This window comes from Salmo salar, chromosome 16, assembly GCF_965601325.2.
Source record: "Salmo salar chromosome 16, fSalSal1, whole genome shotgun sequence".
In the NCBI taxonomy this organism is placed as follows: domain Eukaryota; kingdom Metazoa; phylum Chordata; class Actinopteri; order Salmoniformes; family Salmonidae; genus Salmo; species Salmo salar.
The window spans coordinates 60,447,094-60,722,500 of NC_138306.1; the positions used below are offsets into that span (position 1 = coordinate 60,447,094).

At 44.8% G+C, this 275,407-nt stretch overlaps 6 protein-coding genes across 17 annotated transcripts; 3 read left to right on the forward strand and 3 right to left on the reverse strand.

The window, feature by feature from the left end:
• Positions 1 to 10,541: 10,541 nt before the first annotated feature.
• LOC106574114 (protein XRP2) lies at positions 10,542 to 48,986 on the forward strand. 5 transcript variants are annotated; one of them, XR_014380940.1, is made up of 6 exons: positions 10,542 to 10,911; positions 30,468 to 31,136; positions 41,017 to 41,131; positions 43,323 to 43,408; positions 44,363 to 46,180; positions 46,294 to 48,986. XR_014380940.1 is itself a non-coding variant. In XM_082962803.1 (5 exons), exons 1-5 carry the CDS (start codon positions 10,741 to 10,743, stop codon positions 44,444 to 44,446), a joined length of 1,125 nt encoding a protein of 374 aa, XP_082818929.1. In that variant the 5' UTR covers positions 10,542 to 10,740; the 3' UTR covers positions 44,447 to 48,986. The 5 variants fall into 5 exon arrangements, 1 of the variants encoding a protein (XP_082818929.1); XR_014380938.1 differs by having other exon boundaries at positions 44,363 to 46,160; positions 46,243 to 48,986; XR_014380939.1 differs by having other exon boundaries at positions 44,363 to 45,854; positions 45,965 to 48,986.
• Positions 48,987 to 63,915: 14,929 nt separating this feature from the next.
• jade3 (jade family PHD finger 3) lies at positions 63,916 to 96,681 on the forward strand. 3 transcript variants are annotated; one of them, XM_045697523.2, is made up of 12 exons: positions 63,916 to 64,130; positions 68,123 to 68,193; positions 75,112 to 75,170; positions 75,898 to 75,980; positions 76,494 to 76,651; positions 76,732 to 76,922; positions 82,629 to 82,840; positions 85,895 to 86,062; positions 87,803 to 87,919; positions 90,011 to 90,607; positions 91,900 to 92,017; positions 94,809 to 96,681. In XM_045697523.2, exons 3-12 carry the CDS (start codon positions 75,122 to 75,124, stop codon positions 95,726 to 95,728), a joined length of 2,613 nt encoding a protein of 870 aa, XP_045553479.1. In that variant the 5' UTR covers positions 63,916 to 64,130; positions 68,123 to 68,193; positions 75,112 to 75,121; the 3' UTR covers positions 95,729 to 96,681. The 3 variants fall into 3 exon arrangements, with proteins under 3 accessions (XP_045553479.1, XP_045553478.1, XP_045553480.1); XM_045697522.2 differs by lacking the exon at positions 68,123 to 68,193 and having other exon boundaries at positions 63,940 to 64,130; XM_045697524.2 differs by lacking the exons at positions 63,916 to 64,130; positions 68,123 to 68,193; positions 75,112 to 75,170; ... (1 more) ...; positions 76,494 to 76,651; positions 76,732 to 76,922 and adding an exon at positions 76,936 to 77,083.
• An 11,777-nt stretch (positions 96,682 to 108,458) lies between these two features.
• plcxd1.1 (phosphatidylinositol-specific phospholipase C, X domain containing 1, tandem duplicate 1) lies at positions 108,459 to 134,880 on the forward strand. The gene is made up of 8 exons (XM_045697525.2): positions 108,459 to 108,909; positions 117,433 to 117,488; positions 124,126 to 124,255; positions 125,104 to 125,246; positions 125,841 to 125,969; positions 127,080 to 127,235; positions 130,194 to 130,374; positions 133,383 to 134,880. The coding sequence occupies exons 2-8, from the start codon at positions 117,459 to 117,461 to the stop codon at positions 133,649 to 133,651; spliced, it is 1,038 nt and encodes a 345-aa protein (XP_045553481.1). The 5' UTR covers positions 108,459 to 108,909; positions 117,433 to 117,458; the 3' UTR covers positions 133,652 to 134,880.
• Positions 134,881 to 145,960: 11,080 nt separating this feature from the next.
• nit2 (nitrilase family, member 2) lies at positions 145,961 to 160,262 on the reverse strand. Its single transcript, NM_001141655.1, has 11 exons — positions 160,228 to 160,262; positions 159,975 to 160,088; positions 159,071 to 159,189; positions 158,625 to 158,745; positions 157,546 to 157,637; positions 156,528 to 156,621; positions 153,592 to 153,666; positions 153,310 to 153,388; positions 147,286 to 147,384; positions 146,715 to 146,770; positions 145,961 to 146,386 (listed from the first exon to the last, which is right to left on the reverse strand). The coding sequence occupies exons 2-11, from the start codon at positions 160,000 to 160,002 to the stop codon at positions 146,292 to 146,294; spliced, it is 858 nt and encodes a 285-aa protein (NP_001135127.1). The 5' UTR covers positions 160,003 to 160,088; positions 160,228 to 160,262; the 3' UTR covers positions 145,961 to 146,291.
• A 4,502-nt stretch (positions 160,263 to 164,764) lies between these two features.
• Positions 164,765 to 228,539, reverse strand: tbc1d23 (TBC1 domain family, member 23). 6 transcript variants are annotated; one of them, XM_082962808.1, is made up of 19 exons: positions 228,423 to 228,539; positions 218,704 to 218,869; positions 218,060 to 218,165; positions 211,187 to 211,394; positions 207,403 to 207,526; positions 203,066 to 203,190; positions 202,884 to 202,930; positions 202,696 to 202,799; positions 200,977 to 201,099; positions 200,664 to 200,756; positions 190,948 to 191,118; positions 190,111 to 190,153; positions 189,903 to 189,988; positions 184,557 to 184,696; positions 183,477 to 183,521; positions 182,278 to 182,366; positions 176,941 to 177,076; positions 173,733 to 173,927; positions 164,765 to 170,635 (listed from the first exon to the last, which is right to left on the reverse strand). In XM_082962808.1, the coding sequence occupies exons 1-19, from the start codon at positions 228,458 to 228,460 to the stop codon at positions 170,551 to 170,553; spliced, it is 2,124 nt and encodes a 707-aa protein (XP_082818934.1). In that variant the 5' UTR covers positions 228,461 to 228,539; the 3' UTR covers positions 164,765 to 170,550. The 6 variants fall into 6 exon arrangements, with proteins under 6 accessions (XP_082818934.1, XP_082818932.1, XP_082818931.1 ...); XM_082962806.1 differs by having other exon boundaries at positions 200,956 to 201,099; XM_082962805.1 differs by having other exon boundaries at positions 211,187 to 211,421.
• A 22,230-nt stretch (positions 228,540 to 250,769) lies between these two features.
• On the reverse strand, positions 250,770 to 271,772 carry tomm70a (translocase of outer mitochondrial membrane 70 homolog A (S. cerevisiae)). The gene is made up of 12 exons (XM_014149465.3): positions 271,307 to 271,772; positions 268,122 to 268,295; positions 267,252 to 267,378; positions 265,453 to 265,562; positions 263,508 to 263,656; positions 263,065 to 263,272; positions 260,844 to 260,978; positions 260,518 to 260,625; positions 259,843 to 259,959; positions 257,658 to 257,755; positions 254,640 to 254,762; positions 250,770 to 252,312 (listed from the first exon to the last, which is right to left on the reverse strand). The coding sequence occupies exons 1-12, from the start codon at positions 271,538 to 271,540 to the stop codon at positions 252,159 to 252,161; spliced, it is 1,737 nt and encodes a 578-aa protein (XP_014004940.1). The 5' UTR covers positions 271,541 to 271,772; the 3' UTR covers positions 250,770 to 252,158.
• Positions 271,773 to 275,407: the final 3,635 nt, after the last annotated feature.

Below are 275,407 nucleotides of genomic sequence, written 5' to 3' on the forward strand. Positions count from 1 at the left end.
GATGACTAGCAAAACATGGTTGATGGCTAGATGGCTAGCAAAACATGGTTGATGGCTAGATGACTAGCAAAACATGGTTGATGACTAGATGACTAGCAAAACATGGTTGATGGCTAGATGGCTAGCAAAACATGGTTGATGGCTAGATGGCTAGCAAAACATGGTTGATGGCTAGATGACTATCAAAACATGGTTGATGGCTAGATGACTAGCAAAACATGGTTGATGGCTAGATGGCTAGCAAAACATGGTTGATGGCTAGCAGAATATGGTTGATGGCTGCAAAACATGGTTGATGACTAGATGACTAGCAAAACATGGTTGATGGCTAGCAAAACATGGTTGATGGCTAGCAAAACATGGTTGATGGCTAGCAAAACATGGTTGATGGCTAGATGACTAGCAAAACATGGTTGATGACTAGCAAAACATGGTTGATGGCTAGATGACTAGCAAAACATGGTTGATGACTAGATGACTGGCAAAACATGGTTGATGACAAGATGACTAGCAAAACATGGTTGATGGCTAGATGACTAGCAAAATATGGTAAGATGGCTAGATGGCTAGCAAAACATGGTTGATGGCTAGATGGCTAGCAAAACATGGTTGATGGCTAGATGGCTAGTAAAACATGGTTGATGGCTAGATGACTAGCAAAACATGGTTGATGGCTAGATGGCTAGCAAAACATGGTTGATGGCTAGCAAAACATGGTTGATGGCTAGATGACTAGCAAAACATGGTTGATGACTAGCAAAACATGGTTGATGGCTAGATGACTAGCAAAACATGGTTGATGACTAGATGACTGGCAAAACATGGTTGATGACAAGATGACTAGCAAAACATGGTTGATGGCTAGATGACTAGCAAAATATGTTAAGATGGCTAGATGGCTAGCAAAACATGGTTGATGGCTAGATGGCTAGCAAAACATGGTTGATGGCTAGATGACTAGCAAAACATGGTTGATGGCTAGATGGCTAGCAAAACATGGTTGATGGCTAGATGACTAGCAAAACATGGTTGATGGCTAGATGGCTAGCAAAACATGGTTGATGGCTAGCAAAACATGGTTGATGGCTAGATGACTAGCAAAACATGGTTGATGGCTAGATGACTAGCAAAACATGGTTGATGGCTAGATGGCTAGCAAAACATGGTTGATGGCTAGATGGCTAGCAAAACATGGTTGATGGCTAGATGGCTAGCAAAACATGGTTGATGGCTAGATGACTATCAAAACATGGTTGATGGCTAGATGGCTAGCTAAACATGGTTGATGGCTAGATGACTAGCAAAACATGGTTGATGGCTAGATGACTAGCAAAACATGGTTGATGGCTAGATGACTAGCAAAACATGGTTGATGGCTAGATGACTAGCAAAACATGGTTGATGGCTAGATGGCTAGCAAAACATGGTTGATGGCTAACAAAATATGGTTGATTACTGCCAAAACATTTCTGCTAGTCATCAACCATGTTTTGCTACATTCACAACATCTCGTAATTTCATAAATACGAGCATATGACTGGAGAAAAAAACCACACATTCAAACCGTTCTGATTGGTTCCAGAAACTGAATCACGTAATTTTGACATCAGCAAAAACGACTTCTAGGATGGTAGGTCCAGCCTGGTGTTTGGTGAGATCGATAGAGCAGCATAATTAAATTCAGGATGAGTTGTCAGGAAACCTGTCAGGCAAGGGAAACTCTATTGGTGCTTTCAAGACAACTGTGAACTCTGAATAAAACTGAGGTAAAATCATGAATTTACTGATCTTCAGGTCGGTAAGTTGGAGCTCTTGGATGATGCCCGAGTTTACGACTTGGAATTTCGAGTTACTGTAGATGACAGTTCAAAAACAATTCTTCCCAGTCGGAGCTATTTTTTTCTTCGAGTTCCCAGTTGTCTTGAACGCGGCATATCCTCCTGTGTTTCCTACTTGACTTGCACCTTTCTGACGTCATTTGTCAACAAAAAAGACAGCAAGTATGGCGGCATCTTCAGCAGTTGTTGTTTATGGTAAGAACAAAATACAAATTGTTGATACTGTCACGTCCTGATCCTAGTAAGATAGGATCATTTTCTATAGTAGAGTAGGTCAGGGCGTGACAGGGGGTGTTTTGGGTTGTTCTATGTTTTCTATTTCTATGTTTAAGTTCTAGTTTTTCTATTTCTATGTTGGGATTGTTTGGGTTGATCTCTAATTGGAGGCAGCTGATCCTCGTTGCCTCTGATTAGAGATCATATTTAAGTAGGGGTTTTTCTTCCTGGGTTTTGTGGGTAGTTTTCTGTTTAGTGTATGTTCACCTGACGGAACTGTTGTCGGTCAATTTGTTAAAAAGTATATTCATTAAAAGTAAATATGAGCGCTCTACACGCTGCGCCTTGGTCCCCTTTATACAACATCCGTTACAGATACAAAATTGATCCTGTTCATCTTCCTTTTATTTAGAAAGTGAAAGCAGCTCTGGGTGTACTTTTTATGGGCAAAAAATAGCAAAACATTCACAAGCCTTCTAATGACCTCCATGTTTGATGATATTTCCAAGTTCAAAATGTAAATGTACTCAACTCAAATTTACGACTTCACAACTGGTAATTACCACTTTCCCCATTTGGTTATGAACACAACTTAGAGCAGAGAAGCCCTGAACTGTAGGTCAACGTTTTAAAGGAACACTGCACCTTTCTCAGGACACACTCCAGCTGAAGTTGTAGATCCCAATGGGATGAAAGTCAAAATCACCAATGTTTATTTGGGTTTAACAGGGAGAAGAATAGATGAACTCATACTCATCAATTTAATCCAGACATATTTTCACGAGATTTCACTATTGTTTTATAGTTTATCAAACTGCCTATTCCTAGTGCTGCAGTTTGACAGTTCCACCACGTCACAAAACAGGAACTTTAGATTTCCTTTCGTCATTTCTTCTTATTAAAGGTTGTTTTTCTTTAGAAAATTACAACTCATCAGATTTTGGGCTGAATAAGCAGTAGGTAGCTGGAACAAAGTATCCAGTCCAATGAGTGTATGCCTCAGTTAAATTCACTGTAGTTGAGTTTACTGTAGTTAAATTCACTGTAGTTAAATTCACTGTAGTTGAGTTTACTGTAGTTAGGTTTACTGTAGTTGGGTTTACTGTAGTTGGGTTTACTGTAGTTGAGTTTACTGTAGTTGGGTTTACTGTAGTTGAGTTTACTGTAGTTGAGTTTACTGTAGTTGAGTTTACTGTAGTTAGGTTTACTGTAGTTGGGTTTACTGTAGTTAGGTTTACTGTAGTTGGGTTTACTGTAGTTGGGTTTACTGTAGTTAGGTTTACTGTAGTTGGGTTTACTGTAGTTGAGTTTACTGTAGTTGGGTTTACTGTAGTTAGGTTTACTGTAGTTAGGTTTACTGTAGTTGAGTTTACTGTAGTTGAGTTTACTGTAGTTGGGTTTACTGTAGCTAGGTTTACTGTAGTTCGGGTTTACTGTAGTTGCCTAATATAATATACCCATCAGTGGTGTAAACAGTTGTGTACAGTACTTCAGTAAATACTTCAGTAAATACTTCAGTAAATACTACTTAAGTAGTTTATGGTGGTATCCGTACTTTACTATTTATATTTTTGGCAACTTTTACTTTTACTTTACTACATTCCTAAAGAAAATAATGTCGTTTTTACTCCATACATTTTCCCTGACACCCAAAAGTACTCGTTACATTTTGACAGGAAAATGGTCCAATTCACACACTTATCAAGAGAACATCCCTGGTCATCCCTACTGCCTCTGATCTGGAGGACTCACTAAACAGAGAACATCCCTGGTCATCCCTACTGCCTCTGATCTGGAGGACTCACTAAACAGAGAACATCCCTGGTCATCCCTACTGCCTCTGATCTGACGGACTCACTAAACAGAGAACATCCCTGGTCATCCCGACTGCCTCTGATCTGACGGACTCACTAAACAGAGAACATCCCTGGTCATCTCTACTGCCTCTGATCTGGAGGACTCACTAAACAGAGAACATCCCTGGTCGTCCCTACTTCCTCTGATCTGGAAGACTCACTAAACAGAGAACATCCCTGGTCGTCCCTACTGCCTCTGATCTGGAGGACTCACTAAACAGAGAACATCTCTGGTCATCCCTACTGCCTCTGATCTGGAGGACTCACTAAACAGAGAACATCCCTGGTCATCCCTACTGCCTCTGATCTGGAGGACTCACTAAACAGAGAACATCCCTGGTCATCCCTACTGCCTCTGATCTGGAGGACTCACTAAACAGAGAACATCCCTGGTTATCCCTACTGCCTCTGATCTGGAGGACTCACTAAACAGAGAACATCCCTGGTCATCCCTACTGCCTCTGATATGGCGGACTCACTAAACAGAGAACATCCCTGGTCCTCCCTACTGCTTCTGATCTGGAGGACTCACTAAACAGAGAACATCCCTGGTCATCCCTACTGCCTCTGATCTGGAGGACTCACTAAACAGAGAACATCCCTGGTCATCCCTGCTGCCTCTGATCTGGAGGACTCACTAAACAGAGAACATCCCTGGTCATCCCTGCTGCCTCTGATCTGGAGGACTCACTAAACAGAGAACATATCTGGTCATCACTACTGCCTCTGATCTGGAGGACTCACTAAACAGAGAACATCCCTGGTCATCCCTACTGCCTCTGATCTGGAGGACTCACTAAACAGAGAACATCCCTGGTCATCCCTACTGCCTCTGATCTGGAGGACTCACTAAACAGAGAACATCCCTGGTCATCCCTACTGCCTCTCACCTGGAGGACTCACTAAACAAAGAACATCCCTGGTCATCCCTACTGCCTCTGATCTGGAGGACTCACTAAACAGAGAACATCCCTGGTCATCCCTACTGCCTCTGATCTGGAGGACTCACTAAACAGAGAACATCCCTGGTCATCCCTACTGCCTCTGATCTGATGGACTCACTAAACAGAGAACATCCCTGGTCATCCCTACTGCCTCTGATCTGGAGGACTCACTAAACAGAGAACATCCCTGGTCATCCCTACTGCCTCTCATCTGGAGGACTCACTAAACAAAGAACATCCCTGGTCATCCCTACTGCCTCTGATCTGGAGGACTCACTAAACAGAGAACATCCCTGGTCATCCCTACTGCCTCTGATCTGGAGGACTCACTAAACAGAGAACATCCCTGGTCATCCCTACTGCCTCTGATCTGATGGACTCACTAAACAGAGAACATCCCTGGTCATCCCTACTGCCTCTGATCTGGAGGACTCACTAAACAGCGAACATCCCTGGTCATCCCTACTGCCTCTGATCTGGAGGACTCACTAAACAGAGAACATCCCTGGTCATCCCTACTGCCTCTGATCTGGAGGACTCACTAAACAGAGAACATCCCTGGTCATCCCTACTGCCTCTGATCTGGAGGACTCACTAAACAGAGAACATCCCTGGTCATCCCTACTGCCTCTCATCTGGAGGACTCACTAAACAAAGAACATCCCTGGTCATCCCTACTGCCTCTGATCTGGAGGACTCACTAAACAGAGAACATCCCTGGTCATCCCTACTGCCTCTGATTTGGAGGACTCACTAAACAGACAACATCCCTGGTCATCCCTGCTGCCTCTGATCTGGAGGACTCACTAAACAGAGAACATCCCTGGTCATCCCTACTGCCTCTCATCTGGAGGACTCACTAAACAGAGAACATCCCTGGTCATCCCTACTGCATCTGATCTGGAGGACTCACTAAACACACATGCTTTGTTCGTAAATGATGTCTGAGTGTTGGAGTGTGCCCCTGGCTCCATCAATTAAAAAAACAAGAAAGTTGAAATGATGTATACATTTACTTTTGATACGTCAGTATATTTAAAACCAAATACTTTTAGTCTTTTACTCAAGTAGTATTTTACTGGGTGACTTTCACTTGAGTAATTTTCTATTAAGGCATGTTTACTTTTACTCAAGTATGACAATTTAGTATTTTTTCCATCACTGTCATTTCTACCACGGCCCACTCCTGCTGGTCGGTCAGCACCACCACAGCCCACTCCTGCTGGTCGGGCCACTCCCGCTGGTCTGTCAGCACCACGGCCCACTCCTGCTGGTCGGGCCACTCCCGCTGGTCTGTCAGCACCACGGCCCACTCCTGCTGGTCGGTCAGCACCACCACGGCCCACTCCTGCTGGTCGGCCCACTCCCGCTGGTCGGTCAGCCACTCCCGCTGGTCTGTCAGCACCACGGCCCACTCCCGCTGGTCGGTCAGCACCACCACGGCCCACTCCTGCTGGTCGGCCCACTCCCGCTGGTCGGTCAGCCACTCCCGCTGGTCGGTCAGCCACTCCCGCTGGTCAGTCAGCACCACAGTCACCACCACGGCCCACTCCCGCTGGTCGGCCAGCCACTCCCGCTGGTCGGTCAGCCACTCCCGCTGGTCGGTCAGCCACTCCCGCTGGTCAGTCAGCACCACAGTCACCACCACGGCCCACTCCCGCTGGTCGGCCAGCCACTCCCGCTGGTCGGCCCACTCCCGCTGGTCGGTCAGCCACTACCACAGCCCACTCCCGCTGGTCGGTCAGCCACTACCACGGCCCACTCCCGCTGGTCGGCCCACTCCTGCTGGTCGGTCAGCACCACCACAGCCACCACCACGGGGTCTTCTGTCCATTCTGAGGGTAGAATAGAGTATTATGTCAATAGATCATACTGTAAGAATACTGTAACATGTTTTATGAATTTACATGCATTACAATATGTCATTTACTGTAAATGTAATGGTAAAGCATAGTGCACATCCTGCATACTTACCCGTTTTCTTGGCGAAATGTTCTCATGATCGAATTGACAGTTGATCTTTTCAAATTGAAGTGAACTAACCTGTCAGTCTCTGCCATAGTAAGGTCTCTGTTTACCACATGGTCAACGACGATGGCCCGGACATCATTAGACCAAACAGTTCCCTGCAATCTGCCTCCCTCCCTCTGTATATGGGGCAGCAGCCTCTAAGGTACAGGGTTGATAAACCGGGTGGTAGCCGCCTAGCGATGGCTGTTTATCAGTCTGATGGCCTGGAGATAGAAGCTGTTTATCAGTCTAATGGCCTGGAGATAGAAGCTGTTTATCAGTCTGATGGCCTGGAGATAGAAGCTGTTTAACAGTCTGATGGCCTGGAGATAGAAGCTGTTTAACAGTCTGATGGCCTGGAGATAGAAGCTGTTTTTCCAGTCTCTCGGTTCCAGCTTTGATGCACCTGTACTGACCTCACCTTCTGGATGATAGCGGGGTGAACAGGCTGTGGCTCGGGTGGTTGTTGTCCTTGATGATCTTTTTGGCCTTCCTGTGACATCGGGTGCTGTAGGTGTCCTGGAGGGCAGGTAGTTTGTCCCCCTGGTGATGCGTTGAGCAGACCGCACCACCCTCTGGAGAGCCCTGCGGTTGCAGGCGGTGCAGCCTGACAGGATGCTCTCAATTGTGCATCTGTAAAAGTTTGTGAGGGTCTTTGGGACCAAGATGAATTTCTTCAGCCTCTTGAGGTTGAAGATGCGCTGTTGCGCCTTCTTCACCACACTGTCTGTGTGGGTGGACCATTTCAGATTGTCAGTGATGTGTACGCCGAGGAACTTGAAGCTTTCCACCTTCTCCACTGCTGTCCCTTCGATGTGGGTAGGGGCGTGCTCCCTCTGCTGTTTCCTGAAGTCCACGATTAGCTCCTTCGTTTTGTTGATGTTGAGGGAGGTTTCTTTCCAGGCACCACTTCCCCAGAGCCATCACCTCCTCCCTGTAGGCCGTCTCATCATTGTTGGTAGTCAGGCCTACTACTGTTGTGTCGTCTGCAAACTTGATGATTGAGTTGGAGGAGTGCATGGCTACGCAGTCATGGGTGAACAGGGAGTACAGGAGGGGGCTGAGCACACACCCTTGTGGGGCCCAGTGTTGAGGATCAGCGAAGTGGAGATGTTGTTTCCTACCTTCACCACCTGGGGGGAGGCCCATCAGGAAGTCCAGGACCCAATTGCACAGGGTGGGGTTCAGACCCAGGGCCCCAAGCTTAATGATGAGCTTGGAGGGTACTATGGTGTTGAACGCTGAGCTGTAGTCAATGAACAGCATTCTTACATAGGTATTCGTCTTGTCCAGATGGGATAAGGCAGTGTTCAGTGTGACGGCGATTGCATCGTCTGTGGATCTATTGGGGCGGTAAGCAAATTGTAGTGGGTCTAGGGTGGCCGGTAAGTTGGAGGTGATATGATCCTTAAATAGCCTCTCAAAGCACTTCATGATGACAGAAGTGAGTGCTACGGGGCGATAGTCATTTAGTTCAGTTACCTTTGCTTTCTTAGGGACAATGGTGGACATTTTGAAGCAAGTGGGGACAGCAGACTGGGATAGGGAGAGATTGAATATATGGTGACCAATTGTGGTTTTCCACCGTGTGAAATCAATTATCAATAATGAGTAGTCATTTAAACGTTTATACTTTACAAACAATCACTTTATTTCTGTAGTTCTCAAAATCCATATATAGTAGAACAAAAATGTTTAAAATCTAAAGGTTTACCAAACGGTTAAGTGATTAACCATGAAGCGCAGTTGGATTAAGTGATGGTCAAACATATTCAAACAAATGAGAAGAGAATCTTATGAGAAGTATTGTGAGCATTGCATTGTGAAAGGCAATTATTTTATATGAAAGGTATTTCTACATGAAACACTCATTAGGTTTGGTGAGAAAGTCACTGTGAGATTTTGTGTGTTGTACTTAGTCAATTCAAAATGTGCTTTCGGTTTTTTGACGATCAGTTGTGAAATTTTACCACATACTTTGTGAACAATAGTACCAAAGGGATAAAAATAATTACATGTGATCATATCCAGAACATGTTCAGACACAATACAGCAGGAGGTTTTGGAGACATGCTGCAAGCCTGTTTGTTCTCTCATGTATCTCAAACAGGCCTCCATACCAAATGATCATGTGAAATGTTCAGATAGACAGAATAGCCTAGTTGTTTGTGACCGGAGCACGAATGAACGTTTGTTTTTATCGTGATGATAAGAAGTCCTAAAGCTATGTGCTCATCCACCTCTGGCCTGCTCGCCTCCCCTACCTCTGAGGAAGCACAGTTCCCGCTCATCCACCTCTGGCCTGCTCGCCCCCCCTACCTCTGAGGAAGCACAGTTCCCGCTCATCCACCTCTGGCCTGCTCGCCTCCCTACCTCTGAGGAAGCACAGTTCCCGCTCAGCCCTGTCAAAACTGTTCGCTGCTCTGGCACCCCAATGGTGGAACAAGCTCCCTCACGACGCCAGGACAGCGGAGTCAATCACCACCTTCCGGAGACACCTGAAACCCCACCTCTTCAAGGAATACCTGGGATAGGATAAAGTAATCCTTCTAACCCCCCCCCCCCCCCCCCCCTTAAAAGATTTAGATGCACTATTGTAAAGTGGTTGTTCCACTGGATATTATAAGGTGAATGCACCAATTTGTAAGTCGCTCTGGATAAGAGCGTCTGCTAAATGACTTAAATGTAAATGTTATACACCTTTGTTCAGAAGCAGCAGCATGCCCAGTTATGTTACAGTGAGTGTGTATAAATAGGTATAGGCCGCAGCCTATAATTAGAATGGACAAGTAGCTTAAGTTGTTAGCTAACAAAGCATGTTGTTTTGTTTGACACACAAATAAAGTTATACCATAATTTATCCACCCGTGGACAGCTCGTCAAGAAAGTGCTAAACAGACCGCATTGCATGATGCATCGTCTGCATCATCACGTATCCAAATCCGACATTACAACAAACAAACAGAAACGTAAAATTGTATTAAAAGTGTTTTACTTTATAGAATGTACCATATTTGGACGAATGTTTATTTTTTTTTATCACCAATTATTTATATACATCATTGACGGAGTTCTATTAACTATGGCCCGTGACGTGAACGGAATAAAAACGTTGAGGGAAAAGCTTCTTCTCACGTCGAACAATAATCTGTGCCACTCAGTCATGTTGTCAACAAGGCAGCATGGTGCATAGTCCAGAAACATACACTTTAAATTTTATATAACATATACGGTCGAATTTTTTTAAACTAGTTTTCATTGGTGGCAGATAAAACCTAATTATCCAAAACAATCACTTTTGCATGTGAAAACACCATTTTACTCATTACTCTAAGTGTTTAATCTAGCCTAGACTACGTATTTTGGTTTGAGATGGTTTCGTTTTGGGTTTTAAACCGGGCCACCTTGCTCGTGCCCGGGAGGCAGCCGGTTCCAAAACGAATGCAATCACCGTTCACCGAAAGAAACTTCTCTCACCGGGGAAACCCCGGCCAGATAATCGAAACCCCTCACTGTTTACCACCCTGCATACCGGGCGCGGCTAAAACAACGCCCAGCTCCCAAAAAAGCAAAACATTGATTTGATTGGCTGACATTGTCCACGTTGCCCCCTCCCAGACCTGTTGTTGTACTGTGATTCGCTGTTACTAAGTAACAGATTGCAAAGTATTGATTGGCTGTTGAATTGTGTAAGGAAAAGGGAAGCTCAAACGAAAGACATGTTTACGAGTACCTGATAAGAAGACAGAAACCGAGGAGGCAAGAAGGACGAAATACCTGTACATTTTATACAAAGTAGACGAGAAATCTTCTGGGGACAGACTCTTGTCATATTTTCCTATACACGTTTGATTGGTTTATTGTTAAAAGGACAAAATGGGTTGCTTGTTCTCCAAAAAAGCCAAGAGCAAATCACCCGAAAAGGAACCTACTCCGACTACAGTGGAAGAGAAGACGAACAGCAGTAGTAACGCCAACAACATTGACCTCGGCAGCAATACAGCGGAGGATCCACCTAAACAATACAGCTGGGACAAACGTGAAAAGGTATGGAGATGATGCATGCATGGCTAGGGATACTATCGGTGAGGACGCAAGGCATGGCTAGGGATACTATCGGTGAGGAGGCATGCATGGCTAGGGAGACTATCGGTGAGGACGCATGCATGGCTAGGGTTACTATCGGTGCATGGCTAGGGATACTATCGGGTGCATGGCTAGGGATACTATCGGGTGCATGGCTAGGGTTACTATCGGTGCATGGCTAGGGTTACTATCGGTGCATGGCTAGGGTTACTATCGGTGCATGGCTAGGGTTACTATCGGTGCATGGCTAGGGTTACTATCGGTGCATGGCTAGGGTTACTATCGGTGCATGGCTAGGGTTACTATCGGTGCATGGCTAGGGATACTATCGGGTGCATGGCTAGGGTTACTATCGGGTGCATGGCTAGGGATACTATCGGGTGCATGGCTAGGGATACTATCGGGTGCATGGCTAGGGATACTATCGGGTGCATGGCTAGGGATACTATCGGGTACATGGCTAGGGTTACTATCGGTGCATGGCTAGGGTTACTATCGGTGCATGGCTAGGGTTACTATCGGTGCATGGCTAGGGTTACTATCGGTGCATGGCTAGGGTTACTATCGGTGCATGGCTAGGGATACTATCGGGTGCATGGCTAGGGTTACTATCGGTGCATGGCTAGGGTTACTATCGGTGCATGGCTAGGGTTACTATCGGTGCATGGCTAGGGATACTATCGGTGCATGGCTAGGGTTACTATCGGTGCATGGCTAGGGTTACTATCGGTGCATGGCTAGGGTTACTATCGGTGCATGGCTAGGGTTACTATCGGTGCATGGCTAGGGTTACTATCGGTGCATGGCTAGGGTTACTATCGGTGCATGGCTAGGGTTACTATCGGTGCATGGCTAGGGTTACTATCGGTGCATGGCTAGGGTTACTATCGGTGCATGGCCAGGGATAGAACGAGTCTAAATTCACCCAAGGCTGAAAAACGGCCAAATAACGTTGTTTGAGAACGAACACCAGGCAATAGCAAATGGATTAAAACGAACCTTTGCTGAGTTTCTTCTGACAGGAATGATCCTTAAAATGTAATTTCCCTAAATGGCACCAAAAAAAATGTAAACCTTTTTATTTGACCACTACAGTCTGTTCATAGGACGAAACTGAAAAATAACAACAATAGAAAGTAAACATCCAGTACCTCGATGGTGCCAGGGATGCTGATACCTGTATAAGGAGGAAGTAGGAAGCTATTTCTGGTCTAGCGATCGATGAAAGCAGAGCACGCTGCTCAACCTTGTCATTAGAAAGAGGAGATTATCCTGATTTATAATGGTGACTTGAAAATAAATATATACACATTGCTAAATATACCATCATGTCTCTCTATAAGAAAACAAGGTGGAGCTCAGCGTTCCAAGGGGAAAAGTATTTCTGGTCTAGCGTTTGATGACAACAGAGTAAGCTGCCCAGCATTACACATTTAGAAAGAGGAGATTCTCACGATTAAAATGGTGTGCGACTTGAACAATTACAATATACGCATTGCGAGATATTATGTAAAATAAACAGACATACCTGTATCTCCCCTACTGGAGACAATGGGACGAACTCTGAGTTCCAATAGTATGTTTGTTCGTTGACGTTTTAACTACCAGAAATTGGTAACGTCATTAGAAATAATAGTTTATCCCGATTTAAAATGGTGTAGAACTTAAAACCATTAAAATACATACATTTTGAGATATTTGGTGAAAAAGACACACATGTCCCTATTTCCCAAAAACGATGGTAGTCTAAAAGTTGAAAGAGCAGTCTTTTATTTAACCAGCTTACCATTTATATACTACTATATGCCTTTTTGTGTTTTAACATTTTGTGGTTTGTAATGTAGTGACTAAGAGCGTTGGCCAGTAACCGAAAGGTGGCTGGTTCGAATCCCCGAACCGACTAGGTAAAAAAATATGTTATGCACCCTTGAGCAAGACACTTACCCACTCTGGATAAGAGCGTCTGCTCGATGACCATAAGGCAGCCTTTCTTAATGCATGGGTCGCGTCAGAGTACATTTATAATTATTTCATCATTTACTGGAATTGATTTGGCCAAGTGCATCTGCGCACTCTGCTTAGCAGCGGTCTCTGTTCAGTTTGGCAGCTGCGGTAGAGGGAGATGCTTAGCAGCGGTCTCTGTTCAGTTTGGCAGCTGCGGTAGAGGGAGATGCTTAGCAGCGGTCTCTGTTCAGTTTGGCAGCTGCGGTGGAGGGAGATGCTTAGCAGCGGTCTCTGTTCAGTTTGGCAGCTGCGGTGGAGGGAGATGCTTAGCAGCGGTCTCTGTTCAGTTTGGCAGCTGCGGTGGAGGGAGATGCTTAGCAGCGGTCTCTGTTCAGTTTGGCAGCTGCGGTAGAGGGAGATGCTTAGCAGCGGTCTCTGTTCAGTTTGGCAGCTGCGGTGGAGGGAGATGCTTAGCAGCGGTCTCTGTTCAGTTTGCCAGCTGCGGTGGAGGGAGATGCTTAGCAGCGGTCTCTGTTCAGTTTGCCAGCTGCGGTAGAGGGAGATGCTTAGCAGCGGTCTCTGTTCAGTTTGGCAGCTGCGGTGGAGGGAGATGCTTAGCAGCGGTCTCTGTTCAGTTTGGCAGCTGCGGTGGAGGGAGATGCTTAGCAGCGGTCTCTGTTCAGTTTGGCAGCTGCGGTGGAGGGAGATGCTTAGCAGCGGTCTCTGTTCAGTTTGGCAGCTGCGGTGGAGGGAGATGCTTAGCAGCGGTCTCTGTTCAGTTTGGCAGCTGCGGTAGAGGGAGATGCTTAGCAGCGGTCTCTGTTCAGTTTGGCAGCTGCGGTAGAGGGAGATGCTTAGCAGCGGTCTCTGTTCAGTTTGGCAGCTGCGGTAGAGGGAGATGCTTAGCAGCGGTCTCTGTTCAGTTTGGCAGCTGCGGTAGAGGGAGATGCTTAGCAGCGGTCTCTGTTCAGTTTGGCAGCTGCGGTAGAGGGAGATGCTTAGCAGCGGTCTCTGTTCAGTTTGGCAGCTGCGGTGGAGGGAGATGCTTAGCAGCGGTCTCTGTTCAGTTTGCCAGCTGAGGTAGAGGGAGATGCTTAGCAGCGGTCTCTGTTCAGTTTGCCAGCTGCGGTAGAGGGAGATGCTTAGCAGCGGTCTCTGTTCAGTTTGGCAGCTGCGGTGGAGGGAGATGCTTAGCAGCGGACTCTGTTCAGTTTGCCAGCTGCGGTGGAGGGAGATGCTTAGCAGCGGTCTCTGTTCAGTTTGGCAGCTGCGGTAGAGGGAGATGCTTAGCAGCGGTCTCTGTTCAGTTTGCCAGCTGCGGTGGAGGGAGATGCTTAGCAGCGGTCTCTGTTCAGTTTGGCAGCTGCGGTAGAGGGAGATGCTTAGCAGCGGTCTCTGTTCAGTTTGGCAGCTGCGGTAGAGGGAGATGCTTAGCAGCGGTCTCTGTTCAGTTTGGCAGCTGCGGTGGAGGGAGATGCTTAGCAGCGGTCTCTGTTCAGTTTGGCAGCTGCGGTAGAGGGAGATGCTTAGCAGCGGTCTCTGTTCAGTTTGGCAGCTGCGGTAGAGGGAGATGCTTAGCAGCGGTCTCTGTTCAGTTTGGCAGCTGCGGTAGAGGGAGATGCTTAGCAGCGGTCTCTGTTCAGTTTGGCAGCTGCGGTAGAGGGAGATGCTTAGCAGCGGTCTCTGTTCAGTTTGGCAGCTGCGGTAGAGGGAGATGCTTAGCAGCGGTCTCTGTTCAGCGGCAGCTGATGGGCTGTCGTTCAGCGGCAGCTGACGGGCTGTCGTTCAGCGGCAGCTGACGGGCTGTCGTTCAGCGGCAGCTGACGGGCTGTCGTTCAGCGGCAGCTGACGGGCTGTCGTTCAGCGGCAGCTGACGGGCTGTCGTTCAGCGGCAGCTGACGGGCTGTCGTTCAGCGGCAGCTGACGGGCTGTCGTCGTTCAGCGGCAGCTGACGGGCTGTCGTCGTTCAGCGGCAGCTGACGGGCTGTCGTCGTTCAGCGGCAGCTGACGGGCTGTCGTCGTTCAGCGGCAGCTGACGGGCTGTCGTCGTTCAGCGGCAGCTGACGGGCCGTCGTCGTTCAGCGGCAGCTGACGGGCCGTCGTCGTTCAGCGGCAGCTGACGGGCCGTCGTCGTTCAGCGGCAGCTGACGGGCCGTCGTCGTTCAGCGGCAGCTGACGGGCCGTCGTCGTTCAGCGGCAGCTGACGGGCCGTCGTCGTTCAGCGGCAGCTGACGGGCCGTCGTCGTTCAGCGGCAGCTGACGGGCCGTCGTCGTTCAGCGGCAGCTGACGGGCCGTCGTCGTTCAGCGGCAGCTGACGGGCCGTCGTCGTTCAGCGGCAGCTGACGGGCCGTCGTCGTTCAGCGGCAGCTGACGGGCCGTCGTCGTTCAGCGGCAGCTGACGGGCCGTCGTCGTTCAGCGGCAGCTGACGGGCCGTCGTCGTTCAGCGGCAGCTGACGGGCCGTCAGCCACTGACTTGTCATTCCCAGTCGCCATCACTCACCGATGTCATGAAATGGACTCATGCTACCCACAAGTTCTGACGGAGCTCAAATGTCATGAAACACAAATACAGCGATGAGTTTCTGTCTCTTTCATACAGACTTTGAGAAGTAACGAGGAGCGCCCACAATGTGTTTTGTGTGGGGAAGTGCTCAGTAATGAGTCTCTCAAAAACAAACAAATTAATAAAATGACACGTCCTGACCAAACATCCACAGCATGATGGGAAACCCAGAGTTATTCCAGAACAGGGCAGCATGATGGGAAACCCTGGGAGTTATTCCAGAACAGGGCAGCGTGATGGGAAACCCAGGGAGTTATTCCAGAACAGGGCAGCGTGATGGGAAACCCAGGGAGTTATTCCAGAACAGGGCAGCATGATGGGAAACCCAGGGAGTTATTCCAGAACAGGGCAGCATGATGGGAAACCCAGGGAGTTATTCCAGAACAGGGCAGCATGATGGGAAACCCAGGGAGTTATTCCAGAACAGGGCAGCATGATGGGAAACCCAGGGAGTTATTCCAGAACAGGGCAGCATGATGGGAAACCCAGGGAGTTATTCCAGAACAGGGCAGCATGATGATAAACCCAGGGAGTTATTCCAGAACAGGGCAGCATGATGGGAAACACAGGGAGTTATTCCAGAACAGGGCAGCATGATGGGAAACCCTGGGAGTTATTCCAGAACAGGGCAGCATGATGGGAAACCCTGGGAGTTATTCCAGAACAGGGCAGCATGATGGGAAACCCTGGGAGTTATTCCAGAACAGGGCAGCGTGACGGTAAACCCAGGGAGTTATTCCAGAACAGGGCAGCGTGATGGGAAACCCTGGGAGTTATTCCAGAACAGAGCAGCATGATGGGAAACCCTGGGAGTTATTCCAGAACAGGGCAGCATGATGGGAAACCCTGGGAGTTTTTCCAGAACAGGGCAGCATGATGGGGAACCCCAGGGAGTTATTCCAGAACAGGGCAGCATGATGGGAAACCCTGGGAGTTATTCCAGAACAGGGCAGCGTGATGGGAAACCCAGGGAGTTATTCCAGAACAGGGCAGCATGACGGGAAACCCAGGGAGTTATTTCAGAACAGGGCAGCATGATGGGAAACACAGGGAGTTATTCCAGAACAGGGCAGAATGCTTCAGGAAACAGGGCTTCAGGAAACAGGGCTTCGAAAGTGGAAAGTACATCAACAAGCAAAGCATTGTTGTCATTTTCTAAGGGAGTACTATCTCTCATAGTAGTAGATTTGAGTTTCTCTTTCAAACAATCGGGGTGGTTGGTAGCCTAGTGGTTAGAGCGTTGGACTAGTAACCAAAAAGTTGCAAGATCGAATCCCTGAGCTGACAAGGTACAAATCTGTCGTTCTGCCCCTGAACAAGGCAGTTAACCCACTGTTCCTAGGCCGCCATTGTAAATAAGAATTTGTTCTTTAACTGACTTGCCTAGTTAAATAAAATAAAAAAATCCCTGGCCTTGTACACAGATAATAGCTAATTATAGCCAAGGCAAGCTAGCTAGTTACTGATAGTGCAACACTAAGTAACAGTACAGATGAAAAATGATCAGGCCTACAGTACATCTTAATGTAGAAATGATCAGGCCTACTGTACAGCTTACTGTAGAAATGATCAGGCCTACTGTACAGCTTACTGTAGAAATGATCAGGCCTACTGTACAGCTTAATGTAGAAATGATCAGGCCTACTGTACATCCCACTGTAGAAATGATCAGGCCTACTGTACATCCCACTGTAGAAATGATCAGGGCTACTGTACATCCCACTGTATAAATGATCAGGGCTACTGTACATCCCACTGTATAAATGATCAGGCCTACGGTACAGCTTACTGTAGAAATGATCAGGCCTACTGTACATCTTACTGTAAATGATCCTACTGTACAGCTTAATGTAGAAATGATCAGGCCTACTGTACATCTTACTGTAAAAATTACTGTTGAAAACAAGTCTAGGTTGGAACTGTTGCTATTAAAATACAAGTAATAATTGTTATTCTGAACTGGAATAAACTGATTGAAGCAAGATGTTTTTTGAGGCAAACACACATTGTTCTGGGTTGTTCATCTACAACAGGAAGTGGTCTCCTGCCGGACCTATCCAGTTTGGCACCACATACAGTCCCTGAAGTCAAGCACAGAAACGGTGTCATTGCTGAGTATGACCTCAGTGTTAAACTGTCAAACTGAACCCAGAATAGACCTGCTTCAACCAGCCACACACTTCTCTCTGTGTGTGTGTGTGTGTGTGTGTGTGTGTGTGTGTGTGTGTGTGTGTGTGTGTGTGTGTGTGTGTGTGTGTGTGTGTGTGTGTGTGTGTGTGTGTGTGTGTGTGTGTGTGTGTTTTCTGGTCTACATCTGTGTGATGTTATCAACCAGTTTTTTTTTCCAGTTCAGAATATAAAAAAAACCATGTATTGTAACAGTTCCAACCTAGACTTTATTTCAACAATAATTTCTACATTAAGCTATACAGTAGGCCTGATCATTTCTACAGTGGGATGTACAGTAGGCCTGATCATTTCTACAGTGGGATGTACAGTAGGCCTGATCATTTCTACAGTAGGATCATTTCTACAGTAGGCCTGATCATTTCTACAGTAGGATGTACAGTAGGTCTGATCATTTCTACAGTAGGATGTACAGTAGGTCTGATCATTTCTACAGTAGGATGTACAGTAGGCCTGATCATTTCTACAGTGGGATGTACAGTAGGCCTGATCATTTCTACAGTGGGATGTACAGTAGACCTGATCATTTCTACAGTGGGATGTACAGTAGGCCTGATCATTTCTACAGTGGGATGTACAGTAGGTCTGATCATTTCTACAGTGGGATGTACAGTAGGTCTGATCATTTCTACAGTGGGATGTACAGTAGGTCTGATCATTTCTACAGTGGGATGTACAGTAGGCCTGATCATTTCTACAGTGGGATGTACAGTAGGCCTGATCATTTCTACAGTGGGATGTACAGTAGGCCTGATCATTTATATAGTGGGATGTACAGTAGGCCTGATCATTTATATAGTGGGATGTACAGGAGGCCTGATCATTTATACAGTGGGATGTACAGGAGGCCTGATCATTTCTACAGTGGGATGTACAGTAGGCCTGATCATTTATATAGTGGGATGTACAGTAGGCCTGATCATTTCTACAGTGGGATGTACAGTAGGCCTGATCATTTCTATATTAAGCTGTACAATAGGATCATTTACAGTAAGATGTACAGTAGGTCTGATCATTTCTACATTAAGCTGTACAGTAGGCCTGATCATTTCTACAGTGGGATGTACAGTAGGCCTGATCATTTCTACAGTGGGATGTACAGTAGGCCTGATCATTTCTACAGTGGGATGTACAGTAGGCCTGATCATTTCTACAGTGGGATGTACAGTAGGTCTGATCATTTCTACATTAAGCTGTACAGTAGGTCTGATCATTTCTACATTAAGCTGTACAGTAGGCCTGATCATTTCTACAGTGGGATGTACATTAGGTCTGATCATTTCTACAGTAGAATGTACAGTAGGATCATTTCTACAGCGGGATGTACAGTAGGCCTGATCATTTATACATTAAGCTGTACAGTAGGCCTGATCATTTCTACAGTGGGATGTACAGTAGGCCTGATCATTTCTACAGTGGGATGTACAGTAGGTCTGATCATTTCTACATTAAGCTGTACAGTAGGTCTGATCATTTCTACATTAAGCTGTACAGTAGGCCTGATCATTTCTACAGTGGGATGTACAGTAGGTCTGATCATTTCTACATTAAGCTGTACAGTAGGTCTGATCATTTCTACATTAAGCTGTACAGTAGGCCTGATCATTTCTACAGTGGGATGTACAGTAGGTCTGATCATTTCTACAGTAGAATGTACAGTAGGATCATTTCTACAGCGGGATGTACAGTAGGCCTGATCATTTATACAGTGGGATGTACAGTAGGTCTGATCATTTCTACAGTGCGATGTACAGTAGGCCTGATCATTTCTACAGTGGGATGTACAGTAGGCCTGATCATTTCTACAGTGCGATGTACAGTAGGCCTGATCATTTCTACAGTGGGATGTACAGTAGGCCTGATCATTTCTACAGTGGGATGTACAGTAGGCCTGATCATTTCTACAGTGGGATGTACAGTAGGTCTGATCATTTCTACAGTGGGATGTACAGTAGGCCTGATCATTTCTACAGTGGGATGTACAGTAGGTCTGATCATTTCTACAGTGGGATGTACAGTAGGCCTGATCATTTCTACAGTGGGATGTACAGTAGGCCTGATCATTTATACAGTGGGATGTACAGTAGGCCTGATCATTTATACAGTGGGATGGACAGGATGCCTGATCATTTCTACAGTGGGATGTACAGTAGGCCTGATCATTTCTACAGTGGGATGTACAGTAGGCCTGATCATTTATACAGTGGGATGTACAGTAGGCCTGATCATTTCTACAGTGGGATGTACAGTAGGATCATTTACAGTAAGATGTACAGTAGGTCTGATCATTTCTACATTAAGCTGTACAGTAGGCCTGATCATTTCTACAGTGGGATGTACAGTAGGCCTGATCATTTCTACAGTGGGATGTACAGGAGGATCATTTACAGTAAGATGTACAGTAGGTCTGATCATTTCTACATTAAGCTGTACAGTAGGCCTGATCATTTCTACATTAAGCTGTACAGTAGGCCTGATCATTTCTACAGTGGGATGTACAGTAGGCCTGATCATTTCTACAGAGGGATGTACAGTAGGTCTGATCATTTCTACATTTAGCTGTACAGTAGGCCTGATCATTTCTACAGTGGGATGTACAGTAGGCCTGATCATTTCTACATTAAGCTGTACAGTAGGATCATTTACAGTAAGATGTACAGTAGGTCTGATCATTTCTACATTAAGCTGTACAGTAGGCCTGATCATTTCTACAGTGGGATGTACAGTCGGCCTGATCATTTCTACAGTGGGATGTACAGTAGGTCTGATCATTTCTACATTAAGCTGTACAGTAGGCCTGATCATTTCTTCATTAAGCTGTACAGTAGGCCTGATCATTTCTACAGTGGGATGTACAGTAGGCCTGATCATTTCTACAGTAGCATGTACAGTAGCCCTGATCATTTCTACAGTAGCATGTACAGTAGGCCTGATCATTGTTCATCTGTACTGTTTCTTAGTGTTGCACGATCAGAAAGCCTGTGTGTCTGTTCTGTTATTCATCTGTGTGATGTGATAAATCCGTTTATTCCAGTTCATAATCTGTTTATTCCAGTTCAGAATGAAATGATTTGTTGTATTTTAATACAACAGTTCCAACCTAGACAGATATGTAAGAGTGTTTTTAACGGGGGAAAATAAACATGAATATATATTTATACTAATATTTAATTTCATTATTTGTTTTTGGCTAGATTGCATTTGTTTTTGGCATAAGGGCAATGAAATGTACCAATATTTACATATGGTTACATCTTTTCCTAAATTTGGGTCCCAGGAAAAGACATTTCTCATTTGGTTCCCAGGCTGAAAAAGTTTAAAAACCACTGCCCTGAGGATCTAATATCTGTCTCTATCCAGATTAACCCTAAGGATGTAATATCTGTCTCTATCCAGATTAACCCTGAGGATCTAATATCTGTCTCTATCCAGATTAACCCTATCTGTCTCTATCCAGATTAACCCTAAGGATCTAATATCTGTCTCTATCCAGATTAACCCTAAGGATCTAATATCTGTCTCTATCCAGATTAACCCTAAGGATCTAATATCTGTCTGTATGCAGATTAACCCTAATATCTGTCTCTATCCAGATTAACTCTAAGAATCTAATATCTGTCTCTGTGCGGATTAACCCTAAGGATCTAATATCTGTCTCTATCCAGATTAACCCTGAGGATCTAATATCTGTCTCTATCCAGATTAACCCTGAGGATCTAATACCTGTCTCTATCCAGATTAACCCTGAGGATCTAATATCTGTCTCTATCCAGATTAACCCTAAGGATCTAATATCTGTCTCTATCCAGATTAACCCTAAGGATCTAATATCTGTCTCTATCCAGATTAACCCTAATATCTGTCTGTATGCAGATTAACCCTAATATCTGTCTCTATCCAGATTAACCCTAAGGATCTAATATCTGTCTATATCCAGATTAACCCTGAGGATCTAATATCTGTCTCTATCCAGATTAACCCTAAGGATCTAATATCTGTCTCTATCCAGATTAACCGTAATATCTGTCTCTATCCAGATTAACCCTAATATCTGTCTCTATCCAGATTAACTCTAAGAATCTAATATCTGTCTCTGTGCGGATTAACCCTAAGGATCTAATATCTGTCTCTATCCAGATTAACCCTGAGGATCTAATATCTGTCTCTATCCAGATTAACCCTGAGGATCTAATATCTGTCTCTATCCAGATTAACCCTGAGGATCTAATATCTGTCTCTATCCAGATTAACCCTGAGGATCTAATATCTGTCTCTATCCAGATTAACCCTAAGGATCTAATATCTGTCTCTATCCAGATTAACCCTAAGGATCTAATATCTGTCTCTATCCAGATTAACCCTAATATCTGTCTGTATGCAGATTAACCCTAATATCTGTCTCTATCCAGATTAACCCTAAGGATCTAATATCTGTCTCTATCCAGATTAACCCTAAGGATCTAATATCTGTCTCTATCCAGATTAACCGTAATATCTGTCTCTATCCAGATTAACCCTAATATCTGTCTCTATCCAGATTAACCCTAATATCTGTCTCTATTCGGATTAACCCTGAGGAACTAATATCTGTCTCTATCCAGATGAACCCTAATATCTGTCTCTATCCAGATTAACCCTAATATCTGTCTCTATCCAGATTAACCCTAATATCTGTCTCTATGCGGATTAACCCTGAGGATCTAATATCTGTCTCTATCCAGATTAACCCTAAGGATCTAATATCTGTCTCTATCCAGATTAACCCTAAGGATCTAATATCTCTCTCTATCCAGATTAACCCTAAGGATCTAATATCTGTCTCTATCCAGATTAACCCTAAGGATCTAATATCTGTCTCTATCCAGATTAACCCTAAGGATCTGTCTCTATCCAGATTAACCCTAATATCTGTCTCTATCCAGATTAACCCTAAGGAACTAATATCTGTCTCTATCCAGATTAACCCTAATATCTGTCTCTATCCAGATTAACCCTAATATCTGTCTCTATCCAGATTAACCCAAAGGAACTAATATATGTCTCTATCCAGATTAACCCTAAGGATCTAATATCTATCTCTATCCAGATTAACCCTAATATCTGTCTCTATCCAGATTAACCCTAAAGATCTAATATCTGTCTCTATCCAGATTAACCCTAAAGATCTAATATCTGTCTCTATCCAGATTAACCCTAAGGATCTAATATCTGTCTCTATCCAGATTAACCCTAAGGATCTAATATCTGTCTCTATCCAGATTAACCCTGAGGATCTAATATCTGTCTCTATCCAGATTAACCCTGAGGATCTAATATCTGTCTCTATCCAGATTAACCCTAATATCTGTCTCTATCCAGATTAACCCTAATATCTGTCTCTATGCGGATTAACCCTAAGGATCTAATATCTGTCTCTATCCACATTAACCCTGATATCTGTCTCTATCCAGATTAACCCTAAAGATCTAATATCTGTCTCTATCCAGATTAACCCTGAGGATCTAATATCTGTCTCTATCCAGATTAACCCTAAGGATCTAATATCTGTCTCTATCCAGATTAACCCTAATATCTGTCTCTATCCAGATTAACCCTAATATCTGTCTCTATCCAGATTAACCCTAAGGATCTAATATCTGTCTCTATCCAGATTAACCCTGAGGATCTAATATCTGTCTCTATCCAGATTAACCCTGAGGATCTAATATCTGTCTCTATCCAGATTAACCCTAATATCTGTCTGTATGCGGATTAACCCTGAGGAACTAATATCTGTCTCTATCCAGATGAACCCTAATATCTGTCTCTATCCAGATTAACCCTAATATCTGTCTCTATGCGGATTAACCCTGAGGATCTAATATCTGTCTCTATGCGGATTAACCCTGAGGATCTAATATCTGTCTATATCCAGATTAACCCTGAGGATCTAATATCTGTCTCTATCCAGATTAACCCTGAGGATCTAATATCTGTCTCTATCCAGATTAACCCTAATATCTGTCTCTATCCAGATTAACCCTGAGGATCTAATATCTGTCTCTATCCAGATTAACCCTAATATCTGTCTCTATCCAGATTAACCCTAATATCTGTCTCTATCCAGATTAACCCTAAGGAACTAATATCTGTCTCTATCCAGATTAACCCTAATATCTGTCTCTATCCAGATTAACCCTAATATCTGTCTCTATCCAGATTAACCCAAAGGAACTAATATATGTCTCTATCCAGATTAACCCTAAGGATCTAATATCTATCTCTATCCAGATTAACCCTAATATCTGTCTCTATCCAGATTAACCCTAAGGATCTAATATCTGTCTCTATCCAGATTAACCCTAATATCTGTCTCTATCCAGATTAACCCTAAAGATCTAATATCTGTCTCTATCCAGATTAACCCTAAGGATCTAATATCTGTCTCTATCCAGATTAACCCTGAGGATCTAATATCTGTCTCTATCCAGATTAACCCTAAGGATCTAATATCTGTCTCTATCCAGATTAACCCTAATATCTGTCTCTATCCAGATGAACCCTAATATCTGTCTCTATGCGGATTAACCCTAAGGATCTAATATCTGTCTCTATCCACATTAACCCTGATATCTGTCTCTATCCAGATTAACCCTAAGGATCTAATATCTGTCTCTATCCAGATTAACCCTGAGGATCTAATATCTGTCTCTATCCAGATTAACCCTAAGGATCTAATATCTGTCTCTATCCAGATTAACCCTGAGGATCTAATATCTGTCTCTATCCAGATTAACCCTAATATCTGTCTGTATGCAGATTAACCCTAATATCTGTCTCTATCCAGATTAACCCTAAGGATCTAATATCTGTCTCTATCCAGATTAACCCTAATATCTGTCTCTATGCGGATTAACCCTAAGGATCTAATATCTGTCTCTATCCACATTAACCCTGATATCTGTCTCTATCCAGATTAACCCTAAGGATCTAATATCTGTCTCTATCCAGATTAACCCTGAGGATCTAATATCTGTCTCTATCCAGATTAACCCTAAGGATCTAATATCTGTCTCTATCCAGATTAACCCTGAGGATCTAATATCTGTCTCTATCCAGATTAACCCTAATATCTGTCTCTATCCAGATTAACCCTAATATCTGTCTCTATCCAGATTAACCCTAAGGATCTAATATCTGTCTCTATCCAGATTAACCCTGAGGATCTAATATCTGTCTCTATCCAGATTAACCCTGAGGATCTAATATCTGTCTCTATCCAGATTAACCCTAATATCTGTCTGTATGCAGATTAACCCAAATATCTGTCTCTATGCGGATTAACCCTGAGGAACTAATATCTGTCTCTATCCAGATGAACCCTAATATCTGTCTCTATCCAGATTAACCCTAATATCTGTCTCTATCCAGATTAACCCTAATATCTGTCTCTATGCGGATTAACCCTGAGGATCTAATATCTGTCTCTATGCGGATTAACCCTGAGGATCTAATATCTGTCTCTATCCAGATTAACTCTAAGGATCTAATATCTGTCTCTATCCAGATTAACCCTGAGGATCTAATATCTGTCTCTATCCAGATTAACCCTGAGGATCTAATATCTGTCTCTATCCAGATTAACCCTGAGGATCTAATATCTGTCTCTATCCAGATTAACCCTAATATCTGTCTCTATCCAGATTAACCCTGAGGATCTAATATCTGTCTCTATCCAGATTAACCCTAATATCTGTCTCTATCCAGATTGACCCTAATATCTGTCTCTATCCAGATTAACCCTGAGGATCTAATATCTGTCTCTATCCAGATTGACCCTAATATCTGTCTCTATCCAGATTGACCCTAATATCTGTCTCTATCCAGATTAACCCTAAGGAACTAATATCTGTCTCTATCCAGATTAACCCTAAGGATCTAATATCTGTCTCTATCCAGATTAACCCTAATATCTGTCTCTATCCAGATTAACCCAAAGGAACTAATATATGTCTCTATCCAGATTAACCCTAAGGATCTAATATCTGTCTCTATCCAGATTAACCCTAATATCTGTCTCTATCCAGATTAACCCTAAAGATCTAATATCTGTCTCTATCCAGATTAACCCTAAGGATCTAATATCTGTCTCTATCCAGATTAACCCTGAGGATCTAATATCTGTCTCTATCCAGATTAACCCTAAGGATCTAATATCTGTCTCTATCCAGATTAACCCTGAGGATCTAATATCTGTCTCTATCCAGATTAACCCTAATATCTGTCTGTATGCAGATTAAGCCTAATATCTGTCTCTATGCAGATTAACCCTAAGGATCTAATATCTGTCTCTATCCAGATTAACCCTAAGGATCTAATATCTGTCTCTATCCAGATTAACCCTGAGGATCTAATATCTGTCTCTATCCAGATTAACCCTAATATCTGTCTGTATGCAGATTAACCCAAATATCTGTCTCTATGCGGATTAACCCTGAGGAACTAATATCTGTCTCTATCCAGATTAACCCTAATATCTGTCTCTATCCAGATTAACCCTAATATCTGTCTCTATGCGCATTAACCCTGAGGATCTAATATCTGTCTCTATGCGGATTAACCCTGAGGATCTAATATCTGTCTCTATCCAGATTAACTCTAAGGATCTAATATATGTCTCTATCCAGATTAACCCTAAGGATCTAATATCTGTCTCTATCCAGATTAACCCTGAGGATCTAATATCTGTCTCTATCCAGATTAACCCTGAGGATCTAATATCTGTCTCTATCCAGATTAACCCTAATATCTGTCCCTATCCAGATTAACCCTGAGGATCTAATATCTGTCTCTATCCAGATTAACCCTAATATCTGTCTCTATCCAGATTAACCCTAATATCTGTCTCTATCCAGATTAACCCTAAGGAACTAATATCTGTCTCTATCCAGATTAACCCTAATATCTGTCTCTATCCAGATTAACCCTAATATCTGTCTCTATCCAGATTAACCCAAAGGAACTAATATATGTCTCTATCCAGATTAACCCTAAGGATCTAATATCTATCTCTATCCAGATTAACCCTAATATCTGTCTCTATCCAGATTAACCCTAAGGATCTAATATCTGTCTCTATCCAGATTAACCCTAATATCTGTCTCTATCCAGATTAACCCTAATATCTGTCTCTATCCGATTAACCCTAAAGATCTAATATCTGTCTCTATCCAGATTAACCCTAAGGATCTAATATCTGTCTCTATCCAGATTAACCCTAATATCTGTCTCTATGCGGATTAACCCTAAGGATCTAATATCTGTCTCTATCCACATTAACCCTGATATCTCTCTCTATGCAGATTAACCCTAAGGATCTAATATCTGTCTCTATCCAGATTAACCCTGAGGATCTAATATCTGTCTCTATCCAGATTAACCCTAAGGATCTAATATCTGTCTCTATCCAGATTAACCCTGAGGATTTAATATCTGTCTCTATCCAGATTAACCCTAATATCTGTCTGTATGCAGATTAACCCTAATATCTGTCTCTATCCAGATTAACCCTAAGGATCTAATATCTGTCTCTATCCAGATTAACCCTAAGGATCTAATATCTGTCTCTATCCAGATTAACCCTGAGGATCTAATATCTGTCTCTATCCAGATTAACCCTAATATCTGTCTGTATGCAGATTAACCCTAATATCTGTCTGTATGCAGATTAACCCAAATATCTGTCTCTATGCGGATTAACCCTGAGGAACTAATATCTGTCTCTATCCAGATGAACCCTAATATCTGTCTCTATCCAGATTAACCCTAATATCTGTCTCTATCCAGATTAACCCTAATATCTGTCTCTATGCGGATTAACCCTGAGGATCTAATATCTGTCTCTATCCAGATTAACCCTGAGGATCTAATATCTGTCTCTATCCAGATTAACCCTAAGGATCTAATATCTGTCTCTATCCAGATTAACCCTGAGGATCTAATATCTGTCTCTATCCAGATTAACCCTAATATCTGTCTCTCTCCAGATTAACTGAGGATCTAATATCTGTCTCTATCCAGATTAACCCTAATATCTGTCTCTATCCAGATTAACCCTAATATCTGTCTCTATCCAGATTAACCCTAAGGAACTAATATCTGTCTCTATCCAGATTAACCCTAATATCTGTCTCTATCCAGATTAACCCTAAGGAACTAATATATGTCTCTATCCAGATTAACCCTAAGGATCTAATATCTATCTCTATCCAGATTAACCCTAATATCGGTTTCTATCCAGATTAACCCTAAGGATCTAATATCTGTCTCTATCCAGATTAACCCTAATATCTGTCTCTATCCAGATTAACCCTAAGGATCTAATATCTGTCTCTATCCAGATTAACCCTAAGGATCTAATATCTGTCTCTATCCAGATTAACCCTGAGGATCTAATATCTGTCTCTATCCAGATTAACCCTAAGGATCTAATATCTGTCTCTATCCAGATTAACCCTAATATCTGTCTCTATCCAGATTAACCCTAATATCTGTCTCTATGCGGATTAACCCTAAGGATCTAATATCTGTCTCTATCCACATTAACCCTGATATCTGTCTCTATCCAGATTAACCCTAAGGATCTAATATCTGTCTCTATCCAGATTAACCCTGAGGATCTAATATCTGTCTCTATCCAGATTAACCCTAAGGATCTAATATCTGTCTCTATCCAGATTAACCCTGAGGATCTAATATCTGTCTCTATCCAGATTAACCCTAATATCTGTCTGTATGCAGATTAACCCTAATATCTGTCTCTATCCAGATTAACCCTAAGGATCTAATATCTGTCTCTATCCAGATTAACCCTAAGGATCTAATATCTGTCTCTATCCAGATTAACCCTGAGGATCTAATATCTGTCTCTATCCAGATTAACCCTGAGGATCTAATATCTGTCTCTATCCAGATTAACCCTAATATCTGTCTGTATGCAGATTAACCCTAATATCTGTCTCTATCCAGATTAACCCTAAGGATCTAATATCTGTCTCTATCCAGATTAACCCTAATATCTGTCTCTATCCAGATTAACCCTAAGGATCTAATATCTCTCTCTATCCAGATTAACCCTGAGGATCTAATATCTGTCTCTATCCAGATTAACCCTAATATCTGTCTGTATGCAGATTAACCCTAATATCTGTCTCTATCCAGATTAACCCTAATATCTGTCTCTATCCAGATTAACCCTAAGGATCTAATATCTCTCTATCCAGATTAACCCTAATATCTGTCTCTATCCAGATTAACCCTAAGGATCTAATATCTGTCTCTATGCGGATTAACCCTAAGGATCTAATATCTGTCTCTATCCAGATTAACCCTAATATCTGTCTCTATCCAGATTAACCCTAATATCTGTCTCTATGCGGATTAACCCTGAGGATCTAATATCTGTCTCTATCCAGATTAACCCTAATATCTGTCTCTATGCAGATTAACCCTAAGGATCTAATATCTGTCTCTATCCAGATTAACCCTAATATCTGTCTCTATCCAGATTATCCCTGAGGATCTAATATCTGTCTCTATCCAGATTAACCCTGAGGATCTAATATCTGTCTCTATCCAGATTAACCCTAATATCTGTCTGTATGCAGATTAACCCTAATATCTGTCTCTATCCAGATTAACCCTAATATCTGTCTCTATCCAGATTAACCCTAAGGATCTAATATCTGTCTCTATCCAGATTAACCCTAAGGATCTAATATCTGTCTCTATCCAGATTAACCCTAATATCTGTCTCTATCCAGATTAACCCTAAAGATCTAATATCTGTCTCTATCCAGATTAACCCTAATATCTGTCTCTATCCAGATTAACCCTAAGGATCTAATATCTGTCTCTATGCGGATTAACACTAAGGATCTAATATCTGTCTCTATCCAGATTAACCCTAATATCTGTCTCTATCCAGATTAACCCTAATATCTGTCTCTATGCAGATTAACCCTAAGGATCTAATATCTGTCTCTATCCAGATTAACCCTAAGGATCTAATATCTGTCTCTATCCAGATTAACCCTGAGGATCTAATATCTGTCTCTATCCAGATTAACCCTGAGGATCTAATATCTGTCTCTATCCAGATTAACCCTAATATCTGTCTCTATGCGGATTAACCCTGAGGAACTAATATCTGTCTCTATCCAGATTAACCCTAATGAACTAATATCTGTCTCTATCCAGATTAACCCTAATATCTGTCTCTATCCAGATTAACCCTAATATCTGTCTCTATGCGGATTAACCCTGAGGATCTAATATCTGTCTCTATCCAGATTAACCCTAATATCTGTCTCTATGCAGATTAACCCTAAGGATCTAATATCTGTCTCTATCCAGATTAACCCTAAGGATCTAATATCTATCTCTATCCAGATTAACCCTAATATCTGTCTCTATCCAGATTAACCCTAAGGAACTAATATCTGTCTCTATCCAGATTAACCCTAATATCTGTCTCTATCCAGATTAACCCTAAGGAACTAATATCTGTCTCTATCCAGATTAACCCTAATATCTGTCTCTATCCAGATTAACCCTAAGGATCTAATATCTGTCTCTATCCAGATTAACCCTAATATCTGTCTCTATCCAGATTAACCCTAATATCTGTTTCTATCCAGATTAACCCTGAGGATCTAATATCTCTCTCTATCCAGATTAACCCAAAGGATCTAATATCTGTCTCTATCCAGATTAACCCTGAGGATCTAATATCTGTCTCTATCCAGATTAACCCTAAGGATCTAATATCTGTCTCTATGCAGGTTGACCCTAAGGACTTCATGCTAACGGGGCTGAAGGACGTCACGGTGGGCCGTCTGCCAGGCAAGCTGAACGGACAGCAGTTTGTCATCCAGGACTGTGACAACTGTAAGATCTTCGTGTTGGACCACTCCGCCACCATCACCATCGACGACTGCACTAACTGCTGCATCGTTATGGGTCCAGTGAAGGGCAGTGTGTTCTTCAGGGACTGTAAGGATATCAAGTGTGTGGTGGCTTGTCAGCAGTTCAGGACCAGGGACTGTCAGAAGATGGATGTGTTCCTGTGTTGTGCCACTCAGCCCATCATCGAGGCGTCCACGGGGATGAAGTTCGGCTGCTTCCAGTACTACTACCCCGAACTGGCCTTCCACTTCAAGGACGCAGGCCTCAGCATCTTCAACAACAACTGGAGCAACGTCCATGATTTCACGCCCGTCTCAGGGGAGACCAACTGGAGCCTGCTACCTGAGGACACTGTGGTGTTGGACCATGTCCCAGCCCCTGACCCGGAGTCAGAGTTTAAATCAGTCCGGGTCTCAGCTGAGGCTTCCCGCAGCATCGTGCCCATGACCAAAGGAGGCAGACGCAAGGAGAGTGACGAGTCCTGTCTGTTTGTGTTCTTCGCTGGGGACTACACCACTGCTAACGCCCGGAAACTCATTGATGAGGTGAGCAAGTGGAGGGAGGTAGGAGGGTGAGGAGATAAGACAGTCTGCTAAATGACTTAAAGTAATTTTAAAAAATGAGGAGGAGGGAAGGTTAGACACTTTGTCATACAGTTCAAGGTCTCCTTCCCTTGCTGCAATGGTTCTATTTTTGGCTTTTCCGTTAAGGTCCTTCTGATGTAAACTACTGGTCATCCTCCAGATGAGGAAGTGACTCAAGGTCCTTCTGGTGTTGGTGCGTCGTCATTGTTTACTAGTCTGTTGGCACGTCGTCATTGTTTACTAGTCTGTTGGTGCGTCGTCATTGTTTACTAGTCTGTTGGTGCGTCGTCGTTGTTTACTAGTCTGTTGGTGCGTCGTCGTTGTTTACTAGTCTGTTGGTGTTGGTGCGTCGTCGTTGTTTACTAGTCTGTTGGTGCGTCGTCATTGTTTACTAGTCTGTTGGGGCGTCGTCATTGTTTACTAGTCTGTTGGGGCGTCGTCGTTGTTTACTAGTCTGTTGGTGCGTCGTCATTGTTTACTAGTCTGTTGGCACGTCGTCATTGTTTACTAGTCTGTTGGTGCGTCGTCATTGTTTACTAGTCTGTTGGTGCGTCGTCATTGTTTACTAGTCTGTTGGTGCGTCGTCGTTGTTTACTAGTCTGTTGGTGCGTCGTCGTTGTTTACTAGTCTGTTGGTGCGTCGTCGTTGTTTACTAGTCTGTTGGTGCGTCGTCGTTGTTTACTAGTCTGTTGGTGTTGGTGCGTCGTCGTTGTTTACTAGTCTGTTGGTGTTGGTGCGTCGTCGTTGTTTACTAGTCTGTTGGTGCGTCGTCATTGTTTACTAGTCTGTTGGTGCGTCGTCGTTGTTTACTAGTCTGTTGGCGCGTCGTCGTTGTTTACTAGTCTGTTGGCGCGTCGTCGTTGTTTACTAGTCTGTTGGTGTTGGTGCGTCGTCATTGTTTACTAGTCTGTTGGCGCGTCGTCATTGTTTACTAGTCTGTTGGCGCGTCGTCATTGTTTACTAGTCTGTTGGTGCGTCGTCGTTGTTTACTAGTCTGTTGGTGCGTCGTCGTTGTTTACTAGTCTGTTGGTGCGTCGTGATTGTTTACTAGTCTGTTGGTGTTGGTGCGTCGTGATTGTTTACTAGTCTGTTGGTGTTGGTGCGTCGTCATTGTTTACTAGTCTGTTGGTGCGTCGTCATTGTTTACTAGTCTGTTGGTGCGTCGTCGTTGTTTACTAGTCTGTTGGTGCGTCGTCGTTGTTTACTAGTCTGTTGGTGCGTCGTGATTGTTTACTAGTCTGTTGGTGTTGGTGCGTCGTCATTGTTTACTAGTCTGTTGGTGCGTCGTGATTGTTTACTAGTCTGTTGGTGCGTCGTCATTGTTTACTAGTCTGTTGGTGTTGGTGCGTCGTCATTGTTTACTAGTCTGTTGGTGCGTCGTCATTGTTTACTAGTCTGTTGGTGCGTCGTCATTGTTTACTAGTCTGTTGGTGCGTCGTCATTGTTTACTAGTCTGTTGGTGCGTCGTCATTGTTTACTAGTCTGTTGGTGCGTCGTCATTGTTTACTAGTCTGTTGGTGTTGGTGCGTCGTCATTGTTTACTAGTCTGTTGGCGCGTCGTCATTGTTTACTAGTCTGTTGGCGCGTCGTCATTGTTTACTAGTCTGTTGGCGCGTCGTCATTGTTTACTAGTCTGTTGGCGCGTCGTCATTGTTTACTTGTCTGTTGGCGCGTCGTCATTGTTTACTAGTCTGTTGGCGCGTCGTCATTGTTTACTAGTCTGTTGGCGCGTCGTCATTGTTTACTAGTCTGTTGGCGCGTCGTCATTGTTTACTAGTCTGTTGGCGCGTCGTCATTGTTTACTTGTCTGTTGGCGCGTCGTCGTTGTTTACTTGTCTGTTGGCGCGTCGTCGTTGTTTACTAGTCTGTTGGTGCGTCGTCGTTGTTTACTAGTCTGTTGGTGCGTCGTCGTCGTTGTTTACTAGTCTGTTGGTGCGTCGTCGTCGTTGTTTACTAGTCTGTTGGTGCGTCGTTGTTTACTAGTCTGTTGGTGCGTCGTCGTCGTTGTTTACTAGTCTGTTGGTTCGTCGTCGTTTACTAGTCTGTTGGTGCGTCGTCGTCGTCGTTTACTAGTCTGTTGGTGCGTCGTCGTCGTCGTTGTTTACTAGTCTGTTGGTGCGTCGTCGTCGTCGTTGTTTACTAGTCTGTTGGTGCGTCGTCGTCGTTGTTTACTAGTCTGTTGGTGTTGGTGCGTCGTCGTTGTTTACTAGTCTGTTGGCGCGTCGTCGTTGTTTACTAGTCTGTTGGTGCGTCGTCATTGTTTACTAGTCTGTTGGCACGTCGTCAATGTTTACTAGTCTGTTGGTGCGTCGTCATTGTTTACTAGTCTGTTGGCACGTCGTCATTGTTTACTAGTCTGTTGGTGCGTCGTCATTGTTTACTAGTCTGTTGGTGCGTCGTCGTTGTTTACTAGTCTGTTGGTGCGTCGTCGTTGTTTACTAGTCTGTTGGTGTTGGTGCGTCGTCGTTGTTTACTAGTCTGTTGGTGCGTCGTCATTGTTTACTAGTCTGTTGGGGCGTCGTCATTGTTTACTAGTCTGTTGGGGCGTCGTCGTTGTTTACTAGTCTGTTGGTGCGTCGTCATTGTTTACTAGTCTGTTGGCGCGTCGTCATTGTTTACTAGTCTGTTGGTGCGTCGTCATTGTTTACTAGTCTGTTGGTGCGTCGTCATTGTTTACTAGTCTGTTGGTGCGTCGTCGTTGTTTACTAGTCTGTTGGTGCGTCGTCGTTGTTTACTAGTCTGTTGGTGCGTCGTCGTTGTTTACTAGTCTGTTGGTGCGTCGTCGTTGTTTACTAGTCTGTTGGTGCGTCGTCGTTGTTTACTAGTCTGTTGGTGTTGGTGCGTCGTCGTTGTTTACTAGTCTGTTGGTGCGTCGTCATTGTTTACTAGTCTGTTGGTGCGTCGTCGTTGTTTACTAGTCTGTTGGCGCGTCGTCGTTGTTTACTAGTCTGTTGGCGCGTCGTCGTTGTTTACTAGTCTGTTGGTGTTGGTGCGTCGTCATTGTTTACTAGTCTGTTGGCGCGTCGTCATTGTTTACTAGTCTGTTGGCGCGTCGTCATTGTTTACTAGTCTGTTGGTGCGTCGTCGTTGTTTACTAGTCTGTTGGTGCGTCGTCGTTGTTTACTAGTCTGTTGGTGCGTCGTGATTGTTTACTAGTCTGTTGGTGTTGGTGCGTCGTGATTGTTTACTAGTCTGTTGGTGTTGGTGCGTCGTCATTGTTTACTAGTCTGTTGGTGCGTCGTCATTGTTTACTAGTCTGTTGGTGCGTCGTCGTTGTTTACTAGTCTGTTGGTGCGTCGTCGTTGTTTACTAGTCTGTTGGTGCGTCGTGATTGTTTACTAGTCTGTTGGTGCGTCGTGATTGTTTACTAGTCTGTTGGTGCGTCGTCATTGTTTACTAGTCTGTTGGTGTTGGTCGGCGTCGTCATTGTTTACTAGTCTGTTGGTGCGTCGTCATTGTTTACTAGTCTGTTGGTGCGTCGTCATTGTTTACTAGTCTGTTGGTGCGTCGTCATTGTTTACTAGTCTGTTGGTGCGTCGTCATTGTTTACTAGTCTGTTGGTGCGTCGTCATTGTTTACTAGTCTGTTGGTGCGTCGTCATTGTTTACTAGTCTGTTGGCGCGTCGTCATTGTTTACTAGTCTGTTGGCGCGTCGTCATTGTTTACTAGTCTGTTGGCGCGTCGTCATTGTTTACTAGTCTGTTGGCGCGTCGTCATTGTTTACTAGTCTGTTGGCGCGTCGTCATTGTTTACTAGTCTGTTGGCGCGTCGTCGTTGTTTACTAGTCTGTTGGTGCGTCGTCGTCGTTGTTTACTAGTCTGTTGGTGCGTCGTCGTCGTTGTTTACTAGTCTGTTGGTGCGTCGTCGTCGTTGTTTACTAGTCTGTTGGTGCGTCGTCGTCGTTGTTTACTAGTCTGTTGGTGCGTCGTCGTCGTTGTTTACTAGTCTGTTGGTGCGTCGTCGTCGTTGTTTACTAGTCTGTTGGTGCGTCGTCGTCGTTGTTTACTAGTCTGTTGGTGCGTCGTCGTTTACTAGTCTGTTGGTGCGTCGTCGTCGTCGTTTACTAGTCTGTTGGTGCGTCGTCGTCGTCGTTGTTTACTAGTCTGTTGGTGCGTCGTCGTCGTCGTTGTTTACTAGTCTGTTGGTGTTGGTGCGTCGTCATTGTTTACTAGTCTGTTGGCGCGTCGTCGTTATTTACTAGTCTGTTGGCGCGTCGTCGTTGTTTACTAGTCTGTTGGCGCGTCGTCGTTGTTTACTAGTCTGTTGGCGCGTCGTCGTTGTTTACTAGTCTGTTGGTGCGTCGTCGTTGTTTACTAGTCTGTTGGTGCGTCGTCGTTGTTTACTAGTCTGTTGGTGCGTCGTCGTTGTTTACTAGTCTGTTGGTGTTGGCGCGTCGTCGTTGTTTACTAGTCTGTTGGTGCGTCGTCATTGTTTACTAGTCTGTTGGTGCGTCGTCGTTGTTTATTAGTCTGTTGGTGTTGGTGCGTCGTCGTTGTTTACTAGTCTGTTGGCGCGTCGTCGTTGTTTACTAGTCTGTTGGCGCGTCGTCGTTGTTTACTAGTCTGTTGGTGTTGGTGCGTCGTCGTTGTTTACTTGTCTGTTGGCGCGTCGTCATTGTTTACTAGTCTGTTGGCGCGTCGTCGTTGTTTACTAGTCTGTTGGCGCGTCGTCGTTGTTTACTAGTCTGTTGGCGCGTCGTCGTTGTTTACTAGTCTGTTGGCGCGTCGTCATTGTTTACTAGTCTGTTGGTGCGTCGTCGTTGTTTACTAGTCTGTTGGTGCGTCGTCGTTGTTTACTAGTCTGTTGGTGCGTCGTCGTTGTTTACTAGTCTGTTGGTGCGTCGTCGTCGTTGTTTACTAGTCTGTTGGTGTTGGCGCGTCGTCATTGTTTACTAGTCTGTTGGTGTTGGTGCGTCGTCATTGTTTACTAGTCTGTTGGTGTTGGTGCGTCGTCATTGTTTACTAGTCTGTTGGTGCGTCGTCATTGTTTACTAGTCTGTTGGTGCGTCGTCATTGTTTACTAGTCTGTTGGCGCGTCGTCATTGTTTACTAGTCTGTTGGTGTTGGTGCGTCGTCATTGTTTACTAGTCTGTTGGTGTTGGTGCGTCGTCGTTGTTTACTAGTCTGTTGGTGCGTCGTCGTTGTTTACTAGTCTGTTGGTGCGTCGTCGTTGTTTACTAGTCTGTTGGTGCGTCATCGTCGTTGTTTACTAGTCTGTTGGTGCGTCATCGTCGTTGTTTACTAGTCTGTTGGTGCGTCATCGTCGTTGTTTACTAGTCTGTTGGTGCGTCGTCGTCGTTGTTTACTAGTCTGTTGGTGCGTCGTCGTCGTCGTTTACTAGTCTGTTGGTGCGCCGTCGTCGTTGTTTACTAGTCTGTTGGCGCGTCGTCGTTGTTTACTAGTCTGTTGGCGCGTCGTCGTTGTTTACTAGTCTGTTGGCGCGTCATCGTTGTTTACTAGTCTGTTGGCGCGTCGTCGTTGTTTACTAGTCTGTTGGCGCGTCGTCGTTGTTTACTAGTCTGTTGGTGCGTCGTCGTTGTTTACTAGTCTGTTGGTGCGTCGTCGTTGTTTACTAGTCTGTTGGTGCGTCGTCGTTGTTTACTAGTCTGTTGGTGCGTCGTCGTTGTTTACTAGTCTGTTGGTGTTGGCGCGTCGTCATTGTTTACTAGTCTGTTGGTGTTGGTGCGTCGTCATTGTTTACTAGTCTGTTGGTTTTGGTGCGTCGTCATTGTTTACTAGTCTGTTGGTGTTGGTGCGTCGTCATTGTTTACTAGTCTGTTGGTGTTGGTGCGTCGTCATTGTTTACTAGTCTGTTGGCGCGTCCGTCATTGTTTACTAGTCTGTTGGCGCGTCGTCATTGTTTACTAGTCTGTTGGTGCGTCGTCATTGTTTACTAGTCTGTTGGGTGCGTCGTCGTCGTTGTTTACTAGTCTGTTGGTGCGTCGTCGTTGTTTACTAGTCTGTTGGTGCGTCGTCGTTGTTTACTAGTCTGTGCTGCTGCGCGTCGTCGTTGTTTACTAGTCTGTTGGCGCGTCGTCGTTGTTTACTAGTCTGTTGGCGCGTCGTCGTTGTTTACTAGTCTGTTGGCGCGTCGTCGTTGTTTACTAGTCTGTTGGCGCGTCGTCGTTGTTTACTAGTCTGTTGGCGCGTCGTCGTTGTTTACTAGTCTGTTGGCGCGTCGTCGTTGTTTACTAGTCTGTTGGTGTTGGCGCGTCGTCATTGTTTACTAGTCTGTTGGTGTTGGTGCGTCGTCATTGTTTACTAGTCTGTTGGTGCGTCGTCATTGTTTACTAGTCTGTTGGTGCGTCATCGTCGTTGTTTACTAGTCTGTTGGTGCGTCATCGTCGTTGTTTACTAGTCTGTTGGTGCGTCGTCGTCGTTGTTTACTAGTCTGTTGGTGCGCCGTCGTCGTTGTTTACTAGTCTGTTGGCGCGTCGTCATTGTTTACTAGTCTGTTGGTGCGTCGTCGTTGTGCTGCACCCAACTGGTCGATCTTCTTCAAGCTGTGGTCAGCTCTTGACCTCACCTTTAAAATCCACCACAGCAGATGTTCCCAAACTGTTTATATTCCCGTACCCCTTCAAACATTCAACCTCCAGCTGTACCCCCTCTAGCACCAGGGTCATCGCACTCTCAAATGTTGTTTTCTGCCATCATTGTAGCCTGCAACACACACACTATACGATACATTTATTAAACATAAGAATGAGTGTGAGTTTTTGTCACAACCCAGCTCAAGGGAAGTGACAAAGAGCTCTTATAGGACCAGGGCACAAATAATAATAATCAATAATGTTGATCTTTATTTAACCATCTTACATATAAAACCTTATTTATTCATCAAAAATTGTGAATAACTCACCACAGGTTAATGAGAAGGATGTGCTTGAAAGGATGCACATAACTCTGCAACGTTGGGTTGTATTGGAGAGAGTCTCGGTCTTAAATCATTTTCCACACAGTCTGTGCCTGTATTTAGTTTTCATGCTAGTGAGGGCCGAGGAATCCACTCTCACATAGGTATGTGGTTGCAAAGGGCATCAGTGTCTTAACAGCAGGATTTGCCAAAGCAGGATACTCTGAGCGCACACAAAAAAATCATATCATTGCATAGTGCTGAAAATAAAAGAGAGTTCAGGGGCCTTGCTTTAACAAAGTTAACCATTTTCACTGTAGTGTCCAAAACGTCTTTCAAGCTGTCAGGCATTCCCTTGGCAGGAAGAGCCTCCCGGTGGATGCTGCAGTGGACCCACGTGGCGTCGGGAGCAACTGCTTGCACGCTCGTTACCACTCCACTATGTCTCCCTGTCATGGCTTTTGCTCCATCAGTACAGACACCAACATGAGCAGCAGCTAAGATTGGCTACCGTTAGAGGAATTCCCACGAGAGAGTAAACGTTAATGTGATTGGATGTTCATTATATTTTTGGCAGTGAAACGAGGCTACTCGGGCGAGGGGGGAAAAAAAACCTCACCCAAGTGTATATAAAGGTATAGCCCCGGTGGAAAATATAAACGGACTGTTTGACAATGGGAAGAAATTGCGTACCCCAGTTTGGGAATATCTCACTACAATAAGATCCCTGTATTAAGAGCTGTACGAGCTTTGTTGTAATGTACAGTTGAAGTCGGACTTTTACATACACTTATGTTGGAGTCATTAAAACTCGTTTTTCAACCACTCCACAAATTTATTGTTAATAACAAACTATAGTTTTGGCAAGTTAGTTTTAGGACATCTACTGTGTGCATGACACAAGTAATTTTTCCAACAATTGTTTACAGACATATAATTCACTGTATCACAATTCCAGTGGGTCAGAAGTTTACATACACTAAGTTGACTGTGCCTTTAAACAGCTTGGAAAATTCCAGAAAATGATGTCATGGCTTTAGAAGCTTCTGATAGGCTAATTGACATAATTTGAGTCAATTGGAGGTGTACCTGTGGATATATTTCAAGGCCTACCTTCAAACTCAGTGCTTCTTTGCTTGACATCATGGGAAAATCAAAAGAAATCAGCCAAGAACTCAGGAAAAAAAATGGTAGACTTCCATAAGTCTGGTTCATCCTTGGGAGCAATTTCCAAACGCCTGAAGGTACCACGTTCATCTGTACAAACAATAGTACGCAAGTATAAACACCATGGGACCACGCAGCCGTCACACCGCTCAGGAAGGAGACGCGTTCTGTCTCCTAGAGATGAATGTACTTTGGTGCGAAAAGTGCAAATCAATCCCAGAACAACAGCAAAGGACCTTGTGAAAATGCTGGAGGAAACAGATATAAAAGTATCTATATCCACAGTAAAACGAGTCCTATATTGACATAACCTGAAATGCCGCTCAGGAAGGAAGAAGCCACTGCTCCAAAACCGCCATAACCTGAAAGGTCGCTCAGCAAGGAAGAGGCCACTGCTCCAAAACCACCATGAAAAAGCCAGACTGTGGTCATGGGGACAAAGATCGTACTTTTTGGAGAAATGTCCTCTGGTTTGATGAAACAAAAATAGAACTGTTTGGCCATAATGACCATCGTTATGTTTGGAGGAAAAACGGGGAGGCTTGCAAGCCGAAGAACACCATCCCAACCGTGAAGCACGGGGGTGGCAGCATCATGTCGTGGGGGTGCTTTGCTGCAGGAGGGACTGGTGCACTTCACAAAATAGATGGCATCATGAGGTAGGAAAATGATATGGATATATTGAAGCAACATCTCAAGACATCAGTCAGGAAGTTAAAGCTTGGTCGCAAATGGGTCTTCCAAATGGACAATGACCCCAAGCATACTTCCAAAGTTGTGGCAAAATGGCTTAAGGACAACAAAGTCAAGGTATTGGAGTGGCCATCACAAAGCCCTGACCTCAAACCCATAGAAAATTTGTGGGCAGAACTGAAAAACTGTGTGCGAGCAAGGAGGCCTACAAACCTGACTCAGTTACACCAGCTCTGTCAGGAGGAATGGGCCAAAATTGACCCACTGGGAATGTGATGAAAGAAATAAAAGCTGAAATAAATCATTCTCTCTACTATTATTCTGACATTTCACATTCTTAAAATAAAGTGGTGATCCTAACTGACCTAAAATAGGGAATCTTTACTAGCATTAAATGTCAGGAATTGTGACAAACTGAGTTTAAATGTATTTGGCGAAGGTGTATGTAGACTTCCGACTTCAACTGTACATGTCAAATAAAGGCAAGGGCAAGCGAAGCAACATTTGTTAGTGTAATATGGTTAATTTTGGTTGGACTGACTTTAAAATCTAGGATAATGCACCCAGGATTGGATGTGTATAGTCATCAAACTCTAAAACAATCCACATGAATGCTTTCGTCACTTCTTAAATATACTCTAGGCCTACTGTCTCTTTCATAACAAGGTAGGATTACTTTGGTGCGAGGTGAGTGTGTGTGTGAGTCAGCACCAGTCTGATACCTGGGCTATGATAAGAACAGCCTACAGTCCAGATGGACTGATATGAGTGCTTTGGAAGAAAACGTCTACTGAATGGCATATATTATTTGTGTTCATGGTGTCATTGCTTCCTGTCTGTATTAACTCCAAGGCCTCTGGGAAAGGGTTTAACGGTGTCATTGCTTCCTGTCTGTATTAACTCCAAGGCCTCTGGGAAAGGGTTTAACGGTGTCATTGCTTCCTGTCTGTATTAACTCCAAGGCCTCTGGGAAAGGGTTTAACGGTGTCATTGCTTCCTGTCTGTATTAACTCCAAGGCCTCTGGGAAAGGGTTTAACGGTGTCATTGCTTCCTGTCTGTATTAACTCCAAGGCCTCTGGGAAAGGGTTTAACGGTGTCATTGCTTCCTGTCTGTATTAACTCCAGGCCTCTGGGAAAGGGTTTGTGCTGATCCAGACTAAGGAAGTGTCCATGCGCCCCGAGGATGTCAGCAGAGTGTTCCAGAACGAGGCAGAGGGACTCCTAGAGTGGATCACCAACGGTAAGGAACACAAAGACTGTCCCAAATAGCACCTTATTCCCTATATAGTGCACTACTTTTGACCAGGGCCTGCAGACAATCCGTGTATCATCTGTGTTAATCATTCAATAGTCGGTTTGAGACTAGGGCAGACATCGGTTTGAGACTAGGGCAGACATCGGTTTGAGACTAGGGCTGACATCGGTTTGAGACTAGGGCTGACATCGGTTTGAGACTAGGGCAGACATCGGTTTGAGACTAGGGCGGACATCGGTTTGAGACTAGGGCGGATATCGGTTTGAGACTAGGGCGGACAGCGGTTTGAGACTAGGGCGGACAGCGGTTTGAGACTAGGGCGGACAGCGGTTTGAGACTAGGGCGGACAGCGGTTTGAGACTAGGGCTGACAGCGGTTTGAGACTAGGGCTGACAGCGGTTTGAGACTAGGGCAGACATCGGTTTGCTGGTTCTGGTTCGGTTTGAGACTAGGGCTGACATCGGTTTGAGACTAGGGCTGACATCGGTTTGAGACTAGGGCAGACATCGGTTTGAGACTAGGGCAGACATCGGTTTGAGACTAGGGCTGACATCGGCTTGAGACTAGGGCAGACATCGGTTTGAGACTAGGGCAGACATCGGTTTGAGACTAGGGCAGACTTCGGTTTGAGACTAGGGCTGACATCGGCTTGAGACTAGGGCTGACATCGGTTTGAGACTAGGGCTGACATCGGTTTGAGACTAGGGCAGACTTCGGTTTGAGACTAGGGCTGACTTCGGTTTGAGACTAGGGCTGACTTCGGTTTGAGACTAGGGCAGACTTCGGTTTGAGACTAGGGCAGACTTCGGTTTGAGACTAGGGCAGACTTCGGTTTGAGACTAGGGCAGACTTCGGTTTGAGACTAGGGCAGACTTCGGTTTGAGACTAGGGCAGACTTCGGTTTGAGACTAGGGCTGACTTCGGTTTGAGACTAGGGCTGACTTCGGTTTGAGACTAGGGCGGACAGCGGTTTGAGACTAGGGCGGACAGCGGTTTGAGACTAGGGCGGACAGCGGTTTGAGACTAGGGCTGACATCGGTTTGAGACTAGGGCAGACTTCGGTTTGAGACTAGGGCGGACTTCGGTTTGAGACTAGGGCTGACATCGGTTTGAGACTAGGGCTGACATCGGTTTGAGACTAGGGCTGACATCGGTTTGAGACTAGGGCTGACATCGGTTTGAGACTAGGGCTGACATCGGTTTGAGACTAGGGCTGACTTCGGTTTGAGACTAGGGCTGACTTCGGTTTGAGACTAGGGCTGACTTCGGTTTGAGACTAGGGCTGACTTCGGTTTGAGACTAGGGCTGACATCGGTTTGAGACTAGGGCAGACTTCGGTTTGAGACTAGGGCAGACTTCGGTTTGAGACTAGGGCGGACAGCGGTTTGAGACTAGGGCGGACTTCGGTTTGAGACTAGGGCTGACATCGGTTTGAGACTAGGGCTGACATCGGTTTGAGACTAGGGCAGACTTCGGTTTGAGACTAGGGCTGACATCGGTTTGAGACTAGGGCTGACATCGGTTTGAGACTAGGGCTGACATCGGTTTGAGACTAGGGCTGACATCGGTTTGAGACTAGGGCTGACATCGGTTTGAGACTAGGGCTGACATCGGTTTGAGACTAGGGCTGACTTCGGTTTGAGACTAGGGCTGACATCGGTTTGAGACTAGGGCTGACATCGGTTTGAGACTAGGGCTGACTTCGGTTTGAGACTAGGGCTGACTTCGGTTTGAGACTAGGGCAGACTTCGGTTTGAGACTAGGGCTGACTTCGGTTTGAGACTAGGGCTGACTTCGGTTTGAGACTAGGGCTGACATCGGTCTTCCCTGTAGCTCAGTTGGTAGAGCATGGTGTGTGCAACGCCAGGGTTGTGGGTTCGATTCCCACGGGGGGCCAGTACAAAAAAAAAATGCATGAAATGAAATGTATGCATTCACTATTGTAAGTCGCTCTGGATAAGAGCGTCTGCTAAATGACTTAAATGTAAAAAAAAAAAAAAATGTCAAATGTAAATCGGTTTGCTGGTTCTCTGTGATGTATGATGACCTTTGAACCAAGAGAAAGGGGGGGGATAAAATCCTCATAGCTGAAGGAAAGAATTGTGTTAATGAGTTGATTTAGTGCTTATGATGATTAGGCCAATGCATTTCTGAAAATCCTCTCTTCTTGCCACAGGCCCAGTGACGGCCCTGGAGTTGAATGGGGATGGGGTAGTGGAGGCCTGCAATAGCATGGCCAGCGACATGTTCAGTGGAACCAAGGTAACAGTATTCCTGCCATCTCTAGACAAAACATTTATTGTCGGGCCTACTGAGTGGCGCAGTGGTCTAAGGCACTGCATTACAGTGCTAGTTGTACCACTAGAGATTCTGGGTTCGGTTCCAGACTCTGTCGCGACCGGGAGACCCATGGGGCGGCGCACAATTGGCCCAGCGTCGTCCGGGTTAGGGGAGGGTTTGGCCCAGTGTCGTCCGGGTTAGGGGAGGGTTTGGCCCAGCGTCGTCCGGGTTAGGAGAGGGTTTGGCCCAGCATCGTCCGGGTTAGGGGAGGGTTTGGCCCAGCGTCGTCCGGGTTAGGGGAGGGTTTGGCCCCAGCGTCGTCCGGGTTAGGGGAGGGTTTGGCCCAGCGTCGTCCGGGTTAGGGGAGGGTTTGGCCCAGCTTCATGGTTAGGGGAGGGTTTGGCCCAGCGTCGTCCGGGTTAGGGGAGGGTTTGGCCGGCAGGGATGTTCTTATCCCATCGCGCACTAGCGACTCCTGTGGCGGGCCGGGCGCAGTGCACGCTGACCAGGTCGCCAGGTGTACGGTGTTTCCTCCGACACATTGGTGCGGCTGGCTTCCGGGTTAAGCGGGCGTTGTGTCAAGAAGCAGTGCGGCTTGGTTGGGTCGTGTTTCGGAGGATGCGCGGCTCTCGACCTTCGCCTTACCCGAGTCCGTACGGGAGTTGCAGTGATGAGACAAGACTGTAACTACCAATTTGATGCCACGAAATTGGGGAGAAAAAGGGGTTTCATCTCTTATTTAAAAGGGTTATAATTTAAAAAAAATGTTTTACATTTATTGTTTTAATGTCAATGAGACTAACCTGGTAAAATACAATTTTAAAAAGATCTCAAGATTTTATGAATTGTACTGAAAGTTTTAGTCAGAACTGTACTAGCTAATGAAATAGTTCCTGTATGTGAAGTAAGTCTTGTTTTCTGTCCTGTTCCCTGCAGGTGTTTGTTTCAGACAACAGAAATACTTCCTCTCGAGATGTGGACAACTTCTTCAACTTTGCTGACATGCAGATGGGCTTGTGATTCAGTCACTGTATGACAATCACAACTACACCACTGATATACACCACAATCACAACTACACCACTGATATACACTTCAATCACAACTACACCACTGATATACACCACAATCACAACTACACCACTGATATACACTTCAATCACAACTACACCACTGATATACACCACTGATATACACCACAACTACACCACTGATATACACCACAACTACACCACTGATATACACCACAACTACACCACTGATATACACTTCAATCACAACTTACTACACAACCAAGGATTATTTTTGTATATTTTTTATACTAGTAGGTAGTGGAGAAGGACAGGTTGATCAACATAATGATGGTAGGTAGGACAGGTTAATCAACATAGTGATGGTAGGTAGGACAGGTTGATCAACATAATGATGGTAGGTAGGACAGGTTGATCGACATAATGATGGTAGGTAGGACAGGTTGATCGACATAATGATGGTAGGTAGGACAGGTTGATCGACATAATGATGGTAGGTAGGACAGGTTGATCAACATAGTGATGGTAGGTAGGACAGGTTAATCAACATAATGATGGTAGGTAGGAGAGAGGACGGGTTAATCAACATAGTGATGGTAGGTAGGACAGGTTAATCAACATAATGATGGTAGGTAGGAGAGAGGACAGGTTAATCAACATAATGATGGTAGAGAGGACAGGTTAATCAACATAGTGATGGCAGGTAGGAGAGAGGACAGGTTGATCAACATAATGATGGTAGAGAGGACAGGTTAATCAACATAGTGATGGTAGGTAGGAGAGAGGACAGGTTAATCAACATAATGATGGTAGGTAGGACAGGTTAATCAACATAGTGATGGTAGAGAGGACAGGTTAATCAACATAATGATGGTAGGTAGGACAGGTTAATCAACATAATGATGGTAGGTAGGACAGGTTAATCAACATAGTGATGGTAGAGAGGACAGGTTAATCAACATAATGATGGTAGGTAGGACAGGTTAATCAACATAATGATGGTAGGTAGGACAGGTTAATCAACATAATGATGGTAGGTAGGACAGGTTATTCAACATAGTGATGGTAGGTAGGACAGGTTAATCAACATAATGATGGCAGGTAGTAGAGAGGACAGGTTGATCAACATAATGATGGTAGGAGAGAGGACAGGTTAATCAACATAGTGATGGCAGGTAGGAGAGAGGACAGGTTAATCAACATAATGATGGTAGGAGAGATGACAGGTTAATCAACATAATGATGGTAGCAGAGAGGACAGGTTAATCAACATAATGATGGTAGGAGAGAGGACAGGTTAATCAACATAGTGATGGTAGGAGAGAGGACAGGTTAATCAACATAATGATGGTAGGAGAGAGGACAGGTTATCAACATAGTGATGGTAGGTAGGACAGGTTAATCAACATAGTGATGGTAGGTAGCAGAGAGGACAGGTTAATCAACATAATGATGGCAGGTAGCAGAGAGGACAGGTTAATCAACATAGTGATGGTAGAGAGGACAGGTTAATCAACATAATGATGGTAGGTAGGACAGGTTAATCAACATAGTGATGGTAGGTAGGACAGGTTAATCAACATAATGATGGCAGGTAGCAGAGAGGACAGGTTAATCAACATAATGATGGTAGGAGAGAGGACAGGTTAATCAACATAGTGATGGTAGGTAGGAGAGAGGACAGGTTAATCAACATAATGATGGTAGGTAGTAGATAGGACAGGTTAATCAACATAGTGATGGTAGGTAGGAGAGAGGACAGGTTAATCAACATAGTGATGGTAGGTAGGAGAGAGGACAGGTTAATCAACATAGTGATGGTAGGAGAGAGGACAGGTTAATCAACATAATGATGGTAGGAGAGAGGACAGGTTAATCAACATAGTGATGGCAGGTAGGAGAGAGGACAGGTTAATCAACATAATGATGGTAGGAGAGATGACAGGTTAATCAACATAATGATGGCAGGTAGGAGAGAGGACAGGTTGATCAACATAATGATGGCAGGTAGGAGAGAGGACAGGTTAATCAACATAATGATGGTAGGAGAGATGACAGGTTAATCAACATAATGATGGTAGGTAGGAGAGAGGACAGGTTAATCAACATAATGATGGTAGGAGAGAGGACAGGTTAATCAACATAATGATGGTAGGAGAGATGACAGGAAAAAACAGAATGCAACATGCAATGAAACGGTTTCCTTCAGGAACGACCAGCTGAAAACAGGGAGGGGTTCAAAATGCAGCGCTACCTTTAGAATACGCTGCTTTAAACTCCACCCCACTGAACTCCACCCCACTGAACTCCACCCCACTCCACCGAGCCCCACTCCACTCCACTGAACTGAACTCCACTCCACCAAACCCCACTCCACTCCACCGGACTCCACTCCGCCCCACTCCACTCAACTCCGCCCCACTCCACTCAACTCCGCCCCACTCCGCCCCACTCCACTCAACTCCGCCCCACTCCACCCCACTCCGCCCCACTCCACCCCACTCCACTCCCCTCCACCAAACCCCACTCCACTCCACCGGACTCCACTCCGCCCCACTCCACTCAACTCCGCCCCACTCCACTCAACTCCGCCCCACTCCGCCCCACTCCACTCAACTCCGCCCCACTCCACCCCACTCCGCCCCACTCCACCCCACTCCACTCCCCTCCGCCCCACTCCGCTCCACTCCACCGGACTCCACTCCGCCCCGCCCCACTCCACTCCGCTCCACTCCACTCCCCTCCGCTCCACCCCACCTCACGGAGCAAATGTACCTCCAATCTGTTCAAGAACGTTTTGGGGAAACGTGTCGTTCAGTGGCTGTTAAGCAACGTAGCAAACGTTCAATCAAACTGAAAGCGCCGCTAGTGCAAATAATCGACTCATCAAGCTTTGATTATTGGAACCAGATTGGCAGGGCAAAAAGCCAGGGAGGAAACGCTTCATTAGTTATTAGAATTTCTTGAAAGTATTCTCTTCTTGTTTATATTGTGTATATTTTGGTCTTCGCTGTTCTGTAAGGTAATTTTGTCGTGTGTGTGTGTGTGTGTGTGTGTGTGTGTCACACACCATTGAGGTAAATGATCGGTGTAGAGTGAAGTTGCCCCTAGATTCTGATCTTGAATCAGTTTTGCATTTCCCCTACTAATGTTTTTTTTTTTTTTACGTTAGAATTTGTGGAGGGGAAGAGTTGATCCATGATCTGTACCTAGGTGAACCTTTAGCCCGTACATCATGTGTTTTCTCTGCGGTATTTGTTAGGGTCCTTGCTATCTGGGATCCTTGGGACGTCCCAAGGATCTGTCATCCCAGTGAAGTTGCCATTTTAAAATAGTCTGGGTAAGAGTTAAGGTTCGGTTAGAGGTTAAACGCTCAGACACAGCACTAGCGTGTTCTGTCCCAGAGTACTTGTCCCCTCTGAATGTAATTTGTGAACCGAGTGCGTACAGATTTCACATGTGGAATCAGGTGAAATATGTCTTTGGTCAGACGTCTATAGAGGGTGGTCCCTAAAAACGCAGTGCGCTGAACGATCAGCAGACGAACGCTAAATCCTCATTCGGTGCCATGTGTGCAAGTCTTTCAAGTTAGGTTTAGGGTAGGGGCGTCCCAACCATTCCCGATTACCACTAACCCATTTGTTTGTGTGTTTTGGTTGAGCAGCAAGACAACGGGACTTCCTTAGTGGTTACCTGAGTTTCCTGTGTTGTTTCCAGACACGTTGTCAGGGTGATACTGGTGTAAATAGCTGATTGGACATAGGGGTGTATTCACTAGGTAATAAACAGAAGCAAGTGGGACTAAATGGGGAGGAGACCTACTGAAAACATGTTTTGCTACAGTTGGTGTGCACAAATAGACACCTCAAGCCACATGATACAGTTTCTACCTGCAACACTTTGCTTACACCAATGTAGACTACACCCATTATGTAAATAATTATTTCACATATTTTAGTTAATGTTATTTTTTATTTTATTTGGGGGGGGGGGGGTGAATTAAATAAATGTTCATAGAAAGCATTTAGAATGTATTGAAGACAGGAAGGGATGTGATAATGTTGTTTTCTTTGGGACCCAACCTCATCCCTGTGATGAAATACCTGCTTCTCAAATGGTGCCCTAGTCCTCTACTTTTGACCAGGGTAGTGCACTATAAAAGGACTAGGGTGCCGTTTGGGAAGCAGCCTGTATACTTTAACATTTGTATTCGTTGAAGGAATGATCTGATTGGGACTTTTGTATTGCTAAATGTTTCCTATTGTATCTCTGTAGAATCAAATGAACATGTCATTACTAATATATTAAATCCATTTGTATGTGTTGTGTTTGAGATTTTTACTGTGGGACATGTTTCTGATTTACACTACTTTCTCAGTAGCTTGATTTCCATCCAATTGGCGATTATTTTTTTTGATTTGTATGTGAATATTCTTGAATCCGCGTAATGAAAATATCCACATTTTCCCACCAGTGGAATGTTTCCACCTAATGGACTTGTTGCAGATTAAACACTGTTCATAACATCATCTGTTCACACAGTTTAAAAAAAAAAACGTATTTCCTTTCAATTCTACACAATTTTGTCATTGTGATGCGAAGAATCCTTTGCAGTTTTAAAAGCACATTTTCTTGGAATTCTATACATTTTTTTCCCCTGTCTAATGTGTATTCCTGTGATATTTGAGTGACAAGAAAAATACAACAATATCTATGTGGTAAAAACCCTAACTGGTCTGTAGGCTGGTTGATCTGGACATTTCTGACAAGTTATAAATATCTCTCTAAGAGGAACTGGTGATGCACCACCTTGTGCTTTGTGCTATTACAACTCTCAAGAGGAAGTTCACAGCCGGACTGAGTTCCTGCCGTTTGGGAACCACTGGACTAGTCTGCATGATGAGATTATTATCGATTTTTATCATATTTTATTTATTTATTTTTTTGCCAAACGGCAGTAAAGCGTCTTGTCACCAGAATAAGACCTTCGATTTATTGGAAAAGAGCATCGCTGTGCGCTTTATACCACCCTCGGAAGTTATACCACCATCATCTATTTCGTCTGTAGCCTCATGAACTGCGTGGTTTCCTGAGTCGTGCTATAGAGCCCCACCCCAGGTCATCGTGTGCCTCCCAAGTTTGCTTTGATATGATGGTGATTGTATCAATATTTCCGCATAAAGGCGTTTCCACCGCTATTTCTTGCATAATACATTTTAACGACACTAAAAAAAGGTCTCACCATGTCAAATGAACAAATTATTTGTCTGCATTTATAAAATTGTACTGAAACTTCCTGTTTCCAATATACAGTGAGGGGGGGAGGGGGGAAGTATTTGATCCCCTGCTGATTTTGTAAGTTTGCCCACTGGCAAAGAAATGATCAGTCTATAATTTTAATGGTAGGTTTATTTGAACAGTGAGAGACAGCTTCAGAAGCAAGCCAGCAGTGGGATGCTGCTGGCTAGTGCCCTGCAAGGTTGCTAGGAGGCCGGACATCTGGCCACCCTCTTCACTATACAGGCCACACAAAACTGTCGGTCTCCCTCAAGCAATGGCAGAGAGCAACATGACCACAAAACTGTCGGTCTCCCTCAAGCAGTGGCAGAGAGCAACATGTCCACAAAACTGTCGGTCTCCCTCAAGCAGTGGCAGAGAGCAACATGTCTCTGCCCATCAACAACTGGACTCATCTCTCTGTACTTGTGGGATGGTGTACGTGCCCAAAGTGAGTTGTGTGACGTATATATTGTTCTCAATACTTAGTTGTTGCTTTATTTATGCTTCCTCTGTATAGCTTGTAGCCTGTAAACATGTTCAGCGATGATGCAGTTGAAGTCAGAAGTTTACATACTCTTAGGTTGGAGTCATTAAAACTCATTTTTCAACCACTCCACAATTTGTTGTTAACAAACTATAATTTTGGCAAGTCAGTTAGGACATCTACTTTGTGCATGACACAAGTAATTTTTCCAACCATTGTTTACAGACAGATTATTTCACTTATAATTCACTGTATCACAATTCCAGTGGATCAGAAGTTTACATAAACTAAGTTGACTGTGCCTTTAAACAGCTTGGAAAATTCCAGAAAATGACGTCATGGCTTTAGAAGCTTCTGATAGGCTAATTGACATCATTTGAGTCAATTGGAGGTATACCTGTGGATGTATTTCAAGGCCTACCTTCAAACTCAGAGCTTCTTTGCTTGACATCATGGGAAAATCAAAAGAAATCAGCCAAGACTTCAGAAAAAAAATGGTAGACCTCCACAAGTCTGGTTCATTCTTGGGAGCAATTTCCAAATGCCTGAAGGTACCACGTTCATCTGTACAGACAATAGTACACAAGTATAAACACCATGGCCATCATTCCGCTCAGGAAGGAGACGCGTTCTGTCTCCTAGAGATTAACGTACTTTGGTGCGAAAAGTGCAAATCAATCCCAGAACAACAGCAAAGGACCTTGTGAAGATATTGGAGGAAACAGGTACAAAAGTACCTATATCCACAGTAAAACGAGTCCTATATTGACATAACCTGAAAGGCCGCTCAGCATTGAAGATGCAACTGCTCCAAAACCGCCATAAAAAAGCCAGACTACAGTTTGCAACTGCACATGGGGACAAAGATCGTACTTTTTGGAGAAATGTCCTCTGGTCTGATGAAACAAAAATAGAACTGTTTGGCCATAATGACCATCGTTATGTTTGGAGGAAAAAGGGGGAGGCTTGCAAGCCGAAGAACACCATCCCAACCGTGAAGCACGGAGGTGGCAGCATCATGTTGTGGAGGTGCTTTGCTGCAGGAGGGACGGGTGCACTTCACAAAATAGATGGCAACTGAGCTACAGCCTTCCCTGTAGCTCAGTTGGTAGAGCATGGTGTTTGCAACGCCAGGGTTGTCTGTTTGATTCCCACGGGGGGCCAGCACAAAAAAAAAAACTATGAATGTATGAAATGTATGCATTCACTACTGTAAATCGCTCTGGATAAGAGCGTCTGCTAAATGACTAAATTGTAAATGTAAAAAATGAGGGAAAATTAGGTGGATCTATTGAAGCAACATCTCAAGACATCAGTCAGGAAGTTAAAGCTTGGTCGCAAATGGGTCTTCCAAATGGACAATGACCCCAAGCATACTTCCAAAGTTGTGGCAAAATGGCTTAAGGACAACAAAGTCAAGGTATTGGAGTGGCCATCACAAAGCCCTGACCTCAATCCCATAGAAAATTTGTGGCCAGAACTGAAAAAGCGTGTGCGAGCAAGGAGGCCTACAAACCTGACTCGGTTACACCAGTTCTGTCAGGAGGAATGGGCCAAAATTCACCCAACTTATTGTGGGAAGCTTGTGGAAGGCTACCTGAAATGTTTTACCCAAGTTAAACAATTTAAAGGCAATGCTACCAAATACTAATTGAGTGTATGTAAACTTCTGACCCATTGGGAATGTGATGAAAGAAATAAAAGCTGAAATAAATAATTCTCTCTACTATTATTCTGACATTTCACATTCTTAAAATATAGTGGGGATCCTAACTGACCTAAGACAGGGAATTTTTACTAGGATTAAATATCAGGAATTGTGAAAAAACGGAGTTTAAATGTAGTTGGCTAAAGTGTATGTAAACTTCAAATGTATGTCCTCTGTATAGCTTGTAACCTGTAGACATGTTCAGGGATGATATGTCCTCTGTATAGCTTGTACCTGTAAACATGTTCAGGGATGATATGTCCTCTGTATAGCTTGTAACCTGTAAACATGTTCAGGGATGATATGTCCTCTGTATAGCTTGTAACCTGTAAACATGTTCAGGGATGATATGTCCTCTGTATAGCTTGTAACCTGTAAACATGTTCAGGGATGATATGTCCTCTGTATAGCTTGTAACCTGTAGACATGTTCAGGGATGATATGTCCTCTGTATAGCTTGTAACCTGTATGTTCAGGGATGATATGTCCTCTGTATAGCTTGTAACCTGTAGACATGTTCAGGGATGATATGTCCTCTGTATAGCTTGTAACCTGTAAACATGTTCAGGGATGATATGTCCTCTGTATAGCTTGTAACCTGTAAACATGTTCAGGGATGATATGTCCTCTGTATAGCTTGTAACCTGTAAACATGTTCAGGGATGATATGTCCTCTGTATAGCTTGTAACCTGTAGACATGTTCAGGGATGATATGTCCTCTGTATAGCTTGTAACCTGTATGTTCAGGGATGATATGTCCTCTGTATAGCTTGTAACCTGTAAACATGTTCAGGGATGATATGTCCTCTGTATAGCTTGTAACCTGTATGTTCAGGGATGATATGTCCTTTATACAGTCCTTTATTACTGTTAGTACAGCTCTTGTCATATCGTATGTACAGTATAGTTCCTGTGTGTTCATTCTTGGGCTGCTTTATTCCCCTCTAACCAGGGGGTGGTGTCAGTGGGTCTAAACTAGTAAAATATATAGAGCCAGGTCTCTCTCTTTAACTCATAATGCCCAAGGTTACTTCTGGATGATAAACTGGGGTTCACCTGGTTGGAAGATATTGTAATGAAACAGGCGGGGACACGAACCCTTAACCTTTAACCTTTCATCCTTAACCTCTTGATTAAACCTAGTCTGTTGACATTTCTCGACAATTATATATTTTTTTGTGTCAGAAGCAAATGTTTACTTGTTGACTGAAACGGATACTGTCCTTTTAAGTTTCATAACATGCAATATATATTTCCACAATGTTGTATGATGTGCCATATCCAGTGGTGTAAAGTACTTAGGTAGAAATATACTGCTCAAAAAAATAAAGGGAACACTTAAATAACACATCCTAGATCTGAATGAAATAAATAATCTTATTAAATACTTTTTTCTTTACATAGTTGAATGTGCTGACAACAAAATCACACAAAAATAATCAATGGAAATCCAATTTATCAACCCATGGAGGTCTGGATTTGGAGTCACACTCAAAATTAAAGTGGAAAACCACACTACAGGCTGATCCAACTTTGATGTAATGTCCTTAAAACAAGTCAAAATGAGGCTCAGAAGTGTGTGTGGCCTCCACGTGCCTGTATGACCTCCCTACAACGCCTGGGCATGCTCCTGATGAGGTGGCGGATGGTCTCCTAAGGGATCTCCTCCCAGACCTGGACTAAAGCATCCGCCAATTCCTGGACAGTCTGTGGTGCAACGTGGCGTTGGTGGATGGAGTGAGACATGATGTCCCAGATGTGCTCAATTGGATTCAGGTCTGGGGAACGGGCGGGCCAGTCCATAGCATCAATGCCTTCCTCTTGCAGGAACTGCTGACACACTCCAGCCACATGAGGTCTAGCATTGTCGTGCATTAGGAGGAACCCAGGGCCAACCGCACCAGCATATGGTCTCACAAGGGGTCTGAGGATCTCATCTCGGTACCTAATGGCAGTCAGGCTACCTCTGGCGAGCACATGGAGGGCTGTGCGGCCCCCCAAAGAAATGCCACCCCACACCATGACTGACCCACCGCCAAACCGGTCATGCTGGAGGATGTTGCAGGCAGCAGAATGTTCTCCATGGCGTCTCCAGACTCTGTCACGTCTGTCACGTGCTCAGTGTGAACCTGCATTCATCTGTGAAGAGCACAGGGCGCCAGTGGCGAATTTGCCAATCTTGGTGTTCTCTGGCAAATGCCAAATGTCCTGCACGGTGTTGGACTGTAAGCACAACCCCCACCTGTGGACGTCGGGCCCTCATACCACCCTCATGGAGTCTGTTTCTGACCGTTTGAGCAGACACATGCACATTTGTGGCCTGCTGGTGGTCATTTTGCAGGGCTCTGGCAGTGCTTCTCCTGCTCCTCCTTGCACAAAGGCAGAGGTAGCGGTCCTGCTGCTGTGTTGTTGCCCTCCTACGGCCTCCTCTACATCTCCTGATGTACTGGCCTGTCTCCTGGTAGCGCCTCCATGCTCTGGACACTACGCTGACAGACACAGCAAACCTTCTTGCCACAGCTCGCATTGATGTGCCATCCTGGATGAGCTGCACTACCTGAGCCACTTGTGTGGGTTGTAGACTCCGTCTCATGCTACCACGAGTGAAAGCACCGCCAGCATTCAAAAGTGACCAAAACATCAGCCAGGAAGCATAGGAACTGAGAAGTGGTCTGTGGTCACCACCTGCAGAACCACTCCTTTATTGGGGGTGTCTTGCTAATTGCCTATAATTTCCACCTGTTGTCTATTCCATTTGCACAACAGCATGTTACATTTATTGTCAATCAGTGTTGCTTCCTAAGTGGACAGTTTGATTTCACAGAAGTGTGATTGACTTGGAGTTACATTGTGTTGTTTAAGTGTTCCCTTTATTTTTTTGAGCAGTGTACTTTAAAGTACCACTTAAAATCGTTTTTGGGGTATCTGTACTTTACTATTAATATTTTTGACAACATTTACTTTTGCTTCACTACATTCCTAAAGAAAATAATGTACTTTTTACTCCTTACATTTTTCCCTGACACCCAAAAGTACTCGTTACATTTTGAATGCTTAGCAGGACAAAAAATGGTCCAATTCACACACTTATCAACAGAACCTCTCTGGTCAGTGTGACGAACCTCCCACTCTGTGACGACCCTCCCACTCTGTGACGACCCTCCCACTCCGCGACGACCCTCCCTCTCCGCGACGAACCTCCCACTCCGCGACGACCCTCCCACTCTGCGACGACCCTCCCACTCTGCGACGACCCTCCCACTCTGCGACGACCCTCCCACTCTGCGACGACCCTCCCACTCTGCGACGACCCTCCCACTCTGTCTGCCGTATTCTTTCTCTTTGCTCTTCTTTTCCTTATTAGGATGTCAGTGGGCGGAGCCGGGAGGGTCGTCAGCAAAATGGGAAACACCTGGGCCCGGGTGTGTCCCAGGATAAATTCACCTCTTCCTCATTCATTGAGGAGACTCTCTCCATGCAGAAACAGATTTTGGTTGTGGTATTTTTTGGTTGTTTGCATTGGCACCTTTCAACACCCTTCATTATCACATTTATACACAACCACTCACGCACACTACTGATTACACACACACACCATTGTTAATTATATTTAGTTTACTTTAGTTAATAAATATATTTTGTTATTCCTTATCTCCACGTTGTCTCCTTTTTTTGTTACACACTTTGAACCGGTTTGTGACAAGTGGGGGCTTGTCCGAGATCATAAGGTCGGTTTCTAGACATTTAAGGCGTATAGCACTTTGATGCATTATGAAGGACTAATACTAGTGTTGTTTGGCTCACTAGTATGTGTGTTGTGTTTGGGAGAACGTGGAGTTAATGTTAAAACTGTAGGTGCTTTGTTTGCATCTTTTGTTACAGCTTGTTTGAGTTGTAATGTTTGGTGCCCAGTACTGGATGCCTTTGTTTGTTTTGGTCAACTTGCCACTGTGTTGGATAGTTGGTTGTGTGCTGCGTTGGAGAATGTAGATTGGTTAGTTTCCAGGCCCCTTCCCAGGCTGGAGACTCTTGGGTTGGGTAGTGACACTAGCTACCTGGAGTTATAGCCTTTTCCCCCCTCTGTTAGGCTTAGTGACGTGTTTCACTTTGGAATATGTTGGGCGTGGGTTATTTAGTTTTGTTTTTGTGTGGGGTCTGTGGACTGAGCAGTTGTCTCGGGGCAAATCTATGGCTTGGGGGGGAATCTGCCAGCGTGCTGGGGGGAATCTGCCAGCGTGCTGGGGGGAATCTGCCAGCGTGCTGGGGGGAATCTGCCAGCGTGCTGGGGGTAATCTGCCAGCGTGCTGGGGGTAATCTGCCAGCGTGCTGGTGCTGGGGGGAATCTGCCAGCGTGCTGGGGGTAATCTGCCAGCGTGCTGGGTGGAATCTGCCAGCGTGCTGGGGGGAATCTGCCAGCGTGCTGGGGGGAATCTGCCAGCGTGCTGGGGTAATCTGCCAGCGTGCTGGGGGGAATCTGCCAGCGTGCTGGGGGGTTGTTTGCTTGCCAGCGGGCTACAGTGCGTAATTACCCACCGCAAATCCGTGTGAAGACTAGGGTTGAGTTACTGTAGGTTTTGGGAAAGCTCCATATATTTATCTCTTCTGTGGTGCCCAGTGTGATTGTCATTTCTCTGGTTGTGGTCTGGTGTGCTCAGCAGAGGGGAAGAGCGACTTTTTTTTTGTTTTTGTATTTTCTTGTGACTATGGTGTCTTACGTAAACGAGTTAATTCGCTTTCCATCAGAGGAGCTGTTAGAATTACGTACTAAAGAACAGCTGTTGAAGGTCGCTGAACACTACACTATTAGTGATAAACATCTAAAAAATGATGTTAGGTTGATATTGAAGGCCCTTCTGATGGAGAGTGGAATGTGCTAAAATGAAGCTGCAACAAGAGGTTAGGGAAGGAAAGCTCTCAGGGGAGAGTTTGCTCTGGGAAGGTGACCCAGATGTACTTAGGGGTCGTTCCTCTTTTGGGCGTGCCCCGGATACATTTCATATTGTTGGGAATTTACGGTTGTTGCCTCAGTTTAATGAAAAGGACCCTGATACATTCTTCTCGTTGTTTGAGCGTGATTGCTGACGCTAGGAGTTGGCCTGATTCTGACCGCACTTTAATGTTGCAGTGTGTGCTGACTGGTAAAGCGCAGGAAGCATATTCAGCTCTTAGTGTGGCCGACAGTGTCAGTTATGATAAGGTTAAAAGGGCGGTGTTACAGATTTACGAATTGGTTCCTGAGGCTTACCGCCAACGATTTAGAACTTTATAAAGGCATAATAAAGAGACTCATGTTGAGTTTATGAGAGTTATCTTCACAGTTTAGTCGCTGGTGTTCCGCCTCTGCAGTTATGACTTTCCAAGGGCTGTGTGAGCTGATTATGTTAGAGCAATATAAGGACACAATCCCTGATCGTATAGCCACGTACATTAACGAACGGAAAGTAAAGACTGTCGCTGAAGCTGCGGTTTTGACGGACGAGTATGTTTTGACTCGTAAAAGTGTCTTTGCAGAGCCCCGTATTCGGAGTGAGAGGGGGCGTTCGGAGTGAGTGGAGGCGTTCGGAGTGAGTGGGGGCGTTCGGAGTGAGTGGGGGCGTTCGGAGTGAGTGGGGGCGTTCGGAGTGAGAGGGGGCGTTCGGAGTGAGTGGGGGCGTTCGGAGTGAGTGGGGGCGTTCGGAGTGAGTGGGGGCGTTCGGAGAGATTTGGGCCTCGCTCACCGAGATACTCTGGTTCAGGGGCAGAGTTTCATTGAGCTAGGGTTGAGCCTGACTCCCGTGGTAAAGATGACTTGGGTCAAGAGTGTCACTACTGTTAAGGCTCAGGTCATTGGAAAAACGAATGTCTGGTTCTCAGGGATAAGGGTAAATTCAGTACAGGTGCTTACGTCAGTTCACTCCTGACACATTGTCTCATGCCCAGGGGCATGTGAAAGTCCATATTGACCCAGACTATTTACCTTTCATTACGGAGGGTTTTGTGTCTATGTTAGGAAGTAACGACCTAGTGCCAGTGAAGATCCTGAGAGACACAGGTGCCTTTGAATCGTTTGTGTTGGAGTCTGTTACCCTTCTCTGCTGAGACTGATTCGGGGAATAGTGCTCTAATTAGGGGAATAGTGTTCTAATTAGGGGAATAGTGTTCTAATTAGGGGAATAGTGTTCTAATTAGGGGAATAGTGTTCTAATTCGGGGAATAGTGTTATAATTAGGGGAATAGTGCTCTAATTAGGGGAATAGTGCTCTAATTCGGGGAATAGTGCTCTAATTAGGGGAATAGTGTTCTAATTAGGGGAATAGTGTTCTAATTAGGGGAATAGGTTTGAACAATCTGTCAGTTCCATTGCATAAACTGATGTTGGATTGTGGACTGGTGAAAGGTGAGGTTGTTGTGGGGGTGCGTCCTTAATTGCCTATTGAGGGTATCGACGTTATCCTTTGGAATAACTTGGCTGGTGAGCGTGTGTGGCCTGTCGTGTTTCCATCTCTAGTGGTTTCCACTAAGCCGTCATTTGTAGGGATTCCTGATGAGAGTGTGCAGAGTTTACCAGAGGTGTTCTCTGCGTGGCGACCTGGTCACTGCGCCAACTAACGAGAATACCATAAAGACTGTCACTACTTTCCCCGTTATCCCGTTATCTGTATCCCGCTCCGATCTAATCGATGCGCAACGGACTGACCCCACATTAGAAGAGTTGCGTGACCAAATTGTGCCTGTGGAACAGCTGGGAGATGTCGCCCATGGCTATTTTCTCCAAGAGGATGTCCTGATGAGAAAGTGGGCGTCTCGTGGTAGTAGTTTTCTGGGGGAGGCGATTAGTCAGGTTGTTGTACCGGTTACGCTTTGTGAGTTGGTGTTGACAACTTCCCACAACGACGTTGCTGGAGATATGGGTGTGAGGAAAAACCTACAATCGCATATCAATACTTTTTTTTTTGGTCTAGGTTAAAGAGGGATGTTTTTGAGTTCATCAAAACGTGTCACACCTGTCAATTAACTGGTAAACCTAAGCAAGCTATTAAGCCGGTACCACTGTGTCCTATTCCTGTACTCAGCCAACCTTTTGAGTATCTGATTATTGACTGTGTTGGTCCTCTGCCTCGTTCTAAAAAGGGTAGCAGTTACCTGTTCACTGTGATGTCAGACCACTAGGTTTCCTGCTGCCTGTCCTCAGGTCTATCACCACTAGGTTTCCTGCTGCCTGTCCTCTCAGGTCTATCACCAATAGGTTTCCTGCTGCCTGTCCTCTCCGGTCTATCACCACTAGGTTTCCTGCTGCCTGTCCTCTCTGGTCTATCACCACTAGGTTTCCTGCTGCCTGTCCTCTCCGGTCTATCACCACTAGGTTTCCTGCTGCCTGTCCTCTCCGGTCTATCACCACTAGGTTTCCTGCTGCCTGTCCTCTCTGGTCTATCACCACTAGGTTTCCTGCTGCCTGTCCTCTCAGGTCTATCACCACTAGGTTTCCTGCTGCCTGTCCTCTCTGGTCTATCACCACTAGGTTTCCTGCTGTCTGTCCTCTCTGGTCTATCACCACTAGGTTTCCTGCTGCCTGTCCTCTCTGGTTTATCACCACTAGGTTTCCTGCTGCCTGTCCTCTCTGGTTTATCACCACTAGGTTTCCTGCTGCCTGTCCTCTCTGGTCTATCACCACTAGGTTTCCTGCTGTCTGTCCTCTCCGGTCTATCACCACTAGGTTTCCTGCTGTCTGTCCTCACAGGTCTATCACCACTAGGTTTCCTGCTGCCTGTCCTCTCTGGTTTATCACCACTAGGTTTCCTGCTGCCTGTCCTCTCTGGTTTATCACCACTAAGTCTGTGCTAAAAGCTTTGACTCAGTTTCTCTCACCGTTTGGAATCCCTAAGATCATTCAGAGTGATCAAGGATCTAATTTCACCTCTAATCTGTTTGGTCAGGTTCTCCAACAGCTCCATATTGAACACAGTTTGTCTAGCGCCGATCACGCGCAGAGTCAAGGAGCGCTGGAATGTTTCCATCAAACACTTAAGTCTTTGTTGAGAGCTTATTGTACTGAGATGGATTGGGAGGAGGGGTTGCCTTGCTTACTGTTAGCCTCTAGGGAGGTTTCACAGGAGAGCACGGGTTTCAGTCCAAATGACCTTGTGTTTGGTCATAGGGTGCGTAGACTTCTCTGTTCTCCAGGATGACTGGAAGTCTCCCGAGCCCCTCAAGTCCCTGTTATCGTATGTGTGTGATTTCCGGCGACGCCTGTACGCCGCTGGTGAAATGGCTAAAGAGAAGCTATCATCTTCACAGGAGAGGATGAAGGGCGTATCTGATCGGCGAACTGAGCCTCGTTACTTTAGTCTAGTTGCCACTCCAGAACGGAGAAAAGCACACCAACTGTGCCATGTAAATCTGTTAAAACCCTATTATGCGCGTTCCTCTGAGGCCGAACAGTGTCTACAGAGTCTACAGAGGACAGTAAACCTGTTATTTTGGCCTACACTGTTATTCCGCTGGGTTCTTGTCATGCTAGGTCCGTGCATGAGGAGGAAGATGTTCCTGGTCCCGATGATTGCATACTGCAGGGTAGATTGAAAAATTCAGAGACACTGGATATTTTAGACAGCCTTCTCGCTCATCTACCTGTTGATGGGCGGAAAGAGATGGTTGGTCTGATTCGGAGATTTCCAGGTTTGTTTTCTGATACACGTACAAACTTAATAGAACACGATATTGACATTGGAGATGCTGATCCCATTCATCAGCGGTTCTATAGAGTTTCTTCAGAGAAACTGAGTTGTCTGGATGCTGAGATCAGGTACATGCTGGAGATAGCAGAGCCTTCTTTCTCCAGTTGGGCTTCTCCCTGTATCTTGGTCAATATTTAATTTACTTTAGTTAAATAAATATATTTTGTTATTCCTCATCTACATGTTGTCTCCTTTTTTTGTTACACACTTTGAACCGGTTCATGACATCATCCCTACTCTGTCTGCCGAATTCTTTCTCTTTGCTCTTGTTTGCCTTAATAGGATGTCAGTGGGCAGAGCCGGGAGGGTTGTCAGCGAAATGGAAAACACCTGGGCCCGGGTGTGTCCCAGGATAAATAGACCTCTTCCCCATTCATTGAGGAGACTCTCTCCATGCAGACACAGATTTTGGTTGTGGTATTTTTTGGTTGTTTGCATTGGCACCTTTCAACACCCTTCATTATCACATTTATACACAATCCCTCACTCACACTACTGATTACACACACACACCATTGTTAATTATATTTAGTTTACTTTAGTTAAATAAATATATTTTGTTATTCCTTATCTCCACGTTGTCTCCTTTTTTTGTTACACACTTTGAACCGGTTCATGACATCATCCCTACTGCCTCTGATCTGACAGACTCACTAAACACATACATCATTTGTAAATTATGTCTGACTGTTGGCGTGTGCCCCTGGCTATCCGTAAAATAAAAAAAACATATGTGCCGTCTGGTTTGCTTAATATAAGGAATTTTAAATGATTCATACTTTTTTTTTTTTTTTGTGGTCTGGGGGCCGGAACATAATTGTAATTTGTAGACTGCAAACTGACAGACAGATATACAATTTGACTAAAACATAATTATTTCAAACCTTGCTTATGAGTGGAAATACTTTGGAATAGATTTCCAAAATTAAAATCACTTGGAGCTGATTTGATGGTGTTTTTACAGTCATGTCCAATGGAGGGAAGCCCTGATCAACACAGCCCTAAACTGGGTGGAGTCTAGGACCCAGCAGACAGTTAGAAGGGGGAAATTGCATCCCAATATGGCGTCCGGAGTGTGGGTGTGACAAAAGGAAAGGAGTGGGCGTGTGGAAAGGAGTGTGTGTTCAAAGCGCTCTGCTATAGGTTAGATGATTTTGATTGGTGTTTTTCCTCCCTTCCGTTTACCACCCAACTATCGTACAATGAGCTACCATACCACGGGAGTTCAGACCTCTGTTTTTCTGCCAGAGGATTAGTCTGTGACGTTGTTCACTGTTCTACACAAATAATTATACACTGAACAAAAATAAAAACATGCTACAGTTTCATTGATTTTACTTAGTTACAGTTTATTTAAAACTGAGTCAGTTGAAATAAATTCATTAGGCCCTAATCTATGGATTTTTACACGACTGGGAATACAGACATGCATCTGTTGGTCACAGGTACCTTAAAAAAAAAAATGGGCCTCACAATGCGCCTCAGGGTCTCGTCACTGTATTTTTGTGCATTCAAATTGCCATTGATAAAATGCAATTGTGTTTGTAGCTTATGCCTGTCAATTCCATAACCCCACCACTCTGTTCACAACATTAATGTCAGAAGAAAAACACTCTTCTAAACAACGCCATACACGTGGTCTGCGGTTGTGAGGCTGGTTGGATGTACTGCCGAATTCTCTAAAACTACATTGGAGGCGGCTTATGGTAGAGAAATTAACAAAATTATCTGGCAACAGCTCTGGTGGACATTCCTGCAGTCAGCATGCCAATTGCACACTCTGTCAAAACTTGAGACATCTGTGGGCATTGTGTTGTGCTACAAAACTGCACATTTTAGAGCAGCCTTTTATTGTCCCCAGCACAAGGTGCACCTCTGTAATGATCATGCTGTTTAATCAGCTTCTTGATAGGCCACACCTGTCAGGTGTATGGATTATCTTGGCAAAGGAGAAACGCTCACAATAAGCTTTTTGTGATTATGGAACAGATCTGGGATCTTTTATTTCAACTCAATAAACATGGGACCAACACTTTACATGTTGCATTTATATATCTGACGTTATTTAATGTTGCTTCGTGCGTGGTATGCCTGTGCTAACTGTGACTGCCGGACAGTAGTGCTTGTCAAACAGTAGAGAAAGTGTTGCCGTTCATGCCCTCCCTGTTGAGTTGTAGATTGTATGTATCAAGGTAACATCTAGATGGTTATCAATATTAGTTATTTATTGTGTAGACTGCTATCCTACTTGAAATAAAATCGTGTGAGATATTTTTTTTTTTTGCCAAGTTAGCTACCTCTGGCGACGCGATAGTGATACCACAGATAGATATTTCACCGGATGTAGAAATGTGAAGCATCCGCTTGGCGTTTTCCACTCACTACCAAATATGGTAGTCGGGCCGACATTCTGCTAATATTTTCATCGATGAAACATTTGATCTCAATACATTTTTCTGTTCACAAAACTATAATCTGTTACGAACAGAGTGGACTACGTTTTCTGTAGACTTTACCCTTTGCCAAAGCTTTTTTTTTTTTTTTTTAAATGCGTTGTTTAGAAGGAGAATTGAGTTCACGGCACGTCAGAGTAGGCGTTCCCTAACTGAAATATGCAAATATTGGCTTAGAACGCGCCAATAGGATCTCGCTAGCTCTTGCTTGGCTCTGCCCACTATGACTCATTAGTTCCGGTTTGAAACGACGGGCTGTGGTCTATCTTGGTTTTCTTCTACAGATCTTCGGTGAAACCCAGGAAGAGGCGGCTTCACGTCGAGTGGCAAAACATCCGTCCAATTATCTGATTCGCTTTCCAAACACCCACAGCTTTCGACAAACCCACTCTCCGGTCGCCATATTTGGCTGCAGCTGCTCATACTTGGATAGGGTGGTACCACAGATAGAACAATGAGACATGTTTTACTGGATGGATAAATGTGAAGTGAGGAAGCCTAGTTGCCGGCAATGGGAGAAGATGGATTTTGACCGATATTCTGCACATTTTCTCACCGATTAAACATTTGATCTCAATACAGTTTTCTGTTGTCCAAAACTAAAATATGTCACGAACAGAGTGGACTACATTTTTTGTAGACTTTAGTCTTTGCCAAAGTTACGAAAAAAAATAAGCATTGTTCAGGAGTACACACGCGCACTCCACAGAGTAGGCGTAGCCTAACGGAAATATGCAAATATTGGCTTGGAACGCGCCAATAGGATCTCGCTAGCTCTTGTTTGGCTCTGCCCACTATGACTCAGTAGTTCCCGTTTGAAACGACGGGCTGTGGTCTATCTTGGTTTTCTTCTACAGATCTTTGGTGGTCTTCAATAGGGCTGTTGTGTGTTGGTGAGGAGAGGTTGCAGCTAGCCCTGGGAAATATTCAGTGTGGAAAGAAGAAATAATAATACAAAACAGTTTTACTAAGAGTGCCCGTGTTTATATGTGAGGAATTTGCAATAAGCTGCATAATTTACCGAGGATTCAAGGTAAGGTCGCTGAATAATTTGCTTGTATTCTGTGCGGGTCTCAGTGTGGCAAGGCTTGCCCAGTATTGTAGCCTATAAGCCAGGCTGCGGCCTGCTTTACCTTCCCCCTGCGCTCTCACACAAGGACTTCAGGCTCGTTATGTCGCTAAAATAACTCATGTGATACTCGGTCACATCCATACTAAAAACGTGTTCACGTCTCAATTTTAATTCAGTCCTTGGGGGAAAGAAAATGGCGTTGACCAACTAAATGAAGTGTTATTTTAGCTTAGCAAAGCAGCCAGAAATTGGTGTAGTTGTTTGGTTTCAGACGCCACAGGGTTGTAATAATTCCCCATCATGCAGCGAGGCCCGAGTTTGGCGCCAAGGCCGTCGGGATTTTGTCCCAGTCTACATGTGTTGTTTTGTAATGGTGGACTATTGTTGTACATATAGAGGAGGAAGCAACACCATGAGACAATATGCCTGATTTTATATCCAAACTATTCTATTCGGTGACTGAGGTTTGGGGGTCGTTATTAGCCAATTCAACTCCACGATTTACAACGGAGTTGAGCAGCGACTAGTGTGAGCGGACTGGGAGTTACAATGTCACATTAAATTCAGGTTTTTATTTAAAAAAATTAAATAATAATTAAGCTACAGATTCATTACTAAAAATAATAACCTTACAATTACACACGACCATCGATGTAATTGTGGGCTATTCTTTGGGTGCTGAATGAAACCAGTAGTTTTTAATAAATACAACCCATATATGACTGTGGAAGTCCAGTTCGCCCACGCTAGTCACTGTTCAACTCCATAGTAAATCTTTGAGTTGAATTAGCTAGGGTAGTTCAACATTGGAAATGTACAGTAAAAATAATATTGTGATTGTCAAAACATACGATATATCATCAACTAATATCCGATATGTAACTATCCATTTCCTCACATCACTAAATGTAATAGTAGCTAATAATGTAAACTTTCGGATGTATAATGTAATCATTTTCCAATAATATAGCCTAATAAATATACTGAATGTGTAACATTAACGTTTTTGCTCTTAATGTAATAATGAATCTCTGTTTGCTGACCTTATACACTGAACACTCCCCTCTGGAACTTTTGGAGCTGTATACAAACAGGAGTGGGTCCAGGGTGTCTGCAGAAACACCTGTCTGTGTGTGTATATATATATAACTTACTACAGCATCAGACATTTTTACTGTGGAATTTTAAGGATATTGATAGGCAAATGGCCCTTAAATCTTCCATTGATCCTTATGGAACGACCCCTGACCTCTGTAAAATATGAAGACTGCGAGTGGTAGTAGCAGTAGTAGCACTAGTAGTAGCAGTAGTGGTAGTAGCACTAGTAGTAGTAGCAGTAGAAGTAGCACTAGTAGTAGCAGTAGTGGTAGTAGCACTAGTAGTAGCAGTAGTGGTAGTAGCACTAGTAGCACTAGTAGTAGTAGCAGTAGCAGTAGTGGTAGTAGCACTAGTAACACGGTAGCCTAGTAGCACTAGTAGTAGCAGTAGTAGCACTAGTGGTAGTAGCACTAGTGGTAGTAGCACTAGTGGTAGTAGCACTAGTGGTAGTAGCACTAGTGGTAGCAGCAGTAGTGGTAGCAGCAGTAGTGGTAGTAGCACTAGTGGTAGTAGCACTAGTGGTAGTAGCAGTAGTGGTAGTAGCACTAGTAGTGGTAGTAGAAGTAGTAGTAGTAGAAGTAGCACTAGTAGTAGTAGTAGTAGTAGAAGTAGCACTAGTAGTAGCAGTAGAAGTAGCACTAGTAGTAGCAGTAGAAGTAGCACTAGTAGTAGCAGTAGAAGTAGCACTGGTAGTAGCAGTAGAAGTAGCACTGGTAGTAGCAGTAGTGGTAGTAGCACTAGTAGTAGTGGTAGTAGCGGTAGTAGTAGTGGTAGTAGCACTGGTAGTAGCAGTAGAAGTAGTAGTGGTAGTAGCAGTAGAAGTAGCACTAGTAGTAGCACTAGTAGTAGTGGTAGTAGCACTAGTAGTAGTAGCAGTAGTAGTAGTAGTAGCAGCAGCAGCACTGGTGGTAGTAGTAATTTTTATTTTATTATATATTTTTAAATGTATTTCACCTTTATTTAACCAGGTATTTATATATTATATATATAACCCTTTATTTAACCAGGTATTTATATATATATATATATATATAACCCTTTATTTAACCAGGTATTTATATATTATATATATAACCCTTTATTTAACCAGGTATTTATATATTATATATATAACCCTTTATTTAACCAGGTATTTATATATATATATATATATATAACCCTGACCCTTTATTTAACCAGGTAGGCCAGTTGAGAACAAGTTCTCATTTACAATTGCGACCTGGTCAAGATAAAGCAAAGCAGTTTGACACATACAACAACACAGAGTTACACATGGAATAAACAAACATACAGTCAATAACACAGTATAACAAAAGAAAACAAAAAGTATATACAGTGAGTGCAAATGAGGTAAGTTAAGGCAATAAATAGGCCATGGTGGCTAAGTAATTACAATATAGCAATACTAGTAGCAGCGGCAGTACTACTAGCAGCGGCGGCGGTACTACTAGCAGCGGCAGCGGCGCTAGTAGTAGTAGTAGCAGTAGTAGTAGTAGCAGCGCTAGTAGTAGTAGTAGCAGCGCTAGTAGTAGCAGCGCTAGTAGTAGCAGCGCTAGTAGTAGTAGTAGTAGCGCTAGTAGTAGCAGCGCTAGTAGTAGTAGTAGTAGTAGTAGCAGCGCTAGTAGTAGTAGTAGTAGCAGCGCTAGTAGTAGTAGTAGTAGCAGCGCTAGTAGTAGTAGTAGTAGTAGTAGCAGCGCTAGTAGTAGTAGTAGCAGCGCTAGTAGTAGTAGTAGCAGCGCTAGTAGTAGTAGCAGCAGCGCTAGTAGTAGCAGCAGCGCTAGTAGTAGTAGCAGCAGAGCTAGTAGTAGTAGTAGTAGCAGCGCTAGTAGTAGTAGCAGCAGCAGCGCTAGTAGTAGTAGTAGCAGCAGCGCTAGTAGTAGTAGTAGTAGCAGCGCTAGTAGTAGTAGCAGCGCTAGTAGTAGTAGTAGTAGTAGCAGCGCTAGTAGTAGTAGTAGTAGCAGCGCTAGTAGTAGTAGCAGCGCTAGTAGTAGTAGCAGCGCTAGTAGTAGTAGTAGTAGCAGCGCTAGTAGTAGTAGCAGCGCTAGTAGTAGTAGTAGTAGCAGCGCTAGTAGTAGTAGTAGTAGCAGCGCTAGTGCTAGTAGTAGTAGCAGCGCTAGTAGTAGTAGCAGCAGCGCTAGTAGTAGTAGCAGCAGCGCTAGTAGTAGTAGCAGCTGCGCTAGTAGTAGTAGCAGCTGCGCTAGTAGTAGTAGCAGCAGCGCTAGAAGTAGTAGTAGTAGCAGCAGCAGCAGCGCTAGAAGAAGTAGCAGCAGCGTAGTAGCAGCGCTAGTAGTAGTAGTAGTAGCAGCGCTAGTAGTAGTAGTAGTAGCAGCGCTAGTAGTAGTAGTAGTAGCAGCGCTAGTAGTAGTAGTAGTAGCAGCGCTAGTAGTAGTAGTAGTAGCAGCGCTAGTAGTAGTAGTAGCAGCGCTAGTAGTAGTAGCAGCTGCGCTAGTAGTAGTAGCAGCTGCGCTAGTAGTAGTAGCAGCTGCGCTAGTAGTAGTAGCAGCAGCGCTAGAAGTAGTAGTAGTAGCAGCAGCAGCAGCGCTAGAAGAAGTAGCAGCAGCGTAGCAGCAGCGCTAGAAGAAGTAGCAGCGTAGCAGCAGCAGCGCTAGTAGTAGTAGCAGCAGCAGCGCTAGTAGTAGTAGCAGCAGCAGCGCTAGTAGTAGCGGTAGCAGCAGCACAGTACCTCTGCTGTGTGTGGACCTGACTGATCATCTGTATCACAGCTACCGTAGACTGCCTGTGTGTATTGTTGCTGCTGTTTCACCCAGGGAGCTTCCAGCAGCTAGAGCAAATATTAAATCAAACAACCAGCCAGCAGCTGTAACCCTGTCATGTTTCTGTTATTACCGTTCTAGGCAGGGATGAGAAGAGGTTGGTTGGAGGTCACCAGAGAAACTCTAGCATGCTTTTTGACTTGACATTTATGGTGAGTGACATACTTGACGGTGTTTGGAGCCTTCTATGAATGTGATTAAGTACAGTATAGCACCGTAAAATACCTACAGCGTCTTCAGGAAGTATTCACACCTCTTGACTTTATCCACATTTTGTGACGTTAAAGCCTGGATTTAAAATTAATTTAAATTTAGATTTTTTTTTTGTCGTCACTGGCCTACACACAATACCCTATAATGTCCAAGTAGAATTATGTTTTTAGAAATTGTTTTAAAAAAATTATGAAAAGCTGAAATGTCTTGACGTTTTTGAAAGACTGCCTCATCTCTGTACCCCACACATACAATTATCTGAAAGATCCTTCAGTCCAGCAGTGAATTTCAAATACATTTTTATTTGTCACATACACGTGTTTAGTAGATATTATTGCGGGTGTAACGAAATGCTTGTACGTCTAGCTCCGAAAGTGCGGTATATCAAACCGTTTCACAACATATACCCCCAAAAACACATAAATCTAAGTAAGGAGTTGCAAAAAAACACAGACACTGGACAGGAACTCTGCCTAGAAGGCCAGGATCCCGGAGTCGCCTCTTCACTGTTGACGTTGAGACTGGTGTTTTGCGGGTACTATTTAATGAAGCTGCCAGTTGAGGACTTGTGAGGCATCTGTTTCTCAAACTAGACACGCTAATGTACTTGTCCTCTTGCAATTTCTCGCATGGAATAGCCTTAATTTCTCAGAACAAGAATAGACTGACGAGTTTCAAAAGAAAGGTCTTTGTTTCTGGCCATTTTGAGCCGGTAATCGAACCCACAAATGCTGATGCTCCAGATACTCAACTAGTCTAAAGAAGGCCAGTTTTATTGCTTCTTTAATCGGAACAAAAGTTTTCAGCTGTGCTAACATAATTGCAAAAGGGTTTTTCTAATGATCAATTAGCTAATCGAAGTTTATCATTTTAAAAGGCTAACACAACGTGCCATTGGAACACAGGAGTGACTGTTGCTGATAATGGGCCTCTGTACGCCTATGTAGATATTCCATAACAAATCAGCCATTTCCAGGTACAATATTCATTTACAACATTAACAATGTCTACACTGTCTTTCTGAGCAATTTCATGTTATTTTAATCGACAAAAAATTCGCCCACAAATTTTCTATAGGATTTAGGTCATATGATTTAGCTCGCACACGCTTTTTCAGTTCTGGCCACAAATGTTCTGTAAGATTGAGGTCAGGGCTTTGTGATGGCCACTCCAATACCTGGACTTTGTTGTCCTTAAGCCATTTTGCCACAACTTTGGAAGTATGCTTGGGGTCATTGTCCATTTGGAAGACCCATTTGCGACCAAGCTTTAACTTCCTGAAGGATGTCTTGAGATGTTGCTTCAATATATCCACCTAATTTTCCATCCCCATGATGCCATCTATGTTGTGCACCAGTCCCTCCTGCAGCAAAGCACCCCCACAACATGATGCTGCCACCCCCGTGCTTCACGGTTGGGATGGTGTTCTCCGGCTTACAAGCCTCCCCCTTTTTCCTCCAAACATAACGATGGTCATTATGGCCAAACAGTTCTATTTTTGTTTCATCAGAGCAGAGGACATTTCTCCAAAAAGTACAATCTTTGTACCCATGTGCAGTTGCAAACCGTAGTCTGGCTTTTTTATGGTGGTTTTGGAGCAGTGGCTTCTTCCTTGCTGAGCGGCCTTTCAGGTTATGTCGATACAGGACTTGTTCTACTGTGGATATAGGTACTTTTGTACCTGTTTCCACCAGCATCTTCACAAGGTCCTTTTGCTGTTCTTCGTCTCTAGTAGACAGAACGTGTCTCCTTCCTGAGCGGTATGACGGCTGCTTGGTCCCATGGTGTTTATACTTGCGCACTATTGTACAGATGAACGTGGTACCTTCAGGCGTTTGCAAATTGATCCCAACGATGAACCAGACCTGTGGAGGTCTACAATTTTTTTCCTGAGATCTTGGCTGATTTCTTTTTATTTTCCCTGATGTCAAGTAAAGAGGCACTGAGTTTGAAGGTAGGCTTTGAAATACATCCACAGGTACTTTCACTCAAATGATGTAAATTAGGCTATCAGAAGCTTCTAAAGCCATGACATCATTTTCTGGAAATTTTCCAAGCTGGTTAAAGGCACAGTCAACTTAGTGTATGTAAACTTCTGACCCACTGGAATTGTGATACAGTGAATTATAAGTGAAATTATCTGTCTGTAAACAATTGTTGGAAAAATTACTTGTGTTATGCACAAAGTAGATGTCCTAACCAACTTGCCAAAACGATAGTTTGTTAACAAAAAATTTGTGGAGTGGTTGAAACACTTAAACTAGTTTTAATGACTATGTAAACTTCTGACTTCAACTGTACATATGAGATGAGAGATGCACTATTTACAAACAATGAGTGATTAAGATGCTGTAGAATAGTATAGAGTACAGTTTACACATGAGATGAGTAATGCAAGATAGGTAGACATTGTTAAAGTGGCCAGTGATTCCTAATCTGTCTACAGGCAGCAGCAGCCTCCTATGTGCTGGGGATGGCTGTTTTAGCAGTCAGTGGTATAGTATGGAATACAGTATATACATATGAGATGGGTGACGCTGTAAACACACGATGTAAACACAATTTAAAAGTGACTAAGATACCTTAGAATAATGTGAAGTGCAGTTTATACATATGAGATCAGTTATGCAAGATACGGAAACATTATTAAAGTGGCTAGCGATCCATTCCTAAAAGTGGCCAGTGATCCCTAATCTACGTCTGTAGGCAGCCACCCCTGATGTGCTAGTGATGGCTGTTTAGCAGTCTGATGGCCTTGAGATAGAAAAACAGCTTCTATCTCTCGGTCCCAGCTTTGATGCACCTGTACTGACCTCGCCTTCTGGATGATAGCAGGGTGAACAGGAAGTGGCTCGGGTGGTTGATGTCATTTATCTTTTTGGCCTTCCTGTGACATCGGGTGGTGTAGGTGACCAGGAGGGCGGGAAGTTTGCCCCCGGTAATGTGTTGGGCACACTGCACCATCCTCTGGAGTGCTTTGCGGTTGTGGGCGGTGCAGTTGCCGTACCAGGCGGTGATCCAGCCCGACAGGATGCTCTCATTTGTGCATCTGTAAAAGTTTGAGGGTTTTAAGCCAAATTTCTTCAGCCTCCTGAGATTGAAGAGGTGCTGTTGTGCCTTCTTCACCACACTGTCTGTGTGGGTGGACCATTTCAGTTTGTCCGTGATGTGTACGCCGAGGAACTTGAAGGATAGGGGGGTGCTCCCTCTGCTGTTTCCTGAAGTCCACGATCATCTCCTTTGTTTTGTTGACGTTGAGTGAGAGGTTGTTTTCCTGACACAACACTCCCAGAGCCCTCACCTCCTCCCTGTAGGCCGTCTCCTCGTTGTTGGTAATCAAGCCCAATACTGTTGTCGTCTGCAAACTTGATGATTGAGTTGGAGGCGTGCATGGCTACGCAGTCATGGGTGAACAGGGAGTACAGGAAGGGGCTGAGAACGCACCCTCGTGGGGGCCCAGTGTTGAGGATCAGCGAAAAGGTGTTTCCAACCATCACCACCTCGGGGCGACCCATCAGGAAGTCCAGGACCCAGTTGCACAGGATGGGGTTCAGACCCAGGGCCCAAAGCTTAATGATGAGCTTGGAGGGTACTATGGTGTTGAACGCTGAGCTGTAGTCAATGACCAGCATTCTCACATAGGTATTCCTCTTGTCCAGATGGGTTAGGGCAGTGTTCAGTGTGATGGCGATTGCATCATCTGTGGATCTATTGGGGTGGTATGCAAATTGTAGTGGGTCTAGGGTGTCAGGTAAGGTGGAGGTGATATGATCCTTGACTAGTCTCTCAAAGCACTTCATGATGGCAGAAGTGAGTGCTACAGGGCATTAGTCATTGAGTTCATTTACCTTTGCTTTCTTGGGTACAGGCACAATGGTGGCCATCTTGAAGCATGTGGGGACAACAGACTGGGATAGGGAGAGAGTGAATATATCTGTGAACAAACCGGCCAGCTGCGCATTCTCTGAGGACGTGGCTAGGGATACCATCTGGGCCGGCAGCCCTGCGAGGGTTAACACGCTTAAACGTCTTACTCACGTCGGCCACGGAGAAGGAGAGCCCACAGTCCTTGGTAGCGGGCCGCGTCGGTGGCACTGTATTATCCTCAAAACGAGCAAAGAAGGTGTTCAGCCTGTGGAAGCAAGACGTCGGTGTCTGTGACGTGACTGGTTTTCCTTTTATAATCCGTGATTGTCTGTAGACCCTGCCACATATGTCTCGTCTGAGCCATTGAACTGGGACTCAACTTTGTCCCTATACCGACGTTTTAGCCCCGTGCCGACGTTTTAGTCCCGTGCCGACGTTTTAGCCCCATGCCGACGTTTTGGCCCCGTACCAAAGTTTGGCTTGATTGCTTTGCGGAGGGAATAACTACACTGTTTGTGTTCCATATTCCCAGTCTTCTTGCCCTGGTTAAATGCGGGTGTTCGCGCTTTCAGTTTTGCATGAATGCTCCTGTCACAGTTGTACCATAAGTCGTTAATCACAAAACAAAACGTATACCTCCACCCTTCTGCATCCCGGACAGATGTTTGTTCCTGTCGGCGCGATGTACTGAGAAACCAACTGGCTTTCGAGAGTCACACAGTATATCTCGAGAGCCATGTTTCCGTGAAGCAGAGTATGTTACAATCCCTGCTGTCTCTCTGAAAAGCAACTCTCGTCTTGAGCTCATCAATTTTATTATCCAGAGATTGGACATTAGCGAGTAAAATAATCGGGAGCGGTGGGTGGTGTGCATGCTTCCTAAGTCGGACCAGAAGACTGCCTCGAGTACCTCTCCAACGCCGGCGTTGTTTTGGGTCAGCCTTTGGAGTAAGTTTGATTTGCCCTGGGGAGAGCAAACAAGGCATCCGCTCCAGGGAAGTCGGAGTTCTGGTCGTAATGCTCGAAGTTCTGGTGAGTTTCCACCGCTCTAATATCCAATAGTTCTTCCCGGCTGTGTGTAATGACATAAAACAACTCCTGAGCTAATAATGTAAAAAATGGTACATAAACAAACTTAATACTGCAGAGTTGCTTAAGAGGTAGTCGCGATGCTGCCATCTCCGTCGGCGACTCATTGGACATCAAAAAGCGATTCAACCACAAAGACCAGGGAGGTTTTCCCGATGCCTCGCAAAGAAGGGCACTTATTGGTAGATGGGTAAAACAAAACATTGAATATCCCTTTGAGCATGGTGAAGTTATTAATTACACTTTGAATGGTGTATCAATACACCCAGTCACTACAAAGATACAGGTGTCCTTCCTAACTCAGCTGCCAGAAAGGAAGGAAACTGTTCAGGGATTTTACCATGAGGCCAATGGTGACTTCAAAACAGTTACAGAGTTTAATGGCTGTGATAGGAGAGAACTGAGGATGGATAACCAACATTGTAGTTACTCAACAATACTAACCTAAATTATAGAGTGGAAAGAAAGCCTGTACAGAATACAAATATTCCAAAACATGCATCCTATTTGCAACAAGGCACTAAAGTAAAACTGCAAAAAAATGTGGCAAAGAAATGAACTTTATGTCCTGAATACAAAGTGTTATTTTTGGGGCAAATCCACCATCACGTCCCTCTTAATATTTTAATAAAACAAAGTGGAGGCTGTATTATGCTATGGGGGTATAGATCTAAGCACAGACAAAGTCCTAGAGGAAAACCTGGTTCAGTTTGCTTTCCAACAGTAGGAGACAAATTCACCTTTTCAGCAGGACAATAACCTAGAACACAAGGTCAAATACACTGGAGTTGCTTACCAAGAAGACATTGGATGTTCCTGAGAGGCCTAGTTAGATTTTAAAGCCGCTTTTTAAAAAAACATTTTAAGTCAACTATGGCAAGACTTGAAAATGGCGGTCTAGCAATGATCAACCACCAACTTGACAGAGCTTGAGGAATTTAACGAATAATGTTCAAGTATTGTACAATTCAGGTGTGCAAAGCTCTTAGACTTACCCAGAAAGACTCTGCTGTAATCACTGCCAAAGGTGATTTTAACATGTAGAGACTCTGGGTTGAATAAATCCCTAATAAAGATATATATTTGTTTTTTTATATTTTAGAACTTTTCTTCCACCTTGTAACAACAAAATGTGTTGAACGTGGAGGGGTGTGACTACTTCCTGAAGACACTGTCTAATGTAGACATGCGTTATGTAAGCAAACGCCTCGATGACACCAACAGTCACTGCATTTTGGTACCTCAACTAAATACATTTCTAATGGAATGCAGCCTTGCAGGGTTGCAGCGGTGCCTTGCAGGGTTGCAGCGGTGCCTTGCAGGGTTGCAGCGGTGCCTTGCAGGGTTGCCTTGCAGGGTTGCAGGGTTGCCTTGCAGGGTTGCAGCGGTGCCTTGCAGGGTTGCCTTGCAGGGTTGCAGCGGTGCCTTGCAGGGTTGCCTTGCAGGGTTGCAGCGGTGCCTTGCAGGGTTGCCTTGCAGGGTTGCAGGGTTGCCTTGCAGGGTTGCAGCGGTGCCTTGCAGCGTTTCTGCGTTGCAGCGTTTCTGCGTTGCGTTGCAGCGTTGCTTTGCAGAGGCAGTTGCAGTGTGTTCTGTAGTGCCGACGTTGCATAAATCCAACCTATGCATCAACCTGTAGACGTGACAGAAATAGAATCAGAAGGTGAATGTTGAACTTTTGTTGCACATATTCATTACGTTGGATTACATAATGCAGAAAGTTTGACTGCAGAATTTTACGCTGCGTTGATGCAAGATCGCTGTGGATCTGACGGAGGAGGAGTAATGCTCCCCCTGAATGTTTCTACGGTAACGCTCGTACAGAGGCCCCCCATTCTGCAAGCTATTCTGGCTCTTAGCTCTGTCACGTCTTCTACCTCTGATGTCTCCTCTCCTCCCTGTAGGTACGTCAGGATGAAACGCCTCAGGTCTTCAAGCAGCAGTGACAGTTCTGACAACGAGAGTGAGTCTTTACATCATGACATGATGAAACCCACGACAGTCATTGAGAGAATAACATGCTGTCGTCTGTAAACAGAGAAAGGCTTTAAATGTTGTTGTTTTTTTCTTCCCCCAACATTAACCGGTCTACCCCCCTTCCTCTTCCTCTCTAAAACCTAACGCATACTTTATGTCGGCTGGCGCTGAGTTCGGAATGAACGGAACCAGTGTACTCGCATACTCCCTTTAAAAGACCGTCGCTTGAAAAATGTTTTTAAACTGCAATAGTACTATTTGTCCATCTTGAGACGCCGTAGCCAGTATACAAATTCTGAAAATCCCCTCTACCTCTCTCTATCCCTCTACCTCGTTCTACCCCCCTCCTCTACCTCGTTCTACCCCTCTACCTCGTTCTACCCCTCTCTAACCCCCTCCTCCCTCTCTAACACCCCTACCTCTACCTCGTTCTACTCCTCTACCTCGTTCTAACCCTCTACCTCGTTCTACCCCTCTACCTCGTTCTACCCCTCTACCTCGTTCTAACCCCCCTCCCTCTACCTCTCTCTAACCCCCTCCTCCCTCTCTAACACCCTACCTCGTTCTACCCCTCTACCTCGTTCTACCCCCCTCCCTCTACCTCTCTCTAACCCCCTCCTCCCTCTCTAACCCCTCTACCTCGTTCTACCCCTCTACCTCGTTCTACCCCTCTACCTCGTTCTACCCCCCTCCCTCTACCTTGTACTGCTCAGGTCCTTCCACCTCCTTCTGCTCCTCTAACAAGTATGGAAGTAAACCTGGAACCCCTGCCTCCGTGCCCAAGAAACCAGCCGAGGTACGCCCTTTACCCACACACACACACACACACACACACACACACACCTCCCGTCAGAGGTACGCCATGCTGCCGTTCCTTTACACACACACCTCCCGTCAGTTACGCCACGCTGCCGTTCCTTTACACACACACACACACACCTCCCGTCAGTTACGCCACGCTGCCGTTCCTTTACCCACACACACACACACACACACACCTCCCGTCAGTTACGCCACGCTGCCGTTCCTTTACACACACACACACACACCTCCCGTCAGTTACGCCACGCTGCCGTTACTTTAGCCACACACACACACACACCTCCCGTCAGAGGTACGCCACGCTGCCGTTCCTTTACACACACACACACACACCTCACGTCAGCTTCCTGAGTGTTTTGTCCCAAACTACACCCTATTCCCCACAGAGCTCCGATCAAAAGTAGTGGACTATGTAGGGGGGGAATAGGTTATCATTTGGGACACAGACAATGTAATAAGTGTATTTATGCGTCTCCTCTCTCCCAAGGTGTTCAGGAAAGACCTGATCAGTGCCATGAAGCTTCCAGACTCTCACCATGTCTCCCCTGAAGACTATTACCTGCTGGGAGACACCTGGAGACAGGAGTGGGAGAAGGGGGTGCAGGTGCCAGCCTTCCCCGAAACCGTCCCGCAGCCCTCCATCAGGTAACCACACCTCGACTTGTCTCCGTACCTCAGGAACTGATGCTGAATTGTCTGCTAGTAATCTGTTATTGTGTCTGCAGGACCGTAGAGGAGAAGCCTAAGGAGGTGTTGTTCACCCTACAGAAGCGGTATATCCAGTGCTGGAGTCAGCCCTCTACGGAGACGGGTTACGTTAACATCAAGGAGCTGGCCGAGGCCATGTGCTCTTATGACCTGGATAACATGGACCTCTACTGGCTGCAGACACTCAACGCTGAGCTGGAACACATGGGTAAGGGACTCAACGCTGAGCAGGGAGACATGGGTAAGGGCTCAACGCTGAGCAGGTACACATGGGTAAGGACTCAACGCTGAGTTAGGAGACATGGGTAAGGACTCAACGCTGAGCAGGGAGACATGGGTAAGGACTCAACGCTGAGCTGGAACACATGGGTAAGGACTCAACACTGAGCTGGGACACATGGGTAAGGGACTCAACGCTGAGCAGGGAGACATGGGAGGGGAGAGGAACATTAGCTAGGACACGTGTGTGTGTGTGTGTGTGGGGGGGAACATTGTCTTTGCCTGTTTCTCTAAAGCCTCCTAGTTCTCTCCTCAAATCATCACATTTCCTCACTTCTCTCTGTGTTGGCAAGGAAACAGGAGGCGACTAAGGATAGACTTCACACTATTGAGATGCAGTGTATTCAGACCCCTTGACTTTCTCCATATTCTGTTACATTACAGCCTTATTCTAAAATGGAATCAATCTTCTTGTTTCTCATCAGTCTACGCACAATACCCCATAATGATAAAGCAAAAACAAGTCTTCTTGGGTATGAAGCTACAAGCTTGGCACACCTGTATTTGGGGAGTTTCTCCCATTCTTCTCTGCAGATCCTATCAAGCTCTGTCAGGTTGGATGGGGAGCGTCGCTGCACAGGTATTTTCATGTCTCTCCAGAGATGTTAGATCGGGTTCAAGTCCGGGCTCTGGCTGGGCCACTCAAGGACATTCAAAGACTTGCCCCGAAGCCACTCCTGCGTTGTCTTGGTTGTGTGCTTAGGGTCATTGTCCTGTTGGAAGGTGAACCTTCACTCCAGTCTGAGGTCCTGAGCGCTCTGAAGCAGGTTTTCATCAAGGATCTCTGTACTTTGTTCCGTTCATCTTTCCCTCAATCCTGACTAGTCTCCCAGTACCTGCCTCTGAAAAACATCCCCACAGCATGATGCTGCTACCATGCTTCACTGTAGGGATGGTGCTAGCTTTCCTCCAGACGTGACGCTTGGCTTTCAGGCCAAAGAGTTCAGTCTTGGTTTCATCAGACCAGAGAATCTTGTTTCTCATGGTCAGAGTCCTTTAGGTCCCTATTGGCTAACTCCAAGTTGGCTGTCGTGCCTTTTACTGAGGAGTGGCTTCCGTCTGGCCACTCTACCATAAAGGCCTGATTGGTGGAGTGCTGCAGAGATGGTTGTCCTTCTGGAAGGTTCTCCCATCTCCACAGAGGAACTCTGGAGCTCTGTCAGAATGACCACCGGGTTCTTGGTCACCTCCCTGACCAAGGACCTTCTCCGATTGCTCAGTTTGGCCGTCTCGGAGCTCTACGGACAATTTCTTTGACCTCATGGCTGGATTTTTGCTCTGATATGCACTGTCAACTGTAGGACATTTTAATATAGACAGGTGTGTACCTTTCCAAATGTTGTGTTTTTATTGAACCTTTATTTAACGAGGCAAGTCAGTTAAGAACATATTCTTATTTACAATGACGCACTACCAAAAGGCCTCCTGCGGGGGATGAGATTTAAAATAAATTAATATTTGACAAAACACACATCACGACAAGAGACAACACTACATGAAGACCTAAGACGACAACACAACATGGTAGCAGCACAAAGCAAGGTACAAACATTTGGCACAGACAACAGCACAAAGGGCAAGAAGGTAGAGACAACAATACATCACACAAAGCAGCCACAACTGTGTGTCTGTGATGGAGTCTTTGAATGAAGAGATTGAGATAAAACGGTCCAGTTTGAGTGTTTGTTGCAGCTCGTTCCAGTTGCTAGCTGCAGCGAACTGAAAAGACGAGCGACCCAAGGATGTGTGCGCTTTGGGGACCAGTTTACAGAGGAGTATAGAGTGCAGTGATGTGTCCTATAAGGAGCATTGGTGGCAAATCTGATGGCCGAATGGTAAAGAACATCTAGCCGCTCGAGAGCACCCTTACCTGCCGATCTATAAATTATGTCTCCGTAATCTAGCACGGGTAGGATGGTCATCTGAATCAGGGTTAGTTTGGCAGCTGGGGTGAAAGAGGAGCGATTACGATAGAGGAAACCAAGTCTAGATTTAACTTTAGCCTGCAGCTTTGATATGTGCTGAGAGAAGGACAGTGTACCGTCTAGCCGTACTCCCAAGTACTTGTATGAGGTGACTACCTCAAGCTCTAAACCTTCAGAGGTAGTAATCACACCTGTGGGGAGAGGGGCATTCTTCTAACCAAACCACATGACCTTTGTTTTGGAGGTGTTCAGAACAAGGTTAAGGGTAGAGAAAGCTTGTTGTACACTAAGAAAGCTTTGTTGTAGAGCATTTAACACAATATCTGGGGAGGGGCCAGCTGAGTATAAGACTGTATAATCTGCATATAAATGGATGAGAGAGCTTCCTACTGCCTGAGCTATGTTGTTGATGTACATTAAGAAGAGCGTGGGGCCTAGGATCGATCCTTGGGGAACTCCCTTGGTGACCGGCAGTGGCTGAGACAGCAGATTTTCTCACTTTTATACACTGCACTCTTTGAGAGAGGTAGTTAGCAAACCAGGCCAAAGACCCCTCAGAGACACCAATACTCCTTAGCCGGCCCACAATAATGGAATGGTCTACCGTATCAAAAGCTTTGGCCAAGTCAATAAAAATAGCAGCACAATATTGACTAGAATCAAGGGCAATGGTGACATCATAGGCCTATAACAGTTAGGATCAGCTTGATCTCCTCCTTTAAATAAAGGATGAACCGTAGCTGCCTTCCAAGCAATGGGAACCTCCCCAGAAAGTAGAGACAGGTTGACAAGGTCAGAGACCTTATTATAGGGGCAGCAACCTTAAAGAAGAAAGGGTCTAAACCACCAGATGTTTTTTGGGGTCAAGTTTAAGGAGCTCCTTTAGCACCTCGGACTCAGTGACCGCCTGCAGGGAGAAACTTTGTAGCGGGGCAGGGGGGATAAAGAGAGAAGCATCAGGGATAGTCACATTAGAAGGGGTGGGAGATGAGGAAATGTTAAACGGGCAAGGAGGCGTGGCTGAGTCAAATAGGAATCCTGACTTAATGAAGAGGTGATTAAAGAGCTCAGCCATGTGCTTCGTGTCAGTAACAACCACATCATCAACATTCAGGGACTTGGGCAGCTGTGAGGAGGAGGGTTTATTCTCCAGGTCTTTAACCGTTTTCCAGAACTTCTTGGGGTTAGACCCACAGAGAGAGAACTGCTCCTTAAAGTAACTAACTTTGTCCTTCCGGATAGCCTGAGAGCACTTATTACTCATTTGCCTGAATGAGAGCCAGTCAGCCTGAGTGTGTGTGTGTGCCCAGCCTTTCGCCAAATGCAATTTTTGAGGTGGAACCAGGGGCTGAACCTGGTTTTTTTTTATTCTCATTTTCTTTATGGGGGGGGGTGTTTGCACTCCCAGGACTTCTACTTCAACAACAAATGTTGTTTTGGTTCCAAATAATCCATAGTTCTATTCAAATAGCTCCGTTTTGTTCGTGCGTTCAGGTCACTATCCGAAGGGTGACGCGCAAGCGCATTTCGTGACAAAAAAATTCAAAATATTCCATTACCGTACTTAGACAGCATGTCAAACGCTGTTTAAAATCAATTTTTATGCTGTTTTTCTCATAAAATAGCGATAATATTCCAACCGGGCAACGTTGTATTCATTCAAAGGCTGAAAGAAAAAAATGGAGTAGTCTCGTGAATGCGCATCTCCAGTCTCACTGTCCCCAGTCTGACCACACAAATTCTCCTGCTGTTCTTTGCCCAGAGACAGCAGACACCCCATTGCACTTTCTGGTGGCTTTAGAGAGCCAATGGAAGCCTTAGAAAATGTCACGTTACAGCACAGATGCTGTATTTTCGATAGAGATGCAACAGAAGGACAACAAATTGTCAGACAGGGCACTTCCTGTATGGAATCTTGTCAGGTTTTGGCCTGCCATATGAGTTCTGTTATACTCACAGACATCATTCAAACAGTTTTAGAAACTTTAGTGTTTTCTGTCCAAATCTACTAATTATATGCATATTCTAGTTTCTGGGCAGGAGTAGTAACCAGATTAAATCGGGTACGTTTTTTTATCCGGCCGTGAAAATACTGCCCCCTATCCCAAAGAAGTTAACAATACCACTGAAAATATCAAAAAAGAAGGTCCAAGCGTCTTCGACAGAGGGGATCAAGCTGATTCTATACCAATTTACGGAGGCCAGGTCATGAAGGAAGGCTTGTTCGTTCGTTTTTTAGCAGGCGTCTATGACTAATCAGGACAGGTCGTTTCACTGAGCAGCCATTACAAACACAGGCTGTAAAACAGTGATCACTAGGGTCATTACAGAAAACACCAGACTGGTACCTTTCAGGATTAATTGTGAGGATAACATCAGGGAGTAGCCTTTTCTGGGTGTTTGGAGTCATACCTTGTGGGATTGGTGATAATCTGAGAAATATTTAGGGAGTCCCATTGCTTTAGGACCTGGTCATATGCTTTAAGCATGTCCCAGTTTAGGTCACCAATCATGTTCAATCAATTGCATTTACAACAGGTGGACTCCAATCAAGTTGTAGAAACATCTCAAGGATGATCAATGGAAACAGGATGCACCTGAGCTCAATTTCGAGTCTCATAGCAAATGGTCTGAATACTTATGTAAATAAGTCATTTTTTTATTTATTTTTATTAATACATTTGTAAAACTTTCTAATAAGCTGTTTTGGCTTTGTCATTATGGGGTGTTGTGTGTAGATTGCCGGAAAACAGTGAATCCATGTTAGAATAAGGCCTGTCTATATAAGGCTGTAAAGTCAAGGGGTCTGAATACTTTCTGAGTGCCCTGTATGGCCTGTAGCAACAGCGTTCTGACTGGGTTTGTTCCCAACGGAGGGGCCTGTACAGGAGCTGTGTTCTGATTGGTGTATTATTCTGTCTCCCAGGAGGAGGGACCTGTACAGGAGCTGTGTTCTGATTGGTGTGTTATTCTGTCTCCCAGGAGGAGGGACCTGTACAGGAGCTGTGTTCTGATTGGTGTGTTATTCTGTCTCCCAGGAGGAGGGACCTGTACAGGAGCTGTGTTCTGATTGGTGTGTTATTCTGTCTCCCAGGAGGAGGGACCTGTACAGGAGCTGTGTTCTGATTGGTGTATTATTCTGTCTCCCAGGGGGAGGGACCTGTACAGGAGCTGTGTTCTGATTGGTGTATTATTCTGTCTCCCAGGGGGAGGGACCTGTACAGGAGCTGTGTTCTGATTGGTGTATTATTCTGTCTCCCAGGAGGAGGGACCTGTACAGGAGCTGTGTTCTGATTGGTGTGTTATTCTGTCTCCCAGGAGGAGGGACCTGTACAGGAGCTGTGTTCTGATTGGTGTGTTATTCTGTCTCCCAGGAGGAGGGACCTGTACAGGAGCTGTGTTCTGATTGGTGTGTTATTCTGTCTCCCAGGAGGAGGGACCTGTACAGGAGCTGTGTTCTGATTGGTGTGTTATTCTGTCTCCCAGGAGGAGGGACCTGTACAGGAGCTGTGTTCTGATTGGTGTGTTATTCTGTCTCCCAGGGGGAGGGACCTGTACAGGAGCTGTGTTCTGATTGGTGTATTATTCTGTCTCCCAGGGGGAGGGGCCTGTACAGGAGCTGTGTTCTGATTGGTGTATTATTCTGTCTCCCAGGGGGAGGGGCCTGTACAGGAGCTGTGTTCTGATTGGTGTGTTATTCTGTCTCCCAGGGGAGGGGCCTGTAGACGAGCTGACGCTGGAGCGCGCCATGGAGGCGTTGGAGCGTCAGTGCCATGACAACATGAACCACGCCATCGACACGGTAGAAGGGCTGGGCATCGAGTACGACGAGGACGTCATCTGTGACGTGTGTCGCTCCCCAGACAGCGAGGAGGGCAACGACATGGTCTTCTGTGACAAATGTAACATCTGTGTTCACCAGGTAGGAACCTACAAGCACTGATTTTGCGCATAGTGGCTGTATTGAAGAAGGCTTTACTTGCAATGAGTGTTGGTTTATATACATTAGTTAAATGCACTGGTTATAAGTCGCTCTTGATAAGTGCTAATTAACTAAAATGTGAAAATTATATATATTTTTTTCTACACATACCCAGTTCTCTGGCTTTAGCGTTATGACAATCTCTCATCCCTCAGTTAAACCCTTCGTCATCATAAATACATCTAACCCGCGGTGTTGCCCCGCGGTGTTGCCCCGCGGGGCCCCGCGGTGTTGACCCGCGGTGTTGACCCGCTGTCAATTTAAGGGCTTTATTGGCGTGGGAAACTTATGTTTACATTGCCACAGCAAGTGAAGTAGATAATAAACTATAAAAATGAACAGTAAACATTACACTCACACAAGATCCAAAAGAATAAAGACATTACAAATGTCATATTATGTGTATGTATACAGTGTTGTAACGATGTGTAAATAGTTAAAGTACAAAAGGGAAAATAAATAAACATAAATATGGGTTGTATTTATAATGGTGTTTGTTCTTCACTGGTTGACCTTTTCTTGTGGCAACAGGTCACAAATCTTGCTGCTGTGATGGAACACTGTGGTATTTCACCCAGTAGATATGGGAGTTTATCAAAATTTGGTTTGTTATCTAATTCTTTGTGGGTCTGTGTAATCTGAGGGAAATATTTGTCTCTAATATGGTCATACATTTGGTAGGAAGTTAGGAAGTGCAGCTCAGTTTCCACCTCATTTTGTGGTCAGTGTTGCACATAGCCTGTCTTCTCTTGAGAGCCAGGTCTGCCTACAGCAGCCTTTCTCAATAGCAAGGCTATGCTCACTGAGTCTGTACATAGTCAATGCTTTCCTTCATGTTGGGTCAGTCACAGTGGTCAGGTATTCTGCCACTGTGTTCTCTCTGTTTAGGGCCAAATAGCATTCTAGCTTGCTCATTTTTTTGTTTGTTAATTACTTAATTCTTTCCAATGTGTCATCTTATTGTTTTCTCAATAGATTGGTTGGGTCTAATTGTGTTGCTGTCCTGGGGCTCTGTGGGGTCTGTTTGTGAACAGAGCCCCAGGACCAGCTTGCTGAGGGGACTCTTCTCCAGGTTCATCTCTCTGTAGGTGATGGCTTTGTTATAGAAGGTTTGGGAATCGCTTCCTTTTAGGTGGTTGTAGAATTTAACATCTCTAGTGGGTATTGGCCTAATTCTGCTCTGCATTATTTGGTGTTTTACGTTGTACACGGAGGATATTTTTGCAGAATCTCAATTTTGTGAATTCTCGGTTGGTGAGCGGACCCCAGACTTCACAACCATAAAGGGCAAGTATTTTTAGCCAGATCCCTAATTGGTATGTCGAATTTTGTTCCTTTTGATGGCATAGAAGGCCCTTCTTGCCTTGTCTCTCAGATCGTTCACAGCTTTGTGGAAGTTACCTGTGGCGCTGATGTTTAGGCCGGGGTAGGTGTAGGTTGTTGTGTGCTGATGTTTAGGCCGGGGTAGGTGTAGGTTGTTGTGTGCTGATGTTTAGGCCGGGGTAGGTGTAGGTTGTTGTGTGCTGATGTTTAGGCCGGGGTAGGTGTAGGTTGTTGTGTGCTGTAGGGCAACGGTGTCTAGATGGAATTTGTGTTTGTCTTGGCAGCTACCCTTTTTTGGAACACCATTATTATTTTTGTCTTAGAGATTTACTGTCAGGGCCCAGGTCTGTCAGGGCCCAGGTCTGTCAGGGCCCGAGGTCTGTCAGGGCCCGAGGTCTGTCAGGGCCCGAGGTCTGTCAGGGCCCGAGGTCTGTCAGGGCCCGAGGTCTGTCAGAATCTGTGCAGAAGATCTAGGTGCTGCTGTAGGCCCTCCTTGGTTGGTGACAGAAGCACCAGATCATCAGCAAACAGTAGACATTTGACTTCAGATTCTAGTAGGGTGAGGGCCGGGTGCTGCAGACTGTTCTGGTGCCCTCGCCAAAATCGTTGATTTATCTGTTGAAGAGGGTGGGGCTTAAGCTGCATCCCTGTCTCACCCCACGGCCCTGTGGAAAGAAGTTTGTGTGTTTTTCCCAATTTTAACCCCACACTTGTTTGTGTACATAGATTTTATAATGTTGTATGTTTTTCCCTACAACACTACTTTCCATCCATTTGTATAGCAGACCCTCAGACCCTCAGACCCTCAGACCAAACTGAGTCAAAGGCTTTTTTCAGATCAACAATGCATGTGAAGACTTTGCCTTTTGTTTTGGTTTGTTTGTTTGATTTGACATTTGCTCAGTACATTGTTTTCACTGAGTAAATGAACTAGTCTGCTGTTAATGATGATGCAGAGGATTTCCCCAAGGTTGCTGTTGACGCATATCCCGCGGTAGTTATTGGGGTCAAATTTGTCTCTACTTTTGTGGATTGAGGTGATCATTCATTGGTTGCAAATATTGGGGAAGATGCCAGAGCTGAGGATGATGTTTAAGAGTTTAGCCAATTGGAATTTGTGGTCTGTATATTTGATCGTTTCGTTGAGGATACCATCAACACCTCAGGCCTTTTTGGGTTGGAGGGTTTGTATTTGGTCCTGTAGTTCATTCAATGTAATTGGAGAATCCAGTGGGTTCTGGTCGTCTTTAATAGTTGATTCTAAGATTTGTATTTGATCATGTATATGTTTTTGCTGTTTGTTCTATGTTATAGAGCCAAAAAGATTGGAGAAGTGGTTTATCCAAACATCTCCGTTTTGGATAGATAACTCTTCGTGTTTAGAGTTTCCCAGTGTTCCCAGAAGTGGTTAGAGTCGATGGGTTCTTCCATCACATTGAGCTGATTTCTGACCTGCTGTTCCTCCCCACCTGTAGTGTATTTCTGTATTGTTTTAGTGATTTTCCCCATCCTCAGGTTGTCTGGATCTCTGTTATTGGTCGGATATGTTTCTGAATTTGTCTCTTCTCCCTGTTAACCTTCTCCCTCTCTCCCTCCCTCTCCCTCTCTCCCTCCCTCTCTCCCTCCCTCTCCCTCTCTCCCTCCCTCCCTCTCTCTCCCTCCCCTGCCCAGGCGTGTTACGGTATAGTGAAGGTACCAGATGGTAACTGGCTGTGCAGGACGTGTGTGCTTGGCATCGACCCCCAGTGCCAGCTGTGTCCTACAAAGGGAGGGGCGATGAAGGCTACGAGGGCGGGCACCAAGTGGGCACACGTCAGCTGTGCCCTGTGGATCCCTGAGGTAAAAATCAACACCTTGTTCCTTTTTATGCATTCATCTGTCTGTCAGAATGTGCTGTTAAAACAGTGAAGCTGACTGACGGTCCTGTATATCTCTAGCTGACTGACGGTCCTGTATATCTTTAGCTGACTGACGGTCCTGTATATCTCTAGCTGGCTGACTGACGGTCCTGTATATCTCTAGCTGACTGACGGTCCTGTATATCTCTAGCTGACTGACTGACGGTCCTGTATATCTCTAGCTGACTGACTGACGGTCCTGTATATCTCTAGCTGACTGACTGACGGTCCTGTATATCTCTAGCTGGCTGACTGACGGTCCTGTATATCTCTAGCTGGCTGACTGACGGTCCTGTATATCTCTAGCTGGCTGACTGACGGTCCTGTATATCTCTAGCTGGCTGACTGACGGTCCTGTATATCTCTAGCTGGCTGACTGACGGTCCTGTATATCTCTAGCTGGCTGACTGACGGTCCTGTATATCTCTAGCTGACTGACTGACGGTCCTGTATATCACTAGCTGACTGACTGACGGTCCTGTATATCTCTAGCTGACTGACTGACGGTCCTGTATATCTCTAGCTGACTGACTGACGGTCCTGTATATCTCTAGCTGACTGACTGACGGTCCTGTATATCTCTAGCTGACTGACTGACGGTCCTGTATATCTCTAGCTGACTGACTGACGGTCCTGTATATCTCTAGCTGACTGACTGACGGTCCTGTATATCTCTAGCTGGCTGACTGACGGTCCTGTATATCTCTAGCTGGCTGACTGACGGTCCTGTATATCTCTAGCTGGCTGACTGACGGTCCTGTATATCTCTAGCTGGCTGACTGACGGTCCTGTATATCTCTAGCTGGCTGACTGACGGTCCTGTATATCTCTAGCTGGCTGACTGACGGTCCTGTATATCTCTAGCTGACTGACTGACGGTCCTGTATATCTCTAGCTGGCTGACTGACGGTCCTGTATATCTCTAGCTGGCTGACTGACGGTCCTGTATATCTCTAGCTGGCTGACTGACGGTCCTGTATATCTCTAGCTGGCTGACTGACGGTCCTGTATATCTCTAGCTGGCTGACTGACGGTCCTGTATATCTCTAGCTGGCTGACTGACGGTCCTGTATATCTCTAGCTGGCTGACTGACGGTCCTGTATATCTCTAGCTGGCTGACTGACGGTCCTGTATATCTCTAGCTGGCTGACTGACGGTCCTGTATATCTCTAGCTGGCTGACTGACCGTCCTGTATATCTCTAGCTGGCTGACTGACCGTCCTGTATATCTCTAGCTGGCTGACTGACCGTCCTGTATATCTCTAGCTGGCTGACTGACGGTCCTGTATATCTCTAGCTGGCTGACTGACGGTCCTGTATATCTCTAGCTGGCTGACTGACGGTCCTGTATATCTCTAGCTGGCTGACTGACGGTCCTGTATATCTCTAGCTGGCTGACTGACGGTCCTGTATATCTCTAGCTGGCTGACTGACGGTCCTGTATATCTCTAGCTGGCTGACTGACGGTCCTGTATATCTCTAGCTGACTGACTGACGGTCCTGTATATCTCTAGCTGGCTGACTGGTCCTGTATATCTCTAGCTGACTGACGGTCCTGTATATCTCTAGCTGACTGACGGTCCTGTATATCTCTAGCTGACTGACGGTACGGTCCTGTATATCTCCAACAGTAAATCTGACCAATAGCGTGCTAACAGTGTCTTCTTCCTGTATTTCTAGGTGAGCATAGCGTGTCCAGAGAGGATGGAGCCCATCACCAAGGTTTCCCACATCCCTCCGTCCCGCTGGTCTCTCATCTGCAGCCTCTGTAAACTGAAGACTGGAGCCTGTATACAGGTGAGCGAGGAGGTTGGACTGTTTATGTCTGGACATATTTACGTGACTAGATATCAAACGTCTCTTGTTTTGGCTCGTGAAGTGTGTATTAAGTAAGGGCTTCTCAAACTTTTAGAGATCCCTTCTGTGATAGTACATTCATCAGGGACCCCCCCCCCCCCCCCCCCCTCCCTCATAATCAGAACAGGACTGCAGTGAGAGACAGAGAGAGATGGAGTATAAGGAATGTCACTGTGACTGGCAGTGTGTGGCCGTATGAACCAGGTCTCAGGGCCTGGGAAGAAACGTTTTATAGGCCCATCTAGCATCAAAGAGAACATTTAGCAGTTTTTTTCAAGCACGTTTCCTGCAATTCTACACATTTTGCCATGAGGCAGAGAGAACGTTGCAGTTTAACCTGTTAGGGCTAGGGGGCAGCATTTGCACGTCTGGATAAAAAAAATGTACCCGATTTAATCTGGTTACTAATCCTACCCAGTAACTAGAATATGCATATACTTATTATATATGGATAGAAAACACTCTAAAGTTTCTAAAACTGTTTGAATGGTGTCTGTGAGTATAACAGAACTCATTTGGCAGGCAAAACCCTGAGACATTTTCTGACAGGAAGTGGATACCTGATGTGTTGTATTGACTTTAAACCTATCCCATTGAAAAACACAGGGGCTTAGGAATATTTTGGCACTTCCTATTGCTTCCACTAGATGTCACCAGCCTTTACAAAGTGTTTTGAGTCTTCTGGAGGGAGATCTGACCGAACAAGAGCCATGGAACGATGATGTCCCATTAGACACCTGGCGCGCGAGTTCATGTTGGGTACCCTCGTTCCAATACGTTATAAAAGAGTATGCATTCGTCCACCTTGAATATTATTCATGTTCTGGTTAAAAAAGTGCTCAGATTATTGCAAAGTGTGATTTCCCAGTAAGGTTCTTTTTAAATCTGGCAAGTTGATTGCGTTCAAGAGATGTAAATCTATAATTCTTTAAATGACAATATAATATTTTACCAATGTTTTCTAATTTTAATTATTTAATTTGTGACGCTGACTTGACTGCCGGTTATTGGAGGGAAACGATTTCCTCAACATCAATGCCATAGTAAAACGCTGTTTTTGGATATAAATATGAACTTGATAGAACTAAAAATGCATGCATTGTCTAACATAATGTCCTAGGAGTGTCATCTGATGGAGATTGTAAAAGGTTAGTGCATCATTTTAGCTGGTTTTATGGTTTTGGTGACCCTGTCTTTGACTTGACAAAACATTACACACAACTCTTGTAAATGTACTGTCCTAACATACTCTAAATTTATGCTTTCGCCGTAAAACCTTTTTGAAATCGTAAAACGTGGTTAGATTAAGGAGATGTTTATCTTTCAAATGATGTAAAATAGTTGTATTTTTGAAAAATTTGAATTTTGACATTTATTTGGATTCAAATTTGCCGCTCTTGAAATGCACCTGCTGTTGATGGAGTGCACCACGGGTGGCACGCTAGCGTCCCACCTAGCCCATAGAGGTTAAAGCTTCAATTACAGAGCATTTATGTTTTGGGGCGGGGGGGGGGGGGTACGAGAAGTATTGAGTTGAGAAAAGTATAATTGGTGGGGGTACTGTGGATATCGGTATCCGTGTGAGCCTCCCAGGCCCATGATGCTCTGGGGTAAGAACATATAATTGGTGGGGGTACTGTGGATATCGGTATCCGTGTGAGCCTCCAAGGCCCATGATGCTCTGGGGTAAGAACATATAATTGGTGGGGGTACTGTGCATATCGGTATCCGTGTGAGCCTCCCAGGCCCATGATGCTCTGGGGTAAGAACATATAATTGGTGGGAGTACTGTGCATATCGGTATCCGTGTGAGCCTCCCAGGCCCATGATGCTCTGGGGTAAGAACAGACGTATCACAATCTCTAACCGGTTACCTCGGCCAAAATGAGTTTAATTTGTTAGTAATAGTCATTAAAAAATGACATGTTAAAATTTTTTTTAAATGTAATATATATTTTTAAATCTGGCTGCAGACCTCACTTTGACAACCCCTGAGTTAATGAACCCATACCTTCTCCTCATCCCTCTCAGTGCTCAGTGAAGAACTGCACCATCCCGTTCCATGTGACATGTGCCTTCGAGCACAGCTTGGAGATGAAGACCATCCTGGATGAAGGAGACGAGGTGAAGTTCAGGTCCTACTGCCTGAAGCACAGCAAGCCCAAGAACCAGGCCTCCTCCGACCCACCAGCCCCCGGCCTCAGCCCCTGTCAACCAGCCCACAACAAGCAGGCCAAGGCAGGGGAGCCAGGCTCCGGTCTCAGCCCCTCTGAGCCAGCCCATAACAAGCAGCCCAAGGCAGGGGAGCCAGGCTCCGGTCTCAGTCCGGCCCGGCCCAAACCCCCCGTAGACCCAGAGAGGGGGGGCCTGAGGGCCCAGAGGTTACTAGAGCTGGAGGAGGAGTTTTCTACTCTGATTCACCCGGAGGAGCTGGCCCTGAACCTGGGCCTCCCTCCCACCTTGCTGGACTTCATCTACCAGTACTGGAAACTGAAGAGGAAGAGCAACTTCAACCGTGCTCTGCTGCCCCCTGGTGAGGAGGAGGATAACTTGCTGCTGTTGCCTCATGAAGACAGCATCCACACACGAATGAGGATGTTCATGCATCTCCGACAGGACTTAGAGAGGGTTAGTATTACATTTAAAATAGATATACACTCAGTATACAAAACATTAAGAACACCTGTTCTTTCCATGACAGACTGACCAGGTGAGTCCAGGTTAAAGTTATGATCCCTTATTGATGTCACCTGTTTAATCCACTTCAATCAGTTTAGATGAAGGGGAGGAGACGGGTTAAAGAAGGATTTTATTAGCTTTGTGACAATTGAGACATTGTTTGTGTACACTACCGTTGAAAAGTTTGGTCACTTAGAAATGTCCTTGTTTTTGAAAGAAAAGCACATTGTTTGTCCATTAAAATAACATCAAATTGGTCAGAAATACAGTGTAGACATTAACAATGTAAATGACTATTGTAGCTGGAAACGGCAGATTTTTAATGGAATATCTACATAGGCGTACAGAGGCCCATTATCAGCAACCATCACTCCTGTGTTCCAATGGCACGTTGTGTTAGCTAATCCAAGTTTATCATTTTAAAAGGCTAATTGATCATTAGAAAACCCTTTTGCAATTATGTTAGCACTACTGAAAACTGTTGTTCTGATTTAAAGAAGCAATACAACTGGCCTTCTTTAGACTAGTTGAGTATCTGGAGCATCAGCATTTGTGGGTTTGATTACAGGCTCAAAATGGCCAGAAACAAAGACCTTTCTCCTGAAACTCGTCAGTCTATTCTGGTTCTGAGAAACAAAGGCTATTCCATGCGAGAAATTGCCAAGAACCTGAAGATCTCGTACAACGCTGTGTACTACTCCCTTCACAGAATAGCGCAAACTGTCTCTAACTGGAATAGAAAGAGGAGTGGGAGGTTAGGGGTCAGGCCTGGGGGCCAAAGAGGTTAGGGGTCAGGCCTGGGGGCCAAAGAGGTTAGGGTATATAAAAGTGCTTCAAAAAGCGGGAATATTGGGGGTGGGGAATGAGTGCAAATCAGAAGAGCTCAAATCTCTTGAGGGAAGAAAACTAATTCAATTCCTGTAGATATTCCCTCAAATTTAAGCTAAAATAGGCTTATGAAGAATTGTTTCCAACACACAAGTTTTACTAAATCCACACACAAGTAGTCAAATGTAAAAATAATTATACAAGGATCCAACCTAATCATAATAATAATCATAATAATAATCATCATCATCATGACAAGTACAATAGATCTGTAGCTTTACCTCTAAATCAATTCATATTACCAAGGGGGAGATGCAAACTATAAAACAGCCACCAGATGGAGACAAATTGCTGGGTGGCTTAGGGTGAGTGTTTTGTTAGTTGACCTGACGGCAGTGTTGTGTCCCCTACAGGTGAGGAACCTGTGTTACATGGTGAGTCGGCGGGAGAAGCTGAAACTGTCTCAGAGCAAAGCCCAGGAACAGATCTTCAACCTCCACGTCAAACTGCTCAGCCAGGAGATCTCCGCTGGTAAGATTGTGTGTGTGGCCGTATCCGAATACCTGTACTTGCATTCTAAATAATAGGCATTTTGGATATGTGAAAAAAATAACGTTTTATAGTATGTGAAATTAGTACGCTTTAAATGCCAGGTTGTCATAATCATTTATGCATTTTTAAAAATTATATATTTTTATTTAAAACTAGGCAAATCAGTTCAGAACAAATTCTTATTTACAATGACGGCCTACCCCGGCCAAACCTGGGGCAATTGAGCGCCACCCTATTGGACACAGCCTGGATTCGAACCAGGGACTGTAGTGACGCCGCTTGCACTGAGATGCAGTGCCTTGGACCGCTGCGCCACTCGGGAGCGATATCCTTATGGGGCTAATTAGTTAGGGACCATCAGTAAATTAAAGTACATGGGACAATATTATAAAATGTCAAGAGCTCCAAATTTCAACGACTTAACCTCAAACCAACTATAAATTGTAAAAAAAAATCATATTTACAAGACAACTAAAAGATGTGCAACATGAAAATATCTTCCCATTGTGCAATTTATTGACGGCCCCTAACTAGCGACAGAGCTCCTCAAAGCCACTCTCGTTTGGTGTCAGTCAAGGCCACTGCATTTTTTTATGACCAAGCCACAAAACGAGGCCAAATCAGAAGTTCAGTACCCCCTTTAAAACTTCTTATGGCTTGAATCCCGTTAGCGGAATCGATATGACAACAGCCAGTGAAAGTGCAGGGCGCCAAATTTAAAACAACAAAAATCTCATAATTAAAATTCCTCAAACATACAAGTATTATACACCATTTTAAGGCTTTACTTCTTGTTAATCCAGCCACAGTGTCTGATTTCAAAAAGGCTTTACGGCGAAAGCAAACCATATGATTATCTTAGGTCAGTGCCTATACACAATAAAAAAATGCCATTTTCCAGCCAAAGAGAGGAGTCACAAAAAGCAGAAATAGAGAAAATGAATCACTAACCTTTGATGATCTTCATCAGATGGCACTAATAGGACTTCATGTTACACAATACATGTATGTTTTGTTTGATGAAGTTCATATTTATATCCAAAAATCTCAGTTTACATTGGCGCATTATGTTCAGTAATGTTTTGCCTCCAAAACACCCGGTGATTTTGCAGAGAGCCACATCAATTTACAGAAATACTCATCATAAATGTTGATGAAAATACAAGGTGTTATGCATGGAACTTTAGATAAACCTCTCCTTAATGCAACCGCTGTGTCAGATTTCAAAAAAGCAATAATCTGAGTACGGCGCTCAGACACAAAAACATGCCATACAATATATTCGCCAAGTTGGAGTCAACAATAGTCAGAAATAGCATTATAAATATTCACTTACCTTTGATGATCTTCATCAGAATGCACTCCCAGGAATCCCAGTTCAACAATACATTTTTGTTTTGTTCGATAAAGTCCATCCTTTATGTCCAAATACCTCCTTTTTGTTCGCGCCTTCAGTTCACAAATCCAAATTCTCGACGCGCAGGTCAGACAAACTAAAAAAATCCCATTACAGTTCGTAGAAACGTCAAACGATGTATAGAATCAATCTTTAGGATGTTTTTATCATAAATCTGCAATAAAGTTTCAACCGGAGAAATCCTTTGTCTTCAGAAATGCAATGGAACTGAGCTACCTCTCAGGTGAACCCGCGCATGGCTGAGGCTCATGCCCTGCTGGCAGTCCTCTCACTCAATGAGCTCTTATTCTCCCCCACTTCACAGTAGAAGCCTCAAACAAGGTTCTAAAGACTGTTGACATCTAGTGGAAGCCTTAGGAAGTGCAAAATGACCCCACAGACACTGTAGTTTGGATAGGCAATCACTTAAAATCCAAACAGGAAGTGGTTGTAGTTTTTCTTCTCAGGTTTTTGCCTGCCATATGAGTTATGTTATACTCACAGACATCATTCAAACAGTTTTAGAAACTTCAGAGTGTTTTCTATCCAAATATACTAATAATATGCATATCTTAGTTTCTAGGAGTGAGTAGCAGGCCGTTTACTCTGGGCACGTCAGTCATCCAAGCTACTCAATACTGCCACCATCCATAAGAAGTTAAAAGTTTCTATGGGAGGAGATGGGGGACTAACCCATAATTCTGATTGACTGTCATGCTGTTGTGGGAGGAGATGGGGGCCAACCCATTGATAAGGGAATTTATATGTTTAAGGTAATGACTAAAGAACTCCACCCTGAAGCATAATTGTTAGTTGTAACATATATAATAAATAATTAGAATGATAAACTTCAGTCCAATAAGGTTTGGTCGAGACAAGTAGAAATGTGTGTGACTAAGAAAATGCAGAGAACAATTAAACTATTCATGACCTGACCTGATTAGAATTCTGAGAAACTTACGACAGGACAGTGAGTTCTGTCAAGGTTCATCTAATCTCGGAAGGGATAAACGAGTGGTGAGAACTATGGGGAAAAGATACATCCCACCTACTGTTTGTGTGTATGTATGTGCGTGTATTAGGTAGGGAGGGAGGGAGTTATGAAATGGCATGTCTTTGTATTATGGACTTTAGAACGTTCTCTGAATAAACTGTACGGACCTTTTGCAGAAGCTGAGACTTTGCCTAATTATTATTAAACCCAGGGTCTTACAAACCTCGGGGATTGGTCAAAGCTTAAATAAGTGTTAGTTAATATCATTGGGATTGAAAATTCTCGTGACACCCATCATTCTGATTGGCCCTCATGGTGTGGGAGGAGATGGGGACTAACCCATCATTCTGATTGGCTCTCATGGTCTTTTGTCTCTCCAGGTCTGCCGGTGGACAGCATGTTGTTCCGGCCTCCTCCCAGAATCACCCTGAAGCTGAAGATGCCCAAAGTGTCGCTGGGTAACGGGAAGACTGGCCCCAAGTCAGGCAACGGCCCCCTGTGTCCAGATAACAGCGGGAACGTTCACCAACGCAGTGGGGGAGGGAAGGGGCTAGGGAAGGGAGGGGGGCTGGGGAAGGGTAAAGGAGGAGGGAAGCCTCAGCTCCATGGACGAGGCAAGAGAGAGGAGTGCTCCAATGGCAGTCTGCTGTCTGCTTCAGGTCAGTCGCGTAGGGAGGGGAGTAATGCCGCTGGACCAACACTGACTAACCGTGCCAGGGGCTCAGCCCTGACCATTAAACAGACTGGCAAGCCTCTAATGGGTAAGCCGTTAACCCTCCACGCCGCTCCACATGGCCACCCTTCCAATGGAAACGGCAAACTGGACCAAGAGCAGACGGGGCCCGTCCCTAGGTCCAACGGCGTGATGGAGAAGATGGTGGCCGTGGCCCAGAAGGACAGCTCTTGTCAGACCCCCAGCGAACAGGAAACCAGCGAGGGTTCAGGGGTCAAGGCCAGCCAATCAGTCAGTTTCAGTGATTCCACCATGGAGCACTTCAGCCGGTCGTTCAAGGAGGCGACGGTCAGCTTGGTGCGGACCACGGAGGACCTGCGGGGGGACAAGCTCTCCCAGGGGGGTAAAGGCACCAGATCAGCCAAGGACCGACCCTGGGCCAAACCAGTTCCTGGAGTCCCCCTGGGACTCGGTGGTACCAGATCACCACCCTACCAGGAGACGGATGGATACTGCCCTGACCTGGAACTCAGTGACTCGGAGCCAGAGGCTAAAGGTCAGAGGTCGAGGCAGGGTAGGGTAAAGCAGTGCCTGGGGGGGTCCAGTAGGACCTCAGTACAGAGGTGACAGCCATGACATGACCTTTGCCCCGGCTCTGTCAGAACGAGCAGCTCTCTGGTCACGGGGCAGAGCCAGAGCCCCTACAATGGCTGGGCCATCTATCTATTGTACACAGGGACACAGGGACAGCAGCACAGGACTGATGCATGACAGGCGTCCTGAACCAGATCATCGCCTCAGTGGGACTCTAAGCCACATGTCTTCTCGAATGGATTTTTTGTTCTCTCTTCCTTCATGCTCGGTGGGAACGGAACGCCCTTGGACTGTCTTCTGATTTAAACTACTTGTCTTTTTTAATTTCTCTCTGCTCTCGATAGAAATGATTAGATCCTGACTGATGGGGGTTTCTTTTTTTGGGGGGGGAGGGACAACTTACTGATGTCGATTTAGTGATTTGCATCGGAGAAATTAAAGTGTAATTTTTCCACACTGAAGACTCGTAAATTGCCATCCAAAATAGCAATTGTCCAATAAATATGCTTGAAATGTCTAATTTTATTTTAATTTTTAATTTTCTTTTTAATTATAATTATTTTATTTTTTTCATCTTATCGGTCGCGCTCTATAAATGATTTTCTGTTCCCCATCTAGGTTTACATCTACATAATAGGTGAATCTACTCAACCTCCCCATCTAGGTTTACGTCTACATAATAGGTGAATCTACTCAACCTCCCCATCTAGGTTTACGTCTACATAATAGGTGAATCTACTCAACCTCCCTCTCTGTTTCTTTTGCGATCTCTTGAACTGCCACCTGTCCTTTCACATCATTTCAGATGAGGAAACTGGTCGATGAACTCAGTTCTTCCATTAGTCTCCTATTTCCAGAGGGAGTGTTGGAATCTCTTTCTAAGAGAATTATTGTTTTTGATATGTATGAATATGAAATTCACTGACTGTGTATTGGTATGATTTTGTATCCTTTTTACTAGGGAATAAATAGTATATTTAATCAAATTGGATATTTGGTGACATTTTTGACCCCTGGAACAGAAGAGCTGCAGGGTTATGGAACCTGATGCTCTGGTGTATGTCTGGTGGGGGGGTGTATGTCTGGTGGGGGGGTGTATGTCTGGTGGGGGTGGGGGTGTATGTCTGGTGGGGGTGGGGGTGTATGTCTGGTGGGGGTGTATGTCTGGTGGGGGTGTATGTCTGGTGGGGGTGTATGTCTGGTGGGGGTGTATGTCTGGTGGGGTGGGGTGTATGTCTGGTGGGGGTGGGGGTGTATGTCTGGTGGGGGTGGGGGTGTATGTCTGGTGGGGGTGGGGGTGTATGTCTGGTGGGGGTGGGGGTGTATGTCTGGTGGTGGGGGTGTATGTTCTGACTGGTGGTGGGGGTGTATGTTCTGACTGGTGGTGGGGGTGTATGTTCTGACTGGGGGTGTATGTTTGATTGGTGGGGGTGTATGACTGGTGGTGGGGGTGTATGACTGGTGGGGGGTGTAGTCTGGTGGGGGGGTATGACTGGTGGGGGGGTATGACTGGTGGGGGTGTAGTCTGGTGGGGGGTGTATGGTGGGGTGTATGTTCTGACTGGTGGGGGTGTATGTATGGTGGGGGTGTATGTTCGGACTGGTGGTGGGGGTGTATGTCTGGTGGGGGTGTATGTTATGTCTGGTGGGGGTGTATGTCTGGTGGGGGTGTATGTTATGACTGGTGGGGGTGTATGTATGACTGGTGGGGGTGTATCTCTGGTGGGGGGGTGGTGGATGGTCTGACTGGTGGGGGTGTATGTCTGGTGGGGGTGTATGTTATGACTGGTGGTGGGGGTGTATTATGACTGGTGGGGGTGTATGTTATGACTGGTGGGGGTGTATGTCTGGTGGGACTGTATGTCTGGTGGGGGGTGTATGTTCTGACTGGTAACCAGTCACAGCCCAGTCCTCCTTCCTACTGGCCTCTACTATAACCAGTCACAGCCCAGTCCTCCTCCTTCCTACTGGCCTCCACTATAACCAGTCACAGCCCAGTCCTCCTCCTTCCTACTGGCCTCCACTATAACCAGTCACAGCCCAGTCCTCCTCCTTCCTACTGGCCTCCACTATAACCAGTCACAGCCCAGTCCTCCTCCTTCCTACTGGCCTCCACTATAACCAGTCACAGCCCAGTCCTCCTCCTTCCTACTGGCCTCCACTATAACCAGTCACAGCCCAGTCCTCCTCCTTCCTACTGGAGGTATTTTGACATGCATTGGCAAGACGTGCTTTAAATATAGTTAGTAATTGTCATGCGAGTCAGGAATTTTGGCTTTCAGTTTAGCTATCAAATCAACCAAATTGATTTATAAAGTCCTTTTTTACATCAGCGGATTTCCCAGCAGCCTAATTGTTACCAAAAATCGAAACGGAGATTCCCTGAAAACCAAAATCTGACATGGATTGATTTATCTAGACGAATCCCCCACGCTTTGTCTCAAAGCAGCGCTCCCTATCAGAAAGGTGCTGACATTATCAGCTAGGTGACCACACACTACTGTTGCTCTAAATTAGTATAACGGTTGGATATGACTTTGAGAGTTTCAGTTTGAGTAAGAGTTTGAGTCATGCCTTCAATTGCATTAGCCTACTTTACTCCAACATGTTAATCCTTCAGTTGATCAGAACTAAGGTGAGTTTTTCTCTCTGCGCTTTTTTTCCCTAGGACAAATGGCTGTTTCCTCGTCTCCTCACTCCACTGCTGCTGGGAACCGATGGCTGTTTCCTCGTCTCCTCACTCCACTGCTGCTGGGACCGATGGCTGTTTCCTCGTCTCCTCACTCCGCTGCTGCTGGGACCGATGGCTGTTTCCTCGTCTCCTCACTCCGCTGCTGCTGGGACCGATGGCTGTTTCCTCGTCTCCTCACTCCGCTGCTGCTGGGACCGATGGCTGTTTCCTCGTCTCCTCACTCCGCTGCTGCTGGGACCGATGGCTGTTTCCTCGTCTCCTCACTCCGCTGCTGCTGGGACCGATGGCTGTTTCCTCGTCTCCTCACTCCGCTGCTGCTGGGACCGATGGCTGTTTCCTCGTCTCCTCACTCCGCTGCTGCTGGGACCGATGGCTGTTTCCTCGTCTCCTCACTCCGCTGCTGCTGGGACCGATGGCTGTTTCCTCGTCTCCTCACTCCGCTGCTGCTGGGACCGATGGCTGTTTCCTCGTCTCCTCACTCCGCTGCTGCTGGGACCGATGGCTGTTTCCTCGTCTCCTCACTCCGCTGCTGCTGGGACCGATGGCTGTTTCCTCGTCTCCTCACTCCGCTGCTGCTGGGACCGATGGCTGTTTCCTCGTCTCCTCACTCCGCTGCTGCTGGGACCGATGGCTGTTTCCTCGTCTCCTCACTCCGCTGCTGCTGGGACCGATGGCTGTTTCCTCGTCTCCTCACTCCGCTGCTGCTGGGACCGATGGCTGTTTCCTCGTCTCCTCACTCCGCTGCTGCTGGGACCGATGGCTGTTTCCTCGTCTCCTCACTCCGCTGCTGCTGGGACCGATGGCTGTTTCCTCGTCTCCTCACTCCGCTGCTGCTGGGACCGATGGCTGTTTCCTCGTCTCCTCACTCCGCTGCTGCTGGGACCGATGGCTGTTTCCTCGTCTCCTCACTCCGCTGCTGCTGGGACCGATGGCTGTTTCCTCGTCTCCTCACTCCGCTGCTGCTGGGACCGATGGCTGTTTCCTCGTCTCCTCACTCCGCTGCTGCTGGGACCGATGGCTGTTTCCTCGTCTCCTCACTCCGCTGCTGCTGGGACCGATGGCTGTTTCCTCGTCTCCTCACTCCGCTGCTGCTGGGACCGATGGCTGTTTCCTCGTCTCCTCACTCCGCTGCTGCTGGGACCGATGGCTGTTTCCTCGTCTCCTCACTCCGCTGCTGCTGGGACCGATGGCTGTTTCCTCGTCTCCTCACTCCGCTGCTGCTGGGACCGATGGCTGTTTCCTCGTCTCCTCACCCGCGCTGGGCCGAGGCGCTCGCCCCCCCCTGCTGCGGACCGATGGCTGTTTCCTCGTCTCCTCACTCCACTGCTGGGACCAATGGCTGTTTCCTCGTCTCCTCACTCCTCCTCACTCCGTGGTATTTTTACTGATACAGGCTTGTCTTGTGTGACATAGTCCTAAGTCTGGGCATACAGATGTGAGCTGTTTGGGTGCGACCGCAGTATGTGACATCCTGTTTTCACAATCTACTGGTATCTTAGATATGTGGAAACATGCAGAGAGGAACAGACAATGGTGGCAACGTCTGCTATCTTAGTCTGAACAAATCAAACTTTATTAGTCACATGCGCCAAATACAACAAGTGTAGAACTTACCGTGAAATGCTGACTTACAAGCCCTTAACCAACAATGCAGTTCAAGAAGAGTTAAGAAAATATTTACCAAATAAACTAAAGTAAAAAGTAACACGATAACGAGGCTATATATATATATGGGGGGGGTATGAATGCTCGGCAGCCTGCTGCTGCCTACCACCGCTCAGTCAGACTGCTCTGTTAAATATCAAATCATAGACTTAATTATAATAAACACAGAAATACGAGCCTTTGGTCATTAATATGGTCAAATCCGGAAACTATCATTTCGAAAATAAAACGTTTTTTTCTTTCAGTGAAATACGGAACCGTTCCGTATTTTATCTAACTGGTGGCATCCCCAAGTCTAAATATTCCTGTTATATTGCACAACCTTCAATGTTATGTCATAATTATGTAAAATTCTGGCAAATTAGTTCACAACGAGCCAGGCGGCCAAAACTGTTGCATATACCCTGACTCTGCGTGCAATAAACACAAGAGAAGTGACACAATTTCCCTCGTTTAATGTTGCCCGCAAACATTCATTTCTTTTAACTAAATATGCAGGTTTAAAAATATATACTTCTGTGTATTGATTTTAAGAACGGCATTGATGTTTATGGTTAGGTACATTGGTGCAACGATTATGCTTTTTTTGCAAATGCGCTTGTTAAATCATCCCCCGTTTTGGGGAAGTTGGCTGTCTTTGTTAGGAAGAAATGGTCTTCACACAGTTCGCAGCGAGCCAGGCAGCCCAAACTGCTGCATATACCCTGACTCTGTTGCACAGAACGCAAGAGAAGTGACACAATTTCCCTAGTTAAAAGAAATTCATGTTAGCAGGCAATATTAACTAAATATGTAGGTTTAAAAATATATATACTTGTGTATTGATTTTAAGAAAGGTGTTGATATTTATGGTTAGGTAAACATTTGTGCAACGACAACGCTTTTTTCGCGAATGCGCTCGTTAAATCACCCGTTTGGCGAAGTAGGCTGTGATTCGATGAGAAATTAACAGGCACCGCATCGATTATATGCAACACAGGACAAGCTAGATAAACTAGTAATATCATCAACCATGTGTAGTTAACTAGTGATTATGTTAAGATTGATTGTTTTTTATAAGATACGTTTAATGCTAGCTAGCACCTTACCTTGGCTCCTTGCTGCACTCGCATAACAGGTAGTCAGCCTGCCACGCAGTCTCCTCGTGGAGTGCAATGTAATCGGCCATAATCGGTGTCCAAAAATGCCGATTACCGATTTGTTATGAAAACTTGAAATCGGCCCTAATTAATCGGCCATTCCGATTTAATTGATCGACCTCTATTCCATAGTACACTAGAACACAGCAAACAAGGACAACAACGGTCTAAACACAGCTGAGGGCAATAGAGCAAAATGTCAACTAGATGTCAGCAAAGGGACACCTCCTACAGGAAAGGAGATCCATATCTCCATTTAAACCAGGGTATTTAGTGACCTGTAGTTTGTAAATCCATATCTCCATTTAAACCAGGGTATTTAGTGACCTGTAGTTTGTGAATCCATATCTCCATTTAAACCAGGGTGTTTAGTGACCTGTAGTTTGTAAATCCATATCTCCATTTAAACCAGGGTATTTAGTGACCTGTAGTTTGTAAATCCATATCTTCATTTAAACCAGGGTATTTAGTGGCCTGTAGTTTGTAAATCCATATCTTCATTTAAACCAGGGTATTTAGTGGCCTGTAGTTTGTAAATCCATATCTCCATTTAAACCAGGGATATCCTTGTCCCATCGTGCACTAGCGACTCCTGTGGCGGGCCGGGCGCAGTGCACGCTGACTAGGTCGCCAGGTGTACGGTGTTTCCTCCGACACATTGGTGCGGCTGGCTTCCGGGTTGGATGGGCGTTGTGTCAAGAAGCAGTGTGGCTTGTGGCTCAGTTGGTAGAGCATGGTGTTTGCAACGCCAGCATGGTGTGTGCAACGCCAGGGTTGTGGGTTCGATTCCCACGGGGGGCCAGTACAAAAAAATTGATACAAAAATTAAAAATCTATGCATTCACTCTGTCGCTAAGTCGCTCTGGATAAGAGCGTCTGCTAAATGACTAAAATGTAAAAATGTGTTTCGGAGGACGCATGGCTCTCGACCTTCGCCTCTCCCGAGTCCGTACGGGAGTTGCAGCGATGAGACAAGACTGTAACTACCAATTTGATGCCAGGAAATTGGGGAGAAAAAATGGATTTCATCTCTTATTTTCTTCGGACCTAGAACTAGCATATCTGTTTTGTCCGAGTTTAAAAAGAAAACCTTTGCCGCCATTCCATTTCCTTATGTCTGAAACACAGGCTTCCAGGGAGGGCAATTTTGGGGCTTCACCATGTTTCATCGAAATGTACAGCTGTGTATCGTCCGCATAGCAGTGAAAGTTGACATTGTGTTTACGAATGGCATCACCAAGAGGTAGAATGTAGAGCGAAAACAATAGTCGTCCTGAAACAGAACACACCTGGAGTGTAGCGAGCCGTTTATTAGGTTCAACATATCAGTGCATTTGAAATGTATTCAGACCCCTTGACTTTTTCCACATTTTGTTGTTACAGCCTTATTCTAAAATTGATTAAGCTGTTTTTTTCCCTGATCAATCTACACACAATACCCCATAAAGACAAAGCAAAAACAGATTTTGTGTACAAATCCTTGTGACATGGACCCGTGCACACTCACCAGACATGTCACCCATTGAGCATGTTTGGGATGCTCTGGATTGATGTGTACGACAGCGTGTTCCAGTTCCCGCCAATATCCAGCAACTTCACACAGCCATTGAAGAGGAGGTGGGACTTTCATTCCACAGGCCACAATCAACAGCCTGATCAACTCTATGTGAAGGAGATGTGTCGCGCTGCATGAGGCAAATGGTGGTCACACCAGATACTGACTGGTTTTCTGATCCACACCCCTACCTTTTATAAAGGTATCTGTGACCAACAGATGCATATCTGTATTCCCAGTCATGTGAAATCCATAGATTAGGGCTTAACAAATGTATTTCAATTGACTGATTTCCTTATATGAACTTTAATTCAGTAAAATCTTTGAAATTGTTGCATGTTGCGTTTTTATATTTTTGCTAAGTTTATCTTTTTGCTTTCTCAATAGATTGGTTGGGTCTAATTGTGTTGCTGTCCTGGGGCTCTGTGGGGTCTGTTTGTGAACAGAGCCCCAGGACCAACTTGCTTAGGGGACTCTTCTCCAGGTTCATCTCTCTGTAGGTGATGGCTTTGTTAAGGAAGGTTTGGGAATCACTTCCTTTTAGGTGGTTGTAGAATTTAACGTCTCTTTTTCTGGATTTTATAATTAGCGGGTATCATCCCAATTCTGCTCTGCATGCATTATTTGGCGTTTCACACGGAGGATGTTGCAGAATTCTGCAATGTGGCGTTTGTCCCATTTTGTGAGTTCTTGGTTGGTGAGCGGACCCCAGACCTCACAACCATAAAGGGCAATGGGTTCTATAACTGATTCAATATCTTTATCCAGATCCTAATTGGGATGTCACATTTTGATGACGTAGAAGGCCCCTCTTGCCTTGTATCTCAGATTGTAGGCTGAGGTAGGTCTACCTCACCCGTTTATAGCCTACTGCCAGGCCTCTGACCGCCATGGCTTTACACAGCCTGCCACCTATTTCCTTTGTCAGTGATAAAAGCTTTTAACAAGGTCACGAAAATATTGGGCCCATCTGCAGAGAGAACATTTAGGTCTACTCACTATGATAGAGGAAGCTTTCTTTTTTTAAAGAACTGTGAGAAAGCACTCAAAGCAGGGAATATTTTTCAATTTTTTGTATTCCACCTCACTACTTCCCCTTTTTCCAAGGCTAAAACGTAGTGGGTTGACTTTTACCTGCAGAGAACGAATCTGAAAATAATGTATAGGTGAAAGTAATCTGTGGGAAGCTGCAGTTTGCCTGTGGCAGGGCGAGGTGAGACCCTCTAACGTATGGCTTACATCTCCCTACTTCCTTCTGATCTGAGCTGAGGGCAAGTGTCTGAGGTGGAATTGGGACGCTTCTATTTCTCAACTCTTGGGTGCTTGTCTGTATCCCAAATGGCACCCTATTCCATATATACTGCACTACTACCAGGCCCTGGTCAAATGTAATGCCCTATATAAACAAGGACTATGGGGGAAGAGTCAATCCAGTGGTACGATTACTGCTGCCTCAGCCAGGGTGTATCGATCAACAGCATGAAAGCAGCTGATTCAAACCTAACTGACTTGCATTAGTCGCCAGTTTTATCCCAAAACGGCAACCTTTGCCCCTTTCCAATAAGAAAAACCATTACGCGAACAGTCTTCCTCAAACTGAGATTTACGATCTCTCCCTCATTTATCATGGAGACGTCGTCCAAATGGCATCCGTTCCCCACAGGGCTTTGGTCAGTTCAATACACTATATAGGAAGCCATTTGGGACAATGGAGGACTACGTCGTGTTGTACATCACACACTTGCAAGGCAAGCACTTGTGCAACAAGGATCCCAGTAGAAATGCGAACGAGCAAAAGGCTGTGTTTTAATGTTTTTAGTTTGATGTAAAATATAGACGGAGTAGTAACCTGCCATATCTGGGGACAACAGCCTATTCCCACACTACTTTAGACCAGAGCCCTATTCCCTATGTAGTGCACTACTTTAGACCAGAGCCCTATTCCCTATGTAGTGCACTACTATAGACCAGAGCCCTATTCCCTATGTAGTGCACTACTATAGACCAGAGCCCTATTCCCTATGTAGTGCACTACTATAGACCAGAGCCCTATTCCCTATGTAGTGCACTACTATAGACCAGGGCCCTATTCCCACACTACTATAGACCAGAGCCCTATTCCCTATGTAGTGCACTACTTTAGACCAGAGCCCTATTCCCTATGTAGTGCACTACTTTAGACCAGAGCCCTATTCCCTATGTAGTGCACTACTATAGACCAGAGCCCTATTCCCTATGTAGTGCACTACTATAGACCAGGGCCCTATTCCCACACTACTATAGACCAGAGCCCTATTCCCTATGTAGTGCACTACTTTAGACCAGAGCCCTATTCCCTATGTAGTGCACTACTATAGACCAGAGCCCTATTCCCTATATAGTGCACTACTATAGACCAGAGCCCTATTCCCTATATAGTGCACTACTTTAGACCAGAGCCCTATTCCCTATATAGTGCACTACTATAGACCAGAGCCCTATTCCCTATATAGTGCACTACTTTAGACCAGAGCCCATAAGACACTACTCTATAGTAGTGCACTATATAGGGAATAGGGCTCTGGTCTAAAGTAGTGCACTATATAGGGAATAGGGCTCTGGTCTAAAGTAGTGCACTATATAGGGAATAGGGCTCTGGTCTAAAGTAGTGCACTATATAGGGAATAGGGCTCTGGGTCTATAGTAGTGCACTATATAGGGAATGGGGTGCCATTTTGGACATAGTCATTGACAGTGAAAACACAATGTATGTACTGGTGTGTATGGACAGTATATAATGGTGTGTATAGACAGTATGTAATGGTGTGTATAGACAGTATGTAATGGTGTGTATAGACAGTATGTAATGGTGTGTATAGACAGTATATATAATGGTGTGTATAGACAGTATATAATGGTGTATTTTTGTGTGATTTTGTTGTCAGCACATTCAACTATGTAAAGAAAAAAGTATTTAATAAGATTATTTCTTTCATTCAGATCTAGGATGTGTTGTTTAAGTGTTCCCTTTATTTTTTTGAGCAGTATATTTTAAGGCCTACCTTCAAACTCAGTGCCTCTTTGCTTGACATCATGGGAAAATCAAAAGAAATCAGCCAAGACCTTAGAAAAATAATTGGTTCATTCTTGGGAGCAATTTCCAAACGCCTGAAGGTACCACGTTATTCTGTACAAACAACAGTACGCAAGTATAAACACCATGGGACCACACAGCCGTCATACCGCTCAGGAAGGAGATGCGTTCTGTCTCCTAGAGATGAACGTACTTTGGTGCGAAAAGTGCAAATCAATCCCAGAACAACAGCAAAGGACCTTGTGAAGATGCTGGAGGAAACAGGTACAAAAGTATCTATATCCACAGTAAAACAAGTCCTATATCGACATAACCTGAAAGGCCGCTCAGCAAGGAAGAAGCCACTGCTCCAACACCGCCATAAAAAAGCCCTACTACAGTTTGCAACTAAACATGGGTACAAAGATAGTACTTTTTGGAGAAATGTCCTCTGGTCTGATGAAACAAAAATAGAACTGTTTGGCCATAATGACCATCGTTATGTTTGGAGGAAAAAGGGGGAGGCTTGCAAGCCCGAAGAACACCATCCCAACCGTGAAGCATGGGGGTGGCAGCATCATGTTGTGGGGGTGCTTTGCTGCAGGAGGGACTGGTGCACTTCACAAAATAGATGGCATCATGAGGAACGAAAATGATGTGGATATATTGAAGCAACATCTCAAGATATCGTCAGGAAGTTAAAGGTTGGTCACAAATGCATCTTCCAAATGGACAATGACCCCAAGCATACTTCCAATGTTGTGGCAAAAGGGCTTAAGGACAACAAAGTCAAGGTATTGGAGTGGCCATCACAGTATATAGACTTTTTGTTTGCTTTTTTCTACTGTATTATTGACTGTATGTTTTGTTTATTCCACGTGTAATTCTGTGTTGTATGTGTCGAACTGCTTTGCTTTATCTTGGCCAGGTCGCAGTTGTAAATGAGAACTTGTTCTCAACTAGCCTACCTGGTTAAATAAAGGGTTATATATATAATATATAAATACCTGGTTAAATAAAGGGTTATATATATAATATATAAATACCTGGTTAAATAAAGGGTTATATATATAATATATAAATACCTGGTTAAATATAGGTGAAATAAAAAAGCCCTGACCTCAATCCTATAGAAACTTGTGGGGGCAGAACTGAAAAAGCATGTGTGAGCAAGGAGGCCTACAAACCTGACTAAGTTACACCAGCTCTGTCAGGAGGAAGGGGCCAAAATTCACCCAACTTATTGTGGGAAGCTTGTGGAAGGCTACCCGCAACGTTTGACCCTAGTTAAACAATTTGAAGGCAATGCTACCAAATACTAATTGAGTGTATGTAAACTTCTGTCCCACTGGGAATGTGATGAAAGAAATAAAAGCTGAAATAAATCATTCCCTCTGCTATTATTCTTGACATTTCACATTCTTAAAATAAAGTGGTGATCCTAACTGACCTAAAACAGGGAATTTTTACTAGGATTAAATGTCAGGAATTGTGAAATACTGAGTCCAAGATATGCCATTTCCAGTTTGCACATAATCCATTGTAGTTCCTTGACAGCTGTCGGCGTGGGGAGAACATACACGGCAGTGGCGATGACCTAATAAAATTAGCTATGGAGGTCGACATTCGATGGTGAGGTATTTCAGACTGGGAATTTTTATTTCATTTAGTTCCTGTATGTTACCACAATCACACCATGAGTTAATCATGAAACAAACCCTTTCCTACTTTCTTTTCCCCGGGAAGTTCCTTCTTCCGGGCCTGCACGATGGACGGAGAGCCCTGTTGGCTGAATGAACGTAGACAATATCCGGAGAGAACCATGATTCTGTAAACATTATGTTACAGTCCCTGATGGTTCTCTGGAATAAGATCCTCGCCCTGAGTTCGTCTGCTTTATTGTACAAGGACTAAATGTTAGCGAGTAATATACTCTGAAGTGGTGGATGGTGTGCAGCCACCTGAGTCTGACTAGGGCCCACTTCTTCCTCTTCTCCTGAGTCTGACTCGGGCCCACTTCTTGTTCCTCTTCTCCTGAGTCTGACTCGGGCCCACTTCTTGTTCCCCTCCACTGGTGTCAGTGTTTTTGGTGCAGCACCTGTGATGAATAGAGCTGTCTCTGTAAGTTCAAACAGAGGATCCAGGTCAGGGAAGTCGAATATCTGCTCAAATTTCTGGTGAGTGACCTCTGATCTAATGTCCAAAAGTAATTTTCAGCTGTAGGTAATAATACAATAATGAACCCCCCAAAAAACTGCCATGTTGGCTCGGAGGTAGAAATAGGGGGACCGTGTCTTTAGCTGAGACGCGCTATAATCATATTTGGTTAGTAGAGACCCCACTGAGTATTTACCACCCCACTTTAGCTGAGACAGAAAAGTTCTCTCTACAAACTAATATTCTCAACATACTAGCGTAAACATTGTATTTTTTAAATTATTGGTCTTAAAGGTTTTAAAACCATATTTTTTTCAAATTTGTTTAAAATAAATTACTTAATGCTTTTTCTTGTTGGCACTATAAAAAACGGCCATTGATGAAAAATGTAATGTCTTTTTTGAATGAGTTAACCACATTGCAATGATTTGAAATGCGGGCTTTTATTTTGAAGGTTTTCTCATTACCATACGAGGCTCGACGTCATAATTTGTGTTGCTGGCAGAATACTAGTGGTGCCTTCACTAAACCAGCGTAGCCCGGGGACCGGTAGGTCCGGAAGAAAATTACTATTCTGGAAAAAAAAGAAAAAGGTCTCCTCTAATATAATCATGTATGTACAGTTTCATATTTGGCGAAAACGATAGACCCATAAAGACACCGGTGATGGAAAGGTCTCGGGAAGGAGCAGACTGGGCCGGATTCCGTATGATACCAGCGCATATTACAGGCAAGCATTGGACATGTACTCGCAAAGTGCACCTGATTTGACACCACGGACTATAGACACTAGTTTTCTTTTCTCTGTTCCCACCTTCCGTGTTTTGTGGATTTTTGGAATAGACGGCTTCTTGTGGGACACCCTTTTGGCTTTTTTTTTCAGTCACCCATACCACGGTTTCTTTTTAAACTTGATTGGTCAGCAGCTGGCAGCTACTGCTGCGTAATTTGAAACGTAAGTATGTAGGTTGTTTCATCATTGTAATGAAAATATAACAAAAAAAGGATATGTATATACACACTACATGACCAAAACTATGTGGACACCTGCTCGTCAAACATCTCATTCAATTATGGGCATTTAATATGGAGTTGGTCCCCCCCTTTGCTGCTATAACAGCCTCCACTCTTCTGGGAAGGCTTTCCACTAGATGTTGGAACATTGCTGTAGGGGACTTGCTTCCATTCAGCCACAAGCATTAGTGAGGTCGGGCACTGATGTTGGGTGATTAGGCCTGGCTCGCAGTCGTCATTCCAATTCATCCCAAAGGTGTTCGATGGGGTTGAGGTCAGGGCTCTGTGCAGGCCAGTCAAGTTCTTCCACAGCACAAAGTTGGATGCACAGAATTGTCTAGAATGTTATTGTACGCTGTAGCGTTAAGATTTCCCTTCACTGGAACTAAGGGGTCTTGCACGAACCATGAAAAACAGCCCCAGACCATTATTCATCCTCCACCAAACTTTACAGTTATCACTATGCATTGGGGCAGGTGGCGTTCTCCTGGCATCCGGCAAACCCAGATTTGTCCTTTGGACTGCCAGATGGTGAAGCGTGATTCATCACTCCAGAGAATGCGTTTCCACTGGTCCAGAGTCCAATTGCGACGAGCTTTACACCACCAGCCGACACTTAGCATTGCGCATGGTGATCTTAGGCTTGTGTGCTGCTGCTCGGCCATGGAAACCCATTTTATGAAGCTTCCGACGAACAGTTCTTGTGCTGATGTTGCTTCCAGAGGCAGTTTGGAACTCGGTAGTGAGTGTTGCAACCGAGGACAGACTATTTTTACGCGTGACACGCTTCAGCGGTCCCGTTCTGTGAGCTTGTGTGGCCTACCACTTCGCTGCTGAGCCGTTGTTGCTCCTAGATGTTTCCACTTCACAATAACAGCGCTTAGAGTTGACCGGGCCAGCTCTAGCAGGGCAGAAATTTGACAAACTGACTTGTTGGAAAGGTGGCATCCTATGACGGTGCCACGTTCAAAGTCACTGAGCTCTTCAGTAAAGCCATTCTACTGCCAATGTTTGTCTATGGAGATTACATGGCTGTGTGCTCGATTTTATACACTGTTGAGCAATGGGTGTGGCTGAAATGGCCTGAATCCACTAATGTGAAGGGGTGTCCACATACTTTTATGTACAGTTTAAGTCGGAAGTTTACATACTCTTAGGTTGGAGTCATTAAAACTCGTTTTTCAACCCCTCCACAAATTTCTTGTTAACAAACTATAGTTTTGGCAAGTCAGTTAGGACATTTACTTTGTGCATGACACAAGTCATTTTTCCAACAGTTGTTTACAGACAGATTATTTCACTTATAATTCACTGTATCACAATTCCAGTGGATCAGAAGTTTACATACACTAAGTTGACTGTGCCTTTAAACAGCTTGGAAAATTCCAGAAAATTATGTCATGGCTTTAGAAGCTTCTGATAGGCTAATTGACATAATTTGAGTCAATTGGAGGTGTACCTGTGGATGTATTTCAAGGCCTACCTTCAAACTCAGTGCCTCTTTGTTTGACGTCATGGGAAAATGAAATGAAATCAGCCAAGACCTCAGAAAAAAAATAGTAGACCTCCACAAGTCTGGTTCATCCTTGGGAGCAATTTCCAAACGCCTGAAGGTACCACGTTCATCTGTACAAACAATAGTACGCAAGTATAAACACCATGGGACCACGCAGCCGTCATACCGCTCAGGAAGGAGACGCGTTCTGTCTCCTAGAGATGAACGTACTTTGGTGCGAAAAGTGCAAATCAATCCCAGAACAACAACAAAGGACCTTGTGAAGATGCTGGAGGAAACGGGTACAAAAGTATCTATATCCACAGTAAAACGAGTCCTATATCGACATAACCTGAAAGGCCGCGCAGCAAGGAAGAAGCCACTGCTCCAAAACCGCCATAAAAAAGCCAGACTACGGTTTGCAACTGCACATGGGGACAAAGATCGTACTCTTTTTTTACCACCTGGAGGCGGCCTGTCAGGAAGTCCAGTTGCAGAGGGAGGTGTTTAGTTTTTTGGATTGAGATTGGGATTGAGTCATCTATGGATCTGTTGGGGCTGTAGGTGAATCAAAGTGGATCTAGGGAAAGGGTGGGGGAAAAGTGTGGCCCGTATACGGCCTGCCAGGCACTTCAATCCGGCCCGCTAGACATTTTTTAAATGTGTGAAATATTATTATTCCCTGCTCAAAAAAATAAAGGCAACACTTAAACAACACAATGTAACTCCAAGTCAATCACACTTCTGTGAAATCAAACTGTCCACTTAGGAAGCAACACTGATTGACAATAAATGTAACATGCTGTTGTGCAAATGGAATAGACAACAGGTGGAAATAATAGGCAATTAGCAAGACACCCCCAATAAAGGAGTGGTTCTGCAGGTGGGGACCACAGACCACTTCTCAGTTTCTATGCTTCCTGGCTGATGTTTTGGTCACTTTTGAATGCTGGCGGTGCTTTCACTCTAGTGGTAGCATGAGACGGAGTCTACAACCCACACAAGTGGCTCAGGTAGTGCAGCTCATCCAGGATGGCACATCAATGCGAGCTGTGGCAAGAAGGTTTGCTGTGACTGTCAGCTTAGTGTCCAGAGCATGGAGGCGCTACCAGGAGACAGGCCAGTACATCAGGAGACATGGAGGAGGCCGTAGGAGGGCAACAACCCAGCAGCAGGACCGCTACCTCCGCCTTTGTGCAAGGAGGAGCAGGAGAAGCACTGCCAGAGCCCTGAAAAATGACCTCCAGCAGGCCACAAATGTGCATGTGTCTGCTCAAACGGTCAGAAACAGACTCCATGAGGGTGGTATGAGGGCCCGACGTCCACAGGTGGGTGTTGTGCTTACAGCTCAACACCGTGCAGGACGTTTGGCATTTGCCAGAGAACACCAAGAGTGGCAAATTCGCCACTGCCACCCTGTGCTCTTCACAGATGAATGCAGGTTCACACTGAGCACGTGACAGACGTGACAGAGTCTGGAGACGCCGTGGAGAACGTTCTGCTGCCTGTAACATCCTCCAGCATGACCGGTTTGGCGGTGGGTCAGTCATGGTGTGGGGTGGCATTTCTTTGGGGGGCCGCACAGCCCTCCATGTGCTCGCCAGAGGTAGCCTGACTGCCATTAGGTACCGAGATGAGATCCTCAGACCCCTTGTAAGACCATATGCTGGTGCGGTTGGCCCTGGGTTCCTCCTAATGCAAGACAATGCTAGACCTCATGTGGCTGGAGTGTGTCAGCAGTTCCTGCAAGAGGAAGGCATTGATGCTATGGACTGGCCCGCACGCTCCCCAGACCAGAATCCAATTGAGCACATCTGGGACATCATGTCTCGCTCCATCCACCAACGCCATGTTGCACCACAGACTGTCCAGGAGTTGGCAGATGCTTTAGTCCAGGTCTGGGAGGAGATCCCTCAGGAGACCATCCGCCACCTCATCAGGAGCATGCCCAGGCGTTGTAGGGAGGTCATACAGGCACGTGGAGGCCACACACACTACTGAGCCTCATTTTGACTTGTTTTAAGGACATTACATCAAAGTTGGATCAGCCTGTAGTGTTTTTTTCCACTTAAATTTTGAGTGTGACTCCAAATCCAGACCTCCATGGGTTGATAAACTGGACTTCCATTGATTATTTTTGTGTGATTTTGTTGTCAGCACATTCAACTATGTAAAGAAAAAAGTATTCAATAAGATTATTTCTTTCATTCAGATCTAGGATGTGTTGTTTAAGTGTTCCCTTTATTTTTTTGAGCAGTATATTTTAGTTATGATTTTTGGCCTAAAATTCCATGATATACTAACAACCTCCAATAGATTGTGCTAATCTTGAGAGGACCCTTACCTGCCAATCTATAAATTATGTCTCCGTAATCTAGCATGGGTAGGATGGTCATCTGAATCGGGGTTAGTTTGGCAGCTGGGGTGAAAGAGGAGCGATTACGATAGAGGAAACCGAGTAGATTTAATTTTAGCCTGCAGCTTTGATATGTGCTGAGAGAAGGACAGTGTACCGTCTAGCCATACTCCCAAGTACTTGTATGAGGTGACTACCTCAAGCTCTAAACCTTCAGAGGTAGTAATCACACCTGTGGGGAGAGGGGCATTCTTCTTACCAAACCACATGACCTTTGTTTTGGAGGTGTTCAGAACAAGGTTAAGGGTAGAGAAAGCTTGTTGTACACTAAGAATGCTTTGTTGTAGAGCATTTAACACAAAATCCGGGGAGGGGCCAGCTGAGTATAAGACTGTATCATCTGCATATATATGGATGAGAGAGCTTCCTACTGCCTGAGCTATGTTGTTGATGTGCATTAAGAAGAGCGTGGGGCCTAGGATCGATCCTTGGGGAACTCCCTTGGTGACAGGCAGTGGCTGAGACAGCGGATTTTCTCACTTTTATACACTGCACTCTTTGAGAGAGGTAGTTAGCAAACCAGGCCAAAGACCCCTCAGACACACCAATACTCCTTAGCCGGCCCACAAGAATGGAATGGTCTACCGTATCAAAAGCTTTGGCCAAGTCAATAAAAATAGCAGCACAATATTGCTTAGAATCAAGGGCACTGGTGACATCATAGGCCTATAACAGTTAGAATCAGCTTGATCTCCTCCTTTAAATAAAGGATGAACCGTGGCTGCCTTCCAAGCAATGGGAATCTCCCCAGAAAGTAGAGACAGGTTAAAAAAGTCGGAGAAAGGGTCTGACCCAGATGATTTTTTTGGGGGTCAAGTTTAAGGAGCTCCTTTAGCACCTCGGACTCAGTGACCGCCTGCAGGGATAAACTTTGTAGCGGGGCAGGGGGGAAAAAGAGGGAGAAACATCGGGGATAGTCACATTCGAAGGGGTGGGAGATGAGGAAATGTTGGACGGGCAAGGAGGCGTGGCTGAGAATCCTGACTTAATGAAGTGGTGATTAAAGAGCTCAGCCATGTGCTTCTTGTCAGTAACAACCACATCATCAACATTAACTTCTCTTGGGTAGGGGGCAGTATTTTCACGGCTGGATGAAAAATGTACCCAAATTAAACAGCCTACTACTTGGGCCCAGGAACTAGAATATGCATATTATTAGTAGATTTGGATTAAAAACACTCTGAAGTTTCTGAAACTGTTTGAATGGTGTCTGTGAGTATAACAGAACTCATATGGCAAGCAAAAACCTGAGAAAAATCTAACCAGGAAGTGGGAAGTCTGGTGCTTGTAGTCCTTTCAAGTCATTGCCTATCGAACACACAGTGACTTAGGGTTCATTTTGCACTTCCTAAGGCTTCCACTAGATGTCAACAGTCTTTAGAAAGTTGTTTGAGGCGTCTATGATGAACAGAGAGCGAACAGAGGAAGTTGGTGACTCAGGAAAGCAAATGAGTTCATTGGCGCGCATTCACGTGAGAGTTAGCTGTGTTCCAAAACGTTTTTGAAGACACTGGAATCATCCGGTTGGAATATTACTGAAGTTCTAAGTTAAAAAGGCCCTAAATATTGATGCTATACAAAACATTTGACATGTTTGAACGAACGTAAATATAACTTTTTTTGACTTTTCGTCGTGACATTTTGGCCGCGCTTCCTACACTTGGAGTAGCGGAAACAAGGAGTTATTTGGACATAAATTATGGACTTTATCGAACAAAACAAAATTTATTGTGGACCTGGGGTTCCTGGAAGTGCCTTCTGATGAAGATCAAAGGTAAGTGAATATTTCTAATGCTATTTATGATTTTAGATGACTCCAAAATGGCGGGTATCTGTATTGCCTAGTGTATTTTTCTGAGCGCAAAGTGTGCTTTCCCCGTGAAGCTTATTTGAAATCTGTCACAGCGGTTGCATTAAGGAGATGTTCATCTATAATTCTTTGAATAACAGTTTAATATTTTATCAACGTTTATGATGAGTATTTTTGTAAATTGTTGTGCTGATTCACAGGCAGTATTGGAGGCAAAATATTTTCTGAACATCACGCGCCAATGTTAAAGGCTGTTTTTGGATATAAATATCAACTTGATGGAACAAAAAATGCATGTATTGTGTAACATGATGTCCTAGGAGTGTCATCTGATGAAGATCGTCAAAGGTTAGTGCATCATTTTTGCTGAATTTCTGGTATTTGTGACGCCTGTCCTTGCTAGGAAAATGGCTGTGTGGTTTTTCTTGTTGGAACTCTCCTAACATAATCTAACATAATCTAACTTTATGCTTTCGCCGTAAAGCCTTTTTGAAATCGGACCACGTGGTTACATTAAGGAGACGTGCATCTTTAAAATGGTGTAAAATAGTCGTATGTTTGAGAACTTTGAATTATGACATTTTGTGGTTTTGAATTTGGCGCTCTGATTTTTCACTGGCTGTTGAATAGTGTGAACCGTGGGTGGCCCTAGAGAGGTTAAGGGCGGCTATGGGGAGGAGGAGGGTTTATTCTCCAGGTCTTTAACCTTTTTCCAGAACTTCTTGGGGTTAGACCCACACTTATTTCTCATTTGCCTGAACGATAGCCAGTCAGCCTGAGTGTGTGTGTGTGCCGAGCCTTTCGCCAAATGCAATTCATGAGGTGGAGTAACTCTGCAAGATCACGGTCGAACCAGTGGCTGAACCAGTTTTTTAATTCTCATTTTCTTTATGGGGGCGTGTTTGTTAACAATACCACTGGAAATATCAAAAAAGAAGGTCCCAGCGTCTTCGACAGAGCTGATTCTATACCATTTTACAGAGGCCAGTTCTTGAAGGAAGGCTTGCTCATTAGTGTTGCAGCATGCGTCTATGACTAATGTCACAGGCCGGCTCATAGCCTGTGGCAAAAATGAGGGGACATCAACAACTGGTATAGGCCAATTCAAAACGTTCTTTATTGTAAACCAAAACTATTAACTCTAAACAAAGAAAAAGGAATGAGGTGTGGAAATGTCATAATGTAGGTTGTATGGATGCGTGAATATGTGTGTGTGAACATGACTGAGTGGAAACTAAATAAACCTACAAAGGAACAAACAAAACAGGATCATACCTGGAGGAGCAGGGAGAGAGAGATATATTGAGAAATATATTGAGAGATTGATACCCTGAGCCCAGGTGGCTCCAATCACTAATGATAATATGGACTTGGTCTTTTACCAAATAGGGCTATCTTCTGTATACCACCCCTACCTTGTCACAACATAACTGATTGGCTCAAACGAATTAAGAAGGAAAGAAATTCAGACAAATTAACTTTTAAGAAGACACGCCTGTTAATTCAAATGCATTCCAGGTGACTACCTCATGAAGCTGGTTGAGAGAATGCTAAGCATGTGCAAATCTGTCATCAAGGCAAAGGGTGGCGATTTGAAGAATCTCAAATATAAAATATATTTTGATTTATTTAACACTTTTTTGATTACTACATGATTCCATGTGTGTTATTTCATAGTTTTGATGTCGTCCCTATTAATCTACAATGTAGAAAATAGTAAAAATAAAGAAAAACCCTTGAGTCGGTGTTCTAAAACTTTTGACCAGTAGTGTCCAAATGTTTTGTATTTGTATTTATCCCTACTCTTCCTGGGGTCCAACAAAATTAAGGCAGTTATACATTTTTAAAACATTACAATACATTTACAACATTTTTCACAACTCACTGTGTTCCCTCAGGCCCCTACTCTTCTACCACATATCTACAATACACTGTTCCCTCAGGCCCCTACTCCACCACTACCACATATCTACAATACACTGTTCCCTCAGGCCCCTACTCTACTACCACATATCTACAATACACTGTGTTCCCTCAGGCCCCTACTCTACTACCACATATCTACAATACACTGTGTTCCCTCAGGCCCCTACTCCACCACTACCACATATCTACAATACACTGTGTTCCCTCAGGCCCCTACTCCACCACTACCACATATCTACAATACACTGTGTTCCCTCAGGCCCCTACTCTACTACCACATACAGTGGGGAGAACAAGTATTTGATACACTGCCGATTTTGCAGGTTTTCCTACTTACAAAGCATGTAGAGGTCTGTAATTTTTATCATAGGTACACTTCAACTGTGAGAGACGGAATCTAAAACAAAAATCCAGAAAATCACATTGTATGATTTTTAAGTAATTAGCATTTTATTGCATGACATAAGTATTTGATCACCTACCAACCAGTAAGAATTCCGGCTCTCACAGACCTGTTAGTTTTTCTTTAAGAAGCCCTCCTGTTCTCCACGCATTACCTGTATTAACTGCACCTGTTTGAACTCGTTACCTGTATAAAAGACACCTGTCCACACACTCAATCAAACAGACTCCAACCTCTCCACAATGGCCAAGACCAGAGAGCTGTGTAAGGACATCAGGGATAAAATTGTAGACCTGCATAAGGCTGGGATGGGCTACAGGACAATGAACCCCTTACTCATGAACATGAACCCCTTACTTATTCTTCATTTTGTGTGGAATTGTTTCACTGACGCTGTCTCTACATTATCCACAGGGTAACTGTCAATTTGTGAGTCTGCAATGGACACTGGAGGTGAAATAATCTGCATTGTAAGTATCAATTTTATGTTCAAACACCGTAATTTCCGGACTATTAAGCGCACCTGAATATAAGCCGCACCCACTGAATTGTATTTTTATTTTGAACATAAATAAGCCGCACATGTCTATAAGCCGCAGGTGCCTACCGGTACATTGAAACAAATTAACTTTACACAGGCTTTAACGAAACACGGCTTGTAACAAAAAATAAAAAATTAGCAGTAAGCTTTAGTTGTCTTTTTGCACTGAGTCAATTCCTCACGCTGCTGTTTCCAACGTCTTATCATCGACTCATTAAGACCAAGCTCCCGTGCAGCAGCTCTATTTCCTTTTCCAACAGCCAGATCAATCGCCTTCAACTTGAAAGCTGCATCATATGCATTTCTCCGTGTCTTTGCCATGATGAGGGTGACAAAATGACTACCGTAATCAGAATGATGGGAAGTTTGAGAACGCTCGATTTAATCTAAACAGTAAACAAAAAAGTTGTTTGACCTTAAAACCCGTTCGGCAATTTCATTGGTCTAATGAAAGCTTCATGCCGCCCCAAAAACTGAGCACGCGGGAAAAATCCATATATTAGCCGTGACATTGTTTAAGCCGCGAGGTTCAAAGCCTGGGAAAAAAGTTGCGGCTTATAGTCCGGAATTTACGGTACATTATTTTTAAATACAGATGTTTTGTGTTTGATGCGACCTTCCAGTGACTCCCATGCCACAATTCAACAATGGACCTAGTTATTTGAGAGAAGAAAAACAATATATTAATGAAAGCACTCTTTTAGTTGTCAGTTATTCAAAATGTTCAAATTATACCATGGTATGCTATTGTGATTTCGAATCTAATCAATCTTCCCTGTAGCTCAGTTGGTAGAGCATGGTGTTTGCAACGCCAGGGTTGTGGGTTCGATTCCCACGGGGGGCCAGCACAGAAAAAAAATGTATGAAATGAAACCAATTAGGCACATTTGGGCGGTCTTGATACAAAATGGCTGTGATTGGAGAAAACTGAGGATGGATCAGCAACATTGTAGTTACTCCACAATACTAACCTAATTGACAGTGAAAAGAAGGAAGCCTATACAGACAAAACATATTCCAAAACATGCATCCTGTTTGCAATAAGGCACTAAAGTAAAACTGCAAAATATGTGGCAAAGAAATTAACTTTATCTCCTGAATACATAGTTTTATGTTTGTGGCAAAGCCAACATCACTGAGTACCACTCTTCATATTTTCAAGCATGGTGGTGGCTGCATCCTGTTATGGGCATGCTTGTCATCGGCAAGGACTAGGGAGTTTTTTAGGATAAAAATAATCAGAATAGATTTTAGCACAGGCAAAATCCTAGGGGACAACCTGGTTCAGTCTGCTTTCCACCAAGACACTGGGAGACAAATTCGCTTTTCAGAACGACAATAACCCAAAACACAAGGCCAAGTATACATTGGAATTGACATTGAATGTTCCTGAGTGGCTAGGTTAATTGTGAATTAAATCGACTTGAAAATGGCTGTCTAGGAATGATCAACAACCAACTTGACAGAGCTTGAAGAATCATGTTCAAATATTGTACAATCCAGGTGTGCAAAGCTCATGGAGACTTAACCAGAAATACTCAGCTGTAATCACTGCCAAAGGTGATTCTAACATGTATTGACTCAGGGGTGTGAATATTTATGTGAATTAGATATTTCTGTAATACATTTTCAATAAATATGCAAAAACTGCTAAAAACATGTTTAACCAGGTAGACTAGTTGAGAACAAGTTCTCATTTACAACTGCGACCTGGCCAAGATAAAGCAAAGCAGTTCGACACAAACAACAACACAGTTACACATGGAATAAACAAACATACAGTCAATAATACAGTAGAAAGTCTATATACAGTGTGTGCAAATGAGGTAAGATAAGGGAGTTAAGGTAATAAATAGGCCATGGTGGCGAAGTAATTACAATATAGCAATTAAACACTGGAGTGATAGATGTGCAGAAGATGAATGTGCAAGTAGAGATACTGGGGTGCAAAGGAGCAAGATAAATAACAGTATGGGAATGAGGAAGTTGGATGGGCTATTTACAGATGGGCTATGTACAGGTGCAGTGATCTGTGAGCTGCTCTGACAGCTGATGCTTAAAGCTAGTGAGGGAGATATGAGTCTCCTGCTTCAGTGATTTTTTTTCAGTTCGTTCCAGTCATTGGCAGCAGAGAACTGGAAGGAAAGGCAGTTCTCTGTTGGCTTTGGGGATGACCAGTGAGATATACCTGCTGGAGCGCGTGCTACGGGTGGGTGCTGCTATGGTGACCAGTGAGCTGAGATAAGGCGGGGCTTTACCTAGCAAAGACTTGTAGATGACCTGGAGCCAGTGGGTTTGGCAACGAGTATGAAGCGAGGGCCAGCCAACGAGAGTGTACAGGTCGCAGTGGTGGGTAGTATATGGGGCTTTGGTGACAAAATGGATGGCACTGTGATAGACTGCTGGAGGCTATTTTGTAAACTACATCGCCAAAGTCGAGGATCGGTAGGATGGTCAGTTTTACGAGGGTATGTTTGGCAGCATGAGTGAAGGATGCTTTGTTGCTCGTCTGGAGGCTAGTTAACACGGTGTCCAAAGAAGGGCCAGATGTATACAGAATGGTGTCGTCTGCGTAGAGGTGGATCAGAGAATCACCAGCAGCAAGAGCGACATCATTGATGTACACAGAGAAAAGAGTCGGCCTGAGAATTGAACCCTGTGGCACCTCCATAGAGACTGCCAGAGGTCCGGACAACAGGCCCTCCGATATGACACACTGAACTCTATATACACCAATATACGCTATTTTACCAATATACACATCAATACACAGTTCACTATAAACATCAGTATACACTATACACATCAATATACATGAATTAAACTATACACATCAATGTACACTATACACATCAGTATTAACATCAATATACACACTATACACATCAATATACACACTATACACATCAATATACACACTATACACATCAATACACACATCAATATACACACTATACACATCAATATACACATCAATACACACTATACACATCAATACACACTATACACACCAATATACACTGTACACATCAATATACACTGTACACATCAATATACACACTATACACATCAGTATTAACATCAATATACACTATACACATCAATATACACTGTACACATCAATATACACACTATACACATCAATATACACACTATACACATCAATATACACACTATACACCAGTATTAACATCAATATACACTATACACATCAATATACACACTATACACATCAATATACACACTATACACCAGTATTAACATCAATATACACTATACACATCAATATACACACTATACACATCAATATACACACTATACACACCAATATACACTGTACACATCAATATACACATCAATATACACACTATACACATCAGTATTAACATCAATATACACATCAATATACACTATACACATCAATATACACTATACACATCAATATACACATCAATATACACACTATACACATCAATATACACACTATACACATCAATATACACACCAGTATTAACATCTATACACTATACACATCAATATACACACTATACACATCAGTATTAACATCAATATACACACTATACACATCAATATACACACTATACACATCAGTATTAACATCAATACACACTATACACATCAATATACACTGTACACATCAATATACACTATACACATCAATATACACACTATACACATCAGTACACATCAGTATTAACATCAATATACAGTATACCATCAGTACACATCAATATACACTATGCACATCAATATGTACATCAATATAAACTGTACACATCAATATACACTATACACATCAATATACACAATAGTATATATTATACACAGCAATATACACATCAATACACTAATGGACAATATACCACGGCAACACTGAGTGCCTGGACACAGCCCTTAGCCGTGGTATATTGGCCAAATATCACAAACCCCAGAGGTGCCTTATTGCTATTATAAACTGGTTACCAACGTTATTAGAGCAGTACAAATAAATGTTTTGTTATACCCGTGATATACGGTCTGATATACTACAGCTTTCAGCCAATCAGCATTCAGGGCTCGAACCACCCAGTTTATAAACATCAACACACACTACACATCCGTATACATTATACACATCAATATACACTACACATCCATATACATTATACACAGCAATATACACATCAATATACACTACACATCCATATACATTATACACAGCAATATACACATTAGTACACATCAATATACACTACACATCCATATACATTATACACAGCAATATACACTACACATCCATATACATTATACACAGCAATATACACATTAGTACACATCAATATACACTACACATCCATATACATTATACACAGCAATATACACATTAGTACACATCAATATACACTACACATCCATATACATTATACACAGCAATATACACATTAGTACACATCCATATACATTATACACAGCAATATACACATTAGTACACATCAATATACACTACACATCCATATACATTATACACAGCAATATACACATTAGTACACATCCATATACATTATACACAGCAATATACACATTAGTACACATCAATATACACTACACATCCATATACATTATACACAGCAATATACACTACACATCCATATACATTATACACAGCAATATACACATTAGTACACATCAATATACACTACACATCCATATACATTATACACAGCAATATACACATTAGTACACATCAATATACACTACACATCCATATACATTATACACAGCAATATACACATTAGTACACATCAATATACACTACACATCCATATACATTATACACAGCAATATACACATTAGTACACATCAATATACACTACACATCCATATACATTATACACAGCAATATACACATTAGTACACATCCATATACATTATACACAGCAATATACACATTAGTACACATCAATATATACTACACATCCATATACATTATACACAGCAATATACACTACACATCCATATACATTATACACAGCAATATACACATTAGTACACATCAATATACACTACACATCCATATACATTATACACAGCAATATACACATTAGTACACATCAATATACACTACACATCCATATACATTATACACAGCAATATACACATTAGTACACATCAATATACACTACACATCCATATACATTATACACAGCAATATACACATTAGTACACATCAATATACACTACACATCCATATACATTATACACAGCAATATACACTACACATCTATATACATTATACACAGCAATATACACATTAGTACACATCAATATACACTACACATCCATAAAGGAAAAAGGTAACGGCAATTAAGTCTGGCTGCCCAACTGATTGGCAAACGTACTGCAAATGAAGAAATCATGTGAATAAACTAAATAAAAATAAACTATGCTATGAAACAAAGAAATTATATATATATACACATCAATATTCACATCGATATACAATCATAGAAAACCAACACATTCTTCAGTATAAGGCTCCTCAATCAGCCTTTTGCATTGTCCTAGTTTAAATGGCAGATGGACGGCAGTCCTAGTCTAAATGGCAGATGGACGGCAGTCCTAGTCTAAATGGCAGATGGACGGCTAGTTTAAATGGCAGATGGACGGCTGTCCTAGTCTAAATGGCAGATGGACGGCAGTCCTAGTTTAAATGGCAGATGGACGGCTGTCCTATTTTAAATGGCAGATGGACGGCTGTCCTAGTCTAAATGGCAGATGGACGGCTGTCCTAGTTTAAATGGCAGATGGACGACAGTCCTAGTTTAAATGGCAGATGGACGGCTGTCCTAGTCTAAATGGCAGATGGACGGCTGTCCTAGTCTAAATGGCAGATGGACGGCTGTCCTAGTCTAAATGGCAGATGGACGGCTGTCCTAGTCTAAATGGCAGATGGACGGCTGTCCTAGTCTAAATGGCAGATGGACGGCTGTCCTAGTCTAAATGGCAGATGGACGGCAGTCCTAGTTTAAATGGCAGATGGACGGCAGTCCTAGTTTAAATGGCAGATGGACGGCTGTCCTAGTTTAAATGGCAGATGGACGGCTGTCCTAGTTTAAATGGCAGATGGACGGCTGTCCTAGTTTAAATGGCAGATGGACGGCTAGTTTAAATGGCAGATGGACGGCTGACCTAGTTTAAATGGCAGATGGACGGCAGTCCTAGTTTAAATGGCAGATGGGCGACTGCCCTAGCTTAAGTGACAGATGGACGACAGACCTTAGAACTATTTAAAATACATAGAGGCCTCAGCCATTAGAGGACAGTCCATGCATTAGAGGACAGTCCATGCAATAGAGGACAGTCCATGCATTAGAGGACAGTCCATGCATTAGAGGACAGTCCATGCATTAGAGGACAGTCCATGCAATAGAGGACAGTCCATGCAATAGAGGACAGTCCATGCAATAGAGGACAGTCCATGCATTAGAGGACAGTCCATGCATTAGAGGACGGTCATTCATTCATTTCAGTACAGTGTTTAATGAAATATGACTGTACATCTTCAGCACCCACAAATGTCCTCGGAGGCGGTGTCTGAAGCGCAGGTGTCTCTGAAGGAACTTCCCATGGACAGCTGGATGGACCACCTGCCCTGTGCTCTATGGGACGTTCCCCTGAGGAACCTAGCTATACCAGGTAAGATACCTGGATGGACCACCTGCCCTGTGCTCTATGGGACGTTCCCCTGAGGAACCTAGCTCTACCAGGTAAGATACCTGGATGAATCACCTGCCCTGTGCTCTATGGGACGTTCCCCTGAGGAACCTAGCTCTACCAGGTAAGATACCTGGATGGACCACCTGCCCTGTGCTCTGAGACGTTCTACTAAGGAACTGGTCTACTGTATCTACTATTAATTACTTCACCATAGCTTTTAAACACATTATAATACTGCTGTTATGCTGCATTTAATCAGATGGCATTATGTCACCACCAACACTTTAATCAGATGGCATTATGTCACAACACCAACACTTTAATCAGATGGCATTATGTCACAACGCCAACACTTTAATCAGATGGCATTATGTCACAACACTTTAATCAGATGGCATTATGTCACAACACTTTAATCAGATGGCATTATGTCACAACACTTTAATCAGATGGCATTATGTCATCACCAACACTTTAATCAGATGGCATTATGTCATCACCAACACTTTAATCAGATGGCATTATGTCATCACCAACACTTTAATCAGATGGCATTATGTCACAACACTTTAATCAGATGGCATTATGTCACAACGCCAACATTTTAGGCCTCTAAGTGTCAAGTCAGGGATTTAATGAATGATAGGCCGCCGCCTACTGTATGTCGTAAACTGCATCCTTAGGGGCATCATATGGGTACTAGGCTGACCATATGACATTGACCATACACTAAGGGGCATCATATGGCTACTAGGCTGACACATGACATTGAACATACACTTGTAATAGTACCCCCTTATCTGTCTGGTCCTTGATTCCCTGTTTAGGAAGCCATAATGCCATAACCTACTGTCTGGATAAGAGTGATCGCTCCCCGGTCGACCTGACCCAACCTGATTTGCTGCAGAAGCTAGACAAATACATGAAGCCCCTGATACGCCCTTTTGTTTATAAATGGGCAGTTACACAGGTATGGTTTTTACTCCTCGCTTGCACTTTATTGATCAATTAAGATCATTGATTAGTTAGGTACTCCCCTCATCTGGTTGGCTAGGTCTTAATTGGACACTGATTGAAAGGAAATAACAAAACCCAGCCGAGACACAGCCCTCCAGGAAGACACAGCCCTCCAGGAAGACACAGCCCTCCAGGAAGACACAGCCCTCCAGGAAGACACAGCCCTCCAGGAAGACACAGCCCTCCAGGAAGACACAGCCCTCCAGGAATTGAGTTTGACCACCCTGATGGCATAACCCTTCTGGTGCAGACGTTACACCTGGTGTCAGAACATCTGGCCCTCAGTGCTGGTTGGGTTAATAAAGTTGTCGATCTGATAATGTTGTCGATCTGATAATGTTGTCGATCTGATAATGTTGTCGATCTGATTGTCGATCTGATTGTCGATCTGATTGTCGATCTGATAATGTCGTCGATCTGATAATGTCGTCGATCTGATAATGTTGTCGATCTGATAATGTTGTCGATCTGATAATGTTGTCGATCTGATAATGTTGTCGATCTGATAATGTTGTTATGATAATGTCGATCTGATAATGTCCTATAGGAGGCGACAGTGAAGGAGCAGCTAGACTGTGGGGTCAGATATCTTGACCTGAGGATTGCACATCGACCCAACGACACCTCTACTGACCTGTACTTCTACCACGGAGTGTACACTACACTCACTGTAGAGGTAGGATACTATGGAGTGTACACTACACTCACTGTAGAGGTAGGATACTATGGAGTGTACACTACACTCACTGTAGAGGTAGGATACTATGGAGTGTACACTACACTCACTGTAGAGGTAGGATACTATGGAGTGTACACTACGCTAAATGTAGAGGTATGATACTATGGAGTGTACACTACGCTAAATGTAGAGGTATGATACTATGGAGTGTACACTACGCTAAATGTAGAGGTATGATACTATGGAGTGTACACTACACTCACTGTAGAGGTATGATACTATGGAGTGTACACTACACTCACTGTAGAGGTAGGATACTACGGAGTGTACACTACACTCACTGTAGAGGTAGGATAATACAGAGTGTACACTACACTCACTGTAGAGGTAGGATACTATGGAGTGTACACTATGCTCATTGTAGCGGTATGATACTATGGAGTGTACACTACGCTCAATGTAGAGGTGTGATACTATGGAGTGTACACTATGCTCAATGTAGAGGTGTGATACTATGGAGTGTACACTATGCTCACTGTAGAGGTAGGATACTATGGAGTGTACACTACGCTCACTGTAGAGGTATGATACTATGGAGTGTACACTATGCTCAATGTAGAGGTATGATACTATGGAGTGTACACTATGCTCAATGTAGAGGTGTGTTACTATGGAGTGTACACTATGCTCAATGTAGAGGTATGATACTATGAAGTGTACACTATGCTCAATGTAGAGGTATGATACTATGGAGTGTACACTATGCTCAATGTAGAGGTATGATACTATGGAGTGTACACTATGCTCAATGTAGAGGTATGATACTGATACTATGGAGTGTACACTATGCTCAATGTAGAGGTATGATACTTCTGTACTACCACAGAGTGGTAGACTACATTCAATGTTAAAGGTATAATCTGTACTTCTATACTAGCAGGGAGGTATAGTAGACATTCTGACAGAGAGGGGCCGTACCATTTACTAGACTCCTGTTCTTATCTGACAACCTTACGACATATACAGACAGGATGTGGGATATATAATTGATTTCAGATGTTACTGTGATTGTGTTACACCAGTTGGACCAATGTCTGTTCTCCCCAGACCGTTCTTCAGGAGATCAGATCATGGCTAGATATCCATTCCAGAGAGGTGGTTCTGCTGTCCTTCAGTCACTTCCTGGATCTGAACCAGGACCTCCACACTGGACTTATATCCACCATCAGAACCATCTTCACCGCCAGGCTCTGTCCAGCTACGGTAGGGACACCCCCAAGCTCTGTCCAACTACGGTAGGGACACCTCCAAGCACTGTCCAACTACGGTAGGGACACCTCCAAGCACTGTCCAACTACGGTAGGGACACCCCCAAGCTCTGTCCAACTACGGTAGGGACACCTCCAAGCTCTGTCCAACTACGGTAGGGACACCTCCAAGCTCTGTCCAATTATGGTAGGGACACCTCCAAGCTCTGTCCAACTACGGTAGGGACACCCCCAAGCACTGTCCAACTACGGTAGGGACACCTCCAAGCACTGTCCAACTACGGTATGGACACCTCCAATGTTCCCTCTAATCTTCTTTGGCAATGAGCAAACTTCAGGTCTGCTGAGCAACTTCCAGCTCGCGTTTACTGTGAACACTGAGGCTGTACCCTCTAAGTTACAGTTTTACTGTGAACACTGAGGCTGTACCCGCTTTAAGTTACAGTTTTAGCAGTGACCAAGTAGGCTACTGTGGCTATTTGATCATAATGTAGGCCTACCAGAGTGGCCTACCATCAGAAACAATGGAGAAAATGCATCCCATAACATTTTAACATGGAAATAGCTGTTCTATCATTCAGACTACAGTATTTTGGAATTTTATTTGGATCCCCATTAACATGAAACATAATACGGAACATTACTAGACAAGAACAGATCGAGGACAGAACTACTTCCATTTAAAACCATGTCAGCTAGACTAGCTGCTACGCCAAGCAGTTGATCAGACTCTTGGTCAGCAAGATCAACCTGTTTATCCTGTCAAACAAGGTGGTGACTGAAAAATGTTTTTGTATTGTGTTGTTTGATGCAAGAAACCACTTTAGAAAATAAAAGTCTTAAAGGGAACATTGGAATCAAGTAGAAAATCAAATTGTATTTGTCACGTGCGGCAATAAACAACAGTTGTAAACCCTAACCTTAGGGATGAATCAGCGATACACAAATTGGCTTAATTATTTATTTACTAACTAACTAAATAATCACACAGAATTACATAAACACGGTATTGGTTGTATTGATTACTAATGTAATGGAAAGTCCCTCGTGGACTAACCCGATATGACGGCTTGTTACACAATGGAAAGGAGATGGGGAAAGAGAGTGGACTTATCGTACATATAGTTGAAGTCGGAAGTTTACATACACCTTAGCCAAATACAATTAAACTCCGTTTTTCACAATTCCTGACTTTTAATCCTAGTAAGAATTCCCTGTTTTCGGTCAGTCAGGATCATGACTTTATTTTAAGAATCTGAAATGTCAGAATAATAGTAGAGAGAATGATTTATTTCAGATTTTATTGCTTTCGTCACATTCCCAGTGGGTCAGAAGTTTGCATACACTCAATTAGTATTTTTTAGCATTGCCTTTTAAAATGTTTAACTTGGTTCAAACGTTTTGGGTAGCCTTCCACAAGCTTCCCACAATAAGTTGGGTGAATTTTGGCCCATTCCTCCTGACAGAGCTGGTCTAACTGAGTCAGGTTTGTAGGCCTCCTTGCTCGCACACGCTTTTTCAGTTCTGCCCACACAAGTTTCTATAGGATTGAGGTCAGGGCTTTGTGATGGCCACTCCAATACCTTGACTTTGTTGTTCTTAAGCCATTTTGCCACGACTTTGGAAGAATGCTTGGGGTCATTGTCCATTTGGAAGACCCATTTGCGACCAAGCTTTAACTTCCTGACTGATGTCTTGAGATGTTGCTTCAATATATTCACGTAATTTTCCATCCTCATGATGCCATCTATATTGTGAAGTGCACCAGTCCCTCCTGCAGCAAAGCACCCCCACGACATGATGCTGCCACCCCCGTGCTTCACGGTTGGGATGGTGTTCTTCGGCTTGCAAGCCTCCCCCTTTTTCCTCCAAACATAACGATGGTCATTATAGCCAAACAGTTCTATTTTTGTTTCATCAGAGCAGAGGACATTTCTCCAAAAAGTACGATCTTTGTTCTGGGATTGATTTGCACTTTTCGCACCAAAATATGTTCATCTCTAGGAGACAGAACGCGTCTGCTTCCTGAGCGGTATGACGGCTGTGTGGTCCCATGGTGTTTATACTTGCGTACTATTGTTTGTACAGATGAACGTGGTACCTTCAGGCGTTTGGAAATTGCTCCCAAGGATGAACCAGACTTGTGGAGATCTACAATTTGTTTCTGAGGTCTTGGCTGATTTTCTTTTGATTTTCCCATGATGTCAAGCAAAGAGGCTCTGAGTTTGAAGGTAGGCCTTGAAATATATCCACAGGTACACCTCCAATTGACTTAAATTATGTCAATTAGCCTATCAGAAGCTTCTAAAGCCATGATATCATTTTCTGGAATTTTCCAAGCAGTTTAAAGGCACCGTCAACTTAGTGTATGTAAACTTCTGAGCCACTGGAATTGTGATACAGTGAAATAATCTTTCTGTAAACAATTGAAGGAAAAATGACTTGACATGCACAAAGTAGATGTCCTAACCGACTTGGCAAAACCTATAGTTTGTTAACAAGAAATTTGTGGAGTGTTTGAAAAACGAGTTTTAATGAACTTAACCTAAGTGTATGTAAACTTCCGACTTCAACTGTATATAAAACCTTGCAGAAAACCTATACAACTTAGAAAAAAACTATTGCAACCAAGACTTAAAAAGCACAAGATGAAGGGAATGTTGGAACATAATTAAGAAATGACAGTTAAGGAAAATGTATGCTTAATCCAGTATAAACTGATGTATATAATTTAGGGTTAGGGTGGGGGTGTGAGCACATGGGTGTGGTCAGGTGAGATGTCGTGGATGTTTGTGTGTATGTTGTCATGTGTATTACAAAAATAATTTAAAAAATTGTACAAAAAAATTTAAATATATAGTGTTACCACAATGTTTCCTAGCATGGCATGAGCCATACTTTCCCATGATTCCATTCCCTGATCCCAACATTCCCATGATCCTCTGTGTTCCAGGAAGTGGTGACGCTGAGGAACCTGTGGTCACTGGGTTACCAGGTGATTGTCTCCTATGAGCACAGCATGGTCAGCCTCTACAGCGACCTTTGGCCTCACATCCCCTACTGGTGGGCCAACAAGTGTAAAGCCGAGGCTCTAATCCAGGAGTTCGAACACAGGAAACAACATGGCCGCCCAGGTAACCTGCAGATGGCTGCATATTGCTATGAAATGTTGTGCAGAGTAAGGATTATCTAACACTGCCAATCATTCAGAAATAGAAGTGCTGCTGTGCACTTATAGGGGCCGATGCAGACTTCGATAATGTACGTCTTTCCTACGCACGCCTTGCCGTTCCGTTCCTACGCACGCCTTGCCGTTCCGTTCCTACGCACGCCTTGCCGTTCCGTTCCTACGCACGCCGTTCCGACGCACGCCTTGCCGTTCCGTTCCTACGCACGCCTTGCCGTTCCGTTCCTACGCACGCCTTGCCGTTCCGTTCCTACGCACGCCTTGCCGTTCCGTTCCTACGCACGCCTTGCCGTTCCGTTCCTACGCACGCCTTGCCGTTCCGTTCCGACGCACGCCTTGCCGTTCCGTTCCTACGCACGCCTTGCCGTTCCGTTCCTACGCACGCCTTGCCGTTCCGTTCCTACGCACGCCTTGCCGTTCCGTTCCTACGCACGCCGTTGCCGTTCCGTTCCTACGCACGCCGTTGCCGTTCCGTTCCTACGCACGCCGTTGCCGTTCCGTTCCTACGCACGCCGTTGCCGTTCCGTTCCTACGCACGCCGTTGCCGTTCCGTTCCTACGCACGCCGTTGCCGTTCCGTTCCTACGCACGCCGTTGCCGTTCCGTTCCTACGCACGCCGTTGCCGTTCCGTTCCTACGCACGCCGTTGCCGTTCCGTTCCTACGCACGCCTTGCCGTTCCGTTCCTACGCACGCCTTGCCGTTCCGTTCCTACGCACGCCTTGCCGTTCCGTTCCTACGCACGCCTTGCCGTTCCGTTCCTACGCACGCCGTTCCGACGCACGCCGTTCCGTTCCGTTCCTACGCACGCCTTGCCGTTCCGTTCCTACGCACGCCTTGCCGTTCCGTTCCTACGCACGCCTTGCCGTTCCGTTCCTACGCACGCCTTGCCGTTCCGTTCCTACGCACGCCTTGCCGTTCCGTTCCTACGCACGCCGTTGCCGTTCCGTTCCTACGCACGCCGTTCCGTTCCGTTCCTACGCACGCCGTTCCGTTCCTACGCACGCCGTTCCGTTCCTACGCACGCCGTTCCGTTCCTACGCACGCCGTTCCGTTCCTACGCACGCCGTTCCGTTCCGACGCACGCCGTTCCGTTCCGACGCACGCCGTTCCGTTCCGACGCACGCCGTTCCGTTCCGACGCACGCCGTTCCGTTCCGACGCACGCCGTTCCGTTCCGACGCACTCCGTTCCGTTCCTACGCACTCCGTTCCGTTCCTACGCACTCCGTTCCGTTCCTACGCACTCCGTTCCGTTCCTACGCACTCCGTTCCGTTCCTACGCACTCCGTTCCGTTCCTACGCACGCCGTTCCGTTCCTACGCACGCCTTGCCGTTCCTACGCACGCCTTGCCGTTCCTACGCACTTCTCAGTATTTGGTATTCAGACTTACCTTACATTACCTTATGGTTACCTTACACGCTCTGAATAAATGTAATTCAACCACTGTAACCCCTCCCACTTGCTGGCCAACAGATTTTCAATAGGGTTTTCAGTACAAGATCGTAATCTATCTTAAGCATCTCTTTTTTTTTTTTTACACCCTTTTTCTCCCCAACTTCGTGATTTATGATCTTGTCTCATCGCTGCAACTCCCCAACGTTCTCAGGAGAGGCGACGGTCGAGCCATGCGTCCTCCAAAACATGACCCGCCAAACCGCGCTTCTTAACAGCCGCTCGCTTAACCCGGAATCCAGCTGCACCAATGTGTCAGAGGAAACGCCGTTCAACTGATGACCGGGGTCAGCCTGCAGTCGCCCGGCCCGCCACCAGGAGTCGCTAGAGAGCGATGAGCCAAGTAAAGCCCCACCTCCCGGCTAGTGCCTTAGACCACTGAGCCACTCTGGAGGTCCGTACCTGTTAGTTAGAATTTTGTCGTTAGACTCACTTGAACACATCTATACAATCCCCTCTGAGATATCTACTGCAGCCCTCATCCTCCACATACAACACCCGTTCACTCCCCCCTATCTGAGATATCTACTGCAGCCCTCATCCTCCACATACAACACCCGTTCTGCCAGTCACATTCTGTTAAAGGTCCCCAAAGCGAACACATCCCTGGGTCGCTCGTCTTTTCAGTTCGCTGCAGCCAGCGACTGGAACGAGCTGCAACAAACACTCAAACTGGACAGTTTTATCTCCATCTCTTCATTCAAAGACTCAATCATGGACACTCCTTAGTGACAGTTGTGGCTGCTTTGTGTGATGTATTGTTGCCTCTACCTTCTTGCCCTTTGTGCTGTTGACTGTGCCAGATAATGTTGTTGTCTTAGGTCTCTCTTTATGTAGTGTTGTCTCTCTTGTTGTGATGTGTGTTTTGTCCTGTATTTATATTTTTAATCTCAGCCCCAGCAGGAGGCCTTTTGGTAGTCCGTCATTGTAAATAAGAATTTGTTCTTAACAGACTTGCCTCGTTATATATCTATATTAATATATATATTTGATATATTGAGAGAGCAGGGTCAGAATATTAGGGATCACTGAAAGAAAGCAATCTAAATATATGGATATTAGTTTGTTTCAGCACCAAACACTGACCTTGTAGCTTCTTCCACTTGGAACCAGTTGGTTCGGCCAAACCTTATTCATGTTTTCCTCTCGCGTAAAGGTGTTGGAATTAAGTTGTCAGAATACTGCGTATCTATACCCACCTTCATTTCCACCCAGAGAAATAACGGGTGAATAGAATGCTATTCTCATGCTTACGTTCAAAATCAGAATAGGGAATTAAGTTCCATTTGCGCTCGCTTAACTCGGGTGGGATTTCCCCCTTACTGAACAGTAAAACAGTTTTACACTCTTATGACGTGATTAGAATGTATCTGTAACATTGTGCAGAGTAAAGGGTTAGCTAACACCGTCTACGATATATTGTTTTCACCCAATAACATATGTTTGTCAGGAGGGGATGTGTTGTAATGAGTGTTTTTGTAACAGAATGTGTTTTTTTGTCAGGAGGGTTCTTTGTGACGGGCATAAACCTGACGGAGGATCTGCAGTACATCTGCTCTCACCCCACTGAGTCTCTGAAGGACCTGGTGATGTCCACCTACCCTGCCCTGCTCTCCTGGGTCAGGGGCCAGAGCCCCGGCTCTGACTCCCGCTCCCTCAACATCATAGCTGGGGATTTTGTCTCAGAGAGCCACTTCGTACCCACCGTCATCGCACTGAATCAACATTTTGTCCACTACACTGGTCCTTGTGATGTTAGCAGAGGAAACTGACCCATCTGCTGTGTCCCAAATGACACCATATTCCCTCTGTAGCCCATAGGCCTCTGGTCAAAAGTAGTGTACTGGGTAGGGAATAGGGTGCCATTTGGGATGCATTATCTGACATCTTTCACAGAATATCGTGTTTTAACTACGGATGGAACTGCAGCGTGATGTAATAGAACTTTGATTGTAAAAAAAAAATTGAATAGATTCTCATAGGATATATTTGCACAATTATATTGCCGACAATGAAATGTTTGCCTGTTGAGCTCCTCTTTTTTTCCTGACCTGCACTGATTTATTTATCTGTTTACTTTGGACTTTTGTTATCTTGTTTACTAACCCTAACCCTAACCCCTCCTCTAACCCTCCAACTAATGTATGTATTTCATATCTCAGGCAATGTGGCCACATTTTAAAATGTTCCTTTGACCTAAGCAATAATGATGTGACTAATGCTCTGTAACCATCTCCGACTATAACGAGCGCTAACAATAATACAGTATAGCCTCTTCCATAGAGCACAAAACTATGGTGGTGTCACAAATGGAACCAGACGCTAAATAGTGCACTACTTTTCACCGGGCACTGATCAAAAGTAGTGCACTATGTAGGGAATAGGGTGCCATTTGGCAAGCAAACCACGTTACAAAATGTTAAGCACCTACGATGTATTTCCATTAGCTATCCAGGATCTGTGGTTGAATCGCCATAGTTACAACGTTAATGCTGTCCAACTGAAGAACAGGTCTGTCCCAAAAGGCTCCCTATTCCCTACGTGGTGCACTTCTTTTGACCAGGGCCCATAGGGAATAGGGAGCCATTTGGAATGCACTCCAGATCAAACCTACATGAACCATTGCACGATATCAGACACACAACTCTGAGCATGACCTGCTATAGCTGAGTTATGACCTTTGACCCTTAACTCTTTCAGAAGCATGCCTTTATTACTACTGAAAAGACCTGTGGACAAGATGAGCCTTTCCAGAAAAATCTGAATGTTTTACCTTACAGGTTTCAAATATAATTGACCAATGTAAAAAAAATAAAGTGTTTGGTCTGAAAAAAGTATTTTAATTCATGCTTCCAGTTCAGAGATCACGGAGAGGAATAGACAAGTCAGCGGTCTGTCAAAGGGAATAGATTACAATGTGTCACTCATTCCACCGAGGGCCGAGTGCTTTGGCTCCTCTCTTGTTCGATGAATAAAGGTCACTGATTGGTAACTACCCTCACCTGGTGTCACTGATTGTTAACTACCCTCACCTGGTTGTCTATTGCTTTATTGGAAGGAAAACCCAGCCGACACCAAGCCCTCCATGGAATGAGTTTGTTCCCTCTGGATTAGAACCATTGACAGGCCTTTAAACAATGCAATTTTCCAAGCTGTTTAAAGGCACAGTCAACTTAGTGTTGGTAAACTTCTGACCCACTGGAATTGTGATACAGTGAATTATAAGTGAAATAATATGTCTGTAAACAATTGTTGGAAAAATTACCTGTCATGCACACAGTAGATATCCTAACCGACTTTCCAAAACTATAGTTGGTTAACAAGAAATTTGTGGAGTGGTTGAAAAACGAGTTTCAATGACTCCAACCTCAGTGTATGTAAACTTCTGACTTCAACTGTATCTAACAATTCCACAACAACTACCTAATACACACACATCTAAAGGGGTGAGTGAGAATATGCATGAACGATGGCCGGGTGGCACAGGCAAGGTGCAATAGATGGTATTATATACAGTCTATACATGTGAGGGCGGCAGGGTAGCCTAGTGGTTAGAGCATTGGACTAGTAACCGAAAGGTTGCAGGTTCAAATCCCCAAGGTACAAATCTGTCGTTCTGCCCCTGGACAAGGCAGTTAACCCACTTTTCCTAGGCCGTCATTGAAAATAAGAATTTGTTCTTAACTGACTTGCCTGGTTAAAAAAAAAAATATATGGGTAATGTAAGATATGTAAACATTATTAAAGTGGCATTGTTTAAAGTGACTAGTGATCCATTTATTAAAGTGACCAGTGTCACAGGCCGGCTCAGCCTGTGGCAAAAATGAGGGGATATCAACAACAGGTATAGGCCAATTCAAAAGGTAAGACCTCTAACTCTTCTCCCCCCTCCACAAAGTTAAAGCCACAAGATGCAGTGACTGGAGCAGCAGTCAACACTGACCTCACCGCTGGAGTGCCTTCCACTTTGCTTAGATCACGGGAGTGATAACATTTTAACAGGTTCACATGGCATAATTTAGAGGACTTCCTATGACCAGGGGTTTCAATAAGATAGTTCAAATCTGACACTTTGCGCAACACAGTGAAAGGACCACAATATTTTGCCTGAAAAGGTGAACTTAGAGGCAAAAGAGCAAGTACACGATCACCAGGACTAAACTCACGCAGCTCAGCCTGTCCGTCATATTTCAGTTTCATTTTCTGTTGAGAACATTTTAGTTTTCCTTTCGCCAGTTCACCAGCCCTATACAACTTGAACCTAAAAACATTTACATAGTCAATAAGGTTCCGAGGTGGTTCCTCAGGCAAACAACCATCCTGCAGTACTGCTAAAGGCCCACGCACCTTATGACCAAACACTAAGTCATTTCGGCTAAACCCAGTGCTTTCCTGCACGAGCAGCTAGTAACAGCCAAGGTAACCCCTCCTCCCAATCTGCAGACAGTTCTATACAGTATGCACGAAACAAGGATTTTAAAGTTTGATGAAAACGTTCCAAAGCTCCCTGACTCTGAGCATGGTACGCAGTAGACTTATTGTGTTTAACTTTAAGCTGTTTGAGAACCTGAACAAATAAATGGGAGGTAAAGTTAGATCCCTGATCTGACTGGATGATTTTTGGAATCCCAAATGTTGAAATAAATTGAGTTAACGCTTTAACTACTGATTTTGAAGTTATGGTACGCAAGGGAAAAGCTGCAGGATATCTAGTTGCTTGACACAACAGTTAATAAGTAGCTATGACCTGACTTGGACCCAACACAATCGATAATAAGATGCTCAAAAGGTTGCCCTACGGCTGGTATTGGATACAAAGTTGCTGGCTTTACAACCTGGTTCGGCTTGCTGACACGCATCACAAGTTTTAATAAACTGAGATACATCTTTAAACGTGGCCAGAAAAAAATAACGAAGTATCCGATCATAAGTTTTACGAACACCCATATGACCTGCCACGTCACCATGTGAAGTTTGCAACACTTTATTTTGCAAAGTAGTAGGTACAACTATTTGAAAGACTGGTTCTCCTAGACCCTGATCATAGTGTGGAACCCATTTCCTAACCAACAGCCCATCAAGAAGAAAATAACACTGAGCACTATTCCTCACCATTGAATCAGGAACAACTTTCTCAAACAGATCATCCAAAGTAGTATCAGCCTTTTGCTCAGCAAATCAATGAATCTCTAGAACTAGTCAACTGTTCTGTCTGGAGTTTGACTGGCAACTCAAAACGTTCTGGCTTACTCTCAACCTTATTACGAGAGGCAGTGCAGGTAACAGCACAAACTGGAAATATCTCAGGAGAAACACAGTTGCTATCTGGAGATACCCTTGCTGGGGACACTGAAGGTTGCTTCGTAAAGATGTTTACTTTTCCATCTGCCCACACCTTACTACCTGCCAAATCATTCCCCAAAATCATGTGGACTCCCTCTACTGGCAACTGGGGTCTAACCCCAACATCTACATCACCCTCTACCAGACCACATTTTAAGGTAACTTCATGTAAAGGAGAAGAGAATGGAACTAAACCCATACCACGTACCATTACACATCTGCCAGTATCAGACTCCTTAGAGAACGGCAAAACAGATTCCAGAATAAAATAATCTAAAGCTCCAGTGTCTCTTAAGATCTTGATCGAAACATTTTGTTTGCCATCTACCAGGGATACTACACCATCTGAAATAAAGGCTGAAAAATCACAGTGGGAAGACTGAGAATCAAACTCAACTAGTGGCTGAAAAAGCTCACCCTGGTGGTCAGAGGCTGTAACATGAGCTGCCATCACAGCAGGTTTAACTTGACCTGACTTTTTAGTTTAAGTACAGGACAGTCTTTCTTCCAATGTCCTTCAACTAAACAGTAGCGACAGGTATTAGCATTCACCGGTGCTTTAAGTCCTCCAGACCCAAACTTCTGCTGAGGCCTTTAGAAAGAAGCTCCAGAAAAAGTTGACCTACTATTCCTAGAAGTAAAGTTATTTTTATGGTACATGTCACTGTTTGACTCAAAATGGCTTTTATGTGTTAGCCTGTACTCATCTGCAACTACTGCTGCATCACTTGGAGACTTAACTTTACGTTCATTCATGTATGTAGCAACCTGGTCAGACAGAATTTTTGAACTGTTCTAACACAATCAAATTAGACAGATCCTCAAAAGTACTAACTTCTGAAGCTGTACACCAACGATTAAATGCAGAAGTCAAATCATGAACAAACTCAGAATAGGTTTGTGAATCTAACTTTTTCCTGTAATGAAAACGTTGACGATATGCCTCCGGCACAAGTTCGTAGACCTTCAGAACTGCTGATTTAACTTTAGCATACACTTTACTGTCAGCTACACTCAGTGCTGCAAAAGCCTCACGTGGTTTACCTGTAAGTACACATTGCAACAACATAGTCATGTCCAAATCAGACCAAGCTCTAGCTTCCGCAATACGCTCAAATAAAGTAAAGTATGTATCTGACTCATCAAATTTAGGCAACAAACGAAGATTCTGTGCAACATCAAACTGTGGTAGTCCTTCTGGTCTATTAGCATGTCGCAATCGCTCTAACAGCTCCCGCTCAAAAGTTAATGAAGTACTAGACTGAACTTGTACCTTCACTACTAGCAGATTGACCCGAAAAAAAACACCTATTTCCATAAGACCCTGCTTTAATAGTCAAATTTTTTTAGCAACAATCTCAATCTGATAATGTTCAGCAATTTCAATTAACTGCTTCTTAGTACACAACTCTAAGGCTACCTCTGAAGGAGCTTGAACGAAACTACTCAGAATGGAAGACATTTTCCTCAACCAATACAACTATTATACAATACAACTAAATGCTCAATAAGAAAAATTACACAACTCACCTGCTGTTAGTCTGGGTTCAAGGACAGAAGCCACACCCCACTATCCTCCAAAAACAACTAACTAACTGGCCCTGGTCTTCGTGCAGTCACATGTGGTGGGGTTTTATGTACACAAAACCAGTGGAGTGGAAAAGACAACCAGAAACTGGCGGCCCCCCCATAACCACGAAGGTGCTCCCGAGCCGATGTAGGGGAAAAGGAAAAGGGAAGCTCTACCCACGTTCACTGCCACCTAAAACACCACGAGCCTCCTATTGACACTCGCTGATAAGCCTGAACAGGAGAGGACTCCCACTTGAACAAAAACCCAGAGTGAATTGCTAACCAAATTCAGCTACCAAGCTAACTGAACCAAAAGAACACATGGCTCTCAATGCTCTCTCCAACAATATTGGCCAAACCAAAACATCCCTCAAACAACAACTTGGCAATCTGAACTAAACTAACCCAACTATAACTATAAGTACAACTAACCTTAACTTATGGATGAGCCCCCACTTGTCACAGGCCGGCTCAGCCTGTGGCAAAAATGAGGGGACATCAACAACAGGTATAGGCCAATTCAAAAGGTTCTTTATTGTAACACAAAACTATTAACTCTAAACAAAGAAAAAGGAATGAGGTGTGGACATGTCATAGTGTAAGGTGTATGTAAGGTGTATGGATGCGTGAATGTGTGTGTAAACATGACTGAATGGAACTAAATAAACCAACAAAGGCACAAACAAAACAGGATCATACCTGGAGGAGCAGGGAGAGAGAGAGAGCAAGCCAGGAGACAGAGAGGTTAGTGGAGCAGTTGGTTAAATACCCTGAGCCCAGGTGGCTCCAATCACTAATGACCCTCCTCTGCCTGCAGGAGGAACCGCCCCTGCACTGCAGAGGAGGAGCCGTGACACCAGTGATTGGGTCTCTGAGTTAGTGATTGCTGTTTAGCAGGCCATGAGATAGAAGCTGTTTTTCAGTCTCTCGGTCCCAGCTTTGATAAACATGTACGGACTTTGCCTTCTGGATGATAGCGGGGTGAACAGGCAGTGGCTCGGGTGGTTGATGTCCTTGATGATCTTTTTGGCCTTCCTGTGACATCAGGTGCTGTAGGTGTCCTGGAGGGCAGGTAGTTTTCCGTTGTGCAGACCTCACTACCCTCTGGAGAGCCTTGCAGTTGAGGGCGGTGCAGTTGCCGTACCAGGCTGTGATACAGCCAGACAGGATGCTCTCGATTGTGCATCTGTAAAAGTTTGTCAGGGTTTTGGGTGACATGCCAAATTTCTTCAGCCTCCTGAGGTTGAAGAGGTGTTGTTGCACCTTCTTCACCACGCTGTCTGTGTGGGTGGACCATTTCAGTTTGTCTGTGATGTGTACACCGAGAAACCTTCCACCTTCTCCACTGCTGTCCCGTCGATGTGGATATGGGGGTGCTCCCTCTGCTGTTTCCTGAAGTCCACGATCATCTCCTTTGTTTTGTTGACGTTGAGTGAGAGGTTATTCTCCTGACACCACACTCCAAGTGCACTCACCTCCTCCCTGTAGGCTGTCTCGTCATTGTTGGTAATCAAGCCCACTACTGTTGTATCTAACTTAATGATTGAGCTGGAGGCGTGCATGGCCACGCAGTCGTGGGTGTACTGGGAGTACAGGAGGGGGCTGAGCACGCACCCTTGTGGCATCCCAGTGTTGAGGGACAGTGAAGTGGAGATGTTGTTTCTTACCTTCACCACCTGGTGGCGGCCCGTCAGAATGTCCAGGGCCCAATTGTACAGGGCAGGGTTGAGACCCAGGGCCTCAAGCTTGGAGGGTACTATGGTGTTGAATGCTGAGCTGTAGTCAATGAACAGCATTCTTACATAGGTATTCCTTTTGTCCAGATGGGATAGGGCAGTGTGCAGTGTGATGGCAATTGCATCGTCTGTGGACCTGTTGGGGCGGTATGCAAACTGAAGTGGGTCTAGGGTGGCCAGTAAGGTGGAGGTGATATGATCCTTGATTAGTCTCTCAAAGCCCTTCATGATGGCAGAAGTGAGTGCTACGGGGCGGTAGTCATTTAGTTCAGTTATCTTTGCCTTCTTGGGTACAGGAACAATGGTAGCCATCTTGAAGCATGTGGGGACAACAGACTGGGATAGGGAGCGATTGAATATGTCCGTAAACACACCAGTCAGCTGGTCTGCGCATTATTTGAGGACACGGCTAGGGATGCCGTCTGCGCCAACAGCCTTGCGAGGGTTAACACGTTTAAATATTTTACTCACGTCAGCCACGGAGAAGGAGGGGGGGGGTGGCAGTCCTTGTTAGCGAGCCACGACGGTGGCACTGTATTATCCTCAAAGCAGGCAAATTAGGTGTTTAGTTTGTCTGGAAGTGTAACGTCGGTGTCCATGATGTGGTTGGAGTTCTTTTTCTAGTCCGTGATTTCCTGTCGACCCTGCCACATATGTCTCGTGTCTGAGCCGTTGAATTGCGACTCCACCTTGTCCCTGTACTGGCATTTTGCTTGCCTTGCGGAGGGAATAGCTACACTGTTAATATTCAGACATACAGTGCCTTGCGAAAGTATTCACCCCCACTGGCATTTTTCCTATTTTGTTGCCTTACAACCTGGAATTAAAATAGGTTTTTAGGGGGTTTCTATCATTTGATTTACACAACATGCCTACCACTTTGAAGATGCAATTTTTTTTTATTGTTAAACAAACTCAAAATAAAACAAAGAAACTGAAAACTTGAGCGTGCATAACTATTCACCCCCCCAACGTCAATACTTTGTAGAGCCACCTTTTGCAGCAATTACAGCTGCAAGTCTCTTAGGGTATGTCTCTATAAGCTTGGCACATTTAGCCACTGGGATTTTTGCCCATTCTTCAAGGCAAAACTGCTCCAGCTTCTTCAAGTTGGATGGGTTCCACTGGTGTACAGCAATCTTTAACCTGTTATGGCTAGGGGGCAGTATTTTCACGGCTGGATAAAAAACGTACCCGATTTAATCTGGTTACCACTCCTACCCAGTAACTAGAATATGCATATACTTATTACATATGGATAGAAAACACTCTAAAGTTTCTAAAACTGTTTGAATGGTGTCTGTGAGTATAACAGAACTCATTTGGCAGGCAAAAACCTGACAAGGTTTCATGCAGGAAGTGGCCTGTCTGACAAGGTGTCGTTCTTCTTGTCTCTGTTTATTGAAGAGTGAGGATCTTAGCTGTCCCGTGACACTTCCTACGGCTGCCATAGGGTCTCAGAAGGCGGTAAAAAGCTGAATCGTGGCTTTGCAGGCTCTGGCTGAAAAAAAGTAGCGCGTTTGGGTAGTGGCTGGTTACAGTACTGTGAGACTCAGGCTCGTGCCCACGTCGACCGAAAGCTTTGTTTACTTTCCTCTGTTTAGCTAAAAGGAGATTCCCGGTCGGAATATTATCGCTTTTTTACGAGAAAAATGGCATAAAAATGGATTTTAAACAGCGGTTGACATGCTTCGAAGTACGGTAATGGAATATTTAGATTTTTTTTGTCACGAATTGCGCCATGCGCACGACCCTGATTTACCATTTCAGATAGTGTCTGGGACGCACGAACAAAACGCCGCTATTCGGATATAACGATGGATTATTTTGGACCAAACCAACATTTGTTATTGAAGTAGCAGTCCTGGGAGTGCATTCTGACGAAGACAACAAAAGGTAATCAATCTTTTATAATAGTAAATCTGATATTGGTGAGTGCTAAACTTGCCGGGTGTCTAAATAGCTAGCCCGTGATGCCTGGGCTATGTACTTAGAATATTGCAAAATGTGCTTTCACCAAAAAGCTATTTTAAAATCGGACATATCGAGTGCATAGAGGAGTTCTGTATCTATAATTCTTAAAATAATTGTTATGCTTTTTGTGAACGTTTATCGTGAGTAATTTAGTAAATTCACCGGCAGTGTTCGGTGGGAATGCTAGTCACATGCTAGTCACATGCTAATGTAAAAAGCTGGTTTTTGATATAAATATGAACTTGATTGAACAAAACATGCATGTATTGTATAACATAATGTCCTAGGGTTGTCATCTGATGAAGATCATCAAAGGTTAGTGCTGCATTTAGCTGTCTTCTGGGTTTTTGTGACATTATATGCTAGCTTGAAAAATGGGTGTCTGATTATTTCTGGCTTGGTACTCTGCTGACATAATCTAATGTTTTGCTTTCGCTGTAAAGCCTTTTTGAAATCGGACAGTGTGGTTAAATAAAGGAGAGTCTTATCTTTAAAATGCTGTGAAATAGTCATATGTTTGAAAAATTGAAGTTTTTGTATTTTTGAGGAATTTGTAATTCGCGCCACGCCTATCATTGGATATTGGAGCAGGTGTTCCGCTAGCGGAACGTCTAGATGTAAGAGGTTTTAAGTCATACCACAGATTCTCAATTGGATTGAGGTCTGGGCTTGGACTAGGCCATTCCAAGACATTTAAATGTTTCCCCTTAAACCACTCGAGTGTTGCTTTAGAAGTATGCTTAGGGTCATTGTCCTGCTGGAAAGTGAACCTCCGTCCCAGTCTCAAATCTCTGGAAGACTGAAACAGGTTTCCCTCAAGAATTTCCCTTTATTTAGCGTCGTCCATCATTCCTTCAATTCTGACCAGTTTCCCAGTCCCTGCCCATGAAAAACATCCCCACAGCATGATGCTGCCACCACCATGCTTCACTGTGGGGATGGTGTTCTCGGGGTGATAAGAGGTTTGTGCCAGACATAGTGTTTTCCTTGATGGCCAAAAAGCTACATTTTTGTCTCATCTGACTAGAGTACCTTCTTCCATATGTTTGGGGAGTCTCCCACATGCCTTTTGGCGAACACCAGACGTGTTTGCAAATTTTTTCTTTAAGCAATTGATTTTGTCTGGCCACTCTTCCCCTCTGATTAATGCCCTCGTTGGTCTTCATGATGCCGCTTGCTTGGTGGTTCCCCTTGCTTAGTGGTGTTGCAGACTCTGGGCCCTTTCAGAACTGGTGTATATATACTGAGATCAGGTGACACTTAGATTGCACATAGGTGGACTTTATTTAACTAATTATGTGACTGAAGGTAATTGGTTGCACCAGATCTTATTTAGGGGCTTCATCATAGCAAAGGGGGTGAATACCACTTTTCCGTTTTACATTTTTAGAATTTTTTCAAAACAAGTAATTTTTTTCATTTCACTTCACCAATTTGGACTATCTTGTTTATGTCCATTACATGAAATCCAAATAAAAATCAATTTAAATTACAGGTTGTAACGCAACAAAATAGGAAAAACGCCAAGGGGGTGAATACTTTTGCAAGGCACTGTATTCCCAGACCTCTTTCCATGGTTAAATGCGGTGGTTCGCGCATTCAGTTTTGTGCGAATGCCGCCATCCATCCACGGTTTCTGGTTAGGGTAGGTTTTAATAGTCACAGTGGGAACAACATCTCCAACACACTTCTTTATAAACACACTCACCGAGTCAGCGTGTAGGTTAATGATGTTCTCTGAGGCTGACCGGAACATATTCCAGTCCGCGTGATCAAAACAATCTTGAAGCGTGGCTTCCGATTGGTCGGACCAGCGTTGAATGGTTCTCGTCACTGGTACATCCTGTTTGAGTTTATGCCTATAAGACTGGAACGAGCAAGATGGCATCGTGGTCAGATTTGGCGAAGGGAGGGCATGGGAGGGCTTTGTATGCATCTCGGAAGTTAGAGTAGCAGTGATCGATAGTGTTAGCCCTCCGTGTCGTACAATCAATATGCTGATAGAATTTAGGTAGACTTGTTCTCAAATTTGCTTTGTTAAAATCCCCAGCTACAATAAATGCAGCCTCAGGATGTATGGTTTCCAGTTTGCATATAGTCCAGTGAAGTTCCTTGATGGCCATCTTGGTGTCTGCTTGAGTCTTGGTGTCTGCTACAGCTGTGACTATAACTGTTGAGAATTCTCTTGGTAGTTAAAATGGCTGCCACTTGATTGTAAGGAATTCTAGATTGGGTGAGCAGAAGGACTTGAGTTCCTGTATGTTGTTATGATTACACCATGAGTCGTTAACCACTTCTGCGACGTCGTTGTTTTGGATCGCCTACTGGAATTAGCTCCATTGTCCTGGGTGGTGGTGCGAACAGAAGATCCACTTCGGGAAAGTCGCATTCCTGGTCGTAATGTTGGTAATTTGATGTTGCGCTTTTATTCAATAATTCTTCCCGGCTGTATGTAATAAGACTTAAGATTTCCTGGGGTAACAATGTAAGAAATAATATCTAAAAATACTGCATAGTTCCCTAAGAACTCGAAGCGAGGCGGCCATCTGTCAGCGCCATGCTCTTTAATGGTATCAAACACGTGTTTGGCTATTTTTTTCTTTAAAACTGCACTGTTGGTTAAGGAGCTTGTAAGCATTTCACTGTGAGGTCTACACATGTATCCACCGCATGAGACAAATAACTATTTGATTTGATTCGCTCCATTCCAGCCATTATTATGAGCCGTCCTCCCCTCACCAGCCTCCTCTGATGTAGACGTGGGCTAAAGCAGATCTGATTGAATAGAGCTCGAATATTTTGGGTTCTGATGGGGTAAGACAGCACGAGGCGTTTATTCGTCCAGAATGAATGGGTATGGATGAAGCAACGGCAGATTGCCTCTTTAAGTGAATACCAGAGTGTGGGCATAATGATAGTGTTGCTTACTGTTGTTTGGATCACATTGACCATCCCTGTTCTAACAATGGCCTGGTACCTACAGTACCCCTCCTACCTCACTTCCTACTTCTCTCTACACACGGCACTCCCTGATAATTATGGATCTTGGTTATATAAAAGATACTGTGTTTCGTGCAGCGATAATGATCTTTGTTATAGACAGATACTGTGTTTCTTGCAGCGATAATGATCTTTGTTATAGACAGATACTGTGTTTCTCGCAGCGATAATGACCTTTGTTATAGACAGATACTGTGTTTCGTGCAGCGATAATGATCTTTGTTATAGACAAATACTGTGTTTCTTGCAACAATAATGATCTTTGTTATAGACAGATACTGTGTGTTTCCTGCAGAAATAAAAAAAGAGACAAACTGGTTGTGATGTATCTCGTCCGTTTGATGCATTTTGATCTTGTCATGATGAAGAGATTGAAATAGCCTACAGTAACCGGAGATGCTCAGAATAGCTGATGTTTTAAAACCAGAACAGAGCAGACAGAAATACTTTTTCTTTACAAAAATGAATTTAATTGAACTGGATGTTGTGATTTGGAAACAGATGTTATTACAAAGAATATAATATCTTTGTGTAAATTAGAGAGGACGTACATCCTCTAATGTTAAAATGGTTCCATCTAAGATAATGTGCTTTATTACATGCACCTCAGACTGCATTTACTGATTACACAGAATCTCTCACAGCTGTTACTGAGTCATGTATTGTAGGTTCAAACAACTGTGTAGCCAACACTCATTCTCCAGCTATCAATTTCTCACCAAGAATAGACAGGTCTGTTTACTGTAACTCCTCAGTTTCTCATAGCTAAGGGTTCAGGGGTTAAAGTTCATCCCTCCTGCACTGCGTTCACAGTGTAGAGGTCACTGCGGCGTTGGGCTGTGATGGGGATCTGTTGACGAACGTTGGCCAAATACTGCAGGTCTGAAAAACACACAGAGGGAGAGGTCAGGACACTGATAAGCTAAAGTAAACTACAGTTAAATTAGTCACAATGGATAATGGTGCTGAATCAAACTACAGTCACATTAGATAATGGTGCTGAATCAAACTACAGTTACATTAGATAATGGTGCTGGCTCAAACTAGTTACATTAGATAATGGTGCTGAATCAAACTACAGTCACATTAGATAATGTTGCTGGCTCAAACTAGTTACATTAGATAATGGTGCTGGTTCACAAAGAGGTTAAGAACCACTCAGTCACACAGAACCACTCTGGTACCACAGAATCACCCTGGTACCACTCACCAATGTCTGCGTAAACAACAGTCTCTTCAGACCCCGCCTTAGATATCACCTCTCCCCTGTCATGATAATGAAATAACTGTTAGAAATGCTTTCAATCACGTCACACATCCAATAAAACACATTCGGTACACAGGACATGACTGGTCTCTGTGGCAACCACACAGACCAAAATACTGCCGCCTTCAGAGAAAACAGTAGAAAACAGACAGTATGTGCTGGCTAACAACAGTGGTGTGATCCCAGGCTGTCTAGTACTCACCAGGGACTAACAACAGTGCTGTGATCCCAGGCTGTCTAGTACTCACCAGGGACTAACAGTGCTGTGATCCCAGGCTGTCTAGTACTCACCAGGGACTAACAACAGTGCTGTGATCCCAGGCTGTCTAGTACTCACCAGGGACCTCAACAGTGCTGTGATCCCAGGCTGTCTAGTACTCACCAGGGACTAACAGTGCTGTGATCCCAGGCTGTCTAGTACTCACCAGGGACTAACAGTGCTGTGATCCCAGGCTGTCTAGTACTCACCAGGGACTAACAACAGTGCTGTGATCCCAGGCTGTCTAGTACTCACCAGGGACTAACAACAGTGCTGTGACCCCAGGCCACGTAGGAGGCCGTCTCATCTCTGGCAGGGGAAGCCGTGGCCACATACACCTGGTTATCAACCGCCCTGGTAGGGAGAGAGACGAGAGTCTGAGTTAAGGACCACACACACCTGGTTATCACCGCCCTGGTAGGGAGAGAGACAGACGAGAGTCTGAGTTAAGGACCACACACACCTGGTTATCAACCGCCCTGGTAGGGAGAGAGACAGACGAGAGTCTGAGTTAAGGACCACACACACCTGGTTATCACCGCCCTGGTAGGGAGAGAGACAGACAAGAGTCTGAGTTAAGGACCACACACACCGCAGCAAATGTTTCTCTACCGTTCATCTGCCGTTCGTTCAGCGTGTTTCAGAGACCCCCCCCCCCCCAGCTGGTGGCTTACATTTTTGCGCAATTCAAGTTTAAGTTTCCGACCCATCAGTTCAGTATTCAATATAGTAGAAGCTACATACAGGGTCTGGGCCTGGGCCAGTACCAAATCTGCAGAGAAAAACACTGGTAGACACTGTATGGACATGCAGCCAGGGGTTAGGAGACAGACACTGTATGGACATGCAGCCAGGGGTTAGGAGAAAGACACTGTATGGACATGCAGCCAGGGGTTAGGAGAAAGACACTGTATGGACATGCAGCCAGGGGTTAGGAGAAAGACACTGTATGGACATGCAGCCAGGGGTTAGGAGACAGACACTGTATGGACATGCAGCCAGGGGTTAGGAGACAGACACTGTATGGACATGCAGCCAGGGGTTAGGAGAAAGACACTGTATGGACATGCAGCCAGGGGTTAGGAGAAAGACACTGTATGGACATGCAGCCAGGGGTTAGGAGAAAGACACTGTATGGACATGCAGCCAGGGGTTAGGAGACAGACACTGTATGGACATGCAGCCAGGGGTTAGGAGACAGACACTGTATGGACATGCAGCCAGGGGTTAGGAGAAAGACACTGTATGGACATGCAGCCAGGGGTTAGGAGAAAGACACTGAATGGACATGCAGCCAGGGGTTAGGAGACAGACACTGTATGGACATGCAGCCAGGGGTTAGGAGACAGACACTGTATGGACGAGCAGCCAGGGGTTAGGAGACAGACACTGTATGGCAGCAGCATAAGTGGTGGTGGATGTGTGGATGTGAGTCTGTAGGTGGTTCATTGTATTTCTGCGCCCGGCCCGCCACAGGAGTCGCTAGAGCGCGATGGGACAAGAACATCCCTGCCGGCCAAACCCTCCCTAACCCGGACGACGCTGGGCCAAACCCTCCCCTAACCCGGACGACGCTGGGCCAATTCTGTGCCACCCCATGGGTCTCCCGGTCGCGGCCAGCTGCGACAGAGCCCGGACACGAACCAGGATCAGAGCCCGGACACGAACCAGGACACGAACCAGGATCAGAACCAGGACACGAACCAGGATCAGAGCCCGGACACGAACCAGGATCAGAGCCCGGACACGAACCAGGATCAGAGCCCGGACACGAACCAGGATCAGAACCAGGACACGAACCAGGACACGAACCAGGATCAGAGCCCGGACACGAACCAGGATCAGAGCCCGGACACGAACCAGGATCAGAGCCCGGACACGAACCAGGATCAGAGCCCGGACACGAACCAGGATCAGAGCCCGGACACGAACCAGGACACGAACCAGAATCAGAGCCCGGACACAAACCAGAATCTCTAGTGGCACTGCGATGCAGTGTGAAAGTTAGTGTGAGTCTGTGATAGTAGGATACACATGTAAACAGGGCTGAAAAGCGACCGGTATTTGGATACACATGTAAACAGGGCTGAAAAGCGACCGGTATTTGAATACACATGTAAACAGGGCTGAAAAGCGACCGGTATTTGGATACACATGTAAACAGGGCTGAAAAGCGACCGGTATTTGGATACACATGTAAACAGGGCTGAAAAGCGACCGGTATTTGGATACACATGTAAACAGGGCTGAAAAGCGACCGGTATTTGGATACACATGTAAACAGGGCTGAAAAGCGACCGGTATTTGGATACACATGTAAACAGGGCTGAAAAGCGACCGGTATTTGGATACACATGTAAACAGGGCTGAAAAGCGACCGGTATTTGGATACACATGTAAACAGGGCTGAAAAGCGACCGGTATTTGGATACACATGTAAACAGGGCTGAAAAGCGACCGGTATTTGGATACACATGTAAACAGGGCTGAAAAGCGACCGGTATTTGGATACACATGTAAACAGGGCTGAAAAGCGACCGGTATTTGGATACACATGTAAACAGGGCTGAAAAGCGACCGGTATTTGGATACACATGTAAACAGGGCTGAAAAGCGACCGGTATTTGGATACACATGTAAACAGGGCTGAAAAGCGACCGGTATTTGGATACACATGTAAACAGGGCTGAAAAGTGACCGGTATTTGGATATACATGCAGGAATATATAAATACTACGGTAATATATACACTACTGTTCAGAAGTTTGGGGTCACTTAGAAATGTCCTTGTTTTTGAAAGAAAAATAACAAATTGGTCAGAAATACAGTGTAAACATTGTAATGTTGTAAATGACTATTGTAGCTGGAAACGGCTGATTTTGAATGAAATATCTACATAGACTTTGTTTCTGGCCCATTATCAGCAACCATCACTCCTGTGTTCCAATGGCACGTTGTGTTAGCTAATCAAAGTTTATCATTTTAAAAGGCTAATTGATCATTAGAAAACCCTTTTGCAATTATGTTAGCACAGCTGAAAACTGTTGTCTGATTAAAGAAGCAATAAAACTGGCCTTTAGACTAGTTGAGTATCTGGAGCATCAGCATTTGTGGGTTTGATTACAGGCTCAAAATGGCCAGAAACAAAGAACTTTCTTCTGAAACTCATCAGTCTATTCTTGTTCTGAGAAATTAATGTTATTCCATGCGGGAAATTTCCAAGAACCTGAAGATCTCGTACAACGCCGTGTACTACTCCCTTCACAGAACAGCACAAACTGGCTCTAACCAGAATAGAAAGAGGAGTGGGAGGCCCCGGTGCACAACTGAGCAAGAGGACAAGTACATTAGAGTGTCTAGTTTGAGAAACAGACGCCTCAAGTCCTCAACTGGCAGCTTTATTAAATAGTACCAACAAAACACCAGTCTCAACGTCAACAGTGAAGAGGCGACTCCGGGATGCTGGCCTTCTAAATTTCAGTGACCCCAAACTTCTGAACGGTAGTGTACATGTCGACAGGAGTAATAGTGACCAGTGGCAGGATAAATAGATAGATACTAATGGTAATAAACAAAAAAATAAACGTCCCTTTTTCAGGACCTTGTCTTTCAAAGATAATTCGTAAAAATCCAAATAACTTTACAGATCTTCATTGTAAAAGGGTTTAGACACTGTTTCCCCATGCTTTAATTAAGGTCACAGTTATGAAAACTTAGGACACTAAAGAGGCCTTTCTACTGACTCTTAAAAACACCAGAAGAAAGATGCCCAGGGTCCCTGCTCATCTGCGTGAAGGTGCCTTAGGCATGCTGCAAGGAGGCATGAAGACTGCAGATGTGGCCAGGGCAATAAATTGCAATGTCCGTACTGTGAGACGCCTAAGACAGCGCTACAGGACGGACAGCTGATCGTCCTCGCAGTGGCAGACCACGTGTAACAACACCTGCACAGGATCGGTACATCCGAACATCACACCTGCGGGACAGGTACAGGATGGCAACAACAACTGCCCGAGTTACACCAGGAACACACAATCCCTCCATCAGTGCTCAGACTGTCCGCAATAGGCTGAGAGAGGCTGGACTGAGGGCTTGTAGGCCTGTTGTAAGGCAGGTTGTCACCAGACATCACCGGCAACAACGTCGCCTATGGGCACCGTCGCTGGACCAGACAGGACTGGCAAAAAGGGCTCTTCACTGACGAGTCGCGTTTTTGTCTCACCAGGGGTGATGGTCGGTTTCGGGTGGAGGGTCCTTCATGGTCTGGGGCGGTGTGTCACAGCATCATCGGACTGAGCTTGTTGTCGATGCAGGCAATCTCAACGCTGTTGAGATCCTCCTCCCTCATGTGGTAGCCTTCCTGCTGGCTCGTCCTGACCTGACCCTCCAGCATGACAATGCCACCGGCCATACCGCTCATTCTGTGCGTGATTTCCTGCAAGACAGGAATGTCAGTGTTCTGCCATGGCCAGCGAAGAGCCCGGATCTCAATCCCACTGAGCACATCTGGGACCTGTTGGATCGGAGGGTGAGGGCTAGGGCCATTCCCCCCAGGAATGTCTGGGAACTTGCAGGTGCCTTGGTGGAAGAGTGGGGTAACATCTCACAGCAAGAACTGGCAAATCTGGTGCAGTCCATGAGGAGGAGATGCACTGCAGTACTTAATGCAGCTGGTGGCCACACCAGATACTGACTGTTACTTTTGATTTTGACCCCCCCTTTGTTCAGGGACACATTATTCCATTTCTGTTAATCACATGTCTGTGGAACTTGTTCAGTTTATGTCTCAGTTGTTGAATCTTGTTATGTTCATACAAATATTTACACATGTTCAGTTTGCTGAAAATAAACGCAGTTGACAGTGAGAAGACGTTTCTTTTTTTGCCGAGTTTATATACATGTAAACAGGAGTAATAGTGACCGGTAGCAGGATAAATAGATACATACTAATGATAATGGCAATCAATAATCAATGACCAGCACCGTAGTGGTAGTAATACACACAAATTCTTATTTACACTGACGGCCAACCAAAAGGCCTCCTGCGGGGACGGGACTGGGAATAAAAATATAGGACAAAACACACATCACGACAAGAGAGACACCACAACACTACATAAAGAGACCTAAGACAACAACACAGCAAGACATGACAACACAGCATGGTAGCAACACAACATGACAACAACATGGTAGCAACACAACATGGTAGCAGCATAAAACATGGTACAAACATTATTGGGCACAGACAACAGCACAAAGGGCAAGAAGGTAGAGACAACGATACATCTAATCAATAATAATTTTAGCAGCGGCGTAGGTGTGAGGGAGAGCAGTAGTTGTTAGCCATTTAACAGTCTTATGGACAGGGGATAGAAGCTGTTTAGGAGTCTGTTGGTCTGAGCCTTGATGCACCGGTACCTCCTGCCGGACGGGAACATGGAGAACAGTCCATGTCTGGGGTGGCTGGAGTCTTTGGCAATTCATCAGGCCTTTAAGACACCGCCTGGCATGTACGTCCTGGATGGCTGGGAGCTTGCCCCCAGTGATATGGTGGGCCGTCTTCACCATCCTCTGTAGGGTCTTCTGGTCGCGGGCTGTGCAGTTGCCATACCAGACGGTGACACATCCAGTCAGGATGCTCTCGAGATGTAGAATCGGTTTGTACGGCTGGTACTCTGTTCAGAGATGCTTAGTACTCTCTGGCATGTCACAGCCTTTAGGACGGCGTGACTCTACCGGTGTCTCAGGACGGCGTGACTCTACCGGTGTCGTCACAGCCTTTAGGACGGCGTGACTCTACCGGTGTGTCACAGCCTTTAGGACGGCGTGACTCTACCGGTGTGTCAGGACGGCGTGACTCTACCGGTGTGTCAGGACGGCGTGACTCTACCGGTGTGTCAGGACGGCGTGACTCTACCGGTGTGTCAGGACGGCGTGACTCTACCGGTGTGTCAGGACGGCGTGACTCTACGGGTGTGTCAGGACGGCGTGACTCTACGGGTGTCTCAAGACGGCGTGACTCTACCGGTGTCTCACAGCCTTTAGGACGGCGTGACTCTACCGGTGTCTCAGGACGGCGTGACTCTACCGGTGTCTCAGGACGGCGTGACTCTACCGGTGTCTCAGGACGGCGTGACTCTACCGGTGTCTCAGGACGGCGTGTCTCTACCGGTGTCTCACAGCCTTTAGGACGGCGTGGGCAGAAAAGAGCCAGTGAGCAGGACACAGCAAATGGTTTTAAAATGGAAAATGACTTAATAGAAGATGTTCACCAACCTTCCTCTCTGCAGCAGTTCCCAGTGGGCCGGCCCGGTGGTCATGTTGAAGGCTCCAGGGTAGACCAACAGCTGGCATCCTGATGGAACACAGATAACAACATCCTCACTGTCCAGGTCTGCCCACGGTTCATTCATTACATTACATCAATACATTCCCTACTTCATATTGTTTTTAATATACATGGCCCCTTTGGGATCCTTTCTGCCGGTCTACCTACAATGGTTACCAGGTTGGTAAGACTTTCACAGCTCAGCTCAGCTGTCACCATGTTACCCTCACCTTTCTTAGAGTAGAGTTGGGCCAGCTCTGCAAACCTCATGTCATAGCAGATCCCTACACCCACCCTGCAGTATGCTAGAGGAGACAAGACAGAGAAGGGCTAGTTAGAGTTAACCCAATACACAGTAACTCGCGGTTAGAGTTAACCCAATACACAGTAACTCGCGGTTAGAGTTAACCCAATACACAGTAACACGGGGTTAGAGTTAACCCAATACACAGTAACACGGGGTTAGAGTTAACCCAATACACAGTAACACGGGGTTAGAGTTAACCCAATACACAGTAACTTACCAGACTATACCCAGCATGCTACAATGCAGGTTTGGAGGTGGCACTATGTGAAAAGTGTTGCGTCCCAAGTGACACCCTATTACTGGTCAAAAGAAGTGCACAATTCGTCAGCGAGTGGGTAACCCACCTCTACCATCCGTCCCATTGGCCAACGTGCAATCATTGGAGAATAAACTGGATGAGCTCCGTTCAAGACTATCCTACCAACGGGACATTAAAAACTGTAATATCTTATGTTTCACCGAGTCGTGGCTGAACGACGACGTGTATAATATACAGTTGGCTGGGTTTTCCGTGTATCGGCAAGACAGAACAGCTGCATCCGTTAAGACAAGGGGTGGCGATCTGATCTATTTGTCAATAACAGCTGCTTGCCTGAGGTAGAGTACCTCATGATAAGCTGTACACCACATTATTTACAAAGAGAGTTTTCATCTATATTTTTCCATAGCTGTCGATTTACCACCACAAACCAATGCTGGCACTAAGACCGCACTCAACGAGCTGTATAGGGCCATAAGCAAACTGCTCATCCATAGGTGGCGCTCCTAGTGGCCGGGGACTTTAATGCAGGAAAACTTAAATCCGTCTTACCTAATTTCTACCAGCATGTTAAATGTGCAACCAGAGGAAAAAATACAAATAAAAACTCTAGACCACCTTTACTCCACACACAGAGCCGCGTACAAAGCTCTCCCTCGCCCTCCATTTGGCAAATCTGACCATAACTCTATCCTCCTGATTCCTGCGTACAAGCAAAAACTAAAGCAGGAAGTACCAGTGACTCACTCAATACGGAAGTGGTCAGATGACGCAGATGCTACGCTACAATGCTGTTTTGCTGCACAGACCGGAATATGTTCTGGGATTCATCAGATGGCATTGAGGAGTACACCACATCAGTCACTGGCTTCATCAATAAGTTCATTGATGACGTCGTCCCCACAGTGACCGTACGTACATATCCCAACCAGAACCCATGGATTACAGGCAACATCCGCACTGAACTAAAGGGTAGAGCTGCCGCTTCAAGGAGTGGGACACTAATCCGGACGCTTATAAGAAATCCCATTATGCCCTCAGACGAACCATCAAACAGGCAAAGAGTCAATACAGGACTAAGATTGAATCCTACTACACCGGCTCTGACGCTCTTGGATGTGTCAGGGCTTGCAAACTATTACGGACAACAAAGGGAAATCCAGCAGCGAGCTGCCCAGTGATGCGAGCCTACCAGACAGGCTAAATGCCTTTTATGCTCGCTTCGAGACAAATAACACTGAAATATGCATGAGAGCACTAGCTGTTCCGGATGACTGTGTGATCACGCTCTCCGTAGCAGATGTGAGCAAGACCTTTAAACAGGTCAACATTCACAAGGCCGCTGGGCCAGACGGATTACCAGGACGTGTACTCAGACCAACTGGCTAGTGTCTTCACTGACATTTTCAACCTCTCCCTGACCCAGTCTGTAATACCAACATGTTTCAAGCAGACCACCATAGTCCCTGTGCCCAAGAACACTAAGGTAACCTACCTAAATGACCCACTCCAATTCACATACCGCCCCAACAGATCCACATCAATCTCTATTGCACTCCACACCGGCCTTTCCCACCTGGACAAAAGGAACACCTATGTGAGAATGCTATTCATTGACTACAGCTCAGCGTTCAACACCATAGTGCCCTCAAAACGCATCATTAAGCTAAGGACCCTGGGACTAAACACCTCCCTCTGCAACTGGATCCTGGACTTCCTGACGGGCCACCCCCAGGTGGTGAGGGTAGGTAACAACACATCCGCCACACTGATCCTCAACATGGGGGCCCCTCAGGGCTGCGTGCTTAGTCCCCTCCTGTACTCGCTGTTCACCCACAACTGCATGGCCAAGCACGACTCCAACACCATCATTAAGTTTGCTGACGACAACCGTGGTAAGCCTGATCCCCGACAACGATGAGACAGCCTATAGGGAGGAGGTCAGAGACCGGACCATGTGGTGCCAGGACAACAACCTCTCCCACAATGTGAGCAAGATAAAGGAGCTGATTGTGGACTACAGGAAAAGGAGGGCTGAACACGCCCCCATTCACAGTGACGGGGCTGTATTGGAGCGGGTCGAGAGATTCAAGTTCGTTGTTGTCCACATCGCCAACAAACTAACATGGTCCAAACAAACCAAGACATTCATGAAGAGGGCACTTTATTTAGTCTTATTGTTATTTGATCGTGTTACTTTTTTACATATTTTTTTAACTGCATTGTTGGTTTTCTTTTTTTAATTTAACCTTTATTTAACTAGGCAAGTCAGTTAAGAACAAATTCTTATTTACAATGACGGCCTAACCCGGCCAAAACCGGACGACGCTGGGCCAATTGTGCGCCGCCCTTTGAGACTCCCAATCACGGCTGGTTGTGATACAGCCTGGAATCAAACAAGGGTCTGTAGTGACGCCTCTTGCACTGAGATGCAGTACCTTAGACCGCTGCGCCACTCGGAAGCCTGAGGTTAAGGGCTTGTAAGTAAGCATTTCACTGTAAGGTCTACACATGTTGTATTCGGTGCATGTGGCAAACATAATTTGATTTGACTACATAGGGAATAGGCTGCCATTTGAGACGCAGACTCAGAGACTCACGTGTGTCGAACATTGACAGGTTGCTCCCTGGGCTCAGTGTCTCTGACTCCTGGAAACGGATCTTCCCTGGAACGTCGATGTCAAAAAGGTGGATCTTCAAGAGGAACAGTGGTAAATATAAAGAATGTATGGCACTCAAATACAACCAGTGTCCTGTGAAAGCATTTCTCCCCTCATAAAGTTGGAGTCATACTGTATGCATGTGTTATACATGTATATGTCCCTTGTCCCTACCTTCCTGTCTTTGAGCACCAGGTTCCTGCCTTCCTGTGTTTGAGCACCAGGTTCCTACCTTCCTGTGTTTGAGCACCAGGTTCCTGTTTCTACCTTCCTGTGTTGGAGCACCAGGTTCCTGTTTCTACCTTCCTGTGTTGGAGCACCAGGTTCCTGTTTCTACCTTCCTGTGTTGGAGCACCAGGTTCCTGTTCCTACCTTCCTGTGTTGGAGCACCAGGTTCCTACCTTCCTGTGTTTGAGCACCAGGTTCCTGTTTCTACCTTCCTGTGTTGGAGCACCAGGTTCCTACCTTCCTGTGTTGGAGCACCAGGTTCCTACCTTCCTGTGTTGGAGCACCAGGTTCCTACCTTCCTGTGTTGGAGCACCAGGTTCCTACCTTCCTGTGTTGGAGCACCAGGTTCCTACCTTCCTGTGTTGGAGCACCAGGTTCCTACCTTCCTGTGTTGGAGCACCAGGTTCCTACCTTCCTGTGTTGGAGCACCAGGTTCCTACCTTCCTGTGTTGGAGCACCAGGTTCCTACCTTCCTGTGTTGGAGCACCAGGTTCCTACCTTCCTGTGTTGGAGCACCAGGTTCCTACCTTCCTGTGTTGGAGCACCAGGTTCCTACCTTCCTGTGTTGGAGCACCAGGTTCCTACCTTCCTGTGTTGGAGCACCAGGTTCCTACCTTCCTGTGTTGGAGCACCAGGTTAATACCTTCCTGTGTTGGAGCACCAGGTTCCTACCTTCCTGTGTTGGAGCACCAGGTTAATACCTTCCTGTGTTTGAGCACCAGGTTCCTACCTTCCGGTGTTTGAGCACCAGGCTGCCGTCAGGTCCAAACACTGGACAGGTGTTATACAGCTTCCCTCCATCATCCTCCTCAGGGATGGAGCCTGAATACACCAATACATCTCATTAACACATCACAGCCCACTGTTTAACACACAGCTCATATATCGACACACAGCTCATATATCGACACACAGCTCACATATCGACACACAGCTCACATATCGACACACAGCTCACACATCGACACACAGCTCACACATCGACACACAGCTCACATACCGACACACAGCTCACATACCGACACACAGCTCACATACCGACACACAGCTCACATACCGACACACAGCTCACATACCGACACACAGCTCATTAACACACAGCTCATATATCTACACACATCATTTAATCAGAGCCTACTAAAGAGCTGCTTTCAGTCTACTGTCCACTATGACTATACTGCTGTCCAGCTACGGGGACAATCCCAACGGCTGTCCAGCTACGGGGACAGTCCCAACGGCTGTCCAGCTACGGGGACAGTCCCAACGGCTGTCCAGCTACGGGGACAGTCCCAACGGCTGTCCAGCTACGGGGACAGTCCCAACGGTTGTCCAGCTACGGGGACAGTCCCAACGGTTGTCCAGCTACGGGGACAGTCCCAACGGCTGTCCAGCTACGGGGACAGTCCCAACGCCTGTCCAGCTACGGGGACAATCCCAACGGCTGTCCAGCTACGGGGACAATCCCAACGGCTGTCCAGCTACGGGGACAATCCCAACGGCTGTCCAGCTACGGGGACAATCCCAACGGTTGTCCAGCTACGGGGACAATCCCAACGGCTGTCCAGCTACGGGGACAGTCCCAACGGCTGTCCAGCTACGGGGACAGTCCCAACGGCTGTCCAGCTACGGGGACAGTCCCAACGGCTGTCCAGCTACGGGGACAGTCCCAACGGTTGTCCAGCTACGGGGACAATCCCAACGGCTGTCCAGCTACGGGGACAGTCCCAACGGTTGTCCAGCTACGGGGACAGTCCCAACGGTTGTCCAGCTACGGGGACAATCCCAACAGTTGTCCAGAGTTCCTCTCACCTCCCACCAGATACACCTGGCTCTCCTTGGCTGCCTCAGACAGAACCTGACTGGACTCTCCAGGGATCTTCTCTGCATACTCAGGGAAGAAGCCAGTTCCATAGGGGGAGTTGAAGCACTCCTGGTACATGGAAATATAATCAATATGTTTGGATGGTATTATGGGAAACAACTGGCACAGTGACCCTTTCTAATGAGAAGTCAATCAATAATAAAACAAGTCAATATTAATTCCTGGAAAAATAGATCAATTGTTCCACTGATGGAAATTAAATCATATTTCCCATCAGCAGTTGTCACAAAGTGCTTTATGGTAGCCCCCTGCCTAGACCACAAAGAGAGAGCACAGTGGCCAGGAAAAAGACATCTATAGAGGAACCAGGCTCATGGTGTGGCCCATCACCACTAAACATTGCAGAAGAGTAAAAAGGGGGCGGTGAACTCACAGGTAAGACCACCACTTTGGCCCCTTGTGCAGCTGCTTCTTTGATCAGCCCCCGGGCTCTGGAGAGGTTGTCAGCTTTGACCTTGGTCACATGTAGTTGGACCACTGCTAGACGGAACTCTGGGGGCAGAAACAAAATGGTCACCATTCAGACACCAATGTTTAAAAAAAAAACTCTTCGATGATATGCAAATAAAAATGCTGGCTATGCCCATTACATAATCCCGCTCAAGGTCAATGACCAGACACTACAATTTTTTTTTATTTCACCTTTATTTAACCAGGTATTTATATATATAACCCTGACCCTTTATTTAACCAGGTAGGCCAGTTGAGAACAAGTTCTCATTTACAACTGCGACCTGACCAAGATAAAGCAAAGCAGTTTGACAACATACAACAACACAGAGTTACACATGGAGTAAAACAAACATACAGTCAATAATACAGTGATCAACAAGGGGTCATGGTGGGAGTATTTTAATGTAAAGTCTATAAAGGGGAGCATGTAACCTGGCGGTTAAGAGCGTTGGGCCAGTAAACAAAAAGTCGCCGGTTCGACTCCCTGAGCCGACTAGGTTAAAAAAAGATATGTCAGTGGACTTGAGCAAGGCGCTTAACCCCGACTGCTCCTGTAGTCGCCCTGGATAACAGCATCTGCTAAAAGGTCAAAAATATAAGTGAAGACTGCACAGGTGTACATCGATTTCAACTTCTACAACTTTACTACATGCATTGAAAATAAACACTTGCCTATTTTCAGCTGTCAACAACAGAGCCAATGGCAACACGAGTAGCAATGCACATTTGAGCTGGAAATCTCAACATAGTTAGCTCGAAAATACACCTAATGTTGTCACCTGTAAAAGCCGGTTCTGCTTCAATAGGCAGCTCTTTCTACTTACTAGACATTGTCTTGGCCAATAGAGACATCAGTGCTTGCAGCAGTTTGCAGGATTCGTGTTCTCATAATATGAACGTAGGAAAAACATCTCTTCTTCCGGGTCTATGCTGGACATCTTTCAAAATAAAGGTATTTTGTTTTAGTTCAAGCACTTAGTTCAGTTTATGCGCATATGTAGCTGGCTAGCCCAACCGGTCAGCAGATGCCACTATAATTAATTGATTGTCATTATAGCAGGGCGGTTGTTATTATACCTCTGTGTCTCTGGCCGATTGGGCCGATCTTTCTGTGGAACGGTTGTCACTAGTTACCACAGCCACTAAGTCATAAACCCCGCCTCTTTCTACCATTTCTCTCTTCTTAAAGTCTCCTGTGAAACCTAATCCTAACATTAACCCTAACCTTCATTTCTTAAACATAGACATTTCAACAACATGCTGGTTATAGTGGTTGCAAATGTTGAATAGGAAAAACAAATGCAGGGGTGAAACTTAATTCAAGAGATTAGATACTGTATATACTGAACCAAAAATATAAACGCAACATGCAACAATTTCAACGATTTTACTGAGTTACAGTTCATATAAGCAAATCAGTAAATTGAAATAAATTAATTAGGCCCTAATCTATGGATTTCAAATGACTGGGCATGGGCGCATCCAGCCAATCACAATGGGTTTTTCCCCACAAAAAAAATGCTTATTACAGACATAAATACTCCTGAGTTTTATCAGCTGTCCAGGTGGCTGGTTTCAGACGATCCAGCAGGTGAAGAAGCCGGATGTGGAGGTCCTGGGCTGGCGTTGTTACATGGGGTCTACGGTTGCACTGCTCCCTCAAAACTTCAGACATCTGTGGCATTGTGTTGTGTGACAAAACTGCACGTTTTAGAGTGGCCTTTTTTCTCTCCCCAGCACAAGGTGCACCTGTGATCATGCTGTTTAATCAGCTTCTTCATATGCCACACTACTACTACTACTACTAATAATAATAATGCTGCTGCTACTACTAATAATAATAATACTGCTGCTGCTACTACTACTACTACTACTACTACTACTACTACTACTACTACTAATAATAATAATATTACTACTGTTACAACTAATACTACTGCTACTAGTATTACTACTGCTAATGTTAATACTACTGCTGATACTACTACTACAACTATTACTGCTACTACTGCTGCTACTACTACTACTACTCCTACTGCTGCTACTCCTACTGCTACTACTACTACTACTACTACTACTACTGATACTACTGCTGCTGACGAGTTTCAGAAGAAAGGTCTTTGTTTCTGGCCATTTTGAGCCTGTAATCGAACCCACAAATGCTGATGATCCTGATACTCAACTAGTCTAAAGAAGGCCAGTTTTATTGCTTCTTTAATCAGGAAAACAGTTTCCAGCTGTGCTAACATAGTTCCAAAAGGGTTTTCTAATGATCAATTAGCCTTTTAAAATGATGAACTTGGATTAGTTAACACAAGGCGCTACAGAGGGTAGTGCGGACAGGCCAGTACATCACTGGGGTCAAGCTTCCTGCCATCCAGGACCTCTATACCAGGCGGTGTCAGAGGAAGGCCCTAAAAATTGTCAAAGACTCCAGCCACCCTATTCATAGACTGTTCTCTCTGCTACCGCATGGCAAGCAGGACCGGAGCGCCAAGTCTAGGACCAAGAGGCTTCTAAACAGCTTATACCCCCAAGACATAAGACTCCTGAACATCTAGTCAAATGGCTACCCAGACTTTTGCATTGCCCCCCCCCCCCACACCACTTCCACTCTCTGCGGAAGTCACTTTAATAACTCTACCTACATGTACATATTACCTCAACTAACCGGTGCCTCCTCACATTGACTCTGTACCGGCACCCCCCTGTATATATTGTTATTTTTACTGCTGGTCTTTAATTACTTGTTACTTGTATCTCTTATTCTTATCTGTATTTTTTTTTTTAAACTGCAGTAAGCATTTCACTGTATTCACCTGTATTCGGCGCATGTGACTAATACAATTTGATTTGATTTGAATGACAACTGGCACTGCCATAAACGCAAGGACAGAAAAGTCATGTTTTATGACACAACACATGAAATGACATGAAACATTTTTGGCAACAGATGTAACATGTTGTCCAGTGTAGGAAATCCTCACTGGTGCTCGTAGTTTATAGACCCTTTTCCAGTATACGCCACCATCATCTGCTCCCATTCAATATAGGCTAGATTTACGTTTTTATTACTTATAAACTAAATATAATATATATATTTATTTTTTTGTGGGTAGATCAGCTTTAATATTGCAGATAGATTGTAGCTTCCATCAATGTAATTGTCTGCATCATTTCCAATCCCCCATATATTTTTTTTGTAAATATATAATAATGTATACATTATTACATACATACTTCTCTTTAAAATATATTTTACTTTATTATCTTCCCCCCTCTAATAATTCTGTCTCTTCGTAGCAAAATCTGCAGAGCTGGGATGGTTGTATCCGCCATACAGGGCATTCAGAAAGTATTCAGACACCTTGACTTTTTCCACATTTTGTTACGTTACAGCCTAATCCTAAAATAGATTAATTCGTTTTTTCTCCTCATCAATCTACACACAATACCCTATAATGACTAAGCAAAAACAGGTTTTAGAAATTTTGGCGAATTTATAAAAAATAAACTGAAATATGACATTTGTATAAATTTGCTACAGTTTCTAAAAACCTGTTTTGCTTTGTCATCATTGGGTGTTGTGTGTAGACTGATGAAGGGAAAAAAAAACAATTTAATCTATTTTAGAATAAGGCTGTAAACGTAACAAAATGTAAAAAGTCAAGGGGTCTGAATACTTTCCGAACGCACTCGATTGGATGCAATATATCAAAATAATTTTTTTGGGTTTCGTTTACAATGTTTTGATTCTTGCTTGAACAGCCACTAAGATTATATTTGGTTGTAATATTTGCAAAATAACTATTTTGGACGCAGCAGTTGTTAGCTAGAATGCTAACGCTCATTGATATAGGCTGTAGCAAAAGCTAGCCAAAGACCCCTTTCACTGGTTGAAGTTAGTTTTTTTTTTACCCCCTTTTTCTCCCCAATTTCGTGATTACGATCTTGTCTCATCGCTGCATCTCCCCCAACGGGTTCGGGAAAGGCGAAGGTCGAGTCATATTTCCTCCAAAACATGACCCGCTCTCTTAACCCCGAAGCCAGCTGCACCAATGTGTTGGAGGACTGATTCAACTGACCCGTTCAACTGATGACCGAAGTCCGCCTGCAAGTTGCCCGGCAGCCACAAGGAGTCCCTGGAGCACGATGAGCCAAGGAAAACCCCACCGGCCAAAACCTCCTCTAACCCGGACGACCAATTGTGCGCTGCCCTATGGGACTCCCGGACGGTTGTGACACAGCCTGGGATCGAACCCCAGGTGTATAGCCGCGCCACTCGGGTGCCGTTTGAAGTGCGCTTGAAGTATAATGCAGTTGATTTGTGATGATGACAGAAACATTAAGCAGGACATTCATACGAACCTTAAAAATCTATAGAAAGACCCTTATGGACATGAATAGGTTAATAAAAATATACTGTTCAGACAATCAGGTTGCAGCAGTGTGTTTTTTGCCCCGTCTGAACGCCGGGTGAACGCCGTCTGAACGCCGGGTGCAACATCAGGAAGTAGCATTAGCCACTCTAGCGTAGTGGTGGAAAAGTTTGTTTTATTAAGACAGTACTTTTTAGCGGCATAAAACCTAGTTAAGGAGGAAGTAATCAACGTCCTTGCAGCTTGGGGCGGCAGGTAGTCTAGTGGTTAGAGCGTTGGACTAGTAACCGAAAAGTTGCAGGATCGAATCCCCGAGCTGACAAGGTGAAAATGTGTCGTTCTGCCCCCTGAACAAGGCAGTTAACCCGCTGTTCCCCGGGCGCTGTGGATGTCGATTAAGGCAGCCCCTGCACCTCTCTGATTCAGAGGGGTTGGGTTAAATGCGGAAGACACATTTCCTTTGAATGGAGGACATTTATGTTCGAGCCGGTACAGGTGTGTATAGCTGGCTAAATACATTCCAGTTGGACGTAATGACAATCACGCCATCTACAGGACGGTTGGGCTGGCATGTAAAACATTTTGTTTCATTTACAAGTAATTATATCAGTATAACTAGCTGTAAAGGGTTTCAGTCGTATTTTAATTTGAAATCCACCATGGACGTGTTCTCAGGGTCACCGTGGATTCTTGGGAGTTGTAGTTCCCTAAGCACCAGGCTTTAAAATACATATTTTAGATTTACATACATTTCGTGTTTTTATTCCTCCTCCCAACATTTGTGAGAACAGTAACTGATTGTATAATCTAGATTATAATATTTGGCAATGAAAATCACAGTTGAAGTTCACTTCATTTTACAAATTTATTAAAACAAATGGTTACAAAAAAACAAAACAGTATACCTGTAGTAAGGTGCAATTAATTAACAGAAGAAAATGTACAAGGATTTTTAAAAAGCAAGACTATTTTGGTAAAGGCCAATTGAAAATCTTTGCTGCAACCTTCCTGTAGCATCCAACCTTAACCTACCTGCTTCACCCATAACGTATGAGGATTATATGATAATGTATCAAAACAATGTCGGTGATGGTCCCTGTTCAAAAGTAGTGCATTATAAATGGTAACAGAGTGTCATTCGGGATGCAGATTTATTATAAACACCACTACATTTTGCAGAAGATAAAAACGATGTATGGAGTAAAGCTAAATGAAGAATGACCACTTATCCAGTGTTAGTTCAGTTTCAAATTTTAATGTTACTGATGTTAATGATCCTGAAAATTCAAATCCTGAAAATATCCCATCTCAGAAAACCTGCTAGAATTATGGACCAAACCAGGGGTGTATTCATTCGTACACACCGTAGCAAAACGTTTTGCAATGGAAAACATTTTTGCAACAAAAACAAGTTTCTTATTCGACAATTCAGGTAAGTCCCTCACCGTTTTGTGACGTTTGCTTCTTTTGGTTCCTAGTGAATCCACCCCCTCACTAATGCATATTATATAGCTTCCCTTACACAAGAGATGAGTCTAGTGTTGGACAGGATGAACATTAAAGCAGAGGACAGACAGTGTCTTTCAGAAACACTTTACTAAACTGTAAAACATTTATAAAAGAAACAGGAGACCCTTAGTGGAGGCTGGTCTGAAACAGATTAATAAATCTTTCAACAGGTTAAACATCACTCTGTTCTAACCTTCTGGATATAACATGAGCAGGTTCAGACATAAATAAAGCCTAGTCCAGAACTACAAATCACTCACAATGGAGAATCTATTTCAATGGAGAATCTAAATTGAAATATGCTTTTATTCCAGATTAGGTTTAATCTGTGACCGGGAACCCATTGATATGGAGGAGTACGTTTATATACTGAACACAAATATAAATGCAACATGTAAAGTGTTGGTCCCATGTTTAATGAGCTGAAATAAAAAGATCCCAGAAATGTTCCATACGCACAAATTTGTTGACATGCCTGTTAGTGAGCATTTCTCCTTTGCCAAGATAATCCATCCACCTGATAGGTGTGGCAAGAAGCTGATAAAACAGCATGATCATTACACAGGTGCACCTTGTGCTGGGGACAATAAAAGGCCACTATAAAATGTGCAGTTTTGTCACATGACACAATGCCACAGATGTCTCAAGTTGAGGGAGCGTGAAACTGGCATGCTGACTGCAGGAATGTCCACCAGAGCTGTTGCCAGATAATTTAATGTTAATTTCTCTACCATAAGCCACCTCCAACGTCGTTTTAGAGAATTTGGCAGTATGTCCAACAACCGCAGACCACGCGTAACCACGCCAGCCCAGGACCTCCACATCCGGCCTCTTCACCTGCGGGATCGTCTGAGACCAGCCACCCAACAGCTGATGAAACTGAGGAGTATTTATGTCTGTAATAATACCCTTGAGTGGGGAAAAACTCATTCTAATTGCCTGGGCCCTCCCAGGCCCACCCATGCCAACGCCCCTGCCCAGTCATGTGAAACCCATAGATTAGGGCCTAATTTATTTATTTAAATTGACTGATTTCCTTATATGAACTGTAACTCAGTAAAATCGTTGAAATTGTTGCATGTTGCAATAATATTTTTGTTCAGTATACATTAAATATTGATAAACATCCTATTTACTATTTAAGGCTGTGTGCTGAAAAAATACAACTTTCTCAAAGACAAAGTATCTACAAACAGTTGTCAGATGACATCAGAGAAGATCATTCAGTAAAAAGGGGCTACCAGGTAGATACACGACATGGCCAATAGTATGTGGACACCTGCTCGTTGAACATCCCATTCCAAAGTCATGGGCATTTAATATGGAGTTAGTCCTCCCTTTACTGCTATAACAGCCTCCACTCTTCTGGGAAGGCTTTCCACTAGATGTTGGAACATTGCTGCTATAACAGCCTCCACTCTTCTGGGAAGGCTTTCCACTAGATGTTGGAACATTGCTGCGGGAACTTGCTTCCATTCAGCCACAAGAGTATTAGTGAGGTCGGGCACAGATGTTGGGCGATAAGGCCTGGCTCGCAGTTGGTGTTCCAATTCATCCCGAAGGGGTTGAGGTCAAGGCTCTGTGCAGGCCAGTCAAGTTCTTCCACACCAATCTCAACAAACCATTTCTATATGGACCTGGCTTTATGCACGGGGGAATTGTCATGCTGAAACAGGAAAGGGCCTTCCCCAAACTGATGCCACAAAGTTGGAAGCACAGCATCGTCTAGAACGTCATTGTATGCTGTATCGTTACGATTTTCCCTCACTGGAACTAAGGGGCCCGAACCATGAAAAACAGCCCCAGACCATTATTCCTACTCCACCAAACTTTACAGTTGGCACTATGCATTGGGGCAGGTCGCGTTCTCCTGGCTTCCACCAAACCCAGATTAGTCCGTTGGACTGCCAGATGGTGAAGCATGATTCATCACTCCAGAGAACGTGTTTCCACTGCTCCAGAGTCCAATGGCGGTGAGCTTTACACCACCCCAGCCGACGCTTGGCATAGCACATGGTGATCTTAGGCTTGTGTGCTGCTGCTCAGCCATGGAAACCCATTTCATGAAGCTCCCGACTAACTGTTCTTGTGCTGGCGTTGCTTCCAGAGGCAGTTTGGAACTCGGTAGTGAGTGTTGCAACCAAGGAGAGACTATTTTTTACACGCTACTTGATGGAAAGTTGGCATCCTATGACTGTGCCACGTTGAAAGTCACTGAGCTCTTCAGTTAAGGCCGTTCTACTGCCAATGTTTGTCTATGGAGATTACATGGCTGTGTGCTCGATTTTATACACCGGTCACCACTGGGTGTGGCTGAAATAGGCGAATCCACTAATTAGAAGAATGTCCACATACTTTTGTATATATATAGTGTAACTAGAGGAAAGTTATATATAGTGTTGGTGACTGTACCTGTATGTATAGCGTCCACTCTGTCATATAGAGAGGATGTACATTTGTGATTGCAGTATATGACTTTGTTTAAAAAAAATAATAATATGAAAAAAAAAGTTGAATGATCATTGCTTAAATTAAGGGTTAATGAATGACATCATTTGACTAAATGCCACTGGTCCCTGGCCAATGAATGGGCTCATTTAAGACTTGAGGGCTCTTACTCTGAACAACAATACTTGTATAGTATATATATGTGTTATATATAAACAACACTGAAATGGCTTGTGCTGTCTGACTTGGATGGAGCCGTCTCCACAGCCAGTAAACCGCTCATTATATTGCCTTGTGTATTGCTGCGCCATTTCCTGGTCCCTAAAACGCTAATAGTTTGTCTAATTTCAGTTTTGTGACAAAACAAGCAGTAATTGTGCAGAGAATCATTGTACCATCTAAACAGCTGTGAAATATATATTTTCCATAACCAAAAATATTACATGTTCAGCTGTTTGAAGCTGGTGTACAAAACCGAAAGTAAAAAGACTCAAAAACTCCAAAAAGCAAATCATGTATCTTTTCAAAACAAATAAAAATGAATCCAACATAACCCATATACAGTGCATTCGGAAATAATTCACACCCCTTGACTTTCTCTACATTTTGTTACGTTAAAGCCTTATTCAAAATGTTTTATTAAATACATTTTCTTCCTCAATCTACACACAATACCCCAGATTGACAAAACTAAAACAGGTTTTTAGAATTGTTGCAAATGATTTCAAAATAACACACAGAAATACCTTATTTACATAAGTATTCAGACCCTTTGCTATGAGACTCAAAACTGAGCTCAGGTGCATCCTGTTTCCATTGATCATCCTTGAGATGTTTCTACAACTTGATTGGAGTCCACCTGTGGTAAATTCAATTGATTAGACATGATTTGGAAAGGCACACACCTGTCTATATAAGGTCCCACAGTTGACAGTGCATGTCAGAGCAAAAACCAAGCCATGAGGTCAAAGGAATTGTCCGTAGAGCTCTGAGACAGGATTGTGTCGAGGCACAGATCTGGGGAAGGGTACCAAAATATTTCTGGAGCGTTAAAGGTCCCCAAGAACACAGTGGCCTCCATCATTCTGAAATGGAAGAAGTTTGGAACCACCGAGACTTTACCTACAGCTGGCCTCCCGGCCAAACTGAGCAATCGGAGGAGAAAGGCCTTGGTCAGGGAGGTGTCCAAGAACCCAAGAGCTCCTGAGTTCTTCTGTGGAGATGGGAGAACCTTCCAGGAGGAAAACAATCTCTTCAGCATTCTACCAATTAGGCCTTTATGGTAGAGTGGCCAGATGGAAGCCACTCCTCAGTAAAAGGCACATGACAGCCAACTTGGAGTTTGCCAAAAGGAACCTAAAGACTCTCAGACCATGACAAACAAGATTCTCTGGTCTGATGAAGCCAAGATTGAACTCTTTGTCCTGAATGCCAAGCGTCACATCTGGAGGAAACCTTCCAACAGGACAAGCGTCACCTTCCAACAGGACAACGACCCTAAGCACACAACCAAGACAACACAGGAGTGGCTTTGGTACAAATCTCTGAATGTCCATGACTTTCCCATCCAAAGCAAGGACATGAACCCGATCAAACATCTCTGGAGAGACATGACAATAGCTGTGTAGCGACGCTCCCCATCCAACTTGACAGAGCTTGATAGGATCTGCAGAGAAGAATGGGAGAAACTCCCCAAATACAGGCGTGCCAAGCTTGTAGTGTCATACCCAAGAAGACTCGAGGCTGTAATCGCTGCCAAAGGTGCTTCAATAAAGTACTGAGTAAAGGATCTGAAAACTAATGTAAATGTGATTTCAGTTTTTTTATAAATGTGCTAACATTTCTAAAAACCTGTTTTTGCTTTGTTATTATGTGGTATTATGTGCAGGTTGATGAGGGGAAAAAACGAATCCATTTTAGAGTAATTCTGTAACTTAAAATGTGGAAAAAGTCAAGGGGTCTGAATAATTTCCGAATGCCCTGTACATCAGACAGGATGAGGAGACCAGGATAATGGATGAAGAGACCAGGATAATGGATGGTGTCAGACAGGATGAGGAGACCAGGATAATGGATGGTGTCAGACAGGATGAGGAGACCAGGATAATGGATGAGGAGACCAGGATAATGGATGGTGTCAGACAGGATGAGGAGACCAGGATAATGGATGAAGAGACCAGGATAATGGATGAGGAGACCAGGATAATGGATGAAGAGACCAGGATAATGGATGAGGAGACCAGGATAATGGATGAGGAGACCAGGATAATGGATGAGGAGACCAGGATAATGGATGAGGAGACCAGGATAATGGATGAGGAGACCAGGATAATGGATGAAGAGACCAGGATAATGGATGAGGAGACCAGGATAATGGATGGTGTCAGACAGGATGAGGAGACCAGGATAATGGATGGTGTCAGACAGGATGAGGAGACCAGGATAATGGATGAGGAGACCAGGATAATGGATGAGGAGACCAGGATAATGGATGAGGAGACCAGGATAATGGATGAGGAGACCAGGATAATGGATGAAGAGACCAGGATAATGGATGAGGAGACCAGGATAATGGATGAGGAGACCAGGATAATGGATGAGGAGACCAGGATAATGGATGGTGTAACCCATGTATGTCAGTCAAGATGAGGAGAACAGGGTGGTAAAATAGGGAGCATCAGTCTCAGGATGCGTCCCAGATGGGACCCTATTCCCTATATAGTGCACTACTTTAGACCAGAGCCTTATTCCCTATACAGTGCGCTACTTTTGACCAGAGCCCGATAGGACTATATATTGAATAGGGTGCCGTTTGGGACTCAGCCAGTCAGTCAATCATTCTCTCAGGTCCTCAGCAACCAGGGAGGGAGAGAGAGACGACACCCTCAGCCCAACAGACAGGAAGTGGTTAACAGTCAGTCAACACAGGATCTGTCCTGGTCCTCGCCTGGCTGGGGAGAGGAGGAGGACAGGGAGAAACGGAGAGAGATAGCCCCCTTGCCCTCAGCTGACAGGCGGCTCCCCTCCCGGCCAGCTGAGGGGAGGTTCTCGTTCCCGTCTGTCGCTAGGAACTCTCCAGGGCATCCAGAACCTTCATGATCTGCTGTTTAATGGCCTTGGTGGCGTCGCCCGCGTTGGGGATCAGATACCTGCAGAAAGAGAGGAGAGGGACTGTCAGCACAGAGACTGATATACTGACAGCACAGGGACTGTCAGCGCAGAGACTGATATACTGACAGCACAGGGACTGATATACTGACAGCACAGAGACTGATATACTGACAGCACAGAGACTGATATACTGACAGCACAGAGACTGTTATACTGACAGCACAGGGACTGTTATACTGACAGCACAGGGACTGACAGCACAGAGACTGATATACTGACAGCACAGAGACTGATATACTGACAGCACAGAGACTGTTATACTGACAGCACAGAGACTGTTATACTGACAGCACAGGGACTGACAGCACAGAGACTGATATACTGACAGCACAGAGACTGTTATACTGACAGCACAGGGACTGACAGCACAGAGACTGATATACTGACAGCACAGAGACTGATATACTGACAGCACAGAGACTGTTATACTGACAGCACAGAGACTGATATACTGTCAGCACAGAGACTGATATACTGTCAGCACAGAGACTGACAGCACAGAGACTGATATACTGACAGCACAGAGACTGTTATACTGACAGCACAGGGACTGACAGCACAGAGACTGATATACTGACAGCACAGAGACTGATATACTGACAGCACAGAGACTGATATACTGACAGCACAGAGACTGATATACTGACAGCACAGAGACTGATATACTGTCAGCACAGAGACTGTCAGCGCAGAGACTGATATACTGTCAGCACAGAGACTGATATACTGACAGCACAGAGACTGATATACTGACAGCACAGAGACTGATATACTGACAGCACAGAGACTGTTATACTGACAGCACAGAGACTGATATACTGTCAGCACAGAGACTGACAGCACAGAGACTGATATACTGACAGCACAGAGACTGTTATACTGACAGCACAGAGGCTATTATACTGACAGCACAGGGACTGTTATACTGACAGCACAGGGACTGACAGCACAGAGACTGATATACTGACAGCACAGAGACTGATATACTGACAGCGCAGAGACTGTTATACTGACAGCGCAGAGACTGATATACTGACAGCGCAGAGACTGATATACTGACAGCGCAGAGACTGATATACTGACAGCACAGAGACTGATATACTGACAGCACAGGGACTGATATACTGACAGCACAGGGACTGATATACTGACAGCACAGGGACTGATATACTGACAGCGCAGAGACTGATATACTGACAGCGCAGAGACTGATATACTGTCAGCACAGAGACTGTTATACTGTCAGCACAGAGACTGTTATACTGTCAGCACAGAGACTGTTATACTGACAGCACAGAGACTGATATACTGACAGCACAGAGACTGATATACTGACAGCACAGAGACTGATATACTGACAGCAGAGACTGTTATACTGACAGCACAGAGACTGTTATACTGACAGCACAGAGACTGTCAGACTGACAGCACAGAGACTGACAGCACAGAGACTGATATACTGACAGCACAGGTACTGATATACTGACAGCACAGGTACTGTTATACTGACAGCACAGAGACTGTTATACTGACAGCACAGAGACTGTCAGACTGACAGCACAGAGACTGTCAGACTGACAGCACAGAGACTGTCAGACTGACAGCACAGAGACTGTCAGACTGACAGCACAGAGACTGACAGCACAGAGACTGATATACTGACAGCACAGAGACTGATATACTGACAGCACAGAGACTGTTATACTGACAGCGCAGAGACTGTTATACTGACAGCGCAGAGACTGTTATACTGACAGCGCAGAGACTGTTATACTGACAGCGCAGAGACTGTTATACTGACAGCGCAGAGACTGTTATACTGACAGCGCAGAGACTGTTATACTGACAGCGCAGAGACTGTTATACTGACAGCACAGAGACTGTTATAATGACAGCACAGAGACTGACAGCGCAGAGACTGACAGCGCAGAGACTGTTATACTGACAGCACAGAGACTGATATACTGACAGCACAGAGACTGATATACTGACAGCACAGAGACTGTTATACTGACAGCACAGAGACTGTTATACTGACAGCACAGAGACTGTTATACTGACAGCACAGAGACTGATATACTGACAGCACAGAGGCTGATATACTGACAGCACAGAGACTGTTATACTGACAGCACAGAGACTGATATACTGACAGCACAGAGACTGATATACTGACAGCACAGAGACTGTTATACTGACAGCACAGACTGACAGCGCAGAGACTGACAGCACAGAGACTGACAGCACAGAGACTGACAGCACAGAGACTGACAGCACAGAGACTGTTATACTGACAGCACAGAGACTGTTATACTGACAGCACAGAGACTGTTAGTCTAGTCAGAGTGACAGCCAGTACCCATACAGCCAGTTAGTGTAGTCAGAGAGACAGCCAGTACCCATACAGCCAGTTAGTGTAGTCAGAGAGACAGCCAGTACCCATACAGCCAGTCAGTACCTCTCCACAGCAGAGACAGCCAGTACCCATACAGCCAGTCAGTCTAGTCAGAGAGACAGCCAGTACCCATACAGCCAGTTAGTGTAGTCAGAGAGACAGCCAGTACCCATACAGCCAGTCAGTACCTCTCCACAGCAGAGACAGCCAGTACCCATACAGCCAGTCAGTCTAGTCAGAGAGACAGCCAGTACCCATACAGCCAGTCAGTACCTCTCCACAGCAGAGACAGCCAGTACCCATACAGCCAGTCAGTCTAGTCAGAGAGACAGCCAGTACCCATACAGCCAGTAGCAGAGACAGCCAGTACCCATACAGCCAGTCAGTCTAGTCAGAGAGACAGCCAGTACCCATACAGTCAGTCAGTACCTCTCCACAGCAGAGACAGCCAGTACCCATACAGCCAGTCAGTCTAGTCAGAGAGACAGCCAGTACCCATACAATCAGTCAGTACCTCTCCACAGCAGAGACAGCCAGTACCCATACAGCCAGTCAGTCTAGTCAGAGAGACAGCCAGTACCCATACAGTCAGTCAGTACCTCTCCACAGCAGAGACAGCCAGTACCCATACAGCCAGTCTAGTCAGAGAGACAGCCAGTACCCATACAGCCAGTCAGTACCTCTCCACAGCAGAGATCTCTATTCCAGCAGTGTTGCTGTTGCCGAACTTGAATGTGATGAGTTCTGGGTGTTTTTTCTTGGAGGTGATCTTGACCACGCTGTTCAGGGCCTGTCTGGACTGGATGTAGGCAAAACCCTTCTTGGACGCGATCTCCCTCAGACAGTACATGTGGGTCGCTGTGATCAATAGGTGACTGGAGAAACAGGAAGCACGTCACATTAGAAACAGGAAGCACGTCACATTAGAAACAGGAAGCACGTCACATTAGAAACAGGAACCTCGTCACACTGTCTCTCTCTCTATGTAGAGGGCCGTCTCCTGTCTCTCTACGTAGAGGGCCGTCTCCTGTCTGTCTCTCTCTACGTAGAGGGCCGTCTCCTGTCTGTCTCTCTCTCTATGTAGAGGGCCGTCTCCTGTCTCTCTCTCTATGTAGAGGGCCGTCTCCTGTCTCTCTCTCTACGTAGAGGGCCGTCTCCTGTCTCTCTCTCTACGTAGAGGGCCGTCTCCTGTCTGTCTCTCTCTACGTAGAGGGCCGTCTCCTGTCTGTCTCTCTCTACGTAGAGGGCCGTCTCCTGTCTGTCTCTCTCTACGTAGAGGGCCGTCTCCTGTCTGTCTCTCTCTACGTAGAGGGCCGTCTCCTGTCTGTCTCTCTCTACGTAGAGGGCCGTCTCCTGTCTGCTCTCTCTACGTAGAGGGCCGTCTCCTGTCTCTCTCTCTACGTAGAGGGCCGTCTCCTGTCTCTCTCTCTCTCTACGTAGAGGGCCGTCTCCTGTCTCTCTCTCTCTATACGTAGAGGGCCGTCTCCTGTCTCTCTCTCTATGTAGAGGGCCGTCTCCTGTCTCTCTCTCATGTAGAGGGCCGTCTCCTGTCTCTCTACGTAGAGGGCCGTCTCCTGTCTCTCTACGTAGAGGGCCGTCTCCTGTCTCTCTACGTAGAGGGCCGTCTCCTGTCTCTCTACGTAGAGGGCCGTCTCCTGTCTCTCTACGTAGAGGGCCGTCTCCTGTCTGTCTCTCTCTACGTAGAGGGCCGTCTCCTGTCTGTCTCTCTCTCTATGTAGAGGGCCGTCTCCTGTCTCTCTCTCTATGTAGAGGGCCGTCTCCTGTCTCTCTCTCTATGTAGAGGGCCGTCTCCTGTCTCTCTCTACGTAGAGGGCCGTCTCCCGTCTCTCTCTACGTAGAGGGCCGTCTCCCGTCTCTCTCTCTATGTAGAGGGCCGTCTCCTGTCTCTCTCTCTATGTAGAGGGCCGTCTCCTGTCTCTCTCTCTACGTAGAGGGCCGTCTCCTGTCTCTCTCTCTACGTAGAGGGCCGTCTCCTGTCTCTCTCTCTACGTAGAGGGCCGTCTCCTGTCTCTCTCTCTACGTAGAGGGCCGTCTCCTGTCTCTCTCTCTCTCTACGTAGAGGGCCGTCTCCTGTCTCTCTCTCTCTCTACGTAGAGGGCCGTCTCCTGTCTCTCTCTCTCTACGTAGAGGGCCCGTCTCCTGCTCGTCTCTCTCTACGTAGAGGGCCGTCTCCTGTCTCTCTCTCTACGTAGAGGGCCGTCTCCTGTCTCTCTCTCTACGTAGAGGGCCGTCTCCTGTCCCTGTCTCTCTCTCTATGTAGAGGGCCGTCTCCTGTCTCTCTCTCTATGTAGAGGGCCGTCTCCTGTCCCTGTCTCTCTCTCTACGTAGAGGGCCGTCTCCTGTCTCTCTCTCTATGTAGAGGGCCGTCTCCTGTCCTCTCTCTCTCTACGTAGAGGGCCGTCTCCTGTCTCTCTCTCTACGTAGAGGGCCGTCTCCTGTCTCTCTCTCTACGTAGAGGGCCGTCTCCTGTCTCTCTCTCTACGTAGAGGGCCGTCTCCTGTCCCTGTCTCTCTCTCTATGTAGAGGGCCGTCTCCTGTCTCTCTCTCTATGTAGAGGGCCGTCTCCTGTCCCTGTCTCTCTCTCTACGTAGAGGGCCGTCTCCTGTCTCTCTCTCTATGTAGAGGGCCGTCTCCTGTCTCTCTCTCTCTCTACGTAGAGGGCCGTCTCCTGTCCCTGTCTCTCTCTCTCTCTACGTAGAGGGCCGTCTCCTGTCCCTGTCTCTCTCTCTACGTAGAGGGCCGTCTCCTGTCTGTCTCTCTCTCTACGTAGAGGGCCGTCTCCTGTCTCTCTCTCTCTCTACGTAGAGGGCCGTCTCCTGTCTCTCTCTCTCTCTACGTAGAGGGCCGTCTCCTGTCTCTCTCTCTCTCTACGTAGAGGGCCGTCTCCTGTCTCTCTCTCTCTCTACGTAGAGGGCCGTCTCCTGTCTCTCTCTCTCTCTACGTAGAGGGCCGTCTCCTGTCTCTCTCTCTACGTAGAGGGCCGTCTCCTGTCTCTCTCTCTACGTAGAGGGCCGTCTCCTGTCTCTCTCTCTACGTAGAGGGCCGTCTCCTGTCTCTCTCTCTACGTAGAGGGCCGTCTCCTGTCTCTCTCTCTACGTAGAGGGCCGTCTCCTGTCTCTCTCTCTACGTAGAGGGCCGTCTCCTGTCTCTCTCTCTACGTAGAGGGCCGTCTCCTGTCTCTCTCTCTACGTAGAGGGCCGTCTCCTGTCTCTCTCTCTACGTAGAGGGCCGTCTCCTGTCCCTGACTCTCTCTCTACGTAGAGGGCCGTCTCCTGTCCCTGACTCTCTCTCTATGTAGAGGGCCGTCTCCTGTCTCTCTCTCTACGTAGAGGGCCGTCTCCTGTCCCTGACTCTCTCTCTATGTAGAGGGCCGTCTCCTGTCCCTGTCTCTCTCTCTCTATGTAGAGGGCCGTCTCCTGTCCCTGTCTCTCTCTCTATGTAGAGGGCCGTCTCCTGTCCCTGTCTCTCTCTCTATGTAGAGGGCCGTCTCCTGTCCCTGTCTCTCTCTCTATGCAGAGGGCCGTCTCCTGTCTGTCTCTCTGACTACTCAGCACTGTTGATGGCCTTAGTAAAAAAATCATTAGATTGATTGTAAGTCTTTTTTACATCAGCAGTTGTCACAATGCGCTTTACAGTTAACAGGAAACTCACCTGGGGAACATGTGTCTATTGTAACAGGAAACTCACCTGGGGAACATGTGTCTATTGTAACAGGAAACTCACCTGGGGAACATGTGTCTATTGTAACAGGAAACTCACCTGGGGAACATGTGTCTATTGTAACAGGAAACTCACCTGGGGAACATGTGTCTATTGTAACAGGAAACTCACCTGGGGAACATGTGTCTATTGTAACAGGAAACTCACCTGGGGAACATGTGTCCGGTTTCCTTGACCTCATTACAGGGAACATGGTGCTTCACGTCTGGTTTGTTGATCCACGTCTGGATGTTTACGATCTCCTTCCTGTCATCATCCGACATGGACGAGCTGTCAATCTCATCTGAACAGACAGCGAGACAGAGAGGAATACAGCCATAGAGATCAAACTGGAACAGACAGCGAGACAGAGAGGAATACAGCCATAGAGATCAAACTGGAATAGACAGCGAGACAGAGAGGGTTACAGCCATAGAGATCAAACTGGAACAGACAGAGAGGAATACAGCCATAGAGATCAAACTGGAATAGACAGCGAGACAGAGAGGAATACAGCCATAGAGATCAAACTGGAATAGACAGCGAGACAGAGAGGAATACAGCCATAGAGATCAAACTGGAACAGACAGCGAGACAGAGAGGAATACAGCCATAGAGATCAAACTGGAACAGACAGCAAGACAGGGAGGAATGCAGCCATAGAGATCAAACTGGAACAGACAGCGAGACAGGGAGGAATACAGCCATAGAGATCAAACTGGAACAGACAGCGAGACAGAGAGGAATACAGCCATAGAGATCAAACTGGAATAGACAGCGAGACAGAGAGGAATACAGCCATAGAGATCAAACTGGAACAGACAGAGAGGGTTACAGCCATAGAGTTCAAACTGGAATAGACAGAGAGGAATACAGCCATAGAGATCAAACTGGAATAAACAGCGAGACAGAGAGGAATACAGCCATAGAGATCAAACTGGAACAGACAGCGAGACAGAGAGGAATACAGCCATAGAGATCAAACTGGAACAGACAGAGAGGAATACAGCGATAGAGATCAAACTGGAACAGACAGCGAGGAATACAGCCATAGAGATCAAACTGGAACAGACAGCGAGACAGAGAGGAATACAGCCATAGAGATCAAACTGGAACAGACAGAGAGGAATACAGCCATAGAGATCAAACTGGAACAGACAGCGAGGAATACAGCCAGAGATATCAAACTGGAACAGACAGCGAGACAGAGAGGAATACAGCCATAGAGATCAAACTGGAATAGACAGCGAGACAGAGAGGAATACAGCCATAGAGATCAAACTGGAACAGACAGCGAGACAGAGAGGAATACAGCCATAGAGATCAAACTGGAATAGACAGAGAGGGTTACAGCCATAGAGATCAAACTAGATCAATAGTCTGAGTCAACTAGTTCAGGGGTTCCCAACTGAGGTGTCTGTTGAGTCGCAATCCCCCATCAGGGTGAGAGGAGACCCACAAGTGGGCCCCGATCCACAGTTTGGGAACCACTGAACTAGTGGTGAGTAGGGCTGTGGCGATAATGACCATCAGCCGGTGATTGGTCTCAAGGTAATTGACCATTAATTAAACATTCACATTTAGCATCTGCTGTCTTCCACACGTCGCCTACAAGCCACTGATGCTGACCTTCCGTGGAATTATTTTATATTATGAAGAATACATGTCGGATGATACAGAACCTTCAAAAAGTATTCAGACCCATTGACTTGTTCCACATTTTGTTGTTATGTTACAGCCTTATTCTAAAATGGATTAATAAAAAACCTACACACAATTCCCCATAATGACAACGCCAGACATTTTTGCTAATTTATAAAAAATAAAAAAACAGGAATGTCTTATTTACATAAGTATTCAGACCCTGTCTATATAAGGTATCTAAGACTGTAACGTAACAAAATGTGGAAAAAGTCAAGTGTCTGAACACTTTCCGAATGCCCCGTAGCTGAACAAAATATAAAGGATATTTTCTCCAAAGGATTTGAGGGAGTGAACACATGCTGATGTTCTGTGTTGAGCGGTTAACCTGTTTGGGATAGGGGGCAGTATTTGCACGGCCGGATTCAACTGGCTGTTGAATAGTTTCGTCCCACCTACCCTAGAGAGGTTAACAAAGAAACAGGTCCTCCTAGATGCTTCATGTAGAGTTATTTATGTATCTTTAGTTGTTCTACAGACGTTGGGCTGAATGTGTTGATGTTTAATACATTGTAAGGCTGCACGGTGTTTTATTGAGATTCCCATTAGCTGTTGAGACTCTAATGATGATTCGCCAGAAGGCCTGAGCTCTGTATCATTTCTTGTGGTCGGCTGTTCACACGGCATCAATCAAGACAAGCACTTGATAATGCCTCAAATTACCCGCCTGCATTCTCTTTGTGTGGCCGTAATGCCCCCTAAAAAAAAAAAAAAAAAATTAAAATAAAATCATGCCTTTTGCGGCTAGTGGCCGTTTTTCCCTTGGGCTGAATATAATCATTATAAATCTCTTCTCCAGGCTGCGTGCTCCGAAGCACCTCTCACTCACATGGCTCTCCCACACATGATCGGGTCTTTCTCACAGGCTACAAGTGAAGACGGACACATCGGCGACGCAACTGCGCACTTCCTTATCCAATTCCGAGGCGCATATTGAAGATATTGGAAGGAATGTCCACATTTACTTTTCGTCAAGCCAACAAGATAAGTAGAGGCCTAAAGAACAGCAAAAGTAATAGCCTATGTAAATCTACTATCCCCCCCCATAGTACAACAGTTGAAAATACACACGTGGTAGTAAGCGTGAATGTTCCATTAGCAGGAAGAAAAAAAACATTCAAAAATAGCCACAAATGTGTTTATGCATGTAATGCTTTTATTATAAAAAGGTGCATTTTTATGGTGAACATTTTCTTCCCCAAACTTGAAACTCAAGTGTTGCATATGTTTGACAGTTAGGCTCTACACTCCTTGGAAAAGAGGATTAACGTGCTTCATTTTAAAGTAGTTATTTGGCCACTTTAGTTGTGATACAAACTTTATCAAAACCTATAGGCCTGTGGGCTAGGCAACATGAGGTGTGCGACTATGATTTGAAAAAGTCGCACGATGCTGGGCATCATTCACAAGTGATCGGCTAATATTATCCACCCATCAGACTATTCTTGATTTCATCTTGTCTTTACACATACAGTTGAAGTCGGAAGTTTACATACACCTTAGCCAAATACATTTAAAACTCAGTTTTTCACAATTTCTGACATTTAATCCGAGTAAAAATTCCCTGTCTTAGGTCAGTTAGGATCACCACTTTATTTTAAGAATGTGAAATGTCAGAATAATAGTAGAGAGAATTATTATTTATAGCTTTAATTTCTTTCATCACATTCCCAGTGGGTCAGAAGTTTACATACACTCAATTAGTATTTGGTAGCATTGCCGTTAAATTGTTTAACTTGGGTCAATTGTTTAACTTAGATCATTTGTGGGCAGAATTGAAAAAGCGTGTGCGAGCAAGGAGGCCTACAAACCTGACTCAGTTACACCAGCTCTGTCAGGAGGAATGGGCCAAAATTCACCCAACTTATTGTGGGAAGCTTGTGGAAGGCAACCTGAATTTTGGCCCATTCCTCCTGACAGAGCTGGTGTAACTGAGTCAGGTTTGTAGGCCTCCTTGCTCGCACACGCCTTTTCAATTCTGCCCACAAATGATCTATGTCCTTACGCCATTTTGACGGCTGCGTGGTCCCACAGTGTTTATACTTGTGTACTAATGTTTGTACAGATGAACGTGGTACCTTCAGGTGTTTGGAAATTGCTCCCAAGGATGAACCAGACTTGTGGAGGTCTACAATTGTTTTTCTGAGGTCTTGGCTGATTTCTTTTGATTTTCCTATGATGTCAAGCAAAGAGGTACTGAGTTTGAAGTTAGGCCTTGAAATACATCCACAGGTACACCTCCAATTGACTCAAATGATGTCAATTAGCCTATCAGAAGCTTCTAAAGCCATGACATCATTTTCTGGAATTTTCCAAGCTGTTTAAAGGCACAGTCAACTTAGTGTATGGAAACTTCTGACCTACTGGAATTGTGACACTGAGTTATAAGTGAAATAATGCACAAAGTAGAGGTTCTAACCGACTTGTCAAAACTATAGTTTGTTAACAAGAAATTTGTGGAGTGTTTGAAAAACAAGTTAATGACTCCAACCTAAGAGTATGTAAACTTCCGACTTCAAATGTACTAAATAAATGTATGTGTGAAATTAGTTTGGATTTAAAATGGACCATTATCATACACCTGTCGGAACGGGGGCAGGGGGGAAAAAAATGTAATCTATGCACTGAAATAGCGAATGGAGGACACTTTTCCCGTGGTTAATTTGCATGCCAGACAGGTAGGCTATACTCCTGTTGTAACGAGAAGAAATGTGCTTAATATTAGGAAAGTTGAGAAATAAATATAGTAGGCCTAGCCTATAGAAAGCTGATGGGATCCTCCTCTTTTTAATAGAGGCCATCACTCTGTTTTCTCACGCAATTGCATAGCCTATAGAAATGTTGAGCAACATGAGCTCATGGGCTCTCATGAAATGCTGGATTTCGATGACATTTGCATTGATGTCAGAGTGATTAGAGGGACAATAGAGTGCTGAGTACCAGGCGTAGGCTACTAATGACCATCAGCAGCATCAGAGCTTGGAGAAGCCTCATTAGCGTGACTAAATGGTCACGTGGAATTTGACTGTCGTCATGACGCTGTGGCGGTAATGCGGTCACCGTAACAGCCCTATTGGTGGAGAGGAGAACTGGTCTGAAGGGACGACTGATTGGGGTTACAGGGTTGTACTAGTATTGTACTAGTATTGATTGTAGCACTGTAGTATTGATTGTAATACTATAGTATTATAGCAGTACTGCAGTAGTATTGATCGAGGCAGTGTAGTATTGCGGTAGTATTAATTGTAGTACTGTATTACTTATCTAGTACTAATGTAGAAGTATTGATTGTTGTAGTAAGACTGTAGTATTGATTGTAGTAGTATAGTAGTATTGATTGAGGTATTGTAGTAGTATTAATTGTAGTACTGTATTACAAACGTAGTATTTGATGTAGTAGTATTGATTGTAGTAGTACAGTAGTATTGATTGAGGTAGTGTAGTATTGTAGTAATATTAATTGTAGTACTGTATTACTAATCTATTACTAATGTAGTAGTATTGATTGTAGTAGTAGTACTGTAGTAGTATTGAGTGTAGTAGTAGAGTAGTATTGATTGTAGTAGTAGTACTGTGGTAGTATTGATTGTAGTAGTATAGTAGTATTGGTTTTAGCAGTAGTACTGTAGTAGTATAGGAGTATTGATTGTAGGAGTAGTACTCTGGTAGTATTGATTGTAGTAGTATAGTAGTATTGATTGTAGTAGTATAGTAGTATTGATTGTAGTAGCATAGTAGTATTGATTGTAGTAGCATAGTAGTACTGATTGTAGTAGTACTGTAGATGTATTTCACAATAGTTACCTGTATCATACTCTTCCTCATCACCGATGCTGAACACTGGCTTCACTCCTCTGTAAGGTTTTCCAACCCGGTCACTGCTGCTCACATGTCTGTTATATGGAGACAAACACGTCAGAGAGGGTTGTTCATGACGCACGCACGGCCACATGCACGGCACCACGCACGGCCACACGCACGGCCACGCGCACGGCCACACGCACGGCCACACGCACGGCCACACGCACGGCCACACGCACGGCCACACGCACGGCCACACGCACGGCCACACGCACGGCCACACGCACGGCCCACCTGGGATTAGTCAGGCAGCTAGCTCTGTTACTGTTAGAGGGATAAGAAACCAGTTAAAGCAGTTGGTTCTACAATTACAGCGTAGCTTATTAGTGGTGATATCCAGGGCAATAGAGGCACATACAGTAGATATACAGCCACAGTCCCACAGCCCCACCTGGGAGAACAGCCCCGGCTATCACCTGGGAGAACAGCCCCGGCTATCACCTGGGAGAACAGCCCCGGCTATCACCTGGGAGAACAGCCCCGGCTATCACCTGGGAGAACAGCCCCGGCTATCACCTGGGAGAACAGCCCCGGCTATCACCTGGGAGAACAGCCCCGGCTATCACCTGGGAGAACAGCCCCGGCTATCACCTGGGAGAACAGTGAACCCCACAGCCCCGGCTATCACCTCGGGGAACAGTGAAATAGTATCACACTTAAAGTGAATGTCCACGCAAACAGTGGCGAGGCAAAGATCCAAGGTCCACTGCAGACAACTCATATAGTTAGACTAGAAAGAGTAACAACAGACAGTGACATAGCGACTATAACAGGTGACACAGAGCATAGGGACTATAACAGGTGACACAGAGCAAAGGGACTATGACAGGTGACACAGAGCATAGGGACTATGACAGGTGACACAGAGCATAGGGACTATGACAGGTGACACAGAGCATAGGGACTATGACAGGTGACACAGAGCTTCATCCAGGAGCCAGAGTGTGGACTGTAGACGTGGTGTGAGTAAGGAATGGGAGCAGTATGTTAGGGAGGGGATGCGTTAGTGTGGTCGTGGAACAGCTCTCGGCTCCATTACAAGTGCATTCTGGTCCCCGGGGCAATAAGTAGGCTGCGAGGGACAGAGCAGGAATGAGATGGGGCCACAGGCACCAGAGGCCATCATGCTGGGAGAGTCTTACCGGTCAGGGACCCCCTTCTCTGGCCAGGGGAGGGTGAAAGACATTCTAGCATGGAATACATAAGGCACAACGATGAAGGGTTAAATTTATGCACAACGAGATGAGGGGTTCAACTAAGGCACGGCGAAGAGGGGTTCAACTAAGGCGCGGCGAAGAGGGGTTCAACTAAGGCACGGCGAAGAGGGGTTCAACTAAGGCGCAGCGAAGAGGGGTTCAACTAAGGCACGGCGAAGAGGGGTTCAACTAAGGCGACGGCGAAGAGGGGTTCAACTAAGGCGCGGCGAAGAGGGGTTCAACTAAGGCGCGGCGAAGAGGGGTTCAACTAAGCCACGGCGAAGAGGGGTTCAACTAAGCCACGGCGAAGAGGGGTCCAACTAAGGCACGGCGAAGAGGGGTTCAACTAAGGCACGGCGAAGAGGGGTTCAACTAAGGCACGGCGAAGAGGGGTTCAACTAAGGCACGGCGAAGAGGGGTTCAACTAAGGCACGGCGCAGAGGGGTTCAACTAAGGCACGGCGGAGAGGGGTTCAACTAAGGCACAGATTAATACAAATGTACTAAATTAATAAAGGATCATTAATAATGATTTAATAAAATTGAATTACAGGAGTGGAGTCCATTATTCCCTGATTAGATAAATAAATAATACAAATGATTCAATGGAGAGATGAGTCCTGAGCATGGAAGGACAGGAACTTACCTGTCCATATAAACACAGAGCATGGAAGGACATGATCTTACCTGTCCATATAAACACAGACAGAGCATGGAAGGACATGATCTTACCTGTCCATATAAACACAGAGCATGGAAGGACATGATCTTACCTGTCCATATAAACACAGAGCATGGAAGGACATGATCTTACCTGTCCATATAAACACAGACAGAGCATGGAAGGACATGATCTTACCTGTCCACATAAACACAGAGCATGGAAGGACATGATCTTACCTGTCCATATAAACACAGAGCATGGAAGGACATGATCTTACCTGTCCATATAAACACAGACAGAGCATGGAAGGACAGGAACTTACCTGTCCATATAAACACAGAGCATGGAAGAACAGGAACTTACCTGTCTACAGGTGTAGCCGTGTTCTCCATAAAGCTTATCATCTTCTCCTTCGCTATGACAGACTTGGACTTGAGGGCAAAGGTCATCTTGTTGACCAGAGACTTGACTCCTTTATCCCCTGTTGTGTTCAACGACTCTCCCTGTTGTGGATGGGGGGAGAAATCATGAGCTCCTGAAATTTTCAGCATGTTTTTACAAGAAAATAGATTAAGAGTTGGACATATACAGGATACTACATAACCTTCACTATGTCACCAGGACATATACAGGATACTACATAACCTTCCCTATGTCACCAGGACATATACAGGATACTACATAACCTTCCCTATGTCACCAGGACATATACAGGATACTACATAACCTTCACTATGTCACCAGGACATATACAGGATACTACCCTCCACAACACTATGTCACCAGGACATATACAGGATACTACCCTCCACAACACTATGTCACCAGGACATATACAGGATACTACCCTCCACAACACTATGTCACCAGGACATATACAGGATACTACCCTCCACAACACTATGTCACCAGGACATATACAGGATACTACCCTCCACAACACTATGTCACCAGGAAATATACAGGATACTACCCTCCACAACACTATGTCACCAGGACATATACAGGATACTACCCTCCACAACACTATGTCACCAGGACATATACAGGATACTACCCTCCACAACACTATGTCACCAGGACATATACAGGATACTACCCTCCACAACACTATGTCACCAGGACATATACAGGATACTACCCTCCACAACACTATGTCACCAGGACATATACAGGATACTACCCTCCACAACACTATGTCACCAGGACATATACAGGATACTACCCTCCACAACATAACCTTCACTCCAAATCAAAACTCCAAACCTACAACCTGATTTTAGACAAAATTGCCTGGAATGATTCCTACTCCAAAATATTCTTATTCCCAAGGACTAAACAGCAAATGCTCTGGCAAACCAACGACCAGCAAAAGAAGCACAACAGAAACCTGAAAATACCATCCAACCTGGAACTGAGTGAGTAATGTTTAGCCTGAAGCTACTTTTAAACCTCTCAGCACTACTCCCTCATTGAAATGAAGGATAAATTCACCCAGCAGGAGGTAAGACAGGTGGAGCTGGACCAGCAGGTGAACACACTCCAGTCAGAACAGACCCAGACAACAGTCCAGCAAAACAACACCCCCTTAACCAGACCCAGACAACAGTCCAACACAACAACACACCCTTCACCAGACAACAGTCCAGCACAACAACACCCCCTTAACCAGACCCAGACAACAGTCCAGAACAACAACACCCCCTTAACCAGACCCAGACAACAGTCCAGCACAACAACACCCCCCTAACCAGACCCAGACAACAGTCCAGCACAACAACACCCCCCTAACCAGACCCAGACAACACAACAACACCCACCTAACCAGACCCAGACAACACAACAACACCCCCTGAACCAGACCCAGACAACACAACAACACCCCCTCAACCAGACCCAGACAACAGTCCAGAACAACAACACACCCTTCACCAGACAACAGTCCAGCACAACAACACCCCCCTAACCAGACCCAGACAACAGTCCAGCACAACAACACCCCCCTAACCAGACCCAGACAACACAACAACACCCCCTCAACCAGAACCAGACAACAGTCCAGCACAACAACACCCCCCTAATCAGACCCAGACAACAGTCCAGCACAACAACACCCCCTCAACCAGACCCAGACCCAGACAACACAACAACACCCCCTCAACCAGACCCAGACAACAGTCCAGCACAACAACACCCCCTTAACCAGACCCAGACAACAGTCCAGCACAACACCAACCCCTTAACCAGACCCGGAGTGCTGGAGGAGGAGAGAGACAAATCTGCACTCTGGAATGTGGTGAGAGAAACAGCAGGAGAAGAACAGAGCAGTAGAGGAGAGAATGGCATGTGACACAGAACAACCCATTAGAGAGCTGGCCACCCCCACAGAGAAGCCAGCAGAACAGCCCACCTCAGACCCAGACCATAGCCTCAACACCACAGCAGAACAGACCCAGACCAGCACCAGACCATAGCCTCGACACCACAGCAGAACAGACCCAGACCAGACCCAGACCATAGCCTCAACACCACAGCAGAACAGACCCAGACCCATAGCCCCAACACCACAGCAGAACAGACCCAGACCCATAGCCCCAACACCACAGCAGAACAGACCCAGACCAGACCCAGACCATAGCCTCAACACCACAGCAGGATAGACAAATGAAGAACCCCAAGCCCAGTGGATCCCACCCCCCTGACAGCATTTTAACCTCTTCGCTATAGGGGGCAGTATTTTCACAGCCGGATGAAAAACGTACCCAAATTAAACGGCCAACTTCTCGGGCCCAGAGTCAAATATTTGCATATTATTAGTAGATTTGGATAGAAAACACTCTGAATGGTGTCTGAGTATAACAGAACTCATATGGCAGGCAAAAACCTGAGAAAATTCCAAGCAGGAAGTGGCCTGTCTGAGAATTTGTAGTTCTTCTTTTGATTCTCTATCGAAACTACAGTATCTGTGGGGTTATGTACCACTTTCTAAGGCTTCCATTGGCTCTCTAAAGCCTTCAGAAAGCAGATTGAGGCGTCTCCTGTCTCTGGGCAGAGTATAGTAGCTCAGTTTCTCAGTGGTCTGCCTGGTGACAAAGAGATTGGATATGCGCGTTCACGCGACCACGCTGTTTTTTCTTTTCCTCTTTGAATGAATACACTATTGTCCGGTTGGAATATTATCGCTATTTTACGAGAAAAATGCCATAACAAATGATTTTAAACAGCGTTTGACATGCTTCTAAGTACGGTAATGGAACATGTTGATTTTTTTGGGCTCGAAATGCGCTTGCGCGTTACCCTTTGGATAGTGACCTGAACGCACGAACAAAACGGAGGTATTTGGATATAACTATGGATTATTTGGAACCAAAACAACATTTCTTGTGGAAGTAGCAGTCCTGGGAGTGCATTCTGACGCAGATCAGCAAAGGTAATCCAATTTTTCTAATACTAATTCTGACTTTAGTGTGCCCCGAACTTGGCGGGTGTCAAAATAGCTAGCCGTGATGGCTGAGCTATGTACTCAGAATATTGCAAAATGTGCTTTCGCCGAAAAGCTAATTTAAAATCTGACATAGCGATTGCATAAAGGAGTTCTGCATCTATAATTCTTAAAATAATTGTTATGTATTTTGTCAACGTTTATCATGAGTAATTTAGTAAATTCACCGGCAGCTTTCGGTGGGAATACATTTTCTGAACATCACACGCCAATGTAAAAAGCTGTTTTTTTATATAAATATGAACTTGATTGAACAAAACATGCATGTGTTGTTTAACCTGTTGGGGATAGGGGGCAGTATTTGCACGGCCGGATAAAAAACGTACCCGATTTAATCTGGTTACTACTCCTGCCCAGTAACTAGAATATGCATATAATTATTGGCTTTGGATAGAAAACACCCTAAAGTTTCTAAAACTGTTTGAATGGTGTCTGTGAGTATAACAGAACTCATATGGCAGGCAAAAACCTGAGAAGATTCCTTACAGGAAGTGGCCTGTCTGACAAGTTCTTGTTCTTCTTGGCTCTGTTTATTGAAAACTGAGGATCTTTGCTGTAACGTGACACTTCCTACGGCTCCCATAGGCTCTCAAAACCCGGGAAAAAGCTGAATGATGTAATTCCAGCTGAAAAACATTAGCGCGTTTGGATAGTGGCCGGTCAGAGTACCATCAGACTGAGGCTCGTGCACGAGGGGATCCCAAGTTTGAATTTTTTCGTCTTTGAACGTAAACACGCTTTCCCGGTCGGAATATTATCGCTTTTTTACGAGAAAAATGGCATAAAAATGTATTTTAAACAGCGGTTGACATGCTTCGAAGTATGGTAATGGATTATTTAGAATTTTTTTGTCACGAAACGCGTCGTGCGCGTCACCCTTCTTTACACTTCGGATAGTGTCTTGAACGCACTAACAAAACAGAGGATATTTGAACATAACTATGGATTATTTTGAACCAAACCAACATTTGTTATTGAAGTAGAAGTCCTGGGAGTGCATTCTGACGAAGAACAGCAAAGGTAATAACATTTTTCTTATAGTAAATCTGACTTTGGTGAGTGCTAAACTTGCTGGGTGTCTAAATAGCTAGCCCTGTGATGCCGGGCTATCTACTGAGAATATTGCAAAATGTGCTTTCACCGAAAAGCTATTTTAAAATCGGACATATCGAGTGCATAGAGGAGTTCTGTATCTATAATTCTTAAAATAATTGTTATGTTTTTTGTGAACGTTTATCGTGAGTAATTTAGTAAATTCACCGGAAGTTTGCGGGGGGTATGCTAGTTCTGAACGTCACATGCTAATGTAAAAAGCTGGTTTTTGATATAAATATGAACTTGATTGAACAAAACATGCATGTATTGTATAACATAATATCCTAGGTGTGTCATCTGATGAAGATCATCAAAGGTTAGTGCTGCATTTAGCTGTGGTTTGGGTTTATGTGACATTATATGCTAGCTTGAAAAATGGGTGTCTGATTATTTCTGGCTGGTTACTGACATAATCGAATGTTTTGCTTTCGTTGTAAAGCCTTTTTGAAATCGGACAGTGTGGTTAGATTAACGAGAGTCTTGTCTTTAAAATGGTGTAAAATAGTCATATGTTTGAGAAATTGAAGTAATAGCATTTCTAAGGTATTTGAATAACGCGCCACGGGATTCCACTGGCTGTTGAGTAGGTGGGACGAATTCGTCCCGCCGACCCTAGAGAGGTTTTAACAGCAGCTACTATGACTAGCCCCAGTGTAATTCTCCCTTAACAGCAGCTACTATGACTAGCCCCAGTGTAATGCTCCCTTAACAGCAGCTACTATGACTAGCCCCAGTGTAATGCTCCCTTAACAGCAGCTACTATGACTAGCCCCAGTGTAATTCTCCCTTAACAGCAGCTACTATGACTAGCCCCAGTGTAATTCTCCCTTAACAGCAGCTACTATGACTAGCCCCAGTGTAATTCTCCCTTAACAGCAGCTACTATGACTAGCCCCAGTGTAATTCTCCCTTAACAGCAGCTACTATGACTAGCCCCAGTGTAATTCTCCCTTAACAGCAGCTACTATGACTAGCCCCAGTGTAATTCTCCCTTAACAGCAGCTACTATGACTAGCCCCAGTGTAATTCTCCCTTAACAGCGGCTACTATGACTAGCCCCAGTGTAATTCTCCCTTAACAGCAGCTACTATGACTAGCCCCAGTGAACTCACTTCAGCTGATCCAGAGGTGCTGACTATCCAGTGGACGTAGTTGTCTGGTCCCTCCACATTGATGTCTGTTAGGTGCTGCTGCAGGGCTGGACAACACAACAGGATATAGACATGGTTTCCTTTAGGTTTGCACCCATCAAGACAAAATAAGCAGTTCTATTCATTTATTTCTATGAATTGTTTAAAATGTTAATAATAAAACACTCACCCATAAAACCACCTTTTGCTATACTGACGTATTCTTTGTTTTTCTGTGAGAGAAAACCCCTCATTAGCACTGACAGATTGGTTGAATTATAACAAAAACGGTTGAATTATAACAAAAACGGTTGAATTATAACAAAAAACGGTTGAATTATAACAAAAAAGGGTTGAATTATAACAAAAAAAACGGTTGAATTATAACAAAAACGGTTGAATTGTAATAAAAAAACGGTTGAATTATAACAAAAACGGTTGAATTGTAACAAAAAAGGTTGAATTGTAATAAAAAAAGGTTGAATTATAACAAACATGGTTGAATTGTAATTAAAAAAAGGTTGAATTGTAACAAAAAGGGTTGAATTATAACAAAAAAAGGATTGAATTATAACAAAAAAGGTTGAATTGTAATAAAAAAAGGGTTGAATTATAACAAAAACGGTTGAATTATAACAAAAAAAGGGTTGAAATATAACAAAAATGGTTGAATTGTAATAATAAAAAATGGTTGAATTATAACAAAAAGGGTTGAATTATAACAGAAAGGGTTGAATTATAACATAAACGGTTGAATTGTAATAAAAGAATGGTTGAATTATAACTAAAAACGGTTGAATTATAACAAAAAGGGTTTAATTGTAATAAAAAAAAAGGTTGAATTATAACAAAAAGGGTTTAATTGTAATTTAAAAAAAGGTTGAATTATAACAAAAAGGGTTTAATTGTAATCAAAAACAGTTGAATTGTGATCTAAAAAAGGTTGAATTGTAATAACAGGCATGCAACTAATGCCCAACAAGATGTAGGCTGAATCACTGTCTATTTTGTAACACTACACTCCTACCTGTAGGAAGTGTGCCAGCACCATGTTCATGTACATGTCCTCCTCCTCCCTCCCTGAGCCCATGAAGCAGAGGTGTTCTCCACTAGCGATGGAGCCAGACTCCAGGCTCTGCTTCTGGGCCTCCAGGAGGGACTTCACTGATAGGCTGAACTCTGACGGGTTCTGCAGCATCTAGAGACACACAGCAACAGATGAAAGAGGTTAAGGTTGTGAGTCCCAAATGGCACCCTATTCCCTATATAGTGTGCACTACTTTTGACCAGAGCCCATATAGTGCACTATATAGGGAATAGGGTGCCATTTTGACAGAGTAAGACCACACAGAGAGAGAGGGAGAGAGTAAGACCACTATCCCCTAAAAGCCGATTTACACCCTACTGAGACAGACGATTTACACCCTTCTGAGACAGGTATTTATATATATAACCCTTTATTTAACCAGGTATTTATATATTATATATATATCCCTTTATTTAACCAGGTATTTATATATTATATATATAACCCTTTATTTAACCAGGTATTTATATATATATCCCTTTATTTAACCAGGTATTTATATATATAACCCTTTATTTAACCAGGTATTTATATATTATATATATAACCCTTTATTTAACCAGGTATTTATATATTATATATATAACCCTTTATTTAACCAGGTATTTATATATTATATATATATATAACCCTTTATTTAACCAGGTATTTTTATATACACTGCTCAAAAAAATAAAGGGAACACTTAATCAACACATCCTAGATCTGAATGAAAGAAATAATCTTATGAAATACTTTTTTCTTTACATAGTTGAATGTGCTGACAACAAAATTACACAAAAATAATCAATGGAAATCCAATTTATCAACCCATGGAGGTCTGGATTTGGAGTCACACTCAAAATTAAAGTGGAAAACCACACTACAGGCTGATCCAACTTTGATGTAATGTCCTTAAAACAAGTCAAAATGAGGCTCAGTAGTGTGTGTGGCCTCCACGTGCCTGTATGACCTCGCTACAACGCCTGGGCATGCTCCTGATGAGGTGGCGAATGGTCTCCTGAGGGATCTCCTCCCAGACCTGGACTAAAGCATCCGCCAACTCCTGGACAGTCTGTGGTGCAACGTGGCATTGGTGGATGGAGCGAGACATGATGTCCCAGATGTGCTCAATTGGATTCAGGTCTGGGGAACGGGCGGGCCAGTCCATAGCATCAATGCCTTCCTCTTGCAGGAACTGCTGACACACTCCAGCCACATGAGGTCTAGCATTGTCTTGCATTAGGAGGAACCCAGGGCCAACCGCACCAGCATATGGTCTCACAAGGGGTCTGAGGATCTCATCTCGGTACCTAATGGCAGTCAGGCTACCTCTGGCGAGCACATGGAGGGCTGTGCGGCCCCCCAAAGAAATGCCACCCCACACCATGACTGACCCACCACCAAACCGGTCATGCTGGAGGATGTTGCAGGCAGCAGAACGTTCTCCACGGCGTCTCCAGACTCTGTCACGTCTGTCACATGTGCTCAGTGTGAACCTGCTTTCATCTGTGAAGAGCACAGGGCGCCAGTGGCAAATTTGCCAATCTTGGTGTTCTCTGGCAAATGCCAAACGTCCTGCACGGTGTTGGGCTGTAAGCACAACCCCCACCTGTGGACGTCAGGCCCTCATACCACCCTCATGGAGTCTGTTTCTGACTGTTTGAGCAGACACATGCACATTTGTGGCCTGCTGGAGGTCATTTTGCAGGGCTCTGGCAGTGCTCCTCCTGCTCCTCCTTGCACAAAAGCGGAGGTAGCGGTCCTGCTGCTGGGTTGTTGCCCTCCTACGGCCTCCTCCACGTCTCCTGATGTACTGGCCTGTCTCCTGGTAGCGCCTCCATGCTTTGGACACTACGCTGATAGACACAGCAAACCTTCTTGCCACAGCTCGCATTGATGTGCCATCCTGGATGAGCTGCACTACCTGAGCCACTTGTGTGGGTTGTAGACTCCGTCTCATGCTACCACTAGAGTGAAAGCACCGCCAGCATTCAAAAGTGACTAAAACATCAGCCAGGAAGCATAGGAACTGAGAAGTGGTCTGTGGTCACCATCTGCTGAACCACTCCTTTATTGGGGGTGTCTTGCTTATTGCCTATAATTTCCACCTGTTGTCTATTCCTTTTGCACAACAGCATGTGAAATTTATTGTCAATCAGTGTTGCTTCCTAAGTGGACAGTTTGATTTCACAGAAGTGTGATTGACTTGGAGTTATATTGTGTTGTTTAAGTGTTCCCTTTATTTTTTTGAGCAGTATATATTATATATAACCCTTTATTTAACCAGGTATTTATATATTATATATATAACCCTTTATTTAACCAGGTATTTATATATTATATATATAACCCTTTATTTAACCAGGTATTTATATATTATATATTATATATATATATAACCCTTTATTTAACCAGGTATTTATATATTATATATATATATAACCCTTTATTTAACCAGGTATTTATATATTATATATTATATATATATATAACCCTTTATTTAACCAGGTATTTATATATTATATATTATATATATATATATAACCCTTTATTTAACCAGGTATTTATATATTATATATTATATATACAATCCTTTATTTAGCCAGGTAGGCTAGTTGAGAACAAGTTCTCATTTACAACTGTGACCTGGCCAAGATAAAGCAAAGCAGTTTGACACATTCAACAACACAGAGTTACACATGGGATAAACAAGCGTAGAGTCAATAATACAGTAGAAAAGGTCTATGTACAGTGTGTGCAAATTAGGTAAGATTAGGGAGGTAAGGTAATGAATAGGCCAGTGGTGAAATAATTACAATATACCAATTAAACACTGGAGTGATGGATGTGCAGAAGATTAATGTACAAGTAGAGATACTGGAGGGCAAAAGAGCAAAAATAAATAAATAATATGTGGATGAGGTAGTTGGATGGGCTATTTACAGATGGGCTATGTACAGCTGCAGTGATCGGTAAGCTGCTCTGACAGATGATGCTTAAAGTTAGTGAGGGAGATATGAGTCTCCAGCTTCAGTGGTTTTTGCAATTCATTCCAGTCATTGGCAGCAGAGAACTGGAAGGAAAGGCGGCCAAAGGAGGTGTTGGCTTTGGGGGTGACCAGTGAGATATACCTGCTGGAGCACATGCTATGGGTGGGTGCTGCTATGGTGACCAGTGAGCTAAGATAAGGTGGGGCTTTACCTAGCAGAGACTTATAGATCACCTGGAGCCAGTGGGTTTGCTGACGAATATGTAGCGAGGGCCAGCCAACGAGAGCGTACAGGTCGCAGTGGTGGGTGGTATATGGGGCTTTGGTGACAAAACGGATGGCACTGTGATAGACTACATCCAATTTTCTGAGTAGAGGTTTGGAGGCTATTTTGTAAATGACATCGCCGAAGTCGAGGATTGGTAGGATGGTCAGTTTTACGAGGGTATGTTTGGCGGCATGAGTGAAGGATGCTTTGTTGCGAAATAGGAAGCCGATTCTAGATTTAATTTTGGATTGGAGATGTTTAATATGAGTCTGGAAGGAGAGTTTACAGTCTAACCAGACACCTAGGTATTTGTAGTTGTCCACATATTCTAAGTTAGAACCGTCCAGAGTAGTGATGCTGGATGGGCGGGCGGGAAGCAATCAGCTGAAGAGCATGCATTTAGTTTTACTTGCATTTAAGAGCAGTTGGAGGCCACGGAAGGAGAGTTGTATGGCATTGAAGCTCGTTTGGAGGTTTGTTAACACAGTGTCCAAAGAAGGGCCAGATGTATACAGAATGGTGTCGTCTGCGTAGAGGTGGATCAGAGAATCACCAGCAGCAAGAGCGACATCATTGATGTATACAGAGAAAAGAGTCGGCCCAAGAACTGAACCCTGTGGCACCCCCATAGAGACTGCCAGAGGTCCGGACAACAGGCCCTCCGATTTGACACACTGAACTCTGTCTGAGAAGTAGTTGGTGAACCAGGCGAGGCAGTCATTTGAGAAACCAAGGCTGTTGAGTCTGCCGATAAGAATACGGTGATTGACAGAGTCGAAAGCCTTGGCCAGGTCGATGAAGACGGCTGCACTACTGTCTTTTATCGATGGCGGTTATGATATCGTTTAGTACCTTGAGCGTGGCTGAGGTGCACCCATGACCAGCTCTGAAACCAGATTGCATAGTGGAGAAGGTACGGTGGGATTCGAAATGGTCGGTGATCTGTTAATTAACTTGGCTTTCGAAGACTTTAGATAGGCAGGGCATGATGGATATAGGTCTGTAACAGTTTGGGTCTAGAGTGTCTCCCCCTTTGAAGAAGGGGATGACCGCAGCAGCTTTCCATTCTTTAGGGATCTCAGATTATATGAAAGAGAGGTTGAACAGGCTAGTAATAGGGGTTGCAACAATTTTGGCAGATAATTATAGAAAGAGAGGGTCCAGATTGTCTAGCCCGGCTGATTTGTAGGGATCCAGATTTTGCAGCTCTTTCAGAACATCTGCTATCTGGATTTGGGTGAAGGAGAAGCTGGGGGGGGCTTGGGCCAGTAGCTGTGGGGGTGCGGAGCTGTTGGCCGGGGTAGAGGTAGCCAGGTGGAAAGCATGGCCAGCCGTAGAAAAATGCTTATTGAAATGATCGATTATAGTGGATTTATCAGTGGTGACAGTGTTTCCTAGTCTCAGTGCAGTGGGCAGCTGGGAGGAGGTGCTCTTATTCTCCATGGACTTTTTGGAATTAGTGCTACAGGAGGCAAATTTCTGTTTGAAAAAGCTAGCCTTACCTAACTGACTGTGTATATTGGCTCCTGACTTCCCTGAAAAGTTGCATATCGCGGAGGCTATTCGATGCTAATGTAGAACGCCACAGGATGTTTTTGTGTTGGTTAAGGGCAGTCAGGTCTGGAGAGAACCAAGGGCTATATCTGTTCATAGTTCAACAGTTTTTTGAATGGGGCATGCTTATTTAAGATGGTGAGGAAGGCACTTTTAAAAGAACAATCAGACATCCTCTACTGACGGGATGAGGTCAATATCCTTCCAGGATACCCGGGCCAGGTCGATTAGAAAGGCCTGCTCGCTGAAGTGTTTTAGGGAGCGTCTGACAGTGATGAGGGGTGTTCGTTTGACAGCGGACCCATTACAGACGTAGGCAATGAGGCAGTGATCGCTGAGATCTTGGTTGAAGACAGCAGAGGTGTATTTAGAGGGCAAGTTGGTCAGGATGATATGTATGAGGGTGCCCATGTTTACGGATGTAAGGTTGTACCTGTACTCCTGTACCACATGAAAATTGTAACGCACAGTATCATTCCTTGAGCAGCAGTGGGGGCAGTGGTGTGTAGGCACTGAAACTCGCTTGGTTCCTTGATCTTATCTATAGGCACTGCATCAAAGCAGCCTATTTTGTTAATTAAATCTAATCCCAGCGACTGTTCAAACAGTAAACCCTAATCCCAGCTACTGTTCAAACAGTAAACCCTAATCCCAGCTACTGTTCAAACAGTAAACCCTAATCCCGGCTACTGTTTAAACAGTAAACCCAAATCTGAGCGACTGTTTAAACAGTAAACCCAACAACATTGTAGGGATGGGCACGAATATTCAAAACAGATGTTAGTATTTCATTACTTATAAAAATATATACAGTTGAAGTCGGAAGTTTCTATACACCTTCGCCAAATACATTCAAACTCAGTTTTTCACAATTCCTGACATTTAATCCTAGTAGAAATTCCCTGTTTTAGGTCAGTTAGGATCCCCACTATATTTTAAGAATGTTAAATGTCAGAATAATAGTAGAGAGAATCATTTAATTCAGCTTTTATTTATTTCTTTCATCACATTCCCAGTGGGTCAGAAGTTTACATACACTCAATTAGTATTTGGTAGCACTGCCTTTAAATTGTTTAACTTGGGTCAAACGTTTCAGGTAGCCTTCCACAAGCTTCCCACAATAAGTTGGGTGAATTTTGCCCCATTCCTCCTGATAGAGCTGGTGTAACTGAGTCAGGTTTGTAGGCCTCCTTGCTCACACACACTTTCAGTTCTGCCCACAAAAGTTCTATAGGATTAAGGTCAGGGCTTTGTGATGGCCACTCCAATACCTTGACTTTGTTGTACTTAAGCCATTTTGCCACAACTTTGGATGTATGTTTGGGGTCATTGTCCATTTGGAAGACCCATTTGCGACCAAGCTCTAACTTCCTGACTGATGTCTTGAGATGTTGCTTCAATATATCCACCTAATTTTCCTGCCTCGTGATGCCATCTATTTTGTGAAGTGCACCAGTTCCTCCTGCAGCAAAGCATCCCCACAACATGATGCTGCCACCTTCGTGCTTCACGGTTGGGATGGTGTTCTCCGGCTTACAAGCCTCCCCCTTTTTCCTCCAAACATAACAATGGTCATTATTGCCAAACAGTTCTATTTTTGTTTCATCAGACCAGATGGAGATTTGTAATCAATGTAAAATGGAATTAGAGAATGAATTTCGCTAAATGAGAAGGAGCTCCAGTGATCAACCAGCTGTTGATTCATATCAATGGAGTTGTTGTCGAGAAGGATGGGGAGTTGAGCAATATAGCCTCAATTAGCCTTGCTAGCTAGCTTCTTTACATCGATTTGATGCAGTCAAAATACTACCAGACAAGATGATGGAAAACCTATCACAGCAACAAGTCTGTCTAATTTGCACGAGTCCGTTTGGCTACTTTCTCCCTCTCGGGTCAGACACACGAGCCCCTCCCCCACACGTGCTGAAAAAAAAAGTGCACCACAGATCGCTGACGTTTTACGTGCTCCTAACCGTTTTATTATGTTTGTTTTTTTACTTATTTTGTACATAATGTTGCTGCTACCATCTCTTATGACCAAAAATAACTTCTGGACATCAGAACAGCGATTACTCACCACGGACTGGCAGAAGCTTTTTTTCTTTCCTTTAACGAGTCTGATGAGCCCGACATGAACGTCATACTGCTTTCCCCAAGTCCAAATCCCCGTCATTTGTGTGAAGAGACGAGGGAGAAAAATAGGATGGAGGTCGGGCTGCCTTCTGAGGATTCGTAGGCGATCCAATAAACCCCCACTGCCATCCGTTCTACTAGCTAACGTGCAATCATTGGAAAATAAAATCAACGACCTACGAGGAAGATTAAACTACCAACGGGACATTAAAAGCTGTAAAATCTTATGCTTCACGGAGTCGTGGCTGAACAACGACATTATACATACAGCTGGCTGGTTATACGCTGTATCGGCAGGACAGAACAGCAGCGTCTGGTAAAACAAGGGGTGGCGGACTATGCATATATGTAAACAACAGCTGGTGCACGATATCGCAGGATGTCTCGAGGTTTTGATTGCCTGAGGTAGAGTATCTCATGATAAGATGTAGATCACACAATCTACTGTACATACCCCAACCAGAAGCCATGGATTACTGGCAACATCAACACTGAGCTAAAGGCTAGAGCTTATAAGAAAACCAGCTATGCCCTCAGACGAACCATCAAACAGGCAAAAAAGGACTAAGACAAATCGTACGACACCGGCTCTGGCGCTCGTCAGATGTGGCAGGGCTTGCAAACCATTACAGACTACAAAGGGAAGCATAGCCGAGAGCCTATCAGACGAGCTAAACTACTTCTATGCTCGCTTTGAGGCAAATAACACTGAAACATGCTTGAGAGCACCAGCTGTTCCAGACGACTGTGATCACCCAATCTGCAGCCGATGTGAACAAGACCTTTAAACAGGTCAACATTCACAACGCCGCAGGGCCGGACGGATTACCAGGACGTGTACTCAGAGCATGCGCTGACCAACTGGCAAGTGTCTTCACTAACATTTTCACCATCTTCCTGTCCCAGTCCGTAATACCAACATTTTTCAAGCAGACCACCATAGTCCCTGTGCCCAAGAACACTAAGGTAACCTGCCCAAATGACTACCGACCCGTAGCACTCACGTCTGTAGCCATGAAGTGATTTGAAAGGCTGGTCCTGTCTCACATCAACACCACCATCCCAGAAACCCTAGACCCACTAAAACTCACATACCGCCCCAACAGATCCACATCAATCTCTATTGCATTCCACACTGCCCTTTCCCACCTGGACAAAAGGAACACCAATGTGAGAATGCTGTTCATTGACTACAGCTCAGCGTTCAACACCATAGTGCCCTCAAAGCTCATCACTAAGCTAAGGACCCTGGGACTAAACACCTCCCTCTGCAACTGGATCCTGGACTTCCTGTTCACCCATGACTGCATGGCCAGGCACGACTCCAACACCATCATTAAGTTAGCCGATGACACAACAGTGGTCACCGACAACAATGGGACAGCCTATAGGGAAGAGGTCAGAGACCTGGCCGTGTGGTGCCAGGACAACAACCTCTCCCTCATTGTGATCAAGACAAAGGAGATGATTGTGGACTGCAGGAAAAGGAGGACCGAGCACGCCCCCATTCTAATTAACGGGGCTGATCAAATGGCTACCCAGACTATTTGCATTGCCCCCCCCCCCCCACCAACCTCTTCTACGCTGCTGCTACTCTCTGTTATTATCTATGCATAGTCACTTTAATAACTCTACCTACATGTACATATTACCTCAATACATTGACTCTGTACCGGTACCCCCTGTATATAGCCTCCACATTGACTCTGTACCGGTACCCCCTGTATATAAACTCCACATTGACACTGTACCGGTACCCCCTGTATATAGCCTCCACATTGACTCTGTACCGGTACCCCCTGTATATAGCCTCCACATTGACTCTGTACCGGTACCCCCTGTATATAGCCTCCACATTGACTCTGTACCGGTACCCCCAGTATATAGCCTCCACATTGACTCTGTACCGGTACCCCCAGTATATAGCCTCCACATTGACTCTGTACCGGTACCCCCTGTATATAGCCTCCACATTGACTCTGTACCAGTACCCCCTGTATATAGCCTCCACATTGACTCTGTACCGGTAGCCCCCTGTATATAGCCTCCACATTGACTCTATACCGGTACCCCCTGTATATAGCCTCCACATTGACTCTGTACCGGTACCCCCTGTATATAGCCTCCACATTGACTCTGTACCGGTACCCCCTGTATATAGCCTCCACATTGACTCTGTACCGGTACCCCCTGTATATAGCCTCCACATTGACTCTGTACCGGTAGCCCCCTGTATATAGCCTCCACATTGACTCTGTACCGGTACCCCCTGTATATAGCCTCCACATTGACTCTGTACCGGTACCCCCTGTATATAGCCTCCACATTGACTCTGTACCGGTAGCCCCCTGTATATAGCCTCCACATTGACTCTGTACCAGTACCCCCTGTATATAGCCTCCACATTGACTCTGTACCGGTACCCCCTGTATATAGCCCCACTATTGTTTTTTTTACTTCTGCTCTTTAATTATTTGTTATTCTTATCTCTTACTTTTTGCTGTTGTTGGTATTTTCTTAAAACTGCACTGTTGGTTAAGGGCTTGTAAGTAAGCATTTCACTCTAAGGTCTACACCTGTTGTATTCGGCGCATGTGACAAATAAAATGTGATTTGTGTGAATACTTTGATAGTATACTAAATCAACCTTATTACTTTGGATTGTGGGGCAGTTCAATCCTCCCCCTATTCTCCTCTCCTCCCCGTTCTCCTCCCCCGTCCCCGTCTCACCAAGTCTGAGTCCAGGTGGAAGGCAGTAGAGAGGTGTCCAGCGTTGTACTGCTCAGCAGGTCGACAGTCCACCACAAAGAACCGAACTCCTTCCTGGGACAGGTCGATAGAGACATTTCTATTACATGTAGTAGGAATATCAAAGAAATGCGTAGGTTGGTTATTGCTACTAAAATGCTACATTAATCCTTAGGGTAATTAGCCATTTGATTTTCCACTAACGTTTTCAGTCCAACTAAAAGTGTCACAACAGTAACATGTTCAGCGAAAATGAAATCCTTGTTGAACGCACCTCAGGGGTGCTGCTACTCACAGGCTGCAGCTGGTTGGCCTGCAGTATCTCAGGGACAGACACAGGAAGACAGAGAGCCTGACTCAGATCCATGTCTTCCTCTTTCAGTGCCACCAGGCTGGACCCAAACAAGTTCTGGTTCTCCTACAGACACAGAGAGAGAGAGAGAGTCAGTCTGGTTCTCCTACAGAGACAGAGAGACAGAGACGGAGCAGAGACGAGAGACGAGCAGAGAGACAGAGACGGAGAGCAGAGACGGAGAGACAGAGAGACACAGAGAGAGCACGGGGGACAGAGAGAGAGACAGAGAGAGAGACACAGAGAGAGACACGAGCCAGAGAGAGCACGGAGAGACACAGAGAGAGACACAGAGAGAGCACAGAGAGAGACAGAGAGAGACAGAGAGAGTCTGGTTCTCCTACACACACACACAGAGAGACATAGAGCTACATACATTATGAAAGCTAGCAACTTAACATGACCCACTGAAGAGAATTAAAACAGTTGAGAGAAATGTAAAGGTATCCTCCAAGGAAAAACATGTTTCACGCTGCTTCTTCTTCCCTAATAACACTGCCACTCACTGCATGGGCAGCAACTTCAGTTATACTGAACAGGGCTCCATGTAAGGCGTATTGTACTGAGAATGCTGTTCATTGACTACAGCTCAGCGTTCAACACCGTAGTGCCCTCAAAGCTCATCACTAAGCTAAGGACCCTGGGACTAAACACCTCCCTCTGCAACTGGATCCTGGACTTCCTGACGGGTCGCCCCCAGGTGGTAAGGGTAGGTAACAACATATCCGCCATGCTGATCCTCAACACAGGGGCCCCTCAGGGGTGCGTGCTTAGTCCCCTCCAGTACTCCCTGTTCACTCATGACTGCACGGCCAGGCACGACTCCAACACCATCCAGCACCATCATCATCACCCCTGTATATAGCCTCCACATTGACTCTGTACCGGTACCCCCTGTATATAGCCTCCACATTGACTCTGTACCGGTACCCCCCTGTATATAGCCTCCACATTGACTCTGTACCGGTACCCCCTGTATATAGCCTCCACATTGACTCTGTACCGGTACCCCCTGTATATAGCCTCCACATTGACTCTGTACCGTAACACCCTGTATATAGCCTCCACATTGACTCTGTACCGGTACCCCCTGTATATAGCCTCCACATTGACTCTGTACCGGTACCCCCTGTATATAGCCTCCACATTGACTCTGTACCGTAACACCCTGTATATAGCCTACACATTGACTCTGTACCGGTACCCCCTGTATATAGCCTCCACATTGACTCTGTACCGGTACCCCCTGTATATAGCCTCCACATTGACTCTGTACCGGTACCCCCTGTATATAGCCTCCACATTGACTCTGTACCGGTACCCCCTGTATATAGCCTCCACATTGACTCTGTACCGGTACCCCCTGTATATAGCCTCCACATTGACTCTGTACCGGTACCCCCTGTATATAGCCTCCACATTGACTCTGTACCGGTACCCGTATTAATCAGGGCCCCATGCCAGCTGTATTGAGCGGGGGCCCCATGCCAGCTGTATTGAGCAGGGGGCCCCATGCCAGCTGTATTGAGCGGGGGCCCCATGCCAGCTGTATTGAGCAGGGGGCCCCATGCCAGCTGTATTGAGCAGGGGGCCCCATGCCAGCTGTATTAAGCAGGGCCCCATGCCAGCTGTATTAAGCAGGGCCCCATGACAGTACTTTACCTTTCTCAGAGACAGAGGGGTCTTGCTCCAGTAATACTGGGCCAGAGAGAACAGGTCTTCTATATCATCAGCCTCTAACAGGGCAGGAGAGTCCTCCAACATCTCTGTAACACACAAAACACACAGGGTAGAATCCCGCATTCAATACACAGCAGCCGAGAAGCTGAATCCAGAAGCAGATAACTCACTGATGATATCTTCTTTACTGTCCCCTTCTTGTTGCAGGATGTTATCTCTATGGGGGAACCAAAAGTAATAATGTAATATCAGAACACTGAAGACCTTGTACTGATCCGTTTGTGATATTACTTTGCGGTAGCTATGTGTTGTAATCTGGTTTGTTTTATGAATATGTTGCAATAGTGGGTACTTGGCGTTGACGAGGATGATGAGCAGGAGGAAGAAGATGAGGAAAGGGTCGGCCTGTTGGAGGTAAAAGTCCCACATGGCCTGAGTCACCTCTGGTAGGCAATGACTGGAGAACAGACTGCCTAGCTGTAGGATACACAACACACCAGTCACAATCCACCATCCCACTGCAAGGAACATTTCACACCTAATAGGCTGTACTGACATACCCAGTGTATAGTGTAGGAGTCTGGGGTTAGATATCTATCTATATCTATATATCACACACACACACACACACACACACACACACACACACACACACACACACACACACACACACACACACACCCAGTCTGGGGTTAGATATCTATCTATCTATCCCCACACACACACACCCAGTCTGGGGTTAGAGATATAGATATACCCAGTGTATAGTGAAGGAGTCTGGGGTTAGATATCTATCTATCTATCTATCTATCTATCTATATCTATATATATATCTATATAGATATACCCAGTCTGGGGTTAGATATACACACCCAGCCTGGGGTTAGATATACACACCCAGCCTGGGGTTAGATATCTATCTATCTATCTATACACACACACACCCAGTCTGGGGTTAGAGATATAGATATACCCAGTGTATAGTGTAGGAGTCTGGGGTTAGAGATATAGATATATAGATATACCCAGTGTATAGTGTAGGAGTCTGGGGTTAGAGATATAGATATATAGATATACCCAGTGTATAGTGTAGGAGTCTGGGGTTAGAGATATAGATATATAGATATACCCAGTGTATAGTGTAGGAGTCTGGGGTTAGAGATATAGATATATAGATATACCCAGTGTAAAGTGTAGGAGTCTGGGGTTAGAGATATAGATATAGATATATAGATATACCCAGTGTAAAGTGTAGGAGTCTGGGGTTAGAGATATAGATATATAGATATACCCAGTGTATAGTGTAGGAGTCTGGGGTTAGAGATATAGATATATAGATATACCCAGTGTAAAGTGTAGGAGTCTGGGGTTAGAGATATAGATATATAGATATACCCAGTGTAAAGTGTAGGAGTCTGGGGTTAGAGATATAGATATATAGATATACCCAGTGTATAGTGTAGGAGTCTGGGGTTAGAGATATAGATATATAGATATACCCAGTGTATAGCGTAGGAGTCTGGGGTTAGAGATATAGATATATAGATATACCCAGTGTATAGTGTAGGAGTCTGGGGTTAGAGATATAGATATACCCAGTGTATAGTGTAGGAGTCTGGGGTTAGAGATATAGATATACCCAGTGTAATGTGTAGGAGTCTGGGGTTAGAGATATAGATATACCCAGTGTATAGTGTAGGAGTCTGGGGTTAGAGATATAGATATATAGATATACCCAGTGTATAGTGTAGGAGTCTGGGGTTAGAGATATAGATATACCCAGTGTATAGTGTAGGAGTCTGGGGTTAGAGATATAGATATAGATATATAGATATACCCAGTGTAAAGTGTAGGAGTCTGGGGTTAGAGATATAGATATAGATATATAGATATACCCAGTGTAAAGTGTAGGAGTCTGGGGTTAGAGATATAGATATATAGATATACCCAGTGTATAGTGTAGGAGTCTGGGGTTAGAGATATAGATATAGATATATAGATATACCCAGTGTATAGTGTAGGAGTCTGGGGTTAGAGATATAGATATATAGATATACCCAGTGTATAGTGTAGGAGTCTGGGGTTAGAGATATAGATATAGATATATAGATATACCCAGTGTATAGTGTAGGAGTCTGGGGTTAGAGATATAGATATATAGATATACCCAGTGTAATGTGTAGGAGTCTGGGGTTAGAGATATAGATATATAGATATACCCAGTGTATAGTGTAGGAGTCTGGGGTTAGAGATATAGATATATAGATATACCCAGTGTATAGTGTAGGAGTCTGGGGTTAGAGATATAGATATATAGATATACCCAGTGTAATGTGTAGGAGTCTGGGGTTAGGGATATAGATATACCCAGTGTATAGTGTAGGAGTCTGGGGTTAGAGATATAGATATATAGATATACCCAGTGTAAAGTGTAGGAGGCTGGGGTTAGAGATATAGATATATAGATATACCCAGTGTATAGTGTAGGAGTCTGGGGTTAGAGATATAGATATATAGATATACCCAGTGTATAGTGTAGGAGTCTGGGGTTAGAGATATAGATATACCCAGTGTAAAGTGTAGGAGTCTGGGGTTAGAGATATAGATATACCCAGTGTATAGTGTAGGAGTCTGGGGTTAGAGATATAGATATATAGATATACCCAGTGTAATGTGTAGGAGTCTGGGGTTAGAGATATAGATATATAGATATACCCAGTGTAAAGTGTAGGAGTCTGGGGTTAGAGATATAGATATATCCAGTGTATAGTGTAGGAGTCTGGGGTTAGAGATATAGATATATAGATATACCCAGTGTAATGTGTAGGAGTCTGGGGTTAGAGATATAGATATATAGATATACCCAGTGTAATGTGTAGGAGTCTGGGGTTAGAGATATAGATATATAGATATACCCAGTGTAATGTGTAGGAGTCTGGGGTTAGAGATATAGATATACCCAGTGTAATGTGTAGGAGTCTGGGGTTAGAGATATAGATATATAGATATACCCAGTGTATAGTGTAGGAGTCTGGGGTTAGAGATATAGATATATAGATATACCCAGTGTATAGTGTAGGAGTCTGGGGTTAGAGATATAGATATACCCAGTGTATAGTGTAGGAGTCTGGGGTTAGAGATATAGATATACCCAGTGTAATGTGTAGGAGTCTGGGGTTAGAGATATAGATATATAGATATACCCAGTGTAATGTGTAGGAGTCTGGGGTTAGAGATATAGATATATAGATATACCCAGTGTAATGTGTAGGAGTCTGGGGTTAGAGATATAGATATATAGATATACCCAGTGTAATGTGTAGGAGTCTGGGGTTAGAGATATAGATATATAGATATACCCAGTGTATAGTGTAGGAGTCTGGGGTTAGAGATATAGATATATAGATATACCCAGTGTAATGTGTAGGAGTCTGGGGTTAGAGATATAGATATACCCAGTGTAATGTGTAGGAGTCTGGGGTTAGAGATATAGATATATAGATATACCCAGTGTAATGTGTAGGAGTCTGGGGTTAGAGATATAGATATATAGATATACCCAGTGTAATGTGTAGGAGTCTGGGGTTAGAGATATAGATATATAGATATACCCAGTGTAATGTGTAGGAGTCTGGGGTTAGAGATATAGATATATAGATATACCCAGTGTATAGTGTAGGAGTCTGGGGTTAGAGATATAGATATATAGATATACCCAGTGTAATGTGTAGGAGTCTGGGGTTAGAGATATAGATATAGATATATAGATATACCCAGTGTATAGTGTAGGAGTCTGGGGTTAGAGATATAGATATATAGATATACCCAGTGTATAGTGTAGGAGTCTGGGGTTAGAGATATAGATATAGATATATAGATATACCCAGTGTATAGTGTAGGAGTCTGGGGTTAGAGATATAGATATATAGATATACCCAGTGTAATGTGTAGGAGTCTGGGGTTAGAGATATAGATATATAGATAGACCCAGTGTAATGTGTAGGAGTCTGGGGTTAGAGATATAGATATATAGATATACCCAGTGTATAGTGTAGGAGTCTGGGGTTAGAGATATAGATATATAGATATACCCAGTGTAAAGTGTAGGAGTCTGGGGTTAGAGATATAGATATATAGATATACCCAGTGTATAGTGTAGGAGTCTGGGGTTAGAGATATAGATATATAGATATACCCAGTGTAATGTGTAGGAGTCTGGGGTTAGAGATATAGATATATAGATATACCCAGTGTAATGTGTAGGAGTCTGGGGTTAGAGATATAGATATACCCAGTGTAATGTGTAGGAGTCTGGGGTTAGAGATATAGATATACCCAGTGTATAGTGTAGGAGTCTGGGGTTAGAGATATAGATATACCCAGTGTAATGTGTAGGAGTCTGGGGTTAGAGATATAGATATATAGATATACCCAGTGTAATGTGTAGGAGTCTGGGGTTAGAGATATAGATATATAGATATACCCAGTGTATAGTGTAGGAGTCTGGGGTTAGAGATATAGATATATAGATATACCCAGTGTAATGTGTAGGAGTCTGGGGTTAGAGATATAGATATATAGATATACCCAGTGTAATGTGTAGGAGTCTGGGGTTAGAGATATAGATATATAGATATACCCAGTGTAATGTGTAGGAGTCTGGGTTGAGAGATATAGATATAGATATACCCAGTGTAATGTGTAGGAGTCTGGGGTGATCTTCTTGGTGTCGAGGAAGGAGCAGAGTTGTGGTTCGTGATACTGAAGCAGCAGTCTGTACAGGTGGAACGGCCGGCCCTTCACTACACAGTCCCTGGACAAGAAGATGCACCGTTAGTTACACACAGGATGTGTGTGTGTGTGTTCCTGTGTGTGTGTGTCTGTGTTCCTGTGTGTGTGTTCCTGTGTTCCTGTATGTGTGTGTGTGTTCCTGTGTTCCTGTATGTGTGTGTGTGTGTTCCTGTATGTGTGTGTGTGTTCCTGTATGTGTGTGTGTGTGTGTGTGTGTTCCTGTATGTGTGTGTGTGTGTTCCTGTATGTGTGTGTGTGTGTGTTCCTGTATGTGTGTGTGTGTGTGTTCCTGTGTGTGTGTGTGTGTGTGTTCCTGTGTGTGTGTGTGTGTGTGTGTCACGTTAGTCATCTCTAAATTACACTAAGTGTTATTATATATTCATCATGTTTAGCATAGTATAACGTACAGTATGCATTAAGGTCTCTGTAATAGAATAAACATGGTATAAATTAATGTAGATATTAATACATGCATTTCTATAGCTTCCTACAAACGTACAATGGTGGGGGAGAGCCAAGATGGAGGCGTTGGCTTCAACACAATGGTGGGGGAGAGCCAAGATGGAGGCGTTGGCTTCAACACAATGGTGGGGGAGAGCCAAGATGGAGGCGTTGGCTTCAACACAATGGTGGGGGAGAGCCAAGATGGAGGCGTTGGCTTCAACACAATGGTGGGGGAGAGCCAAGATGGAGGCGTTGGCTTCAACACAATGGTGGGGGAGAGCCAAGATGGAGGCGTTGGCTTCAACACAGTCATCTAGATCAGGGTTTCCCAACCCACTCCTCGGCCCCAAGAAGTTTCACGTTTGTTTAACCCTAAACTGGTACACCTGATTTAATTAGTCAAAGGCTTGATGATTAGTTGACTAATTGAATCAGGTGTGCTAGTTGGGTTAAAACAGGAAGGTGAAACGTCTGAGGGAAACCAGGATCTAGTGTCTACATAAGAGGAGGCTGCTGAGGGGAGGACGGCTCATACTAATGGCTGGAATGGAAACCATGTGTATGATCTATCCCGCCCCAGGCCTCCCGCCCCAGGCCTCCCGCCCCAGGCCTCCCGCCCCAGGCCTTCCATCCCAGGCATTACCACAAGCCCGTCCTCCACAATTATGGTGTTAGCAACCTGTGTTATACGGTGCCTTCGGAAAGTATTTATTGTAGAGGTGTGTGTCTGTCCGTCCGTGGTATATATTTATTGTAGAGGTGTGTGTCTGTCCGTCCGTGGTATATATTTATTGTAGAGGTGTGTGTCTGTCCGTCCGTGGTATATATTTATTGTAGAGGTGTGTGTCTGTCCGTCCGTGGTATATATTTATTGTAGAGGTGTGTGTCTGTCCGTCCGTGGTATATATTTATTGTAGAGGTGTGTGTCTGTCCGTCCGTGGTATATATTTATTGTAGAGGTGTGTGTCTGTCCGTCCGTGGTATATATTTATTGTAGAGGTGTGTGTCTGTCCGTCCGTGGTATATATTTATTGTAGAGGTGTGTGTCTGTCCGTCCGTGGTATATATTTATTGTAGAGGTGTGTGTCTGTCCGTCCGTGGTATATATTTATTGTAGAGGTGTGTGTCTGTCCGTCCGTGGTATATATTTATTGTAGAGGTGTGTGTCTGTCCGTCCGTGGTATATATTTATTGTAGAGGTGTGTGTCTGTCCGTCCGTGGTATATATTTATTGTAGAGGTGTGTGTCTGTCCGTCCGTGGTATATATTTATTGTAGAGGTGTGTGTCTGTCCGTCCGTGGTATATATTTATTGTAGAGGTGTGTGTCTGTCCGTCCGTGGTATATATTTATTGTAGAGGTGTGTGTCTGTCCGTCCGTGGTATATATTTATTGTAGAGGTGTGTGTCTGTCCGTCCGTGGTATATATTTATTGTAGAGGTGTGTGTCTGTCCGTCCGTGGTATATATTTATTGTAGAGGTGTGTGTCTGTCCGTCCGTGGTATATATTTATTGTAGAGGTGTGTGTCTGTCCGTCCGTGGTATATATTTATTGTAGAGGTGTGTGTCTGTCCGTCCGTGGTATATATTTATTGTAGAGGTGTGTGTCTGTCCGTCCGTGGTATATATTTATTGTAGAGGTGTGTGTCTGTCCGTCCGTGGTATATATTTATTGTAGAGGTGTGTGTCTGTCCGTCCGTGGTATATATTTATTGTAGAGGTGTGTGTCTGTCCGTCCGTGGTATATATTTATTGTAGAGGTGTGTGTCTGTCCGTCCGTGGTATATATTTATTGTAGAGGTGTGTGTCTGTCCGTCCGTGGTATATATTTATTGTAGAGGTGTGTGTCTGTCCGTCCGTGGTATATATTTATTGTAGAGGTGTGTGTCTGTCCGTCCGTGGTATATATTTATTGTAGAGGTGTGTGTCTGTCCGTCCGTGGTATATATTTATTGTAGAGGTGTGTGTCTGTCCGTCCGTGGTATATATTTATTGTAGAGGTGTGTGTCTGTCCGTCCGTGGTATATATTTATTGTAGAGGTGTGTGTCTGTCCGTCCGTGGTATATATTTATTGTAGAGGTGTGTGTCTGTCCGTCCGTGGTATATATTTATTGTAGAGGTGTGTGTCTGTCCGTCCGTGGTATATATTTATTGTAGAGGTGTGTGTCTGTCCGTCCGTGGTATATATTTATTGTAGAGGTGTGTGTCTGTCCGTCCGTGGTATATATTTATTGTAGAGGTGTGTGTCTGTCCGTCCGTGGTATATATTTATTGTAGAGGTGTGTGTCTGTCCGTCCGTGGTATATATTTATTGTAGAGGTGTGTGTCTGTCCGTCCGTGGTATATATTTATTGTAGAGGTGTGTGTCTGTCCGTCCGTGGTATATATTTATTGTAGAGGTGTGTGTCTGTCCGTCCGTGGTATATATTTATTGTAGAGGTGTGTGTCTGTCCGTCCGTGGTATATATTTATTGTAGAGGTGTGTGTCTGTCCGTCCGTGGTATATATTTATTGTAGAGGTGTGTGTCTGTCCGTCCGTGGTATATATTTATTGTAGAGGTGTGTGTCTGTCCGTCCGTGGTATATATTTATTGTAGAGGTGTGTGTCTGTCCGTCCGTGGTATATATTTATTGTAGAGGTGTGTGTCTGTCCGTCCGTGGTATATATTTATTGTAGAGGTGTGTGTCTGTCCGTCCGTGGTATATATTTATTGTAGAGGTGTGTGTCTGTCCGTCCGTGGTATATATTTATTGTAGAGGTGTGTGTCTGTCCGTCCGTGGTATATATTTATTGTAGAGGTGTGTGTCTGTCTGTCTGTCCGTGGTATATATTTATTGTAGAGGTGTGTGTCTGTCTGTCTGTCCGTGGTATATATTTATTGTAGAGGTGTGTGTCTGTCTGTCTGTCCGTGGTATATATTTATTGTAGAGGTGTGTGTCTGTCTGTCTGTCCGTGGTATATATTTATTGTAGAGGTGTGTGTCTGTCCGTGGTATATATTTATTGTAGAGGTGTGTGTCTGTCCGTGGTATATATTTATTGTAGAGGTGTGTGTCTGTCCGTGGTATATATTTATTGTAGAGGTGTGTGTCTGTCCGTGGTATATATTTATTGTAGAGGTGTGTGTCTGTCCATGGTATATATTTATTGTAGAGGTGTGTGTCTGTCCGTGGTATATATTTATTGTAGAGGTGTGTGTCTGTCCGTGGTATATATTTATTGTAGAGGTGTGTCTCACCGTGGAATATATTTATTCATGATGGCGTAGAAGCAGTTGTAGAGATCGGAGCGGGGCAGCTGCAGGCCCAGCAGGGGTTTGAGGAGGTGAGGCCAGGAGAGATCAGGGGTGAAGGTGATGTTTCGGGACTTACAGTAGAACGTGATGACAGACTCTACGTCAGACACCATGTCACGCCCCTCCTCCTCCGCCACGCCCCCCAGCTGGTCTGGAGACAGGAAGCAGAGACACAGGGCTAGAGGTCCTTATTACACTTAGCCTTCACTGTCAGGACAAAGACAGCATGGAAACAGAGTTTAGAAAAATCCTCCTGGAGCCATATGTATCAAACCTCAAGAGTAGGAGTGCTGATCTAGGATTTTACATCAGAAAGAATAAGATGACATGGACAGGAGAGACCTGATCCTAGATCAGAATGAATAAGATGACATGGACAGGAGAGACCTGATCCTAGATCAGAATGAATAAGATGACATGGACGGGGGGGGGGGGGGACCTGATCCTAGACCAGCACTCCCACCATGAGACCTGATCCTAGACCAGCACTCCCACCATGAGACCTGATCCTAGACCAGCACTCCCACCATGAGACCTGATCCTAGACCAGCACTCCCACCATGAGACCTGATCCTAGACCAGCACTCCCACCATGAGACCTGATCCTAGACCAGCACTCCCACCATGAGACCTGATCCTAGACCAGCACTCCCACCATGAGACCTGATCCTAGACCAGCACTCCCACCATGAGACTGGATACATATGGCCCCAAGGCTAATTATGACTATCCAGCAGAGAACATTTCAAGCAAATGTGTCTTGTAGAAATGGATTGAAAAAAGATACTAGTAAACAAGATGCCAAAGAATAGAGTCTCAGGATTATTCAACCCACTAGAACATTCTCTCCCTCAGTTTGTCTCTCTTCACTGTGGCACCATGTGCTGGCCTACTCCTGGAGGTAAGGCCTGGGGCTTTCCTGGGCTCAGTGACCCATGAAGGTCTGCCTTTTCTGGGCTGAGCCCTGGAGCAGTCTCCATGTCCGTTCTGCTGCCTAACCCGCCCTGCTATCAGGCAGAGAAAGGACTGTGCAAAGCTGATGACAGCTGACAGTTTCTGCATAAGACCCAAACTGTATGAGAACCCAGCGTGTGTTCGGACTTGTGTTTCTATTGTCTATTCTCAACATTACCGACCTCGCTCCAGAAGACGGCATTACCGACCTCGCTCCAGAAGACGGCATTACCGACCTCGCTCCAGAAGACGGCATTACCGACCTCGCGCCAGAAGACGGCATTACCGACCTCGCGCCAGAAGACGGCATTACCGACCTCGCGCCAGAAGACGGCATTACCGACCTCGCTCCAGAAGACAGCATTAAAACTGAGCTATGCAAGAAAAATAATTATCCATCCTATGAAGTGTCTTGAGCAGGGCAGGTGTAATATAATATACACTGAACAAAAATGTAGTGTTGGTCCCATGTTTCATGAACTGAAATAAGATGCCAGAAATGTTCCATATGCACAAAAAAGTTATTTCAAATGTTGTGCACAAATGTGTTTACATCCCTGTTAGTGAGCATTTCTCCTTTTCCAAGATAATCCATCCACCTGACAGGTGTGGCATATCAAAAAGCTGATTAAACAGCATGATCATTACACAGGTGCACCTTGTGCTGGGGACAATAAAAGGCCACTCTTAAATGTGTAGTTTTGTCACAACACAATGCCACAGATGTCTCGTTTTGAGGGAGCGTGCAATTGGCATGCTGACTGCAAGAATGTCCTCCAGAGCGGTTGCCAGAAAATGTAATGTTAATTTCTCTACCATAAGCCGAGAATTTGGCAGTACATCCAATCAGCCTCACAACCGCAGACCACATGTACGGCGTCGTGTGGGCGAGCAGTTTGCTGATGTCAACATTGTGAACAGAGGGCCCCATGGTGGCGGTGGGGTTATGGTATGGGCCCCATGGTGGAGGTGGGGTTACGGTATGGGCCCCATGGTGGCGGTGGGGTTATGGTATGGGCCCCATGGTGGCGGTGGGGTTATGGTATGGGCCCCATGGTGGCGGTGGGGTTATGGTATGGGCCCCATGGTGGAGGTGGGGTTATGGTATGGGCCCCATGGTGGAGGTGTGGTTATGGTATGGGCCCCATGGTGGAGGTGGGGTTATGGTATGGGCCCCATGGTGGAGGTGGGGTTATGGTATGGGCCCCATGGTGGAGGTGGGGTTATGGTATGGACAGGCATAAACTACAGACAACAAACACAATTGCATTTTATCGATGGCAATTTGAATGCACCGAGATCCTGAGGCCCATTGTCGTACCATTCATCCGCCACCATCACCTCATGTTTCAGCATGATAATACACGGCCCCATATCGCAAGGATCTGTACACAATTCCTGGAAGCTGAAAATGTCCCAGTTCTTCCATGGCCTGCACACTCACCATTGAGCATGTTTGGGATGCTCTGGATTGACGTATATGACAGCATGTTGCAGTTCCTGTCAAAATCCAGCAACTTCACACAGCCATTGAAGAGGAGGTGGGACTTTCATTCCACAGGCCACAATCAACAGCCTGATCAACTCTATGTGAAGGAGATGTGTCGCGCTGCATGAGGTAAATGGTGGTCACACCAGATACTGACTGGTTCTCTGATCCACACCCCTACCTTTTAAAAAGGTATCTGTGACCAACAGATGCATATCTGTATTCCCAGTCATGTGAAATCCATAGATTAGGACCTAATGAATTTATTTCAATTGACTGATGTCCTTAAAAGAACTGTAACTCAGAACAATCTTTGAAATTGTTGCATATTTTTGTTTCAGTATATAAACAAACAGTGCCTTGGGAAAGTATTCAGAGCCCGTGACTTTCTCCACATTTCGTTACGTTACAGCCTTATTCTAAAATGTATTTAACCAAAAAAAAATCCTCAGCAATCTACACACAATACCCAATAATGACAAAGTGAATACAGGTTTTTAGAAATGAATTAGAATTCTAAAACAAAACAAATTCAAAATTTATTTATATAGTCCTTCTTACATCAGCTGATGTCTCAAAGTGCTGTAAAGAAACCCAGCCTAAAACCCCAAAACAGCAAGTAATGCAGGTGTAGAAGCACGGTGGCTAGGAAAAACTCCCTAGAAAGGCAGAAACAGAAATACCTTGTTTACATAAGTATTCAGACCCTTTGCTAAGAGACTCAAAACTGAGCTCAGGTGCATCCTGTTTCCATTGATCATCCTTGAGATGTTTCTACAACTTCATTAGAATCCACCTGTGGTAAATTAAATTGATTGGACATGATTTGGAAAAGCACACACCTGTCTATATAAGGTCCCACAGTTGACTGCATGTCAGAGCAAAAACCAAGCCATGAGGTCAAAAGAATTGTCCGTAGAGCTCCGAGACAGGATTGTGTCGAGGCACAGATCAGGGGAAGGGTACCAAAATATTTCTGGAGCATTGTTGGTCCCCAAGAACACAGTGGCCTCCATCATTCTGAAATGGAAGAAGTTTGGAACTACCGAGACTTTACCTACAGCTGGCCTCCCGGCCAAACTGAGCAATCGGAGGAGAAGGGCCTTGGTCAGGGAGGTGTCCAAGAACCCAAGAGCTCCTGAGTTCTTCTGTGGAGATGGGAGAACCTTCCAGAAGGACAACCGTCTATGCAGCACTCCACCAATCAGGCCTTTACGTAGAGTGGCCAGATGGAAGCCACTCCTCAGTAAAAGACAAGACAGCCCGCTTGGCGTTTGCCAAAAGGCACCTAAAGGACTCTGATCATGAGAAACAAGATTCTCTGGTCTGATGAAGCCAGGATTGAACTCTTTGGTCTGAATGCCAAGCGTCACGTCTGGAGGAAACCTGCACCATCCCTACGGTGAAGCATGGTGGTGGCAGCATCATGCTGTGGGGATGTTTTTCAGTGGCAGGGACTGGGATACCAGTCAGGATCAAGGGAAAGATGAACAGAGCAAAGTACAGAGAGATCCTTGATGAAAACCTGTTCCAGAGAGCTCAGGACCTCAGACTGGGGCGAAGTTTCACCTTCCAACAGGACAACGACCCTAAGCACACAGCCAAGACAACGCAGGAGTGGCTTTGGTACAAGTCTCTGAATGTCCATGACTTTCCCAGCCAGAGCCCGGACTTGAACCCGATCGAACATCTCTGGAGACCTGAAAATAGCTGTGCAGCGACACACCACATTCAACCTGACAAAGCTTGAGAGGATCTGCAGAGAAGAATGGGAGAAACTCCCCAAATACAGGCGTGCCAAGCTTGTAGCGTCATACCCAAGAATACTCGAGGCTGTAATCGCTGCCAAAGGTGCTTCAACAAAGTACTGAGTAAAGGGTCTGAATACTTAAAAAAAAAAAAATTAGCAAAAATGTCTTTGCTTTGTCATTATGGGGTATTGTGTGTAGATTGATGAGGGATAAAAATGATTTAATCAATTTTAGAATAAGGCTGTAACGTAACAATGTGCAAAAAGTCACGGGGTCTGAATACTTTCCGTAGGCACAGTACCAATCAAAAGTTTGGACACCTCATTCCAGGATTTTTTATTTATTTTTAAACTATTTTCTACATTGTAGAATAATAGTGAAGACATCAAAACTATGAAATAACACATATGGAATCATGTAGTAACCAAAAAAGTGTTAAAGAAATCAAAATATATTTTATATTTGAGATTCTTCAAAGTAGCCACACTTTGCCTTGATGACAGCTTTGCACATTCTTTGCATTCTCTCAACCAGCTTCATGAGGTAGTCACCTGGAATGCATTTAAATTAACAGGTGTGCCTTGTTAAAAGTTAATTTGTATAATTTCTTTCCTTTTTGATGCATTTGTCACAACACAACTGATTGGCTCAAGGTAGGGGTGGTATACAGAAGATAGCCCTATTTGGTAAAATACCAAGTCCATATTATGGCAAGAACAGCTCAAATAAAGCAAAGAGAAATGACAGTCAAAATGATCAAAAACCAGAAAGAGACACTAAATTCTACAACCACCTAAAAGGAAGTGATTCCCAAACCTTCCATAACAAAGCCATCACCTACAGAGAGATGAACCTGGAGAAGAGTCCCCTAAGCAAGCTGGTCCTGGGGCTCTGTTCACAAACAGACCCCACAGAGCCCCAGGACAGCAACACAATTAGACCCAACCAATCTATTGAGAAAACAAAAAGATGACACATTGGAAAGAATTAAGTAATTAACAAAAAAAAAAAATGAGCAAGCTAGAATGCTATTTGGCCCTAAACAGAGAGAACACAGTGGCAGAATACCTGACCACTGTGACTGACCCAACATGAAGGAAAGCATTGACTATGTACAGACTCAGTGAGCATAGCCTTGCTATTGAGAAAGGCCGCTGTAGGCAGACCTGGCTCTCAAGAGAAGACAGGCTATGTGCAACACTGACCACAAAATGAGGTGGAAACTGAGCTGCACTTCCTAACTTCCTACCAAATGTATGACCATATTAGAGACAAATATTTCCCTCAGATTACACAGACCCACAAAGAATTAGATAACAAACCAAATTTTGATAAACTCCCATATCTACTGGGTGAAATACCAGTGTGACATCACAGCAGCAAGATGTGTGACCTGTTGCCACAAGAAAAGGTCAACCAGTGAAGAACAAACACCATTGTAAATACAACCCATATTTATGTTTATTTATTTTCCCTTTTGTACTTTAACTATTTACACAGCGTTACAACACTGTATATAGACATAATATGACATTTGTAATGTCTTTATTCTTTTGGAACTTCTGTATGTGTAATGTTTACTGTTAATTTTTATTGTTTATTTCACTTTTGTATATTATCTACTTCACTTGCTTTGGCAATGTTAACATATGTTTCCCATGCCAATAAAGCCCCATGAATTGAAATGACAGTCCATCACTAGTTTAAGACATGTCAGTCAAACCAGAACATTTCAAGCTCTTTGAAAGCTTCTTCAAGTGCAGTCACAAAAACCATCAAGCGCTATGATGAAACTGGCTCTAATGAGGACTGCCACAAGAATGGAAGACCCAGAGTTACCTCTGCTGTAAAAGATAAGTTCATTAGAGTTACCAGCCTCAGAAATTGCAGCCCAAATAAATGCTTCACAGAGTTAAAGTAACAGACACATCTCAACATCAACTGTTCAGAGGAGACTGTGTGAATCAGGCCTTCATGGTCAAATTGCTACAAAGAAACCACTACTAAAGGACACCAATAAGAAGAAGAGACTTGTTTGAGCCCAGAAACACCAGCAATGGATATTAGACCTGTGAAAATCTGGTTTGCGCTTAGTGGGACTATCATTTGTTTTTTGACAGGACAATGACCCAACACACCTCCAGGCTGTGTAAGGGCTATTTGACCAAGAAAGAGAGTGATGGAGTGCTGCATCATATGACCTGGCCTCCAAAATCACTCAACCTCAACCCAATTGAGATGGTTTGGGATGAGTTGGACCGCAGCCAATAAGTGCTCAGCATATGTGGGAACTCCAAGACTGTTGGAAAAGCATTCCAGGTAAAGCTGGTTGAGAGAATGCCAAGAGTGTGCAAAGCTGTTATCAAGGCAAAGGATGGTTATTTTTAAGAAACTAACATATATTTTGATTTGTTTAACACTTTTTTGGTTACTACATGATTCCATATGTGTTATTTCATAGTTTTGATGTCTTCACTATTATTCTACAATGTAGAAAATAGTAAAATTAAAGGAAGAAACCTTGAATGAGTCAGTGTGTCCAAACTTTTGACTGGTACTGTGTATATATATATATATGTATAAATATATAAAACGTAGATACTGTATGTAACAGTCACTCACCAATAAGCTGCTGGCAGCGGGTGTGTATAAGGGTCTGTTCTGGAAGATCCAGGACTCCATCCCATGAGGACAGACTGTCTCCTTTACCTGCCACATTCAGCGCAATCTGACAAAACACACCAACTAGTTAGTAGCTAACAGACAGGACCAGATCATCAGTTAGTAGCTAACAGTTACCCCAACACACAGGAGGAGAGACTGGGAAACTACTGAGAACCACTGATGGCCCAGAGTTGTTCCCGGTCAGGTAAACCTCCTGGCTCTAGCTATGAGACATGCTCAGTCTATGCTAGTCTTCTGTTCTCCTCAGAAGCAGCTAATCAACAGTGGAGTGTCTGCTAACTTTGGGGGTCAACAAACCAATTATCAGCTCAACAGATTAGAGATGTCCCCCCCCTCCCTGGTCCCTCACCCTGACCCCCCCCCCCCCCCCGGTCCCTCACCCTGACCCCCCCCTCCCTGGTGCCTCACCCTGACCCCCCCCCTCCCTGGTCCCTCACCCTCTGACCCCCCCTCCCTGGTCCCTCACCCTGACCACCCCCCACCCCTCACCCTGCCCCCCCTACCCCTCCCATTCCATCCCTAGTCTAATTCCTCCCCATCTGTTACGGTAGGCCGAACCCACGACCCCTGATCTAGCTCACCTTCCACAGCTTGGCTCTCTGCTGGGCTGGTAGCTCCTGGACTCGAATACCTCCCCCGGCCTCTCCCCCATCCAGCCCCAGACCTCCCCCCAGCTCCCCCTGTAGGTCCATCTCTAGCTCCAGGTCAGAGCCTCCAGAGTCCAGGGCCTCAGCCAGATCCTGATCCCTGCAGGACAGAGAAACAGCAACACTATCAGAACGACATCTAACGCCTATAGAACAAACATTTTTTTAGGGCAACGTTGCAAGACAGGACAGAGAACAATACAGGACAGGTCAGAAAGCAAGAAAGGACCGCTCAGAACAAGACAGGACAGGTCAGAAAGCAAGAGAAAACAGGTCACAGAACAAGACAGGACAGACAGCAACACAGGACAGCTCAGAGAACAATACAGGACAGGTCAGAAAGCATGAGAAAACAGGTCACAGAACAAGACAGGACAGCTCAGAACAAGACAGGACAGTTCAGAAAACACGACAGGACAGGTCAGACAGCAACAAAGGACAGGTCAGACAGCAGCACAGGACAGGTCAGAGAGACAAACACTGTTTAACCCCTACATTTTTCAGCAACGCCAATAACACTTCAATACTGATATGCTATTTGTTTGACTGCTGTTTCATCTGTACACAGGGCTTTTCCAAATGCCACGAGGACGAGTCTATTTCTGTCACCCGCTGAGCATCAAACACATTCTAATGTAAATCAAAGCATCGGCCACAACCTGGACATTCAGTTTACAGCTTGTGTCTGTATCACTGCTAGCCAACAGATAAACACTTTACTGCTGTCACATTAAACGAGATGACAAGGGATTGGTGGGATCTCTTTTATATAGTAACTGATAGGGTAAGCAGCTCAACAGAACAAGAGGAGAGTGGTCAGAGTGCCCTGCCGTTACCATGGTATCCAGGCTGCCTGACCCTAGCAGTAGTAAGGCTAAGCTAGAAACAGTAAGCTACATTGACTTCCTGTATCAAATATGGTCTGCAGTAACTAACAGGTGTTGGAATCTGATAATATGATAGGCATTTGTATTTATTATTAGATCCCCACAAATCTTCCTTGGGGTTTGGACAAAACTTAGGCATTTTATACAATTTTAAAACAGGTCAGACACCTGACCACGACTGAACAGTAGTCCAGGCGCGACAAAACCAAGGCCTGTAGGACTTGCCTTGTTGATAGTGTTGTTAAGAAGGTAGAAACTAGGGCCTGTAGGACCTGCCTTGTTGGTAGTGTTGTTGAAGGTAGAAACTAGGGCCTGTAGGACCTGCCTTGTTGATAGTGTTGTTTAGAAGGCAGAGCAGTGCTTTATTATGGACAGACTTCTCCCCATCTTAGCTACTGTTGTATCAATATGTTTTGACCAGGACAGTTTACAATCCAGGGTTACTCCAAGCAGTTTAGTCACCTCAATTTGCTAAATGTCCACATTATTCATTACGAGATGTGGTTTAGGGTTTAGTGAATGATTTGTCCCAAATACAATGCTTTATAAATATTTAGGACTCTTAATCCTTGACACTCACTCTGAAACTAACTGCAGCTCTTTGTTAAGTGTTGCAGTCAATTCAGTCGCTGTAGTAGCTGATGTGTATAGTGTTGAGTCATCTGCATACATAGACACTCTGGCTTTCCTCATAGCCAGTGGCAATTCATTAGTAAAGATTGAAAAAAGTTAGGGGCCTAGACAGCTGCCCTGGGGAATTCCTGATTCTACCTGGACTATGTTTGAGAGGCTTCCGTTAAAGAACACCCTCTGTGTTTTGTTAGACAAGTAACTTCTTATCCACATTATAGCAGGGGGTGTAAAGCCATAACAGATACGTTTTTCAAACAGCAGACTATGATCGATAATGTCAAAAGCTGCACTGAAGATAGCCCCACAACCTTTTTATCATCAATTTCTCTCAGCTGACCAATCAGCCTGTTACCAACTCTTAGTAAACTTCTGGAAAAAAATGGTGTTTGACCAGATACAATGCTAACAGACTTTTAGCACGCATATAGGGAAGGACATTCAACAAGCACAGCACTTACACAAATGACTGATGATCAGTCATCAGTCATTTCCAGAAGTTTACTAAGTGTTGGTTACAGGCTGATTACTGGCTCAAATAGCCGACCAAAGGGGGCTTTACTATTCTTGGGTAGCGGAATGACTTTAACTTCCCTGCAGGCCTGAGGGCACACGCTCTCTAGTAGGCTTGGATTGAAGATGTGGCAAATAGGAGTGGCAATACCGTCCGCTATTATCCTCAGTAATTTTCCATCCAAGTTGTCGGACCCCGGTGGCTTGTCATTATTGATAGACAACAATGATTCTTTCACCTCTTCCACACTAAGTTCACGGAATTAAGAAATTACAATGCTTGACTTTCATAAATTGGTCAGATATACTTGGATGTGTAGTGTCAGCGTTTGTTGCTGGCATGTCATCCCTGAGTCTGCTAATCTCGCCAATGAAAAAATCATTGAAGTAGTTGGCAATATCAGTGGGTTTTGTGATAAATGAGCATCTGATTCAATGAATGATGGAGTGGAGTTTGCCTTTTTAACCAGAATGTAATTTTAGGTGCTCCACAGCTTTTTACTATCATTCATCTTTGTTTCATAGTATAGTTTATTTAGTTTGATTTCTTAATTTGCAGTACATTTGACAATCAGTTACTTTCATTTACTTTTACCAGACTTACTTTCCATACCCTTTTGCCTCATTCCTCTCAACTAGAGGTCGACCGATTATGATTTTTAAACGCCGATACCAATTATTGGAGGACCCCAAAAAAAAGCCGATACCGATTAAATTGGCCGATTTTTATTTATTTATTTGTATTAGTGACAATTACAACAATACTGAATGAACACTTATTTTAACTTAATATAATACATCAATAAAATCTATTTAGCCTCAAATAAATAATGAAACATGTTCAATTTGGTTTAAATAATGCAAAAACAAAGTGTTGGAGAAGAAAGTAAACGTGCAATATTTGCCATGTAAGAAAGCTAACGTTTAAGTTCCTTGCTCAGAATATGAGAACATATGAAAGCTGGTTGTTCCTTTTAACATGAGTCTTCAATATTCCCAGGTAAGTAGTTTTAGGTTGTAGTTATTATAGGAATTATAGGACTATTACTCTCTATAGGATTTGTATTTCATATACCTTTGACTATTGGATGTTCTTATAGGCACTTTAGTATTGCCAGTGTAACAGTATAGCTTCCGTCCCTCTCCTCACTCCTACCTGGGCTCGAACCAGGAACACATCAACAACAGCCACCCTCGAAGCAGCGTTACCCATGCAGAGCAAGGGGAACAACTACTCCAAGTCTCAGAGCGAGTGACGTTTGAAACGCTATTAGCGCGCACCCCGCTAACTAGCTAGCCATTTCACATCGGTTACACCAGCCTAATCTTGGGAGTTGATAGGCTTGAAGTCATAAACAGAGCAATGCTTGAAGCATTGCGAAGAGCTGCTGGCAAAACACACAAAAGTGCTGTTTGAATGAATGCTTACGAGCCTGCTGCTGCCTACCATCGCTCAGTCAGACTGCTCTATCAAATCATAGACTTAATTATAATATAATAAACACACAGAAATATGAGCCTTAGGTTATTAACATGGTCGAATCCGGAAACTATCATCTCGAAAACCAAACGTTTTTTTCTTTCAGTGAAATACGGAACCGTTCCATATTTTATCTAACTGGTGGCATCCCTAAGTCTAAATATTCCTGTTACATTGCACAACCTTCAATGTTATGTCATAATTACGTAAAATTCTGGCAAATGAGTTCGCAACGAGCCAGGCGGCCCAAACTGTTGCATATACCCTGACTCTGCATGCAATGAACGCAAGAGAAGTGACACAATTTCATGTTAGCAGGCAATATTAACTAAATATGCAGGTTTAAAAATACATACTTGTGTATTGATTTTAAAGAAAGGCATTGATGTTTATGGTTAGGTACATTGGTGCAACGACAGTGCTTTTTTCGCAAATGCGCCGTTTGTCGTAGTTGGCTGTGATTCGATGATAAATGAACGTGAACCGCATCGATTATATGCAACGCAGGACAAGCTAGATAAACTAGTAATATCATCAACCATGTGTAGTTAACTAGTGAATATGTTAAGATTGATAGTTTTTTATAAGATAAGTTTAATGCTAGCTAGCAACTTACCTTGGCTTCTTGCTGCCCTCGCGTAACAGGTAGTCAGCCTGCCATGCAGGCTCCTCGTGGAGTGCAATGTAAGGCAGGTGGTTAGAGCGTTGGACTGGTAACCGGAAGGTTGAAAAAACGAATCCCCCCTGAACAAGGCAGTTAACCCCCGTTCCTAGGCCGTCATTGAAAATAAGAATGTGTTCTTAATCTGACTTGCCTAGTTAAATAAAGGTGTAAAAAAAAAAAATAATAATAATAATATTTTAAACGGCAAATCGGTGCCCAAAAATACCGATTGTTATGAAAACTTGAAATCGGCCGTAATTAAAATCGGCCATTCCGATTAATCGGTCGACCTCTTCAACAGACACAACCCGTCCTCGTGATTCCCTCCCTGTTACAACAGACACAACCCGTCCTCGTGATTCCCTCCCTGTTACAACAGACACAACCCGTCCTCGAGATTCCCTCCCTGTTACAACAGACACAACCCGTCCTCGTGATTCCCTCCCTGTTGTTACAACAGACACAACCCGTCCTCGTGATTCCCTCCCTGTTGTTACAACAGACACAACCCGTCCTCGTGATTCCCTCCCTGTTACAACAGACACAACCCGTCCTTATTAGCAGTGATTTCCTGCCTGAGACTGTGTCTCTGATCTCCCTGCTCATGAACAGTGTCTTTGTAACCACATAACTAATTACCAGGAAGGAAGGATACTGAAATGAATGGATTAACCAGGGCTCATTCTATGTGAAAGGTAGCCCAAGAAGTTCTCTTAAGGAGTCTACCGTTATTTCCTAAGGTCCAAGGACCTTATACGTTCTTTTCAGAGGTAAACTGGCTCTGGCAGACAAAAACAGACAAATTCTCCATCTAAACGTGAACGAATTCTCAATTGTGATACGATTCTAGAATTATAAAGCCCTTTAATTTCATATCAAAATCATTTCACAATGCTAAATAAAACACTTACCGTACACCAGTGGTGTTGACATTAGGGAGGGAAATGTTTTGTTTTCATGGCCTTATATTATTACAGAATATTGGATGACTGTCATTCATATTCAAATCAAATCTGATTGTATTAGGTCACATGCTAAACAACAGGTGTAGACTAACAGACCCTTCTCAACAATGCAGAGATACAAAATAGAGAAATAATAGAAAAGGTAAAACGTGTAATAATAAAAGCAATAATTCCTCCACAATGAGGAACAATAACATGGCTATATACACGGGGTACCAGTACAGAGTCCATGTACAGGGGTAATAACATGGCTATATACACGGGGTACCAGTACAGAGTCCATGTACAGGGGTAATAACATGGCTATATACACGGGGTACCAGTACAGAGTCGATGTACAGGGGTAATAACATGGCTATATACACGGGGTACCAGTACAGAGTCAATGTACAGGGGTAATAACATGGCTATATACACGGGGTACCAGTACAGAGTCGATGTACAGGGGTATGGGGTAATAACATGGCTATATACACGGGGTACCAGTACAGAGTCGATGTACAGGGGTAATAACATGGCTATATACACGGGGTACCAGTACAGAGTCCATGTACAGGGGTATGGGGTAATAACATGGCTATATACACGGGGGTACCAGTACAGAGTCCATGTACAGGGGTAATAACATGGCTATATACATGGGGGTACCAGTACAGAGTCGATGTACAGGGGTAATAACATGGCTATATACACGGGGTACCAGTACAGAGTCGATGTACAGGGGCTATGGGGGTAATAACATGGCTATATACACGGGGTACCAGTACAGAGTCGATGTACAGGGGTAATAACATGGCTATATACACGGGGTACCAGTACAGAGTCGATGTACAGGGGTAATAACATGGCTATATACACGGGGTACCAGTACAGAGTCGATGTACAGGGGTATGGGGTAATAACATGGCTATATACACGGGGTACCAGTACAGAGTCGATGTACAGGGGTAATAACATGGCTATATACATGGGGTACCAGTACAGAGTCGATGTACAGGGGTATGGGGTAATAACATGGCTATATACACGGGGTACCAGTACAGAGTCGATGTACAGGGGTAATAACATGGCTATATACACGGGGTACCAGTACAGAGTCGATGTACAGGGGTAATAACATGGCTATATACATGGGGTACCAGTACAGAGTCGATGTACAGGGGTATGGGGTAATAACATGGCTATATACATGGAGTATCAGTACAGAGTCCATGTACAGGGGTAATAACATGGCTATATACATGGGGTACCAGTACAGAGTCCATGTACAGGGGTATGGGGTAATAACATGGCTATATACATGGAGTACCAGTACAGAGTCCATGTACAGGGGTATGAAGTAATTGAGCTCAATGCATCAGTGATCAGTTCAGGCTACTACATGATACTCAAATTGTCCCTGTACCCATCTTGAAGTTGCTACAACCTAGCCTGTGAATGAAAGTTTATAACATTGCACAGGTCCAGAGACAAGTTGGAGTGATCAAGGTGACAGACGGTGACACATTCAATACCACCTTCCACACTCTTACCTGCATCTAGCTGATCTGGGGTGTAATCATTAGAGCAAGTGTTAGAACAAGTGTTTCTATATTGGACACATTCTGGCAGGTCCATCCCCGTTTCGTTTGCTTTCATTTAACAAAACGTTTTGCAACAGAATCAGCAGAATGGAGTACACCCCTGATCATAGCAACCACATACAGCATTATCACTTTGCGTGTTGTATAATTCCTTTTCACATCTACGCGCTCTCCTCCGCTCAACCTTTTCCCTTCGCTTGTGCACAACACAAAAGTCGTCTGTGACCAGGTGCAAAAAGCCTCTCCTAGCCAAACCTTTGTATCATAACCGCTAACCGCTTACAACGTTATCGGCGTATTAACGTTATACTCAACAAACTAGAACTAACGCGTTAGTAAACCCACAATCCAATCCTGTGTACAATCATGCAGTAGTGTACAGGAAGCAGTTTAGCGGTTATGCCGGCGGGCCCCGGGGGCAATACACTTCTAAAACCGAACGCTTATTTTGACTTGGAAGAGTTCCAGTGTTAGATAGCCTAATTATTTCTCACTGGCTTATTCATCCGTTGTCATGTCAAACAACAATGTACTCAAGGAGCTTCTCCCACTACATTCCAACTATAGAATTATAAATCACTATATTTCCATGATTCCAACAATTCACCAATTAACTAGTTCTAGGCGTTTTTCCCGTACCATGCTGCGTGGTAGAGTGTGAAAATGATAAGTGCAGGAAATACAGAAATGTATGAAAATGCAGAAAATGATTTTTGCTTTGATTTGGATTGAACCGTATAAATGGAGAAAGGCCCATTGAAATCACTATAATTGATGTGCGATTGTCCACCAGACGCGATCAGGACACGCAGGTTGAAATATCAAAACGAACGCTGAACCAACTATATTCATTTGGGGACGGGTTGTCCATGAAACGTTCATGGACATTTAGCTAGCTAGCATGCTGTTGCTAGCTAATTTGTCTTGGGATATAAACATCGGGTTGTTATTTTACCTGAAATGCACAAAGTCCTCTACTCTGACAATTAATCCACAGATAAAAGGGTAAATCGAGTTATTTTCTAGTAATCTCTCATCCTCCTTCTTCTTCTTTGGACGTTATATGGCGGTTGGTAACCAACTTTAAGGTGCATTACCACCACCAACTGGACTGGAGACCTCAGTTCATCTTTCAATCACCTACATGGGTATATGCTCCTAAAAACCAATGAGGAGATGGGAGAGGCGGGACTTGCAGTGCATCAAGCATCACAAATTGAACCAAGTTCTATTTTAGCGCCTGGCAACGCAGACGCGCACGAGCAGTGAGGGTGCAATGATTGAATAACACGCACAGGTACATTTATTTTACAATGCGAGCGGTGTGGTCAGCACGTTAGAGATGTCGACGATGAGTATGACGTGTCTGGTCTCTAACGCCGCATTCAAAACAATTGGGAACTCTGAAAAATATGAGGACAAATCATGACATCAGTGATCTTCAGGTCAGGAATTCGGAGCTCTAGAAAGAGGACCGAGTTAAATGTTCCCCCCCCCCCCCCCCCGAGTTCCCTGTTGTTTCGAACGTGGCGCAAAGCAGAGGAAGCTCCAATTCAAAATCAATTGGACAGCTCTGCATGCATTATAATGTAGAAATAGATTCGTTACTCACCAAATATGGAGTGTCACTGAGCAACCATCTTCATTTAGAGCCCATTACTGCGGGAACGTACTTCCAAAAAAAGGTATAAAGTAAACGAAAAAAAAACGATCTATTTGGCACCTCCAATTACTGCCAGACTTCACTCATTACTGCCACACAGGTCGGAAGTCTACAACAGGTCAATACATTGGAGGTCTTTAAGAGGCATTGTTTCAGTTGCTTGTATATTTTTTTAATGAACCTTTATTTAACTAGGCAAGTCAGTTAAGAACAATTCTTATTTACAATGATGGACTACCTCGGCCAAATCCGGAAAATGTTGGGCTAATTGTGCGCCGCCCTATGGGACTCCCAATCACGGCCGGATGTGATACTGCCTCTTGCACTGAGATGCAGTGCCTTTTCCCCGCTGCGCCACTCAGAAGCCCAAAATGTATACCTTTTTTTGGAAGTACATACCAGCCGTGATGGGAATAAATTAAGATTGTTGCTCAGCAAAACTGCATATTGCAGAGCTGTCTAATGGGAGTTTGAATCGGAACTTCGTGGGCGTTAGAGACCAGACACGTCACACACATTCAGCGTCGACATCTCTAGCTGCTTTAAAGACAACTAGAAACTCGGAAATAACCGAGGTCAAATCATGACGTCGGTGATCTTCAGGTTGAAATGTCATAGCTCTATAAAGATGACCGAGTTCCCGACGTCACGTTCAAAACACGTTTTTCCAGTCGGAGCTGGTTTTTTTCTCCCCCCGAGTTCCCAGTTGTATTAAACGCACTAAAATTGGAGATTTCCGTGTTCCCAGTTGTTTTGAACGCGGCATAACGCATAGCTACTGGGGCAGCCAGAACCTCACTTCACAGCCATCAGGACAACTTTGATGATAGGGGATGAGTGGCTACTGTTGACAATAAGAACAAAAAGCTAATCCATAACCTCTCGAGTCTGCAGCTAGCTAGCTAGCTAACGTTAGCAATATTTACACATCAAAACCCTCAACAAATACCAACAGTGTCGCTCAGGAATGACAACATTAGTTGTTGTTGAAACTAGCTAGCATTGTAAACAATGGTTATCGAATTGCCTAGCTACTTTTTTTGTGTGAAAGCCTACATAGGCTAACTAACGTTAGCCGGGCTGTTTCAGAGGAGAGCATCCGGCTAGTAGCTAATCGATACAGTCCAAAACCATCATCACCCCAAAACGAAAACGTACTTTACCAGATTTTAACGTAGCTAACAAATATTGTTTTATATTATTAAAATACTGATTCAACTGATGTCATAAGTATCTGTGACAACAGTGATAATTATATTAAATCTTACCAGCTGCCTTCAAGAACTTCCTCCACTGCATCCGCCATTGCTGTGTTGACGTCAACGTCAAAATTGCCGTCCAAAAGAGCACGGAGAGGATTCGATTAATGCCCCGGACCTTTAATGCCCCGAACTCGGTTCGTTTTGGAACCGGGCAGCCTCCGGGCAATGAGTCAGCCTGCTAGGGTCCCCGTTTTGGCAGACGGCGAAGTCGCCTAAAAAAAAAAGTGATGTAGGTTAAGTATGTCGAAAAAGGAGTAGGATTATGTGTTTTCACATGTAAAAGTATTGCTTCTGATAAGCATGGTTTATCTGACAATGAAAACAAAACTATATTTGAATGAAAATATGTTTCTGAGCGATGCATCAGGCTAAGTTTTTGACAACATGACCCAGCAGCGCAGTGTTCGATTTGAGAAGGCGCTCCTCTCTCACAGCTTCGACGATTCACGCCATAGCCCGGTACACCACAGTTTAGCATAATCGAATTCCCTCATTGTGTCGCGACGGCTGAGAAGACCACTTGTTGCCTCATTCTTATTGTACCTCAGTGGTTGTCTCCCTTTCTCTTTAAAATTACTATTCATTAAATGATGACCCTTTTTATAACAACACAGTTAGTATAGCCTCTCTTGGACATTCTCTCGGAGAAAATATAAAACATAACTGGTCATTTGGTCACAAACACACAGAAACCGGCAGAAAGACACATACAGACAGACACACGCAATTCTGCACAGTCTTAACACTTTTCCCACAACCCCCCTTCCCCAAAACACTTGAAAATATTTAACTATAAATTGTGCCTTCCTGTATTATACTTATGCTAAAATGTTTCTTATATTCTACTGAGCCATTTACTTTATGTTCATATTAAATATTTTATTATTTCTTGTCGTTGTTGCATTGTCAAGAAGGAACCTGCAAGTAAGAATTTCGTTGGATGGTGTATAGTGTATTTAGGATGTTATTTGGATCCCCATTGGCTGTTGCAAAAGCAGCAGCTACTCTTCCTGTGGTCCACACAAAACATGAGCCATGACATAACAGAACATTATTAACAGACAAGAACAGCTCAAGGACAGAACCACATACATTTCAAATGAATATAGAAATACAAAAGGTCCTGTGCAGACAAAACACTCAGAAAAAAACATTACTTTAAATCGACATACAAGTTATCTAGGTCAGATAGGGGAGGGGTCTTCTGAGGTGTTGTTTTATTATTTGTTTTATAATGCTGATTTTGCTGTTTGCTTAGGTTAATTTTAGATGGAACGCAATACTGTGCATTGCCTTAAATTGGTTTTGGACTTGGGGACTGTGAAGAGACCCCTGGTGGCATGTCAGAACTATGTTATTTGATTATACAGACAATTTGGAATTTTCGTTAAAGTAATATTTCTCATTAAACAAGAAGTGATGCAGTCAATCTTTCTTCTACTTTAAGCCAAGTGAGACTGGAATGCATCTTTAAGTTCCTCGGTGTACATATGACCACCCACACAGACAGCGTGGTGAAGAAGGCGCAACAGCGCTTCCTCAACCTCAGGAGGCTTGTCACCGAAAACCCTTACTGACTTTTACAGGTGCACAAGAGCATCCTGTCGGGCTGTATCACCGCCTGGTACGGCAACTGCACTGCCCACAACCGCAAGGCTCTCCAGAGGGTGGTGCGGTCTGCATAACGCATCACCAGGCATAAACTACCTGCCCTCCAGGACACCTACTGCACCCGATGTCACAGGAAGGCCAAAAAGATCATCAAGGACATCAACCACCCGAGCCACTTCCTGTTCACCCCGCTATCATCCAGAAGGCGAGGTCAGTACAGGTGCATCAAAGCTGGAACCGAGAGATTGAAAAACAGCTTCTATCTTTTATTTATTTATTTTTATTCCACCTTTATTTAACCAGGTAGGCAAGTTGAGAACATGTTCTCATTTACAACTGCGACCTGGCCAAGATAAAGCAAAGCAGTTCGACAACATACAACAACACAGAGTTACACATGGAGTAAAACAAACATACAGTCAATAATACAGTAGAAAAATACATCAATATACAATGTGAGCAAATGAGGTGAGATAAGGGAGGTAAAGGCAAAAGAAGGCCATGGTGGCAAAGTAAATACAATATAGCAAGTAAAACACTGGAATGGTAGATTTGCAGTGGAAGAAAGTGCAAAGTAGAAATAGAAATAATGGGGTGCAAAGGAGCAAAATAAATTAAATAAATAAATACAGTAGGGGAAGAGGTAGTTGTTTGGGCTAAATTATAGATGGGCTATGTACAGGTGCAGTGATCTGTGAGCTGCTCTGACAGCTGGTGCTTAAAGCTAGTGAGGGAGATAAGTGTTTCCAGTTTCAGAGATTTTTGTAGTTCGTTCCAGTCATTGGCAGCAGAGAACTGGAAGGAGAGATGGCCAAAGGAGGAATTGGCTTTGGGGGTGACCAGAGAGATATACCTGCTGGAGAGCGTGCTACAGGTGGGTGCTGCTATGGTGACCAGTGAGCGGAGATAAGGGGGGACTTTACCTAGCAGGGTTTTGTAGATGACCTGGAGTCAGTGGGTTTTGGCGACGATTATGAAGCGAAGGCCAGCCAACGAGAGCGTACAGGTCGCAGTGGTGGGTAGTATATGGGGCTTTGGTGCCAAAACGGATGGCACTGTGATAGACTGCATCCAGTTTGTTGAGTAGGGTATTGGAGGCTATTTTGTAAATAACATCGCCGAAGTCGAGGATCGGTAGGATGGTCAGTTTTACGAGGGTATGTTTGGCAGCATGAGTGAAGTATGCTTTGTTGCGAAATAGGAAGCCAATTCTAGATTTAACTTTGGATTGGAGATGTTTGATGTGAGTCTGGAAGGAGAGTTTATCTTAAGGCCATCAGATTGTTAAACAGCCATCACTAACTCAGAGAGGCTGCTGCCGACCTACAGACTTGATATCATTGGTCACTTTAATAAATGGATCACTAGTCACTTAAATAATGTTTACATATCTCGTATTACTCATCTCATATGTATTTACTGTAACCTGTATCCTACACTATCTATTCTATACTATCTATTGCATCTTAGCTGCTCTGTCACTGCTCATCCATATATTTTATATTTATATATTCTATCCCATTCCTTTACTGCTGCTCGATCATCCTATTTTTCCAACTTCATTGAGGAGAATAAGAACAATCAAAAACGTCTTTTTGATACTGTCGCAAAGCTAACTAAAATGCAGCATTCCCCAAGAGAGGACGGCTTTCACTTCAGCAGTGATAAATTCATTAACTTCTTTGAGGAAAAGATCATGATCATTAGAAAGCAAATTACGGACTCCTCTTTAAATCTGCATATTCCTCCAAAGCTCTGTTGTCCTGAGTCTGCTCAACTCTGCCAGGACCTAGGATCAAGGTAGACACTCAAGTTTTTTAATACTGTATCTCTTGACACATTCATGAAAATAGTCATGGCCTCTAAACCTTCAAGCTGCATACTGGACCCTATTCCAACTAAACTACTGAAAGAGCTGCTTCCTGTGCTTGGCCCTCCTATGTTGAACATAATAAACTGCTCTCTATCCACCGGATGTGTACCAAACACAGTAAAAGTGGCAGTAATAAAGCCTCTCTTGAAAAAGCCCCACCTTGATGTAGAAAATCGAGAAAAAAAACTGTCGGCCTCTATCGAATCTCCCATTCCTCTCAAAAATGTGAGAAAAAGCTGTTGCGCAGCAACTCACTGCCTTCCTGAAGACAAACAATGTATACAAAACGCTTCAGTCTGGTTTTAGACCCCATCATAGCACTGAGACTGCACTTGTGAAGGTGGTAAATGACCTTTTAATGGCGTCAGAACGAGGCTCTGCATCTGTCCTCGTGCTCCTAGACCTTAGTGCTGCTTTTGATACCATCGGCCACCACATTCTTTTGGAGAGATTGGAAACCCAAATTGGTCTACACCGACAACTTCTGGCCTGGTTTAGATCTTATCTGTCGGAAAGATATCAGTTTGTCTCAGTTTGTCTCTGTGGATGGTTTGTCCTCTGACAAATAAACGGTACATTTCGTTGTTCCTCAAGCTTCCATTTTAGGACCACTATTGTTTTCACTATATATTTTACCTCTTGGTGATGTCATTCGGAAACATAATGTTAACTTTCACTGCTATGCAGATGACACACAGCTGTACATTTCAATGAAACATGGTGAAGCCCCAACATTGCCCTCGCTGGAAGCCTGTGTCTCAGACATAAGGAAGTGAATGGCGGCAAACCTTTTTACTTTTAAACTCAGACAAAACAGAGATGCTTGTTCTAGGTCGCAAGAAACAAAGAGATCTTCTGTTGGATCTGACAATTAATCTTGATGATTGTCCAGTCGTCTCAAATAAAACTGTGAAGGACCTCGGCATTACTCTGGACCCTGATCTCTCTTTTGACGAACATATCAAGACTGTTTCAAGGACAGCTTTTTTTCATCTACGTAACATTGCAAAAATGTGAAACTTTCTGTCCAAAGATGATGCAGAAAAATGTATCCATGCTTTTGTTACTTCTAGGTTAGACTACTGCAATGTTATACTTTCCGGCTACCTGGATAAAGCACTAAATAAACGTCAGTTAGTGCTAAACACGGCTGATAGAATCTTGACTAGAACCAAAAAATGTGATTATATTACTCCAGTGCTAGCCTCCCTACACTGGCTTCCTGTTAAGGCAAGGGCTGATTTCAAGGTTTTACTGCTAACCTACAAAGCATTACATGGGCTTGCTGCTACCTATCTTTCCGATTTGGTCCTGCCGTACATACCTACACGTACGCTACAGTCACAAGACGCAGGCCTCCTAATTGCCCCTATAATTTCTAAGCAAACGGCTGGAGGTAGGGCTTTCTCCTACAGAGCTACATTTTTATGGAATGGTCTGCCTACCAATGTGAGAGACGCAGACTCAGTCTCAACCTTTAAGTCTTTACTGAAGACTTATCTCTTCAGTAGGTCCTATGATTAAGTATAGTCTCGCCCAGGAGTGTGAAGGTGAACGGAAATGCACTGGAGCGACGAACCGCCCTTGCTGTCTCTGCCTGGCCGGTTCCCCTCGCTCCACTGGGATTCTCTGCCTTTGACCCCATTACGGGGACTGAGTCATTGGCTTACTGGTGTTCTTCCATGCCGTCCCTAGGAGGGGTGCATCGCTTGAGTGGGTTGAGTCACTGACGTGGTCTTCCTGTCTGGGTTGGCGCCCCCCTTGGGTTGTGCCGTGGGGAAGATCTTTGTGGGCTATACTCAGCCTTGTCTCTGGATGGTAAATTGATGGTTTGAAGATAACTCTCTAGCGGTGTGGGGGCTGTGCTTTAGCAAAGTGGGTGGGGTTAAATCCTGCCTGGTTGGCCCTGTCCGGGGGTATCGTTGGACGGGGCCACAGTGTCTCCCGACCCCTCCTGTCTCAGCGTCCAGTAATTATGCTTCAATAGTTTGTGTTGGGGGGGCTAGGGTCAGTCTAGGGAGTTTTTCCTAGCCACCGTGCTTCTACACCTGCATTGCTTGGGGTTTTAGGCTGGGTTTCTGTACAGCACTTTGAGATATCAGCTGATGTAAGAAGGGCTATATAAATACATTTGATTTGATTTGTTATATCTGGAGTATTTCTCCTGTCTTATCCGGTGTCCTGTGTGAATTTAAGTATGCTTCCTCTAATTCTCTCTCTTTCTCTCTCTCTCTTCTCGGAGGACCTGAGTCCTAGGACCATGCCTCAGGACTACCTGGCCTGATGACTCCTTGCTGTACCCAGTCCACCTGGTCGTGCTGCTGCTCCAGTTTCAACTGTTCTGCCTGCGGCTATATTTTTTATTTCACCTTTATTTAACCAGGTAGGCCAGATGAGAACAAGTTCTCATTTACAACTGTGACCTGGCCAAGATAAAGCAAAGCAGTGCGACACAAACAACAACACAGAGTTACACATGGAATAAACAAACGTACAGTCAATAACACAATAGAAAAAAAATTGAAAAATAAAATGGAACCCTGATCTGTTCACCAGACGTGCTACCTTATCCCGGACCTGCTGTTTCGACTCTCTCTCTCTCTCTCTACCACACCTGCTGTCTCTATCTCTGAATGATTAGCTATGAAACTCCAACTGACATTTACTCCTGAGGTGCTGACCTGTTGAACCCTCTACAACCACTGTGATTATTATTATTTGACCCTGCTGGTCATCTATGAACGTTTGAACATCTTGGCCATGTACTGTTATAATCTCCACCCGGCACAGCCAGAAGAGGACTGGCCACCCCTCATAGCCTGGTTCCTCTCTAGGTTTCTTCCTAGGTTTTGGCCTTTCTAGGGAGTTTTTCCTAGCCACCGTGCTTCTACATGTGCATTGCTTGCTGTTTGGGGTTTTAGGCTGATGTAAAAAGGGATTTATAAATACATTTGATTGATTGATACTAGATCGTGTGTATTCGGTTTTGTTGTGGAATGTGTTAGATATTACCTGTTAGATACTGCTGCACTGTTGTATCTAGAAGCATAAGCATTTCACTACACAATAACATCTGCTAACCATGTGACCAATAACATCTGCTAACCATGTGACCAATAACATCTGCTAACCATGTGACCAATAACATCTGCTAACCATGTGACCAATAACATCTGCTAACCATGTGACCAATAACATCTGCTAACCATGTGACCAATAACATCTGCTAACCATGTGTATGGACCAATAACATCTGCTAACCATGTGTATGGACCAATAACATCTGCTAACCATGTGTATGGACCAATAACATCTGCTAACCATGTGTATGGACCAATAACATCTGCTAACCATGTGACCAATAACATCTGCTAACCATGTGACCAATAACATCTGCTAACCATGTGACCAATAACATCTGCTAACCATGTGACCAATAACATCTGCTAACCATGTGACCAATAACATCTGCTAAACATGTGTATGGACCAATAACATCTGCTAACCATGTGACCAATAACATCTGCTAACCATGTGACCAATAACATCTGCTAACCATGTGTATGTGACCAATAACATCTGCTAACCATGTGTATGTGACCAATAAGATTTGATATGATCTTGTTGATATGATGCTAGACCTCTTAACCGTAAAGGGCCAGATCGTGCTGCTCTTTTCTGGAACAGCTGCCGCTAAACTAGATCCTTCTTGCAGCTCCTGACCATAGAACCAGAGGTTGCAGGACTTGTTAAAAACTAAAAAAAGTAGAGCATCTATTTATCACAGACAGAACAATTTAATCAATATCTCCCACTTCCTGGAAATTAGAGCAGGACTGTGGCTTCTGATGGATTTAGCGGCTGATACTGTCACCATTCCTGCTGCCTAACCATGGATGCCCGTCACCCGCCGTAGGCCAAATGGAGGGAAGTGGCTAGCGGGGCTACTTTGGCATTAGGGAAGGCCCGACCAAAATCCATTTGTCGAACAGCTTCGCCATCCTGGCTTCAGAGGTTCCAGCGCCATCGTCCCCTATCCTGACTTCTTCCCAGGGGGATTTTACTTTGGATTCTGCCTTGGACTCGGATCACTGGACCTCGAGGGTTTCTGACGCACCGGCTCCTCAGTCAGCCATAATGGGTTTTGCGGCCGGACCTCCTCTGCCGTCTCACCAGCCGTTATAATCGGCAGCTCTATGGTGAGAAACATCTCAGTTCCCAGGGCAACAACCTTGTGCTATCCTGGGGCTCAGGTTACAGGACATTACTCGGCTGCTTCATACCGTTTTACGCCAGAACACGGGGGCTGTCACTTTTGTAATCCATGTGGAATCTAATGACATTAGGGTGGGTAACTTGGAATGGCTGAAACTGGATTTAATGGCCCAGTGCCATCACTGAGTCATGGCAGCAAAATATTCAGTAGGTTGCTGGCACTACATGACTGGCTACAAGTCTACTGTAGCTCTGTTGGACTTACTTTGACACCTTTTGGAAAAAGGAGATATTCTACAGAGAAGATGGGGTCCATCCAAATAATCTTGGGTCCTGAACCCTGTCCTCGCATTTCAAGGCTGCACTGAGACATTGATTTATCAACACCCCAAGTCCCGCTTAGGTAACCCCAACCATAAATGATCAGAATTATACTCTAGGCCCGCAACAAGTAACCATCATTGACTTATGTTTTAACCCACATCCTTGCTCTGGGCTGCAACTCACTCAAGGCGTCGACCCAATGGTACAGTTCTAGAACAGTGGTTCCCAACCAGGGGTACTAGGACTAGACCATAGGGTTACTGGTAAAATGCACATGAGGGTGTACATCAGGGGTACTCCGGGCAGAGAAACATTCAGTTGGTGGTACAGTAACCAAAAAAGGTTGGGAACCACTGTTCGGGATAATCTTGTATCTATACCAATTCAAGCTAGCCCTATGGTATTTATTCTAAACAATCTTGTATCTATACCAATTCAAGCTAGCCCTATGGTATTTATTCTAAACAAGCTTGTATCTATACCAATTCAAGCCATGCTAGTGGTATTTTCTAGTAGGGGGTCTAGTAGGGCTCCAAAGTGGCACAGCGGTCTAAGGCACTGTATCTCAATGCTAGAGACGTCACTACAGACCCTGGTTGGATCCCAGGTTGTATCACAACCGGCCATGATCGGCAGTCCCATAAGGCGTCGTCCGGGTTAGGGGAGGGTTTGGCCGGGGTATGCCATCATTGAAACTCAGTCTGATCTGAAATCCCACAGCTGCAGCCTTGGACTGATTCCTGTAAATAACATTTTTATTTTAACTCTGGCTTCTCAAACCAACGCGGTGGACATTCTGGTTATAACTGAACCTTGACTAAAGAAGTCTATGCTCTGATGGGTATCTGTTCTAATGTTTCTAGATCTGCTAGAGTTGGTAGAGGAGGGGTCATATACAGTTGAAGTCGGAAGTTTACATACACCTTAGCCAAATACATTTAAACTCAGTTTTTCACAATTCAGGACATTTAATCCTGGTAAAAATTCCCTGTCTTAGGTCAGTTAGGATCACCACTTTATTTTAAGAATTTGAAATGTCAGAATAATAGTTGAAAAAATTATATATTTCAGCTTTTATTTCTTTCATCACATTCCCAGTGGGTCAAAAGTTGACATACTCTCAATTAGTATTTGGTAGCATTGTCCTTTAAACTGTTTATCTTAGGTCAAGCGTTTCAGGTAGCCTTCCACAAGCTTCCCACAATAATTTGGGTGAATTTTGTCCCATTCCTCCTGACAGAGCTGGTCTAACTGAGTCAGGTTTGTAGGCCTCCTTGCTCCCACACACTTTTTCAGTTCTGCCCACAAATTTTCTAGAGGATTAAGGTCAGGTCTTTGTGATGCCCACTCCAATACCTTGACTTTGTTGTTCTTAAGCCATTTTGCCACAACTGTGGAAGTATGCTTGGGGTCACTGTCCATTTGGAAGACCCATTTGCGACCAAGCTTTAACTTCCTGATTGATGTCTTGAGATGTTGCTTCAATATATCCACATAATTTTCCTACTTCATGATGCCATCTATTTTGTGAAGTGCACCAGTCCCTCCTGCAGCAAAGCACCCCCACAACATGATGCTGCCACCCGTGCTTCACGGTTGGGATGGTGTTCTTGGCTTGCAAGCCTCCCCCTTTTTCCACCAAACATAACGATGGTCATTATGGCCAAACAGTTCTATTTTTGTTTCATCAGACCAGAGGACATTTCTCCAAAAAGTACTATCTTTGTCCCCATGTGCAGTTGCAAACCATAGTATGGCTTTTTTATGGCAGTTTTGGAACAGTGGCTTCTTCCTTGCTGAGCGACCTTTCAGGTTATGTCGATATAGGACTCGTTTTACTGTGGATATAGATACTTTTGTACGTGTTTCCTCTGGCATCTTCAAAAGGTCCTTTGCTGTTGATTTGCACTTTTCGCACCAAAGTACGTTCATCTCTAGGAGACAGAACGTGTCTCCTTCCTGAGCGGTATGACGGCTGCGTGGTCCCATGGTGTTTATACTTGCGTACTATTGTTTGTACAGATGAATGTGGCACCTTCAGGCATTTGGAAATTGCTCCCAAGGATGAACCATACTTGTGGAGGTCTACAAATTTTTTTCTGAGGTCTTGGCTGATTTCTTTTGATTTTCCCATGATGTCAAGCAAAGAGGCACAGCGTTTGAAGGTAGGCCTTGAAACACATCAACAAATACACCTCCAATTGACTCAAATTATGTCAATTAGCCTATCAGAAGCTTCTAAAGCCATGACATCATTTTAGGGAATTTTCCAAGCTGTTTAAAGGCACAGTCAACTTAGTGTATGTAAACTTCTGACCCACTGGAATTGTGATACAGTGAATTATAAGTGAAATAATCTGTCTGTAAACAATTGTTGGAAAAATTACTTGTGTCATGCACAAAGTAGATGTCCTAACCGACTTGCCAAAATTATAGTTTGTTAACAAGACATTTGGGGAGTGGTTGGAAAACGAGTTTCAATGACTCCAACCTAAGTGTATGTAAACTTCTGACTTCAACTGTATATGTCCAATACAGTATATATTACTGTCTTATCTATCCTGTTTCCTAGTCACTTTACCCCTACCTATATGTACAATACAGTATATATTACTGTCTATTACCTATCCTGTTTCCTGTTTCCACTTTGTCGTGTCTTTGGCATCATTAAAAGTGAAGACTGTAATTTTATCAAATCAATTCCCTGTAATTATTATTACGTGATTAAACTAATCATGTAAATGTAATTAACTAGGAAGTCGGGGCACCACGGAAAATCTTCAGATTACAAAGTTATAATTTTCCGAATATAACTCTTCAGATATTTTAATATCTGATAAATTAGTCTTCTATTAATGAATTATTTTTTACCTCACGTCAGTCTCTTTCCAAACGTCGTAAATTGTTGGTTTTCTGCACGAACCCAGTCTTCACTATGAGTCATCCATACACCAATTGGCTTAATCATTTATTTACTAACTAATTAATCACAGAAATGCATAAACAAACAAATAGTAGATATTGGTTACTAACAAAGGATAGGGAAGATTCCCCAATGGGCTAAGCCGATATGATGGCTTGGTGCACAAAGGGAAGTGGGTGTGGACTGAGAAAGAGCGGGAAAGACAAAAGGGATCATGACACACAATTGATAATTATATTAATTGAAATGCTAATCCTTTGCACATGAACGCTCACTCATTCTGGAATAATTGCAATCAATATATATTTACGCCCATGTATCGTTGTGATCTCTGTTGGAATCATCAGTGCTGGAGAGTTCATCCGAGTCTCTCTCTCTTTGTTTCCCTGAAGATCAAAGTATTTTGTGGATAGAAGGGATACTTCAGAGTACCATTCAGAAATGTTCTCATAGAATAGATGTTTTGGAGGTTGTCGGTATTCTCGTCCCAGGTTTACATAATTTCTAGCTGCAGACTAGTAATTCGTATCTAAGATTTGCTCTTATTCTGTAGGGCTCGATAGTCTCAGAGTTTAACCATTTCCAGCCGCGTAGCCAATGCTCCACGAAGTATGGTTAGGAATTCAATAACTATTTGCAATCATAGCTCACGCTGTGGGTTTGCTTAGTCTCAAAAGGATTTTCTTAGGAGGGGGTTTTATTCGTAACCATAGAAAAGGCGGTTCCTTGACACTAGATCATGTCTGTGCTCACGGAGGCGGGCCAATGACTTAGTTAAACTTTAAAGGGAATACAATTCTCTCACATTAAAGGTTTAACATCACATTACATCATTTCACAAATAGTTTCATCTTTACTCATTCATTTTATACAAGAATTAGATGCAAACCTACATAACTGAGGAACCTGTATAAACAGAGTTAGGGTAATGTGGCTGTATTGTCTTTCCTGAGGTCACAAACATGAAACATAACGGACCGGGTCGTAGCTGGCTTCTCCACCGACCATTTACACATTCTCCAAAACATGGATATTGTTCAGTTCTCAAATTCTGTGATGTAGTAAAATTTGGCGGGAGTTCCTTTGTTCTACTGTGAAACTCTATGCATGAAAAGGGGGAGAGAGTCTTCGCCAGGAATTTACAACCCGAGATAACAGAACCTGGGTGTAGGAGAGAGTGAGAAGTCACGATCTATACCCAGAAAGGGCCACGTCATGACAGTCCCCCCCTGGTGGTTTGGATCTTGTGATTATCTTGCAAGTTACAAATCAACATAAAAATAATGACCACTTGATGTCCTGTTTGTAGATGATCGTTGCAGTCCCCTCTGGTGGTTGAACTTGGTAGGCTCTCTGAAAGTGGAGCAGTCCACCACAAGGATGGGCAGTTGATGTCCGGTTGGTGATCTCCGTTGCGGTCCCCTCTAGTGGTTTACCTTGGTAGATTTCCTGGAAGCTGCAAAGTACCACGGGAATGGCCAGGGGATGTCCTGGTTGGTGATCGCCGTTGCGGTCCCCCCCTCTGGTGGTTTACCTTGGTAGGCTCTCTGACAGCGGGGCAGTCCACCACAAGGATGGGTAGTGGGTGTCCGGATTGGGATCGCCGTTCCGGACCCGTCGTCTGGTCGTCCAGACTGGAAGATCTGGGCAGTAACTTAGGCATATGTTAACAGCGCACACACACTCACAAAATATATAATTACATGAATTCCCAAATAAGCGGCGTTGTGGCACTAAGTGATGGATGTATAGAGACTTTGTTTATGGCTCTATCGCTTCTTAAGTGTCAAGGGAACTGAACTGAAAAGGAATGAAAGCATAAACAAAAGATATACCAAATATAGTTATCACACCAAAATCATCTAATTGGACTGTATTTTATATACGTCCAATGTCCTGGAAAAATGACTCCACCATGGCATTGTCTCTAATGTCATGTCTAGGGTTTTCCTACATGGTGTGTTGCTTAGGCACTAACCTAAGTTGATAACTATATGATAAGTCAACAGCTGTAAGGCACTCGTTTTGGGCAGTCTACAGGGATGACCTATGGACTTCTGGGAAGATAACTGGTGAGTACTGTAGCTGTAGAGTCAAAGGCCTCAACGTAAATGTTAAACTTTACTAATGCTGGTATTTTGCTCGGACCCTTAATATGATCCTAGCATAAATCCTAATTGGATGTTCCGTTGTGCATGTGCGCTTATGCTTACACAAGAGCGCATGTCAAGGGAAGAAAACCAAGTATCCTGGCAGATTACAACTTGTTCAGAATGAGTCTGACGTAATCAGGTAATTTTCAGGTCGATGCCTGGAGGTCAGCCAGAACTGGTGTCGAGGGAGTATGTAGTGGTTTTACTACTAGTCACTGTCTTCCACTATTGTAGTGGCGATAGGTATGAAGTCTATTTCATAGCTATGTTATCCACGGAGGAGCTAACCTCACGACGGAAGTATTCTTTAAGTATTGGACCAGTCGTACGTGGTGTGATAAGGGTTCATTCTAATATTTTTATTAGTGGCATGTGTGTTAACCATTGGAACGAGTGCTCTGGAGATTCCCTTCCCCTTGTTGCGCTCTGAGTGACTCCTAACTACTCCGTCGCTGTTGTCAATGGGTAATTTGATTGGTAAGGTCTCTAACCTTCTTACTGATTGTAGCTGGTCTGACTGTTGCTGTCATTGGTACTGGTACTCAAGGGGACCAGTTATCCTACCGATTTATTCTGAAATATTATACTACCGGAACGCATGATTAGAGCATTTTACTAGTTGTATTGTAGTTGAACCTACACATGGCAAATCATGACTATTTTTGCCATTTGTTTGAGGTGGAAGTCCAATGGACTTCTTTTACGACCAGTGCGGTACACCTCAGTAATATCTTAGATGTATTCTAAGATTATCCCCGTCTAGGGGCCTGTCTGCTCCTCACTGTTCTCATAGGGGGATTTACAACTAGATTTGTTTTCTGGTCTGGCGGCCTCGTACAGTGATGCACATAGTCTCGACCCCCCCACCGACCTCGATGAGGCTCATCATGGGTCTGGGCTACTATTCCCGCCCTTTGTGTCTCGGGCCCCCCCCCCCCCCCCCCACCCCCCCAGCGGGTGGTGTTGGTATCCGAGGCACAAACTAAAAGATCGGACCCTACGTACGAGTTGTCAGCGGCCGAGTCGTTATGAGAATGGCTGTAATCTTTCAACCAAATCTCCTGGTGTTTGTGCTTCAAAATGCTCAGTGGCTGTCGAGGTCTGTCAGTCACCACCGCGTCCGCGTGTGGCAACCTCTTCAGTACCTGCAAACTGAGACGAGGATATCGGTCTGTGATATCGCAAAGTGTTTCACCAGTGGGAGTCATCGGGTCAGTTGCTGGACTGACGCCATTAGTGTCATTGTAAGGGGTGACAGTCCCCCACAAAGTGGAAGGTGTATCATCGGAAGCAGAGTGTACTCTGTGCATCAATGTTTTTACTGCTGAGACGGCTGCAGTGCTTGTGGAAGTGTCCGAAGGGCAAGAGAAGTTCATCTCAACTACCGTATTGCACGACTGCAAGGAGGAGGGAAGTTGCTCATTCACAGAGACAGCTGGCTCAAAATCATGAAAAGAATGGTCAATCAGGTTTGCTGATAGAATGTGTCGAGATATCGTAATATCTTTTTGGATCGGATTTTGCACCAAGAGGTTTCCAAACGTCTTTATCCCAAGGGGTGCTTTCAACAGATACCCCTCATGAATGGATGCGTTGCAGCTAGCATTAGGGGGAGACAGTGTGGTAAGTGGAGAAGGCACTGTGGCCTGTGACCATACCTGGTTGGTTTTCCAATCCATCAATGGGAGTAACCAATCCATCAAGTCTGCTCCAAGTAGCAGGGGTACAGATTCGAGGCTGGTAACATACACAGGGTGAACGAGCGATACGTCCTGGAAGTGTAGTTTCAGCATGACTCTCAATGTGAGAGGCGAGGTAGTCTGAGTGACCCCTCGAAGTGTAGTGTCGCATCGTTCCACTTTTAACCGCTTAGTTTTTTTCAAAGCCCTTTTCAGATCATCAAACAATGTTTGAGAGATGAGCGATATTGCCACACCTGAATCAATTAGCGCATGACAAGTTAAGCAGTCCTCCAGGACTGTTTCCAGGTATGGCCGTTTAGATTCGTGGTTAGTGGACATATTCCCCACAAAGTGGAGTGGTCGTTTGCAACAACGTGATGTGCCATTTCTGTTCAAGGTGAAAGCAGATCGACTTTTCAGATTTTGAGTGGGCTTGGCTTTAACGAAGCGTTTGACCTTTTTCTTCGCAACCTTTGTATCAGAGTCTATAGACAGAGCCCGGGGGCTTGTTTCTTGATCAAGCGGGCCCTGGATAGGGTCTCGAGTGAAAGTGGAAGAAATTTGAATTTTAACGTCCTTGCTATGGGTGTTAATTCCTGCGGACCTTGTGTCCGGTAATTCCCCGTCTAGTCCTTGTGACTTATCTTTTACCCTTTTCTCAAACTTCTGGAGAACATTGGTATACGTTTTGATCGTCCTTTAACCCTTTGTTACCCTTGCGCTCTGACACTTTGTGTGGGTTGGGTGCAGGCACGTAGCAAGGTTTTTGGAATCATGGTACAAACCGTTGTTGTGCGTCATCTCTCAACACTCCAATACCTGATAATGCACCCTCTAACTGGAGTGAGTGCTCCTGGTCAAACTTCAAAACCGAGTGGTCAGGGCTCTTGGTGTTAGGAACTTTTGATGCCTCAAAAGCTGTGCTTGTAAGCTCTCTGAGTTGTAAGATAGGCAAGCCAACGTGGGCTGCAGGGCCCAAGTAGGTAATGAAGGTGGGATACATGTTCGACAGAAACATTTGTTTGAATGGTAACAGCTCTTCCGTTCCTGTTTCAGTGAGTAGGCCAAAGTAAGCTGAACGAAGCCTATGATAGTAAGCTTGTGGGTGTTTGTTCCGAGCTTGTTTGACGGTGTTAGCCAGTAAGCTATCGTGTTTGTGAGTCACAGAACCACTGAATTCTAATTTCAAAGCTGTGGCAAGTTTAGCATAGTAATTTGTCAAGGTATTCTGCGCTAAAGGAGGGGAGAGGGTTGGCTTCATCCTTCATCCAAGCATTGTTGTTGTTGGCCAAGAGGCACCATTTACTCAGTGCCGAATGGCCAAGAGGAGAAGACTGAGGGACACTCGAGGGAGGCAAAGTCTGAAACCTATCGTCTTCACTCCTTTGAGTACCGGACTCCGGTTGCTTGGATGGATAGTCATGCAGTAGAGCGTGACCATTCTGGACTTCCTCCAGATGGTACCTTAGGGTGGTATTCTGCTGCATTGCAGAGTCCACTTGAGCGCTTAGAGTACTGATTTTGGACACGTGAGTGTCGCACTTGCTCCTTTCGGTCTCAAACTTATCTGTCATGGTTTGCAGATAGAGGTCTTGAGTACGGAGCGAGAGATTCAGTGATGAGATTTCCTCCGCTTGCTAAGAAAGCAATATTTCCATCACCTGAGTTCTCTCATCATTCATTTGGTCAGCGACTTCAATGAGTTCTGCTGATTTGTCATCCAACTTAGTCATTGTGTTCATTAACTTATCGTCTTTGGTCTGCAGCATTTTGAGTAGAACCGCGTTACTTTGAGTAACGTTCAACAAAACTGCATGCATGTTATCAAGTTGAACTCTCCTGTTTGTAGATAACTCGTCAGATTTGGCTAAAATGCTTGCTTGTTAGCCTAACTTCCTTTCATGGGGAACGATGCGCCAGGCCCGCTAGTTAACATTAGCCTTCTACATCTAGCTACATTTTCAAATCAAATTTCAAATCAAATGTATTTATATAGTCCTTCTTACATCAGCTGATATCTCAAAGTGCTGTACAGAAACCTAGCCTAAAACCCCAAACAGCAAGCAATGCACATGTAGAAGCACGGTGGCTAGGAAAAACTCCCTAGAAAGGCCAAAACCCAGGAAGAAACCTAGAGAGGAACCAGGCTATGAGGGGTGGCCAGTCCTCTTCTGGCTGTGCCGGGTGGAGATTATTACAGAACATGGCCAAGATGTTCTAATGTTCATAAATGACCAGCATGGTTAAATAATAATAATCACAGTAGTTGTCGAGGGTGCAACAGGTCAGCACCTCAGGAGTAAATGTCAGTTGGCTTTTCATAGCCGATCATTCAGAGTATCTCTACCGCTCCTGCTGTCTCTAGAGAGTTGAAAACAGCAGGTCTGGGACAGGTAGCACGTCCGGTGAACAGGTCAGGGTTCCATAGCCACAGGCAGAACAGTTGAAACTGGAGCAGCAGCACAGCCAGGTGGACAGGGGACAGCAAAGAGTCATCATGCCAGGTAGTCCTGAGGCATTGTCCGAGGGCTCAGGTCCCCCGAGAGAGTGAAAGAAAGAGAATTAGAGAGCATACTTAAATTCACACAGGACACCGGATAAGACAGGAGAAATACTCCAGATATAACAGACTGACCCTAGCCCCCCGACACATAAACTACTGCAGCATAAATACTGGAGGCTGAGACAGGAGGGGTCAGGAGACACTGTGGCCCCATCCGATGAAACCCCCAGACAGGGCCAAACAGGTAGGATATATCCCCACCCACTTTGCCAAAGCACAGCCCCCTCACCACTAGAGGGATAACTTCAACCACCAACTTACCATCCTGATTCAAGGCCGAGTGTAGCTCACAAAGCCCAGATTTCTGATCTTTGCAATGTTACGCAGATGGAAAAAAGCTGTCCTTGAAACAATCTTGATATGTTCGTCAAAAGAGAGATCAGGGTCCAGAGTAACACCGAGGTCCTTCACAGTTTTATTTGAGACGACTGTACAACCATCCAGATTAATTGTCAGATCCAACAGAAGATCTCTTTGTTTCTTGGGACCTAGAACAAGCATCTCTGTTTTGTCTGAGTTTAAAAGTAAAAAGGTTTGCCGCCATTCACTTCCTTATGTCTGAGACACAGGCTTCCAGCGAGGGAAATGTTGGGGCTTCACCATGTTTCATTGAAATGTACAGCTGTGTGTCGTCCGCATAGCAGTGAAATTTAACATTATGTTTTCGAATGACATCCCCAAGAGGTAAAATATATAGTGAAAACAATAGTGGTCCTAAAACGGAACATTGAGGAACACCGAAATGTACAGTTGATTTGTCAGAGGACAAACCATTCACAGAGACAAACTGATATCTTTCCGACAGATAAGATCTAAACCAGGCCAGAAGTTGTCGGTGTAGACCAATTTGGGTTTCCAATCTCCAAAAGAATGTGGTGGCCGATGGTATCAAAAGCAGCACTAAGGTCTAGGAGCACGAGGACAGATGCAGAGCCTCGGTCTGACGCCATTAAAAGGTAATTTACCACCTTCACAAGTGCAGTCTCAGTGCTATGATGGGGTCTAAAACCAGACTGAAGCATTTTGTATACATTGTTTGTCTTCAGGAAGGCAGTGAGTTGCTGCGCAACAGCTTTTTCTCACATTTTTGAGAGGAATGGGAGATTCGATATAGGCCGATAGTTTTTTATATTTTCTGCGTCAAGGTTTGGCTTTTTCAAGAGAGGCTTTATTACTGCCACTTTTAGTGAGCTTGGTTCACATCCGGTGGATAGAGACATTTATTATGTTCAACATAGGAGGGCCAAGCACAGGAAGCAGCTCTCTCAGTAGTTTAGTTGGAATAGGGTCCAGTATGCAGCTTGAAGGTTTAGAGGCCATGATTATTTTCATCATTGTGTCAAGAGATATAGTACTAAAACACTTGAGTGTCTCCCTTGATCCTAGGTCCTGGCAGAGTTGAGCAAGACTCAGGACAACTGAGCTTTGGAGAAATACCCAGATTTAAAGAGGAGTCCGTAATTTGCTTTCTAATGATCATGATCTTTTCCTCAAAGAAGTTCATGAATTTATCACTGCTGAAGTGAAAGCCGTCCTCTCTTGGGGAATGCTGCTGTTTAGTTAGTGTCACGTCCTGACCAGTGAAAGAGGTCATTTGCCATAGTAGAGTGGTCAGGGCGTGGCAGGGGGGGTTTGTTTTGTAGGTATTTTGGGGTTTATGTTTCTATGTGGGTTTGTTCTAGTTATCATTTTCTATGTGTTGGTTTTCACGTTTGGCCGGGTATGGTTTCCAATCAGAGGAAGGTGTCTTTCGTTGTCTCTGATTGGAAGCCATACTTAGGCAGCCTGTTTTTCCTTTGGGGGTTGTGGGTAGTTGTTTTCCGTTTAGTCTTAGTACCTGATGGGACTGTTGTTGTTCTTGTTTTGTTGGTTAAGTGTAGTCATTAAAAGATTAAGAATGAGCACTATCCACGCTGCGTCTCCATTTTACTACCTCTGTGACGGTTAGCTTTGCGACAGTATCAAAAATAAATTTCGGATTGTTCTTATTCTCCTCAATTAAGTTGTAAAAATAGGATGATCGAGCAGCAGTGAGGGCTCTTCGATACTGCACGGTACTGTCTTTCCAAGCTAGTCGGAAGACTTCCAGTTTGGTGTGGCACCATTTCTGTTCCAATTTTCTGGAAGCTTGCATCAGAGCTCGTGTATTTTCTGTATGCCAGGGAGCTAGTTTCTTATGAGAAATGTTTTTAGTTTTTAGGGGTGCAACTGCATCTAGGGTATTGCGCAAGGTTATATTGAGTTCCTCAGGTGGTTAACTGATTTTTGTCCTCTGACGTCCTCGGGTAGGCAGAGGGAGTCTGAAAGGGCATCAAGGAATCTTTGGGTTGTCTGAGAATTTATAGCACGACTTTTAATGCTTCTTGGTTGGGGTCTGAGCAGATTATTTGTTGCGATTGCAAACATAATAAAATGGTGGTCCGATAGTCCATGATTATGAGGAAAAACATTAAGATCCACAATATTTATTCCACGGGACAAAACTAGGTCCAGAGTATGACTGTGGCAGTGAGTAGGTCCGGAGACATGTTGGACAAAACCCACTGAGTCGATGATGGCTCCGAAAGCCTTTTGGAGTGGGTCTGTGGACTTTTCCATGTGAATATTAAAGTCACAAAAAATTAGAATATTATCTGCTATGACTACAAGATCCGATAGGAATTCAGGGAACTCAGTGAGGAACACTGTATATGGCCCAGGAGGCCTGTAAACAGTAGCTATAAAAAGTGATTGAGTAGCTGCATAGATTTCATGACTAGAAGCTGAAAAGATGAAAACGTCATTGTTTTTTTTTTTTTGTAAATTGAAATTTGCTATCGTAAATATTAGCAACACCTCCGCCTTTGCGGGATGCGCAGGGGACATGGTCACTAGTGTAACCAGGAGGTGAGGCCTCATTTAACACAGTAAATTCATCAGGCTTAAGCCATGTTTCAGTCAGGCCAATCACATCAAGATTATGATCAGAGATTAGTTCATTGACTATAACTGCCTTGGAAGTGAGGGATCTAACATTAAGTAGCCCTATTTTGAGATGTGAGGTATCACGATCTCTTTCAATAATGGCAGGAATGGAGGAGGTCTTTATTCCAGTGAGATTGCTAAGGCGAACACCGCCATGTTTAGTTTTGCCCAATCTAGATCGAGGCACAGACACGGTCTCAATGGGGATAGCTGAGCTGACTACACTGACTGTGCTAGTGGCAGACTCCACTAAGCTGGCAGGCTGGCTAACAGCCTGCTGCCTGGCCTGCACCCTATCTCATTGTGGAGCTAGAGGAGTTAGAGCCCTGTCTATGTTCGTAGATAAGATGAGAGCACCCCTCCAGCTTGGATGGAGTCCGTCACTCCTCAACAGGCCAGGCATGGTCCTGTTTGTGGGTGAGTCCCAGAAAGAGGGCAATTATCTACAAATTCTATCTTTTGGGAGGGGCAGAAAACTTTTTTCAACCAGCGATTGAGTTGTGAGACTCTGCTGTAGAGCTCATCACTCCCCCTAACTGGGAGGGGGCCAGAGACAATTACTCGATGCCGACACATCTTTCTAGCTGATTTACACGCTGAAGCTATGTTGCGCTTGGTGACCTCTGACTGTTTCATCCTAACATCGTTGGTGCCGACGTGGATAACAATATCTCTATACTCTCTACACTCGCCAGTTTTAGCTTTAGCCAGCACCGTCTTCAGATTAGCCTTAACGTCGGTAGCCCTGCCCCCTGGTAAACAGTGTATGATCGCTGGATGATTTGTTTTTAAGTCTAATACTGCGGGTAATGGAGTCGCCAATGACTAGGGTTTTCAATTTGTCAGAGCTAATGGTGGGAAGCTTCGGCGTCTCATACCCCGTAACGGGAGGAGTAGAGACCAGAGAAGTCTCGGCCTCTGACTCCGCCTCGCTGCTTAATGGGGAGAACCGGTTGAAAGTTTCTGTCGGCTGAATAAGCGACACCGGTTGAGCATTCCTACAGCGTTTCCCTCCAGAAGCCATGAGAAAGATGTCCGGCTGCGGGGACTGTGCGAGGGGATTTATACTAACGTTACTATCTGTACTTACTGGTGGCACAGACGCTGTTTCATCCTTTCCTACACTGAAATTACCCTTGCCTAACGATCGCGTCTGAAGCCGGGCTTGCAGCACAGCTATCCTCGCCGTAAGGCGATCGTTCTCCTGTATATTATGAGTACAGCGACTGCAATTAGAAGGCATCATGTTAATGTTACTACTTAGCTTCGGCTGGTGGAGGTCCTGACGAACCATGTCCAGATAAAGCGTCCGGAGTGAAAAAGTTGAATGAAAAAAAAGTTGAGTGAGGGGAAAAACTAAAAATATAATATAAAAAACTAAAAACCATAAAGTAGTCAGGTAGCAAAGTAACGTTGGCAACAAAACGCACAGCAGCACGTAAACAAGTCTGCAAGCTGTGACTGGAAGTTATGTCTATTCAACTTCTATCCTCTCAGGCCAGGGGCACAACAATGTATGAATTAATGGTGGGATCAGAATCGCCATTATAATCATTGGCCAGTACGGAGAATTACTTAAAACCACAAGTCCAAACCCCTGTCTCCATCCATGGCTAATTAAGGAAAGGGACCATTTTAGGTAGCTAGCCACCAGAGGACAACACAACGAGATGCAACAATTCAAGTTTTTCTGTCAGTGAGGTATGCTCTCAATGGGATTTGATAGAAACCAAAATCTAAGGTGGCTTCCTTTCCTACTTTTTTTTGGTGCGCCGGGACTTTTCACAGTTGAGCTCAATGCTAAACTGGCTAATTTACCATACTTTTTTTTTAATCAAGGGAGGTCAAATGATCGCTGGCTTCCCTTGCCTTCAATGCAACAACGTCATACTCGTTTGGACCAGACAGCATCAAATACATGGCCTATAGTATAGGCCCTATATATACATACAGCCACAGGGGGGTGCTGTTTCGCTCACTCTTTCTCTGTTGAGATACATTCAGCCTCTTTCGAATTGAAGGAAAATTATATAACAGAGGCAAAATAATATATATATATTTTTTTATTGGTCAATTTTTTTTTAGGGAAGCCTGGCTTCCCTTGGCATCCATGAATACACGCCACTGGGTGTGAATACTCTCTGTAGGCACTGTATGATGGCATACCTGCCCCCTGCAAAGTAAAAGTTGACTGAGCCTGAACAAAAATATGAAAATAATTGTCCCTTGTGACATTTTCGGAATCTACAAGCAGTTGGAAAAACGACCACATAAAAATAAAAGCAGTACATTTTGAGAATTGCTGAATTAAAAAGGTGTCATTTTAGATCTAAATGTTCATTCTTATTCAGTCTAGCCTTTCCAAAAATGGCCAGATAGTTTCAGAAACAGTATTTCAGCACGAGCATTGCATTAACATTTACTTAGAAAGAGAAATCTCACATGCTGTACAGAATATATAAAAAGGAAAAAAACAGGCAATCTCCCGAAATAAACAACACTTTAGGACCCGAACTTCACCTGGACTCTCCTATCCCACACACTGTCATATCAGCTGCAGCATTACATCAAACACAGACATCCATCATTACACACAAACATTTCACTAACATTTTAATCCTGCATTTAAATTTGCCATTCAATGATAATGTTACGTTATCTCGAGGATATGGAGGCGTCTGGACAGAAATATTTGTTAGAGAACAAGAAGAACATATATATAGTAACAAATTAACAGTCCATTAGAACTCTATACAGGTCTCTGTCTGGAGGCAACATGAAACATTTATCTTTAAAAAAAACGTCCAAATATGGATAAGTCAGTAATAAGATGGCAAAATCTATTGAGTGAATCCCCCTTTGATTTTAGAAGATTTAATTATTTCTGGATGGATACCTGGCCATTCACATGTCCCTGATAGAGAAAACAAGACATTCTGACTGGTACAGGAGGGTCAATAGTGGTCACGGTCCGGCTCAAACTAAATATCAGGAGACGGTGGTGTGTGGGTCAAGTGCCCTGAAGAAGAGGGGTGTGTGGGTCAAGACCACCCTATTTACCAGTGGCTTGAGGCCCTGGTTTGAATTCCAATCCAACGTGACATAAACATGATAATAATGTATGGTCAGACAGGATTGTAAAATTCCAGTTACTTTCCTAACCTTCCCTCCCTGGGGTTTTCCAGAAATCCTGGTCGGCATGTTCATGGATTTCCTGCTTATTTCCCCGGAATTCCTGGATTTCAGGAAAACCGGGGAATTTTGGGAAAGTTACCGTAATTTTGCAACCCTAGTCACATATTTTTCTTTCATCTTTAACCACCAGTAGTTCTCAGGTCTTGTACAAAACTAAATGACTCAAACATCTGCAGTTATAATATGATCAGGCTCAGCAGTGGAGAGACTTGGGTAAGGTGGATCATGTGACAGGAGAGTTACAGCGTGGGTGGCTTCAACCCGTACTTCCTGGCTACCTCAGTCTGGGCGTAGGCTGCATCACACAGTGAGTAGAGGTGGGCCATCTCCATCTCTGACTTGGCCAGGTTGATGGCCTTGTTGAACATGTCTATCGCTTTTTCCAGGTTTCCCCTGTAATGAGAGGGAAGTTTATTTAAGTGATAATGTTCTCAAAAGCCGGTGTTTGTAGGATATTTTGGCAAGGTAGCGGCAAACCGTACCAATATATCCTCCAAACACCGGTTTTGAAGGCATTCCAAGATATTCGCTGTTGAAAACTAAATGTTAGTCTAAAGGAAATGTGAGATAATGTCTAGATGCTTTTTATAGTGGAGATCAAGTTTATAAATTGCCTGGCTGGGCTGAGACAGTGGATTGCGCAGTCAGATGGAACAGAGTAAATAGGCATTTTAACGTCATAGATTTAACCGGTGGTAACTTGTGGAATAGACACCGGCTGGAATGCGCTTTTAACCAATGGTAACTTGTGGAATAGACACCGGCTGGAATGCGCTTTTAACCAATCAGCATCCAGGATTAGACCCACCCGTATATTATTGGTGCGTTCGTAAATTAGTTTTGGCTATCTACTCCGGTTTCAGAGCACTCTCGTCTGAGTGTGCGAGAGCGCAGGTTAACTGATGAATTTACGAACACTGAACACCTGTTGAATATGGCCGTTGTCAGTAAACATTGGCAAAAAATAGTAACTAAATTGTTTCCAGCAGCACAGTTACAGTCACCAACGCTCTGGATAAAATGAAAACAACCTAACCAGCTCTGCTACGGCGAGTAAAATGATCAGTGAGGTGTTCCCTCATTTATGTCTGGAAGTAGCTAGCAAGCTAGCCAACGTTAGCCAGTTAGTTTGGGTGCTTGACTACAGTTGTGAGGTCATAAAGCTTGGATCAACCCTACTCCTCGGCCAGAGGGTCTAGTGTGGGCGCTCTGAACGATCCGGGAGCGAAATTCTCTGAATTTATGAACGGACAATCTGACAACACTCTATTTACGAACATCCAGAGCGCACTCTGGCGCTCCAGATTAAATTTACGAACGCACCCTATATAGTTTTTACATGCGTCTTGTGTATTTTATGACATTACACTTTATGTATGTGTCTGCATATGTACAAAGATGTACTGGATGCCCCTAATCCTAACTGATCCAAGACATTCTGTATGCTCCTGATCCTAATTGAACCTAGATGTTCTGGAAGGACCCTAATCCCCAAATTTTTATTTTACCTTTGTTTAACCAGGTAGGCAAGTTGAGAACAAGTTCTCATTTACAACTGCGACCTGGCCAAGATAAAGCAAAGCAGTTCGACAACATACAACAACACGGAGTTACACATGGATCCAAGACGTTCTGGATGCCCCTAATCCTAACTGATCCAAGATGTTCTGGAAGGACCCTAATCCTAACTGATCCAAAATGTTCAGGATGGACCCTAATCCTAACTGATCCAAGATGTTCAGGATGCCCCTGATCCTAACTGATCCAAGATGTTCAGGATGCCCCTGATCCTAACTGATCCAAGATGTTCAGGATGCCCCTGATCCTAACTGATCCAAGATGTTCAGGATGCCCCTGATCCTAACTGATCCAAGATGTTCAGGATGCCCCTGATCTTAACTGATCCAAAATGTACTGGATGCCCCTGACCCTAACTGATCCAAGATGTTCTGGATGCCCTGATCCTAACTGATCCAAAATGTACTGGATGCCCCTGACCCTAACTGATCCAAGATGTTCTGGATGGTAGTTACTCTAACTGATCCAAGATGTTCTGGATGGCAGTGACCCTAACTGATCCAAGATGTTCTGGATGGCAGTGACCCTAACTGATCCAAGATGTTCTGGATGGCAGTGACCCTAACTGATCCAAGATGTTCTGGATGGCAGTTACCCTAACTGATCCAAGATGTTCTGGATGGCCGTTACCCTAACTGATCCATGATGTTCTGGATGGCAGTGACCCTAACTGATCCATGATGTTCTGGATGGCAGTGACCTTAACTGATCCAAGATATTCTGGATGGCCGTGACCTTAACTGATCCAAGATGTTCTGGATGTCCCTGACCCTGTATGTCCCTGTCCCATAATTAATCTCTGTATTATGTATGGTACTTATTCTATACGTACTATAAATGCAACTGGGCTACAGAAAAGCCAAGAGATTTACTAAAAACTGAACTAAATGGCTTTTTTTATGCTGCATAAATACAAAAAAATTATAAAGCAAAGCGAACCTTAAATGCCTGTGAAGCCTTAAATGCCGCTGAAGCCTTATGCATTTTAAATGTATATACCCCCTGTGTATAAAGTTAGTATTTTTTGTTATATTTGTTGTTAATGTAAAAACATTTCTAATGTACCAAGATGTTATTTAATGCCTTCTTAACCAAACTCTAAAGTTATTACAGGGAAATATTTGAAAAAGTATTGAACTAACCTTTGAACTTCAATAGTTCCCATGGTTTCATAGGCAAAGTCACATTTGTTGTCGATCTCAATGGCCTTGCTGATGAGGTCCAGACCCAGGTCCAAGTCCTGCTTCCACTGGAGCTGCAACAACCTTGACACACACACACACAGGTATTAGCAACTTACTGGACTAGCACTAAAACATTACTCCTGATCTACAGGCCACTTCCCCTCACAACCTCATCACACCAGGGGCCTCACTTATAACTATTGCGTAAATCTAACACTACATATCTGCGTGCACGAAACTGTGCGTACGCATGGTCTACAGTTTCCGGGAGGATAAGCACATCCTCATGTCAAGTTCAGTTTTTATAAATCACAACTTTTGCCTGAAAACTGGCACACGCATGTTTTACGGCATTATAACACAAAGTTTATAAAATGAGGCCCCAGGGATGCCCCAACCCATCCACCTCATCTCAGGGACCAGGGACGCCCCAACCCATCCACCTCATCTCAGGGACCAGGGACGCCCCAACCCATCCACCTCATCTCAGGGACGCCGCTCCCATCCACCTCATCTCAGGGACCAGGGACGCCCCAACCCATCCACCTCATCTCAGGGACCAGGGACGCCCCAACCCATCCACCTCATCTCAGGGACCAGGGACGCCCCAACCAATCCACCTCATCTCAGGGACCAGGGACGCCGCTCCCATCCACCTCATCTCAGGGACGCCGCTCCCATCCACCTCATCTCAGGGACGCCGCTCCCATCCACCTCATCTCAGGGACCAGGGACGCCGCTCCCATCCACCTCATCCCAGGGACCAGGGACGCCCCAACCCATCCACCTCATCTCAGGGACCAGGGACGCCCCAACCCATCCACCTCATCTCAGGGACCAGGGACGCCGCTCCCATCCACCTCATCCCAGGGACCAGGGACGCCCCAACCCATCCACCTCATCTCAGGGACCAGGGACGCCCCAACCCATCCACCTCATCTCAGGGACCAGGGACGCCGCTCCCATCCACCTCATCTCAGGGACCAGGGACGCCCCAACCCATCCACCTCATCTCAGGGACCAGGGACGCCCCAACCCATCCACCTCATCTCAGGGACCAGGGACGCCGCTCCCATCCACCTCATCTCAGGGACGCCGCTCCCATCCACCTCATCTCAGGGACCAGGGACGCCGCTCCCATCCACCTCATCCCAGGGACGCCCCAACCCATCCACCTCATCTCAGGGACCAGGGACGCCCCAACCCATCCACCTCATCTCAGGGACCAGGGACGCCGCTCCCATCCACCACATCTCAGGGACCAGGGACGCCGCTCCCATCCACCTCATCCCAGGGACGCCCCAACCCATCCACCTCATCCCAGGGACCAGGGACGCCCCAACCCATCCACCTCATCTCAGGGACCAGGGACGCCCCAACCCATCCACCTCATCTCAGGGACCAGGGACGCCCCAACCCATCCACCTCATCTCAGGGACCAGGGACGCCCCAACCCATCCACCTCATCTCAGGGACCAGGGACGCCCCAACCCATCCACCTCATCTCAGGGACCAGGGACGCCGCTCCCATCCACCTCATCTCAGGGACCAGGGACGCGGCTCCCATCCACCTCATCTCAGGGACGCCCCTCCCATCCACCTCATCTCAGGGACGCCCCTCCCATCCACCTCATCTCAGGGACGCCCCTCCCATCCACCTCATCTCAGGGACGCCGCTCCCATCCACCTCATCTCAGGGACGCCGCTCCCATCCACCTCATCTCAGGGACCAGGGACGCCGCTCCCATCCACCTCATCTCAGGGACCAGGGACGCCGCTCCCATCCATCTCATCTCAGGGACCAGGGACGCGGCTCCCATCCACCTCATCTCAGGGACGCCCCTCCCATCCACCTCATCTCAGGGACGCCCCTCCCATCCACCTCATCTCAGGGACGCCCCTCCCATCCACCTCATCTCAGGGACGCCGCTCCCATCCACCTCATCTCAGGGACCAGGGACGCCGCTCCCATCCACCTCATCTCAGGGACCAGGGACGCCGCTCCCATCCACCTCATCTCAGGGACCAGGGACGCCCCAACCCATCCACCTCATCCCAGGGACCAGGGACGCCCCAACCCATCCACCTCATCCCAGGGACCAGGGACGCCCCAACCCATCCACCTCATCCCAGGGACCAGGGACGCCCCAACCCATCCACCTCATCTCAGGGACCAGGGACGCCGCTCCCATCCACCTCATCTCAGGGACCAGGGACGCCGCTCCCATCCACCTCATCTCAGGGACCAGGGACGCCGCTCCCATCCACCTCATCTCAGGGACGCCGCTCCCATCCACCTCATCTCAGGGACGCCGCTCCCATCCACCTCATCTCAGGGACGCCGCTCCGATCCACCTCATCTCAGGGACCAGGGATGCCCCAACCCATCCACCTCATCTCAGGGACCAGGGACGCCCCAACCCATCCACCTCATCTCAGGGACCAGGGACGCCGCTCCCATCCACCTCATCCCAGGGACCAGGGACGCCGCTCCCATCCACCTCATCCCAGGGACCAGGGACGCCCCAACCCATCCACCTCATCCCAGGGACCAGGGACGCCCCAACCCATCCACCTCATCTCAGGGACCAGGGACGCCCCAACCCATCCACCTCATCTCAGGGACCAGGGACGCCCCAACCCATCCACCTCATCTCAGGGACCAGGGACGCCGCTCCCCATCCACCTCATCTCAGGGACCAGGGACGCCGCTCCCATCCACCTCATCTCAGGGACCAGGGACGCCGCTCCCATCCACCTCATCTCAGGGACCAGGGACGCCGCTCCCATCCACCTCATCTCAGGGACCAGGGACGCCCCAACCCATCCACCTCATCTCAGGGACCAGGGACGCCGCTCCCCATCCACCTCATCTCAGGGACCAGGGACGCCGCTCCCATCCACCTCATCTCAGGGACCAGGGACGCCGCTCCCATCCACCTCATCTCAGGGACCAGGGATCCCCTCTTAACTCACCCCTTGTGGACGTATGTTGTAGCGTTGTCTGGCTCCAGGTCAATACACTTGTTGTACATCTCATCTGCCTTGCCAAACTGCTGCTGGTCAGTCAATGCCTGAACAACACAAACACAGGAGAAATGTTTCAGGATGATTCACATACTCAAGTAACTTATTGGACAAATTTGACTTAATAAAACAAATCAAATTGTAAGAAGAGATTTGAAGTTCTGTTAACCTGTTGGGGCTGGGGGGCAGTATTTGCACGGCCCTATAAAAAACGTACCCGATTTAATCTGGTTACTACTCTTCCCAGAAACGAGAATATGCATATAATTAGTAGATTTGGATAGAAAACACTAAAGTTTCTAAAACTGTTTGAATGGTGTCTGTGAGTATAACAGAACTCATATGGCAGGCCAAAACCTGAGAAGATTCCATACAGGAAGTGCCCTGTCTGACAATTTGTTCTCTTTCTGTGCCATCTCTATCGAAAATACAGCATCTGTGCTGTAACGTGACATTTTCTAAGTCTTCCATTGGCTCTCAGAAGGCGCCAGAAAGTGGATGACATCTCTCCAGTCTCTGGGCGAAGAACAGCAGGAGATTTTGTGAGTGGTCAGGCTGAGAACAGTGACACTGGAGATGCGCGTTCATGAGAATTCTCAATTTTTTTCTTTCAGCCTTTGAATGAATACAACGTCGCCCAGTTGGAATATTATCGCTATTTTACGAGAAAAATAGCATAAAAATTGATTTTAAACAGCGTTTGACATGCTTCGAAGTACGGTAATGGAATATTTTGAAAAAAAATTGTCACGAAATGCTCTTGCGCGTCACCCTTCGGATAGTGACCTGAACGCACGAACAAAACGGAGCTATTTGAATATAACTATGGATTATTTGGAAACAAAACAACATTTGTTGTTGAAGTAGAAGTCCTGGGAGTGCATTCTGATGAAGAACAGCAAAGGTAATCAAATTTTTCTTATAGTAAATCTGACTTTGGTGAGGGCCAAACTTGGTGGGTGTCAAATTAGCTAGCCGTGATGGCCGGGCTATCTACTCAGAATATTGCAAAATGTGCTTTCGCCAAAAAGCTATTTTAAAATATGACACCGCGATTGCATAAAGGAGTTCTGTATCTATAATTCTTAAAATAATTGTTATGTATTTTGTGAACGTTTATCGTGAGTAATTTAGTAAATTCACCGGAAGTTTGCGGTGGGTATGCTAGTTCTGAACATCACATGCTAATGTAAAAAGCTGGTTTTTGATATAAATATGAACTTGATTGAACAAAACATGCATGTATTATATAACATAATGTCCTAAGAGTGTCATCTGATGAAGATCATCAAAGGTTAGTGCTGCATTTAGCTGTGGTTTTGGTTTTTGTGACATATATGCTTGCTTTGAAAATGGCTGTGTGATTATCCTGATATAATCGAATGTTTTGCCTTCGCTGTAAAGCCTTTTTGAAATCGGACAATGTGGTTAGATTAACGAGAGTTGTGTCTTTAAAAAGGTGTAAAATAGTCATATGTTTGAGAAATTGAAGTTATAGCATTTGAGGTATTTGTATTTCGCGCCACGCGATTCGACTGGCTGTTGACTAGGTGGGACGCAAACGTCCCACCTTGCCCAGGGAGGTTAAACAAGAGGTTTTTCAAGCAGCCATAATCTACTGCAGGTAAAATGTGATTTATTACTAGAACCTGGGTGGTTCCAGCCCTGAATGCTGATTGGCTGAAAGCTGTGGTATATCACAGGTACAAAACATGTATTTTTACTGCTCTAATTACGTTGGTAGTCAGTTTATAATAGCAATAAGGGTGTGTGTGATATATAGCAGCTAAGGGATGTATACAGCCACTCCTCACTGCGTCGTGCAAAAGAATAGCCCTTAGCCGTGGTATATTGGCAATATACCACACCCCCTCAGAGAGACCGTGTTAATGACAGCGCGTACCCCTACCTGTGCACACAGAGCGTACCCCTACCTGTGCACACAGAGCGTACCCCTACCTGTGCACACAGAGCGTACCCCTACCTGTGCACACAGAGCGTACCCCTACCTGTGCACACAGAGCGTACCCCTACCTGTGCACACAGAGCGTACCCCTACCTGTGCATACAGAGCGTACCCCTACCTGTGCATACAGAGCGTACCCCTACCTGTGCATACAGAGCGTACCCCTACCTGTGCATACAGAGCGTATCCCTCGGCACACTTAGGGAACCTCCTGGTGATGTCCTCAAAGCCGTCCATGGCCGTCTGCACCTGGGACTGGCTGTTGCCAGTGTATGCCTGCCTGTACTGGACACACACAGACTAGCTGGTTAACACACATTCAGAATGCTACATACGGCACCAACCTTAGATCGCTGACTAACTAACTTCCTCCCAGCTCATTAACAGCACCTTGGTGAGATCTAGTCTCAGCTGTATGAAGTGGATTAACAGCACATTGGTGAGATCTAGTCTCAGCTGTATGAAGTGGATTAACAGCACATTGGTGAGATCCAGTCTCAGCTGTATGAAGTGGATTAACAGCACATTGGTGAGATCTAGTCTCAGCTGTATGAAGTGGATTAACAGCACATTGGTGAGATCTAGTCTCAGCTGTATGAAGTGGATTAACAGCACATTGGTGAGATCCAGTCTCAGCTGTATGAAGTGGATAAGACAGTCCATTCACCAGAGCATGTCTGTACTGCAGGAACAGCCAGTAGGATGAACCTTTTAACACATCTCCAACACATCCCAAACCTACACCTACGCTAGAGGACAGGGAAACTGATCAGATTCATGTTTATAACAGATATCCATTATAGTAGTGAGCTCTAAACCAACAGTCTCCTGATCCATACTCACCAGGGCGAAGCATTTCTGAGCCTGTGCCAGAGCAGAGTCAGGTCTGAGCAGGATGCACTCATCGAAGTCTCCGACGGCCTCCTCTACCTGGTCCAGAAGGATCTTCAACTGAAGGGGAAACATTTCAGTCTGTTAGTGTAAACCAATGGCAATGATGTGACTTAATGCATCTTACTGTTTACTTGCAAGTTAACCCCAAAGGGCATCCTATTCACCCCATTCCTTATTGAGAGGCCTATGGGCGCTGGTCAAAAGTAGTGCACTAAATAGGGAATAGGGTACCATTTGGGCAGGGACATAAGGGATAGTGATAGAGACAGCCCTACCTGTCCCCGGTGGTGGTAGACGTCTGCGTTGCGCGTGTCGATCTCAGCGGCCATGTTGAAGTCCTGTGTTGACATCATAGGCTGCTGCTGCTGCATGTACATACTGCCACGCTTGATCAGAGCATTGGCCCTGAGCTGCAGTCCCAGGACAGAGACAGGACAAAAACAGGGTTTCAGTCCCAGAAATAGAATGCTGCAATGTCCCAGAAATAGAATGACCATATTAACAAGCAAAGTTGAAAGTAGCCTCATTCTTGTTTGAGCTGCTAATAGCGACTAACAGGGTGGAGGAGCTGAGCTGCTAATAACGACTAACTGAGAGGAGGAGGAGCTGAGCTGCTAATAGCGACTAACAGAGGAGGAGCTGAGCTGCTAATAGCGACTAACTGAGAGGAGGAGCTGCTAATAGCGACTAACAGAGGAGGAGCTGCGCCGCTAATAACGACTAACCGAGAGGAGCTGAGCTGCTAATAACGACTAACTGAGAAGAGGAGCTGAGCTGCTAATAGCGACTAACCGAGAGGAGGAGGAGCTGCTAATAGCGACTAACTGAGAAGAGGAGGAGCTGAGCTGCTAATAGCGACTAACCGAGAGGAGGAGGAGCTGCTAATAGCGACTAACTGAGAAGAGGAGGAGCTGAGCTACTAATAGTGACTAACCAAGAGGAGGTGGAGCTGCTAATAGCGACTAACCAAGAGGAGGTGGAGCTGCTAATAGCGACTAACCAAGAGGAGGTGGAGCTGCTAATAGCGACTAACCAAGAGGAGGTGGAGCTGCTAATAGCGACTAACCAAGAGGAGGTGGAGCTGCTAATAGCGACTAACCAAGAGGAGGTGGAGCTGCTAATAGCGACTAACCGAGAGGAGGTGAAGCTGCTAATAGCGACTAACTGAGAAGAGGAGGAGCTGAGCTGCTAATAGCGACTAACCGAGAGGAGGTGGAGCTGCTAATAGCGACTAACCGAGAGGAGGTGGAGCTGCTAATAGCGACTAACCGAGAGGAGGAGGAGCTGCTAATAGCGACTAACCGAGAGGAGGAGGAGCTGCTAATAGCGACTAACCGAGAAGAGGAGCTAAGCTGCTAATAGCGACTAACCGAGAAGAGGAGCTAAGCTGCTAATAGCGACTAACCGAGAAGAGGAGGAGCTGAGCTGCTAATAGTGATTAACTGAGAGGGGGAGGGGCTGAGCTGTAAATAGCGACTAACCGAGAGGAGGGGGAGCTGCTAATAGCGACTAACCGAGAGGAGGAGGAGGAGCTGCTAATAGCGACTAACCGAGAGGAGGAGGAGGAGCTGCTAATAGCGACTAACCGAGAGGAGGGGGAGCTGCTAATAGCGACTAACCGAGAGGAGGGGGAGCTGCTAATAGCGACTAACCGAGAGGAGGGGGAGCTGCTAATAGCGACTAACCGAGAGGAGGGGGAGCTGCTAATAGCGACTAACCGAGAGGAGGGGGAGCTGCTAATAGCGACTAACCGAGAGGAGGGGGAGCTGCTAATAGCGACTAACCGAGAGGAGGGGGAGCTGCTAATAGCGACTAACCGAGAGGAGGGGGAGCTGCTAATAGCGACTAACCGAGAGGAGGGGGAGCTGCTAATAGCGACTAACCGAGAGGAGGGGGAGCTGCTAATAGCGACTAACCGAGAGGAGGGGGAGCTGCTAATAGCGACTAACCGAGAGGAGGGGGAGCTGCTAATAGCGACTAACCGAGAGGAGGGGGAGCTGCTAATAGCGACTAACCGAGAGGAGGGGGAGCTGCTAATAGCGACTAACCGAGAGGAGGAGGAGCTGCTAATAGCGACTAACTGAGAGAAGGGGGAGCTGCTAATAGCGACTAACCGAGAGAAGGGGGAGCTGCTAATAGCGACTAACCGAGAGGAGGGGGAGCTGCTAATAGCGACTAACGGGGAGGAGGGGGAGCTGCTAATAGCGACTAACCAAGAGGAGGTGGAGCTGCTAATAGCGACTAACCGAGAGGAGGAGGAGGAGCTGCTAATAGCGACTAACCGAGAGGAGGAGGAGGAGCTGCTAATAGCGACTAACCGAGAGGAGGAGGAGGAGCTGCTAATAGCGACTAACCGAGAGGAGGAGGAGGAGGAGCTGCTAATAGCGACTAACCGAGAGGAGGGGGAGCTACTAATAGCGACTAACGGGGAGGGGCTGAGCTACTGGACCCCAGCCCCCCCACACACACACACCGACCCCAGCTCATCTCCACTACCTTGACGTTGGCGTCCTCCATGTTGATGACCCGGTCCAGGTCGGGCTGGGCGCCGGTGGCGTTGCCAATCAGGAGGTAGAAGGTTGCCCGTAGCAACAGGGCCTCAGCAGTGTACCGGCCCTCAGACTCCACCTCCTTAGTGCACTCACTGATGATCTTATCATAGTTCTCCTCCTCCATGTACTGCTTGGCCTTCAGGTAACCAGAGCTATGGACAGGACAGAGGTTAGAGGTTAAGGACAGGGTTAATGTACTGCTTGGCCTTCAGATAACCAGAGCTATGTTGAACCCTGGTACACACTAGTTCAGTATGTTGAAATCTGGTACAGACACTATGGCTGCGTTTATAGGTGATAGTGTGCCATTTGGAACGCAAATGTCGTTTTTTTTTTATCCAGAGCAACATACAGGACAGGAAGTGACATCACAGTGTGACCTCTGACCTTTCTGTGACCTCTGCGGCCTCGCCCTCGTTGTCCTTGTCCTCGTCCTTCTTCTCACCCTTCTGGAGCGGTTGGGAGATAATGTCATCGGTGAAGGAGCTGAAGTAGGACTTGATGAACTGAGGAGAAGGCATCAGGAGGTCACGGTTCTGGAGAGAGAAGACATGATGAATTGAGGGAGAGAGAGAGAGAGAGGAGGGAGAAGAGGGAGAAGAGAGTGGAGGGAGAGAGGGAGAAGAGAGAGCGGAGGGAGAGAGGGAGAAGAGAGAGGGAGAAGAGAGAGGAGAAAGAGGGAGACTTGATGAACTGAGGACAAATCATCATGGCGCTCACCGTTCTGAAGAGAGGAAAAAGAGGCAGACGAACGAGGGAGAAGAGCGAGGGAGAGCGGTGCGAAAGAGAGCGGAGCGAGAGAGATAGATGAGAGAGGTATAGAGAAGAGAGGGGGAGAGATGGTACAGTAACTTTTTGTATTGTTTGTTGGTTTGACAATTCCACTGTCAGCCAGAGAAATATGCTGAGAAGGATTATCACCACAGCAAGCAAGGTACTTGGAGTCCAACAGACAGGCCTGGATGAGATCTTTAAGGTCAGGGCCCTTAGCAAGGTACTTGGAGTCCAACAGACAGGCCTAGATGATATCTTTAAGGTCAGGGCCCTTAGCAAGGTACTTGGAGTCCAACAGACAGGCCTGAATGAGATCTTTAAGGTCAGGGCCCTCCGAGAGGCTCACAAAATCATTTTAGACCCAAGCCACCCCCTGTACCCGGACTTTGAACTACTCCCCTCTGGGTGCAGGTAGAGGGCACCCCTCAGCAGGAAAAACACAACTAGACAATCATTTGTGCCAGGTGTGATATCCCTCCTAAATAGCTCGGGCTAATGTTCCTATCGACCCAGTAAGGCCAGCAGGCTAATGTTCCTATCGACCCAGTAAGGCCAGCAGGCTAATGTTCCTATCCACCCAGTAAGGCCAGCAGGCTAATGTTCCTATCCACCCAGTAAGGCCAGCAGGCTAATGTTCCTATCCACCCAGTAAGGCCAGCAGGCTAATGTTCCTATCCACCCAGTAAGGCCAGCAGGCTAATGTTCCTATAGACCCAGTAAGGCCAGCAGGCTAATGTTCCTATAGACCCAGTAAGGCCAGCAGGCTAATGTTCCTATCCACCCAGTAAGGCCAGCAGGCTAATGTTCCTATAGACCCAGTAAGGCCAGCAGGCTAATGTTCCTATCCACCCAGTAAGGTCCAGCAGGCTAATGTTCCTATCCACACAGTAAGGCCAGCAGGCTAATGTTCCTATCCACCCAGTAAGGCCAGCAGGCTAATGTTCCTATCCACCCAGTAAGGCCAGCAGGCTAATGTTCCTATCCACCCAGTAAGGCCAGCAGGCTAATGTTCCTATAGACCCAGTAAGGCCAGCAGGCTAATGTTCCTATAGACCCAGTAAGGCCAGCAGGCTAATGTTCCTATAGACCCAGTAAGGCCAGCAGGCTAATGTTCCTATCCACCCTTTTTTTTTTTTTTTTAATGTTATGTTTTATTTATTATATATATATATATATATATATTTTTTTATTGGTATGTAACTGTTACTAAAGTTGTATTGTCAATTTTGTTTTGTATTTAAACGCCACTTTAAATGTGTACATGACACAGCAACAACATTTCCCCATTGGGACAATAAAGGCAGTGAGTTGCTATTGAGGAAGGCCGCTGTAGGCAGACCTGGCTCTCAAGAGGAGACAGGCTATGTGCAACACTGCCCACAAAATGAGGTGGAAACTGAGCTGCACTTCCTAACCTCCTGCCCAAATGTATGACCATATTAGAGACACATATTTCCCACAGACCCACAGAGAAGGAGGACCTTTCAGAGCAGTTAAAACCCAACATTACTCAATGCCTTCAGTAAGGAGCAGCAGGAGAGCTGGGACATCCTCTCACCTTGTATTGGTCTTTGGCCTTCTCCTTCCCTAGCAGTTTGAGGACTTTGTCTGCTAGCAGCATGCTCTGCTGGTTCTGGAAGGACTCTAGGATACACACCGCCGTCACATCTACAGGAACAGGAGGGGGAGGAATATATGGGGGGGGGAATATATGGAGGGGGGGAGGAATATATGGAGGGGGGGAATATATGGAGAGGGGGAGGAATATATGGAGGGGGGGAGGAATATATGGAGGGGGGGAGGAATATATGGAGGGGGGGAGGAATATATGGAGGGGGGGGGGAATATATGGAGGGGGGGAGGAATATAGGGGGGGAGGAATATATGGGGGGAGGAATATATGGGGGGAGGAATATATGGAGGGGAGGGGGGAATATATGGAGGGGGGGAATATATGGAGGGGGGGAGGAATATATGGAGGGGGGGAGGAAGAATATATGGAGGGGGGGAGGAGGAATATATATGGAGGGGGGAGGAACATATGGGGGGGAGGAACATATGGGGGGGAGGAATATATGGAGGGGGGAGGAATATATGGAGGGGGGAGGAATATATGGAGGGGGGGAGGAATATATGGAGGGGGGGAGGAATATATGGAGGGGGGAGGAATATATGGGGGGGGGAGGGGGGGAGGAATATATGGAGGGGGGAGGAATATATGGAGGGGGGGAGGAATATATGGAGGGGGGGAGGAATATATGGAGGGGGGGAGGAATATATGGAGGGGGGAGGAATATATGGAGGGGGGGGAGGAATATATGGAGGGGGGGAGGAATATATGGAGGGGGGAGGAATATAGGGGGGGGGAGGAATATAGGGGGGGAGTATATGGAGAGGAGTATATGGAGAGGGGGAGGAATATAGGGGGGGAATATATGGAGGGGGGGAGGAATATAGGGGGGAGGAATATATGGGGGGGAGGAATATATGGAGGGGGGGGAATATATGGAGGGGGGGGAGGAAGAATATATGGAGGGGGGAGGAGGAATATATATGGAGGGGGGGGGAGGAATATATATGGAGGGGGGAGGAACATATGGGGGGGGAGGAATATATGGAGGGGGGGAGGAATATATGGAGGGGGGGAGGAATATATGGAGGGGGGGAGGAATATATGGATATGGGGGAGGAATATATGGATATGGGGGGGAGGAATATATGGGGGGTCCCTTTGTTACTTGACCTGCTGTGGCATTATGTGCCTTTAAAGGAGAATCATTGATCACGTTCCAACTGGCGCCCTATTCCCTATATAAAGCACGTTTGACCAGGGACCACACGGCTCAACTATAGTGCACTATATAGGGAATAGGGCTCTGGTCTATAGTAGTGCACTATATAGGGAATAGGGCTCTGGTCAACAGTAGTGCACTATATAGGGAATGGGGCTCTGGTCTAAAGTAGTGCACTATATAGGGAATAGGGCTCTGGTCAACAGTAGTGCACTATATTGGGAATAGGGCTCTCTGGTCTAAAGTAGTGCACTATATAGGGAATAGAGCTCTGGTCTAAAGTAGTGCACTATATAGGGAATAGGGCTCTGGTCTAAAGTAGTGCACTATATAGGGAATAGGGCTCTGGTCTAAAGTAGTGCATTATATAGGGAATAGGCCTCTGGTCTAAAGTAGTGCACTATATAGGGAATAGGGCTCTGGTCTAAAGTAGTGCACTATATAGGGAATAGGGCTCTGGTCTATAGTAGTGCACTATATAGGGAATAGGGCTCTGGTCTAAAGTAGTGCACTATATAGGGAATAGGGCTCTGGTGAACTGTAACAAGTCTGATCTAAGCCCCACCTTCCAGGCACTCCTTCTTGTTGTCCAGTCTCTCCAGGGCCTTGGCCCTCCTGAACAGGGCCTTGATGTAGCGTGGGTTAATCACCACAGCCTGGGTACAGTCCTGCACCACCTCGGGCCACTTCATCTGGAAACACAGACGTAGTTCATGTTAACACACACTAACACACATGCATTCAACACTTCTAAACTAGAAACCAGTGGTGGCTGGTGACACTTGAAAACCAGAGGATGGGCTCATGGTCTGGATTCACTGAAACGGCATCAAACACACGATGGTCTGGATTCACTGAAACGGCATCAAACACACGATGGTCTGGTTTCACTGAAACGGCATCAAACACACGATGGTCTGGTTTCACTGAAACGGCATCAAAACACACGATGGTCTGGTTTCACTGAAACGGCATCAAACACACGATGGTCTGGTTTCACTGAAACGGCATCAAAACACATGATGGTCTGGTTTCACTGAAACGGCATCAAAACACATGATGGTCTGGTTTCACTGAACCGGCATCAAAACACACGATGGTCTGGTTTCACTGAAACGGCATCAAACACACGATGGTCTGGTTTCACTGAAACAGCATCAAAACACACGATGGTCTGGTTTCACTGAAACGGCATCAAACACATGATGGTCTGGTTTCACTGAAACGGCATCAAACACATGATGGTCTGGTTTCACTGAAACGGCATCAAACACATGATGGTCTGGTTTCCATGTATTTGATACCATTCCATCAATTCCATTCTAGCTATTACTATGAGCTGTCCTCCCCTCACCAGCCTCCACTGCTATAAACCCACGCGAACACATACAGAGCATCATAATGAATGGTTGCCATGGTGATAGGTGTCACTAACCTGCTGTTCGTAGGCAGCAGCTCTGTTCTGGTAGAAAGTGGACAGGTCTGTCTGGTTTTCTCTAGGACACAGACCGATGGCCTCTGTGTAACAATGGATGGCCTGCTCATACTTCCCAGCCTTGAAGTACTTGTTGCCCTTGTTCTTAGCACCCTGGGCCCGATCCAGAGGACTCTACAGGACCGAAGGGAGGGAGACAGTTAGTAGCACCCTGGGCCCGGTCCAGAGGACTCTACAGGATGGAAGGGAGGGAGACAGAGTTAGTAACACCCTGGGCCCGGTCCAGAGGACTCTACAGGACCGAAGGGAGGGAGACAGAGTTAGTAACACCCTGGGCCCGGTCCAGAGGACTCTACAGGACCGAAGGGAGGGAGACAGTTAGTAGCACCCTGGGCCCGGTCCAGAGGACTCTACAGGACCGAAGGGAGGGAGACAGTTAGTAGCACCCTGGGCCCGGTCCAGAGGACTCTACAGGACCGAAGGGAGGGAGACAGAGTTAGTGGTGAAACACATTAGAACAAAGATGATTGCCATGTTGTATTGTTATTTGATGGCCACATTGTTTCCACAGCAATTAAATTAAAAGCACAACCATGTGGATCGATGTGAGGTATGTTCTGATTCACAACTCATAGGGTTACCATCTACAATCAGTGGACAAAACATTAAGAACACCTGCTCTTTCCATCACATAGACTGACCAGATGAATCCAGGCGAAAGCTATGATCCCTTAAATGATGTCTCCTGTTAAATCCAATTTGATCAGTGCAGATGAAGTGGAAGAGACAGGTTAAAGAAGGATTTCACTTTTGATTAGGATCCCCATTAGCTGTTGCGAAAGTAGCAGCTACTCTTCCTGTGGTCCACTCAAAACACGACACAATACAGAGCATTTAAAGACAAAAACAGCTAAATGACAGAACTACATACATTAAAAAAAAGCACATGTAGCCTCCATATTAATCCATACACACAAACTATCTAGGACCAATAGGGGAGAGGCGTTGTGGCGTGAGGTGTTGCTTTATCTGTTTTTTGCTCGTCATCTGACCGTAAGGCGCTAGCGGGTAGTGCGTACAGCCCAGTCCATCACTCGGGCCAAGCTTCCTGCCATCCAGGACCTCTATACCAGGCGGTGTCAGAGGGAGGCGTAGAGCCCAGTCCATCACTGGGGCCAAGTCTCCTGCCATCCAGGACCTCTATACCAGGCGGTGCCAGAGGAAGGCCCTAAAAATTATCAAAGACTCCAGCCACCCCAGTCATAGACTGTTCTCTCTGCTTCCGCACGGCAAGCGGTCCCGGCGCACCATGTCTGAAACCAAAACCCTGAACAGCTTCTACCCACCCCAAGCTATAGCACTGCTAAATAGTTAGTTAACCAATAGCTACCCAGACTATCTGCATTGACCCTTTCTGCACTAATCTCTTTTGACTCATCACATAAGCTGCTGTTATTGTTTATTATCTATCCTGTTGCCTAGGCACTTTATCCCTACCTATAAGTACATATCTACTACCTCAATTACCCGGTACCCCCTGCACATAGCCACGTCATTACCCGGTACCCCCTGCACATAGCCACGTCATTACCCGGTACCCCCTGCACATAGCCACGTCATTACCCGGTACCCCCTGCACATAGCCACGTCATTACCCGGTACCCCCTGCACATAGCCACGTCATTACCCGGTACCCCCTGCACATAGCCACGTCATTACCCGGTACCCCCTGCACATAGCCACGTCATTACCCGGTACCCCCTGCACATAGCCACGTCATTACCCGGTACCCCCTGCACATAGCCACGTTATTACCCGGTACCCCTGCACATAGACTCAGTACTGGTACCCCAGTGTATATAGCCAAGTTATCATTATTCATTGTGTATTAATCCTTGTGTTATTCTTTTTCAAATCATTTTTATTTGTTTCTCTGCGTTGTTGGGAAGGGCCCATAAGGAAGCATTTCACTGTTGGTCTACACCGGTTGTTTAAGAAGCATGTGACAGGTAGCATTTTATTCTAATTGAAATGGGTTTGATCGCCTCCATCTCCTGGATGTTCTGGCATTCAGGTCCAAAATGTAACTTTCTGATCTCTTCTCCCATGAGAACACATGTACGTAAAGTTGTTTAAATCAAAAAGGGAAACTGTCAAGAAGTGACTGAATTATCAGGGGCTCCCGAGTGCAGCAGCGGTCTAAGGCACTGCATCACAGGGCTAGAGGCGTCACTACAGACCCCGGTTCGATCCTGGGCTGTATCACAACCGGCCGTGATCGGGAGTCCCATAGGGCGACGCACAATTGGCCCAGCGTCATCCTGGTTAGGGCTTGGCCTGTGTAGGCCGTCATTGTAAATAAGAATTTGTTCTTAACTGACTTGCCTAGTTAAATAAAGGTGAAATAAAAAATAATAAATAAAAATGTGGCTAACCATGAAGGGTTGGGGTCGGTAACTTCTGACAAGATAACTAGCCAACAGTAACAAAGCTAGTTTGGCAACTCACCTAACCTAAATGTCTATCCCGCTCCCGTTTTCAGCGAACTAGCTAGTTAAGTGCGTACCGTCAGATGTTTCAGGTCATACCACGCTGAATACGGCTGTGGATAGGAACGGTAATACATGCCTGTCTATGGCGACATTTCTAGCTAGTTAACGTTAAGCTAAATGAGTAACCTAAACTGTAAACGTTACCAGCCAACCACTAAATGCAGGTGCGACCTGTGTCCTTGAATGAATTTCACTATTGATAAAATCATACTCCAGTTAAAAAGGATTGTGTTATCGTACCCCTGTGTGCCAGAGTGATATTTAGGAGTGCTATCTAGGAGTGCTATCTAGGTGTGATATCCAGGAGTGATAATTTTTTACATTTTTTTATTTTTACATTTTAGTCATTTAGCAGACACTCTTATCCAGAGCGACTTACAGTAGTGAATGCATACATTTCAATTCATTTCATACATTATTTTTTCCCCCATACTGGCCCCCCGTGGGAATCGAAACCACAACCCTGGCGTTGCAAACACCATGCTCTACCAACTGAGCCACAGGGCTCTAGGAGGCTATCTAGGAGTGCTATCTAGGAGTGCTATCTAGGAGTGCTATCTAGGAGTGCTATCTAGGAGTGCTATCTAGGAGTGCTATCTAGGAGTGCTATCTAGGAGTGGTTGAGAGTCATACCATGTCCTCCTGCTCGCAACGGGCTCCTTCTTGGCCCTGGACGGGGTTCGCGCTACCTTCTGGAGTTGTCCGTTCCCCGTTGCTTTTCCCCGGTGTGTTCTTCGTCTTGTTTCGTTTCCATAGGTAAACGGCTCCTACACCCAACACTATGGGTGTTCCGACCAGGAGGGCCAGCTGCCAGCGGGGGAAACCGCTCCCGGAGTGCGGCTCGACAGGCTTTGAAGCGGCCATCATCCACCATATAATGAACAGAAGCGAGTAGAACACGCACCAGTTGTCACTAGTTACCACAACCACAAAGTCAAAATTGGCTATATATCGTTTATTTTATTTTTATTTTTTTAGAATTCCTTTTTGGTCTTAATTTAAGGTTAGGCATAAAGTCAGCAGTGTGGTTAGGTTTAAACCCAGATTTAAGGATATACCTTGTAGAAATAGGATAGTTATGGCCGTAATAAGGACTTTATGGCTGTGGTAACTAGTGACGTCCAGTACCCACTCCGTGAAAGCAGAAACAGCGGAATCTTGGGATACTGGCGGGCGCTGTGTTATTGCATCCAGGGCGGGGAACTCTTTACTTCCGGACTACACGGACGACGACAACATTACGTGGAGTGCAATGTCCCCATCTAGTGTATGTATTAAATAATGCAAGGCTTAAAACGTTGATTTCAGTAAACCTACTTTTGAGTGTTATCAAATATGTTGGGATTGGGATTGTGTATTATAGATAACATTTATTGACTATGACTGTTTATAGATGTTATGAGAGTATTCTAGTGCTTTGCCATTACATGATACTGTTTTTTACACTATTATCAAATGAACGTTGTAATACCAGTATGTTTATGTTTAACATAAATAATGGACATTCTCTGTATTTAATGACCCAGATGTGCTATCATGTGATCCCAGAGTGTGTGGCATGGCCTAGTTTCGATCTATCCTGGGTCACATTCCTGTGTGTAGCAGCCTGGTGCTGCCTGCCTGCCTGGTTGGACTGGTCTGGGTGAGCAACCGGCCCAACCACTCGATCGGATCTCTGCCCTCAGGGCCGTAAAGGCAGGCTGTCCTCAAACACTACAGCACAGCAGCACTAGCCTGCCATCAAGTCAACAGGGGCTGTGTTCCAAATGGCTCCCTATACCCTTTATAGTGGTCTACTTTTGACCAGGGTCTATACACTGCGTGCACAATTATTAGGCAAATTGTATTCCTCGGGATTCATTTTATTGTTGAACAAACACAATGCTCTCAGTCAATCCAAAATGTTATTGAACCTCAAACCTGAATGTTTAACAAAGGAAAAGTGAGTTTTGTCTTTCTCAGTGAAATATATAAGTGTGCACAATTATTAGGCAACTATTAGTGTGCAGAATATTAGGCAACTAAATTACAAAAATAATTTCTCTCAACTCACTTGTTTATTCTCAGTTTTTAGAGTAAGTGTAACAGATAAGTAACACAAAATGACAATTATATAACATTTTTGGCCTTTCAAAAATATTCAGTGACCAATATAGCCACCCTTATTTTCAATAACTGCCATGAGCCTTCCATCCATGGAGTCTGTCAGTTTCTTGATCTGTTCACGATCAATTTTCGCTGAAGCAGCAACTACAGCCTCCCAAATGCTGTTCAAAGAGGTGTATTGTCTTCCATCACTGTAAATCTCACATTTGAGAAGGGCCCACAAGTTCTCAATAGGATTTAAGTCAGGTGAGGAAGGGGGCCAGGTCATTATTCAGGCATCTTTGAGGCCCTTGCTGGCTAGCCAAGCAGTGGAGTACTTGGATGCATGTGATGGAGCATTGTCCTGCATAAAGATCATGGCCTTCAAGAATGCTGAGGACTTCTTCCTGTACCACTGTTTGGCGAAAGAATCTTCCAGAAACTGGCAGTAGGTTTGGGAGTTGAGTTTCAGTCCATCTTCAACCCGAAAAGGTCCAACTACCTCATCCTCAATGATAGCAGCCCATACCAGTACCCCTCCTTCACCTTGCTGGCACCTGACTCAAAGTGGTGGCCTGTGTCCATTACTGATCCAGCCACGGGCCCATCCATTTGGTCCATCAAGAGTCACTTTCATTTCATCTGTCCATAAAACCTTTGAAAAATCTGTCTTCAGGTATTTCTTTGCCCAATCTTGACGCTTCAACTTGTGAATCTTATTCAGTGGTGGTCTTGTTTCAGTCTTCTTGACCTTGGCCATGTCTCTGAGCTCTTGACACCTTGTACTTCTGAACACTCCAGGTAGGTTGCAGTTCTGGAATACGGTGGCGCTGGAGGATAATGGGTTCCTGGTAGTTTGACGTTTAATTCTTCTCAAGTCTTTTGCAGTTAATTTGCACCTTTTCTTCCCCATGCGTTTTTTGCGCCCCAGTTGACTATTCTCAACAAAACGTTTGAATGTCCGGTGGTCACACCTCAATAGTTGAGCTATTTAAAGAGCGTTGCATCCGTCTGAAAGGCAGTTTGGCTTTTCAGTGTCAGTTAAATTTCTTTTTTGGCCCATTTTACCTGAGGTAATGAGGCTGCCTAATAATTATGCACACCTTGATATAAGGTGTTATTCACTTTCGCCACACCCTCCCTCATTACACAAATACATATCACCTGAAAATGATTAAATCCAATAAGCATTCAAGTTTATATGGTTTGGAGTTCGAAAATGTGAATAGAAACAATGATAAGATCAGAATACTCACTTGCCTAATAATTGTGCACGCAGTGTAGAGCTATATAGAGAATAGACAGGGTATTTCTTCAGACACACCCAGGGTCTATAGAGCTACGCTACAGTTCAAAAGTTTGGGGTCACTTAGAAATGTCCTTGTTTTTGAAAGAAAAGCACATTTTTTGGTCCATTAAAATAACATCAAAACACCAGTCTCAACGTCAACAGTGGAGAGGCGACTCCAGGATGCTGGGCGTCTTGGCAGAGTTCCTCTCCAGTGTCTGTGTTCTTTTGCCCATCTTAATCTTTTCTTTTTATTGGCCAGTCTGAGATATGGCTTTTTCTTTGCAACTCTGCTTAGAAGCCCAGCATCCCGGAGTCGCCTCTTCACTGTTAACGTTGAGACTGGTGTTTTGTGGGTACTATTTAATGAAGCTGTGAGTTGAGGACTTGTGAGGTGTCTGTTTCTCAAACTAGACACTCTAATGTACTTGTCCTCTTGCTCAGTTGTGCACCGGGTCCTCCCACTCCTCTTTCTATTCTGGTTAGAGCCAGTTTGCTCTGTTCTGTGAAGGGAGTAGTACACGGCGTTGTACGAGATCTTCAGTTTCTTGGCAATTTCTCACATGGAATAGCCTTTGTTTCTCAGAACAAGAATAGACTGACGAGTTTCAGAAGAAAGTTCTTTGTTTCTGGCCATTTTGAGCCTGTAATCGAACCCACAAATGCTGATGCTCCAGATACTCAACTAGTCTAAAGAAGGCCAGTTTTATTGCTTCTTTAATCAGAACAACAGTTTTCATCTGTGCTAACATAATTGCAAATGGGTTTTCTAATGATCAATTAGCCTTTTAAAATGATAAACTTGGATTAGCTAACACAACGTGCCATTGGAACACAGGAGTGATGGTTGCTGATAATGGGCCTCTGTACTCCTATGTAGATATTCCATAAAAAAAAATCAGCCGTTTCCAGCTACAATAGTCATTTACAACATTAACAATGTTGTATTTCTGTATTTCTTATCAATTTGATGTTATTTTAATGGACAAAAAATTAGCTTTTCTTTCAAAAACAAAGACTTTTCTAAGTGACCCCAAACCTTTGAACGGTAGTGTATATAGAGAATAGACAGGGTGTTTCTTCAGACACAGCCAGGGTCTATATAGCTCTGGTCAAAAGTAGTGTACTATGTAGGGGATAGGGAGACATTTTGGACAAGAACTGTAATACTCCCATACCACCTTTCAGGAATAAAAATCCACCTTACCGGCAGTTTATACTATAAAAGCGTCACTCACCTAACGATGCTAGCCTCACCCTCATGTGAGTACTAACAAGCTAGCAAGCAAGTGCTATGTATCAACAGCCATCGTCAGTCAATCCAGGAGGGATCGGAAGTTATGATGAACTTCAAATAGTCT

Coding starts and splice junctions, on each gene's coding strand:
- LOC106574114 (XM_082962803.1), top strand. CDS start 10,741: ATGGGTTGCTTGTTCTCCAAAAAAGCCAAGAGCAAATCACCCGAAAAG. Junction 10,912..30,467: donor GCTGGGACAAACGTGAAAAG/GTATGGAGATGA, acceptor GTCTCTATGCAG/GTTGACCCTAAGGACTTCAT. Junction 43,409..44,362: donor ACATGTTCAGTGGAACCAAG/GTAACAGTATTC, acceptor TGTTCCCTGCAG/GTGTTTGTTTCAGACAACAG.
- jade3 (XM_045697523.2), top strand. CDS start 75,122: ATGAAACGCCTCAGGTCTTCAAGCAGCAGTGACAGTTCTGACAACGAG. Junction 76,652..76,731: donor GTCCCGCAGCCCTCCATCAG/GTAACCACACCT, acceptor TTGTGTCTGCAG/GACCGTAGAGGAGAAGCCTA. Junction 92,018..94,808: donor CAGCCAGGAGATCTCCGCTG/GTAAGATTGTGT, acceptor TTGTCTCTCCAG/GTCTGCCGGTGGACAGCATG.
- plcxd1.1 (XM_045697525.2), top strand. CDS start 117,459: ATGGACACTGGAGGTGAAATAATCTGCATT. Junction 127,236..130,193: donor CCAGGCTCTGTCCAGCTACG/GTAGGGACACCC, acceptor TCTGTGTTCCAG/GAAGTGGTGACGCTGAGGAA. Junction 130,375..133,382: donor GAAACAACATGGCCGCCCAG/GTAACCTGCAGA, acceptor TTTTTTTGTCAG/GAGGGTTCTTTGTGACGGGC.
- nit2 (NM_001141655.1), bottom strand. CDS start 160,002: ATGTCTCTATTGGCCAAGACAATGTCTA. Junction 157,638..158,624: donor CCAGGTGTATCTGGTGGGAG/GTGAGAGGAACT, acceptor TGGTGTATTCAG/GCTCCATCCCTGAGGAGGAT. Junction 153,389..153,591: donor CCAACTCTACTCTAAGAAAG/GTGAGGGTAACA, acceptor GTGTTCCATCAG/GATGCCAGCTGTTGGTCTAC.
- tbc1d23 (XM_082962804.1), bottom strand. CDS start 228,460: ATGGCGGATGCAGTGGAGGAAGTTCTTGAAGGCAGCTG. Junction 202,800..202,883: donor CAGTAAAGAAGATATCATCA/GTGAGTTATCTG, acceptor TGTGTGTTACAG/AGATGTTGGAGGACTCTCCT. Junction 170,636..173,732: donor GAGATCTCTGCTGTGGAGAG/GTACTGACTGGC, acceptor CTCTTTCTGCAG/GTATCTGATCCCCAACGCGG.
- tomm70a (XM_014149465.3), bottom strand. CDS start 271,540: ATGATGGCCGCTTCAAAGCCTGTCGAGCCGCACTCCGGGAGCGGTTTC. Junction 260,979..263,064: donor TGGAGGACGCCAACGTCAAG/GTAGTGGAGATG, acceptor CTGGGACTGCAG/CTCAGGGCCAATGCTCTGAT. Junction 259,960..260,517: donor CTCAGAAATGCTTCGCCCTG/GTGAGTATGGAT, acceptor GTGTGTGTCCAG/TACAGGCAGGCATACACTGG.